This window comes from Haliotis asinina, chromosome 10 (assembly GCF_037392515.1).
Source record: "Haliotis asinina isolate JCU_RB_2024 chromosome 10, JCU_Hal_asi_v2, whole genome shotgun sequence".
NCBI lineage: Eukaryota > Metazoa > Mollusca > Gastropoda > Lepetellida > Haliotidae > Haliotis > Haliotis asinina.
Genome location: NC_090289.1, coordinates 46,231,877 through 46,511,533, shown reverse-complemented (window position 1 = coordinate 46,511,533; position 279,657 = coordinate 46,231,877). Strand labels below are relative to the sequence as shown.

At 40.2% G+C, this 279,657-nt stretch overlaps 2 protein-coding genes across 3 annotated transcripts; one reads left to right on the top strand and one right to left on the bottom strand.

Annotated features, from left to right (window-relative positions):
• Positions 1-17,012: 17,012 nt before the first annotated feature.
• LOC137297694 (3-hydroxyisobutyrate dehydrogenase, mitochondrial-like) lies at positions 17,013-53,222 on the bottom strand. Its single transcript, XM_067829618.1, has 8 exons — positions 53,067-53,222; positions 49,671-49,820; positions 34,568-34,685; positions 25,812-25,933; positions 24,404-24,537; positions 23,059-23,135; positions 22,233-22,389; positions 17,013-20,816 (listed from the first exon to the last, which is right to left on the bottom strand). Exons 1-8 carry the CDS (start codon positions 53,146-53,148, stop codon positions 20,658-20,660), a joined length of 999 nt encoding a protein of 332 aa, XP_067685719.1. The 5' UTR covers positions 53,149-53,222; the 3' UTR covers positions 17,013-20,657.
• Positions 53,223-96,273: 43,051 nt separating this feature from the next.
• On the top strand, positions 96,274-273,023 carry LOC137297693 (FMRFamide receptor-like). 2 transcript variants are annotated; one of them, XM_067829616.1, is made up of 3 exons: positions 96,274-96,390; positions 210,612-210,648; positions 271,533-273,023. In XM_067829616.1, the coding sequence occupies exon 3, from the start codon at positions 271,591-271,593 to the stop codon at positions 272,770-272,772; it is 1,182 nt and encodes a 393-aa protein (XP_067685717.1). In that variant the 5' UTR covers positions 96,274-96,390; positions 210,612-210,648; positions 271,533-271,590; the 3' UTR covers positions 272,773-273,023. The 2 variants fall into 2 exon arrangements, with proteins under 2 accessions (XP_067685717.1, XP_067685718.1); XM_067829617.1 differs by lacking the exons at positions 96,274-96,390; positions 210,612-210,648 and adding an exon at positions 238,968-239,032.
• The last annotated feature ends 6,634 nt before the right edge of the window (positions 273,024-279,657 follow it).

Below are 279,657 nucleotides of genomic sequence, written 5' to 3'. Positions count from 1 at the left end.
CTAGGCCCAGGTTGTGTCCGGCCCAGGAATGAAGAGATGGCAATGTTGGAAGATTTTGGTGTGCACGTTGATATACCACGTCAAATGTTACAGAAACTACTGTTATATACGTAGATATTTCAAGTAAGATTGTTTCAGAGGCTATCGCCATGTACTTCGATATTAATAATGAGATTGTTCAGAAGTTATTGATATGCACGTTGATATAAAAATGATATTGTTTCAGAAGCCGTTGTTATTCACGTTGATATTAAAATGATATTGTTTTAGAAGCCATTGCTATTCACGTTCGTTGTAATGGTATGATCGTTTAATGAGCATTTGTTATGCACGTTTCTGTTTGTAGTAATATTGTATGAATATTGTCATTTCAGATGTTTCAATCAATATTCCCGTTCCCATGACGCTTAATTACTGACATGGTGACATGGTTTAATACAGGTGAAACTGCGGTTCGATTGAGTCACGGGAAACACAGGTATTCTGACTTGGCCTCACAATACGTTACTTAGTTACTGTCAAGCTTAATAAATCGGCTGTCGCGTTGACCCTCAGTTCACGTGTTTAACATTGTCTGAACATGACTCGGCATACACACTGACAGGAAGTGACGCTTCGGGACAAACGCTTACCCATGCTTGTACTGATTCTACCCGCGGGCTGCCATCATATAACACCCTGAAATATCATGAACCTCTCTGTTAAAAAAGTCATGAATAATTACGCAAGTTTTGTTAAATTGTGAATTTTGTTACATAATCGTGTACATATGTATGTATAAATAATTCAGGCTACTGAAACTGGTGTTATCAAAATGTCTTGCATAACTGACGACGAAATACATTTATATCGATTAATTACAGGGATGTAATTCCTGGTTATAGAGCGACTACTGGGACAACGTTATGTATACTGATACACTGTAGAAACACAATACCTACTACAATCGATCGTAAACCGCAGTGACGATTTTAATATTTTACATCAACTAATTATCAAGTCATTGTTGACATGAGTGAATATTTCTGCCAAACGACATCACTGATTTCAGGATATATGTAAAATAAAACTCAGAGGCGATAGCAACGAAATGACTAATGACTGTTGCGTCAGTGAAGTGGTATGGTAGTTCAAGGCTGATGCACCTTTACAGCGAGGAGTTTATGAAAATAAATTGCTGACATGCATACATGTAGGCTGGTTGGTTGGTGTGTTGTGGCCACACTCAGCCATTTTCAACTATGGGATGTTGGTCTGTAAATAATCCAACCTGGACCAGACAATTCAGTGATCAACAGCACGAGCATTAATCTATGTAATTGGGATGCGATGACGTGTGAACCAAGTCAGTGAGCCTGACCACCCGATTCCGTTAGTCACCCAGCATGGGCTGTTGAAGACCAATTATACCTCGGATCTTCACGGGTGTAGAATACATGACTTTTTATGAATATCAGCTACTTTATTCTTAGTCGTTTCAGAATTGATTCTTGCTCCTTCATGAAGTGAATCTGGAATGGAGATGTTGCATCCTTGAACATGACGGATGGGCATGCTAAATCAATACAGCTGATCAATGTATGAGAGTGAGCTTAGGAATATGATGGTGGACATGTAATCATGCTAACAACATGACAAGGGTGATTGTATGTAGTAAGACACAATCAGCTGTAATACAGGTTTATCATACCCCGCTGATAACGGTTAGTAGATCAGACCACACCGACATCTCTAGGTTTGGCCATACTATACCGTACATGTCGTTTTCTGTTGTGGATGATATTCAAAGATTCATCACCTAATTTAGACTTTCGCTGACAGTCCATGAAACATTTGAAATACTGTTTAAAGCAGTGCCAAATGAACTACTCACTGCGGCTGAAAGCCATTCTCTTCCCATGTAGGAAGATATGGCAGGAGCACCCTGAGGGGAAGAGAATGGTTGAAAGCGTGATCGCGTGAGAGTAATAATATGAACGAAACATTCTCAATTACGACAATAAATCCCATTTCACCTCAACTCACACAGTCAGTCTATGACGAAAATGATGTTACAGTTAATTAAATTCGACTTGATGCTTTTCCCGCTGAGACATTTTTTCTATAGAATTACGTGTAATATAAATCGTAAAAGATCGATTATAAGCTGCGCGTATACATGCAGACCTTGAAAAAGGGACATGATTCAAATAAAACCGAACAGAAATATTGATCATTGAACGTTAAGTTATTTCAAAAGGATAAACATGGGACTAAGCCCAATTTCACTGGGCTACCTGTGTACTTTGAAGTAAGTCGTAGAACCCATTGTTCAGGGCCTACTTTCACAAAAAACTAAGGTGATCGTAAGTCGCTAAGGTAACCTTAGTGCAATGTCTAAGAATGGGAGTAATGGTTAAACTTAGTAAAGCTTGTTTTGTGAAACGAGCCCCAGGGCGATAGGGTAGCGTGGTGGTTAATGTGTTCGCTCGTCGCTCCGAAGACCCGGGTTCGATTCTCACATGGGTACCATGTTTGAAGCCAATTTCTGGTTTTGCCCGTCGTGATATTGCTGAAATATTGCTACAACGCCTAACTCACTCACTCACTCACTATACTTGTTGAACACTTTAACTTGAGGCAGACATATACCTAAGAGATGTACCAAACCATTACACATTTGTATGGTTACTCATTACGGTAATGTTGATTTAAGGGGTAACGGATAATTTAATTTAAATTTAAGTCTCTGTGTTTATTTGATATACTATTCAGTACATCCTGTGACACATGTATAGTGACGATGTGCTGATAATGAAGGTGTTAGTCAATGTATGGCGCCATATGTTGTTGTCAGCAGGCTGGTATGTCAGAGTGAGGTTATCACGATCCTGAATATATATCGTGCAGCAGTGACGTAGTGACAGTACATCGTGTAGATTGACATTCCGTAGTTCATTATTAACTAGACTGCAAATCAGCTGCATTGTATCCTTGTGATAATACAGTGTCAAGGTCACTACCCCGGTCACCCCCGTTCAGGCACGGCGTCGCTGAGACATGGTGTCCTGAAGGAGTTACACGGTAACTCGATGGCGTAACATGGTGTCCTCGTGGAGCGACATTGTGTCCTGATTGTGTAACATGCTGTCTTGATGGTGGAACATGGTGTTCTGAAGGAGTTACACGGTAACTCGATGGCGTAACATGGTGTCCTCGTGGAGCGACATTGTGTCCTGATTGAGTAACATGCTGTCTTGATGGTGGAACATGGTGTTCTGAAGGAGTTACACGGTAACTCGATGGCGTAACATGGTGTCCTCGTGGAGCGACATTGTGTCCTGATTGAGTAACATGCTGTCTTGATGGTGGAACATGGTGTTCTGCTGGTGTCTTGCTTATGTGACATGTCGTTCTTATGGTGTTACATGATGTCCTGATGAGGTGACAGGGGATTCTGATGGTGTGACATTGTATCTTAATGGGGAGTGTTCTGATGGGGCGTCGTGGTGTTCAGATGGGATGTCATGGTGTTCTGATGCGGCTACATGGTGTTCTGAGGGGTGTCACGGTGTTCTGAGTGTCATGGTGTGTTACTGTTTTGGTAATGTTTTGGCAAACAAATAGGGGTATCCAGGATGTAGGGTGATTCGTAGTGAGGAAGAATACGATTGATTTATTTTTAAAAACTAGTTTTGAATTTAAATGTAATTTATATAACGTTTAGTTTACTCAAAACGGGTGCGGGAACGTACACGGTTGACGGTTGCTAGGAAACAATGGCCACCTAACCACGAAACAAATTGTCGGCTAATGCAGATGTTTGAGTGTCATAATTAAAAGGCATAATTTGTCTTTTAAATTTTTTCGCAATTCGCATCTGTTTAAAGCCCCAGGGATCATAGTGTGCTCATTTCGAGACAAACATCCTTCGTCGTCAAGGATGTGAAAATAAATCTGATAAAATTACATTATACAGTGCACCTCCTTACTGAGCAATCAATTACTGTGCTTGTTAATCAAAACAGTCAGCAACACGCCATTATCGGGAAAAGAGCACGGATATTTACGTGTTAGTGGTACATATAACCAATATCACTGGAGATGAAATAGCGAAATATCGTGCTTATCTATTAACAAGGAAATTGTATAGGTATACGCTGAATACAAAGCATTCTGTAGATAAGGAACTGTAGTGCTGAATAAACAAAAATGTAAAGTGCGGTTTTCAGGAAATATCCATTCTTCTAGCGATAAACATCATCACGGAGTATGTACTTGTTTGGGTAAGGGTCCACTGAGATCGTTTATAGGTTTCAGGTGTGCACATCTCAATAAATCAAAAACAATTTGAAGTGGCACTCCACTTTTTGGTACGTCGGATCCTCGCAATACGATGACATGTGTCAGTCAGATCAGCGAGCCTGACCAACTGATCGTGGGTTGTTGAACACCAATTGTAACCCGGATCTTCACGGGTGCTTGCCTGAAGAGGCTCGGTGAATTCGTTGATGCATGTCATCGTACCACATCTAAGTAGATCCATGCTCATGATGTCAATCACTTGATTGTCTAGTCCGTACTCGATAATTCATACACAATCGTCTTATATTTGGAAGATTTGTAAGTTGTAGAACAAAGAATCAAATAACACATTACTCGTTTCACGTTAAACCTCAGACACTTGAACGTGAGATACAGTGCAAGCTCGTGCATTGCCCTAGAGCTGTTTTGGCTTTTGTGGATTGTTTCAAAAGATATTCAACCTGATTATTCACTCGGGCTGAATTCTAGCATTACGTCCGGATTCCATGTCTGAATTTTATTGACACGACATAGAAGTTAACGGGTTTGAGATAAAGAACGTGAACAATTTATTGATTTGTTTCTTGTTTTTTACATCAACAATACTACAGCTATAGCACGGAGGCATGTCAGTGATCGAAGCTTTGATCGACATTGTCACACTATCGGAAATACGGGACATGAAGACTGGAAGAGATGACATGCAATCAAGTCGCAGACCCTCGTCACCTGATCCAATTTAGTCACCTCCCACGGCGAGCAACTGTGAGCTGGATATTTATTGAAATCAGGTCCAGACATGCAGGGATTATGACGATGGGAGGATGTGTCTGAGCCCACCACGATCAGTGTATGTTAGTCCGTCTCTCTCACTGAGCCGCAATATTTTCCCTACTACCTAGCCCTCCCTGTAGGCCGGGACGGGTGCAAATGTGCTACCTGGGTAACCCACTCCCTATTAGCCCACCCGTTATATTATTTCTTGACATCCAATTTGAAAGAAATGTGATTATATTCTTTAGCTCGGAGGCTAAAGTTTTAAGTTTTCAATACCTTGACCATGCATTATATTCAAAAGACGTGACTGTGAATTATGTCTAAATCTTCAAAGACACTACAACCTTTTACTCATGGAATAAAACCATATTACACTGCTTAACCTATTAGCCATATGATCATAATGGGTCTGGTTAATGAGACGGGTACCCGGGCCCAACCAATGTAAAACCCATAACTGAAGCATGTCTGCATTTCCACACGTTCAGACTGAATCTCCCATCTCACTGGGTTTCCTTGTTAATTTATATGGAAACATTTATTACTATAAAGCTTATATATACATTCAGAGGCTATGAGTCTAGGTGTATGAGTGCGTGAGTGAGTAAAAGTTTTATATCGCTTTTAGCAATATTCTTGTAATATCACGGCGGGGGACACCAAATGGTAGGGGTATGTGCGAGCGTGTGTAAGATGGAGTCAAATAGTTTGCCTCGCTAACATGTCTCACCACACTCGGACTCAATATGCCTCATTTATGGCCAATACACCTGCACCGAACACAGGCGCTCGTGTCACTGAGAGGATTAAATATTTTTTTTTTTTTTTAAAAAATATGAAACGTTTGAGATGCCCCTCCCTTCTCGCCTTGAAACCCTTCACAGTACAATATATCTATTGTACTGCGAAGCGTTTCAAGTTGGGGGTCAGCCAAAACATTTTTATATTTAAAAATAAATCTTTAGTCCTTGCAATGACACGAGTGCCTGCTGCAGCAAATGTGTATATCATGAAAATGCCCGAAGGCACTCTGAGCAGAGGGATGTTAGTTGCAGCTACAGAGAGTTGCAACATGTGATGCGCAAATGATGGTGCTCCACAACGTATTTCCGCATCATCTGTGCAGGTGCCCAGTTAAGATGTACACAGACCAGCAAAAGAAACGCAACGCCGATATATGTCACGTTTTTAAACAAAAGACATAAACACGAACGCTTACTTTTATGAGATTTCATTTTTTCTCGAAAATTACGTTTCTTTTGATGTTCAGGATATTTACAAACTATTTACACAAACTATTACCAGAGACCATCTATTATGGTCTCTGCTATTACTGACATATTTTCTGCCATTCATTATATACACGACGCAGCCCCGAAGTCACACCGATGGCTCAACATCACAAAGATCCCTTTGCGCATTTAAACATTGCATAACACCAGGTGGGTTTGTTGTAATATCCTGTTGCAAGACAGTTAAAAGTGTCTTAATGGGCCTTCAGGTTACCTTTTGGTTGCTTAAAAATAAAGCAGATGTAATCACAAACAGTTTGATGATTTTCACTTAAAACTTTCTGTTTTTCATCCTGATTTCAACAAATATATATTTAATCTGTTGCTAGGGTACATGCTATCTTGATACGACATGTTTATATTAAAACAAATCCATATTAAATAAAATATTTTCATTGTCAAAAGAAATCTCAACCAAAAGAGTCCATTGTAGGATTCGCCCTGTGTGAAAAACATGAAATGTTTATGACAGCAGGTGTTAGTTTAAAGGCGAGCATGTCCTGACCTACCGGATGCGGCAATCGCCACACAAAAGCAAATCTGTTGTACATCTGTAAGATAAAACACTGCGATGGGACAAGTCAGAATACGAGATTTTAACAGCCAGGCAAATTACCTCTCTACTTTCATGTCGGGTAAGGATTTGGGGACAGGACAATTCGAGCTTTCCAGATAAATGTCCTACCTCTAACGGTTGTCACCTATATGAAACCTCACGGTGTTCACCTTATGACATCTAGTATATATGCCCCTCATGACGAGACTTTTATAAGACGTCTTGTATATACACTAAACATAGAAAGAAACGTTTCCCTCCTTCTCTAATTAATTTCATAAAATGTACTCAAGTGAGGATGAAACTTTCTGCTGCAGTGTGATGTGTGGACGTCCACTTCTTGGTCAGATTCCATTCTGTCGATTGCGTTATATAGGTCTTATAACCGTGATACGGTGACATCCGTGGACTGAGGCAACGCACAGCGCATTGTATGTCGACCTCATCTTCAACATCCCACTGGCTCTTTCTCTCTTCCCAGCTGTTAATAGTGGCATATTTATTGTACTTGTGTGTCACATCATGCATTCTTGTCTGTCTTTATATCCTACAGAACTATTCTCACGTGAATTTGGCGTACAATAACTGCCTGAATATTGTTACGTTTGTACGTTTCTTGTAAACTAATACCCTCCAACACGTTTGATAGTTTTTAAGTAACTCATAAATAACGTATCTGTTGGCGTTAGTGCACACGCACGCGCGCGCACCAACACATGCACACACGCACGGACAGACCAAGACAAATCTCTATAATTATACCTCTCAAATGTGATTTTGTATTTGAGGAATATTGTAGACCATAGACAAAGGAGGATTTACCATGGAAACTGCTCAAGTTTGACATAAGTTGACACATCGAGAAAATAAAAGTGAATCAAACAGCATTCCATGATGTGTGTCACAACAGCAACATCTACACTGCAGCAGCATGCGTCACCGCCGACGTTGTAATAACTGTGTCGTTGTAATAGCTACGTGCAGTGATTTCGGTCATGAAACTCGTAACTTAATTGTGTGTATACGCATATCGATCTGCTAATGCTGATTGATATGGATTTCTCGTTGTTGTTCTACCACAAGGAATTGTCCACTGGGCTTGCTTTAATACTTGTAATGGCACGAATGACATGAACCTGTGCTTTGATAGCCGCTAATGATGTTCTTGAAACTACAGGAACGTGGATTTCTGGCTTGTAGGTGAGTGAGTTACATTAAACGCTGACTTGAACAGTGTTGCATAATGGTATTCCTGTTAAGGTGCAAAGGGCTATGCAGTTCTTCATTGATGTTTAGGGAAGATAATCGTCAGAACGAATATGACATAAACTTGTGACCACAGGATCCCGGTATGCTCAAGCGACGCAACTCTGCCCAACGAAATAAGGAGCTACAGGCAAATGGGCCGTCCATGTATCAGTATGTTCCTATATGATGCAACAATTATATTCGTGGTTAACACTTCTGGACTTTGAAGTGGACTTGTACTGTTCAAATTAAGTTAAGAGAGGTTTTGAGTCGTATTGCGAGCCGTCCGCTGAAGACCCGGGTTCGCTTCCCTACATGGGTTAATGTGTGAAGCCCATACCTGGTTTCCACGGCGTGATATGGCTGAAAGTTTTCTCACAGCTGCGCAAAACTATACCCATTCACTGAGGACAGCATCACTGGCACATCGTTCGTTGAGAACTGATCCGCTTTATTCAAAGTAAATTGTCGCTTGTTGATAGATGGACCATTTTATTCAATGTAAATTGTTTTTTGTTGAGAATTGACCCGTTTTATTCAGTATATATCGTCGAGTGTTGATAAATGGACCACTTTGTTCGAAGTAAATCGTCGTTTGTTGAGAACTGATCCACTTTATTAATGTAAATTGTTTGTTAAGAATTGCTCCGCTTTATTCAATGTACATTGTTGCTTGTTGAGAACTGATCCACTTTATTCAATGTAAACCGTCGTATGTTGATAAATGAAGCACTTTATTTTATGTACATGTAAATCGTCGTTTCTTGATAATTTACCCGTTTTATTCAATGTAAAAAGGCCAAATGTCATTTGTTGAGATTTGCCGTATTTTCCAGAAGCAACCGCCTTGTCCTCTTATCGGGGCAACTTCCTATAGTCTACTATGGCCCGCGACCTGCTATTTGAATCACCTCAACATTAAGACAACGCCCGTCGTTATACAGAACACTGTATCTGATCGATACAAACATCATGCTGAATGATTTAAACGATCTTTGCTTTTCCTGGAAACACGAACTGCTGGGACACAATTTCAACCTGCAGAGTGTGGGTACTTGTCAGTTGCTAGAGAGAATTGGGCGTGCCGGAACTATTTCATTGAACCCTGGGTCCAATTACCCTCTGCCATAAAATAAATGGTTGATATATATTTACACATGACTGAGTTAACTGCCCATGAGACGTTCTCATCTTAACCTCAACCAGGTAGAGAACGGCGGACGAAAACAATAATATAAAATGTTTTTATTTACAGTGTGACGTAATTAAGGAAATTTAGATCACTTGGTAATAGTAAATCGAGTTTATTTTTAAATTATTGTAGTGAAATGAGACAAAGGAAGGTCAACCTGGTCGCGTGTTTCCTGAGGGTGCTATGTTTTGTTTATCATATCAGCGTATAAATGCCCACAGGTTAGGCGAAAAAGTGATTTTCATAATTGTACGTCCGGATAAAAACAACCGGGGTCTATTTATGTTAGGCCATACCCGTCGAAGCGTTAACATCGTCCTGTGAGAGGTGCCCTGGGCAGGGCTTGGTGGGGCTAAGGGCGAGGCAATCTACCTTCTAGCCACTAACACTGTCGTAAACAATGCTTATCCTGATCACAGTCGACAGAATTTATGAGATTTGAATTTATGATTAGATCTTAGTCTCTGAGTCGCCGAACAATGCGCTGAAAATAAGGAGCAACATCATTAAATTCACGTAAACTGACTTAAATTCATCACACCTTCACTTGGGTTTTCTCGTTGTTTTATGTGGGGTGAAATTTGTGTCCAGAATATTTCGCTTATATGATGACTTGCATGCGTCTTTGTGTGGCTGATTGTAACCAACACTAAAGCCGGTTTTATAGTGAGTACTCACTGAGATACCTTGCCCCAGTTAAGGATGAACTAAGACACATTATATACTGATTCTGAGCCAACCAATCCTTGCATCCAGTGATCCCTGGCGGCAGACAGGGACCAACGAATACCATATTTTAACGTCCCTTGGTATGACGCGGCCCGGGGTCAGTACGAGGATGCTCTCACCGCCGAAGCAGTTACGTTGTTTAAGGTCGCACTAAACTATTTAAGCTCTATGATGATGGTATGGAAATACCCAAACAACCCAGTGTTTGCTATCATGACAATAAGCAGCAAGCGCGGTACCCACCAAGGCAAAGAGCCTACCGATCCATTTAGTCGAGTCCTACTCCAAGCCAAAGATGCTGTTGACCTTTCTTTTGCTGGAGTCCCCCGAGGAACCCACTTTGGATAGTCTGTCAGTCAAAACACGTTCAACAAAATCGCCTGCTGGAACAAGTTTTCATTTTGACCAAACACACACGATCGTATGAACGCCTTAGTCAAGTTTGCTAAAGTTGTATTCAGCAACAGTTACCAGCTGTATGGCAGCGAACTGCAAATGACGGAATAGACAATGCAGTGATCATGAAATCATGAACACCGATCTCCGCAACTGGGATACGATGACATTAATTGGGCTTGACAGCCCGATCCCATTAGTAGCCTCTAAAGACAAGCATGGGTTACTGAAGATCAGTTCTAAGCCGGGCCTTTGCTGTACCAGATACAACCTAACCAAGGAAGATCCAGAGTAGAAGGTCTTCAGCAACCCACGCTTGCCACAAAAGGCGAGTATGCTTGTCGTAAGGGGGTACTAACGGGATCGGGTAGTCAGGCTCGCTGACGCGTCATTGGTTCCTTCTTGAGCAGATCGATGCTTATGCTGTTGAACACTGTATTTTCTGGTCTTGACTGGATTATTTAAAGACCATTGCCATGTTCCTTGAATACTGCTGAATGCGATGTAAAACTAAACTCACTTTCTCGCAACCCGATCAAGCCAACGTGTCTGACTGACTGAAAACCTGTTCCATCCGGAATATTCACAGGTATGGTTTGGCAACGGTTGGGTGAAACGAGCTCTTTTACGCTTTCAGGAATCCTGAGACAGAGACCTTGTAAATGGGTGAGCGAATTGGGTTTTACGCCGCTTTCAGCAATATTCCAGCAAAATCATGGTCAGAGACAGCAGAAATGGACTTCACACATTGTACCCATGACGGTAATCGCACCTGGGCCTTGGCGTGATGATCGCCCGTGGCCTTGTAGGAAATGATTTCTGATAGCTAGTATGTGTCTGAGTCGTTTGTCGTTTGTATGTGTACTAGTCTGGACTAAAGCTAGTTTTATGGTGCCAGCCTTCTCTATGCGGACCAGTCCTTATTCCATCAACCTAAATGATGCTGAAAGACAGACAGCAAACAACAAGTAGCCATTTGCAACATCTTCAATTACTCAGGCCGACAGTGATTTGTTGGCTTCTAAGTGATGAGTTTCCGATTTCAAATAAGGATGGAACACTCAATTCGACAATTCCACAAAACATGAAAAATATCTGCTATGAACGTATCACAAAGTGTACAAACAGGAGAGCTAATGTATGTTTGAACTCAGACTGGATCGAATAGCCGGATCAATAGCAAGGCGGAAATCAATAGTTATACAGATTACAAAAGAAACTACTCTAATGGGCTTCCTTCTAAAGGAAAGGGCCCTTTAAATGTCATTGTGTAAAAACACAATTTTCAAAGTCTCTCTTAAACGAGGAAACATTTCCTTTGCTTCGATCCAGCGGGAGTTAACAAATTTTCATAATATAAGTAAAGGAACAGTTTACTCCAATTGTGACATAACAAATTTGTCAAATTGGTCCAGTTGCTATAAGTTGTTTGTGTGATCCTTTCTATTCAGTTACCCTTTTCAATGAAAACTACAAATCACGACTTCCACTTCTCTCTTTTGGTTCGAAGCTGAGTGGAACGAATGAGAACTTTCCCAGAAGGCCTCACTTGCCCATACGCCCGTGTTCCCCATCCTGCTGTCTTTATTGGACAGATCCCCAGTTCAGTGCTGAGCATGCAACACGCTGCCCCATCTACCCACGTGACAACCTCACAGTGATCATTCTGTCCTTGGAGACGATGACAGTAGAAACTGTAACTGCCGTAATCTGAGTAGAGGAGAGGCTGGGTGGCCATATATCGCATGAGATATGGTAAGTATATAAACAAACAATTTACAATTTTCCAAATTTTTAAACTTATCCTATCTCACGACTTGCACATGTCCCACGTTTGGACGGCAGTTCGCAGCTTATCATAGCTTATCCACTGTACGACAACCGTAGATGGCAAAAGGAACAAGGGAGGCCAGATCCAACTAGCATAGTGCCTATGCTAGTGATGGGTTCTGAACCCCATGGCTTACTAGGCACAATCGCTCCCAGGAAGTGGGTGCTCCCGAGCGATGTGGTGTTCGACCGCAACCCACGCATACTGAAGAGGACGCTACTAGGCGTGTCACCTGACTTCGTCGTGATTTATCAAAGTACCATCGTAATCAAAGTCTCACAACTAGTAAATGGGCGCGCACCTGCTTCGAGACAGACTCCAAGAGGGGACACTGAATCGGAAAAGCGCACAACTTTAAAGTTTAGTGCCAGGACAACACCACATGGCTTCCACTACTTACCACAGTAAGACGACAACAGTGCGCAAGGGTACTTAGGAGCTAGAACGCTACAATATCCACAAAGGAAATCGACTCACTACATTGACGTGATTGCTCCGTGGAGAAGAGGTCAGCAAGCGAGATTGTTGAACACCTCTACAACTGACAATTATAGATTCATATAGAAGTAACTGTCATAACCCAGTAAAATTGAGTCAACAGGTCTAATCCCAGAAGAATCAAGAAAAAACAACATAATTCAGAATTTTATTCAGTACGTATGTGAGAACGAATGCATAGACGCACACTGTACTCATCTGCGTTGATGGGCTGATAACAGCTGGACAAGGGTCCAAACTGGTGCCAGCCCTGGACGTCAGTGACCTATAAGTCCCTCAGATAACGTGATGAAAACACTGTATCCGAGCGCAAAAAACAAACCTCCACGATGCCCGCCACGGAACAGTTGCTGTGTAAAGTCATTATGGAGGCTAAACCTCGGGTCTCGTGCGAATTAGGTGCTGCTAGGGGTGACAACCCAGCAAAAGCATTTGTCCTCAACATAGTAGCACGCATCCAAAAGGACAAAGTTGTCAGTGAGACCTTAGCCTCAGATGTAGTAGACAAAGGAATGAATAGCCTCTTATGAAGAGTGTGGCGCTCTTGGGAGGCAGCCAGGTTGATGCGTAGAGCTCTGACAGGGCAGAGAGACAAATATTCCACATCATCTGGCAGAAGAATAGTTGACAACGGTGGGATAGTAAACATTCTGTTCGGTAGTCGTGATAACTGGTTCTTGGCGACAAAGTCCCAACGCAGTCCCATAAAAACTCTGCCAGGCCGTTTACACTCAAAACACACAAAATTCACATCCAGTACGCGTAGCTTCGAAATACCAGCCACAGTAGATAAAGCTACTAAAAAGAAAGTCTTGAACGTTATCTGTTCAAACTCTTTATTATCTAGTGGCTAATATTCACTGGATACCAAGTGAAGAATGACGACTGATAAATCCCATGCAGGAGGTCTGAGCCTCCTAGACTGGTCAGCAAGGTGGAACGACTTGAACTCGGGAGTGGTAGGCATCTTGGTTCCAGTGGTTGTGGCAAGGACCAACTTAATGTTAACAATGTAGTACCTTTGGGTTTCCTCTCAGCCCGTAAATGCTGTAGAAATTCAACAACAATCTGAGGTGATGCAGTGGTGGGAGAATTAATTCTCCAAATTCTACATTAATGTTCAAACTTCTTCCCTTTATCATAGTATAATGATCGCGTCGTTGTCCTACGCACAGATGTTATAGCTGTAGCTACTGTGAGAGAGTAAACCTTGGCTATCAAATATCTCCGTACATGCGCCATACATGTAGACGAGGGTTTGTGATGAAGAAGTAATTTCAAGCAGGTAGTGGTACTGGATCCAGTTCTGCTAGCTTTTTAGGTCGACGAACCAGCTTCTTCTTTTGCCAGCCAAAGGGGTACAACCAAGAACAGACGAGTCGTACTGGTTGCTGGTAACTTTTGAACTACCTTAGGTAGCAGAGCCGGGGTAGGAAATGCGTACACGCTCCGACCCTTCCATGACATGGCTAACACATCGTGGTCCCCCGCCTGTGGATCTGGAATTGCCAAACCTGTAAGTCAGTGCTTGTGCCGACGTTAACAGCTCTAGTAACTCCTTCCACTGGCATAGAGTTCTGGGTGAATTCAATGCTGGAGGTAGTTTGCACCGAATTTGGACCCATCTATCTGGGGGTACAAACAGCATTGCCTATTGTGGGTTGAATACCGCCCCTATGAATTGTAATCTCCGAGTTGGTAGTAACTCTGAGTTCTCGATGATCAGGAGCCACCCTAATTGCGTCAGCAATTTGACGGTGAACAGCCTGCAGAGATGAAGGACAATTGGATACTGCTGAACTTGAACACAGTCGTCAATATAGCTTTCGAAAGTGACTCCCCGACAATCAGTTTGGTTATCCGAGTACAAAGCCATGGGACTGTAGATATTCCAAACGGCTGTACCATCTACTGGTAATGACGATCTTGGAACGTGAACCGAAGATACTTCCGGTGGTCCGGATGAATTCGTATGTGAAGGGTAATGACATAATCCCCTTTCTTAAAGATGGTGCCTGGGAAGGTTCACTGACACAATCACAAGGTACGGTGGCGGAGACAGGAGATACAAACCGGGCACTGAACTGTTTCATGATGAATATCAAACAAAGTTCTTAAATTCCTTTTTGGCACCAGAAAGATTGGGGAGTAGAACCTCGGAGTAGTGCCTAGTGGGTCGAGCTGTTCTACAGCATGATTGTCACGAAGTGTGTCTATGGTGGTCTGCGTTAAAGAGAAGTCACTGAGTGGTGGATTCCCGGTGAGTGGGATTTGATATCCGTGAGTGAGGATCGCTGAAACATACGGTTCTCTGAGAATGTCCCAATTGTGAGCAAACTTCCCTAATCTTCCACCCACTGCTGAGTCGAAGAACGGGACAATTGGGGTGGTATCGGGACCGACCTTGCGGTGCTGACGGCAAACGCCATCACAAGACAATTTCCTACTCCGAACCCGTGATTGGGTGGAGGGTGTGTCATGAAAACAATCCTTCAACTCCGGGGTTGGTTGGTGAAAACCATGGTGTTCTGCGTTGTTTAAAGGAACTCTCCAACTGAAGATTTCTGCACTTTCAGTAACTCGTCAGAAACATGAAAATGAGTCTCCTGATGCACCTTGGTAGAAACCTCTCCAATACTGCCACAAAAAAAGCATATCTGACGACCACGCCAATACAGATTTGAATCCTTCATCCCAGGATGAAATGTTCAAGGGACCTCTCCTACAGGGAATGAATAGTTGAAATCAATCGAACCGTAGTAGTATGCTGTCTTTTTGGGGAGGCTGAACCATGGGGTGATCTAACTCGATCTGGAGATCTAGATTGATTAGAAGAGCCTGGCACACCATCACGATGGGATGGCTTAGAGTGGTCATGTGAATCTGAATGCCGTAGTGATTCAGTCGACGAAAATCTCCAAGAAAAAGTATGTGAACCACTTAGATCTGATGGCGCATTTATGCGACGTGAACGGGGATGAACGAACCAGACTGGTGTAGTGAAAAGATTCGGGTAGACGAATTGATTTGATTCCATGAAACAATTTGGTGACAAGATGTGGTTCGAGGAAACACCTCTGAATTACTGAATGGTGAACTGAACTGGTTCGGTGACGTGAGCCATCACGAAAAGGGGAACCTGCCCATTGACGCGAATCTCTATGACCTGGTGAATTGATTCGGTCTGGTGAACTGATTCATGTTGGTGAATTGATTCATGTTGGTGAATTGATTCATGTTGGTGAATTGATTCGGCCTGGCGAGTCAGTTCAGTGGCGCAAATCCAAATGGGAGAGAGTGCCGAAACCACCACGCGAATCCGTACGTGATTCAGTATGATCAATAGAAACAGATTGATGATAAGCTTCACTCTGTTGGGGAGAATACGACAAATCCATGAGGTGATTTTGAATGACTAGAACTGGAACATTCCAACGAGATAGATCGACAAATCGAAAGGGGTAATCTAGAATGACTTGGGGAAATATACTTTTTCAAATAAGCAGGTGATGCAGCTCGATGAACCAAAGCGACTGTAGTCACAGTTGGAGACAAAACAGAGGCCTAAAAACCAACAGTGTAGACTGCAGGATAGGAGAGGCTATAGATAACTACCCTCGAACCGCCCTGAGATGTTGAAACTGGAGGAGGAAGTGCGGTTTCTTGGTTGGGGTGGGGCCTTAGTCAGCAGGGGTGTTCCTAGCTCTGTTTGCTATTCTACGAGCACACACCCATTTATAGACCTTGAAATCCTCAGCAAATAACCCTGGGCATGTCTCACACCATTTCTCCCATTAACACCAACCCACACAACACGCGAAATGTGTGGTCCACTGTTGGAAATATTGTTTAACACTGAGCGCAAAACATGCAGTTTCTATTTGGAGGATCTGATTTCTCCATAATATAAAAAGCAACTCAACTCTATGACGAAGCTATAACACGTCCACTCTCATGCAACAAGAAATAGAAGATCACTCCAAAGGTAGTCACAGGGTAGATAGGGGAGTGTGTTGCATGCTAAGGATGTTACTCAGGACCTGTCCTATAGCTGCCTCAAGAACATGGCTACAGGGAAAGTTCTCAACTTTGTATGTTGATGCATGACACAAAATGAATCTAAAGTGAAACATATATCTTGAATGACATTAAATGATTTGCTGTACAACAAAAATGTGGAATAATTAAAAAAAGGAATAAAAAAAAGGATGGAGCAATGCAAATAGTTTATTTCAATCTGGTACCAAAGTTGAGATTCTCCTTTTTCTACATCTGTGCAATGATCAAGATGACCATATAAGTGGACCCACAAAAGTGACATCCTATATGTAGGTACACTTGTAAATGGTATGAAACTGTACAACTCACTGTAGTAGTGCTGGTATCTTCTTTCAATCACAATCACATCACTGACAATGTTCATGTCGTGACCATGGTAATGGTGAAAAATGGTGATTAAGTCAATTCTGTTTGTTTCACTGACAAAGAAACTGTTTCAGTAGAATAGCATCATCATAGGGCTGCAACAAGTCACCTAGACCTCTATTTTCAGGATTGGATCCTACTTTTGGTCATTGTTTTATTTTATTCGTCATAAACGCAAAAGATCAGATATCATCTCACTCAAGTGAGGCTGCTTTTTTTAAGCGTCAAATCCATCGTCATGGTGATGTGTATCACAATAATTAGCTTGGTGGTAACCAATCACGTTTCAGCACTCAAAACCAGTCTAGTTGAATTCAAAATTATGTCCTGGCTGTGTGGATTGGAAATTGTTTTAACAGGTATTCAAATACCAAATTAAAACAGCAATAATGGTTATCGAAAATCGAATCTCAGGTGTAAGATCTGATTTTTGATGAATTAAACAGAATCGTTGCAACCCTAATGAACATCACTGCCTTAGTTATTAATGTATCACTTCCCTTGATTCAGAGGCAAAGTGATTTTCATAATTATTTCAGAGACAAAATATTACATCATTTGTTTCAGTGAAAAAAGGTAAATGCTCTATCATATAAATACTGTCGACTCTTTTTTGAACTGTGGGAAAATGCACCGGCCTGTTCATATGTTAGGCTAAACACAGCTAAAAACCCCAGAATTGTCAGGTACATCAAAGTATTATGGCATCCCATTTAATACCACTCCAAAATATACAGAGAGACTCCAACTGCTTGTTTGGTCAAGTACACCTGTGGGGTATTTGATCAACACTGAGTATTTAGGAAAGAGTATTGTCTGAGGTTGAGGTTGACACCCTGCAATTTCACCACAGGTGGTTGTGGTTTTCAGCTTAGTTAAACAATGAACAAAATGATCATTTTAAAAGAATTAATTCAACATAATTTGCTTATTTCCACCAATACAGTATTACAATATAGCTACATATCAAGAGAATGTTCCATGCAAAGATACTGAATCACTGATGTTCACCATTTGTTATAACCAACTGTGATCAGAGAGACACAGAGCCTTAGAAGACAAAATTGTGACAATGAAACCATCCTTTCTTTCATCAATACTGAAATAACTGACACCTCATCATAACTTGTGACCCATCAACATTACCATAAAATCAGTAATAATTCCATGGGTGAGGAATGAATGTTGTTTTATGCTGGTCATCAATTTCATCGCTACGTCAGTGTGGTCTGTAAGATTGAGTGAGTTTGGTTTTACTCTGCTTTTAGCAATATTCCAGCAATATCATGCCAGAGGACCTGGGTCCTCAGTGTGAGGAACAAGTGCTTTAACCACTAGGCTACCCAATCGCTTGGACCTGATAAACTGGTATTTGATAATACTAGGAACATTCGAACAGATTTCACCCTACAAATATCAGTGTCCATATAATTAGTACTATGAAAAGAGTTGCCATCATGTACTGTGGTACACTGACCACTGACCAAAAACCACTGATTGTCATAAACTCAGTGCCACTTTACCTGCTGCCATTGTAACATGGTTGGTAAATATAAAACGTTCTGGCTGTAGAATAACCATTGTCATCAATCCACTGAAACATGATCATAACCAGAGATAAAAGCAAAATAGCAAATATATCCTTTCAATGAAGAAGCACTTAGTAGTCAGTGGATATTCTCCACATACAGTTTCAGATAGATCATGGTATTCACCAGTGAGCACTTTCAAGGCAGCACTAAAGAAAGAGTAACAATATTAACACAGTACTAAGAATGAATCAAGTTTCTAAATTAAGAAGAATAATGATGATCTATCAGGTGTGAGAGGTGTGATAGGCAGATGCTTGAAATGTTTCAGCGCAGTCATAAGTTATTTTATACACATCTTCCCAAAATTAACAAAAAAGAAAGAAGACTCTGACACCTGAGTCATCTTTTTCGTAAGCCTTCATGTTCAAACTAATTCAAGCACTTTCTACAAAACTTTAGTCCTTCCTTATAAAGTTTTGATATTGCTATATATACATTGGTAGATGAAAGAATATAATGCATGCCAACTCAGGTGGTGGGTAATGCTGGAGGGAGTTTTTATATTCATTCATGGAAAGTGAGTGAGTGAGTTTAGTTTCATACTGTTTCTTGCAATATTCCAGCAATATCACGGTGGGGGACACCAGAAATGGGCTTCTCACATAGTATCATGTGAGGCTGTCATTGAGAGACGATCTTGACCTACATTACAAAATACATTCAAGCATGTAAGTGCAAAACATGTTTCCATATAGGACATGAGTAGACAAAGACCCTCTTTGTACCATATATTTGAAAAATAATAATCCCATTGCAGTCAGATCATCCTACTGATGGATTCTCACAAGCAAACCTTTACATACATCAGAAACCTTTGCCTTTATGTCAGTACACGAAAACTTTTTGAGACCAGCTAACTATCTTTCAAAACTCAGTATTGATCAAATAAAACAGTTACAAATAACACAAAAAATATAAGACACTTGTGAAAAGATGGAAAAAAAAACATTGAACAAAATCATTCTAATGGTTATACTTAATTCAAAAACATACAGTCATGGTGAGTCCTTTTATAATAAATATTCACTGAGTTCCACGTCAACCAACCTACAGTGATAAAGATCCCTGAATATTTGAACAAACACAGACAAGCACTTACAAACACACCCTATTATCATACATATCAGTTGTTTGGGACGAACAGATGAAATCTTGTCTTCTCTGTTGATATCTACATTTCAACATTAGGAACAACAAATTCTCAGAGAACCAGAACAACCACTAGGATGAGCCTATTTAAAACCATGACTCGATACAATCATGGCATAAACCAAGCTGAAAGGGAGATAACTCATGTTTATGTCCATTCCAGACTGAGGCAATCAAATACCATTTGACTATCAAAGATTATTCTTATATATAGAAAAGAATGTCCCCTTTAAACACTCATAGTTTTTGGATATGTTTCCCAACACTGATATGACAATACCAGACAGAGAAAGACTTCCATTTACAACAGAATGGCAAAACCTAGGGAACTGTTTTTCAGGTAGAGACGAATTGGCAATACACTTTGACAAGAGGAAAAGAGCAGTAGCTGATATTACAAACAAGAACGAAGCGTTTCCAATGAAAGGGTCCGGAGATTCTGTATGAGAGTATACACAGCTTAACCCCTGGCCTAAACCTGGAACTCCTAAATGCTTAAAATTTAAAATGAGGCTTATCAAAAAGGTTCATTTCATATATTACTCAATTTCAAACAGTTCATGCCAAAAAACAGAAATTGACAACTAAAAAATGTCCTGTTTTTGGCTGCCATGCACAGTGCCTGAGAAGCAACACCCAGTCCGTTGCAACAAACATTGTTCTGTACTGTAAAGCGTACAGGAACTGATTATTTCTTTTCATCACCCTGTAGAAATTTGAAGGCTGAGCTGAAGTCCTTGCCCCCAAAGCCGTGGTTGACCATGGTCCTGTAGATCTGATGAGCAGCTGAGCCCAGGGGAGTGGCAGACTTGCTGGCTGTGGCAGCACTCTGAGCCAGACCCAAGTCCTACAACCCAACGCAGTAAGACACTCAACATATTAGGCATATCAATGTATAGTGTGACCTAGTGTCATGTGGTCTGGTGTATTGTGGAGTGTCATGGTGAGTCATGGAGCATCATGGTGTCGTGTTATTGAACGTTGTGGTGTATTGTGTTGTTTATAGTGCCTTTTGCTGAAAAAGCAGCATTGTGTGGCAATGTGGGATGGCTGTGTAAGTGCCTCCTATAACTCACATGGAGGGAGTATTTGTTAAATAACTACTAACCATGGATTACAAATTGTTACACACTGCTATTCTTACTCAAATGATAAGTAATGATTGCTGAAGTGAGTGAGTTTAGTTTTATGTTGCACTCAGCAATATTCCAGCAATATTATGGTGGTCTGTAAATAATTGAGTCTGGACCAGACAATCCAGTGATCAACAGCATGACCATCAATATGCACAATTGGGAACTGATGACATTTGTCAACCAAGTCAGCAAGCCTGACCACCCAATCCTATTAGTTGCCGCTTATGACAAGCATAGTCACCTTTTGTGGCAAGCTTGGGTTGTTGAAGACCTATTCTACCTTGGATCTTCACGGGTTTATAATTGTTAAGGAAAATGTCGTTCAAAGTAATGTCATTAACATGTTTGTTGTCTAATGTCACTCTCAGGTGTATTCTAGCAAAAATGAAAACAAGTTGGTAAATAATCTAATCTGTGATCAGACAATCAAGTGATTCACATCATGAGCATCCATCTACACACACTGGATATATATAAAAAAACATGCACTGGATATAAAAACATGCATTAAACACTGGATCTCTTAGCCATTTCTAATGACAATCATTTCTAGTACAAAGAGACCTTGAGCTGGCCTTCACATGCAGTGGCCATGGGCACAGTTCTCCCTAGGAATCCTGACCGAGGTCTGTTTATATACTACCCATCAAAGGTTTAGACACTCTTAGAGCACTCACTGGATGTTATGCATATATAAGACTAAATCAAAAATGGATTTCTCCTCTTATTTGGGGAATCCAACTGCAAACTTTATGCAGATGAATTGCTCGAGGATCATGCATGAAATTGCTAAAAAGCATGTGCAAATATCCTGCATGTGAACATGTGCGTTTTGGTGTAAAGGTTTGTTAGGAATTTGCGGATTTTCACTGACTTTCATCATCTACTTAACTCATGACCATAATTTTTCCAACATTACAAATTTGTTGTACAATACATCAGTTCATGTGTAAACAGTACCTTTAAACAGTATGCAATATGTAGCAAAATCTAGTTCAGTACAGCTGCCTGATGTAAGAGGCTACATCTACACTGGTAAGTCTAAACATCTGATAGGTAGTATGTGAATCTGTAGTATCTGGCACCTCCTATCCAACACACAAGGAAAGGAAGACATGTAAACAGACCTTGGCCATGAGAGCAGTCCCAAAGCCTCCTTGGTAGTTGTTGCTGGAGGGAACGCCATCCACCACACCGGGCACTGGGTTGTAGACTTCGCTGGACCAGCAGCGACCAGAACTCATGTTGAGGATCTTTGCCAAGAGCTTGGGGTCCAGGCCCAATCTGGAATACACGAACGTCTTGGTCAAGGCTGTTGTTTGAAGGTAAACACTGAGCAGCTATATATGATGGTCGGACAGTCATTAAACAATGTGAGTTCAGGAGAATATGAATTTATAAATATGATATAACATATGATTTCAGCCTACAGTGGAAGCTGTCAAAACCAGCAGCTGTCCAACCTGTGAAGTTGTCATCACAAGTATAAAATCTCAGTCCTGTCAGAGGTTAGTACATTTTCATCATTTAAAAGCTCTTATATCTTGCAGCTGTTAATTCTGATCTCAGCATAAAATGAGCCACATGAATATGTGTCTATACAGAAATCAGAGAGATTTAATAAGAAGCGTGGCAAGGAGTTGGCCAGATGTGTACTGTCATCAGTTAAGACAATGAAATCTTAATCTTCAACGTCTGTATTCTTGTACATGCAACTAGAGAGTTGACATGCGTTACTGAGGTACAACAACATATATGGGTTACTTTATACTCAGAGGTAACTGTGCCAGTTCTACAATCCAGCGTGCTATCTTAACGAGTGCCAGATATTCAGTAATGATCACATCTCTTATTCTGGCATCTCTTTAAGCTAAAACTTAATAAAAGAGAACACTTTCAATGTAAAACTGATGCTGCAGAAATGTGATGAAGGTGATGTCTACATGTACTCACTTCATGCCCAGGTTCATGGTCTCTGATGTCCCAATCATGGAGATGCCTAGCAACATATTGTTACAGATCTTGGCTGCCTGCAACAGAGAATAGAAGTAGACACTGTAATGTGGCTATGTCACATTTGGCAATATCCAGTTACATGAAGGCTACCTGTAAATAAGACCAAGTCAGATTATCCAGTGATTGATATCATGAGTACCGATCTATGCAGTTATGATGTCACATATTCATCCAAATCACCAAGTCTGTTCATCTGATCTATTGCTTTATCTCTTACGTACAGCATGGTTTGTTGGCAACAGATTCAAACCCAGAATCTCCAGATGTTAGGCTGTAAATAATGCATGAAACCTGAAGTTATCATGATTTACTGATAATCCTGGCCCATTCAGAACACCACACCCATGACCTGCTATTGCTAAAGACAGATTAATCCTGGCCCATTCAGTGTTCACAAATGGTGTTTCAAAGTAACAGGACTTTGGGTCCTTTAAGTTTCAGATGTCTGTCTGACCCACTGAAAATTCACAGGACCCACAGAATAAAGTTAAACAAACATTTCAGATTTAACATTTCTCAAAATTGGCATTGAAATTATTGACATTATATGATGACATATATTATATACATATATTATAAACATAAATTTAAAAACAGTGAACAAGTGTCACATGCCACAAATAACAATTTCAGACAAAGTCATCGTAATATATTCAGTCAGACACTGGGGCCAGCAAGTTGGGGACTTCAGTCTGACCCTTAGCAAATCTGCCAGATTTGTCAGAGGGTCAGACACTATTCGTGAACACTGCCCATTCGGTACACCACACCCATGACCTGCTATTGCTAAAGACAGACTTGTCACCCTTGTAACCAGTTCTATTTCAGGCCAAAGCCAAGTGACCACTGCACTGTGAGAAATTTCGGCACTGCACTTGTGTAATCAAAGGGCTGGGACAGGAATGTCTTAATGCCACAGGTGTCTCGGAAAGATGTGAATTTTTGCATACCAGTGTTAAGGATAAATCTGACAAAGGTTTAGAATTACTATGATACAGATAACCTTGATAATTAGCAGTGCTTATGTATGTGATTTTGCACTGAGATTGAAAGTAAAAATTTCAATTTCTGAATCTCAAGGTTAATGTTGGCAATTGCACTGTCCATTTCAAGGGCATCTCTGCTTGTCATGTTTGCTTACAAAAGAGTGTGCTAATGAACTGCTTACAAAACCCCCAGACATCATGAAAAGAGAAAAGAGAGAAGATTCCTCAGGCAACAGGGAAGTGACAGTATCTGTTGTGTACACTGTAATATTCTGACCCCTCCTGTCAACACTCACTTGACCTGTCCCCACAGGACCACAGTGCACAACATTTTTGCCCATGTTTTCCAGGTAGACTTTGGCAGCAGAGAATCCTTGCTCCGATCCACCCACCATAAATGTCAGAAGAGCATCGCGGGCAGCATTCACACCTACACAGAAACCACACTTTCATCAAGGTTACAGATAATTGGGTGAGTTTGCACGAATTGGTGCCGTTATGTAAACTTGCTTGTCAGTTCATCTGACAGGCAATGTGTGTATGCAGTTTTTTGGTAGACCTGGAAATAAATACATAGGGTCTTCACAATATGAACATGTTAGCAATTTATAATGTTGGAACTACTTGTACTTTTCAGTGAAAAATTAGTCAGTTGTAATACTGTTCCATCCCTAGACATTAACCTTTGTGAATCTTAAGTTGAACCCATGATCATGTACTCCTGAGATGTCTAAGGGACATAACTCTGGTCACTAAACTGTATTACATTAGACAATGGCCCCACCAACGCTTCCTTCAAACAAAGTATTAGGATGTTCCGGTGTCTCTGAGATAACAGTAACATCACAAGCTAAAATTTGTATGTATGCTGTCCACTTTGAAAAACATGCTATTCATGCTGAGTCTGGCCCAACGTATCCATGTCCCTTGCCGTTAGGCACGAATGAGTTGTGTTATAGGCAAGTTTTAGCAGTCATGCCATCTTAAATCAAGCACAGATATTTGGGGTCCTCAGATGCACATATCTAACCAGCAAATGTATCTGAAAACCTCTAACTTCTTAGTCACTTAACTGGGGGCACTACCAAAAGTCTGAGACAACCTCAAAAATATCTGTGAAGTCAACTGCCATGCCATGAAGTATTCAGTCATTAAAGGTACACATATTCGATAACTGAAACTTCGTGACGAACAGTTTCCAAAAAGAGATCACTAGTTACATATGGAAGGTATACAATTGATGTGTACATCAAAAACTGTTGTATGCTATGTTATCAGTGTTGGTCAATAATGACACAACACAGATCTTCTACATGTTTCAATTGTGTATCTTCAGGGAGAAGTGATTTCAGATAAACAGACTGTTATATATATATGTGTATGTGTGTGTATGTGTGTGTGTGTGTGTGTGTGTGTGTGTGTGTGTGTATAGATAAACAGACTTGTATGTATGTATGTATGTATGTATGTATGTATGTATGTATGTATGTATGTATGTATGTATGTATGTATGTATGTATGTATGTATGTATGTATGTATGTATGTATGTATGTATGTATGTATGTATGTATGTGGTTGCTTCCCTGAGGGCTGATATTTAGCATTATTCAGAAAAGTGAATCATTTATTTTTTTATTTTTAAAGAAGTGTGGTGTGATGTATTGCCTCCTCAGTCTTTTTGACAGTGTATCTGAGTTAGTTACCTCCTGATACTGGGGCATCCACAAATGTTGCTCCTTTGCTCTCTGCCACCTGGGCCATCGTTTGGGACACAGCAGGGTCAATGGTGCTGCTGTCTATCAGCAAACTGCCTTTCTGGAGCTTACTGTAAGTAAGATTACATCTATATGACACTGAAGGTATCATAACATTTCTATGACACTGAAAATATGTATCATTACATCTGTCTGACCTTTAAAGTATCAGTTCATTTGTCTCATACTGAAAGTAACATTACATCTGTATGACACTGAAAATAACATCTACATCATCATGAAACTGGAAACAACATCAAACAATGTTCAACAACATCTGACTTTAACAAAATATTATTTTTGATATATTAGTAAGTGAATTTAGTTTCACAATGCCAAAAATGTTAGCACTATCCCATCAATATATGGTGGGGATACCAGTCTGAGTGAGTTTATGTTCATGTCACGTTCAGCAATACTCCAGCAATATCACAGCTGGGAACACCAGAAATGGACTTCACACATTGTACCCATGTAGGGCATCGAGCCTGTGTACTGGCGTGATGACAGAACACTGTAACCACTCAGCTACAGCCACTGCCCCATAAACATCTTAACACACACAACTAGTGAGGGGGTGACTTTAGTTTTAAGCCACAGTCAGCAATATTCCAGCTGCAGTCTGTAAATTGAGTCTGGACCAGACAGTCCACTGATCAAGAGCACGAGCATGATCTTGACACAAATGGTGGATGATAGCAAGCTACTGTCTGCCATTTGTGTCAAGATTGTTCAGGTGAAGGTCAAAATTGGCTTTTAATCGACTTGTAGAAATAAGAATAAAGAATTGGTATGTGTTATCAGTGGTGATCGATAGGCCAATGATCCGTGATTATGTTTAGATAAAGTTTTAATTGACTGCATGCGTTGGTAGTGTAGCGATTGGCAAAGCAGGTGGGTGGGGTACACCAAAGTGCCCATCCTTGTATAGGTATATTGTATTGTGAAGCATTTCAAGTCAGGGGTCATCCTCCCCATATTTTAAAAAACACACGTTAATCCTCATAATTACATGAGGGCCTGTGCCATCCTATCCCAGACGTTCACGGGTCCACATACAACATTGTTGTACACAGTACAAAACATATGTCATAACCTCCATATCTTGTCTGAATATTCTTTTATGCAGCTTTAAATTCAAGAAAACCCAGATCTTTGGGGGTTACAAGCCAATGCTTTTACCACAGGCCAACTCCAACACCACATTTAATACAGCAAGTTTGCGAGGCCTCTAACAGCTGTAGCCAATGATAGCCTAGAGAGGTAACTGCTTAGAGAAGAAGTATTCAGTAGCTGTAGAGATTGGTGGGAAAAAAATGCTATTTGTTTGAGACTAATTCCAAGATGTTTGTATGGAAACACAAGAAATTAAACAAGTAAAAATTGAAAAAAAACCCCCAAAACAAGTAAAGGCAATAGATGAGCATGTGGTACTTGCACAGTTGATGCAAAAATGTGTGTTACTGTGATGTTCATGACATGGAAAGGATATCTAGAGTTGGATGAGGCTAACAACTAAAATAAAGATAATATTGTTGAGAGAGCATAAAATGAACTGTGTCAGCAGTTTTGAAAAGTCAGTAGTGTATACCCATATTTAGCTTCATTTCATACGCTGCAACATAGCTTCCATCATACCTGATATCTTATTTACAAATCTGTGAAACAAAATATTGAAGTCAACTGCAAAAATAACCACCATCTCCTTGTCTTGACAACATTAGTTCAGCTTGGCCTATTTATACTAATGAAGGAGAATAGGGGTAGTCTAGGCGAGAAAGCTTTTGAAAACCTGGGTTTGATTTATCACATGTAAATCTGGGAAGTCACTCATGCATGTCCCTTGCTGTGATATTACAGGAATATTGCTAAAAGCAGAATAAAACTTTATTCATTGATGCTAATGGAACATTCACTAAACCACAGACAAATCAACTGAACGGTACTAGAAATTTTAGACTGTGACACCGTTAGTTACTTCACCGTGTTGAATATTGACAACAATGCCATTTTCAGCGACTGATTACTTCTGTTGGCAAAGTTGTAGTGTGATCCATGTGCATCACCCGGAAGCAGTTGTACGGAAAATAGCATTCGGAATCATTTGGGTACAAACCTTTTAGAGGTAGAAGTTCAAAGGCATGCGTGAATGACCACCTTTGTGATTTAATAAGCTGTGATTCTGATTGGTCCAACTCAATGGTAGCCTGACATGACCTCCTACTAGGGTTTGTTACACTCAGAGGTGGGAAACAAATAACACTGAGACTAAGTTTACTTAGACTGGTCATAAAAATACATTCACCATTCAGTTTAGCTTTAAGTAAACAACTTCTGGCCAGGACATCAACTTCCTCTGGGTAAATTGCATACAAAAGACACATATACGTAGTAACACTCCCTAGTATCTACGCTATTTCAAAATAATTGTATTCCCATTTGACCTTTCCACAAATACTGGATAGGTTCCATTTGTAAATGCAACATTCTAAATATTTTATTCAAACATATTTCTATGAATATTAAGTGGATCTGAGGGAGTGGGTTTAGTTTTATGCTGCTTTTAGCAATATTCCAGAATGATCATAACAGGGACACCAGAATTTGGCTTCACACATTGTATCCATGTGAATGAAACTCAGGTCTTCGGGTTGATGAGTGAACACCATAACCACTCGCCTACCCCATGCAACCTTCAGAAGATGAATACATATTAAATAAACTATCAACGTGAAACAGTTGGACACTAAAGCATAAACTAACCTTAAATTTGAAAAATAATATTTACACATAGTTTCAGAAATGAATTTATTATGCTGAGCTTAGATCATCATGTAGAATAAAGTTGGATAAAATCTGGGCCAAATTCAGTAAATTCATAAAATAGTAATGTACAATATCAGATGTAATTTCAATAAAGGTGATATAATTCACAGCATATTGAGAGTTGGCAACCAAAATATACATAAAATATTCAAGATGTTTCACTTGTTCGAGTGGCATTCTAAAAAGTTGGTTGTACAGGAATGAGAAAACAGTATAAGCAGCTATACTGAAATGTTACTACTGTGACTATAGATGTTGATCATGCATAAATTCTATCATCTCAAAAAGTTTCATCTTTGATAATTATTAATAATGTCATTAAAAGCTGCTATCAGAAAGAAAACCTCATTATTCAAAGCTACCTCTGCAGTACCAAAATGAGCATCATCTCTGCCACAACCAGACAAACTAACCTCCAGGGGTTGTCCTTTAGATGGTGTCTGACAGGAATATCTCAAGGTCACTCGAAAGAGCCATCAGCAACTCATTATCTTCTCCAACCTCTAAACGTACCAGTCTTCCTCCCCCACAAGAATATAAATATTGTATTGACGTCACCCATACATGCCCAAAATTCATCCAACTACACCCCCTTATAGGAGGGACCAGGGATGGACGGACAGAGAGCGTCAAACAAATCTATAGTTATCTGTGCTACTGGCCCACATGTCTTGTTGTGCGTCATGACTTTATATACATAACCTACATTGCAGCTGTTCAGACTGGTTTGTTTCTGTATATTGATGGACTGTTATAAAACTCCCCTGAAAGAATAGATGAAGAAGTGAATCAAAGAAGTGTGCATTGTGCCATCATCATTTACATCTTGAGATTCACATAAATAAAGTTAAAAACCAAACAGTTTCTTAATATTACTATGTGTTATGCCTCACCGTACCGTATGAAAATATCCTTCCTTTCTTTTGAGTAGCATTTACAGCCCTATCATAACCAAAAATTGTTTTTCATGACATTGTGAGATAAATGAAATCTATGTTTGAGAAAATCAACACTATAGCTCACCTGAATATGCTTGCAAATTTCTGCCACTAAACAAATGACATTCAAACACAATGGGCCTAAATGCTAAAACTAAGAGAAATAAGTTTGAGAATGTAACCTTACACTATGAGAGAATTTGCATTAAAATTCTTTTAAAACTTATTCAAAACAGCAGAGGATTTCAACAACTAACAATTTCAGTACATTTTGGTAAAAAAACGATGATAACAGGTTATGTCAATAAAAAGTGTGAAAGGAATGGATTTTGAGAACATTTTGTAATAATATCATATGGTACAAACAAGGAAAAAAATCTACATATTGCCAAACACTGAAGACGCTGACATACAGCTTACAAGACGTTGTAAATATCAGTATTACGTAAATGTCTAAGTAATTGTGAAATTATGTCAAGATGGTTGACACTGCAGCCATACTGAAAATCAAATAGACACCTATCACCAAATTTGGGTGTGATCATTTTGGGGAGAAGAAGTGCCACTACATATAGTTTCAGCAATATTGGTCAAGCAGTTTCTGAAACGATGTGTATTATGATAGAAGCATGACAAATGCTTACAAACAGGTTGGTTGTTTAATGACGTACTCAGCAATATTCTAGCTATTTGGTGGCGGTTTGAAAATAATTGAGTCTGGACCAAACAATCCAGTGATCAACAACATGAGGATTCATCTACACAGTTGGGATACGATGATATGAGTCAACCAAGACAGTGAGTCTGATATTTGATCCTTTTAAGTCATCCATTTTTGCAAGCATGGATTGTTGAAGACCATTTCTAACCCTGATCTTCATAGGTAATCACAAACACTACATAAGCACATTTGACTTACTTCATCCAAGAAGGAATATCATTGCAGTCAGACATTTGAGCACATCTGATTATTATCATGTAGGCTTCAACATAATACAGGAGATTTAACCTCAATCACTTTGTTGACTGAATGGGGCCTTTAACTATCCTACCTGGTTACAATGCCACCGTGGATATAATGCCATATTTTCTCCTGGACAAGTGGTGGTATTATAACAAGGGTATACTTAAGAGATAAACATCATGTTTTGGCCAATTTCCAGCTGACACAGTCGGTTCCAAATGTATTCCCGTGCTTCATATACTCAATAACACCCAAAAATTGACCAACACATGATGAACAAATTACATTTGGTTTACAATGCACATTTTTGTACAAAACAAAAAGAGTCCTAACCAACCTATCAACATAGTGACTAACTAAATCTATAAACTAAAACATCACCAATCCTACTACCACGTCTGTTGTAAAATGTGCATGATACAGTAATCTTTTCAGTAATGTGGAGGTATTAGTTATCACTTGACTTACATACAGTGATTGATGCTATTCCTAGCTTGCCGTCCTTGTTCAATGTGCCTCCAGGTGATAATCAACCTTTGGTAGATCGCGTCACACTCCGTAGCAAAGGTGGAGTAAGGTGCATATATAAAGACTAATTGCTTGCAACATTATCCTTTCAAGTGAAGAACTCCAATACAGCATCTCCTAGACTTCTGACAAAAGGTAAGCAATATATTTCATTTTACAGCTGGAAGAATGACTGCAAATGTTCGAATGAAATGTCAAAGGAAGTTGCCTTAAAGGTTTCAGAACTTGTGAAATTAGACAAATGTTCAAAATTATTAGGTTTTTAACAAAAGGTTAAAAACGTTAATTGTATTTTTTGCCTTTCTGTGTATTGGAGTTACAACAGAGTCTCTTAATTCAAATGTTGGTTGATTAAGGCGATTCAGAGGACAAATTCCATACATATTCCAAATCTCCATTCACGACGCACAGATGTCACAAATATCAATCAAAATTACTAACCACTGTATGAGGTGCTTCAATGAAGTTTAATATCTATATGCCATACAATTTCATTGCTGATACAAATGATCCAAGTTTGACAACAGATCTCAACTGATTATTGCAACACTGGCTTTCAGGTACCTGAGCAGTTACTCATCAAACCAATGAGAAGGTTAAAAAAACACAGCAATGAAAATGCTTTATAATACTTTGCAAATCATTGTGTCCATGGTTTTCATGATATTACAATTAGTTGATATCAGTAATAGAATAAAAACACTGCATATATTTACAAACTGCAAAGTTTGAAGATTCATGGTGAATGATAAACACCACACTAGTGAGCCTGAGATGTCAGTGTTCGAAATGAACGTTTTCAGCAAGTTCATAAACCTGATATAAGAATAAGTAGCAAAATCTATTCTTACACTGTAGCAGCTTTCTTTTGTGCTGCTGTTAATTCCTCCCTCCAAGTCCCATTATTCTCAGCCGCCATATAGCTAGACTATTGCTGAATGCGGCGCAAAACTAAACTCACTCACTCACCCATTACAGTCTTTGGACCTTTATTAGGTCTGCTTGTACTAGCAGACAATGTTGTATCGTCCTTATGCTAGTAGTGTTATACTTATGCGCATGCACCGTGACTTGACTGTTTCTCTATTGCAATTATTAGTAAAGTAAAATACCAGTATTGCTAAGTCTACGAGGGAAAGTGCACAAGCGGAGATCAACACTTTGAAAATTTCACTAAACAGTACCAAGCAGCAAGTTGTTGCTGTTTCTTCTTTTTTTTCAGGCAGCGAAATAAGATTTTGAATAGCACATTTGTTACATCTAAATCTTAATTTCGAACCCTGGAAGGTTATACCTTTATCAACTTGTGCTGATATGTCTGATGCCACTAGAGATAAGCGTAAGGGTAAGGTTCCCCGTGTACCAGACACTCAATATTAAGGTTCATGAACAATGTCTTCCTCACAGTCACCGTTGTTTTCTGTTAGTCTTGTATCCTCATGCAGGAAAACTGATGATTTGTGAAGACAGATCTTAACAACCAAACCACCAACCAGAAAAAAACAAAGAAAACTAACGAATACAAAACAAACAGAAACACAGGTGGCTCAATACACTGTACTTCCACATCATGCTTCAAAGTGCAGAAATTTGCACGTATGAAACATACTACATTGTTTGTTGTTTAAAGTCTCACTCAGCACTATTCCAGCTATATGGCGGTGGTCTGTAAATAACTGAGTCTGCATCAGACAATCCAGTGGTCAACAGCAGCAGCAGCAATCTGTGTAACTGAGATGATGAACTGTGTCAACCAAGTCAGCAAGACTGACCACCTGATCCCGTAAGCTGCCTCTTATGACTAGCATGGGTTGCTGACGACCAATTCTAACACTTATCTTCACGGGTCAGAGTACATGTAGTAGCAAGAGCCGTCTAATGATGATGCATCTTCTAGTTCTGCTACTATACCCCTTGATCTGGCACAATTTGGAAAAGGAGAACGGCTATTTATATCAAACTTTAATAAGACATTTCTTAAAGAATTCCTAATCATCAAAAGACTTGCTACTACACTGATTTCTACAGCAAGTTTCAACAAGAAAAACAGACTGGTTTTGGAATTATGCTTTGGAAACATAAGACAGATACTCACAGCCTGTGGGGCTAACAACTGAAACCAAAAGTATCAGCAAATAATCTAAGATCAAACAAGCGAGATATGTATGCGAGGACGGATTGTATTTCATTGTACTACAGTTTTAAATCAATCTGAACTGATTCTGAAACACTTAAGGTTTAAGAAGTCACATGACTGGCATGCATTCAATTCTCATTTTGACTGTCGACCCATCCCCTAATTAGCAAAGTCTTATGACTGCCAACAGCTGGAACAGCCAATCACAGTGATCCATTGCTCTGGTGTAGTCCGATTTGGTGGTTGTGCAATATGGAATGATAACTGTTTTCTTAACATATGCTTGTCACCGGAAATCTGGTACAGGAAGGAAGCTGGGCCCCATCTTGCATATTGCAAGCTGGCACAGGCAAAGGGAACTGGAAACCAGCTTTGTGCCAGAAGCAGTGTTCAGAGAACTTTTGGACACTGTAAGTAGGCTGGAAGAACTGCTGAAAACAGGGATTACAATGTGACTGAGGCAGCACAGTTGCCACACACAAGCTACATGATTTCTTGTGGCAAGCAGAACAATCTCTGACAGTACCAAAAATGCTTTGTATGGTGATCCTTCATACTTCAATAATCAGTCTCAAAGTCACATGATGACACCATCCTAATGAGAATTAGAAATGGAACTATTCCTCATATGTACTTCTGTAAGTGCGACTGACAACATGATCATGTGACATTCATCTAGGCTAGGCTACATCATTTGCTATTGTCAATATTTCATTTTAGTGTTATCAGATGGAGCTGATCCATCTTGACCTGGGGGAGTTCTACTTGACTGACGAAAGGCTGAAGCCATGGAGTGATACAGACATATCCATGTGTTTGAAATATTCATGTTGCACTGAAGTTGGCACCATCATAACTAAACGGGAAATGCTGCAAAATGGTTGTCACCATACTCATACAAATTTGTCAGAAGCAAATGGCTCATAAATTAGGGTAGTCTGCAGGCATCACAAGGTGAAAAACAAAGTTAACAGAACAAAAGAAATCATTGTTTAAAACAGGCACTGCCCAAATGTTTCCAAGGGCTGTACAAAAAATGTCACCATGACCACCTGTATGAGACAGCAACAAGCAGAAGAGTGTGACATATGAGGATCAGGTGGTGAGGGACTGATAGTGTCACGCTGCTTTTAGCAATATTCCAGCATTGTCATGGCACCAGAAATGGGCTTCACACATTGTACCCATATAGGGAATCGAACCCTGGTCCTCAGCATGACGAGCAAACACCCTATCCACTAAGCTACCCCACAGCCTTGATGAAAGAGTGACATCTTTGACAATGTGCATGATAAATGACGTGTGAACTGACCTGAAGATGCCATTATCCCCTGCATACACAGTCTCAACATGGACACTCTCTGGCAACATGCTGACGATGTTGCTGCTGGCGGCAGCTACCTCTGCTGGGGATGATGCCACCGTTGCACCTGAAGACAGGAAATCATATGAAATAGGATGGTTTGCATGATGTCAAAGAGAATGCCTGTGTTTGGGATGGGTAATGTTTAAAGCATAAATAGTGTCTAAAATTATGTTAGCAACAAATAAACCCACATAAATGAAAAAGGAGCCCCTATGAAGTGAGATGGAGATACATGAGGAAATCTAGACTTGCTTCATGTAGGGTTTTTGCACTGCAGGGAGGGCTAGACAGTAGGAGAAAATAATGTGGTTAGGGACTGAGACAGAATAATTTGGGTATAACCTTTAGTAGTATAGGGAATGGGGGTTTTGGCTCACTTTCAAGAAATGTCTCTACAACGCCTTATTTACTAAATAAGACGTTGGTGGGCCCCTTAGCTCTTGCTACTATTACCCCTACTACAAAAAAGTTGGCGGTAATTACTGTGCCTTGGTAGGAGGTAATACTGTGCCGTACGGTACGATCAATAATTCTTCTCTTACAAACCCCCTACCCGGCCCATCCCTCAAGTAGTACAAGTTAGGTTCGTCGGCTTTCATATCCACTTTATCTATGTTGTAAGTTTTGACTGACCATATAGGATCGGTGGCCCGCTTACGGCTATCGCCCTCGTGTTCCCCCGGCTGGTATAGATACCTCACCCCTCCTACTTAACGTTTGTGCCTATGCCACGTTTATATCGATGAAACAGTTTAACGTGAACCGCCTACGATCTCTTTGGTGTTCATAATAAAGGCTTGCTGGGCTTTTTGTATTCCCTGTTCTATGTACTTTTTTTTCTCGTCCTCGCTGATAGCAGACTTACGAGACTTGGATTGAATATCTTGTTTCATTCCGTTATATTTTTTGAGTTCAGAGAGGATTGAATGAAACTCCTCTTCTGAGATCTTACTGTCAGAGAGTGCCGTGGAAATTCGCTCACTCACTGTGTTCAGCTTTGCTTCAGCCAGAACCCTGATCTCGTCGTGTTTCAATGCCTTACGATTAAGTCTGCGTGATACTAACTTAAGCGCCAACCCTGCCAACCCTGCCACCCCAGGTGTTATTTCAATACCTAGCACTATAGGTGCGGCCACGATGGTAGCTAACAACCCAACGCCTGCCGCCCCTAGTCCCATGCTGGTTGCCATAAGGGTAGTGTCAGCCCCGTCCACAATATTGAAAGCTCTATTGTACTTTTTACATAGTGCTTTCCGCGTGTCACGGTCTTGTTCTAGTTGACGTTTCACATCACATAACTGCCTCAAGCGGAACCCATCTACGGTTTCCAGCGTCTTCGCTACTTCCTCTACGACTGGGTACAGACCCATCCTATAATATATATTTTGAAAGATATTTTAATTGGGTTTCAGTTAATAGTCTATCAATGTATTTGAAACCTACAAGGGATAGATCATAACTAATGATAATAGGTGAGAGGCTAATAGACTTTTCTGTTGTAATAAAAACCCCACTGAGGCTTATTAAGCGGTTTATAGAACCCGTAGGGGAATCCCGTTGTATAACAATACGACAGTGTTGGTCTAAGTGTTCGGTATACCAGTGTATTACCAACCCGGGTAAAATTTGACGTCCTTTCGAGGAGTTTACCTTGTCAAAATACGTAAAGACGACTTCTATGATGAGTGTGTAGGGGTAGGATATTCTATCAATAGACACCTGGGGCAAAAGATTACTGCTAAATGTTAATTTATTATCTAATCCAGAACTTAACCCATATGTTTCGTTATACAAAAATGTCGGAGATCCTAAGTGATTCTCCGGAATGAAATCCCTGGGCCAGATACCGTTGTTCCTAATCTTAGAGATATACCCGAATTTTTTTGATGTGATATAAGGTGAGGTGGGTGTTAAGTTGATCAGCCATTTGGGCTCTTTTAAATCTGATAACGACACCAGTCTGTACACGTTGTCTTTGAAGTGCAGGATGTATAATTCATCTTCCTCACCAGGCTGATCGAATCCCTCTGTATCTCCCAGGTCGTTAAGCGTAGTGTTGGGTCGATGACTGGTCATTATTATATTATTATGATATAATTTCCAACTGGTTTTCTGATAATAATTCAGGGGTGAACTTCATACCCATGAAGTGTATGTTGGCAGGCAGGAAGATATTGGTTAGTGATATCTTGTTTTCCACGGTCACGTTGACCCCCTGCAGACTGGTGTTGGAGCCGACACCCACCCGCACGTAAACGTTGCAAACTTGATACTGGTGTCGTTTCACCCACCCGAGTTTGATCCCCTTCACGATCTCGACATCATTCCCCGATGGTTCCCCTAGGTAGACTTTGATGATCAGTGTTGAGTTTGCCGGTAGACTCTCTAGTATACTGACCACGCCTTCGAATTCAGACACCAACTGCAATTTCATGTTTTGTATGTTCGGTTTACTCGATAGCATGTGGGCTGCCATAGTGTCGAGTGGGCTGACGACTATGCTACGTCTCTGAGTTGGGACGTAAGCCACGAGTATGGTTCCATTGTTCACGACTTTGTTTAGGTGGTTGTCTTTGTTATCCGTGAACACGTAGGGAGAGACGAGCCTAATATTGAGAAACCAGTCGTCGTTATCGGGTAACAACACCCACTTGTCATCTTCGGTGAAGACGAGCATATATGGCTTGTTTCGGGCGACGGTAGTGCTCTCAACATCGTCTAAGTCAAACAGTTTACCCCCGAACGATGGGTATATTATCCAGTTATTATCACCGGTGTTGACAAGGGAGTACTTAGTGTTTACTGTTGCTCTTGTGGTATCTATCATATCACTTAGGGCTCCACCGGAGGGGATTTCAACGCGTTTGTAAATGTTGTTTTTTAGTTGCAAGGCGTACGATGTACCATCTACTCCGGGAGCGTCGAAACCGCGCGTGTCTCCGAGGTCGGAGATCCCGATATTAACGCATTTTTTCACTCCGGGCCCTTGTGCGCTGGTCATTTTACATGAAGCGTTAAGCTGAGGTATCCTATATTTACAGGATTATGATTTATATCTAACACCGATATTGTCAGCTCAGGTATGTTGCCCTGGATTAATTTTTTATACTGCCGTGGTGAAAACGACTCGGTTCTACCGTCGTTGTATTTCTCAGTTTTCACCGGCACTGCTCTCAGTATAGTGGAAGGGTGACCTCCTTGAATGTTGTACGTTGTGCTCACCTGACTGAGATGAATGTACAGCTCTCGGTACGGTACTAGGTCGGGTAACTTCGTGCCTGTGACGGTTGTTGTTGGTTTTATCTCGTCAGGAGACATACCGAGTATCCTCGCTAATGGTCGGCCGAGCCTCAAGGGGTTTCTTCCGTTGTTGATTAACACCACTGTGCCGTTTGAGTCGTTCATCTTGAGTTTGGCTCCCAGGGGTTTGAAGACCTCGTCGTTTAGAGAGCACATGCTGTAGTAGCCGTCAGTTATCTGACTGCGAGTTCCACTGACGAACAGCTTATTGTTGCTGATATTGATGTTAGTCCATTGCGGTAGGTAGGTGATATCGCAGAGTGCGACTTCGAGTTGACCTGACGTGTTATCGATCGCGTGCGTCAGCTGAACGGCCTCACCGCTCGTTATTCCTGGAAGTGTTATGTACATATTATAATATATGAATTATATATTATAATATGGATTTAGCACACTTGAAAATCGTGGTGAATGCAGATGGTACGGGGTTTAAAACAACCTTTATTAATATCTTTGAAAACTATGTCGTGTCCGTTAATAACGCGCAGGCGGTGGTAAACTGGAATCAAAACCCAATGCAGTTTTGGCAGAACCAACTCAACTTTGCTGTGTGGTGTGCGACGACAGGATCGGGTGTGACACCAGACTACGGTATAGACGAACTGAGTAAGGCGGTTATTTTGTTTCATATTTATTATCAAACGAGACGAATATTGAAGGAAATAAGTGCTCCTCTTCCCCAAGATAAAGCGTGGAGTATGACGAATAACCCCTATGATAGACGCGCTTATGAACGTATTTGTGGGGAGTTTGAGATTCCAACGAATAAAGACTTTCGCCTTCCTGGTGTGAACCATGGTCTCGGTATAGTTCTCGTGTACTTCTACAGGTCCGGAACATATTATGCCGGTTCTAAAGATGGTTCATACAACCCAAACCGTCATACATTTACAGGCCCCACAACGAATGAAAAGATCCATGTCAGCTGTATAAAGCAAACCAGTCCTGATGCAGCCACAGCCTGGACTAAAATGATCTCAAAAACATCGAAAGAATTCACTCGTGCTGGTACAATACGCTTGAACGACTCGATTCGAACGTACGTGTGGGCGCTGTTGGGTGCGCAGTCGATGACGCGTTCCAACATCCTCGGTAAGGGAACTGCTTACGACGCTCAGACACAATTCGTTTCCAACATTGAGGATGCTATCAATTCTCCAGTTGATCTCCCGCGGGCCATCGACCGTTACCAAAACGTGTTAGAATACGCCAGATCGAAAGTCAATTACGTGTTCGGCGTGGGGTTGTACATGGCTCCGAGTGATATGCAACTGAGAATAAAAAAAGTGGTGGGTTATAACAACAAAATAGTCATAGCCACGGCGGACCAAAAGTTGGGTATCAACCCCGATATTAACACCCCCTATATCCCACACATCCCACCACGTGAAAAGGGTATAGTGGCGCCACCCCCGGAGTCTAAAGTTCATGTGGAGGTACCCCCTACACACCCCCATATTCAGGCCACCAATCATATTGATAATAAAACGGCCCTGGTGGTTGGTGGGGTAACTTTGGGACTTATTTGGTTAAAGATTTCTTAGCCGCTACGTACACCAGACCCGCCACGGCGACGATGGCTGCCCACATGTTTTGACTGAGCCACATGGCAGTTTTAGCCAGAGCGCCCAACAACCACGAGACGATGCTACCCAGGATGCCGGGAAGGGCTTCGGCGGCTTTACCAGCCAGTTTAGCTAGGCCTTCACCGAGTCTTTTTATCCAGTCTTTAACACCCCCACCGCCACTTGGAGTTCCGCCGCCTCCTGTAGGCCCAACAGGGGTACCCCCTGTCAGTGACACCACCAGGGTTGATATAATGAAACCCAATGCAGTCAGAATGCTGGCGATGGTGATCCCTTGCTCCCGGAACAATATCCGAATCCTGTTGGCTAAAGTTGTATCCTCATTCAGTATTCTATCGATTGTTTCCCGAATACGACTGATCTGGGATCGAAGCTGTTCACGATTCGAGGAAGCGGATTCCAATCGTGTACGTCTCTCGTCTTCTAAATCGCGTAGTCGTTCATTGATACGGCGCTTCATATCATCATTTTCAGTTTCGTTGAGTTTGGTTTTTTCCCTAGCGATGTGCTCGTCGATTTCGTTCAGTTTCCCCATGTTGTTCACGAGTTCTCCACGCACGCGTTTCACGGCTTCGTCTAAGCCGCGCAGTTCCCTTACCGGAAAGTCAAACCCCGGTAACGGTTTGTCCCAGTAGGTGCTCAACAGTTTTTCTATGCTGTCCGAGGCTTCTGTAGCACGCTGCGGTGTCATTTCATCTCTAGTGGTGAGGTGGGATCTGGTAGCTTGCAGATCTTCTTTAACGACCTTAGGTATTGCACCACCGTAATCATTCATGTTTAGATTTGTACGGATAAATTCGACACCATGGCTGCTGGCTAGAGTTGACAAGGCCAGTGGTTTTTTATTGCTCTTGTTAAAGAGGTCAACCCCTGGGTCAGACTTAAGGCGTAGAACACCCTTTGTATCAATAAAAAAATTCTTATGGTATCGACCCTGTGGTTCAACGTAGTTTTTATCTCTTCTTAAACTTTCGTAATAATCATTTACCGTTGTTTCCAAGAGTTCTTGGTTCAATGGTGAACTAGTAAATGAGGTCTCCTGCTCATCATCGAATGCCTGGGCACTAGCGCCCGGTATCTCCGTCATATCTATGTCTTCATCCATTAGTATTAAAAATATATTTCTTTTATATAACAATGTACGGCAGAAAATTAGATCCTTTCAGAAGATTGAGAGAGCCATTAGGCGCCAGAGCCGTGCGACAGTCGGTGACCATCACCAACAATCCCAGCAAGATAGACCAGAATCAAACTCTGCTGGTTAGATTTCCAAACCTTGGTGAGAATGACCTCATTGTACCAGGCACTGTTCGACTGGCGTTCAATATCACGTTGACCTCCGACAACGACAAACGCGAGCTAGTGCGGAACGTGGGTCGAGCTATCATCAAGAAAACGACCGTCAAGATCAGCGGTAACGAGGTGCTGAGCATCGACGACAGCGACGTGTTTCACTGCTACAAGGATCTCTGGAAAAGCGAGAGAGAACGAGTCAATGATGTGTACCAGGGTATCAGCAAATCAACCCGGGCGCGCATAGGATACGTCTTCACGCAAGACCAGCAAGACAAGCTATCGGACGGTGAAAAGGCCATCGCTCTAGCATACGGGAATCGATTCTGCGTGCCGCTCGACTTCGAGTTGCTCACGGGACACGCGCCGTTTTACCAGGCCGCGCTGGGTGATAGGCTCGAATACGAGCTCACGTTTAACGACTATAGCAAAGTAGTGCGTACGCCGAACGGTGATGAGGCTAGTTATGCCATAGACAACATCTCTCTGGAGTTCGACATGGTCACTAGCCCGGAGCTGGCCAGGCAGGTTCGAAGCCAGTACTCTGGGAAGATGGCTATCCTGTACGATCGCGTACTGAGGCATAGATCAGTCGTGCGAGATAAGAGCGACACTGTGTGGAATATCAACCTGAATGTGCCGGCGCGATCGATGAAAGGTATCCTGGTCGTCCCCGTGGAGGATTACGATCCATTCCGGAGGGACAGCGAGAAGTTTTTCAACCCCGAGATTGAAAAGGTGGAAGTGACCATCGAGGGCGTGCCAAACCAGCTGTTCAGTCATGGTATGAGACCACACCAGCAGTGGGATGAGATAAAAAAGCTACCAGTGGGGGATTATATAACAAAGGACCTGGACCTCGGCTCCGTGCAGATCGGTGAATACCTGACCACCAAGTACGCCCTATGGTTGGACATGCGATCCACGGATGATGATAAACTGCACGGCAGCGGGCGTCGTATAGATAACGGCAGCGAAGGGATAACCATCCAGATTACTAAGAAGGCTCAAACCGCTGGTAAGTTGAAATTATATCTGTACGTTATTATGGACGCGCAACTTAATATAGACAATGGGAGATTCGTGCAAGCCATCTACTGATGGGGGGTACCCCCTGGGGTTACCCACTGACCCACACTGCGCTATCATATGCGGGCAGACTGGCTGTGGGAAGACCGTTTTCGTGTTGGATATGTTAGAGGGTTATTACAAGGATGTTTTCGATAACATCGTTATCATGTGCCCTACTCTGAGCATGAATAAAACGTACGCGCGACCTTGGGTGATGACGGACCCGGACGTACACAAAATCGACCCTGGAACACGCCTGCAGGACTGGTTGAAAGCTCTTCACGAGAAATTTAAAGGGGAACCGACGCTGTTCATACTGGACGACTGCAGCGCTAATCGCGAGATAACAAAAAAGAGAGACATGCTATCGTGCCTGGCCTTCTCCGGCCGGCATGCAAATCACAGCGTCTGGGTGCTAACGCAGAAGTTCAACTCGGTGTTGAAAGACCTCAGGGAGCAGACGCGATGGGTGGCCTTATTTCACTGCAAGGACAGGGATTCGTTTGAGGAGTGTTTGAGAGAGAACGATGTGATGAGTAAATTAGAACGGGAACGGGTGAAGAAACAGCTCGCTGAAACTAAACACGCTAAGCTCGTTCTAAAAACCGACCAACCAGTAGCATATATAGTATGCTAAAGCTAAGCAAAGCTAAGCAAAGCTAAGCAAAGCTAAGCATAGCTATGATATTTGAAGTATTTGTCGTGTGCAACTTAACCTTCATTTCTCTGTGTTTTGTCTGTATCGGGTATTATATAGTTAAAACTAAATCTTACTTGTTATATTATAAGATGGAGTGTGAGGAATTGCTCGAACAATTGTCGTTGGAGGGTTCCCCCACGCCGCCGGCAGGCCCCACTGATGATAAGCGAGAGAAACTGGTGGCGTTGGCTGTTGGCGGCAAAGCCAAACATTACTTTGGAGACTACACTCCGGATAAAATTCATAAAATGTCAGCTGAAGAAATCGATAAGCTGTACGCTAGATACGAGTCCCGGCTCGGAGCAGAAATGACAAAGACAATAGGATCGGCTATGACCCAGATATACACCGGTATTGTATCACACTTCCTTCCCATTCCACCAGAGCGACGACTTTACCTGTGGGAGGACCTCGAGAAAGACCCTTTTATCGAACACGCCGTGAGCTCTATCAGCTGCGGGCTGTACCACAAATATGGTATGTTGTTGGCTCCAGTGACGGCGGCGATTATCACGGCAAAACATTGTCAATTTGAGAGAAAGAATAATAATAATAGTATAGATGGATGCTGCACAGGAAACCCCAGTGGAGGTACCCCCAACAGTGATGGAGGAGACCCCACCCCCAACAGTGAGTCCCGAGGTGACGGTGGAAACCCCTTCAGTGGGGGTACCCACCACAGTAACCAGGCAGAAGAATCCTAAGAGAGTAGCTGCCGGTAAAAAACGGTGGTGTAACCAACATAAAGTGGCCAACCCAACCCGACTGTTGTTGGCTGTAGGCGTAACTGCTGCCGTGGTTATAACATGGTTATACGTGGGGGTACCCTCCCACAGTGAGGGAAACTCTGGGGGTACCCCCACGCCGCCGGCAGGCCCCACTGTCGACCCGCATATCATGTTATAATTTAAATATTTTTATATCATATACATATGTCTGAGGGGAAAACATTCGTCAACGACGCATACCACGCCACAGTGGTCGCCAGTCTAGCCGTAGGGTACGCTTGGTTGACTAAAATGGTGCTTAAACAACCAACTATCAAGCTAGATTTCAACCTGCAGGATATGGGTATGCTCATAATGAACCTTGGTATGGCGATGGCCACAAAAGACATCCTAGTAAAACAAGGAATAATACCTGATAATATAATGAAATAAATATAGGGATGGCCACGATAGCTATGATGGTCGGTGGGGCGTTAGTGAATGCCCTGGCATTTTCCGGGAGTAATTTCCTCTTCTCGAAACTACGAGATGATCACGCGGCTGAAATACAGGAAGAAAGGAAGCGGCACGATCTCGCTACTGAGAAATTACAAAGAGCACAGGCCGAGTACGCTAAAAAACGTCTCCAGAGGATCGATTTTATTAACGAACAACTCACGCGTGAAAACCATGCCGTTCAAACATTCAACGATGTCGATGAAGCAATGAAAGAATACTACCTACTAACTGGTAAACGATTGGAACCGCTCAATAAACCCACACTCGCTCAGTACTACACACCATCCAAGGGACAAATGAATCGTGAACTGGGCTTCATAGTTTTGGGTATAGCAGCTACTGCGTTGGTTGCGAAGCAATTAAACTAAAATACCTATATAAGTAAACATGAGACCCGCTCCATACCGATGCGAATACATACTTATGGGGAAGACCGAGGCCTGTGGTAGGAAATGCAGGAATCAGGGGTTCTGTTGTTTCCATATGGGAAGTCCTAACTACACGTGTTCTGTGTGTGGTATCGGGGTTAAAGGGCACTACTGTCTATGTAAAGCTCACGGAGCGAACGTAGTCAGACATCAACTCATCTACGAGAATAAAAAAGGCTACATAAAAGAACGTAGGCGACTGCTCAAGATAGACTCCAATGCGTGAAAGGGTTACTGTGAACCAATTAGACATTGGTTCTCTTAGGTGTAAACACTATGTATACTGTGCTCGAGCTAAAGCGGGTCGCAAAACAGAGAGGTGTGATCGGGTATTCTCGAATGCGGAAGTCAGCATTGTTGAGATTACTAGGTTTAGAAGCCCCTCCTACGGTAAAACAATTAAAAACTCATGCGAAACAGCTTGGATACACGGGTTATTCAAACATGGGGAGAGACTGGTTAGTCGGATTGTTATCACATGATACCTCGCTGATAGAAGACTTCCGAGAATTGGTCTCTTAGACATGTCAAATAAAATACAGGATTGAAATATATTTTTTATTAAGGTTACTGTGAACCAATTAGACATTAGTTCTCTTAGGTGTAAACACTATGTCTACTGTACGCGAGCTGAAGAAGGTCGCAAAACAGAGAGGTGTCATCGGGTATTCTCGAATGCGGAAGTCAGCATTGTTGAGATTACTAGGTTTAGAAGCCCCTCCTACGGTAAAACAATTAAAAGCTCAAGCAAAACAGCTTGGACACACGGGTTATTCAAACCTGGGGAGAGCCGGGTTAACCGCATTGTTATCACATGCCCCCGTAGCACGTCCCACTGTAAAACAACTGAAAACCGAGGCACACGATTTGGGTTTAGGCGGGTATTCTCGTATGAGAAAACCACAGCTTGTAGAATTATTACGACAGAATAGAGCTATTGACCTACAGTTCGTGCGCACTGAGCACGCCGTAGGCAACTATTTGAGAGGTTGGCGCATGTGCGTTGATAGAAACATAGACATTACAGATATCAAGCCTCTGATAGCTGATAAGATCAACCAGGAACTAAATAACCTAGGAAGTATCGAGTTTCAGATCACAGTGAAAATGTCGCTCGATAAGCAGGTTGGGAGTACCACTGAGTATGTTCAGCCTTACTTCCGAGGTAAACAAGAGGTCGTCACACATGCAGAGACCATTGACGTATCAATCGATACCAGTTTTCAGCAGATATGAGAATACCTAGAACGCTACACACACTTGGGGTCCGGGTGGGCTGTAGATAAAATCGATAATGTCTATCTAGACATAGCTAACTACGTGCCGTTCAGAGGCGGGTCATACCTAGCCTTACCTCCCTACTATAGGAACAAACATGCCATAGTAAACGTTAAGAATAGAGGAAACGATTGCCTGAGGTTAGCTATCAGGTCAGCCTTATTTCCAGCTGGCGCTAATTCAGATAGGCTTTCTAGCTATCCCCAAGACGATGGGCTCAACTGGGATGGTATAGATGAACCCACCCCCATATCCCAGATCACTAAAGTAGAAAAACAGAATAATCTGGCTATAAATGTCTTTGGGCACGAAGGTAACACAACAATAGTACACAGGGTCAGCCCGGTGAAGGATCGCCAAGTTATCAATGTATTCATGATCCAGCGAGGTGACAAGTATCACTACACATGGATAAAACACTTTAGCAGGCTGTTGTATGACCAATCGGCACACAGAGAAAAGACCCACTTCTGTGAACGATGCCTACATGGCTTCACACGAGCTGATTTATTAGAATCCCACCGGTATGATTGTCAAGGTGTGGGGCAGACGGCCATACGAGTCGACATGCCTAAGGAAGGTGATAATATCCTAAAATTCAGTAACCACAAGAACCAAATGTCTGTACCTTATATCATATACGCCGACTTCGAAGCCTTAGTTGTGGGGGATACCCCCACACCCCCTAGTGGTAGCTTCACCCACAAGACACAAGAGCATAAAGCCTGTTCGTTTGGATACATTGTCGTCCGTTGTGACGGGGAAACGAAAGCTCCGGTAGTGTGCTGAAAGGTTTCTAAAGTGTTTGCAGGAGGAAGAAAAAATTATTAGGAATGCATTGTATAGAATCGCTCCCATGCGTATGACCCGAGTCGACAGGCTAGCTCACGCTAGTAGCACTAACTGTCACGTGTGCGACTCACCACTTAACGGTGATTCGGTGAGAGATCACTGCCACATAACTGGTAAGTATAGAGGCGCCTCTCACAGCGCGTGCAACCTCAAGCTTAAAATCAACCCTAGGACAATAAACATCCCCGTTGTCTTTCACAACTTGAGAGGGTATGACTCACACTTGATCATGCAGGCCATCGCGAAAATCGATGGTAATATAACGTGCATCCCCAACAACATGGAGAGATACATCTCCTTCAGCTTAAACGGACTTAGGTTCATTGACTCGTTTCAGTTCCTCCTATCATCACTCGACAGTCTGGTCAAGGCCAACAATACCTTCCCTATCACCGATCGATACACAGACGCCGAGACTAGACCCCTGCTTATGAGGAAGGGTGTGTACCCCTATGAGTACATGGATAGTTGGGCCAAGTTCACCGAGACCAGACTACCCCCTATTGACTGCTTTTATAGCAAGCTGAATGAGGCGTCCGTCTCACGAGATGATTACTCGCACGCGACTAACGTATGGAATAAACTGGGTTGTAAGAACCTGGGCGATTATCACGACCTGTACTTGAGGACAGATGTACTGCTGTTAGCCGACGTGTTTGAAACGTTTAGGCAGACATGTTTCAAGCAGTATAAACTCGACCCCGCATGGTATTACACCAGCCCAGGTCTGTCGTGGGACGCCTTGCTTAAAAAGACCGGAGTTAATTTGGAATTGCTCACAGATTACGACATGCACCTATTCATTGAGAAAGGCTTGCGAGGTGGGATTTCCATGGCATCCAAACGATACGCGAAAGCAAATAATCAATACGTGAAAGGTTACGATCCTAACAAACCAACCAATCACATTCTCTACCTCGATGCAAACAACCTGTACGGCTGGGCCATGAGTCAGTATCTACCTACAGGGGGATTCGAATGGGTACCCCACGTTGATGTTATGGAGGTTGCACCAGATTCGAACAAAGGGTATATCCTCGAAGTTGACTTAGAGTATCCCAAGGAATTACACACATCGCACAACAGCTATCCCCTTGCACCCGAACGTATGAGGGTTAACACAGACTGGATGTCTGAGTACCAACATAACTTGTCAGGTGGTCGTGTGACAGACGTTGAAAAACTCGTGCCTAACTTAATAAATAAGACCAAGTACATCGTTCACTATCGCAACCTACAGCTGTACCTGTCGTTGGGTATGAGGCTGACCAAAATACACAGGGTGCTCATGTTCGACCAGAGCCCATGGATGGAGCCCTACATCAGAATGAACACAGACCTACGAAAAAAAGCCACCAGTGATTTTGAGAAAAATCTCTACAAGCTCATGAACAACTCGGTGTTTGGTAAGACTATGGAGAACCTGAGGAAACGCGTGACCGTGAAGCTGGTTAGATCTAGTGAGGAAGACAAGCTCAGGAAATTGATAGCCAGTCCGGCATTCAACCGTAATAAAATATTTACAGACAACCTGGTTGCCATACACATGAAGAAAAAACACATAAAATTCAACCGGCCTGTTTACGTGGGGATGAGCATCCTCGATTTATCCAAACACCTGATGTACGACTTTTACTACAACGAGCTCAAGAAACAGTACGGCGACAGGTGTGAAGTACTGTACACTGACACGGATTCCCTGCTGATGGAGATTCGAACCGAGGACGTGTACGAGGACATGAAAAAACACCTCGATTTATACGACACCAGCGACTACCCTAAGACCCATACCCTACACAGTACGGTAAATAAAAAGGTCCTAGGTAAGATGAAGGACGAGTGTGCTGGCACGCCCATAGCCGAGTACATAGGTTTGAGACCTAAGATGTACTCCATACTGAAAGCCGACAATAGTGAGATCCGGAAGGCTAAGGGGGTTAAGAAGTATGTGGTGAAACAACACATCAAACACGCCAGATTCAAGGAAGCCCTGTTCAAGACCCGTACCTTTAGACATAAAATGAACACACTTAGAAGTGATGGGCATAAGATATACGGACTGACTATAAACAAGACGTCCCTATCGCCTATGGACACGAAACGTTGGATAGCTATTGATGGAATAAACACATACGCGTATGGACATGAAAAAATTTGAGGCTATTTACTACAGCCCGCGTGGGTACTGGAAAGGAGCTAACGCAGTAGATAAGCTAGCTAAAATAGCGCGAGTACCCCCGGAGGAAGCCAAAGCGTGGCTTGAAAAACAAGCCCTGTGGCAGATCTATTTGCCGGCACCACGCTACGTGCCTAGAAGGAGGTTCGGTATTAACATACCTAATAGCATTCACCAGGCAGACCTACTGTTCCTACCCCACGATAAGAGGTACAAGTATGCCTTAACCGTAGTGGATGTAGCCAGTCGTTACAAGGAAGCCGAACCCTTGACCACGAAAGATTCGGCCCAGGTAGCCAGAGGATTTGAACGCATATACAAACGCAGCCCACTGACGTGGCCAACAGAGCTGCAAGTTGACCCCGGACGGGAGTTCATGGGTGCCGTGTCACAACTGCTAGCCAAACACGATACAAAGGTCAGGCGTGGCACGGCCGGAGCCCATCGCAGCCAAGCCATAGTTGAGAGATTTAATAGGACTTTGGCTGAGCGCTTGTTCGGCTATCAGTATGCTAGGGAGATGACCACCCCTGGAAAACGATCGACTGAATGGGTCACGAGGTTACCCAAGGTGGTGTCGGCAATCAACCATGAAGTCACCCGTCTCACCGGTAAGAAACCGGCAGACGCTATCAAACTAAAATCAATAGTTGCAGAGTCGGCCGCTCCATTGCGTGGGAAGGAGAAACAGATACCAGATAGGGCCCTAGTGAGGTATCTATACCAGCCGGGGGAACACGAGGGCGATAGCCGTAAGCGGGCCACCGATCCTATATGGTCAGTCAAAACTTACAACATAGATAAAGTGGATATGAAAGCCGACGAACCTAACTTGTACTACTTGAGGGATGGGCCGGGTAGGGGGTTTGTAAGAGAAGAATTATTGATCGTACCGTACGGCACAGTATTACCTCCTACCAAGGCACAGTAATTACCGCCAACTTTTTTGTAGTAGGGGTAATAGTAGCAAGAGCTAAGGGGCCCACCAACGTCTTATTTAGTAAATAAGGCGTTGTAGAGACATTTCTTGAAAGTGAGCCAAAACCCCCATTCCCTATACTACTCCTTTCCTGCATCAATTTCAATCCAGTTTAATCAAATAAGTAATAAGTGTTGCCATCGTTACTGGCATGACTCACCATCCTTTCGTAGTCCTTCTACAGCATCCTTGGAGACATCATACACTATGAGAGGGTAGCCCTTCTTGATGAGGTTCCGTGCCATGTGGTTGCCCATCAGTCCCAAACCAACAAACCCCACCGGCTGCTGGCTGCCAAGAGGAGCACTGCCTGTAACGAAGGAACAGTCACGGTGGTTTATTGACAGAGACCACATGCTGAAAAATAACAAATTACTGACCAGACAGTTCTAACACTGAGATAGATCGTTGTTTTTACATTGTTCTCAGCAGTACTGCAGTCATAATCCAGTGGTCTGTAAGTAATCAAGTCTGGACCAGACAATCCAGTGATACTGAGAGCAGCAATCCATGCTGGTATGCAGGGTTCCAGATAAGGGATGCATCACCGCATGTATGGAAAGAAAATATGTATGATGTGGTGGGAACTAATTTAGGAAATGTAGCAGACGTGTATCACAGCAATGGTATGTGGTCTTAGAATCAGTTACAGATTAATTTTTCTGAAAAAGTATTGTTTCATTGTACCCATGAAGGTCCCGGGGTAGAATAGGCCTTCAGCAACCCATGCTTGCCATAAAAGGCGACTATGCTTGTCGTAAGAGGAGACTAACGGGATTGAGTGGTAGGGCTCGCTGACTTGGTTGACACATATCATCGGTTCCCAATTGCACAGATCAATGCTCATGTTGTTGATCATTGGATTGTCTGGTCCAGACTCGATTATTTACAGACTGCCGACATATAGCTGGAATATTGCTGAGTGAGGCGTAAAACTAAACTCACTCACTCACTCACTCACTCACTCACTCACTCATTGTTTCAATGTTTCTTGGCCTGTTGACACAAGTAGCAATATTGTGGTGCATATGTGAAACAAAACAAGATTACTGGTACTCCAATAAAATTCCATTCAGTACTTAACAGGGGTTCAAAAAGTTTTCTAAAAGCCATTTGCCACAAACTTGTCCTGACTAATTTTCCACGCCTTGATTTTAATGACATAATCAGGATGCTGTAATTGTGAAAGAACAAATCAACATGGTACTTGACGTCACAGGTCAGTGGACTATTTATTGAGAAGTGATAAATAGCAAAGAAAGATAACTTTGCTTTATTTATCATAAAGCTACATTTTGAGCAGACATGAAATGAAATCAAAGTGTATTTGCAGTTTGAAATCTTAAGCAGAAATTATCTAGCAGTCCACAGACAAGTAAGATACCATTATTTGATTGCTAAAAATGAAAACTTACTTGTCCCAGATCTCAGGCAATGGGATTTTTTTTATACCTCGGTCTGTATCTACCCTTATTGTTTTCCAGTACTCCCATATTGTGTATGAATATGTACTCATGATGTTGAAAAATCATCTGGAGCCGTGGTTAAGGTATGATAACAATTAATCACTGAGCTTACCACAGCAGAATAAAAAAATGCAAGAATAACTCGAGGTGATACATGTATTTGTATTTTCATCTTTTTTTTTTTTGTAGCCATGACTTTTGTTGTAAACAGCTCCAGGCTGGTTAGTTATGGTTGTACAACACAGTCAATACTTAATCAATATAAATTTTGCAGACCCTATTCCATGTAAGATTTCTTGTATAAATAATTCAATCCTGATTCACATAAATAAATGTTATTTTGAAGATCTATGAGGTGCAGTTTCACAGTGTATTCAGCACATACAGAAAGATATCTGAGCTTACACTAGGATGTAGATGGGAAATCACTACTTCGTGTAACAGCAATGCATGAGCTACAGTTTGAATGATTTTATTCAACTGAGCAATTCTGACACGAGGGAAGCTAGATATTGATGCAATTATTGTATCTTATATCACTACTCTGTGGTTCATTATCACCACTGTGTGGGGCATTAACTTAAACTGGCAACTGTTCCAAAGGTAAGTGACTTGTTAAGAAGTCTTGAACTTATTCCAGTTGAGATAGACTGTTCTCATGTTGAACACTGTCTTCTAATTGACTTTTTACCATAGGTGTTGATGAAATAAGCATCAAATTTTTTCGCAGATGTGAACACCATTGTGTTCTGAATACATTATGTTCTTCACTTTCTGGGCCACTTCCACAAACTGGTCTCAGCACCAAGATAACTATAACTATTCTTTCACAAACTTGGAATATTAAAACCATAATGTTAGAACAGTCTAAGTAAACTCAGTCTCAGTGTATTTTGTTACACTCCACTACTGAGTCTCACAAAACCTAGTAGAAGGTCGCGTCAGGTAACCTTTGAGCGACCAAGGACTGTCCAATCAAACGCGAGACGGGTGGATAGATTTAACCAATCAGACAACAGTTACTATTTAGGGGGTCGGAGGGACTTTCAAAATATTCAGGTCATGGACACATATCTCTCCACAAACAAAAAACCGCATAAAACACAGTTATTTGATCTGCAGTATATACGCTTTGGGTTTTCTGTTGACATGGTTACCATAGCTAATATTTCAACAAGATAACATCCTTGAATATTGCCAAAACCATTATTTTCCGCGACTGTTTACTCACTGTTGTCATGGTTTATGTACGCCATGTGCATCACCCGGAAGTGAGCGTACGCTAAATAGCATTCAGAATCGTTCGGGTACATAACCTTTTCGAGATAAAAAGTTCAAATGGTATGTGCAAATGTCCACTTTTGTGATTCGGTAAGCTGTGTTCTGATTGGTTAAAGGTTACCTGAGGCGACCTCCCATAAGATTTTGTTAGACTCAGTGGTGGAGTGTAAGGAAAAGTACTGAGGATAGGTTTACCTAGACTGAATGCTAGAAGGAAAACTGCATCTCAGTTATAAACCTAGTAAAACCTACGTACTTGGATCAAATTTCCACATTTGTTGTGCAGATTTTTGTTGATTATTTTCCTGAGAGTAGTACAGATTACCTGCCTGATGTTTTGGATTTTGGTAACAGTTCAGGTATAAAAATCAAACAATGAACTTATTTCAGTGTTGGAATATTACTGCAGGGGACTCCCTTTTACTGTGTACAAAGATGGGGTTACGGGCAAATGATTTATTTAAAAAAGGAAAAGCTTCGTGGAGGCAACCAGTTCTTCTTGCACAGGTTTCTGGTTGACATGTTGATGAATGTTCTCGACACTACACAAACGCCGTCAGTCTGAGGAAAGTCGGTGAGATGGTAGCACGTTAAAGGGTAACCACGTCTAAAGCTAGGGTTGTAACAGTATCTAGTCGCTGAGTGCCATTAGCATTCTCCAGAATGCTAAATTCGGCAGCTGTATCGACATGCTCGCGAATTCTCTGTTACGCTTCATGGCATACGACAGGTGTGCAAATGAAATATACGATGTCACGCTGCATGAATCTTTGAAATAGGTTAAATTGTTCAGAAAGTATTCAAATTACCTGAAAACATGCGGACTAACGATGTGCATTTCGAGGTTCTAACAGAGATAATGCCAAAGCGAGAAAGCCGGTTCAGTGCCATGTTGACTGCTGCGCGGAGGTGTGTCAAGGTCGTTTTTGTGCCACCTATCGTCGGGCTGTTGAAGCGGGATAACTCTATCTGAAGCGCACATAAAATATAATTCTTAGTGAGTTTGTTTTGCATTTTAAAAACTAGCAAATGGCGCTGTGGTCAACGATCGAAGATAATTTTCGGTCTAGGCGTAGTCGCCTTTAAGATCTTTGTCAAAACATTTGTATAAGAATAGCATCTGGACTAAATCTTTGATGTGCACTTGCAGCAGGGAAACATGGCTGAGTGCTTTGACACAGGGGCAACCAATTCAAAAGACCTTAGTCCTCCTTTAATAATTGTAGAGTGCATAATCAGATTGACAACCCTCATTCCGTCTCAGTCATTAGAGTCTAAGTATGTAAGCACGCCATCTCCTGTGTCTACGTTGTCTGCAAACATATATAGTTTCCATTGTATATATCATTCTCCCTCAAAGGACTCTGTTTGACACGTCCAGATTGGACCCTGACCCTAGAATATTGATCTGATACCTCTGTCTTTTGTCTACTCATCGGCTCTAAAGATTTTGTTGTTTATTTACACTCAAGTGGTGAAGCCTGGAATCCTGGAATCTAAAACACCAATGTAGCATGTAGCATAACGAAGTCGTATATGAGTCTTGACCTTGTTTCTTTATATTTTGAAAAGGTTCCATGAAATGTATTTATATTAATATCTTTCTGATATTTTAGTTCAGATTTACGGTCCCCGACACATATTATTTTCTCTTTGACCCAGCTCTGACTGAAAAGGAAGTCTAAGTGTAGATTTCGTTAAGTTTCGTTTCTGAATCTTCCAATAATTCAATATGAACTCTCTATTTCTCTCAGATTTGTATAATGTCAGACATTAAGCGTTTTACTAGTGCTAACGTTTATTAATTAATGCATTTTCCATGAAAATAATGTTCATTACATGATAAATGAATTTCAAAATGATGATCATTTCAAAAGACGATTAGACAAAGATGATCTGCGTTTGTATGTTTGAGATGTGAATTGCAATCGAACATAAATGTTTCATGTTTACATAGGATTAGTTACGGCATAAAACACAAAAAATGACTTTTTTGAAAGGATTATTAAAACTGGTCCAGTTTTTCCACATGAAGCAGTCGTAAAATATGTTCATTGTGTCTTGAAAGCCTCTTTTTTGTAATACATCATCGTTGGCGATAGATGCACAGGAAATCCAATCGTTACTTACATATCTCCAGATCAGTTGATATCATAAATGTCAGAGTACCCGATCCTATATATCTTAAAAAGTGAAAATATAAAGGACAGTGCATTTCAACATCTGACATTCGTGAGATAATATTTGTAAACATTCAAGTATCTACACACACGCCCGCGGGCAAACAGCGTGTTATTTCAAGCTAAACCCTTTATTTATTGCTTTCATCACTGCTTCATACAACTTCATAATAATTGAGTCTGCTATCTGATATAAATCGGGGTTCAGATTTGAACGCAGACTGAAACGAATCTGGGAAATGTACGATAAACTGTAATAAAATTTACCATTATTAATACACGTTCTTCTGATGTTGGGGTCTGTCTTAAATGTTAATGGTTCATGTGACTAAGATTCATTATTAAATCAAATTACTTATACAAATTGCGAGCAAGGGATAATTGTTGTTAAAGCTGTAATATAAGAAAGCCGGAATATGCCAGGACAGGCAATCAGTACGGTCTCCTTGAGTGGTAATTACGCTTCCATATTGCTGAGAGAAATTATCAGTGGACTCAAGTGGGGGTGAGGGTGTTGATTCAGGGCGTTCGACCCTGCCCTCCGCACTACCCCTTGCAAAATAACTAAAGGCCACATTGAAGTCGGGGGGTTAAGACCCAACACACCTACACCAACCCCATCCCGAAATTTCCTGGATCCGCCTATGCTTATGTTATAAATGTTTGACCTATTCACCGTCTAGTCGTCCATCTTCTTTTTGTCCGTTACCACAGAATTCAGAACATATTTCGTGTTTCCAGTAATCTCTCCTGTTCAACCTCACACAAAACTAATGGAAAAGTCTCATGTACGTCTACACAATTATTGCAAACATTCAACCTAGGATATACCCTGAATAATTTGCATTTATATACTCTAAATAAAGTAGGTGATCGTGAAGAGAAATATGAATCCGAAAATATATACAGAACGAAGACAAAAACACGTTGTTCAAAAACGTATATATCTGTTTAACACCATAACACATCCCATAGCTTGCACATGCCGCACGAAGCATGTGCGGAGGGTGTCATTTTTTAAAACTTTCATAAGGTCGATCATGGAACATGTGGTAATGCTATTGATTTTGATTGTCATACACCTGTGATTTACTGCCATCATTCAAATGTGTAGTACTAGTTTGTGTATGATAACAGTATTAAAGGTAGTGTTCTCAATCAGACGGACAATATAAGACTGAGAATATTTATAATACACCTTTTCCAGGCTAGATATCCTGCTCAAAGGCGCTTGAAGGCTATTGTCACGTGACTTATCCCACCGGGTACCCATTTTCTGTTGGGTGAACCAGAGACTATTTAGACCAAAGTCACTTGCCTAAGGTAACACATTAATCACACGACTAAAGTCCTAGAATCTCGCAAGAGTTACGCTATTTAACACAGTCACGCATCTGAGGAACCTCTGCTTCGAACGTTGCTTAACTACAAGCGATTTGTGACCTGTGCTCATTAATACACTTATGTGTGAATGCAGCGTTTCCAAAGCTCTACCTACCGGCTCCCGGTTTGTCGGAATCTATCTTGACTCAGCGTACCAATATTCCTTTAATGTGGAAAACTGTGGAAACGGTACCAAAGAACCCCAAATTATGACGATCAACCCGGTGTAATGTGCCCAAAACCAACAGCACAAGTAGACGAAGAACATTTCAAAGATCCGACTCTATGAAATCATAAAACGAAAGGTGAGTCAAATTGTTTCAACTCACATTACTGGAGTACGAATTACGGGTCCGAAGATCAGATGTCGTCTGCATGCCCCGCCTCCGCTCCACAGCTGCGTTTTTATGCAACCCAACCCATTAGAAGTCGTCATATTTTCAGCTGACTTCAGTTGTATAAACAACGTCGGAACTGCTTGGAGTGACGGTCACTTGTCATGTGATAAGACCAAATTAATTCCCCTTTCCTTGCTAGCCATGGTCGTGTGTGTCAAACCTCATGAAACGTGCGGCCTCATGAAAGTGAATCGGTTATGTTGTGGGATGGACTTTGCCTTCTTCTTGGGAGTTAAGGTTAGATGTTTCCGCTGTGAGATTGTTGCTTAGTTTATGGTTGATGTTAGTGATCTCAAGGCTCGATCTTCCCCAAACTACGCAAATTCTCACGAGAGATGATGAACTAGGGTTCCGATCCACAAAACGTTCGAAGCGCTACGACATTCGTAAGCAAATGATAAACTATAGAGTTACGACAGGTCGTAAAGCTACGAACGCTTTGTGGATCGGAAACCTAGAGCCTTTCAACATTAGAAGTCTCGAAACCCGGGCTTCAACCCTTGTCATACCTCGTTCCTTCCTCAAAATGTCCTCAGCTCTGACATGATAGACACCCACCATATTTACTGTATTTATCATCCAAAAACATATAATGTATTTAATCAACTTTTTCCAAAGTTTATGATCATATTCGAGGCTCACTCTTCACCTGAACTCCCAAACAGTAGGAGAGAAAGGTGAGTGAGTGAGTTTAGTTTTACGCCACACTCGGCAATATGCCAGCTATGTGGCGGCGGTCTGTAAATAAGCGAGGCTGGACCAGACAATCCAGTGATTAACAACATGAGCATCGATCTGCGCAACTGGGAATCGATGACATGTATCAGCTAAGTCAGCGAGCCTGACCACCCGATCCCGTTAGTCGCCTCTTACGACAAGCCTAGTAGCCTTACATAGCACGCATGGGCTGCTGAAGGCCTATTCTACCCCGGACCCTCAAAAGCCAGGAGAAAGGTGAGTGAGTGAGATGGGTTTTACGTCGCTTTTAGCAACATTAAAGCAATATCACTGCGAGGGACACCACAAACGGGCGGGTGGACGCATTTCATTTTCACCCGAGGGTGTGCACCCCTGCAATCCCTTCCCCCTTCTGGATCAGCCTATGCAATCCGTGCAGATCCGGGTTAGAATTGGTCTTCAGCAACCCATGCTTGTCGTATGGGCAACTGACCACCTGTAGTGGTTACAGCGTCCGCCCGGAGAGCAGAAGGTTGCGGGTTCGACACCCGGCTACGTCATGCCATGGCATCTCAGAGAGCGAGCACTGTAAAACCAGCTTACGTATAAGCAGAAACAGATACCCACGCATGCACGTGAACGAAATATTCTATGTACGATGTAAAACCCCATTTGAACTGACCTTAAAGAGCGACTAACGGGATCGGGTAACTCGCTGAATCACTTGGCACATGTCATCGTATCCCAATTTCCGTAGATCGATGGTCAAGCTGTTGAGACAACACTTGAGGGTTGTGATGAAAGAAAGGTTTGTTGCTTTTACAAATAATGGGCAAAGAGCTAAAATCAAACGGAGGATAAACTAAATTGGTATTCTGACATATTGTTGTAAGTGGTTAGTGTAAGAAGATTCTAGATTAATTTGTAATTTGTATGGGATCCAGAGGCCAGAGACTGACCAGTCTCGATTATGTACTCAGATTCCACTGGACCCAATATTGTTGAAAATAACATTAATGGTGAGTGAGTGTGTGTGGTTTTACGCCGAGCCAAACAATATTCCTGCAATATCACGACGGTGGACACCAGAAATCAGCTTCACACATTGCACCCATGTGGGGAATCAAACCCAGGACTTTTACGTGAAGAAGACTATCCCAGCGCCCAAACATGAATGGATAAAACAAGGTAAAATTAAATATTATTATTAACATAGCACTAAAGACCAGTGATAACACCAGGTGCTTCCATTAAAGAAGCATCCCTAGCCCTATTGGGAGCACCCGTCACTCTCATTGTGTTGCGAAGGCTGTCTGTATACAGTCGAGTCTTGGCCAGATGTAGGTGTTAGTGTAGAAGGAGCCTTAATGAGTGGACACTGGTACACAGTACTGGTCGACTCGCACTGTGTGGACAGTCTTACTTGGACATATCGCCAACACTTTTCAAGGATAGGTTGGGCAGGAAAAGTAGAGTACCGTTACAACATGCCAAGACATTTTAGTCCAGGTGATGTGTGCCTTGAATATAAAACCTAAGAATTTAGTTTGCTTTTGAAATTTAATGAGGCTGTTTTAAGATAAATTGATTTAGTACGTTTACCTTTGAAGACTACACAGGTGGTTTAATCGGCGTTTAATGAGAACCTCAATTTAGCTCATACATGGACCTTGTATAGTGCCTATCGGAGTAGCTTATTAGCTAGATTGATGCTTTTGGTGACCACAAGAGCGCTGTTGTTGACCAATTTTGTAATTTTTCACTTAGATAAGGAGAAACCTTTTGGGTGCAGAACTTTGTTCAACCATGAAGTTCCTGAACTAATCTTAAGTAAATAGACTGACTCTCCAACTTCTAAAAATGCCACTCTAAGAAACTTTGGACTAGAATTCCTCAGCAAAGAGTTCGTTTAACATATTTTTGAAAAGGGTTGGGATTACCATACAACTCCTTCAGGGGCACGGGTCCGACAGTGTTTCGTCTATACTCAGAAGTGTTTGTTGAGTCCATGAGTAATTATTGGGCCTAAGTTTTGAACTTTTAACAGGCCCTGTTATGCCAAACCATATCAAACGTTTTAGTAAAGACCAGCAATATCCCTACTGTATGCTGGCGGTCTATCTGGTGCGTGTTTATATCCCAATGCCATTCTCGTGTTAAACCGTTAGTTTATGGAGAGCAATGATTATTTGACTTTGACGTTTGAGTCATGCCAATTATCTGTAAAAGACTATCGGCGAAACAGATGCAAAGTACTAACTAACAATTACAATATGAAAACAACGCCCCAGTAACACAATTATTTCGATGAAAAGGGAAAATAGCTGTGAACAACATGAACGGATCGATGAGAATATGCAATGATTCCATGTAGGATTCTCGTCATTTTGCTGATTTCTCGACGTCACCAAAGACATGCCGAATTGTTGTGTTGCCGTCAGTTGTTCCTTGGGGTCGGGTGATGGTGTCGCTATGCACAGATTTCCACCAGGCTCCGTAGTTTGTGTTTAAATTGGTTGTTAGTGTGTGCGAAGTGAGCTTTGTGGAAGCCTGTGTTATATATCGGATGGTTCGCCCCCTACCACGCTTCCAGGATAGAAAATGGAGTTCACGTTTCATCGAGTTTATAGAATCAAGACTGCTTACTACACATTGCTGACCAAAAGGATTTTTCATGGATATAACGCTGAAACCCGCGAAGATCCGGGTCTGAACTGGTCTTCAACATCCCATGCCTGTCATAAGAGGTGACTGACAGGATCCGGTGGTCAGACTCGCTGACTTGGTTGACATATGTAATCGTATCCCCACTGCGTAGCACGTCCCCATTACGTAGCTCGTCCCCATTACGTAGATCGTCCCCGTTGCGTAGATCGTCCCCATTACGTAGATCGATGCTGACAGAATTGACTGGTCCAGACTCGATTATTTACAGACCATATAGGGAATATTGCTAAGTGCGGCGTTCAAACCACCAGAAAACAATGAAAGCAAGCCTGAAACGACTCACTAAAATGTTCACATTCACACAATAATTGCTTAATCCTAGAAGCTGGTCTGGCGAAAGGATGTTGGCATTACAACCACGGAATTGGAACATTGTTCTGAGAAATGTTGGTACCACTATGACAAGATTAGCATTTCGTCTGAGGAATTTTAATTGAGGGATATCTGTTCTTGCAACCATTGTGATACATGATAATTAACAGTGAATAACATCGGTTGTGGTGAGAATATGATATGCTACATTATTGCTGGAGATATTGGTGATCAGGAAGACATGAAATGAACGATGCGCAACTGCGTTTGTTCTAGGTGTAAATATGAATGTATTGTTTGATATCGAATTGATGAACACTTGTGATTAATAAATCAATGAGGACGCGAGGTGTGGACATGCCCGGCCTTTGGCCAGTCTTTGGTTACATATGGCGGAAATTGTCACAAGGGATGTGACCATTGATCTTCCGTCAAGAGTATTGCTGCATAGTGGTGGTCCTCTGTGGATGGAATCCATGAAGAGTACGGGGTGATTTTCTGACTCACACACACTCACGGCGCCCTTCTCCCTCCTCAACCCAGTTCCTATCCACACACACACGCACGCTCTAAAGCACGCACACATATGATTACACAACGTCATTCAGAAAGTGGTCAAATGCAACATATGCCATAATTGGGATTTCACTTTCTTAGTAAAGTACAAATTCTAGTACTTTTTTGGGTTGACATTTGTGGAAGTCGCGGCTACTGAGCTGACTAGGCGGCTGACTTTTTGTGCTCGCGATTAGGTACCTGACTCTAAGGGTGCGGGTTCGAATCCCGGATGGGACTCAACCCCCAAAAGTACTAGAATTTGTACTTTACTAAGAAAGTGAAATTCCAAATGTGACATATGGTGCACGCACATATGCTCAAAAGAATATGAATCGCACTGACAATAATATTTAAGCAACTCTATGGAAAGCGGTATGAAACTTTGATAAAATATATAGTCTTATCATCTTTACAAACATTCTATGTCATAAAACCCTTTATTGCAGTCTTTCGCTGCAGCTGTAAACTTTAAACGCCATATGTAAGTATCAAATACGAAATGTATAATGCAAATGATAAAATGCAAATGTAGAAGAAATATACCATGCATTCTTTAAACAATACAAATGCTATGTTTACTTACTACTATCAGTTCATGTATGATCCGCTATTCACGCAACGCACATCGGATATTCAGATACCATGCAATGTAGGAAACGGGACACTGAACTTAAGCTTCTTGGCAAGATTACATTCATTGTGAGAGGGGATGTTGTAATATCCTCAGTGTTTCTGAGATTCTATCCCTCGCATACACTTCACCAGCCATTTAATAATTCATAGGAACGGAAAGTCATGAAACATTCAACTCTCCGTCTGTTTATGGCGTTGCTCAGTAATTACCGTGCAAACGGATCGTTAATGTTATTCCTTGTTCCGGAAAACACGGTTTTAGTAGCTTTGAGTCACACCATTACAAAATCTTACAGCCAATCACTGTCACGATTTCAGTCGCGTGGCCGCCAAAATTGAAATGTATGCGATGTTCTTGGTGTTTAAATGTATAAATATTGAAACGATATATGAAATATCGTATAAAATATTACTGACCACGTCTTCATGTTAGTGCATAGGAGATAGGGTAGGACGACAAAGACCTAGTAGTGACGACAACACACATATTTGTGCCCCTCAGACCAATACCCATACATACAAATGTCACTCAACACATTACTGAAATAAGACCCAAAATCGCGCAAGTACGAAATATATGCCAGGTGTGACATAGATGAAATTACTAGACTTTTTGCAAAATATATGTTTTGGATGATATTGGCCGCAAGGTAACCGGACACAATCGTTGTAGGACAAATTCCGCCGGAAATGTATCTGTGACGTTAGCCACACATCAGATGTGCTCCATTGATGTTTGGTATCATAAAAATCTCAATGCGATTCATAATAATGAAATATTAGCTTCACCATGAGCACTCCTTTATGAATCATAATAATGATGATACAGAGAGTTAGCGAAAAATGGAGCGTAGCCTGCCCCACAAATGGCACCCGTTACAAACACACGAAAAGACAAGTAAATGCTGAAAACGAAATGTTCACACGGGAATGGTGAGTGAGTTCAGTTTTACGCTACTCAACAATAGGTAAATGGCGGCGGTCTGTAAATAATTGAGTCTGGACCAGACAATCCAGTTATCAACAGCACGAGCGTCGATCTGCGCATTTGGGAACCGATGACATGTGTCAGCCAAATCAGCGAGCCTAACCAGCCGATCCCGTTAGTCGCCTCTTTCGACAAGCATAGTCGCCGTTTATGGCACGCATGGGTTGCTGAAGACCTGTTCTACCCCGGACTCTCACGGGTTCCACGGGGGAACTTATGGTATTACTCAGAATAGGGAACAACATAGGTTATCATTGTTTGCAACCAAAGCGTTCAGTTCTGTAATGAACTTTACTTCGGCCTTGAAGTTTGTATCAAGAACTTTTGAGGAAGACTATTATGTATGTTGAACACACCTGATACGTAAACGATGGGAGATCCATCTGAAAGTATGTCAAAGATGAGGCTACTATATAAGGACTACACCTTCATTCCATTTTCAAGACAGGAGTTTATGTATGAGACAAATGTGGATAACTACAGGGCATCTACCTTCATGAGTTGAAAACGTTAACCATTCTACATCCATGCCTTAACCCAAATAGCAATTTCGAAAGAGAACAGCAATTATATATCCCACTTGAACTTGGAAATACAGCCGAGAGGCCAGACAAGATTGGCGCTCTCCGGTGTATGCCCAACGACCATGTTTTATGGAGATTCCGTTCTGAAATAATTACTTATGGTGCATGAAGCAATGCCCGTTTCTAGCCTTAGAATGAAGATCCAAAAATTTGAATGAATCCGGGAAACGTTGTGTCTTTCCGTGACTGTAGGCTGCGATTATGACTTGAAGCAAGCAATTTAGCTGAAGTGTATATGGAGAGATTTGAACGTCCATCAGAAATCAATATTCCCATGTAATGGGATTCCACACAGTGTCCGAAATAGTTTCCAAATTTGCCAGCCAATCGGGCTAGCTATGTCTGAACCAACAGATAAATTCTGAAATGTGAATACAGGCATGGTTTATCATTAAGCTGATGAACTTTTGTATCACGCCATAATCTTGCATCATTTAAAAGTGTCACCTAACAAGTCGGAGAGAGTGTGTGGATTTGTGTGTGGCCAGTCGGGCAAGTGACTGTGTAGATTTTCTTGCACGACTGAAATTTTACTAGATACGGACGAGACAGCCAGTGGTTCTCTCGCACACTGATTCCACACTTAAGGTCTTCTCTTTATGAGGGAGACATATGACTGAAACTTTGCTGGGTATATATCATTTCGACCTCATTTCGAAGGACATCCAAAATGTGCTTCGAACCCGGGTCATCAGCGTTTAACCACTTGGCTACCCCATCGTCCCCTCCAACCCAACGTCTTGGGTGAGTGAGTGAGTGAATTTAGTTTTACACCGCTTTTAGCAATATTCCAGCAATATCACAAGAAAATGGGCTTCACACATTATGCCCAAGTGGGGAATCGAAGCTGTGTCTTCGGCGTGACGAGCGAACGCTTAAACCACTAGGCTACCCCACCGCCCCAACATCTTAAAAAATAATTTAGATATGAATACAAATTTACCGATGTGAAGTCTCTATATTGTGATATACACTGACTATAGTGAAACTGCTAAAATGAAGTAAAATTCATCAGATATACATTCATGTCATTTCATGCATGTATTTGTATTTGGAAAATGACTTTAAGGAACAGCTTTTTCACTTAGCTGCAGCTACTGATGTAAATTTCAATATTGGTACGTGCTCGATGGAACGGAATTACATTAAAGATAGGAAGAATAAAAGAAAGCGAGTCTGGAATACGAGTCCCAAAGCAGTTGACATGTTATGTACGCGTTCGACACTCTGGATATAAATTCAATTTGTCAATAGCAAGTCGATGTCATTAAATGGGGATATAAACCAATTGACGCCATACATATTGGTTCGATTTCTTTTACTACAGCTTAAAGTCCCAGAGCACCCAAAAACGATTTTCCAATTACAAGTTTCAAACTTGTCTAATAAAAATTAAAATTAAAATTTGGATGCAAAAATATTACCTGTTCACACAAAGTTACAATTGTCACATTTGCTTGGGAAGACATTTTTTGAATGTCGAAATGCCGGATATATATAAAGCAACAATCACAACGTATGTGTTGTGTATGTGCTGTTTGCTGTGGCTGCCAGCTGCTGTTGTTGTCCTGTTTGTTACGCGACTGATTCTGAAGCATGACCTTGTACCATGTTGTACGCCCTTGAAAAAGATTGTAAGTATGGCGTAGGCTCGAAGTGAATTCCAGTAAATCGTGTAATGAAAACATCTTTCTTTTTTGACAGATTCATGTACACGCGTGTTGTTAAGGAGTACATCATTTTAAAATACATCACAGTGTGTTCCTAAATTAGACTGGTTGAAGTCTAGAAGGGAATATGCGGTACTAATTTATTTCTTTCAGAAAAACACCTTTCCTTAATGAAAGAAATACGGTTTTCCGAAGGCCTACATGAATCTTTGTGAAAATATTGATTTTATGCTCGACTTTGTTGAAAAGCAACACTGGAGTGTTATTTCAGTTAAATACTGTGTTTCATATTTTATAAATAAAAAATCAGAATGACAGAAATTAAAATACGACTCCATGCCAAGAGACAGGACTTCAAATTTAAACTTTCTCCCTTCTTAGACTTACAATACCTCAACATCTGCAACCCTTGTTGTCTACATTATACAGGTACTCAAATACAACCAGGCCTGCCTTTTCGACGGTCGCTCCAGAATCGACCCGTGAATATCAGGGATATAACTGGTATTCAGCAAACCATTCTTGTCGTAAGAGGTGACTCCGGGATCGGGTGGTCAGGCTTGGTCACTTGGTCGACACATGTAAGTAGCCGAATCCCAATTTCGTAGATCGATGCTCATGCCGTTGATCACTGGATTGTTTCGTATATATGCCGCCACCATAGCTGGAATATTATTTAGTGTGACGTTAAACAGCAAAACAATCTAATGTCTCCACTCTTTGTGACAATTCAGCCTTCCGTATCACACAACCTTCTCATCCGAGGACTTCATGAAACGGGTCCATTCGTAATTACTCGAATCCTCTTTCCGTGCTTACCGGACTGACAAGAGTAGTTACGAGGAGTCAGAGATATGGTGGAATGTCAGTAATATGACGGATGAGTTACTTTTGTAATGTCGGATGCAGTTCCTTGTTCTGACTTGTCTCATGTCAGCGCGTGTTGTTCATAAGAACATTAACGTTCCTCTGCACGTGTTTGTAACGGCGGCAAAGATGAAACATTCAGAGAACTTGACGTGACATTTAGCGGCTATCACTTAAACCCCGGGTGATGTTGTTTATCTGCACAAAATTTCAAATTTCTTTCCTTTGTAATTCATGTGGTAAATGTCATTGAAACATCCAATGAAAATCTTGCTTTGAATCTTTTTTCGAAGAGTACATTTAAAGTAAATCATAACCACATGTTTTAATGTAGTTGGAATCTTAAAATGTGTAATTAGTATATCGCTTTCAGTAATATCGATGACGGTCCAAACTAAATTTATTGTTATAATCAATCCATGAATAAGGGGAGGGAGCTAATTACATGTTATGTGTGCATGTCATAATATATAAGCAGAAGCTGTATTCAAGCTGAGACTATATACTCACTCTTGTACTGACATTTGAAATTGAAACGCAGTTGTAATATTTTAAATATTTAGAATGAAAATAAATATGGCATTTAACGGCAAAACAACTGTTTCAAATATTTTAAAAATATGTTTAAACTAATGGAATAATGTGTTCATCATGATCATAGGAAGAACTTTGTCGTTGACATTTACACATTATATTGTTTGTGTATAATGGTCAGTCCACAAAAGTATGAGAAAATGTGCTCGTTAACGACACTGGAAACTGTAACTAGGAATGTGACGATGAAATTTCGAAAATGGTATTGAAGTATTTTTGAACATGTTTCCAAAGAAGATCCAATCCCGAGCACACTGCTCATCCCCTATCATATGTCACGCACTAATTACTTTACCCGCATGTTATTAACTTCTTACAGTTCAAGTTTTACCTTGGCATCAAGCAATCATAAAAAGGGAACCTAGTTTAATTACCTCTTCTGTCCGTTAAAAATACTCTTTTTGTGCTTTGATACTCTTTCTACGAAAATATCAAAACATGTCACTCCTGCGTTAAAGGGTTTTCATCAAGTTTGCAATATTGATGTCCTTTCAAACTATTCTCTTGAAGAATGTTTTGTTTTGTATGCATGGCTTTATTATTCAAGAAATGTATCCGAAGATTGTTGAGGTATGAATCGTGATGGGCGATGTATGTCAATCGTAACTGATAACTGATATGTAGAACATAACTGATAAATGATATGTAGAAATATAAGCTGACTAGCAAAAAAAGTAGGTACACTGATTAAGCTTCTTCAAATAAGATAAAAATATCAACACGTTTTCATGAAATGGATCATGCATGTTCGTCTCGTCACTGTGAATGATTTTCCTGCTGATGACGTCACCGTCAACATCCGGGTTTATAATAAATAACCAGCAGACAGCGATCCTCATTGGGTGTTGTGACTCAGAGGTCCACTCCTGGGTTGATCACATGGCTGCCTTGTCATACTGAAACGTTTAAGCAACCGAATTATGGTTTGTCCTGAGCAACCCAATATCCTTGCAATATGGCTGTTGGAAGCATCCATTTGTGACATTCCTGTGGTTCATTCTCGCTGCTCCGACGTCAATCTTGGTATTTTCTCGTGAGATTTTTGTCAAGTGATTGTTCCGTCTTCACCACAGTTGAGTCCCATCCGGGATTCGAACCTGCACCCTGAGTCAGGCACCTAATCGCCAGCGACGGTCACGGGGTAGAATAGGCCTTCAGCAACCCATGCTTGCCGTAAAAGGCGACTATGCATGTCGTAAGAGGCGACTAACGGGATCGGGTGGTCAGGCTCACTGACGTCCCAGTTGCGCAGATCGATGCCCATGTTGTTAATCACTGGATTGTCTGGTCCAGCCTCGCTTATTTACAGACCGGCACAAAATAGTGGAGCGAGTCCCTGATTGGATATTATAGATGCACTTTAAAAGAGGTGGGTATAATGAAAAACGCAATCCAATTAGAGACTCGCTCTGCTACTCAGTGCTGGTTTGTAACCTGAGATTTGTTTACTTCCGGGCATATGTCCTGACTTCGTCCGAGAATGGACGGTAAAACTATGAACAGCTTTAAATGGAAATAAAATCAGCAGGTCAGTGATACGCAAGGTACTTTACAGAGGCCAACGGAGTATACATTGTGCAGTTTTTTCAACGATCAAAGCTACAGAGGCGTTTGTCAGACCGAAAACGAGCCGAGGCGAGCCGGGACGCCATTGTTAGAGTCACACCTTTCTATATGTTATATACTTCGGTCATACTTCCAAATATATATCAGAGTCAAGCGCCTGTGCTGGAATATTAGCTGAGTTTGGTGTAAAACTAAACTCTCTCACTCACTCCTAATCGCCAGCACACAAAGTCAGCCGCCTAGCCCGTCCAGCTTTCACCAGAAAGCCGTAGTTCGTTGGTGTGCTGCTGCAGGTTAGCAGACATGGGTAGGTCTACGACTGGAACCGGAGACACCGTCTGAATAGCCTTCAAGTTTGTTTCATGCGGCGTCTGCGGAAGTATTCACCGTCATGAAGATTATCACTCGAAGCAGGCGTGTGTACATCACTGTCAGATAGTGCAGATACCAGGCCCCTAAACAAACTTAAATTTTTAATCAAATTTCAAACTGAATTTGACAATTTGAAACAGATGAATGCCTTAATTCAGCTTATCTTTAAAGTACAAAAGCCCAAACAACTTACGTAAAGTCCAACTGTCTACTACATGTATTTTGAGTTAAATATCGATTTCAATTTATTCTGGGAAATGCATTTATCTGTGTTTTCTCAATTTTGAGTAAAAACTTCAGTTTAAATTCAGACTTAAATTTGTTTCGAGAAATTGGGGCCCAGATGCGTAATGTCCTTGTATCGACCTCTTGAATAAGCGATGAAAACATTTTGTCAGTGATTTCATGCCAGTATGACTTTTAGTTTCTTTGAGCAATTTGATATCTATTTTGAGAATTGTCGGACACATTCAAACGCCAGCGAATGTTCACTTCAGTATCTGGGGATTGTATGGGATATATTATTGTGATCACTTATATCTCAAATCCAATTGTCCTAATCAATCAATCAGTTTTATTCAGCAGAAAGGTCTGAAACCCACGTACAGAGAGATAACAATAAATGACATTTTCATAGAGTTGTATTAAATGATATAAAGGTGACAATTTCGCAATGAGGAATTACGCAATGCAATAGCTTCTTTTATGAAATTTGGAATGGACATTAACTTGTTTAAACTGCTGTTCTGTAAGATAGTAATGAAGATTTTTTCATTGATGTATTGATGAAGAATATTTGTGAAAAGTGTTTTACGTAGATCATTATATGAAAGACAAGATATGAGGGACATAAAGGAAATGAAAGTTATTAGATTTACATAGCTTACAAACGCGTATACCAATATTCTTATAGCTAGGTAATTCACCAAATCTTAACAAAGTAATACGACGTTTTGCCTCTTTAGATTTTACATGAGAAAGATAACTTCTTAAACTCATTTTTCAAAAAAGTTTTAATTCTTGAATACAAATGCAAAGTAGAAAAGTCGTTGATTTCTGACATCATTGACTGAATATTACAACTAATTTTCTAATTGTCCTCACAAATATTATCAAAGGTTTGCTAAAGCACTGAATGCTGTATACTGAAAAATATATGGCGCTTTTCGAAATATTAGAAAGAGCGTGTCTTATTTTATTACGTTGCAATAGACTACTCTTTCACTGGAGCTACACTTTGCTGGACATCAAAGAAATGTTGACATTTGAAAGTTGATGATATTCATCTTTTGATAAACAACAACACATATACTCACATACACACATACATACACGTGAGCACTAGTTCAGAAATGCAGAACATGAAATAAAAATTTTGAAGGAAAAAACTTGAGAATACTGAACACCTAGCAATTGTATACGGATACAATATTCCACGTAAATACATATTGTATTACCGTGAAGCATTACGACTGGTGTTGCTCTAGAGGCGACCAAGCGGTGGTCAGGCTCGCTGACTTAGTTGACACATTCAAAAGCATCCCAATTATGAAGATTGATGTTCATGCTGTTGATCACTGTGTGATTCAGACTTGATTATATACTGGCCGCTGCCTTAGAGCTGGTAAGTTACTGAGTCTGGGGTTTTTTTTGAAAAAAAAACAACAGAAAAAACAACAACCAAACAACAACAACAATTTTGGATTTGTTGGAGCAGACGCAGAATGCTACTGAATGAAAAAAGACCAAACGTAAACATGTATAATAACATCATAATAATATTCCAGCGTCTTTGTCTCCGCCACAAACATGGACTGTTAATAATCAACACTCCGTCACATGCACGTTAGATACGGCCTTGGATTATATCTTTATAAATACATCGGTACATCTCGCTATTTTAGTACAAGGATTAAATGGGAATTTGAACCTTCTAACATTTGAAACGAAGGACGAATTGTACATTATCAGCGTTGTAAAAGTCGAACAAATAGTCACGTGTCACATGTTCCCGTGACATGTTCTGCAGATCCTGTTAACGTAGACAAACGTCCTCCGGGCAAATGTACATGACACGCTGTTACATTATTGATTGATTGCGGACAATAAACTGTTACACTGTAACATCTTGGTTGCTGTGATTCAGAACACGAGTCAGTGAAGATAGATCTGAAAGCTATAATTCACATGACCCAGTCAAAGAAGACGCTATATCAGGTCAGGGAGACAGCCTTCAGCATGAACGCATGATCCAAATGCCACCACTGGGAACTGTTTGAGTTCTGTTGATTAGTACAAATGCTATTTTACGTGAGCAAATTTATATCTTTAGATTATACAAAAACCTTGGTGCCAGACTTGTCTTGTTTACTGAAATCTGAAACCATTCACGTGTTGTACTTCGAGTGTTTACCCCAGGCAGTCCGGAAGATTTACGGGAAGGTAAAAAACACGAACTGATTATGTAAAAAGGAAACTATTTAAACACAAATTGCTGATGATACGAAGTATCGATACAGATTGAAAAGGACGGACAGGGCAGTAAACACATTTCGTTTCGTAAAGTGCGCCATTTTGGTATATTCTTGAAGTGTTCTGAAAAATGTCAACTAATTTCACACCGCCGAAGTTGTATCAAATTACTTATACTTATACTTATCTTGATTAATATTTCTGAAGAATTTCTAAAGGTTTATTTTCATTGGAACTTGGGGGAAATACTCAAATACATTTACGATATTTAAATCCCCAACATTAATCATCACAAAATATGATCCACTATCATACAACGGAAAGACATATTCTGTAATTAATAAGACAAGGAATATTAGAAGAACGAAAGTCGATATTTTAGACCTTTATGATCGTAATATTCTCTGTACTTCGACGATCTAAAATGAATTGAATAAAGCAGGTAGAGCAGGACATTCTTACAGTTTTGGCGAACATCTGGTGTTATCAACTATTTTCCTTTCATATTATTTTAATCATAATTTGATCGTGTTGAATCGGTTTCGGTGGATTATCGTGACGGATTATTCTCTGACGTTGTGTATTTAGGTAACTTACTTTCCGAAGGGCCGGAGGGTACCCCAGTGATGAAAGAGTTCGCCGCCAAAGAGCCATGTTCGATTCCGCACATGAGCTCAACGCGTGAAGCCTACTTCTGGAGTTCCCCTCCGCGATATTGCAATAACTTTTCTAAATTTGGCGTCAGACCATTTTCACTCATTCACAACTATCCGAACTACCTGTGTGCTAGCTCATAAGGTGAACAAAATATTCATGAGGAATGAGCTGTAAGATGGACGTTATTGATGACTGGGTATTATAGCTTATGTTGTATATTAAACTATGCTTCTGCTGGTGGACGTAATACCCTGGGATTCACTATAAACTCAGTAGCATATTTAAGTGTTTTGTTGAGCTGCAAAAGGTATGTTTGGTTTGACAGCCAATGTGTGTTCCAAACCTCTACTTATAAACATCGGAGTTTCTGTACTTCTACACAGGAGGCGTAAATTCCAATCAAAGAGGATGTTTCACAATATTGCCTGGTTTGCGTTTAAGCTCCCCGAAGATGTAAGGAAATCGTGATTTGGTGGACTGTCAGTTTTACCTGAAGTCATAGTGATGTTATCCACAAGCAAACTGTAGCGCAAGTGGGTTGCACAGCATGGAGATTGTGCTCTCACATTTCCAACCCAATGTTACTCAGGTGAAATATTCTTTATTCAACATTCTAAGCGCAACTAGTGTCATATCAGACGGTTCTTCGCCTCCATTACCCCTGCCAGCTCCCGGTTCAAAGGAGTGAAGGAACAGGAGGGGTGTTATTCCATATGGAATACTTACATTGCAGTTATCTCCCCTGCTTCATTCGCCCATTACGCCAGAAGTGTTTTACGTGGTATAAATGATACGAAAATTCTAACAATACCGACGACAGACAAGTTCATAATAAAATTAGGCAATATGTTATTTCTTTTTAATTTTTCCTTATTCTTGTTACGTCACTCCGTCCAACCGGAAGCTGGCAGGTGTAATGGAGACGAAGAACGATCTGAATACCACGAGTGGCGTTTAAAATGTTGCATAAAACATATTTCACGTGCGTAATTATTAAACATGGGGTAAGAAATGTGACAGCACAACCAAGTGAGGAAATGGTAGTGTACCTTTGATGGTGGCGATATTTTACTTTGATATGAAAAATAATTCAATGTCTATTGAATTTGTGGGACTCCTGGCAATTATAAATCACATGCAAGGATGCTTGTAACAATGAATATGTTACAGTCAGATTGTGAAATCAGTCATTTCGTGCAATGCCTGGGAAGGTCAGCCATTTCGAGTCATTTCGTGTAATAACAATCAATATATTTAGTCATTTTATTTCCTCCATATGTGTTGGACAGGGGTTTGTAAGGTGTGGCTGCTCTGGAACAAACAGGTGTACATGTTTCAAAGCCAAGGTGAAGTGCCATAGTCGCTGCCACAATAGTTTTAACTGTTGATGACAATGAATGATGCTGAAATTGTTATCCACTTTTGTAGGTTAAGTTATTAAGTGAAATTTCATGGAATGACTTACCCAGTTATTCAACTAATATAACTGGATTTGAAACGAAGCTTAACCACGCTGAAACACACAAAGGAAGAAGAGAAAGTAATCAATATCCGCCGCAATGGTAACCCACCCTTCTTGCATATGTCATCTGTTATGATAATGTCAACTATTTTATTGTTCGTCACATAGATCTAACGAAAGCACACATACGTAAACTGTTCATGTATCACCTTGCTTGTATTAACAAGAGACTGTATGATTACTTCCATGGTGATGTACGTCAGTAATGTTGATACTGGAAATAACGCGGTACTATCACTTTATGTCAGTAAGTTCATGAATACACACAAAGTTGAAGGAAAATATTGAAAGGTTTGAAAGTTCTTCTCCAGAAAGTAGTAGCACCAACAACTTCAGTCAAAAGAATACGTGTTGCCGTGGAAATGAAAAAAGGAACAAATTCTTAGTTCAAAATAAATAAAACAATAAGGCGACGGTTCACCACCTGACCTATCTATGTGCCAAATTTGGTGAAGAAACACTGAACGATTTTAAAGTTCTGCTCCGGAAAAGACCAGTTTGCACGCACGTTTTGGTGGATAACAATACTGCAATAGACGAGTTAGTTAACGTCGTGTGTGAAATTCAGTCAAAAAGTAGTGATTGGCTTAAAGCTTGAATTTCTTTTTCATTGGAAATTTGTCATTCATTTTAACGATAACGATATTAGTGTCAGCTTCTCTCAGTATATCTGTATCTAACTAAAGCATTATGAATAATGAATATAAAGATAAAGATACCTATTCAATGAAAGGGAGTGTGAATCTTTGTCATCATTGTTCTCTATTTTTAATCCATGATACGTTTCAAAGAAAAAGATATACCATGCTATCATTATTACGATGGTATTGTTGAGACCTTTCCATATCGATGGGGTACCTGTTCCATTGTGACTTAGGCGCACTGAGCAGAAAATGCATTTTGACCTCGTGACTGATGCGACGGATTCAAAATGTTTCCAGATGCCGCTTTTAATCTTGGCAATGACTGGTTTATGAGGGGTCTGGTTTAAAGTCACATCCGTAATACCTCAGCGATATGGTGACTAAAAGTAGTTCCAAATTCATAATACATGCATATAATAGATAAAACTCTGTAAGCGAAGGGCAGTAAAGTGACTAGACTATCACAAAATGAGTTAAAACTAGCTAGCACAAATCGTTAAAAGTAGAAAACTATTCATACAATGTAAGAAAGGGCCATAGGTCGCCAACTGAAGGTAGATCACTATATATTCTAGTGGCCTTGGGGGCAAACAGTGCTTCAGCTACATGCATTAGCCCTAGTTGGATTTACACAATCCCTTCACCCGATGGACATTGTAGAAACGTTTAGCCGAAGTTTAAAAATCTGGAACGTTTAAATTAAATTGTTTGAGGACGCACGTACAAGTAGTCGGGATTACAATAACTTTACTTTAACCTCGTTTGATGATACAGCCATTAACAATCGCAGTTGCTAATTTATACTACCAGTTATTACATATCATCTATCAGAGTATATTTGGAAAAAAACCAATGATTAAATAATAATTGGTAAGAAGATCCTTAACTATTTTCACATTGAAATATTTACCACATATGATGGAGAATTTAAAACAGTCTGGCCATGCTTGACTGTGACTCACTCATCACCAGGGATACAAAACGGAGGATCTTCACCTCATATCAAGTATATGTGAGTATAGTGGTATATGATCAATGCGACATCGTCGAATGACGACCTCATTAAATCTGGACTTACAACCCAAGTAGGTGTAACCAATACAAGGGAGTGATTTGTTGATGAGCAATAACTCGCAGTTAGTGTTACAACGGGTACCCGGGTAGGGTAATTGAGCCTTGGGTACCCGGGTAGGAAATTTTGACGCGTCCCAGTCCAGAAAAAAATCAGATTTAAGTTGAACAAATAAAATATGCTTGTACACATCCAGCTGTTAAAGTTAATTGCTTCGATGAACATGTTATCAATTTGTCGTGGCCTGAAATGAATGGTCCAAACCTCCCTTAGGTCCAAGGATTTCCTGGAGACGAGAAGAGATCGGGTCTTCCGCGTGATAAGCGAGCGCTTTAACCTTGGCCCAGGCTAATCAATCGCCCCCATTCTTCAGCAAAGCTGTAACAATAAGTGGAAAAGCTAATCAGAGAGAATATGTAGAGATGTGAAGAGAAAAATTCATGTTGAAAATGAACGAGCAAACTATGTTACTCCACATCACAGACGTTGAACTTCATTGTTTCGAAGAACAAATTATTTGTTGTGGCCTGAAATGAATGGCCCGAACCTCCCTTAGGACTAAAGATTTCCTGGAGATGAGAAGAGATCTCAACTTTACCAGCAATTACTGTCTCCCGTGCCACTAACTACAGGCGCGTGCTGATATGAGATCCGGCCCCACTCCCGTTGTACCTTGTTTTCACAGATCCTTAATTAGCTACTGGAGAGAGCGATGACATCACTAGTCAAGGGAGGTGATACTGCTGCTAATTACAGGCAAGAATCAGAGTTATGTACTGCATTACATAAGGAGTTGGTGTTAATTTGGCGAGTCTGATATATGGTATACATTATTATATCCACGTGTAAGGCTCTGTGATGTATCTGGCTGTATGGTCGTATTATTCATATGTACACCGTGGCATGATAATAAAATCGAATGTTACTTTTTTATTGTAGAAAAAGACTTATCGGGAACTATTTTTTCGAAAGGGAATCCTCGTGATCTGAGCGCCAACTGGAAATATTTTTGACAAAAAAATGTCCGAAAATGCTAACTTACAAGTATCCGAACTTCTTAAAGATAACGAGTATTGAAATCATCTGAACAAGCTCCTCAAAGGACTTTAATATATGTTATTGCCGCAAGAGCTCACAAAAACATAATTTCTCTCTAACTTCGTAGTCCTGGTGTCTCTGAACGACCTTCAGGTTCGTCAACCGGTCGGAACTCGATCAAACAGATTGGACGATTGTGTGAAAAAGCGTATGAGCGTTACATTTACATAAAAAAACCCAATTGTTTGAAGCTTGAAGTGATATGATGAGACTTATAATACAAATCGAAAGTAAAATGATATATATTTTCATCCTGAATGCAGTAGCCGCGCAGAATGCTGTCCGCCATTTTTGCTTGCGTTTGATAAGGTGAATTTTCATCAGTGACTTGGTTTACGAAATTGTACATTTCCAAAGCCATTCATGTTCCACTGCATATGTATTACATGCTGGAACAACTTTAAATGGTATGCATGTGCAACAAGCACTTGCTCGTGGCCAGGTAGATCTGTCAAGCATGTCGAGTCAGGTTTGAATAAAACCCTCCGAAACTTTCAGCACCGGTGTGTTTGTCATAATAAACTGAATGTTAAATGCTGTTTGGGTTTCATTTGCTAAACGATTTGTACAAGAAGTTCCGTAACGTAATATTTACTTTGAACGTTAATTTCTAACTGGAATACTGCTCTAAAAGAACAAAAAACGTAGAGCTTGTATGCGCAACTGTAAGGAATGGAAAGAACGTTTTTAGAAGAGACGGAGCGAGGTGTTTGATGCATATCTGCTATTTGGTGGTTAGAAATTATGCTTTTTTCGAACTGTCATTTGATTCCTATGTGTGTTAAATTTGAAAAATTGACTAAAATGCTTCTGCTGATGAAGCTTCTGCTGGCAAACAAGGATAAGTTGGGCAAAGACCTGACAACTGACCCGTATTTTGAGCAAATTGTCCCAGGTTCTCCGCGATCGAATGTAGTGCGATGGGTGAGAGGCTTATTTCATCGTCATTCACTGTACGTGCACTAGCCTTCGTCTGCTCTACCTTTCACAAACCAAATGAGTTTGCTCATTGCCTTGCACCGCCCACTTCTCATAAATGCATTTTATGCGCCGGCCCAGCTTATCCTTGTTTGCCAGTAAAATCTATGAGATCTCATAACAGGTCACGGAGGAACAACCTTACTCGAACACTGACCAACAAATGAAATGACTAACAGGAACTCGCAATTAACCAATCAAGATGCACCTTTCTTTTGCTTCACTACACGCTGTGAAATTATATTTTAAACATAAAATTCTACATTCACAAGTTTTACACTGAACAACAGAAAGTTGGTCGAAATGGTGTCGCAGGATTCCCAGTGGACATATTACATGATTCAAAACAATATATTACTATTGTCTAACAGCGAGGTTGATTGTTTGGTGTTTATTTGGGAGGAACAACAGTAATCCTATTTTCAGTACCTCTTTTTATAGTTCATACAGTCTGAATCATCATTAGAACTGCAAGGAAGCCTGAGAATATGTATTCCTCCGCCGTGTGGTACGACTTTCAGAGCATGGTTCTTGTAAAGAGTGCTTCTCGAATAACAGTATCAGTGCATTGTTGACTTACGTCTCATTAGCCGCTTTGGACACATTCTAGGCTAGTACATATAGTGTGCTCGTACAACCATTAACTTACATGCGTTTGAAACACGTATGGCTGTCGGGGTTACTATGCGACGCATTCTTTTTCAATTGACAACGAAGAGTACTTTTGGAACCGAAACAAAGCCGTTGTTCTCAAAGGGAAAAGATGCATGGCGTTAAGAACATTCGTTGTTCGAAGAAATCTGGCACATTTGTAGCTTCAAGAGATACTGTGGTTGTCTCCCTTCCATTTTCTGCTGCTCATGCATGTGAGCCAGGTGTCGTTGCGACGTTATCTTTGAAATGAATTTTGCATCAAGAGAATGTTATGGGAAAATATACACTGTGGCTGTAGAAATTCTTCATCACCGACCTGGATGAAGCTTCCTCTGCTTCTTATCAATTGAACACTTCATTTCTCAGGTAGCACTTACACAATTCCTACATACAAATTCTCATCCATTGGCACTACAAATACCGGCATTCGACCACACATGATCTTGGTTAACACAAATCTCATCTCATCAGTGACATATGTCGTTCAAACATTCCTGTCCATCATCACCATCATTTAGTTTCACCGTAAGCACAATTCCGATCTTTCCTTAACACAATTCCCACCTTTTGTCAACACAATTTCCTCCTTTTGCCAACGTAATTCCCATCTGTTGTCAACTCAAGTCCACATTTTGTCATCTTTTGTCAAAATAATTCCCACTTTTTGTCAAATCATTCTCATAATTCTGTCAACACTATTTCCAACTTTTGTTAACACCATTCGCACGTTTTGTCAACACTATTCTTATCGTAAACACACACACACACATGCGCGCGCGCGCAGGCGCACTCACATATCGGATCAATTTGTTCTCATGGTAGTCACCAAATAGCATGTGCATTCAACGAACACGCTTCTAGAACGGGACAACATCGGGTAAGTATGAAGTCCCTGAACGGACTTTATCGCGTTGTTGAAATGTGAATATCCCTTCTTGAATTCCATAGAGAAGAGCGAACACCCACACAATTGAATGACATGACAGGTGTGTCTAGCAGTTGGTACATTCACATTCGGTACACGTGACACAATAACTCGAAAAAGCGTGGACACATAACATTTATAACAGTCTAATGACTTTGGTCTGATATTTCAATTATGTGTTAGGAAAATTATTAAAAGGGAAAACTGATATACAGTTCATGGTATTGACTATGTTACTCGGAGCCAAAATTATATTGGCTTGAATTACAAAGGAAACCAAAGTGTTGTGACTGATCGCGTTTCGATTCCTCATCACTGGGCTGAACTGAGATGAGCTATTTCATGGTATTTGTGTGGAGACAATTATACAGATCTCTGATGTGTTCGGTGGCATTGCTGTACTGCGGTATAGATATTTTAAGGCAACCTCGTCTTGTCCAGAGGAATTGGTATCAAGATACATGGATATATGAATTCAGATATAGTATATATTTAATAGTACGAAAAAGACTTTTTACTAAAGGGAATTTCTACACAAGGGGTAACCTGATGACCCGGGTTCGATTCCCCACATGGGTAAAATGTGTGACGCCCATTTCTGGTGTCTCCAGTCGTAATATTGCTGGAAGCAGCATAAAACATGACGCAGGGTTTATGAAATGGGCATATAACGCAGTCTGGAATGACGTCAGACGATAAGGTCATATGAACGTATTGTATATAGTATAAAATACGCTGTTACTTGAACAACCGCTTACCCATACGCTGTATTATGAAGCTGTACAAACCAGCCTCATCGTGAAAGCACTCTGCAGTAAAAGACATGATGACGGAACTTGATCTCTCTCCCCCCTCTCTCCCCCCCCCCTCTCTCTCTCTCTCACACACACACACAAACAGAGACACGCGCAGACAGACGGACACAAAAAGAAAGTAATCAACCATAAGTAATCATCTATATCCATTATCTACCGGTCAACTAGTTATATCTATCCAACACAGTAATATCCAAAGCTACCCATCCCATTCGACATATAGGTGTATTATGTAAACCAGCCTCTTATTGGTAACGCCAAGGTATATTTATCCATCGGAATAAAGCATTACATATATCTATTGACCACAAACTACAGTTAGGTATATTTACCACCCAGTGGAGTACCTAGCTGTACATATCAACCAGAGTTGAGAACAAGAGAGGTCTACCCACCACAGTTGGATAAATAGATGTATTTACCCATCAAAGTCGGTACCATTTTTAATAGTAATGGGCTAGTGATCCGTTCCCTCCATATGCTAGATCTTTGAGAAGAGATTCATCACATCTTCGATCGCGGCGACGGCTATGGGAATAGAGCTTGTCAGTTCTTCACTGTTTCCAGCTCATAAAAACAACAGGCGTCGCGAATAATTTAAAACGTAAATCACATCAGCTTCCATACAGAAAACTCACCGAACCTTGTCTGGAAATATTGCGGACAAGTCACAGAGGGAACATATTAAAGAGGATCTTTATCAATACAATCCAGTCTCAACATAACAGTATGGTATAACACACGCCTTAATAATGAGTAGTAGTAGCTATACCATTAGCTGTATCACTAGCCCCGGCTTGAGCAGTCTTCACTCTCTGCTATAGATAATCAAGGATATGAGACAGTCTACTTATCCTTTGATAAACTAGATATAGAAAATCGTCAGTATGTGCCACACGGCGAATGTCTAAAGCAAGCTGGAACAGGTCCTGAGGGTGTTAGTGGACATCCACCAGGTGGTAATGGTGGCAGTTCCCGGTACCATCACACACGAACCGACAAAGACCAAGAGGAATCGAACTCGGCATAGGGACGCGGTCATGGTTTGGTGAAAAACACGCAGTTTCCTGAAGTACATGGGACTCAATTAGCCGGACACTAGTAAGCAATGTCTAGTGCTAAACATCTGTGCGTGGATCATCCCAGGGGTTCACTCGCACCTTAATGACTGTGAGTCGTTATTGTTCTGTAAACAGTTCGAAGTGTTTGTCTTATTTGAAACAATGCCACAGGACTGTTAGGTAATTAGACATTTATTTGACAGTTACATACGCTTTTCATCCCGAAAGGTAAAACGCTTCGGTAGCTACTCGGGGAGTGTTGCTGCGTACATACATTCTGACAATGTCTCTGCATTTACGAAAATTCACTCAGAGTGGAAACATAGTGTGTTTTTTCTTTTAAATCATGTGAACTGTAAGAATAACCCCTTTGCTCCTGGTTTTGTTTTTGAAAGTCTCCTCTATATGATGATCTGTCGACAGACGATATCGAGATATTGGTCTCCAAGGTAGCCTGTCTTAAGCAGATGTATTGTATGGACTTGGAAATCTGTATTGTAGGGGTCTGCGAGGGTTGGTAATAAAGATGATTTCATTCTGCAGGACGATTGAGATATTGACGTTCTTCCCTTACATGATATATACCCAGTTGACGATATCCTTGATGATACATACTGAGCGATGTAGTGATTGTAGGGAAGCGGATTTTCTTTGAGATCATATCAATCAGGATGATATAAGGAAGGCCATAGATTCTCTCTAGTGTGGAAAGGCTCCTGGTATAGATAGTATTCCTCCAGTGTTTATAAGTCTCTTCCAGTGAATGTTCTATATTTAGAAATGCTATTTAAGGTCAAAGCGTCCGTCCGAGTTGGTAGTAATAGGTCGTATATATTCACAACATCACATCGCGTCACACAGGGGTGTATTTTAAGTCCGGTATTGTTTATGTTTTTCATAAACGAGTTAGTTGAGGAAATGCAGAATAGTGTTTTGTCAAATCGGAACTGGACGGCATTTTACTACTGCCCTTTGCCGATGATTTTACTATGGCAGATGATTCTGTCATAGGGCTGCTACGAAAATTAGACTTCCTACGTAAATCCTGCTTGAAACTGGGTTTGGAAGTGAAGTTAGATAAATCTCAAATCATTGTCTTTAAAAAAGGTGGTTACGTTAGTTAGAAGTGCAGATAAATGCTTCTGTAATGGTTCGGGAATGAAAGTTGTTAGCTATTATCAGTATTTGAGTGTCGTATTTTCCTCAAGGCTGGTGTGGTCCAAAGCTTGTGAAACTATGTCGTCAACAGCAGTGAAAGCCAGCTTCCTGTCAAACAGATGTTGATAAAGTATGACGCACCTCATGAATTGGCTAAGAATATACTTGACATGAAAACAACGCCTATTTTGTTTTGTGACGCTGAAATTTGGGGATATACATATAGAGCAGATATTTAAAAGCTTCGGGGTTCGTTTTCAAAGAGGTATTTAGGTTTAGGAAAAATTGTGTCTACAAAAGCTGCTGTGTTGGAGGAGTTGAGCTGATATGGAATGGCTGTAAACCGTTTTATTCGTTGTATCTTGTGTAGACTCATGAGAATTAGTAACGATACGTATCCCCGAGCTTGTTATGAAATGCTTAAAGTCTTTGACGAAAAATGGAAATATTAACTGGGTCTCTAAATGTTCATTCCCTATTGTTTCAATTTCTAGAAGTTTATGCATCCGTTTTGGAAACAGAAGTGTATATAACTGCCTTGTGCACAAATAGAGACTTGAGGCGTATTTTATGCACTAAAGTGTGCTGCTTATCGCACAAATTGGGTGTCCAACAGTTAAGTTTCAATGAGGACAATGTAGATAATACTACAGCAATGTGTACTAAGTGTCATTTACATGTCGTAGAAGACGAATACCACTTTCATTCAGTATGTCCATACTACCATATAGGTAGGATGCAGTTTATTCCCGGGTATTATCATACAAATCCATCTGTTCATAAGTTTGAGCAGTTATTATGTACAGAAATATGGACGTTATTAAAAGCCTAGCGATCTATCTGAAGAGAAACCTACCTGTCTGACTGCAATATTTTGATGTATATGTAACGAATACGCTGAAACAAACAGTTGTGTATTTTTTGTACTCTGGGCAACTATACGAATAAACTTTCGCTCTCTCTTTCTCTCTCTCTCTCTCTCCCCTCCCTCCCTCCTCTCTCTCAGTCTATAAAATGCAAATTTGTCCTAGAGAAGCAAATTTGTTGATTTTCAAAGATGAGATTCTGTGATATCCAGAGTAATTGTTTATTTATATTTTTCTGAAATGTTTAATTCAAATTATTGTCTAAAATATAATCATTGAGATGGATTCTATGAGTGCTGCCTAAGCGCCAGTGCAGATCATGTTGGGGATATAATATCATTAACATTTAATCAAATCAGCTGAAAGTTAGGGTCATTTATGCTTCCCAGTTTTCAGAGTCTGCGACTCCATATTTTCCTTGGTCTAGTTTATATGACTGACACAAAGGCCAGAGATAAATTCGTCTTCCTTTCTGAATTATCTGTAAAAACACTTTCATTATATGTGGATGGTATGCTGTGGTATTTCTGATTCCATCGCTGGCCGTGGCTAAAGACCCTATGGTTATGACTAAAAAGTAATTTAGCTGTTGAATGTGGCCAAAAGTCCCAACGTTAGCCGGGGCCCTTGCAAACTATGTTCCTAAAACTATGGGCACGAGGAAGACGTAAGCGAATACTCGAAATGTTTACACTGCTTTCAAAGGCACCCTTAGAGTTATTGCAGGGGTGTGTCCTTCTACCACCATTCTTCACACAAAGTGGAAACCCATTTGCAATGGAGCACCGACCGTCCTGATTTCCTCAAGCTGAGTAGTCATCATTGAATGAAAGGGAAAGGTTTCGTCATAACCCGGGTATTCCAACTGGACCCAGAGCTTACAAACATGCAGCCTTGGCAAATCCTCTTTGCATGTGCATAATACCCACCAACAAGGTATTATACTCCTGGCCGAAATCTGAATCTTCGCATCGTTCCACTAAGAAATCCCAGACATTAACACAGAATGTCGACAGTCGTGGTTCCATAACGACTGTGAACCCCACAGACTTAAGACAATGGTAGCGCCTTAAGGATCGTAACTCCCATACTTTAAGATAGACTTGGGACAGTCGTGTAGCTACTACGATCGTAAGTCCCATACTTTGACATACACTTATGACGAGTATAACTCCCATGCTTGAAAGCAGGCGTGCGACAGTCGTGGCGCTGTAAGGACCATGGCTCCCATACGTTAACATAGACTTGGCGGTATGACGATCTTAAATCCAGTTCTTTGCCATACACTTACGACAGTCGTAACGCTATGACGATCATTACTCCTATACCTTAACATAGACGCACGACAGTCGTGGCACTACAACGATCGTAACTGCCATTATTAAGCAAAGACTTACGACCGCGTGGCACGATGGCTATCCCCATTTCGGTCCAGTAGCCCTACGACAGCCGTAGTTCAAGGCTCGCTCTCTGGGACGGGCATTGTTATAGGTAAGGCACTTTTGCACACCATTCTTCATACCCTGGAGACAAAAAAAAATACACCCAAGTCTTAAGTGTTTCCTCAATATTTCATCTGCAACCCAGTCATGACAAAGTCATTAATACAATAGAAATCAAGTACATGCTGGAGATAGGTAGCACATCAGTAGATGCAAGATCAACTAACACTGCTGCTATGAGTCATGGTGGCATGATCAGCTATGGACTGGCCCAAACGTTATTCTCTTAACAAAGAGAAAAGTAATGAATCCCCATTTATGTAGACTGGGAAGTTTTAATTCACCTATCTACCGTATCGTCCATTTATCAAGAACAGGATCTGCCCTCCTTGGTCACGTATGGTGGTCTCTGTATTCCTAATATTGATATGAAGGTGTTAAGCTGAGGGTAAACCCAAAGGTAGAGACATATTGTGTCTCAATTCAAGAGAGACAATATCTAAGTCAGTGGGTCACAAAAGTGAGAGAGAATCAACTATGGCAGAATGTCAACACAGCGATCGGTGCGACACCAGATAATGTAGATTCAGGCGTTGACGGCCTTTCACGCCTGGCAGAGATGTATATGAGTGTGAGTGTCACCCTCCGCACGGCATCCAGCCTTTATATATATTTACAAATTCATTTCCCGAAAGTTCGGGCACAAACGAACATCGTCAACACTGTAGAATGCCCTAGAATAAGTCTCCCGGAAGCAAACATCGAAAACTAGGAACAGATAAATTCCGGAAAACAAGAATTCTAAATGTGTTGACCAGTTATTAAAACGAAATGTGAACCATCATATTTGATATTAAAAACACTAAACATTGTGACCCAATAATAATTATTACTGAATTAATAACATATTATTACTGAATTAATATACAGGAAATACACACTCGTAACAACTGAAAGTCTCCGTGGAAGATGAACTGCCCTCTTTAGTCACGTCTGAAGCGGTAGGGTTGCCGAGTGGGTAATTGCGTTTGCCTTTCACAACGAAGGTCCGGGTTTGACTCCCCCTATGGGCACAATGCGTGAAACCCATATCTGGTGTCCGCCGCTAATATCGCTAACACTGATGTAAAACTAAACTCACTCTCCCACTCTCCAAGTACCCCTTAATCTACATATCACTATTACGCGACTGGTCTTGCGATCCCGGATACTCTCTCTGCAGGTCGACCTGCTGACAAGTCGTAACAACACATACGTTTGCAGGTATGTAAATCGATCCGGGAAATGGAACGGTTTGAACTTATTCAGCATTAAATATTTATGCGGATCATAACTTTGACTTTCAGTCGTCCTTGAGCCAAGACTTCACTGTCGTCTTCAGTTTCTTAAGGTGTTGGTGATTCGCTTTGTCGAAGTACAAGCATGCTGTTGAAGATGGGTTCTGAGTATTTACGTCGTAAAATGTACTCTGCACAATAGGCACGTAAATGTGTTTTTTAGACGTATACTTATGTGTTACAATAAAAATCAGTAGGTTTTGTTACTGTCACTGACCGAGGTTCATCATGTCACACGTGGTGCAATCGAATGTCAAACTAAAGATTATCTAATAGTATGATTGCACCATGCCAGTTAGGAAGTGGTCAAACATAACATCTGTTATGTTTGTGATTACACTTACATAGTAAAGTACGGATCTAGTAATTTTTGGATAGAGTTCCATCCGGGATTCGAACCCACATCCTCTGCGTCAGACATCTTATCGCCAGTGCAGAATGTTAGCCGTTTAGTTGTTGAAGTCGCGGTGACTGAACGGAAACTGTACTCTACCAAGAGAATGTAATCCCAAATATAACATACAATGTTATATACGGTATCTGTTGGCATCTTGTATTTCTGTGTGAGAGCCCCATGAAATCGGTTAAATTGCCTTTTGTTGGTTCTTCCCGCATTGTTTCTGGCTACTATCGAACGTTCTGTGGCACTTGGTAATGTTTTCAGAACAAACCATACACATGATCAGACTTTGAGAGCTATGCCAGTACTTGGATATTGTGGTTCCTTTGTCTTGCCGTGTGGGGCGGACGTTGTGGCGTGGAAGAATGGCCTTTGCTTGTTGCAGTGATATCATCAGCGAGGAATGTTTTGGGACACGTGGTCAGTCGACAGTCAGTGGAGCGTACAGACCGTACGGGGGACAGCTACAGACAGCCCAGCATCGTCTTCTCAGATTCAGATGGGCCCGAAATGTACGACGTTGGTAGCGACGTAACAGGCAGAGCGTCGTCGTCACTGACGAGAGGCGATGCTGCTTATACAGGGTTGTTGCTCTCCAACGTGTGTATCGCAGAAGGGGTGAACGAACAGCAGCGTGTTGTGTTCAAGAGGTCGTTCCGTTTGATTCAGATGGTGTTGCTATGGTTTGTGGATAAGAGAGGACACCATTCGTCATTGTAATCGGAAACTTGAAAGCTCAACGGTACACTGACCATATTCTTCTTCCATTTCTCCAACAGCAGCCACCTGGTGTCCCTTGCCATATGACAACGTCAGGCCCCATGTAGCCCGATTCGTCCTGAACTACACTTTCAGCAAACAACGTCAACGTTCAACAGACATGCCACCTACTGAACACCTTTGTGTCGCCATGGATCGGCGTGCTCGACAGCGACAACACCCACCAGCCAAAGAGCTCATTCACGCCCTTAGAAGAATGGCAACGTATATCATCAGACTACTGACTTTTTCTGTGCGTCGGAGGGTTTCTCGTGGGTAGTGGAGAACGGGGAGGTTACACTCGTTACGGATGGTCGGTGTTTTCGAATTTATTCGTGTGCTCTAGCTCTTGCATAGCTTTTGAACTGTCGATTTTGACGCCCCACGTCAATATGAGCTGCTGTGGCAACATTATCAGACTGTATATGATTGTCTTGGAATCTTTTTAATTAATTATGCGTTTCATGCGTCTATCTTGTATAGTTTTTACTTCAGGTTGATTTCAATGTGTTGTAAAGTTTTTATTGGACGTCAGCTAAAATATTACGATCAGCTGCCTGGGGAAATCGGTTGCCATGTACCAGTATAGATTGCTTGGGAATAGTTTTCACCCGGGAGTTAGCTGTTCTACATTTCTGATTTTGTCATTGTAAAGCGATGATCTTGTTTGTTACTCATGCTGTCGACCACAGGTATCCTTCTCCCAGGACAAGTATGCCTCCGCCATGTAGAGGGGTATTACTGACGATAGCGTATACACAACGTTTAGTCAGACTGACCCACCATGTTAATCTTTTCAGTCATTCCGTATTAACATCCTTATTACACCGAGTTACCTGCTCATTGGCTTCAGGTTTCTCTATAACCAGACACAAGGCCGTCCTGGAATTGGGTTATCGCGTAATAATTCTTCAACGTTTTCCCTTGAGCCACATTACATAAATGTATCTCAGTATGAAATATTCCCAATAATACCGAATACAATACGTTACATTTGATCACTCTTGACAGGTATTGGGTATTCAAAGCTCTCGGAGATGGGATCGTGTCAATTTAAATATCAGATTTGAACTACCAGTTGTCAAAGTTCCATTTTGAGGAATGACCGCAGCTGACGTATTGTGATTAGGTGTCTTTCTTTGACAGTGTGGGTTCGATTCCCGGATTGGATTCAATCAGGAAAGGTATTTGTATGTGTTGGTACATGTTGTATGTGATCACTTTCTTTGTGAGAAACTTTGCGTTTGGACAGTAGAACCCACAGAGTCACGAGAAAGTCATTGGATCGTTCGCGATAACTGATCATCGTCACTATTTCCTTGACATGTGTGTAGACAGTCGGGCACGATAACTTGCTATGACAACAGCAGAATTGAATTAAAAGAGACGAATAAAATACCGCATCTGGGAGTTGGTCCCATATCATCTTGATCATCAAACCTGTACATTCCATTAAGTCTATATATTAATATGTCTAACGCCAGCACGCCTACATGTCAATATGACAACATATCCACATGTCAGTATGTCTAACATCAGCACGTCCACATGTCAATATGTCTAACGCCAACACGTCTACATGCCAATATGTCTAGCGCCGTCACTCATATCAATTTGTCTTATCTCACACATAAATGTCGCTTTCTGATTGGCTGAGCGCCCTTCTATTATTTTCAGTGTACCCTGCCTACAGACGAGGTGCATCGCAATGTACCCCGTTGCCAATGGCAACTCATTCGGTACTTCGTGGTTGGTTCTTTATCTCGAATAACATTGACTCGCGTGTGTTGTACGGAAATTACCGATGTTTTGCTAAGTCAAGTTGATGGAAGGGAGATAAGTCTAAATCTGTTTTTCTTGTGTCGTCCGCAAAATCTAGCGACGGTTACGAAAAGATTTACCGCGCATTTCGGTGAATATATTTTTGTACAGCACGTGCAGCTTAAACACGAAACGCAGTTTGTTTTCTGTATCTGGGCAAGGTATATGTAGAGTCTCATAGTAGGCGGCACCAGAGACTAATCAATCAGAAAGTGTTACCATCAGAGACAGATGAATCAGAAAGGGTACCATGAGACAGATGAATCAGAAGGGAGCGTCATCTAAGGCAGATGGTCCATTAGGGTTTGTTAACACATATATGATGATGACAAGGGTGAGTCAGAAGAGACAGATGGATCAGAAAGGAACGCCAGCTAAAACATACCTGTGTGAATGGGCGCAATCAGACGGAGTCAGAGACAGATGTAACAGAAAGGGTCACCTTCCGCAACATCGACATGTACAGAAGGATACGCCCTGTAAGAAAGCTTTATGCTTGGAAATGAACAGGTCTGGAGAAATACTACTGAGAGGAAATGTCCCTGTCCATCACTTCTACGTTCACCAGTCTGAATCTTAGTCAAGCCATTTCAAGACTTAACAAACTGTAACTCAGCCCCACAGCAATAACGTACATCGATGTTCAGCAATATTCCAGTTATGTCGCGGCGGTCTGTAAATAATTGAGTCTGGACCAGACAATCCAAAGCATGAGCATCGATCTACGCAGTTGGGATACGATGACATGCGTCAACCACGTCAGCGAGCCTGACCACCCGATCCCGTTAGTCGCTTCTTACTAAAAACATGGGTTGATGAAGATCATCACTAACACGGATCTTCAAGGGTTCCAATCACTAGATGGTCTGACCATGTATTTAAAGACAGCCGTAATATTGCTAAGAATATTGCTGAGTTTACGTTAAACCTCAAACAGGAACAAAAGAGACAAAACACACACGATATATGACGCTTCATAATCGGAGAATGGGAGCTGTCCGATAATCCTATTTCTTATTTATGTTTCTCCGTAATGGATACGTGTTAAAAGGTTCATACCCTGCCTGTGAAAGAACGACTATAGATCCTGTTGACGTCCTTGTACTTTATATCCAGTTCATTTTTCGCATCAGCAACATCGAAAGCGCTGACACCTGTCAAGTCATAAAAAGGTTTAGTGGGCAAAATACGATGTATGTTTCAAGGACATAAAGCAGGCGGGAGAATTATAAATTGTCAGTTTGTTAAAACCTGTTTTGTTGTTTGTCTTGTTTCAGTTTCTTCGAGGAATTGTTTTTGATAGCGGAGTCATTTGTGACAAGCAGTACCTGGCACCATACTGTAGATATGTATGTGGGGTGATTATGTCTGAGCCTAATTTGTAAGGCTTAATATTACACTCTTAACAATTGGCATGTATACAGTACACATTCCATACACACAAGGTCGACAGGGTAGTCTAAAGGTTAAGGCGTTCTTTTGTCACGCCGAAGATTCGGGTTCGATACCCTACATGGGTTACATTTAGACTAAGGATAAGTCTTTGAATATATATAAATTATTTTTGGTAGTACCAAACAAACCCATTTTAACTGAAAAGGAGCCCCAGGGAGAACAGAGATTGAGACCTGAACCTGGAGAAACGTAGATTTGCCCCATTGAGGCTTTGACACTGCAGAGAAGGCTCGGCAGTAAGTAAAATAATGTGGTTCATGGACTGTGAGACAGACTAGGGTACAGTTTGTGAAGCCCATTTCTGTTGTCCCCCGCCGTGATATTGCGGGAATGTTGCTAAACGCGGCATAAAAATACCAGGCTACCCCACAAAATTACAATGAAAAGTATTTGCTTGATACTATACTACTGAAATAAGTAACTGTGAATTATTTGACAGTATGTCATTTGTAAATTATGCGAAAAGATAATAACATGATCTGTGATATTTCCCTAATCCGTGTTTACCTTTTGACTGTATATTATCGAAATCCGTATGATTTGACACGAAGCGTCGTGACACGCCCATGAGGTGTTGTGGTGTAAAGTTCTTGACAGTGTGTGATATTGGCGCTGATACAGGACTGACGCATAGACGACACTAAGTGTCGGATGAATGCTTGTTTAAAGTTGCTGCATGTCTGAACCAATCCCTTGTCCCAATTCACCTAACGTCAATGGCTGTTTCGGGGCTTGACGTAAACGTCCATCCATTTTCTCCCCAAGCTTGCACGATAAGGGACAGGTCCGAACAAACAGTTGACTTCTAGAGTACCGTTATGTTGCCAAAATACGAGAGGCATGTGGACGGGCAATATCTTGCTGAAACGTAAAGTAAGGTCTCTGTCCTTGAATGAACGCTCGCACATCAGGTCTTGTCAGACTTGTCGTCTTGCCATTGACAATGACTAGATGTGTCCGACCATGAGATGTGATGATCTCCCAGATCATAGTGCTACTCAACCAAATTGTCGATGTTGAACACGCGCCAAGGTACCGCTTACCTCGAGAGTTCTTTACCCTTTACTGCCATATGAGCTGTCCAGATGAAATCCCCTCTCGTTGGTGAAGAAAACCACATCACAATCTTGTCTCCTGTATCGCAGATGCTGTCTGTACCAGGCAAGACTTGACTTCGGTGACGCTGAAGACTAATTAGGCGCCTTGCAGAACATAGGGGCCGGGTGTTGTGGTCCCTCACTTGGGAACGAATTGGACGTAAGCCAGGAATTCGAGCAGTCAAAGTGACAGTCTAGAATCGATTCTGAGATTGGTCAGCCGAATATGGTTGTCTTGCTGACGTAACGTCACATGTGGACGTCGGTGTAAGGCAAATCTCTCGTGTTTCCATTATGCTGAAAACGTTTCCAGAGAGATGCGATCGTGTTTCGATGGACACCAAAACATCTGTGCACTTCACGGCGCGGAGAAGATGAATTTCTGTAAGTCGTGTCATTACGTACTCGCAGAAATTAACGTGTTTTCCACAACACTCAGAAGCGAGAAAATAAGCAACCATTCTTCAATTTTCAACATCAGATGTGCGAACCTCAGGTGTTAAGAAAGCATTGGTAAATTCTTTTTGCACAAATTGCACGTTCAATACGTGACAATAAATTTCTAGCAAAGTGCTTAAATACACGTTTTTAGTGTTTATTTTATTACTGTTCCGATATCCGTTATTTCATGCAATTTAATGTTTTTCCTTTAGTATATATAAACACGTACGTGGCAAGAGAGTGTGAGTGGATGCAAAGTGACTATGACGTGAGCGCATTTGAGCAAGATTTCAAACTGTGCTGGCGTATTTAGTAATAACATAAATTCTTTCAGCTTTACTGATAATATCTCACCTTGGTTTTAGTCCTGTGTAACATAAAACAAACAATTGACAGGCACTGCGTCTCATTGCACGCTACGTTGCTACGGGAAACCACTGGTAAATGACTCCCTATTTGGTTTACAGTATGGTTTATAACATTTCAGACTTTGTAATGAGATTTGACCTACGGCGTCAAGTACGTTTGTCACTAACCTAAATGGCTATGTATCAATTACATGTTCATCTTGGTAAGTTACTGACTGAGAGAGCTCATTCTGTAGGAGGTATGTGAAATAAAGTTAGCGTTGATTATTTGAAATTTCAGACCGAATTATTTGAAAACTAAAACCAGCTACGCGATCAGATTTCTATTTTTCAACCCAAGTCAGGTACAATTCCATTCCAGGGTGTAGATGTTCGAAGGTCTCTTACCGCTAAAATAGTCGTAATTGCCATACATTAACACTAAATTATGACTATCGTAGCGCTAAGACACCTTCGAAAAGCTAGGCCCATTAGTCCACCGCTAAAACGTCTTGGTGTTTAGTACCCGGGACGTGGCCGCATCACCTACGTCATATTCGTTGCCTACGAAAGCGTTCAATCACATAACTCACAACTATACTCACCTAAGACTTCTATACTTGGTAATAATTGATTACCATACACAAACGAAGAGTGCCGTCACTTAACACAAGAACAGATATCAATCTTCACTTGCACGAAAAAACAAAACAAAAACAAAAACAAAAACAAAACAAACAAACGGAAGGTGGGGGTAGCGTTGGCTCGTCATGCCGAAAACCCGGGTTCGATTCCTCGCATGGGTACAGTGTGTGACTGTGAAGCCCATTCATGGTGTACATCAGGTACTTTGCAAAACACTTCACTTCATCATTGAAATCATGGTAAAGTTTAAACTGCGTTGTAAGGCATTAATGTATTTGATTCTTGTGTTCCCGTTCATGATGAGTTTCGTAAGCGTTTGATTCCGAATTTCCACTCGGATTTCTAAATAAACTAATCTGTCCGTCTAGGAGTATCGGTGATCTTGTATCGATCAAACATTGTGAAAACCTGATACTGTATGTGCCACTTTCTCAAACGTCTAAACTATAATCTGAAACAGATTAAGGGAACTTCATTTTTTGTTACAGTTGAAAGTTAAACGATATGTCGGAGTCAATCAATGTTGGTATGATAATAATGAATGTTTTGACAGTGCATCAACTTTTGCACTGCCCTATGTCCACATTTGCTTGTCCAGTAATCGCTCTTGAAAGATGTTTGATGTGTGACATAAAATGCGCATGTGTTTGATTTTCATTATCAAACAAACAGTTTGAAACAAACACTAATAATTGTGATGCAAGATGATTGTCAAAATTAATCTACAGTGACTTATCGACCATCTTGAAACCATAGAAAACAAGAAGGACACCCAATGCAGATGTATGGGCTAGTCTGTTGTGCACGTGCATTCCATGTGTTTTGCTTTGGGATGATAAACTGAATGTTGGTGCGTTCATAAGATGTCTGTATTTGAAACGTTTGTTAGCGCGTATACTTCCTATCCCAATGGAACGTTCAGGTTCCCCTACTTTTTTCAAGCATGACACAAATGCATCACTAGAGGGATGCCATTCAAATAGTCAGTCTTCTGATCTTGTCAAGCACAATTCCCACCAGTCTTAGTCTCTGGTGCTACATAACTTCCGACAGATAATGATGATCAAGCGTGGCAGTGATGTATCCTCCAGTTAATATGAATGAGTGTCACCCTCAACACGGCAACCAGCCTTTATATATAAAATATATATACAGTCATTTCCCGAAAGTTCGGGCACTGACGAACATCGTCAACACTGTAGAATGCCCTCGAATAGGTCTCCCGGAAGTAAACACATAGAAAACTAGGAGCAGATAAGTACCGGAAAACCAGAATCCTAAAAGTGTTGACCATCTATTAAAACGAAATATGACCCATCATATTTAATATTCAAAACACTAAACATTGTGAGCCAATAATAATTATTACTGAAATAATAACAAAATGTACAGAAAATACACACTCGTAAGACAACTATGAAGCGACGTTTTACGTTAGCCTTTTTGTTTTTGATAGACATGAACTAGACATACTCATGATTCATACGGTATCCAGTCTGCTTTTGGCGTACCTATTTAATGCACATGGTGTGATGTTTATCTCTTTTATAACGATCATATCAGTACCGTTGTTGTGTCGCGGTAATTTCACTTAAGCGGTATATTTTACATGACAGCTTACAACTTACAGCTCAAGTCACCGGATTAATGGTTTGGTGGGGCCGCGGGGTAGCCTACTGGTTAAAACGTCGAAACGCCGAAGACCCTGGTTCTATTTACCACATGGGTGCATTGTCCATTTCTGGTACATTGCTGTATATTGCTGAAGGCGCCGTTCAACCCAACTCACTCACTGATGGTCGGGCGAATAGCAGCGATTTACAGATTATTTTTTTCTGAGTTAGTGAACGGTGTACAAGAGACTTTTATTCATGAAGGAAAGAGTGAATGAGGATAGGTACACGCCCTTAGCAATATTCCAGCAATATCATGACCAGGGACGCCAGGAAGGGGCTCCGTGCATTGCGCCCTTGTGGGGAATCAACCCGGGTCTTCGGCGTGGCTATCGCACGCTTACTGCCATGCTGTTTATTGATTGATTTTTCATTGTTTATTGATTTATTGATTAAAATGGTTCGTGGTACATAATGTATTACCCAGCATGTGGTTGACATCACAAGCTGTGAGGACTGTCAAAGCAAGCTCCTTACATCGATGGTCTTTTTGCGAGCTCACAGGCTCATCTCAACACTATGCAAGAACGTTTGCAAACATGCAAAGGATCAGTGAATATAATTTAACGCTGCTTTTCACAACATTCCTACTTTCTCATGACACCAGAAAAAGCTTCACGCATTTTACCCATTAGTGGAAACGAACTCTGACCTTCAGCGTGACGGGCGAATTCTAAAACCAGTCGCTTATTGTTGTGTTTACAAACGAGTGACGACATCGTGACGCCAAATTGTCTGTCTGATGTTGAATTATTTCGTATGTTAGTCAATTTTATTTCTAGCTGATTTCAAGTATCTTGTAATTACTTTATTGGAAACCAAGAGGGGATAAAACGCCCTTTCGTTTGTCTGCAATATCGGACCAATCTTATTAAACAAACAAACGTGAATTCATCTGGGAAATCCATATTAGTCGTAATCCTTTTTACAATTAAATGTAATGTATTTCCACTTACACACAAATATATATGTCACTTCACTTTGTGCAAGATTAAAAAACTTCTGGCAACTGTTGATACGCGACGCAAGGTTTTGCACAATGGTGGCAGTTATGACCCCAGGGTAATGGCGAAGGTGCTGTGCGAATGTTGGGGATTTGTATGAGCAGGTTAATCAAATAAAGATTTCACTGTGTTATAACCTACTTAAACTACTTAAAACTACAACATTGCTCCTAAAGATTTTCTTCTCCAAAGAGACTCTATTTTTGGGGGGAGGGGGGACCAAACTACACAATGAAAGTATCAATCGTTGTGCCTCTTTCTGTTCACATCAGTCTTTCATCTTGCGCATGTTTTGCGAACAAATATTAAAACTATATTGGTTTCCCTTTAGAAATTTGTAAGTGAAATTTCCGTGAAATGATTAGGTTTATTAGGTGACTAAACAAACGGCGCAATCATGCCGATGGCCTTGAAATGCGTGTTGCAAATGAGAGTAGCCTCCCTTGCGTTACAATACTTGCTTATGTTTGACATTCCTAGAATCCTTGCGCGATGCAATACAGAACGAGATCGATGAACCTCTTGATCTTTTCTTGGCCCGCTCATCCAGAGTTCCGAATGTACGGGAGCATACATTACATGTAAATATGCGGGAGCAGTTATTATCTCGAAACATTTTGGACCAAAGAACAGTCGCTAGAAATGCCGAACTATGCACTTTGCAATGTTATTTCTGTAAGTTTTTAAAATTACATTTCATCACTACTCTTGTGAAAAGCTTCTCATATTAATCTGAGTTCTAGCTACCCGTGTAGGTCACGGCTTAGAATAGGCCTTCAGCAACCCATGCTTGTCGTAAGAGGCCACTAACGGGATCGGGTGGTCAGGCTCGCTGACTTGGTTGATACATGTCATCGGTCCCCAATTGCGCAGATCAATGCTCATGTTGTTGATCACTGGATTGTCTGGTCCAGACTCGATTATTTACAGACCGCCGCCACATAGCTGGAATATTGCTGAGTGCGGCGTAAAACTAAACTCACTCACTCACTCTGAGTTCTAGCTCTCAGAGAAAGGGCTTTGGTGGAATTTTGCATTTATACGCAGATCGTATATCGCATATCGGTGGCGTTATTCAGAGTTACAATAATAATACATTGATATATGCTATCACTTTCGTCGTTGTTTGACATTTTCAGTTAAAACACTCTTAAACTGACCGATCAACCTTGAGAGAGTTAGTGCGTTAGTATAGTTTTATGCGGCTTTTAGTAATATTCCCGCAGTTTACGGGGATATCAGAAATGGGCTTGACACATTGTACCCATATGGGGGATCGAACCTGGCTTTTTTCACCACTTAGCTACCGTACCACCCCGTTGAGAATCACTGCACAGCATACTGGCGATTAATGGAATGTCATTACTCTTTCTGTCAACCGTTATGGGTACAATGTGCACTGATGCACGTCATGTTTATGCATCTGGTTCATGGATCTGTTCGTCTATGCAGAATAAGGGACGCTGGGGTAGCCTAGTGGTTAAAGCATTTGCTCGTAACGCCAAAGACACGGGCTCGATTCTCAACAGGGGTATAATATATGAAGCTAATGTATGGCGTCCGCCGACGTGATATTGCTGGAATATAGATAAAAGCGGCGTGAATCTAAACTCACTCACTCACTCACCATACAGAGTTACCCTCGTTATCCGTGCCACGATGACATAACAAACTGTCGAACCCGGAATTTGCATCTATCATGGCTATTGCCTTGTCACTACTTCACTCGTGCTTAAGGTTCCACTAAGTTGTAAATGTCAGTGACATTATTCTCACATACTGCGTCGATTTCCTTGACAGAAATACTCAGTCTCGACAAAAACAATTTCATCTGACAAGACAGTTTCCCAGAAACCATGATTAATGTAATAATCGTTGAGTATCTCTTTGTGGACTTCAGCCCCTTAGGGGAGAAAATTGGGCTGAAATAGTAACGTAGTACCACGTTGATATCATGGAATATCCAGCATTTGTCACTTTCTTTAATGTTTAAAATAATTAGTACATATAAAAAATATGTCGCTGTTGCAGAGTGTCCAGGGGAGGTAACTGTGTTCCTCCAGGCTGTGCATAGTCCTTGACCGAAATGAGCCAAGCAATAGCTACGGAAGCGCTGCCATGAGATCGATACCAGCTCGTGGAATCTGTCTCGCAGACACACACAGTCGGCTTTCACCTCTCTTCGAAGCAAAGCTCCCTCTACATAGTCGCTTCGGATATACCTAACCTCTATTCGCGAGCGGCACACATCAAAGGAAACCTACAACAGGTGTCTAGCAGGTAGGCTGATACATGTTCTGAGCATGGTAGATGGGAAGGGAAACAACTTTTAGTATAGTATTGATGTAATCCATTTTGGGAAATATTTCACAGTATGAAACGGAAATTGTTCTTTTCCAAAGTGTTTCAATAGATATTGATTTCGTTTGTTAAACATGATTATATAATTACTGTAATCAGTATATATCGTTTATGCATGTTTGCACAGATAATATGATAATTGGAACAGATCTTCTACAGGGAAATTCTACATTCTACTAGTAGTAGTCTCAGCAAACAGGTACATTAAACATTTATAACAGAGAAAATCTTGAGCGAATAAGTTATGGATAAATTGGCACTATAACGGATCTTCCCGCAAATTCCTTCATTGACATGCATTGGAACATGAAAATATATCGATGTATGTTATTTCATAGACCAATCTAAAACTTTCACAGATGTCGTTTACATGCAGCAGGAGCGTGTGTTTTTTTATATTTTGCTTACTCTCTTTATGAAATATTCACCCAACAAGGAGAATATAGTCAGCATGTGACTACTTGACCTTCTGCAAGGAGTTACACTGCGAACATGATCTGTACGAGTGAATGTTTTATGCTTTAGTTATCCGAGTATCGGTTACACATTTTATGCGCTTTTGTAGGTTAAAATGTGAGCAATTTCAAAGCGAAATATGATATGAAGTATGAGTGTATGGGGATTATGATTTTACCTTTGTACAAATACACAATTTTCATTCAACACTTAAATTAAGTGATCCATAAAACTTGGTTTGCTTTCAAAGTTAAGTGAGTTTACTGGCTTGTACTAGCCTTAACTTCTGTAACTAAGCCTGTAGTAGTCCTGTCTCTGATATACCTTGCTTGGTATTACCATTTTGTAAATGCAGTTGATGGGCTGTACATGTTTAAACGTCTTCTGCTTATAGTTTCAATAATCCTTATGTAAGTAGATCATTGTTTGGAAGCTGTTTACCTACTGGCAGGGTTTAAGCATCTGTTAGCAATGTTCCAACTGTATCTCAGAGAGGGGGTGTTTGTTTGGCTGGTGGGTGTTCCAATCAAACAGGGCTAACAAGGATTTATATGTCACGTAGAAATTCGTTTCACCGTAGTATGAGCGAAGCAAACAGCTTCATCCTTCAAAACTGTTGTATTTCCTGAGGGAAGCATCACATTTCAAAATGCAATGGTATTTGTACGAACATACTTTGACATATTTCACAAAATATTAAGTTTTGGGGCTGATTCTGATCTGGAACGAATCACAGGAAACTTGAAATTCTACCTGAAGGGAACACCAACGCAAATCCTGTTTATTGAAGTCACGACGACTTTCCTTGAGGCAACGGTGACGCCACTCAAAGGGTGTTGTTTCCTATGTTTCATGATGTTTCGTTAACTGACACTATCTTATATCTACAAATGCGAAACAGTTTTGTTGTGAACTGTGAAGATTGTCTTACCACGAATGACAATCAGGGATCAGTCAAAAGTCATTTCGTTTAAGTGTACCATAAAGAGTCTTACACTCAATATGAAACACCAATACACATAGCATCAATAATTTCCACTGACAGAAAGAAGTCCTGTTCAAATGATTTCTGCAATACTTGCGCGATGTTGATATACTGAATCTACATATTTGTTTTTCCATTTGATCTTAATGAGGACGTTATATTAATAAACTGAACTGGACGAAACATAAATAAATGGTGACAGTGTGATGTGATGAAGGGAAACAGGTGTCAGGCAGGTCGCGCTAATAACGCTGGACAGAACACTTGATGACGCTTTAATGTCGCCAGTCTGTACATGGCATCGACGTTAGAAGGCAATGCATTGGGCTTGCATCCGGAAAGAGATGCTTGCATACAACTGGCGTGGAGATAAAAATCTGTGAAGCACCAACAGGTCTCCGGATGAGTGAAAGTGGAAAGCCATATAGATATAGGGATAAGACAGTACTGAATACTGCAGCGCCTCAAGTGCAATTTGACTCCAGTCGTCGTTCTGTAGACAGCTGTGGTATATATTACTTATGAAATGGGTCTTCGGAATGGCGTCATGTTTCTTAGGAATATGGCAATTCTTCGGATGCCAGAATGATCTCTTAGTAGACATTCTCGAGATGAGGGTGTTCTTCCAGTACCTTGGAGAGAGGATAGTGCTACTCTATCAGCAGTCATCCTTGCAAGGGAAGAGGCCTCCCTGTACAAGGATCAACACGTGAACCTTGAAACCATCTTGAACAGACAGATAACAGAAGTCACCAGCCATCCTTGAGGCACATCTAATTTCTCTACACAAGGAGCAGCTATGGACCCAAGCCGTGGACAGCCACACACCAAGCACCTCAACCAATAGACTGAGCGTCTGTTCTCTAAGGATTTTGTCTGTTCTGTGAGTAGTTTTCTCCAGGAATTTACCGATCGTCTCATTTATAGAACGCTATGGGGACGGAAGTGATTATGTTCTTAGGGGATAAGTACTATTTCCGCAGCAGACAACGAAAAGGTCTTGGTAGGGTTACGAATGTGAACCGAAAGTGGTTCCGTTCTATGGTGATGAAACACCATTTCCGTCGCAGACTGGTGGGGATACGAACAGGGCCATAATATTATATTTATCTGTGTTCTATGTGTCTTGCTACATGAACACCAATCACAGTTAGTTGGCACTTCAAAGAAATTTGGTTACGGTCGTGAGATATATGTTTTTAGGTTTCCTCCTGCACTGTTTCCATAGATTCTTTGGCGCGTATATGGAATTCGTATAAAATATTGGCGTCCATTGATATAGACGTTCGCGTATATGTTAGCAGTCGGGACGCAAAGGTTAAGGCATTGGTTGCATAACAATCTCAGACTAGGAACTCTCTGACTCCTGACGAATCACCACTGCATCGCAATATTGAAATCTTTTGTTTCATTCTATATCGACACATACCATTTGCTAGAAATAGCTGATTAATTTATGGGCACACTACCTAGTTTACAATCGTGTAGTGATGACCAGAAGCAGTAAGCAGTGTGTGAATATGGGCGAGCAGAAAATGGGTGTGTAAAACATGATTTTATGTTACTTTGAGCTCTGTTTCATCATCAGAGCACATAGCATTGAGTACAAACGGACAAGGTCTTCGTCATTAATACCACATCGCTATAACTGACTGAACTGTAAAACGGATTTGAGAAGAACAAGGACTGTATTTCGCTTTCTTCTGATGGTGGCTTCGCACGTGGTTCACAATGGAAGGGGAACTGTTGTATACAAAACTTTGTCAAACCGAGGTGTACCATGATAGTGTCAGGCAGCTGAACTATTGGCATATGGCATTATAAGTTAAATTGTCTGTGTCGAGGATAGGACACTTAATATAAGGTATTCTATATGCTACAATGTTCCGTAATGGAATTTATAAGATGTTGTTACGGACGGACGTTAAGTGTATGTGGTATGTACATGTTTAAACATGCCATGTTTAAACTATCTACGCATGGGTTTTGCTCAAAACCTTAACTATTAGTTGTACATAGTCATGTTACGTGTGTGTGTGAGTGAGTGAGTGGGTGAGTGAGTGAGTAGTTTCACTCCACACTCAACAGTTCTCCAGTTATATGACGACGATCTGTAGATAATCGACTTTGGACCAGACAATCTAGTGATCAAATGATGCTAAATTAATTTCATTAAATGTGTTATTTGTTCCTGTTTGCTTCCTACATTTGTCTTTGTCTTCCGTGGTTTGTCTGTGTGTGCCAGATTAAGTTAATAATCATTGTCTTTGGCACGTGGCTTGATTTAAAATGACCACTTGTTCATTAACTACTTGATCAATACTTGCCTACGCAGACGCACTGTGTAACTACAGTTTGTTCCGAACGTCGGACTGAGAGAATTAGCAGCTTCTGAGACTGAAGTTCAATAACTCAATGTTAAAATATATGTCTTCCGGTGCCACTGTAGAGTCGTATGAGTATGCTTGTTTGTTTTAAATTCATCCAGGCCGCGATCTCTAAACGACCGTTTATTCAACTTTAACAGGACTGATCCTTTAAATTAGCATTTTCTAGACTCTGACTCTGGACTTATGAAAGAAGAGGAGACAACAACTGTATAATTTCTTTCAAAAGATAATTTTAAGTTATTCGATGTCATGTACGCCACTTTCGCAGCTCTTTGTACGTCTACCTTGAAGTATGGGACTTACGCTAGTCGCAACTCCTCTGGTAATTTTATCTTAATGTAGGGTGGAATAGCAACGTATTTTAATTCCGCGTTAAAGTGTGGGACGTACGCAAGTCGCAGCTCCTCTGGTAACTTTATCTTAATGTAGGGTGGAATAGCAACGTATTTTAATTCCACGTTAAACTATGGGACGTACGCAAGTCGCCGCTTTTCAGTGGTAATTCTAGGTTAAAGTAGAGGAATAACGTTATCAATAGTCGCTGATCTTCACCTATTGTAATTCAGTGTTAAATTATGGGATAATTAAATGGAAGCTTTTACCCGTGGTAATTTTACGTTTATGTTGGGGAATAGAAATAGTCGCTTTTCATTGCATCTCTACGGTAAAGTATGGGCCTATTTTAAGTCAACGTCAATAGTGGATTCTCTGAAAATCTTCTACGTCAGCGTAAACGATACCAATAGCGATAGTAGCTTCTCTTCAGGTATAGTACACTTACATAAACAATTGTTTTAACGATTAACAATTAAATTTATAATTTAACAATTGTCGTTTCTCTTCAGCTATTGTAAATCTGTAACGAATGAGGACAATTTTGTAGACAACTTCATATTCTTTGTAGGCGACGTTTTGAAACTGATCCTAATGTCGTTGTCTAGCAAGCGGAATTAAGAAGCTGTATGTCCATAAGAATATCCCCATTCTTCACCCCTCAACTTCTAAAATGCCAGTCAAACAAGTATTGTAAGTCTGTGTTTGGGAATATCGAACTATTTTATGCAAGTTTACGTTTGTGTATGGGAATCGAGAGTGCTTTTGTAGGCTGACGTTAACGTGTGGTACACGGGGCATTCACAACCTTTCAGGTATTGTGGAGTATACAAATATGAGCTATTTATCTACTGTGAATCCACAACAATAGTCGATCTTCTTCAAATATTATAAGCTATGTTAGAGTATCTTCATTCTTTAATGTCTAAGATTAATATGTGAATTACGATCGTGATATCCTTTTATCTATTGTATGTCTACTCTTAACTATGTGAATCACGATGGTCGCATCTCCTCATCTATTGTGAGTCTACACTTAATGTGTACTCTTTATGTGAATGTTCATTGTCACATTTCTTTACCTGTCGTAAGCCAACGTTTAAGTATGTGAATTGCGATACTCCCATTTCTTTACCTGTCGTAAGCCAACGTTTAAGCATGTGAATTGCGATAGTCCCATTTCTTTACCTGTCGTAAGCCAACGTTTAAGCATGTGAATTGCGATAGTCCCATTTCTTTACCTGTCGTAAGCCAACGTTTAAGCATGTGAATTGCGATGCTCCCATTTCTTTACCTGTCGTAAGCCAACGTTTAAGTATGTGAATTGCGATACTCCTATCTCTTTACCTGTCGTAAGCCAACGTTTAAGTATGTGAATTGCGATACTCCCATCTCTTTACCTGTCGTAAGCCAACGTTTAAGCATGTGAATTGCGATACTCTCATTTCTTTACCTGTCGTAAGCCAACGTTTAAGCATGTGAATTGCGATACTCCCATTTCTTTACCAGTCGTAAGCCAACGTTTAAGTATGTGAATTGCGATACTCCTATCTCTTTACCTGTCGTAAGCCAACGTTTAAGTATGTGAATTGCGATACTCCCATCTCTTTACCTGTCGTAAGCCAACGTTTAAGTATGTGAATTGCGATACTCCTATCTCTTTACCTGTCGTAAACCAACGTTTAAGCATGTGTGCGATACTCCCATCTCTTTACCTGTCGTAAGCCAACGTTTAAGCATGTGAATTGTGAGTCGCATCTCTTTACCTGTCGTAAGCCAACGCTTAAACATGTCAATTGTGAGTCGCATCTCTTCATATATTGGAGGAGAGCACGTAAGTATGTGAATTACGATGCCAAAGCTTAGTGAGTGTATGAGTCTGATTTGACCCCGCTTTAACAATATTCCAGCAATATTACCACAGGGTAGGGGGATACCATAATTTGACTGCACACATTGTATCCATATGGGGAATCGAACCCAGGTGTTCGGTGTGACGCGCGAACGCTTTAACCGAAAGTACACGTCATCGCCCCATGTCAACGCTTCGGTATGTGAATTACGATAGCTGCAGTTCAACTATTATTTTATCTAAGGGCGATTTGTTTGACACTGCTGGTGCGGCAGATGAACTTAGTGCTCTAAGTGTTCGTTTATCACGCTGAATAAGACATAAAGAAACTGAAATGCTTTGTTCACGTTCGTGCAGTGAATATACTTTGCTGTAAGGCGCTCAAGACCTTTTCCTGTTGCAGGACACGTTTGAAGATTCCAAAAGATCTACATGCTTTCGTGCTGCGTAATTGAATTATAGTTGAGATTTGTTGCCGCATTCTTCAGGGGATATGTTTCTAAGAAGACACGTATTCTCGTGTTCGGTCTATGTCAGTGCTGATATGGAGTGGTAAGGGACCGCTCATCACGCTTGCTGACTTAAATTTGTTCACGTGTGATTGTACAGAAGCTTCTTCTACTCTAGCTGATGTTCACACAAAGTATAAGAGTCTGCTTTTTGTCCGCCTGCAGCATTATTACAATATCACTTCGGGAGACAACAGAAATGGACTTCACATATTGTACACATTCCACATATGATTCCACATATTTGGAATCGCGCCCGGGTCTTTAGCGTGACGAGGGGCGCTACAACCTTCAGGCTACCCGCCACCTCCAAAAGGGCGATGGGACAACCTTGCGGTTATAGCGTTTGCTAGGCTCGCCGACAGCTCGAGTTCGATTCCCCATATGAGTTAAATGTAAGTCTTTTTATGGCACTGGGATATTACTACATGACACTAACAAGTAAATATTGACATAGTCCAGCGGATAGTGGTATAATTATGCATTTTCATGTTACAAGCATGAAAATTGGCAGATATGTTGCTTATACTACAAAAATAAGATACAGATAGGGAGGCATTGAAAATTTAAGATGGCCGCCATTTTTCAAGATGGCCGCCATTTTCCATTCAGAATTACACCATCAGACACTTAGATTCAATGTAAATTCCACAATTTTCAAACAGTATGCACGAATTAGGCCACATATGATGCTTGCACTATAAAAATAATACGCAGATGGAAGAAGCTGTGTAACAAACTGCGTTCGAAAGAAATAACGCTACTGACTATACCCACCCACCAACAGAAAGCTAACAGAAAACAAATAACCTTCCAGAGGAACCAAAGCCACATTTAATGTATAACTATTGACAAGGAGATCAGTAGCAATCGCGGGCTTGAGTCCTAATCCCACAACGATAGGACAATAGGCTCTTTGAAGTGTTGAATATATCAGGCCCTTACTGTCCAGTTGTTGAAGCTGGAAGATGGATTGTTGAACAACATTTGAAATGCATTTGCTGGAAAGGGAAAGCATCATGCACGCTAGGTGAGGAGAACTGGCCCTGATGGTGATGAACTCTATCGATCGGACAACAGATGTCGTGTTAGGGGAAGAAATAATTAGGAGAGGTTATCTTGGACCAGTTTTTTATGGTCTCCAACGAGCAATGGGAGTTGAATCAAGCTGTCTTTAGAGCTGATATACTGTCTCTTCGGAGTTTGATGCAGGTTAAACAACTGTATTCAGGACGGGCAAATATACTGAACTCTGCCCTAAATTGAAACACACGTAGCTCTTTACAGTGAAGCATTCGTTCTAGTGATGACAGGGGCATGTGCCACGTTACCTGAGCACTGAAATATGTGCATTACTGATCAGTTCAAAACATGAATTATTGAACAGTTAAATGGGCAATATGGAGGATTGTATGACTAAGTATATTTATAAAAATGTTTTCTCTACAGTGAAACCTTCGTGCTGTTGGTTGGTTTGGTTGGTTGTTGTTTGTTCACACTCAGCAATATACCGCCTGTATCTGCAAATAATCGAGTCTGGACCAGACAGTCCAGTGATTACCACACACGCAAGCATTTACAGTGTTATACAATGCATGGAGGGATATCGACTCGTGCATTACTGAAAACTAAAGCATGTGTGATACTATCATTGAACACTTAAACATGACCATTACAGATCACTGAATGACGAGCATTACTGAACATTGAAACGTGTGATCTACTGAGGTATGTACGCTATAGAACATGGATATTCGTGTCATACTGAACACTAAAACAAATGTGCATTACTGAACATTGAACCGTGTATATTAGATACCACTAAGACAAATAATTACAGGATAACGGGCTACGCGGAACAAAAAGCATACGCATTACTGAATACTCAGTCATGGTATTACTGAACACGGAGACATACGCATTACTGAACACTGAAACGTGTGCATGTTCTGAAGCACGGGCGATGCAGGATTCTGGGGTGTGCAGTACCAAATCCTGCATTGTTGAATACTGAGACACATACGCAGTACTGAACACTAAGGCATTGCCATAACTGAACATGGAGACATACGCATTACTGAACACTGAGGCATGGCATTACTGAACGCGGAGACATGCATTATTTAACAAACACATTATTTGCCGTGATATGCGCATTACTGAACACATATGCATTAGTGGGACAGCATCATCTATCAAAACACAGTAGGCTTATCTCCTAATTGGCCAGTTAAATGATCCGTACATAACAGCTGATGGACGAACACACCAATAGCTCACTGAGGGCTTAACGAAGCACCCAGTCGGGGTTCCCCGATATACAATGACACAGGTCAGTCCAACTGTTCCATACTGCTGGAGCCGTATTCTGTTTTAAAGATCGATATTTTACGATTAACCTTCGGTTTGATTGACTACGCGTAATCAGAGAAAAGTAGTCCTGCGGTGATTTCGTCATTTGTAGAAGCCGTGTGAAGGCTCGCCAGATTCGTGGTAACACACACCGTTGCTGAACTGTTTTGCAATCAAGTGTGAGAATTTCTTGCCAAAATGATAATCGGAAGGGAAGTGCCATACTTCACTTGGTCAGAAGCACACGACTAACAGAGTGACCAGATGCAAGGAGCTATATGGTCACTCTTGACTTGACGAAGAAGAGAATCGACAGAGACCAAAGGTGAAAGGCTCGATTAAAATCATTGGATGCTATACTGGGACCGTTCCAGACTGATAAATACCACATATTGACAAAAGAGAAATGCGAATTGGGAACGGCACGAGTGGACGACAAAATCGAAACGAGCGCAAAGCATTTGTTAGAAACATCCGCATCCACCAAATGATGTTGTAACATAGATTAAACAACATTTGTAAATAACATTTGAAGGGGCGAAACGTCGCATCTATTTAATCTCAGGAAAGTGAAAATGCCCCCGGTATCTGTTCCAGAATACGCTTTGCAGCCATGTGGTATATTTTACATGTGACAGGCAGTTTCTAACTTAACTAACTTAAAGGTATAACCTTTATTCCTTTTGAGTCAAATGTAAATATTATAGGCGTCGACTTCATGAGGTCGGAAGGAGCATTTCGTTAGAACGAGGTAAGTACGGATATTGAGGCGCCATTGCTGTTTTACATTCTGTTGCAATGCCACAAGAAGGAATGTTTCGAACGTCGGTCTTACTGTTTACGTAACGCCACTGGGAAAACATTCTGGATTGCAAATGCCTTGACGTCACAAGAACACAAAGGAAAGACTTGACAGTCACTTATGTTGTTTATGTATACTTTTTCATAACACCATTTAGGAAGGAAGTTTTGACATCCAACGTTGCTGTATGCCTTCTTTTTCAGTAATTGACACAAGTGGCTGTGCAACGTAAAATGGGAGGTTTCAAATGCTAGTAGCTTTACGACACGAGAAAGGGAGGTTTAATGTCGGTTTCGTAAAGACGTAAAAGTGGGGATTTCAAAGGATATCGTCTTAGTGAAATAGGTAAGGAAGGTTTCAAATATTAGACTTTGAACGACACAAGAAAGGACAGTTCCAAATGTTAGTATCTGAGCGACAGAAAACGTTAGTATCTTAGTGACATAAGATTGTAAGGTTTCAAATATCGGTAGTTAACAACGAAAGAAAGGACGGTTTCATATCGCAGCGGTGTAACGACACAAGAGAGGGAAGTTTTCCATATGTCAGCTCTCAACGTTGTTTAAATTTATAGAAGGGCTTGAGTCAACATGTCATAAGTGTTGACTTCGTGATAGAGAACTCACTGTCACTTACATATAGTATGAAGGGGAGCAGCGGCTCCTCGCTAAAGTCTCCTCAAAGTACAAGATTATCCATGAAAGAATGCGCGTTATTGTTTGATAACGTGCTGTCGAAGAGCTTTACTCCCGCTTTCTTCAATAATCACTGATTTTTGGAGTGATACCTCATGTCATCTTGAGATGAAGCAGTTTGTTCAGACTCTGTCTGAAACAGGGCAGCTGGAGGTACATGGATCGCAAATGAATGTTACCTCTGACTGTTCTATAATCTGTGCCCTGAGTTAAACTGGGCTATGCTAGTCTCACTTGCTTCCATGGAAAATGCAAATGATCAAACACATTCCATATTCGTAAAATGTCCAGTGTTACCACTCCACTATGTGTTTGCCTGATTAGCGATTTTGTCACGTGCTTGTGTTCACTAATTACTATAAAATGTCAATGATACTTGCTCTGCCCTAAAGGTTAACGTATCCTGCCCTACCTGAGAGTGGCACAAACACACGCAAGGGCATGCCAGATAAGTCAACATTTGTTGTTTCCTGTCGTTATAAACTTTGAAATAAACAGCAAACGTAGGACACGTGTCAATTATAGTATGGGAGAGGAGAGTACAGTGAATATTAGAAGTCACATTCCCATTTCCAAGTCAAAAGACGAGGTAGGATAAGGAGCCGATTTTTTGTTCGAATAGAATTTACAGAAATACACAGATTACTGAAGGATTTTAAATATTGGCATCAAGAATCTCAGACATGTTCAGGTATTTGACAATAAGCCTTATTTACACTTGACAACACACATTGGTGTCCCGCATATTAGAGAGGTTGGAGGGAGAAGGGTAGCATGTGAGCTCCAAGAGAAAGTCTAACTATATATAAGGTCGCATGTGAGCTCCAAGAGAAAGTCTAACTATAATATGGGGTAGCATGTGAGCTCCAAGACAAAGACTAACTATATATAAGGTCGCATGTGAGCTCCAAGAGAAAGTCTAACAATATGCAAGGCCTAGTTACAGGAATTTGCTTGGATAACTGACTTATGTAAAGCACTTGTTTATATTCCAGTCTATGAAAATAGAGTCGTTTCAGCGCCTGTTAGATTTGTCCATAACATACATCCACCGGAACACATTTTACATCTGGCAAAATTAAGCAAATTCTGTAGGTCAAAATATGTTGTTAACTTACCTTGTCCTTTCCAAGCGTACTCAACGGCATCCGCAAATCTATAAACAAACATAATATCTCCCAATATATTCCTTTTGATTTGTTTAATTTCATGTATTGGTGATGCTAGATTGGTTTGCCCTTTGTTACACCCGAACATACCATAACCAAACAAACGTGTACGTGTTAATCACTGAGAGTTATTGATGCCAGGATCTTAAGCACATATAGCACTGTTTATATATAGACGATGTTTCGCTAAGCTGGCAGTAACTGGGGCCATTAAACCATGTGTGTAATTGATGTGCATGAACAACTCTGCGGCTTACAGTAGAAGAGACTAAACGTGTCCATTAAAGCAAAGATGTATCGATTCGTGTAGTACAATGTCATTTAATCACCGGCTATTTAATTACGGTGAATGATTACAGGTTTTGTTACATATTAATTGTTTTTTAATTTGCTAATTTGATTTGATAAATGATGTTCGACAAGCCAGATCATATATCAGGGCTGTCTTGGTATTCATGGTATGGGTGGTATTTTAAACACATTTAAATGCCTACTTTGGAGAACCTTTATCTTCATTACGTTTTCTCAATTTATTTTTCAGTTGACGTGAAAGACTTTAGTCATTGTGATGTCGATGCATATTCTGAATTTGCCACTAGTGCTGGGGACATGCTATGTGAGAATGTTTGCATTTCTCTGGCATTTCCTTCATCGATAACGTGCAATATTCCACGTTGTTAACCTTTTCACTATCACAATAATCATTAATGGTAAATATTCTACATCCAAAACAGGTCGAGAAGAAGGGTATCGTGGTTCAAAGTATTAACTGCATGCAAAAAAACATACTCATACTGGAAACAAATGAAGGTGCGTCTTTGCTCTATACTCACCTCAACATAGTCGAGAAAAGAGTGATGTTAAATACTCATATTTGCTACTTACTGTCTGTCTAGTGATTTACAAGCCGAAGACCAGGAGTCGATATGGGTATAATGTGTGAAGCCCAATTTCTGGTATCCCCTCTCCGTGATATTGCTGGAATATTGCTAAAAAACGATGTAAAACTAAACTCACTCACTCTCATGATTTAGTTATACATGTTTTGGGCGTCATGGTTGACCCTGATGTCTCAACTGTGTAGCTAGCTGTGTAGAGTTGCCTACCTTGCGTACCTTGAGTACCTTGAACGCATCAGAAAGTGTCGTCCGCATTCGGCTTCTAGGGTTTTCCGTGACGATGGGGTAGCCTAATTGGTAAAGCCTCCGCTCTTTACGCTGAAGACCCGGGTTCGATTCCTTACATGGGTACAATGTGTGAAGCCCATATCTGGTGTCCCCTGCTGGGATGTTTCAGGAATATTGCTAAAACTCTGTCTTCAATATCAAGTTAAGTCGACCTGGCGTGGTATAGTTTAAATACTCAATCGTAAATCAAATCTAATCTGATTGGTTGATAAACGTGATGGACTGGTATTCGATTCCCGGAAGTTGTAAGACTGCCTACAAACACATAGAAATATCGCGCACAATTCTATTGTTGCGTTGTTGTCAGCAGCAGTGACGTCATTCAAATCATCTTGTGACGTAAGGTAAAATGACGTCACAAATGAGCAGTCAGATCCAAATGAATTCCCGTACTTCAAATGAAGAGATAAACGTACTGTGTTGGGGAATTAGATGAATGTTATGCAGAATTGTTAGACTCTATGGTTCATTTGGAACCGACCTTGAGTCATGGTAGAATACTCAATAACACTCGGAAATAGCCCTACGCATGATGTTTAGCCCATAATTCACACACAAGAACCGGTTTATTCAGAACCTGTTAATTCGACGGTTACCCGTGAAAATCGAATCTTAATCCGACAGTCAAATGAACGTGAACCAATGAACGTGAACCAGTGACTTAACCATTGAACGTGAACCAATGAACGCGAACCATTGAACGTGAACCAATGACTTAACCATTGAACGTGAACCAATGAACGTGAACCATTGAACGTGAACCAATGACTTAACCAATGAACGTGAACCAATGAACGTGAATCATTCCACGTGAACCATTGAATAAGCAATAACCAATAAGCGTGAACCATTGAACATGAACCAATGAACATGAACCAGTGAACACGAACCATTGGACGTGATCACATAAACTTAACCAATGGACGTGGACTTGTGAACGTGAACCACTTAACTTTACCATTGAACGTGACCCAACGTATGTGAATTAAAGTGAAATTAAAATGAGCGCGACAAAACAATAGTCACTGTCAGTGTGAGCTTCAGTCTACATCTATTTGTTTCGTAGTTATGAGTAATATAATCTGAAACCAGATCTTATAATTCTTATAATTAATCCTTTGCTGACTATTGAATCTATTAAAATCGGCCATTTTATACAGGTTTTGTTGAGAGAGTTGTCTGCAAGCGAAAGCGGTAAACTTGTATGAGAATGTATAGTGTTCAAGTTACGAGTGATTTGAAAACAATACTTGAAAATGTATACAGCTGTTTTGTCACTCTGCAAGGTTTACCTGAATTACCATCCTTAGAGGACTCGCCAACTGTAATGAAATAATTGATGAGTCAGCGATTACAGTAAGGTAGAATGTAGGTCCTCGGCAACCATTGCTGTTTATCTGAGAGTTCAATATGAAAGCCGAAGTTTTGGTTAAGTGTATTTATTACATTAAATCATTACATACGTAACACGTATAATTTCCATGTGTCTGCGAGGCACATGTAACAAGACTGCGGTTGTTGTGGAAGTCGTGGTGACTGAGTGGGTTAGAGTTTGAAGTGGAAATTAGGTACCTGACTCCGAGAGTAATGGAACATGTACTTTACTGAGAAAGTTTAATCCCGTATGTAACATAAGTGTTTTCAAGCTTGGAAATTGTATGAGCACACAAATTGCAAGATGTATGAAAACGCCAGGTAACACAATACAACACCCATATCAAATGCATCACCGTCGAATAACTATTTCGAGTTTGTTCTATTTTTTAAAATTTGAGTATATTTGAGCAATTTTGAGTATATATGTTTCTTTGCCTCGCAAATTACTGGCTATCAATCGGATGCGAGCTTATTTATTTGTTTTCATGTATTATAGTTATGTGTGATGTGTGATACGTATCGCGAACAACGGATATGTCGATACATTTCAGTTGTCAAGCTGACCAGTAGACCAGGTTCATTTTGTGGCTATTTGTTTTGTTCAGTGTACACAAGGCCTTTACGAACATATTTCGTTGTAAAGTGCTTAATTCCCAAAGACTATTTCACACTTCAGAGCCTGGCTATTCCACCTCAGAGTTGGGTATCAAATGACTCGATGTGGTTTAGATTAACTGTTTACATAAAACTAATCATATAAACGAATTGTAATTTTCTGCATCGTCACCGACGCATTAGTTGACATCCATCGATGAAAAGTACATAACGACGACTTTGCAAAATCGGGCCAAAGAAGCAGATACCTTTACTCATAGACTAACAGGCTAAACTACAGGACGAGTATAATGGCTTGACATTTCACAAGTAACACGATTTGGTTATCTCCCAGAGGTTCGTTAATAATTCAGAAGAACTTATAGGTGCCTGGAATACGATACGTATCACAAGGCTGTTTGTCTCAGAATATAATGAGGGCCTGAGAAGTAGGTCTGGCAAGCAGGCGTGGCAAGTAAGTTTGGCAAGCAGGCCTAGCAAGTAAGTTTGGCAAGCAGGCCTGGCAAGTAAGTTTGGCAAGCAGGTTAGGGAAGTAGGTTTGCATGTAGAACTGGATAATAGGTCTGGCAAGTAATCATGGCAAGTAGGTCTGGCTAAAAGGGCAAGCTAGTCCGATCTTACGCCAGTGCTAGCCACCCACAGAATAGTTGGCGCGGAACAAACAAACAGCCAATAACACGAACGACCAACCCAAAAAGTGTTACGTGTCACGGCACAGCAGAACCCCACTAACATCAACTTTCATGCACAGCTCATAAACAAAGGGACTACGTTTACCAGAATCAAACGTGTTGCGCTGGTGTAGTGAACAGGAAGAGAATTCCATTTGAGGTATTTCAGTCACGTGATTCTTTAGGTCTTCCAACCGTTTGGTACAACTCGATGACCATCTTTGTAAATTCAAGTACTGGTTTGGAACGTACGGAAAATGAGTTTTTTAAACCCACGTTTAGCACCATCCCTACAATTTCACGTGGGAGAGTATGGGTTTCACATATTGAAACAATATAGGGAATCGATCCCGGATTGGTAATTTTTCTTTTACTTACTTCCCTCGCTGGCATTGGTCAGTACCCCGATACCCCCTGGTCAGTGTAAACCAGTCTAACCGCAGTTTCATAATAAACCTAGCATCTGATTTACACATCTTTGCTGATTCTACTAGCAACTGATGTTCATAACAAGGCTCCTTACAATTGGATTCTACAGCTAACCCGAGTCTCCTAGCAACTGAGTTGAATCATTTGTTATTCATTTGAACGCTTACATACGTCGACGACTTCAGTTTGAGTATGTGCATTTGGACAATTGACCTTGACATCAATGCTGAGTATTTAACATAGGCAATTACGTTGCGATATCATTTTCATGTTTCCGGTGCCGATGGTCGTATATTTTAATATTAAATGATATCATCTCGATTCGCCTTAGCTGCTTGTAAAGATCTTCAACAAGTGAACACAACTACATATCAGGTTATCTTTATTTAGCGTAGTACAAACATATAACTAAGTTAAACGGTGCTGACGCCCTTATCAACATTGTAATGTTTTAGTCTGCCATGCTTGGTACCCAGTCGTTTTGTCTGAAGAAGGAAACGGTTATGATGGTGATATCTGGGTGAACGGTGTATAAATATAGCCATAGAAACAAATAAGAGAATAAGTGAAAGTACATGCGTTCCTTGGTTTATTTCCAATATTTTACTCACAGTGCAATGCATACCTTGTGAAGAAGCGTGGAAAAGAATGAAGAAACACCTGTGCTTTCATGTGTTCCCTTATTTGTGTCCTTGAATATATAATCACGAGAGTAGTGTACCATATCTGTGTTACCTGCATCATAAAACGAACAAATAAACAAACAAACATTCTTATTTCTCCTAAAACTCTTGAGTTCGTCCTATAACCTGCGTTGTGTATTATGACATATGTATCGCCCGAATGTCTGAAACAGCCTGACATTTTACATAGCTTTGCTTTAGCCTTGACTGTGCTGAATAATTGATGTTGATTACAACACTTAAACACTGCCGATGGTTCCTTTGTCTGGTAACAAGAGATTTTACTTCCACATTATTATCGAGTGACCACTCTTGTAGATTCACCCGCAAACAAAATACTTTTGATCAGCAGTTGAAACAAAAGGCTTGACGCAGTTCCTAAACCTGGCTTATTAACCGAGGTTTGTAATGGAGTCACGTAATGAACACGAGAATTGTTAAAAACAGGTTAACCGGATTAGAAACAAAGCAAACCTTTCAGCGGGATGTCAGAGACATGAGAGGATGTCCTTGATAATGTAACATTGCATCGTGGTTTCTTGTGAAACGATGGTTGGAAACGATGGAAGAAATGTCCACAAGAGCCAATAGTCTGTAATTGACTTCCTTGATCAGTGACAATACTGATGCAGTTCTTGTAAACGACAGAAACTTAGGTTTCACAATGGAGCAGATCAGAGCATGGATGTGACAAAGTTGTCTAAATTTAAATTACCGACAGTTGTGATGCAATTAGTACCTGCCACAGGCGTACTGTCGATCTGTCACCATGTCAACAGTTTCCACGGGAAGGTCTATGGCCTATTGGTACTGTATCATGGCGGGCAGTGACAGAAAGGAATCAACTGTGATAACCAGATCCAGTCGTCAACCCTGGAGCCAATTATAGTATTGATAATGCACCGTTCGGGTTACCAATGTTTCTTTGCGATGCATGTGATCGAATTCATATTATGGTAGTGGGTCTTTTTAGTAGAATAAATCGATGAAAGCTACGTGTAGGTACTCTTCATGCAAATCATTCGTAGGTTTTTGAGCGTGTGGGCATTGTTTGGAAAATCCCAGCTTCCTGTGTGGTCTGAACCATGGTAAGATAATTTCACGCACCATGTGCCAGAATCGTGAATGATAAATGAAAGTTTCCCTGAGGTATGCATGTTTTCTATTATGAAATAGCGACAACTGAGAGCGGCAGACTGTCTTAGTTGTCATATGTATATCTATTGTAAGAGCCACTAAAAAGCCACTAATGAAATGTAACAAGATTACATGTAGTCTCCAAATAATTGTTGGGCATTCATTCATTCATTCATTCATTCATTCATTCATTCATTCAATAAAGTTCAGTTCAGATAACCCCGAACAAATGAAAACTTTGAACTAATAAACAATAAATGCCCGACCGAATTCATAACGAAATAACAAACAAATACATGTAAATATAATTTACAAAACGTTGACACTCAAAAAAAGATTTTTGGTTGCAAGATCGTTTTCAGGCAACTCGTACTTTATGTGATAGCCTCCATTTCTGAGGGAGAAAATACTGGCAAAGCTCTTTGAACGTTCTCTGAAAACCTAGTTTTGATGGATTCAAATGTTCACGATACCCCTGCTTCCTGTACGATAATGGACCTAAACAAAGCTTAATGCTGTGAGCTAGAAGAGGCATGCGTTTGATGTGACTTCGGTTTCACGGTCGATTGCTTTCCATGGCTTCCTCTTTTACCAGCAACTAGTGAGTGAGTGAGTCAGTGAGTTTGGTTTTACGCCGCTTTTAGCAATATTCCAGCGATATCACCGCGGGGGACACCAGAAAATGGGCCTCACACATTGTACCCATTTGGGGAATCGAACCCGGATCTTCGGCGTGACGAGCGAACGCTTTAATCAGTAGGCTACCCACCGCCCCTTACCAGCAACTAATTATACCTTGCTGTGCTCGACAGAATATTTTTGGCAGTTTGCAGAGACACGCTATTCTCTGACTTTTTGTTGTATTTTGCAACAATAAGATTATCTTCGCCAGTGAATTACTTAACAGAGAAATAATTACAGATTGCTTAGAGGTCTGCAAATGTTACCTTGGGTCAAATTTGCAGTTCATCTTTCAGCTAGTGAGTTTAGTTTTCCGCAGCTTTATATTCCAGCAATATCGCGGTGACGCTAGAAATGGGCCCCACACGATATACCCATGTGCAGTGTTCAACTTTGAACTTTATTCATAGTGAGGTTAGATGTTTTATATCATTTTGTAACCATTTTGCAGTCCTGACAATTTGGCCCTCACAATTCCAACACTTTGAAATATTTTTACCCCAAAATTACTTAATAGAAATAATTACAGTTTACTTACAGGCGTGTATATTTTACCTTCGATCAACTTCGCAGTTCAACTTTGCTGTTTCACTTTGAACTTACGGTCAAAACATGTCTGGAGTGAAGTTAGCGTTTAAATTTTTTTGACAGCGTTTAGATGAATGTGCCGTATCAACTTCTCATGAATCCTTGAATGCGACAAAGACACACGAAATTATTTCCCTGGGGTTTTGTGTAGGTTTTACGACCATCTCTTAATACCGAGATAGAGTGTCGAATGACAAAATAAGAAAGTAGAACTCTCCACTCATGTTATTAAGTATTTATAGAATGTGTTTTGTCACTGGCAAAGATTGCATTAAGAAGGAAGCAAAACACATGTAGTATCTAGGATGGGAGCATGTCTGTCACCTAAGAGGATGAAGAAGGGATTTGTGATCGCTCATACGGCTGTGGGGATGACCTCAATGTCAAAGTCATTTGGAAGACGAGGAAACCAAAAGGTATAGACAATTATTACCCGACAACACACCTTGAAACTTGGATTGTTGAATACGTTCATTTTAACTGGATACACATGCTCGTAACTGCGCTAACAGGATAAGATGAGGCTCATTTAACTGTCGCCAGTTTCCATCAAAGATTGGAGTAAGAATTATCGTGTCCTTGGAGATGCTGATTGTTGGTGGTTGAGCAGACTCACTCATGCCATGGGCCACCCCTGGCACATTGTCTGCTGCCATTTGGTTGATGGTTCAGTTACAGCACAGCATGTCATGTTAATGACGAAAGCTCATACTGATGCGTGGGTGAAATCCGAGGAGATGAGAACGGACAAATCAATTACCGCGTTGCATGGTTGCAATAAATGTGTTGCACAGTCGGTAAACACACAATCGTATCCTTTAGACGCAGCCAGCAATTACCAAGAGAAATCTCAGTGTAACCTTACCCCACGAGTTTTGACCATAGGACAGTTAATGTCACACCGCTTCTTTGAAATCAAGACCCTTAGATATCAGGGTTAGAACTGATCTTAAGTAACACATGCTTGCCGTACGACACATCTCATCTTATCCCAATTGCGTGGTTCGATGCTCATGCTGCTGATCACTGAATTGTCTGGTTCAGACTCAATATATTTTAATATCGCCGGCCGCTCACTCCTAAGTATTTAATCTCATTTATACAGTGGTGTTGGTGCATCCGCATTGTGATTCTGAATCCAATTTGGTTATGAAAGGTCATGACCTTGCATTCATTACTCCTTATATTAAATCGCTTGCACTTACTAGGAAATACCATCCTGTAGTATCAGGAGCGTTACATATGTCGTATTTGAGCTTACACGATCTTAAAAAAAACCGATTCTATTATTTTTGCTAGGTTGAGTTCCATCCAGTATTCGAACCCTCACTCTCAGAGTCAGCCAGTACACAAAATCACTGAGTTAACCCACCCAACCACCGCGGCTTCCTAGGCCCACTATAAGCATGAAGGAAGTGCTGTCCATATAAGATGACATATCCTTAAGCATAAGCACCGCTGTGATTCTACCAAGACTGCAATTGACCAACGACTACAATGACTTATATCAAGAGCATCTGGGACCAGGTCTAAGAAAATGAACATGCATAACTTTTTCTCTATAGTTTTTTTCAGTTCTCCACATGGGTACAGAGCATGAAGTCCATTTCCAGAGTCCCCCTTGTGATATTGCTGGGATATTGCTAAACGCTGAGTAAAGCCATTATTATTCCAGACTATGTTTGTTGCGCTACATATCTAAGAAACTAATCAGGGCGCTTGCATTTTCCCCTTGATCGTTAGATGTCACTCTCAACGGCACATCGTATTAGCCATCTCAGCTCCCTGGGGATCATACAACTCAGGTAGCCACTTGGCGCACCGAGTTAACGTGGCTTTCCCATCCTTAATAGGTTCCAATTCACAGCTGGGTGGACTGGGACACGTAGTCAGAGTGCTTTGTCCACCTTTACTGCACGTTGCTGTACCCGGAACTGGGGGTATTCACGCATATAACTTACTATCAATCAATGGGTTCTATGTTGGAACAATCAGAAAGTAAACAAAACCGCATATATCACAGGGTGGACGGGCATGTTCAAATAACGCTGTCTTGTAAACGTGAAGGTCAGGCCAGTGATGCGTTGGTGTGATTAATGAACAATATATTGATCTATATTTGTAATTAACACGATGGTAACGGAAGCTGAATGCATTGCACTGGGTTATTGACGTCCTGATGCAAGCACATTTGTTAGGTAAACAAGAAAAACGTACAGATATACTGAGGAGATAATGAATAATCATAACTTTTGTCTTAATCTTTACTATTGTCTTAATCGTAACTATTGTCTTAATCGTAACTATTGTCTGATACAAAGAATATGATAAATCACTGCAGTTGGTGTGAAAACCTTTTTTTATGGGGGTTGCGCATGATCAATCCGTTTCCGTGACAACGAATGTTTAATAAACCATAGTCTTTCCTGTTAATCTTAACCTACATGTATGCTTAGTACATATTGTTTCTAACACCGCAATATCTTCAGTGTATTAGGAAGCAAGGTATTTCATGATAATGACTCCAGTTTCTTTCAGGCATGAAGAAACAACATGTTTTATGATTTCGATAAAGGGAGAGATGTACGAAGCAGATATAGATGGTGTAAATGATATATGTCATACTTTAATACAGGTTGCGGTTCATCGAAGTACATGTGTAATTCAATAACGGCAGATCTGGAGGCAGCGTTGTGATCCTGAGTAAGTGAGTGAGTTTTAGTTTCACGCCGCACTCAGCAATATTCCAGCTATATGGCGGCGGTCTGTAAACAATCGAGTCTGGACCAGACAATCGAGTGATCAACAACATGAGCATCGATCTGTGTAATTGGGAACCGATGACATGTGTCAACCAAGTCAGTTTGCCTGACCACCCGATCCCGTTAGTCGCCTCTTACGACAAGCTGAGTCGCCTTTAATGGCAAGCATGGGTTGCTGAAGGCCTGTTCTACCCCGGGACCTTCACGGGTCTTTTGTGATACTGATACATCCTCAATCTACTGAATTTCATAATGTTTTACATTGGTTTGCGTAATACAAATTGTTGTGTCACTCCATGCAACTCAGATCTATGTGAGACATGCAAGAAGATTTTGGAACTATGGAAAGCCACAAGGGACGTCATGTCATCGTTTAGTAGTCCAAGCACGATGTCGCGATGTCACTTTTGGTTTTTCATAGGCAGCTCATCCACTGGCTGAATTGAGATGTTAAACGCCTATCTTGGGAGAGTGTGACAGCTCAAAGATTTGAAATGACTTTAATGAACAGAGGTTTGGTGTAGACATGTGAATCGTGGCCTGGAACCTGATATCAAAAGACCCTGCATACCAATAGATAAACTCTTAACACCACTTGGACAACCTTGACAACGGCTGTCTGACCGTCAGAATGATCTGACCATTTTGGTATCATGGAATATGTATGACGACGGTTCCCGCATGAGATTTCAAGAACAATAGGTGATAAGTCTACAAAGTTTCAATGGATGTCAGCGTTTCCTTCGTGAATTGTCTTCCTCGAATTCAAATACAGCAAACTACGTTTATGACGAACTGATGGATACACGAACTGTATTTTAGTTCGAAACATTTGCCGAATTGTAACCAAATGCGCACAAGCACTACTGTTTAACGAGCTATATTGCTTTTTAGCTCGTTATGTCTGTAATTTAGTAAAGTTACGAATATATTGTGATACAGACTGTGTGCAGCTCACACAAAAATAACTGTGAGTTAGAAAGGCATACACCTAACTAGTTCTGAATCCAAAAAATCTACAAATAATAACGCAGATGTTTAAAATACTTTTCGTTAGATGTCCAATTTTGCCACAAAGAACTAGTTTCTAAAGCGGCGACCTTCAAAAGGAAAAGTGTGGAAATTAAAAGTTCAAGAAATGGAAACTATTTTGGGAGTACAGATCTTTTCCAGAAACGTACTGGAACTTGTACAGATTCTGTAATCAAAGCACAGGGGGAGACAACCGTTACGTCGCAGAACTAAAATGACCTTCAATGTTAAGTTGATGCCTCTGTGTATATAGATATTAATTCAAATCGGAAATGTTGCCGTTTGGCGTGTTACGAATATGCCTCCATCAGGATCCAATTCATCTTTAGGTGTAACTGGGAGGATATACTGGTGGTGAAGTCTTGTACTCATGCGCGAGGATATTCGCCGTCAGAAAGTGAAGTAAATATTTCTTTTTTCCGCCTGGAGATCCCATGGTTTAACCGTTGTTCGGTACCCCTAATTGTAAGGCCGTTCACAAAGATAATAACGGCTATTTATAAAACGTCTGTATCCGCACACTTGTGTATTCTCTAGATGCTGGCACAGTATTGTCCTCGTTAGCCAAGCAACATGTGCCTGTGTCAAGTGACATCCCACCGGGTACCCATTCACTACTGGTGAGCAGGGGCAATTATCGAACAAACTCCCATGGTGGGACCACATTGTCACGTGTATTAGAGTGTAGGGCAAGACTGATGTCCTAGAAACTCTCAGGGGTGAAGCTGCCAAACACGGTCAGCCATCCTAATTCAACTGATCAGTGACCACAGATTCGGTACACTAAAGCATATCAAGGAAGTTACAGCAAATGCCATTTCAGATGAAGCATTCAGTACCTCAGGAAATTACAGGAAATTAAACCTTTAACCACAAAGTCAAATTTGATTGAGAAATGGCAAATAAGATTTGGAACAACAGGGGTCGTTAATCGGAGGGGAAAATGCAGTGTACCTTTGTCATATCTGTCTAGAATTGGGAGTCCACAGAGGCAATGCTCATAAATGCCTGCGCGCAATTATTCAGTTAGACAACCAGTCTCTGCTTTCATTAACATATTATATTGCATTCCCCCGACATGTAATGTGGGAAGGGGGGGTGGGGGTGGGGGTGAAGGGGGTGTGTGTGGGTGTGGGTGGGTGGGGGGGCGAGAGATACAGTCGGCGCCTCGTCCGTCCGTCCATTCGTAATCATTTAATCATTTTGTTTCCGAAGCATAACCCAAAATCCGTTCAGTATTTTAAAACCAAAATGCATATATATTAGAATCTAAACCTATGGTTGTGCCCTCTGCTATTTACAGACTTTTGGCATTTTTTGTTGTTTTTCCATGGAACATTTTGGTGTTAGTCTCAAAATGGAGGGATGGGCTTCGTTTCCGGGGCAGAACTCAAAAAAACGTTCAATATGTTTCTGCAAAACTAGGTAGATAATCAGTCAGGACCTAAAGTGGACCCTTTTGCTATTAGTAAGTTTTAGTGATTTAATATTTTCTCGGTTTCCATGGAATTTCAAACGTTTCGGACTTAGTCTCAAAAGTGTGAGGTGTGTTTCGTTTCCGGAGCAGAACTCAAAAACTTCTTAATATGTGTCAGTAAAAATTGGTAGATATGTGTGGCAGACCCCAAAGCGGTGCCCAAAACGTCCCTGATTTATGTCGAAGGCACAATCCTTCTACTCTCTAACGTTGCTTTCCTTGACTTATTGGTGTCACAACCAGCTGCTTGCTGGCATTTGTGTCATGGTCGTCAATAGGTCTACCCTCGTTGGGTCTTCTACCGTTAGGACAGGACATATTACCTTTTCCGCGAACACCTGGTGTCAACGGTGATTTTCAGTGAGCTATTGATAGTCGCCAAACGGAATACTGGGTATTGTTTTTCATTCACGTTCTATATCAATTTCGCTTTCTCTCCAGATATGTATTATAATTCCTATCCTTAGTTTTCAAAGCTGCTTTACCGGCCGGATTTATGTTTCATTCAACCTTGCAGCTAATCCGTGAAGATGATGTTATCACGGTCCACTAGTCACATACAACCTTATTTGAGATCTCTCCTGTCCAGTGGACATGGTTTTGTGATGAATAGTCTCAAGCCCTCTCTCTTGCCCACACGTCGAGGTATTTCATGATCAAATAATAGTATCATGAATTGCATCCTAAAGCATTTCATACACAACGTTAGCAGAATATGACAAACAAAATGCATGTGTCCCGTCATACATATCGATGGAAAATAAACATTCTTACACTGAAACTGATAAAGGAATATGAGTCATAACAGGACTACAAATAACTTAATAGAAACCATTTTAAGAAAATGAAAAGCTGATAATTAATGCTCCAAGTGAGAAATCGAGGAAATTGTCATTTCAAGAAATACAATAACTTCATTTATGGGTAGTATAAATGCAATTGTCACAGGCATGAAAGACGTGATCTGCGTGTACAATAATATATTGTAAACGAGTAATGAGAACGGTGACTCGGAATCACGTAGCAGTAGTGCTTTATTGAAGCCATTCTTCACGTTCCTCTGTGCATAGATGTCATTAGTCATGGTGTTGCCAGTTCCAGAAGGAATCCTTCTGACAGGAAGCGACATCTGATTAGTACACGTGAAGGGTGAAATGAAGGGGATTATACTCTGTATGACCTGCAAGTACCAATCAATCTATGTCATCGATATTGCTTAACATGTATCTGTGTCCAACGTTTTGTAATTCCTTTCATTTTGTCGGGGTTTAAACTCTGTTACACAGATGCTTCGTCATGTAATCAAAATCCAGGTAGCCTGTGCTCCTGTCGATGTGTAATCATCTAATGACAGGAATAGTTTACCGTTAGAGAGTCAGACGCTGTTCTTATTTCACACAGCCACGAGCTAGGTTCATGAAGGCGTAGGTTTTCTTCCATATCAATTCCCTTTTCTTAAGGCTCGTGTGGCACATGCAGAAATGTCATGTTATATATTCATATAACATTTCACTGTGCAATAACTGCACGTGTTAAATTGCATGTATATAGGTTAGTATTCTTTGTTGTATAATGTATATGGGGTTGATTTTTTTCGATTTGAATGTTTAGAACATGAAAACTGGTTGTGCAACTGATTGAGCAGCCAGGAATACATCGATGTTTCACGGACATGCCTGTCTGCCTGGTATTTACATAACGTCACACTTACTTGTATGGTGTCAGTGACCTGCAGCGGTTAATATAGAAAATATGATTAACGAAATGATTTGCTTGCTTTAAATCTCCTAGTGCCTATTTGATAATGGAGAGTGATGGAACAGGTGTATGAGACTACAATGTTTGTGTAAGGAATCCGGTGAAAATACTGCAGTAGACGTTTGTCGGCCAGCCGAGAAAATCACAACACTCTACATATCTTTACTTACTGGGAATTTATTGTGTGAGCGAGAGAGGGAGTGAGAGAGTGAGTTAGTGAGAGGATGAGTGTGTGTGTGTGTGTGTGTGAGAGTGAGTGAGTGAGTGAGCTATAGCTACCTTCATGAATATTCCAGTATTACCACATGCAGGGGAAATCATGAAAGCTATTCACAAATTGTGTTGATTTGAACCCGGGTTGTGACGTTAGAAAGCTTTAACGTCGAGGTCACCTCGACGTCGCGTGGGAATCAAGAATATATTAAATATTCAGCAGTTTCAGATAAGGGAGGACGAACAATTCTCGATTCATGGAGACCCGACGTAATGACGCTCTAAATCTCACCTCCGTCTCAAGGGTCCAATGTTCACTCGCGTTTGTGTCATTTCTAGTCTCCAGCAACTGCTGCATATTGACAGTGTCAGATTGACAACCCCAACGCCATAGACACTGGTACCCCATTAAGGTCCAGACTGACCTCCCGAGCCTCTCCTGCTGTTGAGTGCCTGTGAGCCGTACTGTGGACATGTTTGGCCCACCATGGGTTATTTCATGGTTTGTACATGTGTCTAGGGACACAGATAGAGCCACAAGCGTGGGTCTATTTAAGTAGCAGCGACGTGTTACGACCCTTAATTAGTCGCACATACTGTCTCATTACACTGAGGATGTTTCAGCGTGCTTATTGATATTTCTAACGTGGATGCAATTACGACTGCTAGTTTGTCAATAATGTTCAGACAAAACAACACATCTATGGGCAGATGATGTACGATGATTAATTGAAACGCCAGCTGACACAAATGGATGTATTGTCCTGACATATTTTTACATGATTCTAATTTTTAAAAAGTTTTGGAACAGACATTGTTTGTTACAGCATAATTGACTTGGATTCAGCGTTGTGTGTAATTTCAGTGTTTTTCATAGTATACGCGTTGATTCGCATCATCAGGCTTGTAGAGGCTGACAGAAGCTCCTCACAGCGTTGCCACCTTTCATTATTTCAGAGCATGTCCATCAGTGAGCGATCGGAGAGCGGATAGCTGTCATGTTTACAAAAATGTCATAATGGTTAAATGCGTCTGTCCCAGTGAAAGGTTTGTTTAACAGTCATATAGATTTAAACTGTCGACCAAACAGCTTAATGAGGAACGATTAGAGGGGGGTTTCCAGTGAAAAGTCATTCTCGAGTCAATTTCTGTAGCAGTTAAACTAGTTTTAACATTCGTTCAAACATTATAGGACAAACCATTAAGAGGTAGTCAAGTGACACATTAACTCTTCAACTGCTTATTTGGCCATCCGTTGTCAATGTAAATTCGTCTGGAAAACTAACTGATGAAGGAGTAAGCGGATATTGTGAAACGTGGAGTCCATTAAAATAGAGAAGTGGGCGACAATGAATTCTTGCTTTTATGTGAATCACTTCTAAATGCTCGTCGAACTTTTCTATAGTTCTTCACTTTTAATTAAGTTCATTTGAGCACATCAGGCTGTGTGAAGATTTTCCAGACGCATTTACCTTTGACATCGATACGACGTTTTGGAGTATATTCTTACTCATTCATCGTCACCATCAAAATAAAAATGGAAGTAATTTGCTTAGTGTTTGATGTTCACGATGAGGATAAACAGGTTGAAACTACACAGCGGTATAGAAATGGCGAGAATACTTGGATTCGCTTGATACCGAGACTTATGTTCATGGGGCGAAACTTCGGCGAATGTATTGGGATCAATGTCGCACCTTTACAGAAGGAAAGTGATGAACTTCTGCCAGATCAGACAGATCGTCGGCCACGAAGATACTGGGCGAAAATGGAGGATGTTTTGACTGAAGTTTGGTGTTGATAATTTGGGCGTGTTTCTCCATCAGATCTACAAAACTCATCATCATCTTGACAACCTGTATATACGTCAGGGATGCCCCTGATCTCCCTGTCCTGGTTGGCAACGTCACATTGTAAGGAATCCCACCAAAGTATAAGTATCATCCACTTGATTTGTTTGAGCGTCGTATCTCGGGTCATCTCTGTTTCAGCAATATAGATTACACCAATAAGAGCGGAAGTGGTACGCTGTTAACGGAGGACAACATCCCTGACGTTACAGGCAGAATATGATACTTGTTGTGACGGAGGTTTTAACAACACATCTCACCTAAACAATACTTGACAAACTCGAACACACAGGTGCACGCATGCTATTGAGGGAACGTCAGGTCATCAGTCACGTGACGCTTGTTACTGTCATCGCGTTTGTCAGAATTACTTTGTTCATCTCTTGGATCGCTGGCTGCAAATCAGTAGTTATTGTCGTAGCTTCCTTTCCAGCGCTGTGATTGAACTAATGAACATTTTCATACAAGAGAAGTCTTTTTTGGACTGATGCACCTATTACACAAAAATACGTATTTTGGGCTGGATTTCCATTTTGGATGACATTTGTATTTTTTGACTGTTGAATGTTTGACTGTGAATATATTGAGAAAGTGGCAGTCGTGGTACGCATCTGGATGGAGTTTGAGGATCACAATGTTACCTTCTTTCATGACAACGGTTTCCGTCTCATATTAGAATGAATGCATGTTTACGTATTCGAAATGAGCTCCTCCTTTGTTTGTTATTTAAGGTATGGTCTGTAAATGGTCCTGGAAATAACCAGGTTTACATCGGGTAATACAGTTCTGGTGTGTGATATTGCTGAAATATTGCTAAAGACGCGTAAAATCAAACTGACTCACTCAGATATTACAGAGACTGGCACCATCAGTACAGATCTCCACGGATAGGAAACGATGACATACAACTTTGTCCGCCAGCCGGATCACCCGAACGCCTCTTAGTACAAGCATTAGTTGCTAAAAGCCAATTATATCCCGAATTTTTGAAAGAATAGTTTGCAGGCATCAGCGAAATCACCAGAAGAGAATTTTTAAGGAGCATTTCAACGGGGTTCGGTCACATGTTGGCACGTTTTAACGCATTTGAAGAAACTGTTTTGAAACGTAAAATACAAGGTTTCCTTGCAAATGATGTTTTTGCAGCAACGGATGAAACGTTTTGTCGTTGTGTGGTGTGAGAGTATCACTGGACTGAAAGAGACAAGAAGATAAAGTCCTGCAGCAAATGTTGTCGATAATTTCACAGGTGCTAGAGGAACGACAATCTTGCTACTCAGCCAAACCTAACACTCCGTGTTTTAAGATATGTGTAATTGACGGTGTTGTGTTCAGTAAGAAAGAAAAATGTGTTTGCTACCAACTGCTGATCTTGTCCCGAGGCATCTAATCAAAGGACACTGTCTGTGTGCCCAGACGATCTATACGTTTTAACAGTTATAACGTAACACCGGACAGTACGTTAAGTGAAAACATTCGCCAGAACGTATTACTCCACTGATATGACTTTCTGTTGTTTTGACGGTTTCGGTTGATGGACTCGTGCAATGTGTTTACATAACTAGACTGCAAGTGGAAAACCCACTCACTCACTCAGACACTCACTGACGCACGCACGCACGCACGCACGCACGCGGAGACATATGTATGCCAAATGATACAGGTTTGGTGTAAAACGCCAGTATCCTTCATTGTAGGGATGATGACATAAGCCCTTCACAAATACCATTTTAAATCGGAACTCGGTAGTTAGATTTGTCGCTCGATATAATGTCAGGGTCGTTCTCAACATGTCTGCCGAAGAACGGTTTATGGTATGTCGTTAAAAGAGGCATCCATTAAGGTTGATATCAAAAGTACCTTTTACTACCAGACAAGATACAGTGGCAAGAAAAGCGTAAACATCCAACAGATCTTGGACATTTATATGGGCGATACTACTGCATACACGTATCTCAGACAATCCTATGTCCCACTCCATAGCAGGGATGGTTTATGAGAAGAATCAGTAATGTCTTTGAAACCAACAGCAATTTTAGTCACGTCTTTGCCATAAACTATACGATCAAACTATAACAGCACATGTTTCTCCTGGATCTCTCACATAAATTGCTGGTATCTTCCATTAAACACGCTTCCACTATGATAAAAATCAGAACTGACCCAGGTGGCAGAGCTGCCATCAGTCACACGTTTCACTGAGACGGTACACTGTATCATATATGTTCACAGTTAATGCAGCCAAGTACCTTCTTCTCATTGGTCCTGTAGCGTAGTGGTCAAGGCGTTCGCTCCTCACGCCGAAGTCCCGGGTTTGATGCATCGTATGGGTACAGTGTGTGAAGCACATTTCTGGTCCTCCGTCGTGATATAGCTGATACATTGCCAAAAGCGGTGTAAAACTGAACTCACTCTGATTTGACATTGTGGACTGGAATCGGGCTTGTTTTAGAATTCAATTCAATGTACAGCTTGAGCATTTCTTTGAATATCACTTGCTTTACTCCAGCAGCGTGTGAATACACGGCGATTCAATCTCCATCTAGTGTCTTAGGATTGCTTTCGAAAATGTAATTTAGATGCTTTCTTATCAGCCCACAAACATCAACTGCATGTACTCATCTTACTTTATGGGAGACCTCTTGTCTTTTGCCTAATTACCAAGCCTGTTTTTACAACGAAGCCCTTCCAGTGAACGTTTTTCTATGACCAGGTTTTGTGTCTATAAAAAAACTAGGAATTGTCTTTGAACGGAAGCTCATGATCATTCTTTGTTGGATTATATATTCATGTGCGGCGACATGTCGCCTGTTATGTACGATAGGGGGCGCCATCATCAGTCTCGCACTCGTTGGTTACAAAGATTTTAATTGGCTAAAATCCTTTGACGTTGGCTTTCCTCATCGATTATGTCTCAGTTACATACGGGAGACATTTCTGTTAGTCGTCACGTCACCTATGCATCACTTTTAACAACCAACGGTAACTAGTAATATGTTTTCATTGAAGTAGATAAGACAAACTAGTTTCTTAATGGAGCAAAGGCAGATGTATTGAATCTCCTCAATAGCGCTGTCAGTGCGAATCTATAAACTATTATTATACTGGCAACGGAAGTGTTGTTGACAATGCCCTTGCAAAGAAACACCCAATTAGTATAACGGAATTGGCATTAGGAGGAGACATGGATCAAGCCATTCCAAATGACATTAGTAGCCCTTATTTGCAGACCTCATTCATTGTTTCGACCTGATAAGCCTCCCAATAAATACCGGAATATTAGCAGCTTGTTGTTTGTCTTCACAATGCTGGATTATGTATCGAGGAAGCAACAGACATATTGAGTTTGCTGAGGTTCACTGATCAATATACACGTAAATGACGATGTGTTAAGCTCACACGTTGTTGACGCGTGGGCTCACGTCGTTCCCGAGGTCTACTTGAGTGGCCTTCTCGTCGTCTTCAGCAGCTGTTCGACAGTTACGAATTACTGTCTAAAGCTGTCCCTGAAAGTGACGTCATCGATTCCTCCGATCAATCATTCGTAGCAACTGATGTCATTCTCCCGCCAAAAACTTTTGTCTTGGGTCTGTTTGACGGGCTTACTGTCCAGAGATGAATAGTTACCGTGGTAACCAGATTAAACATTATGTCGACGTGAAGATCGACTGAACCTATGCAAAGCTCTGAAGACCTTTTCGCGAGTACTGCCGTAAGTTACGGTGTCACTCTACAAACCGATTTTACTGGAGGTCCGGTTTGATTTGATCGTAACTACTATACCTTAACATGGGCCCACGTCAAACAAGGTTGATTCTAACAATCGCTCCCAAAACTGACTTTGCCTTAATGTTCAACCAAACCGCTCACTTTCTTTTGGCTCGTTCCTCACTGACCGCAGTTTTCACATATTGGCAATTGCTACACTTTCAATGTATCCATCCTCAGGATTTACCTCGAATCATATACATGGGTGTCCCTGGGACTCCCAGTATTAGTCTTAAGGGTCATTGCCCAGAAACAACCCTTCCCCATCGTTCTATATTAACCATACATCAGACCTATCTTCCTCTGTTTCTACACATTCCCTGGAACTGCACCTTCCCTAGTTCTGCTATTACCCCAGATCTTATGCAACATATACATATATCATCATATCCCAATTGCAAGATCGCTGCTGATGCTGTTGATTACTGTTGGCCACAGCCATATTTCGTAATTGCTAGTTGCTGCGTTAAACAACAGTCCAACCAACCAACCAAACAACCAACCAACCAACCAACCGACCAACTGGAGTCTTGAACGCAAATTCGTACTCTGCAACTACCCTAGTTTCACATTTTTGTTTTCTTTACCCTTGTTCTACACTTAATCTAGAACTGCCTTTACCCTTGTTCTACACGTAACCTATGCTTCCTTTACCCCAGTTCTGAGCTTAACCTAATGCTACCTTTTCCGTAGTTCTACGCTTATCCTGGTCCTGCCATTACCCTTGTTAAATACTCAACCCAATGCTTCCTTTACTCCAGTTCTGCACTTAACTTAGTGCTGCCTTCACCCTAATTCTACACTTTATCCAGTACTGCCTTCAGCCTAGTTCCAATAACCGTAGTAACTTTTACCCTACATCTGAAATTAATACTTGAGACTTGGGTACGTAATTGACAGTTTATGTGTCTTTGCTCTTCATGTAATTAGATCACGCTCTGTGAGTACCAGCGGCAAAACGTTTATACATAAAATTACAAACGTCTGTGACTCAGGGGTATCGAGCTTGCTATATATGTTACAAGAAAATGAAGCGATATATTCAATAAAAGCTGAACTGGCGTGGCCTCAAAAGGCAAATTAGAAAAGCGTGACATTTCCAAGATGTAAATTACAAACAGGACGATATGAAACAGACTTTTCAATATTACCTTCACGTATGATTAAGTCATTTATTCAGACAGTCCGGGTAGTGAACTGAGGTGAGGTGAATTTGGGTTTAATGCCTCACCGTCGTTCACCGTATGACGACGTGCATGCTTGTGTATCATACCCACGCCGAGCCAATCAGGCCATGTACCCATTAAAGCCGAGTGCCAGGCAGTGACCTACAGGTAACATGTTTTTACGTCTTTTGGCATGAGTGAGTTTGTTTATTCCAGCTATATGGCGGTGGTCTGTAACTAATCGAGTCTGGACCAGACTAACCAGTGATCAACAGCATGAGCATCGATCTTTTTTCATTGGGATACGATGAAATGTGACAACCAAGTCAGTGAGCATACACACCGTAGTCCGTTAGTTGCCACTTACGACAAGCATGGGTTACTGAAGACCAGTTCTTCACCCATTGTCAGGGGTTGTTTTGGTATGATTGATAGAACCTGCGATCTTCGGCTGCCCGGACGGACGCTCTGTCCACAACACCACGAAGTCCGAAAGTAGATACACGTTCTAAAGGTTCTATATATCGAAAAGTTGTGTATGGTGTTGTGTTACGTGTTTATTAATCATGAGCATGTCTTTGTAGTCATTAAGTACCCTTAAGCACGACGGGCACCAGATAGTCGGTTTTAGTTGTTACGGGATCCGCTTTTGGAGTTCGAATCCCATATTGCTCCAGGAACGGTTACCTGTGTCAGAACGTTGGCCACATGGTGTATTTCCCTGAAATTAGGTCTCACAACTAGTGTTTAATCAGGCTGTCCTCCAACGCCGACCGTCATCATAATAAAATTACTTTACAAAATCGGCATTAAATCCAACTCGCACACTCATTACGTCTTCTCATAAGTTATGAAAGAAAACTTTTTGTGCCAGTTAACAACGTAATCGGGTAATGCTTCCATAGACGATGGTATTAGGTGTAATGAGTATTATACAAACCCATTCCAGCGAATGAGGAACGGTAGTAGTCGATGACAGCGTATTTACCGTGGAAAGAGCGAGGTGTTGCTGAAGGATGATGCATCAAGTTGATCAATATCAAATTCAACACACTTTCACGCATCCATTAGATAATCCCCCCACTGATCCTTTCATATCGCTTTATACCTAAAGACTAGATTTAATCTGGCTCCATTAAAAATCAGGATTTTTCTGAACATCGTGTTGATGGTAGTTTAGATATGATACAGATCTCAAGAAGTCCAAACGCGAAGCATGATTAGAAGCATAATGTTTTTACTGACGGGAACTGTTCTCCTGACGTTCAACCAGTACATTCCCATATTTACCTCCTTAACTGGAGCAAACTAGGTTTGGTACAAACATGTTTCTGTCTTTCTTGTTTTGCATGGCATCTGTTATTATATTACGAAATTCACATTTCTTTTTGTATGTAAGTTGGAAAGTTGCAGGTGCTATCTGTAGGGCTTGTCCTTTTCCCCATTACGTGGTTGTGTAACTGATTCTAAGTGGTCCATTCACATGCCTTTTGCCATTAACACATTGTGGAATCCGGTACAAGTATGACTGCCGATAACCGTGATCATCGTTATGTGATACAACTGCCGGGCCTTTTACATACTGAATGATAGTACGGTGCCTGGTTTATCTATACAAAGTGGGTTGAATTCATTTGCATTGCCAATTCTTGGTGCGCATAAATGTATAACGAAACCATTAACATAACCATGTGGAATCTTTATTGAAAGTAGATAGAAGAATTATGTGTACCATTATTTAGACAGAATCAAATCTGAATCAGTATTAAATAGTCGGCGACTACATGTGTAAATATGAAAAATAAAGAAATATCTAGCATCCTACTGTTGTGCTCATCCAAATGAAATATAAATCACTATGTTATTGGCAAGCGAAAACACTATGGAATTACAGAATCTGTCAATGTATATCTATTTTACATTTATACAAAGAAATTCTACTTTAAATTTGTAATTTGTAAATATTCCACACGTGCTTTTCTGCTGCTCAGTTGTAAATGATAAATGTACTGTACTCAATAAAGATTGATTGAGTGGCGACCAACAGGATTGGGTGGTCAGGGTTGTTGACGTGGTTGACAGATATCATCGTAACCCGGGTGGCTAAAGCAATGGTCATGCTGCTGATCACTGGATTTCTGGTCCGGACTCGATTATTGACAGACCTCCACTATATAACAGGACTACTTCTGAATGCGGTGTCAAACAACAAGCTATAAACCACTATTTAATAGTGACGATTCTTGTCTTTGTCATCAGATGAACGTATCTTGCGATCTTGCATCGATTTGGAAATGTGCCCTCTTTGCCTACTATGAAAAGTTATCGCAGACTTACTCATGCTTTGGATGCTGCAGCTCTGATTGAATGACTTATGGGTTAGAGGTATACGAGGCTCTCGGAAGTAGTCGTAGAACATACATGCTCGGTTGAAACTGGAACAAAAGAAGCTACTGGAATATTGCTCAGTAGAAGGGAAAAGTTCACTTTTGGAAAGATGACGTCATCTCTTCAGACATCCAGTGTCGTAGATAGCTTTGTGTCATTATGACTATTTATGCACTGATCAAATCATAAACGCGTATGGCTGTTTCCTTAATTGGTTGTCTCTTTAGTTAGGGTAAGACAGTCGTAAGTGCCATACATTAACATTACCTTATGACTATCTTAGTGCTAAGAGAGCTTCGAAAATCTAGGCCCAGGAGACTGAACCCGGCTGAATGAACATCACTGTCAGATCGTCCGTGTATGTTACGATATGTTACACCTCTTGGCCAAATTGTCCTAGATACGTACTGTGAATGCCTACTTGTTTGATTATGCTTAGAATTATGGGTAATCCTTGCGACAGGACGTGACAATCCAGTGATCAACAGCATTGGCATATTAGTACACAGTTTGGGCCCATTAGAAGAGAGGAATGGGCTAGGTTTAATGGTAATAGTATTGATGCACGGCTTGGGCCTACTACCTACGTTACAGAGTCTTGATCGTAAAATGATGTGATGCTAAAATGCATTGCATTTGTTAGCTGAGAGCAAACTATGACCGTTTCGTGTAACACAATCTGACCCTGCTGGGTTAGAATGGGTTTAATTTGTTCCCATTTGTCCTTCCTACTTCAGTTTGTGCACACAAAAATAAAACACTGAAAGACATTAAACGGGTTGATCGTCTTCTGTGTTTCGTAGTACGGTATATGCTTCCACGACATTCGTAACGGATATAACGTTGTCATCCCAGCTCCAAGCAGGTTGCTGTCGACATTGTGATCTGTGATCGAATATTTGACGAAGGTAGAAGTTGTCAGAAATAGAGGTCGTCCAGGATAGTATATGACAACAGGTTGGTTGTAGTCTTAAGAGTCTTGGCAGGACTAGAATTTGCAGCAAGAGTTGCAAAGTCCACATTCTGAAATGCGGTTCTATAATTGAACAACTTTAATGAAATTGTGTTCACAGAAGAAAATAACACTCGTGCTCCTGAAATTTGAAACAACATCATCTCCTCGGTGGATCGGTAACACAAATTACTTTGTAAGGAGATTGGTTTGTGTGTTTGATCCCAACTTGTATTCGTTCAATAAAGCGTTTGGCTGATACCACTCAATTAGGTCTTCATGTGCTTGATGAAAATAAGAAACGGTTACCGTGTAATCAGAATTTAATTAATTAGTTTTTTAAATAGAATATCAAACAAAATTTGTGTTTTCAGATGGAGATCGATTTCTATAGAATAAGCATGAGAGTTCAGTTGCCGTATATTTTCTCCTAGGAGAATATAGGAAAGAGGGGTGTCATAGAATTTCCAGGTTTCGTCCATGATATGCCGATAATGGTAAAATGGCAACTTGTCATACCAAATATAACCGTGAAGTCGAAACTCTTGGGACTGGTGCAAGAGACGCTTTTCTAATCTCACAAGACAATCATCCAGTCAGCAAACCTGATTCTGATATGTTCCCGTTCTATAAATGAATGTATTAGGCCCATCTGTCATCGACGACAAAATGACCTTCAGTGCTTCCATGAAGAGTTTGCAAGGTCTAACCTTTGTCTTCTCTTACGGTACTGATTAACGTTGTGCTATAAAACTAAATGGTATCTGTGATGAATACACAAGTTATTGCCAGAGTTATTTGGATGATTCATTACGATTAGAATCATTAAGAACTGCTGTCTATTCTCCGAAACAGTTTATATTTAATAATGAGTTTGGTGTCACGCCCTTTTCAGCAATATTACAGGAGAAACAAGTTCCAGGGACCTTTTTGCATAAATTGATGCAATGTAACATATCGACGGAATGGATGATTGTTTCCCAAACTCCTTGTCATCTTCATTCAGACTGTGTGATCCTTCCTTGCGTGATACAGATGCACGATGGTCGTCATGTTAGTTTCACTACAATTTTGTGGATCCTAAACGGTATGTTTATCCATCTCTTGCACGTTTAGGGAACATGTTGCAGGGTAGTAGGATACACAGACACATTTATCTAACATTTTGAAATCACAGTCTTTTGTGCCAAAGTGAACGAACACGGGTCCGCCAATTCTAACTGAACTTTTACTGAGACGTGGATCCAAGATGAACAGGCATAAATAATTGATAGCAAAATATCTATTTGAGGAACAGAAAGGGCCGTGTTGGAAACCAGTAACGTCACAGATGTGTGTAAATACATACTGATGTAAAACTAACCATCAAATTTGGGACAAGAAGTAACTTCACGATAAATAGGCATAAAAAGGTATGGAATGAGGTATGTTTCTCATTACAGGATCATCTATGGATGCAGTGTCCTATGTAGTAGACTGTGCCTGGTGTTGTTAAGTATATAATAGGAAAAGCACTCAGATACACTGCACATCACAATATTACATGCTAAATATACCCTTATTATAATGGTATAATGGCATAACAGAATAATGAACTGATGTATGGTGTTTATCAGATAAATGTACTGATCATGAGGTATGGTGCCTCTCGGGAGAATGCACTGAGGTATGTTTTTTGTCAGGATAAGAAACTCGTGTATAGTGTTTATTCGATAAATGCACTTAGGTATAGTTCATAGTGTATTAATATCTGATTGTTTAATATACTTACATCACGTTGCACACCGGGGAGCATGCCTTTTGGTGTAGTGTACATCCGGATAACTTATTCAGGCGTGATGTATATTAGAGTAATTCCCCCAGGTATGGTGTGTATCCGACTGATGCATTCAGGTGTGATGTATATTAGAGTAATTCCCTCAGGTATGGTGTGTATCCGAATGATGCATTCAGGTGTGATGTATATTAGAGTAATACCCTCAGGTATGGTGTGTATCCGACTGATGCATTCAGGTGTGATGTATATTAGAGTAATACCCTCAGGTATGGTGTGTATCCGACTGATGCATTCAGGTGTGATGTATATTAGAGTAATACCCTCAGGTATGGTGTGTATCCGAATGATGCATTCAGGTGTGATGTATATTAGAGTAATACCCTCAGGTATGGTGTGTATCCGAATGATGCATTCAGGTGTGATGTGTATCCGAATGATGCATTCAGGTGTGATGTATATTAGAGTAATATCCTCAGGTATGGTGTGTATCCGAATGATGCATTCAGGTGTGATGTGTATCCGAATAATGTATTCAGGTATGATGTATATCGGAATAATCTATTCAGGCATGGTGTATATCCAAATAATCTATTCAGGTATATATGGTGTATATCAGAGTAATTCCCTCAGGTATGGTATATATCAGAATAATCTATTCAGGTATGGTGTATATCAAGATCACATACTCTATTGTATATAATAGACTCAGGTACACTGTCTTTCAGGACAATACACATAGGTTTTGGCTATATAATATGGCACTGCATTCAGTTATGGGATTTATCATTATTTAGTGGACACTGATATGATGCATGCTATACTTATTCGGAAAGACAGCTACTCATTATCTTTAATATCTTCAGTGTTTACCAGACAGAATCACACTAAAAAGTGAGAAATTGTGGAAGAAACGTTAATAAAATGAGCGGACAGACAATAACATTGACGATGACCAAAGCCTTTACTAATTAACTTGGTGTTTGTATAATATTACCTCCGTCAGTTATTTCCCTGGAAAGGTCATGCTAGACAAAGATATAGGTTTATCTGTTCGATATTAATATGCAACATAAAAACATAATTAAAGTGTGAATATGTGCAGATTAGAAAATATGACAGACACTAAATACCATGCTGTTTCTCACTGGTATTAATAACCTGTCTATGCAGAATTCTTCTTTGCAATAATAAAGATTGACTTGAGGAATGGCATTCAAAGTTTACAAAAAACACAAATGGTGAAGTGTTGGTTGTACTCGTTGATTACAACTGTATAGAAAGTCGGGTACGTGGGGAAATAATCTTCCCCATGGGCTCCAGTTGAGCCCCTGCTTTCCTTATGCACATGAATCGGATTGGCAAAGTGAAAAAAAAACCAAGTAATTTTGCCAAGAAGTTTAACTTCAAGTGAGGTGGTGTGATGTTATTAATAACTCATCAAATCAGCAATTCTCATCCACTAGTTTACGGGGCGATGGGGTAGCCAAGTGGTTAAGACGTTTGCTCTTCAAACTGAAGACCAGGATTTGATTCCCAACCTGGCTACAATGTGTAAGGTCTGTTTCTTATGTCCCCCACCGTGATATCAGTGGAATATTGATAAAAGCGGCGCAATACTAAACTTTCTCACTCACTTGTTCAGTTGATTTACCCTAAGAAGATATGAGGAACCCACGAGCCCACCGCATTTGTGTCATATTTACATATATGCAGAAAGAACTAGAGAGAGAGAGAGAAAAAAACCTTCACAAAACTGTGAGACTGCAAGAGAGGTGATTTCAAGTTTCCCATAGGTAACGCGTCCTTTTTGTCAGGCAGTATATGTATATGCAATTTGCTCCAAACTTGTAATCTTGAATCTTCATAGGTACAATCAACGTATTCTTGTTATTAAGATATGAGAGGGATGCACAGTGCACTCTTGGACGTATATAATGTAATACCTTTGATGTATTTGAACCAAACAAATTGCGGCAAATCTCATGCGAAAGCGTACGTCAGTTGGGAACACACCCAGTTCATGGTTATATTATATGTTCATCACAATTAACCAGAGAGAGGATGTGGAAACGTCCCTGTCTCTGAGAAAAGGCAAATGTGTTTATGAGGCTACCAAGACTATGACTCTTCTGGGATTCTGGAGTGATCATGCAGGTGAGTTATCTCCTGGTAGGTCAGTCCACCTGTGGACAGTATTATGCTACTCTCCTTTGACAAATTGGGGAGAATACCAAGGCTAAACATCGCGCAAAGCGCAAGAAAGTAGCCAACTTCATGATATGGAATTAAAGTTTTTAATCAGAACCTTTCAGCCACTTCTCGCGCGTTTCCTGTGTCACTGGTGCTTCATCTGCACAGAATAATAATTACTTACACGTATCGTCTATCTTACAGTTCAAATAAAACACAATGTGCAGGTTTTCCAGAGTATGTTATATTTTGTGTAGGTAATTAAGCTGTCCACTGATCCGATGTTTTCAAATAATGATAAAAAAGTTTATACTGGTGATGTTGCTTTCATAATCATCAACTCACGAGACAGTGTGAAATATCAATATAACATTTATCGCTGAGGCAAAGCTGTTGTGTCTGCAAATTAAATGTGTTCAACGTCACTGAAAAACATTCAACTAGAACGTTCTGTGTATTATATTTCGATATATATTCCATTCTGCAAAATGATGAATATACTCTGGTGTTAAACAGGAATTCAAATACGTACCCTAGTTTGCTGAAGCCTTATATTATTGTGTAATCCGATGCGTCGATCTACACATTAAGTCAAAGCGATTGTAGAACAACTAACTACATGTATATGTGTCGTCCATTTTGAACCAGGTTGTTAACTGTAGGTTCACTTAAATGTACCGGTTCGCTTTGAATACAAGTGATGTCTGGTGTCGTGATTGATAGTGAAGGGTAGCGTCCCTAGGTAGATCAGGATCCCCTGATTATGATATTGTTTTGTTTAGTACCACAACTTAGGCCTTGGTGTAAACTGAACAGACATCACGTGATAACTGGAACACTATTCGGATCCGAGTAGAAGCTGTTAAAGCTTGCATCACCTACTACTGGAGAAGTAGAATAGTTCACTATGTCCTGCTACAGATATGTTACACGTCGACACATATTTACTAATCAAACAGAGAGTGGTGCTTGGACACTATGTATAGCTGTCTGACACTTACAACCGAACCCCGCGTTGTCATCATGCTCCCTGTGTTAGCACCAGGTGTGGGCTTCTCAGCTGAAGATGTCTTATTGGGTTGACAGTCAGTGCAGCCTCCCGACTTTCTGATCAATGATGTACATTAACCTCCCATCTTAATAGACAGAGTAGGGTGTCTGGGGGAGTGACACGATGCGCACATTGAAAACAAATCCACCTTTGTTGGTTAACACGGGAACTCAAGCTCTATCATCTGGGAAGAAAGCAAGTTACAAGGAATGGCACGGGCTAACGCTCATCGTCTTTCTGTTGTAACAACTTGGAATTTATGGGCAGCACTTATTAGATTCCTAAGTATCTGTAGTGTCTACGTGGTATTCACGTTCACAGCTTGTAAGGTTACTCTATCAATTCGGATATGAGGATGTAACAGTAGTGAATTAGGTTTTGACAGCTCGGAGTATGCATAGTGTTTCATCTCGATCTTGGGAAATAAATAAAAATAGAAACTTATCACAGTTAGTGGTAACTGATCAAAGATTATAAGCTGCTCATTTCTAGATCTGTGATCATTAGATCCTGATCACAAGGGACGCAAATCTGCATAGAGCTTTCAGTGAGGGAGTGAGTTATAGGCCCAAATTAACGATATTACAGAAATATCATGGCGAAGGACACCAGAAACGGGCTTCACACATTGAATCCATGAGAGAATCGAACCCGGGTCTTCACTTTGACGAACGAACGCTTTAACCAATAGGCTACCCCAGCGCTCAAGTACTTGTGACGTAACAGAGTGTATGTTGTTGACATGTAGCATATCACCTTAAAAAGCAAGGACTAACAGCAAGTATCGATTTTAGAAAATCTATTGAAAGTGATTCCTTAGTATTTGATTGGTTCATGCTTTCCATTAAATTTGGAAATAAGTTCTTCCTAATGTCCACATTGCTTTATCAACTGTTTATGTGTTAAATTGTAAATGCCAAACAGTCTGAATTTTATTGCTATATGTAAATATTGTTGTTTTTGTTTTTCTCAGTATGCACATTGCAATTGTAAGTTAATACTTCTACAAACGCAAAATGCACTGACGTCTTTTCTGAAACATAAAGTGATATTTAGAACAATTCGCCGCACGTAGCCCATCAAATATACAGCCCAATGTCGGTGGGGAGGTCTGTTGTCTTGATGATGCCGTGGGGCACTGTGAGTGAGAAAAAACAGACCAAAGATAATTTACCGTTGATATTTCACTGACACTGCTATATCCATGATGACACACGCCTGTCACACAATATGCTTCTTAAGGGATTTAGTTTCCGAGACTTACCACCTCTGATGTAACAATGTGTTGGTCTCCTTTCAGTTATATATATATATCAGCATCTGGTTTGTTTCAAAGCTTGGTTAAGTGTAGATTACGCAAGGTAATAAGATGCGTGAAAACTTTCTCTTTCCGTTACAGAAGCTAAAAACATAAAACTCGTTCTACATAAAAATTCACTGTTTGGGTCTTGACGTTTTGAACAGATATGACATAAAGCGCGACTTGCAGAATATATCTCTGCTTTTCGTCATGTTCAATCTTGACAGATTTTTTACTACCTTAACATGCGTATGTGTACTTTCTTGGCAGAGCTGAGTCGAGTTGAGTTCAGTCGGGCTTTACTGCACTCCGGCGTTATTTCAGTCATATGGGATCAAATATGATTTCATACGAATTTTAACTACAAAGTATAAAAGAGTTTTATTTTGAAAACATATCTTTTCATAACATTATTATTTGACAACAGAAAAACAAATACCAAATTCAAAAGCAGGTAATTTGTTATTCACGCTACGTAGCTACAATTATGGTACAGATAAACCTCCCTCAGGTAAAATTCTTCAGCGGCATTTAGAAGTTGGTGAGGTAATACAAGACACTATTATGGATGACAACGTCTTTAATTCTTTTAACACGACGTTTCAAGTCATGACGAAGGGGCAAGAATTAGCCTTGAAACGTCGTGTTAAAAGAATTGAAGACGTTGTCATCCATAATAGTGTCTTGTACTCCCTCAGGCAGTTACCAATGATGTTTGGCACCTCCCTCAGGTAGTTACCAATGATGTTTGGCAGAGAATCACACATTTGTAATGTAATAATACGACTTCAACTATCAACATTAAAAAAACATGAATTTGATGCCACAATAACGATTAGGTACATACGAACTAAGATCAATTATTAATTGTGATCTTATTATGTATGTTCCTGAACGTCTTGAATACCTCATGAACAACCATTCAGGATTTGGTTGATACACATTTTTCTGACTTGTCAATTAAAACAAAAATGAGACATTAGTATATATACATATGGAAATTAATTAAGCAACACCAAATTCAAAGACACATAAAAACTTAACAAAGTTTAACGAAGTAATTTTGATGATTGATTATTCAATTTTGATGTATTGACATACAGCATGAGCTTTTCATGGGTTGATATGACGCGCGTGAAGCTTGCACAGCGCACGTGCATTGCTTTAACCTCAACTTTCGAAAAATGCACTTTTTCCCTGGGGTGTTTACAAGCGCAGGTTGTCGATTGCATTCGGTTTTTCATTCATTTCAATGTCATGGCACGTAGGAAATTATCAGAGGCCACTCGTTGGCAAATAATCGGCATGAGGAATGCTGGTATGTCTCTAAGACAAATCGGGACTCAAATCGGACGACATCATTCCATAATTTCAAAACTTTTGAAAAAATACCGGGCCACTAATGAAGTTAAAGACCTGCCTAGACCAGGAAGACCCAGGAAGACCACAGTCCGGGAGGACAGAGCTTTACTGAGACTTGTACGGCGCAGGTCCTTCGACTCGAGCTCTCGGTTGAGACAGGAGTGGCTTCCAGGGAGACCCATCTCGAACAGGACTGTTCGGAATCGTCTGAAAGCTGCAGGATACCGGGCAAGGAGGCCAATCAAGCGACCCAGACTGTCTCCAGCCCATAAGGCAGCCCGACTGGCCTGGTGTAATGACCGTTTGCACTGGAACATTGCCTCTTGGAGGAAGGTCCATTTCTCAGATGAGAGCCGGTTCTTGCTGCACATGGTGGACGGTCGTACTCGGGTCTGGAGGCAGAGGAACACAGCAATGGCTCCACGGAACATCCAGGAGACTGTGGCCTTTGGGGGAGGTTCCGTTATGGTATGGGGGTGCATTTCCATGAACTGCAAGTTGGATATCATTACCATCCGTGGCAACCTTAACGGTGTTCGTTACCAACAGGAGGTTCTTGACAGGGCTGTGGTACCTCATTTTGAGAACCATCCTCTGGCAACGAGACCCATATTTATGGACGACAATGCTAGACCTCACAGGGCGCATGCTGTAAATGATTTTTTGCGGCAAAATGCAATTGACAGAATTCCATGGCCTGCCATGAGCCCTGACCTCAACCCCATTGAACATTTGTGGGACTTTATTGGCCGTCGTGTGAGGCAGAGAGACCCACCAGTCCATAATCTCAACGAATTGACGGCTGCCCTGCATGAGGAGTGGAACAGGATCCCCCAGAATCAGATCCGGAGACTCATCCAAGGAATGAGGAGGCGTCTGGAATCGGTGGTGCGTGCGCAGGGAGGACACACTAGATATTGATGAAAGTCGGTGTGCAGACTCTCAGATGACTGTTCTTTCTTTCCATGTGACATTTGTGTTAATACACCTGACAACAACGTCTGTGGATGAATAGTAAATTGTGTCCATTTTTTCATGAATTTAAGACAGTTTTAAGAATTTGGATTTCGTTGCAATAAAGCAAAGTCTTGATACTTTTTCCCTTTAAGTTGTTTGTCAGAGATCGTCTGTTGAATAAAAAAGTGTCAAACTATATCAACCCGGCATATTTTGATTGTCAGAACACTTCAAAGTTGCTCCAATAGAAAAAATTGGGGTGTTGCTTGATTAATTTCCAGGTGTATATTTTGTTAACTCACTCCATGAATCGAAATAATTTATTTTATGACTTTTGCAACCAAGTCAGACGCACACTTTTGGTCAGTAAGAGCGAGCAAGGGAATCGGTTATATTCTCTGGTAACACACACATGAAATATTCTAAACAGACAAACTTGTGGTAAAAAGCATGATCTGATTCAAAAGATCCGCACCTTGAGGTACCCTACACAACATCCATCAAGTTCCAATGGGTCTTAGGCAAAGTTGTTCCGGAAAGGTTGACGTTTGGGACAGCAAGGACTTAAGAACATAGCAGCTACGGCATACGTTATACGTTAAGTGAGGAATTTGCATACTCCGTAAGCAGGGCCACTATTGGCCGGATAAACAGGTTTTCATATATCAGTCATATATTCCTACAACTTGCGTTTTACAGTGACTGTATATCTGTTGTTATATCCTGCTTTATAATTGCTATCGCGACTTATAAATGTAAATCATTTACGTACAACGACAGAGCTATCAGTTAATCTGCGGATTATTTTTTTATGTTTCATCGTCGACATGAAATTAAAGAGCAAACAGCAGAGCAACTTTCATTGCAAAGCAGCCCAAATGAGATTCCTCATCCTAACGCACCGTTAATACCCTCTTACAAAAAATGAATCAAGTGAAAAAAGAGAAAAAAATCAACATTTCTCTTTTGATATTCAATCTTTTAACTCCATGAAAGTGCAGGTCACATGTTATTTTTGTTATATTAAATTTTTAAAGGCAACATATAAAACGCTAGAACTCAACATGAAGTCAATACCAGAGAGCTCGCACGGTCATGAAGAGTGCTGAGACCTATCTACTTGGAAGATGAAGTGTTTCCGATCTACATAAAAAGTAAACTTTCTAATGAAAAAAAATATCCTCCGTTTCCCTTGAGACTTAATAGGACGCCAGAGCAATTACCCAACCCGGCATAACCAGTCAGCGGGTCTTAATCCCGGAATGTGACCTCTTTGATTAGGAATTTGCGACACATAGGGTCCCTATCAGGGCCTTATTCCATTGCCAAGCCAGTCTGTTGAATACCGGAAATAAATCTTTACCCACTTCATTCTATACTCATCTTATGGTTAAATCGTACCAAGTTTCATTTTGGCGGGACCGTCTATGCATCTGTTGGAGATCACTAGACATACTAGACGTGATGAATGAGCTCAGTCAGTATACGTTTTTGTTGTCTGGCCACCAGCAAGTGAGTTATACTAGCTGGAGAAAATTAGAGCAGAGCCAGTACATATCCTATGTTTTCAATGAACCATAATAAGGCCATAATAACAAAGCTTCTGATGTTTTTCAAATTTTTGAAAAGAAAAGAAAACCCCCAAAATGTTGGAAATAATATGTAAAATCAGAGAATAATCAGTTTCGATTATCTCCCAAATCAGATTTCACTGAACGAAAACTGTCAAATAATAATCACGTGTAACGGCAGTGACATCAGGTGGTCCCAAAAACAGACGCCGTAGCAATAGGAGTTTGGTTGAAATGCTATTCTTTTGAACAAGTATTAAAAAAACCCACACGCAAAATAATCTCCTCGCATCTCTTGGTTGTGCATCAATATATAAATAAAAACGTTTCCTTTGTCACTATGTAACATATTTTCTCTCTTTGAACTCTTTATGTCTCCAGTGGTGGCTCCAATAAGTTCAAAGAACCAGTCTTTCTTTTCCGTGAAATTCCACAGCTACAATATTCCTTACCACCTGTGCTTCAGACCTTACTGACTGCACCGAATATCGACTTTCTGAAGCGCGCATTTATATCGAAATCAAACACAAAACTCAAACCTTATAAAACAGGGTGATTGTTTTATAGCTGTTATCATCAGGCACAGATATTGATACACGTCAGATTTGAAAAGCAACAGCTGAAATTTAGCACCACCATGATTTGCACTGTGCCAGGAACACTTCCAAAGAATCCTTGAAGGTTGATCTTGGCATATTCAATCAACCAATATGTCTCTTCCTGTCTCTCACATCGGCCGAGGGAGTCGATGTCGATATTATTGCCGGCGAAGATTTGATAATGTCTCCATAAATGACGTAACTATGACAACGGAAGCCCTTTTATAACTGTTATAGTTTGCAATAAAAATTATGTTGTTGTCGAACCATCAAACTGCCCTTTTGAAATTCATGAAATTATGTGGAAGTACGTCGGGAATTGGGTACGTTCAAGCTGTACTTTATAAACTTTTCTCTTAAATCCTGTTCAATAAATATTTTCCAGGATAAAGATGTCCTCAAGGACACAGGCATTCCAGATCGCAACATAATTCGGTGCACTCTAACCGGCATTAGCCAATTATCATACAGAAAACGTGAAAAAATGCTTGTGGGTGGTTTATAGTCACTGTTTTTGCAAAAAGACGTTTCATCTGAACAAAGACCAAGTTATGAATACGAGCATTTACATGAAATCTGTGGGGACCTTTCCGCCATGTCTAAAATGGATGAATGGATGTTGGCCGATATTTCGAGATATTGTCGGCGTATGGTAACGAGCATGTGCATAATAGTATGGTGATGAACATGTGTATAAACGTATGGTGATGAACATGTGTATAAACGTATGGTGATGAACATGTGTATAATCGTATGGTGATGAACAAGTGTATAAACGTATGGTGATGAACATGTGTATAAACGTATGGTGATGAACATGGGTATAAACGTATGGTGATGAACATGGGTATAAACGTATGGTGATGAACATGGGTATAAACGTATGGTGATGAACATGGGTATAATCGTATGGTGATGAACATGGGTATAATCGTATGGTGATGAACATGTGTATAAACGTATGGTGATGAACATGTGTATAAACGTATGGTGATGAACATGTGTATAATCGTATGGTGATGAACATGTGTATAATCGTATGGTGATGAACATGTGTATAATCGTATGATGAATGATCATGTGTATAAACGTATGGTTATGAACATGTATATTTCCATTGGTCATGGTGTAATTAGAATTGGGTGCACCGTTGTTTTGTCGTCTCGGATTCCCAATCATATGTATAGAGTTACCGCCCTTTGGTATACTCGAAAGTTGTGATCTTCGGTTCAAGTCCCAACTTCGCCTTGTTATATTATCAGAATTGTCAGCTTCGTACCCCAAGTCCATCACGTCGGGCAGTCCAGTGGGTAACGCGGGCGTTAAATGAAGCTCCCTCCATCACTACCCTCGGGGCGGTAGGGTAGCCAAATGGTAAAATCGTTTACTCGTCACACCGAAGAACCGGGTTCGATCCCTGACATGGGAATAATGTGTGAAGCTCACTGACGTCGCCCGTCATATATTGATAAAATATCGCTAAAAGCAGTGTAAAACTCGGTCACACACTCGTCTCCTACCCTGCCATTAACATCCTGAATATACGTCCGACATTATATGTCTTTATAAACTGACACATGATATATGGTATCACTTTTCAATAAGTCAATAATATTTTAACTGAGTGTTCATTTTAAGCTTTCTTTGACAAAATCATCTGCACTTTCTTCACCCAAATGAAATCTTACGGTACTCGACGTCATCGCAAGGTGGATGACTTACCATAATCGCCTGTTAACTAAACTGGTTCTGTACTCAAAAAGCATTGACTAACATTTCTTTCAAACCCCAATTTGACACTTCAAAACAATACAAATACCTGACGATGAAAACACAAACGCTAAAGATGATCTTCACACCTCTATCTTCAGTTTTCGTAAAAGGACATTCCTTTGACAACAGGCACAATTATATAACGGCAGGTCGAAGTAGTGTTTATCCATCTCAGCTTCCCTTATTATATTCGTGATATTTGAAACGGTTTCAAATTAAGCGGTTTCTCTTTTTCGCAGCCTGTTGACAACGTCGCTACACTACAAGGGCCTTCTTGTGACCTAATAAAGCTTCAAGACTCTGTTCTTTGTACAAGAGCGTATAGCATTACGCTGATCGCTTGTCAATCTTTCAACACGAATTACGAAGCATTAGCGAAATGCAAATGATTTTTTTTGTATATTTAATCGCGTTGCGTGTCAATTTCTTCAGTTTCATGAATTTAGATTGGGTTTTTCATTTCTGTGGATAATATAAATGACAATTATTCAGTAATTTTATGCGCAGTGGGTTGTGACTGTATTTGGCATACAAATGACGTTTATTCGAAATGAATGTCAGTTATATTGTTTTAATGGTTACACTCTCTTCAGATCAAACATCACACATAAGAGATTCTCACAATCGCTAAAAAAATCCGCTTTCGAGTTAAATTTAATTTATGTTGATTAATTGATTTAATTAATTGAATGCAATTTGTAATTGGTCTGAAAGAGAAAATGAACACGATCAACTTAATTCTGTCAGGATAGGGATGATACAGAACTAAACGTGAATGTACATTTTTTTAATATATGCAGTCAACACGTCAAGGTGTACGTTTTTGCTGAAAACAAAGAGCTCCAATCTTTCAGTTCCCAACCACAGTTTCTAAGAACAAGCGTTCTGAGAACTATTTTCCTTTATAGATCCATAGCTACTCCAACGCAAAATGTATTCCGAGTGGTTAGGAAGGAATTTTGGATTTGACTGGGAGTGCAGTAACTTATCGGTTAAAACATATTTAAATCGAATTTTCAGTAATCTGTATTAGTTACACACTTTGTTGACCAGAACATCCATCTGTATTTAGTTACCGACTTTGCTGAACGGAACATCCATCTGTATTAGTTACACACTTTGTTGACCAGAACATCCATCTGTATTACTTACACACTTTGTTGACCAGAACATCCATCTGTATTACTTACACACTTTGTTGACCGGAACATCCACCTGTATTAGTTACCGACTTTGTTGACCAGAACATCCATCTGTATTAGTTACCGACTTTGCTGACCGGAACATCAATCTATATTAGTTATCCAGTTTGTTGGCCAGAGCATCCATCTGTATTAGTTATCCAGTTTGTTGGCCAGAGCATTCATCTGTATTAGTTACCGACTTTGTTGACCGGAACATCCATTTGTATTAGTTATCCAGTTTGTTGGCCAGAGCATCCATCTGTATTAGTTATCCAGTTTGTTGGCCACAGCATTCATCTGTATTAGTTATCCAGTTTGTTGGCCAGAGCATCCATCTGTATTAGTTATCGACTTTGCTGACCGGAACATCCATCTGTATTAGTTATCCATTTGTTGGCCAGAACATCCATCTGTATTAGTTATCCAGTTTGTTGGCCAGAGCATCCATCTGTATAGGTTACCGACTTTGTTGACCAGAACATCCATCTGTATTAGTTACCGACCTTGTTGACCGGAACATCCACCTGTATTAGGTACCGACCTTGTTGACCAGAACATCCACCTGTATTAGGTACCGACCTTGTTGACCAGAACATCCATCTGCATTAGTTATCGACTTTGTTGACCGGAACATCCACCTGTATTAGGTACCCAGTTTGTTGACCAGAACATCCTTCTGTATTAGTTACGCACTTTGTTCACCAGAACACCGATCTGTATTAGTTAACTAGTTTGTTGATCGCATCATCGATCGTTATTAGTCACCCACTTTGTAGACCCGAATATCCATCCGAAGGCCCATCCTTATTAGATTCCCAATACTGTTGACCGGAAACAGTATCATTACTAGATATACAGATTGTTGACAACAGCATCCATCCGTATCAGTACCGGAGTATTGTTGACCAGAACATCCATTCTTATTGGTTACCCTGTACAGCTGACAGAGCATCCATGTGCGTTGGTTGCCAAGTATTGTTGACCAGAACATCCATTCTTATTGGTTACCCTGTACAGCTGACAGAGCATCCATGTGCGTTGGTTGCCAAGTATTGTTGACCAGAACATCCATTCTTATTGGTTACCCTGTACAGCTGACAGAGCATCCATGTGCGTTGGTTGCCAAGTATTGTTGACCAGAACATCCATTCTTATTGGTTACCCTGTACAGCTGACAGAGCATCCATGTGCGTTGGTTGCCAAGTATTGTTGACCAGAACATCCATCTATACTGGTTTACCATTATTGTTAACTAATATCATATGTAATTGCATTACGTTCCATAGTACCTTTGAAGGAACATAAATCTACGTTATATTGCTAGGGTTCTTGACAAGAACATCACTTTACATAATTGTGCCTAGAACAGCCATCTACATTATAAAACCAAGTAAAATAAATTTGCATCGTGAATCCGAACATTACTGATGAGATCGCCCATCTATTACAAAATACTCCACATCAGAACATCCATCTTTTATATTATTATATCACACAGCATTGTTGACCAGAACATCAAGGTGTATAATATAACTCAATATTGTTGTCTAGAACATACATCAAAAGTATTATTACTCAATAGTGAAAACAAAATCAATTTCACGATATACTTCCATAACGTTACAGAACATTTTTCATATTTTGAAGGAGCCATAGAAAAGGTATTGATTTCCTTAAAATATTCGAGAAACTCCCAACCCCAAAGATTATACGGTTTGCCCCGTAGCTCATTGTTAAACACCCATTTTCTGCTTGAAAAAATCTTTGAACATGTATGGTGAAAAGCGTAAGCTTTTTAATAGAGGCAGACATGCTCCTGTTGCCCGTTTGGTTCACATGCTATAGGTTGTTTTCGTGTTCGTAGTCACTTGGGCATTAATCCAACACCGGGCTAACACACCACTATGGGAGTGCACTACTTACGACATTAAATCACCTCAGTCACGTATATTGACGTTCAGCTCATGCAAACTTTTCTAAAGTTTCTTTCCCCGTACATAAAGTTGGATGACCGGGTTGCAAAATAATTTCTGACAATTGTTTTTCACGAGAGTGTCTCGGTGGAAATAGCCGAGAATGTGCATTGTTAATTGAACGTGTAATCTAACACATTTGGGTATTTGAAGGCACGTCTTACTTATGCATTGACACTGAACAGGGGACACACTCGTTGCTAACCAAGAAAAAGAACCAAATTATGGAAAGAAGACTCGAAGGAAGTGATCCCCAATTTGCATATACGCAATCATCGTGCGTTGAAACTACCTTCCCGCACCTCCAGACCAACATGTACTAGTAATATGACGACTTATCTCACTTGATCATATTTTTGTGGACAGTTGCCCTTTCACTCTGAGCCCCAAGCCCACGTAATGTTCAATATGAGCCTCCTCTCAGACATGTCTTATATTTCTTTTCTGGCTACACCCTCACATCACTTGCATCTTACGGGGTAATTACCGGCTCTGTAAACACCAATCACATAGCACTAAAAAATCTCCATTGCTCTGAGAATTATACTGTAACGATAGCCATTGCCGGAAACTGACATAGGGTTTCCGTCAAGGGTCGTCATTTGTATGGAAGCCTTTAGGGGTGATCTCAAATTCCAAATACTGACAATAAAGCCATATTGTGGTATGACATTTTGTTGAAAGCTGTTGATACGTATTGATATTGATCCGCTGCACTCAACGTAATTGTGTCACGTGGAATATAGTAAGGATCTTGGCTAGACACCGGTCTGGGCTTATCATTCGATACAAAATAGGCCTGCTGTGAACTTGTAACGTACACCCCTAGCTCACTGACATGTTTCTTTGGGCACGGGGCAGGGGACCCACTCACCAAAGGAGCTGCATTTCGCTGTATAGAACTGACTCCCTTAGGCGGACCAGGGACCTATTATCGTGTTTTCGGATGCCGGAGATAGCGTTTCTGTGTTGTCAACCATACACTGTTATCACAGTGGCGGTAAAGCTGACAAAATCGTTGAAATAGTCCATAGTTCTCCCTCTATGGTGTCGTGTTTTTTGTTTAAACCTTCTTAATAATGGTAGAGGTCCTAATGAATTGTTTGGTTTAAAGCCCCGCTGGGACATAAGTCTGACTCTGTAGCCAGGATTTGTCATACAAACTTGCTTAATGTAGACGTGCCCGGAATATGACAATGAGTGTTACCACCATACTCTGTTTCTAGGTTATCTCAGCACCAAAACGAGGCTCTGTGGTCTTGCCAAAGTCGTAAACGCCTGTATAACATCCGTATAGGCAACTGCGTTGATATAGCAAGGATACCTTTCAAAGCGTTGTTAAATCAAACTCAGACCTCCACCGTTTAGTCGGTTAGACAGCGGGATGTGGAGATTTCCGCATTTCATGGCATTTAGATCAAGGGTTTGCAGTCTGACAAATCGTTAAGCTTACCAAATTGTTCTCTAGCATGCCGAAGCAATGTTTGAAGCACAGCTGATAATTAAATATACAGAATGAGAACCTCAAAGCTCATTTCTTATCATTTCCATGGTTCTAAACGTGAAGTGCATGTCATCACGACCAATATTTATACATTGATTACATGTCTCCTTCATGCTCTCACAAGAAAGGATAATCATCTGCTGGGCAAGACTCCAAAGATTTTGTTTCCATCACATGCACGTCCATTTGAACAGAAACATTCCCCGACTGTAAATCCAACTAAAAACAAATATATTAATGGTATTGCTTTCCCCGCTTATTACATTTGGACAGTTCAAATATTTCATTTCGATGCGTCCCTCTTCAGTCCTTGGGGAGAAATGCGTTTTCGTTAAGAACAAGAAACCCAAGTTATGAAACACAGTTCTTCAAGAGTGACCTCTCTGTTTCTCCGTGGCAGGTCCACACAGCTGTAGATCTCTGGACTCAGTGTTCGGAGGATACTTTTCATGCCAACATGTTCTCTTCATTCAATCGTTAAATGTTCAATACTCGAATGGAAAATCAAGCACGACCCCCCATTTGGCGCGTTTCCTCCTTCAAGTTCAACTAATCTCTTCGCTCGGCATCCAGACAGTCACTGGTATTATGCAAGGGACGAGTGAAAATGAAGTTAGTTCGCCGTACAGCTTTCTGTGGAATTAGATAAGATAAGGCCAGTTCATCTGAGACGGTCAAGTACAACTCCACGTACCACAAAGTTGTTCAACTCATGAACAACTGACATTTATATTGAGTGTGTTTTTAACGCCGGTTTCAATATTCAGCTACATGAACGTAATCTGTAAGAAATCGAATCGGAACAGGACAGTGCAAGGAATGTAGGTTGTTTTTTATTTGGCGGCTATTGGAATGGACACAGAGATAACATATTTTGCATATATATTTGTCAACAACTCCAGTTCCATTAAAGGTCAATAGATGCATATGTGTTATATCAATGTTAGCTGTACAATGTCTTGTATTTCCTAAGGTGATTCTGAAGGAGATATTTATGAATAGCCTGTACAAAGAGCGCAGAGTATCAAAGTGTACCTTCTTCCAGCAGATTGGCGCGTTGACCATGATTTCAAATACTGATGCATATTTATAGGGCTGGTTTTATCACTCTGAGGTTAAGTGTCATGCTAAGAATTTGATGAAGAAAATTTGCCAAGGTTACACTGAAACTTATACCCCTTTAGGTTCGCTTTGTTGAACACGATTGTTGCATTCGTTGCCGGATTTATGTGACGCGTCACCTAGCGGCATGCGTATTGCACAACATGGAGGAATTAGTAAACTCTGGTTCACGTCCTAACAACTGCATTATTGCCATCAAACAGGACGGCAGAAATATCCATACCATATTCGCGAATGCCTCATTGTGCTTGTATAAAGACTGTAATCAGATCAGTGATGAAATCAAGAGAAAAGCAAGCAGGGATTACCCTACCTGGGACAACATCTTCTTGAACAATACCCTGTATAGCTCGAGTGATTGTTCAACAAGGAAGGACATCAATACATCACAATGCTGAAGTTATTTCTATGTATTTCGTCTAATACCCTGTTCATGCAGTGTGTAAAATAATAATTCGTGTCGTATTCTGTTGAACGCTTCGTCATTATCTACGAGAGCACAAGACTACGGAGTCTCATTGCTCTTAACATTTAAAGCTTTCTATCAATTGAAAGTAAATACTGACATGATAGCTTCGTGCTCTTTTCTGAAATACATCTGTGGCATATCAGGAAACTATGGTAAACCATAATCAGCTGGTTCCCTAAATGTTTGCACAGTAAGTCTTCAAAGAGCTTGCCGAGACGTGATGTTAAAGTATTTCGTCTTTAATTCTGAGGATGTGATTTCTCATTCTTTCCATTATATATTCCCATTTCCATGCCAACTTTGTACTATAGGTTACATATTTCATTTGGATCTTTCGATTAAGAGGAAGACGTAAGGCAAATATTGTGATGTTTTCGTGAATAACTGACGTACAAATTTTAGTCTTTTCTTACTTGGGGAATAGTATTGCTGGGTAATTTGGCGGCTTCTCTTACCTTTTGAGATGTAATTTTCTGTTCCAATTCCCCAAGAGGCAACTCTTGTACCTGATTCAATATCTGTTCTTTACGAACAATGTATCCAATCAAATCTATAAAACTGCTAGGGTGTGGCCAGATCTGATGACTACTTACCCCCTGATGTGTCAATACCTAATGCTGCAGAGCCACCTTCATCCTTGTAATTTGGTGCATGTATACAATCTGTACGGTATTGTTTCCTAAACGTGTCTTAAAATATTTGAATTCAAGTTCAGTTGACCTTTCAATTACCCTTAGGGCTTTTCTTTTTGGACTTTTTTGATCTTCGACAGAGATGTCTGAAGTCTCTTGGGTTTACCGGAGATTTACATTGATGTATAAAAAGGTAATCTCTCCTCTAGGATATAGTCAATTATACCCTTTGAGGAGGTATCCTAAGATCTAGCAGTATCAAATGAGCCATGGTTATAGTGTTCACTAATGGTGTGTAGAAGGCGTTTTACAGATACTAGCTTTACCAGATTGCCATTGCTATATATGCTTGTAGGTTGCAGATGATTATAGTTAAACCTCCTTCAGCGTACCGAAGTTACAGTACACGTGTAAGACTATGTTACGGGTGTCCCAGTACCCAGGAACGATTTGGTAAACCATTGGTTAAAGCGAAGACACGGGTGTGATTATAATAATATACAAATTCTGACCGTGTCACGTAACTTTTCTCTTGTACATTTTAACCCTTATCTTACAAAACAAAACTCTGAATTTGCAACGAAACGGTATCTTGCTCGATGACTTGGTTGACACGTGTCATCGGTTTCCAATTGCGCAGATCGATGCTCATGTTGTTGATCACTGGATTGTCTGGTCCAGACTCGATTATTTTATGTACCTGGAATATTTGATGAGTGTGCTAAACTCACTCACTCACACATTCAGACCATGTCACGAAACCTTTCTGTTGTCCAGTTTAACCATTATCTTGCGAAATACAAACCTGATCATGTAACGAAACGTATTTGTGCACAGTACAACCCTTATCGTACACAATAAACATCTGAAGATATCACAGAACCTCTATTTGGTACAGTTTAATCCTTATCTTGCAAAATACAAGATATTACCATGTAACGTAACCATCTTTTTTTGTGAATATGAGACAAAGATGGCTAAGAGTGTTAGAGTGGTGATTAGAAATAACAATTAAATGCGTGGGAAATTTCAGTTGACTCAAACTTTGAATAAGTATTCCCTTGCTCTAGAAGTGCTACCCAAATCCCATCATACTGAATTCCTGAAACGTGTAAAGCAGATCATTGTGTATTTGTTTTAAAAAAAAACTTGCTTGTAAAGTTCACATTAATTTTTACGCACTTCAAAATTTTTTACTTCCAAAGGGAAATGAATTAACAAAGTGCATTTCACACTGTCCCAGGCAGAACAAAGTGACGTACTGTTGCTGGTCGATATTCTCATTTTATCAGTGGTTTTGATTGGGACGTCTAATGTAAAAGCAACAGGAACGGCTTTATCAACACATTGAACAGGTTTCCTATGTCAGGGCTTTCCTGTCGATCTGTATCTTGTTAGTGCAAGACGTGTACCATACTATATCGACGAGAACTTAACGACTTTCATCTACTTCATGTCAGTGCTTACATTCACTTTATTCTTGACTTTTACATAGCCACGATAATGGTCAATATATCGTAGCAAAATACTATCATCGAGAGAAGTTACGGAAGCATCACACAAAACCGTTGAGTTTCAAATTTGAACATAGTACTCCAGTACAGGTATTGTTAATATGAAACAATTAAAAACTTCAAATACCATATCTATGTATATCAATGACATGCATGATGTTTTAATCATGGATAAACAGTACGATCATCCGGCTGTGAAATAATATTCACTTAGGTTACGAGTGACCCCAGACACATTCGTAAAAAAATCGCACTTGCGTATAAGTGTCAGTTATAACATGTGCACATGTGTTCCACGTCTGTCCTAAGCTTGCGCAAATAACACCTGTACTTTCCCTCAGGCATGGATTAAGATTGCGGGGAGTTTATTGCCACTGTGTGTGAATATTCCGGACACGGAAACATCTGGTGTCGTGCTTCTACCGCAGCATATCATTTTAGCTGACGCCGTGCGCATAAAGTTACGGGATCCGTTCAGATCAAGGTTAGAATTGGTTTCAGTAACTCATGTTTGTCGGAAAAAGCAACCAACGGGATCGGGTTAGAATTGGTTTCAGTAACTGATGCTTGTCGGAAGAAGCAACCAACGGGATCGGGTTAGAATTGGTTTCAGTAACTGATGCTTGTCGGAAAAGCAACCAACGGGATCGGATTAGAATTGGTTTCAGTAACTGATGCTTGTCGGGAGAAGCAACCAACGGGATCGGGTTAGAATTGGTTTCAGTAACTGATGCTTGTCGGAAGAAGCAACCAACGGGATCGGGTAAGAATTGGTTTCAGTAACTGATGCTTGTCGGAAAAAGCAACTAACGGGATCGGGTTAGAATTGGTTTCAGTAACTCATGCTTGTCGGGAGAAGCAACCAACGGGATCGGGTTAGAATTGGTTTCAGTAACTGATGCTTGTCGGAAAAAGCAACTAACGGGATCGGGTTAGAATTGGTTTCAGTAACTCATGCTTGTCGGGAGAAGCAACCAACAGGATCGGGTTAGAATTGGTTTCAGTCACTCATGCTTGTCGGAAAAAGCAACTAACGCGATCGGGAGGTCAGGTTCGTTGATCTGGTTGACACACGTCATCGTATTCCAGTAGCGCATATGCTAATGATGTTGATCACTGAACTGTGTGGTCCAGACTCGATTGTTCACCCATCGTGTAGCTGGAAGTTTGGTAAATGCTTCATTAAACAACCAACCAAGGAAACAAATAGATTTTACGGATGCATTATCGCCTTTGCACTAGCGTCATGCAAGCGTCAAGGTTTCCGAAATCGTATCTCCATGTTTCCAAGATTTCATGGCAACAGTATCATATGACCAGAGATGCACTTTGACGGAAGAGACAACACGCAGTGCCATGCCAGTGACGGCATTGTGTGTGTGATCAAATTAGTAAGATGAACTGTTGCACTCGTGGAGAAAAAACAACAACAAATGTTTGCTTCAAGCTGAATTGTGTCGCATCACGTCGTTAAAGAAGGATGAAATGCTGTGGATCGATGCCGACATATCGAAGATTTCCAATAAACAAACCGAACTAGCGTGTTCTTCTATAGAATCAGAGTCAGCCCTGGTGTCTTTTAGCGGTTCCTGTAATGGCTCTCAAAAGCTATTCGTGAGATTTAGCGAAAAACTTACAGTTACATCATGGCTATATCCACACTTAACACAGTGAAACAGAAACAGATCTTCGCATCGTAAGAATCAATTAGTTTAATCTGGTTGCAGGCACGTTGCAATCATTACAGACGCATTCCAGTTCAATTACCGCACGCACTGTATGTCTTGTGTTCTTGCTATCAAATATTTGCTATTTCAATACACACATTCTACGAAGTTAGCTTCCAGTAATCAACAGAAATCGTTAGCGGTTCCTAGCTTATTGGTCGATTGAAGGTCAGTGACTGGATGGAGAGTTATCACTGAAACAACACTACTTGAATTGCTTGTGAGGATCATCACTATCGTGGATTACTCCCTTTATGCATATATGAAAGACTACTCCTGCTTGTTCTCTGCTATATATTTTCCCCATATGTTATCTCTGTATATTATCCCAATATAGGTGCAGAGGGTTATGGAGGATAGGAGTCTAGATTCTTGATATTAACTTGTAGTTGCATCTCTGACATCTCGTCCATATTTCGTTACATCAAAGGATTCCATGATTCCAGGATTCCAAATACATATATAGATCACGTTATCTGTGATATGCCACGGAATGGAAATTGACAGGGCATAATACCCTGATTTAGCCCCGCATACGTCATTTCGTATAGTTATTAGGATCACGTTTCTAAGAGACGGGTATTAAGCAACATCTGTGGATAAAAAGTGTCTAGGGATTAAAAATGTTGGGGCGAAACCACGAATTAGTGTGTTGCGACATGATAGAGTTGTCAATGATAGGACAAGGGCAGAATGCGCTTAATTAAGTTAGCTGATCAACTGGTGCTATTTACAGGAGATCTGGTTGTGTGTTTGGCTGTCGAAGCACACAGTCGTGATATCTTTAACATCCATATCTATCACGTTGGTTGATCTATGGCCATTGAAGTTATTGGGAACGTATTTGCTCTCGTGTCTGCGAACATGTAGTGTTTTATCACTACTGACGTCGCAATGTCTGAATAATGACCCCAGTGTTAACCATGTTACGTTGTATGGTTAGAAGTGTAGAGAGTATAATTGATGCGTTCTGGAATTGGATAAATGATAAAGGCAATAAATATATTTTACAAGTTGATGGTGTTGACGTAGTATTGTATTAAAATATGTGCAAGTGGTTAGAAAAAATAACACATTAATATGTGTGCGTGTTTGTATGTGTATACAAACGAAACAAGAGAGGAAAAACGACAATAGTGGAACATGTGGCACAAGTCAAAATAGTGAATTGCACTATCGTGTTGTGATAGTGAAGCCTTCACTGAAGCATATTGTGAACGCGATGCCTTCACCGAAGCATGATGTGAACTTGAAGGCCTCACTGAAACGTGGTGAGAAACTTGATGTCTTTACTGGCGCACGGTGTAGCCGCTAAGCCTTCCCACGATATACACGCGATGCCTTCACCGAGGTATAACGTGAACTTGAGGCCTTCACTAACACATGATGTGAATGCTAGGCCTTCACTGAAACATAGTATGAACGCGATGCATAATGTAACCGTTAGGCCTTCAATGACGCACGTTGTGAACGTTAGGTAGTTGCTGAAGAATGGTGTGGCCGCTAGGCCTTCACTGAAGGACGGTGTGTGCTTGAAGTTTTCGGGGATGCATGGTGTGGTTGTTAGGCCTTCCCTGAAGCATAGTGTGAAAGCGAGGTCTTCACTGACGCATAGCGTGGACGCGATGCCGTCACCGAAGCATGATGTGATCTTGAAGCCTTCACTGAAGCATGGTGAGAAAGGTGAAGTCTTTACTGACGCATGCTTGTTGCTTTTAGGCCTTCACTGAAGCAGAGTGTGGACATAAGGCTTTCATTGAGAATTGATGTGCACGTGAGGCCTTAAACGAAGCATGGTATGGGCATAAAGCACAGACGATACTTTTTCACTAAAATTATGTTGCCAGTGAAACTCGAACCTTAATAAAGTGACACGGCAGTGTAACTCGAACGATGAGCCCATGTCATAAGCTACCGTTCTCACTTACGTGTTTCTCTACTGATATTACAGGCTGAATATCTTCTGGAGTTCATTTTTCAAATTAGCCATTCGTTTTTTCACATAAGATTTTGTCTGAATTGTTTTCTTGGCAAAGTTCCACAATTATGTTACCTACGAGAAGTCATTCTGCGGTGATGCTGTATTTTTAAAGACCGATTAAGATTGGTACGGTAAAAGCTTCATCGTTTTTACAGTGCTATCATGCAAATGAAGACAATATATTTTGCAGTGCCCGACATACAACGGAAAAAAATAATCAGGAAACATCAGGGGAATGGATTGATGCGAGCTGTTGATGAGAAATCTGCGTGTATGAGGCGGCAAAGTGTTTCTTGCACGTTATGCTTCAGAACCGTCATCCAATATGTCCCAATACTTCAATCTTGTCTGCGTGTCTTCAAGCTGTGTTGGCTACAGGACATCCCTAAAGGGTTTGAACCTGGATTAGGAATCTCTTAGGTTGGGTCCGTTTGACTGATCGGTTGTCATCGTACACCAACGGCGTGGTTACATGCTCAGATTATCGATCACTGACTGGAACATGCTTGTACCGATGACATAATAATCTGTCAATGCGATGAGACGAAATGTGAGGAGACTTCTTGAATTTATAGCAGCACCTCCAGTTTCATCTCTGATATACCTCGCAGGGGACCCGATTAATCCATGCAAGCTTGTTTTAATGGTAATCTCTGCGACCATACATATTTTCCAATAAATCTTGAGTGAGTGTCACAAACAAGAAGAAAAAACCCAACAAGTTGAACAGTACGTCCAAAATGACAGGTACTTATCTTTGAATATTTCTTATCGTGACAATGTAAGTGGATAAAAGGAAAGTCCAGTCTGAAAATAGGATTAGACTGAAACATAACAAAAGTTATCGAAGATATTTAGGGATGGAAGCTATAAGGCAAGCAATAAAGAAACCCCACAAAAATACACCTTTACCAGATATATCACAACCATATAATCATTTCTTGTTGATTCAATTTCAGTCATGAGCACTAATCTCTTTCTTTATTTTCATTATATGGTGTAACCAAGAACACGATCGTACAACAGGAGAAAACACGCTCGTCAATTAAGATGTTGAGGCCTTGGGCAGCAAGTGTACTTTTGTTTCTGAATAAACTAAAACCATGAACTTATTATGTTAAAGTGTTGATTAAAATGCACCTTATTTTCGAACCTTGAGTCAGGTTGGGACATCGGCACACATTGCGATGAGTTAGCCAGTGTCAAGCAATTGTTTAACCATGTAAATTCTCATACTCGTTAATCTGTTTTGGGGAACCAATATTTCCTTTACGAAATCGGTTTGCAGACACATGCATTTTTTATTTTGGTGGAATTCTTTAAGAAATCATTTACATAGTCACTGTCCTCAAGAATAGTGCAGTGGTAAGGCGTCTGGCTATCACACATAAGACCCGGGTTCGATCCCCGTTGGAGGCAACTAGGTTCGGGTCCCAGTGTAGGTACGTTTGCATGGTATCCTTGCAAAAACACTTAGATCCACATTGTCTTCAGTTCACCCAGCTGTAAAAGGAGATCTTTGAGGATGTGCTGGAAGTGTGAGTGTTTAGGTAATTGCGCCTAAAGGCAGTATGTCTGTATGCTCCCAAGGGAGTATCGGAAAGAACGATAGTGTCCTATGCCGGGTAATATACATAACACCGTGAGCAAACAAAGCACCTGGATATCACAAGTGAGCTATTATTTATTATTTCCCTATCACTAAACGTAGGTGATCTCTTCGTGGTAACCTGGTCATAAACTTTTTGTAACCACAATGTGGTATGGGGACTCTCTGGAGGATGATCTCCTTTGACAATTTTCACACAGTTCCTGACCCAAAGGGTTGTGTCCTAATCTAATAGTGGCCAACTGGTGAGCCCAATGTGACCTACGTATCACTCTTTTGACAAAGAACCTTGGACCAAACGTAATTGTGGTAGCATACATGCAGATATGATCTTGTTGTGACTTAAATGTCACGTACATGTTGAGTAAACGAGTGAGTACTGTTTTCATCCGCCGCTACCAATTGTCTAGTAGTATCACGTTTGCGAGTGGGCTTCACATACTGGAATCAAATCCAGCCTTTCGGTACGACAAGAAAACACTTAAACCAGGGGGCCAGTCAGCGGCAATCTGGACGTAACTCCACTAAAGACTCTCAATACCGTTCCAAGCATATGATCATATGCACTTACCCGTGCTTGCTGATCTGACAGTAGCACATAAACAACTCTAATAGTGGCTCAAGAAAGTCGTTTGGACAGATTAAACCAGCACTGTTCGGTGACGAGTGGCGATGCGAGGTCAGTTCGTGTCTGATCGCCTAATCTGCTGTGTAAATCAGTATCTGGTAAAATACCCTCCCCATGCCCAGACAGGATGTATATAAGTTTAAGCGACTGGAGCGCCCTAATGCATAATGGGATAGGTCATAATTAAGGCCTTAATTAGCGTCTGGCTTTGATCGACCCGAATTGCACATCTGAACACTAACGAACAGGACAGGCTGTTGGCTGTCTCCACAACGCTCACCTCCTCCATCAACCCGCAGACAAAACAAACCCAACATATGCGTTGCTGCACAGTGCTTGTCACACAAATCGCACCAGGAGTCGGAGGGAACTTTCCTTCAAGACGTTATTTTGCCGGAAACACATTTCAGGGTAATATTTCCTAAAACTTTGATATTTCTTAAATTGCCTGTCAGTGAACGGAAGTCACGCTGTAAACCCCGTCATCAATGTTGTTGGCTTTTCCATACTAAAATGCAATGACCTAATTCTAATGTCTTATACTGTTCATATTGCTTGTGGCAGAGGTGTGCATGATGATCTCGGGTGACAATGCCACATCGGCGTTCCCAGACCTGTATAGGGATATTCGTTTTACAAATAAAGGGTACTTAGTTGACAATAAACTTCAACCGCCGCCATATAGCTGGAATATTGCTGGGTGCGGCGTACAACTGAACTCACTCACTCACTCACTCACTCAGTGGACATACATGGTTCCCATGTCGGACGCAGCAGGGACAATAATGCTGACCGATGTCATTACCTCTTTCCAAATCTACCATATGTACGTACGAAGATTGTTTAGTTGCACAACTGACGTGCCTTTGCATGTGTTCGTGACATGCATTTTTGCCACCGGTGTAGCAGGATGCGTTGCTTTTTCAGAACTCCTGTTCGAACTCATCACTGTTAATAATAACTGATTCGTTACTGCACGCCTATGATACAGCTTGAATGTTACAATGTGCTGTCACTAAACAGAGGTTTCATATGAAGAATGTTTGATTAGCTGTTGGGATATGATTGACATCAAGTCAGCAATCATGAACAACCGATTCCGACTGGGCCTGTACGCCGAGCATGGTTTTCTCACGATCTGTTCTAACTGAGTTCTACGCGAGGGAGTGTATACAAGCTGTAAAGTTATATATCTGCAGATTCTCTGAACGTGACAAGGTCGACATTTGTTTGGCTTGCATGTATGTGGATACCGTGTAGTGTTGAGTAATAAAGAAATCCAAATTCAGTCTCTTTAATTACAATTGGATATGAAATTTCCCACGAACTATGGCCCTTTGCACATTTATTAAACTCAACTAAGAGGTAGCTGATTGTATATGATGAGCGAACTAATGGATGCTCATGTTTTCTTGGACTAATGTTAAGAATACATTATGTTACATTAGTTAAGGGTGACATTCCATCACAGATGAGGACTAGGAATGCTGTAATTATGTATGAATAATTCAAACGTCATTCCAAAGATAAAAGCTCCTGCAATACTTCTCACAACGTCACAAACAAACATCATAAAAGATCCGATTGGTGTAAATTGTGCCAGTTTGAAGTAAAAATATGTACCTCAAAATGCACAGCTAATTTGTAAAAAGCCTCTTAATTTCCTCCGAATCGACCTCTATGTAAATCTTTCTAAAATTAGAAACTTCTGTTGAAATTGTGATTCCGAATCACATTGCCAGTTCTCTGGTAAACGTATTTTGTTTTGTTGAGTTGGCCTTGTGTCGTTCATGATCTTATCAAGTGTTGTCGTTCATTCAGCTGCAATGGGAAGTGGATTTATTGGAACTATTATTGGGGAAATTCATCTGCTGGGGATGTTATGCTCCCGTCAAAAACAGCCAGTTTAACTTGTCACATTGACATACGTAGCAGCTACTCATCCATTATGTAAACTATTGCGGTAGCCGAAAGTTTATTTTCTTGTTTCCTAATTTCATGAAAATGACAACTATTTGTCTGCAATATGACCGACGGGCATTTTTTTGAGATGCTGTCAAATGTCAAGCAGTATTTTTTTATTGTTCTTGAGTTTAAGAGTTGTTGTCTTGGCAACCATATTTTATTTCATAGAAAAGGTTGCTTCGATTAACATAACGTTGTCAGTGAGTCGTTTCTGGTTAAGAGGCAGTGGGGTAGCTTAGTGGTTAAAGCGTTCGCTTGTCATCCCGAAGGCCCGGGTTCGATTCCCCAGATACGAATACGATGAGTGAGCCGCCTAACCCTCCCAGTTACCGCGACAACCCGCCTCCTCCTAGTACTGCTACTGCTGCTGCCGCTGCTGCTGCTACTACTGCTACTACTGGACTGATTCTAAGAGAGCGAAGGGTGATTGTTAGATCATTCGAACATACTACTACTACTACTACTACTACTACTACTACTACTACTACTACTACTACTACTGATAGAGTTTTAATTACCAAGTCCGCTACCACCACCATCATCGCTACCTCCACTAAATATACGACTATTCATATTATTTCCGCATGTTCTATTCATAAAGAAATCGACATTTTTGCCTAATTCGAATTAGTACCTCCAGCAGTCAAACAATTAAATCGATCAGATGCATGTCAATAAAACTGCTTACAACTAGCCCGTAAATGTTTCTCATAGTTCGCGTTAGTACGAAAATTATCCACATTTACATTGATAAGCATCTGGGTGAAGAGCGCGATGGGAGAAATGACTATCACATTTACCTTCGTAAATATGTGCATGACTGAACCATCGTCATTAAGATTTTGATAAACGCTCACGATTTTTCCAAGTAAAGAGTACATTTCATTCGAACCATTGGAAGTAGCTCATTTTATTCACCACATCCATATAAACGACTATGTGAGGCCTTGAGAGAATAATACATCATGCCATTTATCTCCATATCAGACAATGCATAAGGAATAATTCTTGTTTCCGTGAATACGTAAATGGTTGCTGGACGTAGTTATGCAAATCACGCTGGATGGTATTACGTATTCTGTCTGGGAGGACGCGTGCTGATTTACCGAACCATGTATCTGAGATTACCGTGTTAGGGCTGTCATCCCTCAAAGCACCGTTAAATCACCAGTGACTTATCCTGTTGACATACGCCCAAGGTTACGACTGGCGGAGAGACACACTGAACTGAAAAGATATATGACCTGTGTCTTTACGTCAACGTCAGATCTGTTTCTGTATGGTATGTTCAAAGCAAGAAACACATTTTGAATGAAAATATTTGAAAGAAATATTTTGCCAATATACGCCGGTCCAACTCTATGAATAATGATAAGTAGGTTAGTTATGGCGAGGTTTTCAACGCGTGGATGTCCTCCTTATTGATGGCGTATCGAAAGGTCAAGGTCATGACTGACGTGTTAATTATAGGCAACGGACAGGACACGGTGTGTCCTATTCTTTTCTCAGGGTCATGAAATTATAGATCTTAGTATGGACAATTTAGCAAATGTCTTGTATAGAGAGAGATAAATTTCGTTAACGCTTGAATGTTTTGGATTTATAGTGTGAGTTTAGTTTTATACAACTTTTAGTATCACAGTGGGGGACAGCAGAAATGTACTTCACAAATTGTACATGCGTAGGAAATCAAACCAGGGTTTTCGGAATGCCATAACCACTGGGCTACACAGCCCCTTTGGATATACATGACATAATGGATAGCTTAAGCTAACTTATGTCAAAAAACGTTTATGTGTTGTTTTCTCTGAAAACATTTTTAATCCATCTGATATCCACAGGTATATAGTAAAAGACATTCCGGCACACTGGATTTCAGTTGTGCTCTTATTAACTGGTCTGTAAAAGTTTGGTAGCCACACAATCCGCATACACATACATTGTGTTATATTCTGTTAGTGAAGGATATAAACACCTGCTGTCATCACTGTTCCATGTTGGCATTTTACGCCAAACCGTATCAGTTTCAGTGGATAATCGAGACAGGCTATTCCCTTCCGTTGACGTTTTCTGACTAATGTACTTGATTATGTACGGCTGTGAGGTAGCATAGTGGATAAAACATTCGCTCGTCACGCCAAACACCCAGGTTCACTTCTCCAGATGGGTACACTATGTGAAGCATAGCTGAGCATAGTTGATCACAGAACATATTACATCAAACAAAGTAAACAAAAAGCCTTGTTCACGGGTTTGCCCCTAGCCCTGAGTGAGTGGGTTTAGCTTTACGCCGCACCTTAACGCCGCACCTTAACCCTGAAAACCTGCAGGCTCTACGGACCAGGAACCGTAAAAAGTTCTGATCAGAATGTGTAGGCCTATGACATAGCTACAATAGTAATATGCTACAATACGTACTTACCGGCAAACAAGTAGTATGTGTTTAATATACCTCTAGGGACTGACTAGTCTTTTTTACGACAAAATCTACATCGTTGTCAAGCTCCAAGGATGTTCGGACGGGGATATGTCACTTATTGTGGACGGAAAGGCTGTCGGCCATAAGCACCTGCAGGAAACAAAAGTTATGCGTCCGAATGATTTTCATCAGCTTCGGGCCTAAGGACCGCCGTTTTTTTCAGACGCTGGTAAGAACCGAAACTAAGCCAACTATATCCACATAATGCTTACTGTGATTTAATAATGTCCAACAAAAAACCCAAAACTGCCATTGTCTAGTTCCTTTGATGCAGTGTTTATGAAACCACATTGCATGTTATTATCTCGACATCAAAGAAGTCTTTGATTGGCATTTAGAAGTTGTAAGAAAATGGAGACACGAAAGTTTTATGGAAAACGTACATGTGATGAAAGGCGACATCAGCGCCGAAGTGCCATTACATGCAGTGAACAACTTGTATACAACAGACTCACCGGAGAAGGAAACTTCCAGACAAAGCAAGTATACACTTGGAAATTGAATTTTACAGAATAATTATAAATTATGATGCATGCGACGTTATTAAAACTTTCGAGTCTGAATGTCTGGGATCCTGATCATGAATTCATCACCCAATAAAGGTTTCTTTTTTTATCCTCAACAGCCCTCAAACATGCTGCATGCTTTCCTCGTTGGCAGTTTTCATGACCGTAATCAGTTTTTGCGAACGAAAAGAACAATGTGAGCATTTGGCTATTTTTAGAACGATTGATTGCCTTTGATCTGCCAAAATACCAGAGATGGTCAACAATGCCAACATCACGTTATTTCATTTTTGTTGTGTTGACTCAGTCTTTCATTAAATACCAACTCATCAAACAGCTTTGATAGATGGCCAGTGGCTTGATTTCTGACAGAAGGGTTTGTCGTAACGCGGTGTTTGCTTACAGGAATGAATGCTTTTAGATGTTAGGGGCAGACATATTAATTATCTCCCTTTGTCCCCTGGTTCAAGGTCAAGGCACTTCGACCGGATGCTCTTTGTGGTAGACGAAGCGTTAAGAGATAGCAACGTTGGACATGTTAGAATAATTCCATTGTTTCCTGAGGTGAACGTGTTTCTTTCATCCAGAACTTTTGTTATCTCAGAACTGCGCTTGAGTAAGCTGAGTTTTAGGTGTAGTTAGGGCAACAGGTTATGTTCAGGTAGCAATGATACTGCTTCAGCGTTCGAAATTATCGCCGGTCCGAAGGCCCAACGCCGGCTGATATTGCATCGCGCCGGCAGTTTCAAATATTTGCAGGACCTTGTGGCCTTCAGGAAAGTATATGTCTTTCTTTATACTGGAATTCCAGGATTGTATTCTTCATTTTTCTTTTTTTTTTAACGTTTTGGAATCATCCATGATCCATCGTGTTACGATAACTTACAGTTTCACCTCCTGCTGTTTCAGCACTTTGGGTGTAGTAATATCAACACCAGTTTTTAAGAAAAATCCCGCCCCTCCCCCACCCCGAGTCATAGGCTTTGCGATATGATCATGTAGAATCAGTGTAATCTATTTTGTTTTTATCGGTTTGAATTTACCAAAACGGGCTTGCAGATGTTTCAGGGCCTGTAGGTTTTAAAGCCTGTAGGCGACAGCAGGCCCCGGTGGCCAAGTGGCAAATTAAAGTATTGCAAACACTGTGCTGATACACTGAGTCGTATCAGTTCAAAGTGATGATCTGGGTCCCTTTGGGCTTCAGAAAATACTGATCATGGGTTCGAATCTGGTGTCACCCAGATTATGTTTTCATGTCTCCCTTACGCGTGGTTACAAAGGTGGTTACGCTCCAAGGCCTGCATTAATGACTAAGTGAGTTTGGTTTAACGCCACCTTTAGCAATATTCCAGCAATATCACGGCGGCGAGAAACTAGAAATGGGCATGTGGGGAATCGTACCCGGGTCTTCAGTGTGGCGAGTGAATACTTTAATCACTAGGCTAACCCGCCACGCCCCATCCCCATCCGTCACCCCACGCTCCACCACCATCCGTCACCCCCACGCCCCTCCCCCATCCTTTACCCCCACGCCCCACCCACATCCGTCACTCCCCCGCCCCACCCTCATCCGTCACCCAAACGCCCCGCCCCCATCCATCACCCCCACGTCCCGCCCCCATCCGTCACCCCCACCCCCCACCCCCCATCCGTCACCCCCCAAAAACACATCACTGTAAAAAAGGACGTGAAGGATGTACCTCACGTCTCTTGAACTTAAACACTGTGATATAACTTTAATACTGTTGAAAGAGGCGTGAAGCCCAATTTACTCACTCAGAACTCATCGATATCATAACTGGTTATTAATTTTAATTGACCAAACAAGTTAAACTTGCTCTCAATCGTGTAAAAAGTCGATACCGCGATTAGGTGACATTATTTCAGGAGGATACATCTGGTTTATTAGAATTTAATTAAGTTGCATGTAGATGTATACATAAGAATAAAACGATTATGGTGCCGATGTTGAACCAAGGTTCTGATGCTCCAGATGCAGGTGTTCGATCTCCGTGCACTAGAGTCCAATACATCTTGGCTAGACAAAATGAGCACGATGAACTTTGAACGACACGTGATGCGAGGCTGGTGAAAGAGGTTTCATCAAACCTGCTTTACAACGAGAGACGCGGCGTGTGACCCATCTAAGTTATACCACTTCCACACTACAGTGCCAGTTTGAAATGTGCCGTGCTGTTTAAAACGTCCATCAGGTGGTTTACAGAGTTGACGGGAAGGGCGTCACTTTGCTCGAGCTGTACAATGGGCACTTATTATAGCAAAGGAAATACTTAAGAAGCCACTGCATCGTACACAGCATGTACTGAGAGCGCCATTTTCACTCAAATTGGTATAACTCATCATTACAGTTGAGATAGGAAGTGGTTCTACTTGATGTAGCTTTCCCGGACACAATAGACAAATATGAAATATGAAAGGCAAGGAATATCGGGCTCGATATTTTGACGAAACAGATTCAGTTGGCCCTAAAAGCCCAATCGATGATAATTATATACACAGATCACTTAAAATCAGTTATGGCAGAAGGACCCGAAAATACCCATGCCATGCCCTACCAGCGCAGCCCGTTTCTAAGCACGGGCGAATTTACTGAGCAAACAATAAATGATTATATGAACTATGAAATGGGTGTACATCGTATTGAATTATGTACCCGTCACCAATTGATGAACTCGACTTCATATCCTTTGCTTCTGAAGATAGAAGCGTTTTCCCAATTTATGCAAACTTTAGGTCTCACCTGGCCTGGCCGCCATCATTTGTCCTTTTATTGGTGATATCGCAGTACCAGCTGTTAAATCCTTCCCAGCTGAACATATACATTAATGGAAGTTAATGTAAAATTTTTGAAAAACCCATCTGTATTATAGATCAAGAAAAGATGTTTCCGAAAGGACTAAATGTTTTTTTCAATTTCAAGAACATTATGTTAAACATAGGGAATAGGGCAATCATCTTCACTTCCTGTTTGTAAAGTCAGGATTCAGCATGGCGTCATCTATAGAAAACCTTCCAAGACACTTGTAGTCAAACACACAGTATGGATCTGGTAGATCTACAGCACACTTTCATATGAAGGTCTGAATATAGATTATACATTTCAGAAACTGATATCTTCACGACTGATGACACGACTTGATGAGTGTAATGTATCACTCCCTCACTCATCCTGTTTTTGTATACTAAAACACTGGTGTCGACTAAAATGCCTGCGATATACCCATTGCCCCGTTTATACTCACTAGTCAAAGCATTTATAACTTTGAGATATGTTTTAACATCAACTCACCAAGTATAATTCAGTTCATAAACTTCAAAATGACACCCGCAGTCATGTTCCTGGAAACATGCAAAAAGAGTTTGTGAATCATACTTACACTTGACTACACTGCTGAAGAAGCTGCATTAAAAGCTTAAAGTCATCTCGTAACGCCAATTATAACGGAAAGAAAATAGAACCAAACGAAAAGCACAAAAAATGAGACGCATGATTACATGCTTGAGGCGAGAAGTGCTGGCGAAGTTTCCAGACAGTTTGATGCAACTAATCTTATTATCCGAAACTTTGTGACCGATTAAATGTCAGAAGTACTCGTAATGGCCGTCCAAGGTGTAGAGGAACTGGAGCGCTATATCCCATCCGAGTCCTGTCTATGGACAACTGTAGACAACTCAATGTCAATGCTCAGACAGGACAGTGTCATCTATGCGAGTTAGACTCAGGTCACGATGTCCCATGAGAGGACCATTTAAAAAAACCCGAAAATAGCGTTGTGTTACAAGGCAGACCTCCGATGGATATTGTGTTGTGTGAACACGTTTTTTAAAGCTGCAGTTTGAATTATGCTGCTGAAATAGGATGTGTGGACAGTAAACACAGGTGCTACATTAATTTTTTGCGGATGTAGAGCGTCTGATGGACAAAACGTCTGATTTATTTGGATACCTGTTACTTTAGTGTCAGGTAGAAGACAAGTAGTCAGGAGGCCATACATCTCCGAAACAGATTGGTTGGTTGGTTTGTTGTTTAACGCCGCACTCGGCAATATTCCAGCTACATGGTGGTGGTCTACAGATAATGAAGTCTGGACCAGACAATCCAGTGATCAGCATCATGAGCACCAGTCTGCGCAACTGGGATACAATCACGTGTGATCCAAGTCAAGCCACCCGATCCAGTTAGTCACCTCTTACGACAAGCATGGCTTGATGAAGATCACTTCTAACCTGGATCTTCAAGAGTCAGAAATAGTGTAGCAATGTCCACTACACTTTGTTCGTCTCGAAAGAGAGGGTCCGTGATCACCTATTTATCTTCAGGAGTCAGCAGCACTGGTATGGTTCAGCTTAAAGACAGAACCAACCTCCCGCCTCCCAACCCCTCACCCCCCACACACGCACGCACGCACGCACGCGCGCACACATACACAACTGTATATACACCATGTGGAAAACCTTTTAAAACTTCAATTTTCATCACTTGTGTACTTGTGGAAAACACAGTCGCACTGACGTACCAAATAATGGAACCCTTATCCTACATTTGAAGACTTTGATATGGAACGTTAATTTTTTTGTAAGTTGGATGTGTGAGACCATCGTTTTTCCTTATACCCGTTTCCTCGACCGATCCAGAGGAAACCTAAAAGCTGCGACCTATTTGAACGTTCTTTCCTGAACGAATACCACCAGCACAGCATTGCGTCATTCTTGGTTCAATATAAAATCTGGGCCCAGGAAAGCCTAGTTTACGTACATCTCCTCCTCTGCATCCCTGTCGGAAACTAAGACCCACTTTGCTTGACCTTACCTTCTAAATCCACAGTGCCTTGACCAATCTTTAGCCACGGCATCACCGGGAGTCGCTGCGGATGAATGGATTCAACGGAGTAGACGTTTCTGTGTCAACGTCCAAATTGTATTCATGCAGAATCTGGACGTAGGCCAATTTAGCTAATACAATATCTAGGGTACATGCCTCAAGGTTAGGGTTAATATGATATGCTGTGATAGTTTATTAAAGCAAAAGAGTAAACCTTGTCTATATAGTTCCATGTTTGGGGAGGCTCAGGGTTTGTTTGGTTGTCAGGTGACGACAACGTTTCTTGTCTCAGGAACTCCGATTAACCCATGCTGAAAGGCACTTCTTGGTGGGGTTAAGGTAAGCATTTTGAATAATTATTTTCTTGAAAAAATATGGATATAATTTTGGATGTTTGTAGAAGAAAGGTTTGTGGTTATGATTGAAAAGTCGAACATCATATATGTGGTGCTATGAAGAACTGCAAATATCCCCGAAAACCCGAGTTGGCTATGATTAGAAAAATAAGGGACCACATCAGGCAAAATGTTTGCCGATCATGGGCTCGCTCCAAACCATGCAGAAGGTCTCCGTGCATATCACATGCTGATGAGGCGACGCTGATTGACAAAAGAGATTACAGCTCTCACTATTACACTGTTTACATGTGGATGCGTATGATCACAAACACGCTATTCCTGAAATCGTGTATCAAACGTGATTGCTACCTTTCATTTCTGAAGTGATCTTAATGCACAAATTACGTGTTGGATACCAACTTTTTAAATTTGAGAACAAATGACGATGTCTCATATAAAATTGATCGAAGGAAACCATTAGAGAATATCGTACAAAGAGAACTGATCCATGCCACCGAAACTCATTACCTAATACTACACTTGGATCTTTTGAATTGTTTACTTTCTTTTATGTGATATAATTAGAGTTATGAATTCGAAACTACGACTTGCGCATCCTGACACTACTAAGTTATGTAACTCTGCACATCAGATGCGTCAAGCAGGCATCCAGAGTTGCATGGAAACGATCACTGGCGTGTACTCTCATTTACACCCATTACTGTTATGTAAAATCATTTTACGACTTTTAGACGCGAGCTCATCTCAACCGTTACGACTGATAGGGGAATTCTGGCAAGTGATATAACATTATAGCCGTGAATGGAGCTCTGTAATGGCAATATCAACCTGAACGCAGGTTCCACTATAGCCATAAAGAAATTAAACCTTCGCCTGTAATTGCAAATTGATGCGGTGTTTATGTACATATATTCAAGGTATCACGTTGTCGTTATGATTCCTTTTCCGAATCTGAAATCTAGTTTATTGCCATCCGCATGCAGACAGTGTAACTAGTGGCATAACTGATCGTTCATAGCCATGACAACAGATAGCCGAGAAAGTTTTATAAGTTTACATGAAAGTATTGATCTGCTTCCTGACAAATGCGTGATTTCAATCTGTAAAAAAATATGTGCAGCTGCTGATTTATGCCAAACTTCAGTTAAATTTTAACTGAAATGTAAAAGGAAAAATAATAATAATGAAAAAAAAACGAATGAAAACATGATGACCCTATGTATAATATTTAACATTATGTAATAAGAAGCATGCATTTGGCAAGCCCGTCATTTCGAAGGTCCCCCGAGAACAATGAAAATTGTTTTGATCAGGTTATACCTTGAGAACACATTTAGTTTTTATGTTTCTCCAGGGAAACTTGAGGATATTGTTTTTGATGTATTCAATTATCGTACCAGCTGGAGAATTGTTCATTGCATATCTGTGGTAAAAGTGTCTGGTTCTATTTCCTGCAAATTGTAACTTTTGACGCGTCTGGATAAAATGTAGTTTTTTTTATATTCGGATCAGAAAGAAATAGGTTGTTTTTGTCACTGTTGACCACTGAATACTGGAACTATGGAATACGTGACTAACTAACTAACTAACCTAACTAGACTAACTAGTCTGACTGCTAGACTGTTGATGTTTGTCTGCAGTGTACCCGACAACCGGTACTTTAGTACTTAATACTAGTCTAAGTATGATTAGATTTTATCAGTTGACTACAAAGCAGCTAAAACTGTGCTACCGTATTTTGTAGTACAGAATACATGATTGCCGATTTCTGTATTACTATCACTGGGCTATTGAATAGTAACAGTGAAGACAAGATTGTCGATTTCTAGATTACTATTACTCGACTACCGATTAGTAGACATTATTGCTGGTATCTAGCCACTAAAACGTGACCATTGAATTCTACAAAACGTGAATGGACCCGTCAAGGTCCAGGGTAGAACAAGCCTTCAGCAAACCCATGCATACTTGTCATAAAAGGCGACAATGCTTGTCGTAAGAGGCGACTAACGGGATCGGCTGGTCAGACTCGGTGACTCGGTTGGCACATGTCATCGGTTCCCATTTGTGCAGATCGATGTTCATGCTGTTGATCACTGGACTGTCTCGATTATTTACAAACAAGGAACTGGAGTATTGCTGAGTGCGGCGTAAATCTAAACTAACTGACTACAATGCGTGAATGCTTCTTATCATACAACTAATACAGAAGACGCTATAGCAGGAGACTCACTCTATCGACATTGCTTGTTTCACAGAATACATGAAGATGTCCTTCATAATTGATATAACACTGAAAGGGCAATGGGTCTGTGTTCTGCATTGCAATGTGTTGAAAAACTTTGAATGATCCGTAAATGTTACTACAGCCGGGTTCAAATCAAATTCCCGGGCAACAAATATCCAATAACACCAACAAATTAAAAAAACCCCCGAACATATCTGCTTTTCCTAAAAAAAAGTAGAAGATAAAACTGATTAACCAAGTTTCTAAACTAATCCATAACACATCCCGATTGGTCGGTCACCGGTATATAGGATGACCATTTTGGGTGTCGAAAGACGTTACGCCTTTGGTGAGCGTACCAGAGCAGTGAAAGTATTTTACATAAGTTAAGAACATTCTGTTATTCAAACGATATGAAACCTTACGTGTGGTGCAACAACATTCCTTGTCCTCTGGCAAGGCAATGGCATCTCGCTGCTCAATGGTGTGAAGTGATGTACGATATGATTTTGATAGCTGATTAAAAAAACGTATCTTCCTCTAACGGTAAATCCAACCCATACTTACGTCTACTCAGAAAGGAACATCATGGGTCCACTCTAGAGCCAAACCTTCACAACCTCATCTATGCAGTGGCATCTCGCCAACAGTATGAAACCTCCCTTGGAGGTAAGGTGAATCTTCTTTGGTCGTTGACCGCTAAATCAGTGACATCGAGACCACTGACCATGGATCAAGGGCAATTCCGCAGTGGGGTCTCAAGACCCCCAAATCCAGCAGCTTGTAATTGGCTTGGCACAATGACAAAGTTCCGTCAACGCCGATGACAACGGCTACGCAGATAGCGGCCTCATGTGGCTTTACACGTTGGATACATCTTCGTGGACTGTCTCTTGAGGGCTTGTTCTGGTAGCATCATTTAAGTGATCAAGATTGTTAGGCGGCTCTGTCCGACGATTCTCATAATATAGATCTGATCTGCCCCTATTTCTTACTCACACAACCTTGACCGTTGATTCGCTTACTTACTTGACTCAGATGTGACGGTCTTCAAATGGTTTCTTTTTATTCCCTTGTTGCAGATTCAGTTTCAGTAAGTGAAATAGCGTCTTGATATTGATATTAATTTTCACCACTTTGCCTTATTTTCTTCATCAAAACGACATTTGGTAATATGTCAAACAACGAATCAACTGTCCTTGTAGACAAGAACGGTGTTATGCCTATTCGAAAACGCCCACGTCAATTATTGGTCGGATTTCATTTCATGTGACAGGGCTGCGGCTAACTACACCCTGGCGGCTCTGATATCGATATGGGACAAGGCACCCTCGTGTTGCTTCAAGTGTTGGCTCACGTTTGCTGCTGTTGAAAGTCTCAGAGCCTTTAATCACGATTTTTTTCTCGTCTGTATGTGTGTGATCACATGCATGTATGTGAGTATATATGCTTGAAGTCTGTGCACCTTATGAGACAAATTGGATCCCAGTTCTCTATGTGTGTTGATCAAATTGTATTTAAGAATAGTTTCCCAGTGTCCTCAATACGCCATGATAATTGTGGGTGAGAACAGGTTTCCGGTGCTGTATATGTATCGACCAGAGTGTCGGTGGGAATAGGTTCCAAGCGCGCTAAGTGTGTCGACAAATTGTGGGTTGGAATACATGTAGGTTCACAGTGCTCTATGTATGGCATGCTGATTATTGGCAAGAGTAGGTTACCTGTGGTCTGCGGGAATCGGGCAAATTGACCGGGATGAAAGGTTACAAGTGCTCTGTGTAGTCGTGCAAATTGTAAGGGAATATGTTCTCTGTGTTCAAGTGCAGACTGAAAGGACATCGGGCAGTGAAGACGAGATGCTATTGTTAGTTGAAACCATTGGATCTTAAGTCAGCCACTGACATCAATTGCCCCAGTGTAATGAAATTTATAATCGGCGTGTTTGTGTAATGCCCATTCTATGGTCCATCAGAGTTGATAATCCAGCAAAGAAAATGCCGTTAGAATGGAATTAGCGCTATTCGCAGGCGTACATCAGCGGTATAACCCTGTATGTCTGTAGTATATCCATAATCTACAAGCTGTACATCACCCATTTTCTCTTGCTAGCAACATCCATAGCTTTAACCACGATACGATCTTGGAAATGGGGGATGACACTATATGTTTTAAAACGCTTTATAGACGTTAGAGTTAAATCACGAAAGTATTATACATTAATGAATGACTCCAGGGGAATTCACGCACTTCTGTCCAAATCAGAAGGACTGATTCAGTTTCATCCAATATAATCGCCTCTTTGACCCTCAAGACAGTTTTGAGGTCGCGGTCGCATGAACGAAAGAATCATCTGTAGTTGGATCCATTACCTACCAAAACCATTACAATATGGTGTTTGTTGTTACCTTTCCTGGAGACAATAAAGGGATGATACAAGGACAACTCGAGACGCTGTAAGTTAACTGCTCCTGGGTCGTACTTAAGTTAAGCTTAAACTTTTAGCACAACGGGGCGGCACTGTAAAAGCGGCATAAATTCCGAGTAGAACAAGAAGCCACAACATGTGTATTCCTCGGTATATGAGTAAAATACTATTGAAAACTACGTTACACGTCAATTAGTCTTGGCTAAACCAGGGTCCCGAATAATAACATTAGTAGGAAACAAAGAAAAAAAAGGATTCTGTAGCATGGCATAGACAGCAGTGATACAACGTTTTCTTAGCTGAAGAAATGCCGTTCCCATTGGTGTTTTATAATAATTTCCCAATAGTGATGTTCCTTTATTTCATCCCAAATTACATGTCACCGGCTCTGTGGACCTAACACCATCGACCGTTCACCTCATATAAGTCTAACAATGAGGTGTTCGGGGAAACTTTGTACCTCACGGTTGCTGCGTACGGAAATTTGAAAAAGAGCCATTTGGTGCCAACTCCGTGGAATTGGTTTTCATTGTATCTGTCCATTCTGTAGCACGGTCCTGGAAACAACACAGACGAGAAGTCACTTGTGGCATTGCAGTGACGGCTCAACACGCCGTTGATCAGATCGTTGCCTTCACAACGGGGCCAGCAATGTTGCCCTTTGTGCCGGCTACCGTCAGGTCACTGCCTCAGCTAAGAGAAAGTGGTTCTGCTGTTTGCACAACACTTGCCACACAGTGAAATATACAGAGTCGCTCACGGACAAACAAGATATGTGATAAAGCTTCTTGCGAAGTAAATCAAACGTGCTATGCATTTAAACAAGATTCACACCCAGGCAATCACTGACATGCACAATTAACCAATATTTATCCCATTCGTAAATATATCACACTTTTGCAACACAATACTTATTAGTCAAGATGCATTCTAAGTCAACCCCACTTGAGCAATACAATTAGGCACGATGCATCCAGGCCATTCACAATTATGCATCACAATTAGGCAAGATGCATTCGTCGTCAGCCCTACATAAGCGAAACAATTAGTCAAAATGCATCTCACGTGAATCACTTATGCAACACAATCAGGCAAGATGCATGTAAAATCAATCACATTTATGCAACGCTATTAGTCAAGATGTATCGCAATGTCGTACGGCCTAATAATTGAAGTTCCACCCACAGTTATTTAGTGTTGCTGTACATCTTATTATAGGGAGTGAGTAAGTACATTTATGTTATCTCTACCAGATACCAAGATACTTTGCTTACACTCTTTCTCCGGAAACAGCTGGGCATATATATAAATACACTCTTTATCCACAAACAGCTGGGCATATATATACCTGACTTGACATATACAACAGTCCTTCAGAATTGTTATGTTTTTGCACTGTTGCACATCATTGACATAATGCTTTGGGCATCAATTTAGTGTTATCAGAGTACAGTTATGTAAATATAATCAAATCACTATTTCATGAGTTAATGAATTGAAGCGCTTCGGCACAAAGTATTTTAATTATATATGACCTGCTCTGTCTTGTCGCACTGAAGGGACATCCGAAAAAAGTATCAATTCATTGCTTGGATGCCTTGGAGAAGGTCTATGTTATAACATAAGAAGCTGACAAGGCATATTTCACTATTTAATTCTCGGTAGTTCTGTTTGCAACTGCTATGTTACACAATTGGTCGAGTGGGTTTAAGGAAGTGGTTTGTTGATACGCAATCAGTATGCACTGGCGACCAGATCGGCAATTGGAGATACAACCAACCCTGTTGATGGTAGAATTGGCTGGAAGTACATCAAACAGTTGGGGCCACTTTGATCCTCGTGGGTTGACGTGTTTGATTTAGAGATCCATTCCATTTCCCTGTTCCACAGACAAAGCCAGTTCGACGAAAGGTAGAAATGCAAGGCTGGGAGGGAAATTTGTAGTGTTGCGAGTGAAAGGAGAACTCGCGAGACGCGGAAGACATAAATACCGAGTTTTCTTGATCATGGAAATTAATTGAAATGCCCCTTCTTACCATAAGTAAGACGGATGTACGTGGTTTGATAAAGTTGTCATTGAGTCATTGTAGAATATTAGCTGACTTTTTTCTCCTTTCCATGCCTTGCGGCTTTCATGGTTTCGACAGTTGTCGACTGAACTCGAGATAATCCTCATAGCTATCTCTTAGTGCTTCTGTTTGATGAGACCTAACAAGTGATTTGCCTTCTCTCAAGTGAGCTAGTTTCATGTCGACTTGTACATTCCTACTGCGGCTGTCCACGAAAAGTGTTATGCCGACAAAACCCGAGCGCAGGAGAAGGTTGAATTTATTAATACGAGCTTGTGTCCGTGCGTGCGTGTGTGCGTGCGTGTTCTTCTGTGTACGAAGTATTACTTTTGATTGTTAGTTTGTTATTCAGCACTTTAATCAAACTACAGTTCTTCTTTATTGTATTGTATATAGCGTCGGTCCGTATATGAGAGAGTTTGGATGAACCATAGCCAAACGAGTGATGGGCACAATGAACATCGAATTACTCAGTGTTGGTATGATGACATGCATCAACATCTCATCGCATTCGTTGCCTCTTACGACTATTATTTCTTAGTTAATCAGAAGCATAGCGTTTGAGTATGTATTCGTGAAAGTGTGTGTACACATAATGAGTTTTGCTATTCACAACTTTTGATATCTCCTTGCGTTTCCGAGCCTTGAAATGAATGTAGGGAAGGCCTATGTCCAAGAAAGATGAATTGTTCACCGAACAGATGCTTTTTACTATTCATGATTGCCTGGTCTGTGCTAATGCATTAAGCCGAGTAGTGCCAAATGTAGGTATAACAGCAGCAGCTGCACATGTTGTTTAAGCATACAGGTTTACTTGTAAGAGTTGATTCAATAGATTCGATGACCAGTCGTTGTGCCATCGTTTCCAGATAGTTTATCGCTCAACATGGGTATTCATTGGCACATAGAAAGCCCTGACACATAAAGCGGCAGATAGCTGTCCTTTTCCTGTGATATGTATTATTCTTACTATTAGTGGACTTAACGTATAGCACTTAAAGTATCTGATAACCTGTACGTCGATAAACAACCAGCAACCAAAGAAGCAGCCGCAACATGTAATAGTGATCAGCGGATTCTGGCATGAGTGTGGGAGACAACTCTGAACACCCAATTCAAGATTACCCACAGTATAAGATAAATGGAATTTCTAGCGATAACTGTTATACTCAATATATTGTACTCAAGGTTTATCAACATGAAAGAATGCTTGTTGTGCAGATCACACTACCCATACACCTGATACAGGAAAATTGCTGCTAACAACTGACGGACCAAAACCACTGCAATTTGTTCCCAGCACTAACTGATTCGTAATTTCAAACAGCATGTTGTCTGCTAATGCATTGATTGCACATTACAACCGACATGGCTGTGAGGAAACGATCAGGAACCCATCATTTGTTCAAAGTTCAGTGGTTACATGAGAGATCGATTTAATGAATCGGTTAAAGGTGCAAGATCGAATTCGCATTTGTTTTCCATGCCCTGGTGGATTCGCTTACTCTATCAGTTGCTTCAGACTGTTTTGTGGTCGCAACGTGTGCTTAATGTAGCTCAAAACACATTGACCTTTATCCACTGGCGAGCGTCATTCACTGTCACGTCATTGCGAGATCGTTACACTGCGTCAGGTTAATAATGTGCGATCTATTCAGCATACACTTCGACTGATGGTATTTGCCCAAGGCAGGTAATAGATATAATTGAAACTACTGGTGGCTTTACTGGTTTTCAATGACCCATTGATATGATTTTCACCTTTTGTTGGTGTTTTACGTCCAATTGCACCGGTTTCGTTAGATAATGAAATTATTCCCTCCATTGGATGTTTCGAATTCCATTAAGAAAGGTGAAAGAATAGCTTCCCATCTGATATTGTGCTCCTATAACACACAGGGCACTTGAAGCACAGTCGTGGTATTATAACTATCTTGAAATAGTCGTGATACCAGCTATTTGGCGAGCTTATCCAGCCTCAGCGGGATGTGACCTGTGAAATTCCGGGTTAGACCTGATCTTCCACGACCCATTCTTCTCGTAATAGTGAAAGAGCGATTAGGCTCGCTGACTTGATTGACCCATGTTAACACATCCTAACTGCGTTAACCGATGCTCATGCAGTTGATCACTGGATTGTTGATTGCTCTGTTAATGTTCACCGGCGTCGTGTAGCTGGAAAATGGCTACGAGCATAGCAGAACAACAAACAAACAAAATCACTGCAATAATATAAGACTAATCCTGATTACATGTAGTTATTTAATCATCTGATTACTTCTTACATTCCTACTGGAGATGCGATCTTACAGGATTGTATTGTATGTAGCGTCGGTTCGTATATGAGAGAGTTTGGATCAAGCATAGCCAACCGAGGGATAGGCATGCATCGAAGTACTCAGTTTTGGTATGATGACATGCATCAACATCTCATCGCATTCGTTGCCTCTTACGACTAGGATTTTTTTAATCAGAAGCATAACGTTTGAGTATGTATTCTTCTACTAATGTTCAACGGCGCCGTGTAGCTGGAAACTGGCTACGAGCATAGCAGAACAACAAACAAACAAAATCACTGAAATGGCTCCTTCACATTTAAAAGAACTCCTTCCTTTGAATGTTGGTTCTAAATCTAAGTATAATCTACGCAATTCTCTAAATATATCGATTCTTACTCCAAGACTTAAACATTCAAAAGAATCCTTTCTTCCTTCTACAATATACTGTTGGAACAACCACAGCCACAGTTCGTAATTCAAAAAGTGTTTCTGAATTTAAATCATCTATCACTGATAGCCATGATTATGCACCTCAGTATTACTCGTGTGGTAAAAGAAAACTAAATATTAATCATGCTATATTCTCTCAGTTGCTTGAACTGTGATTTGTACAGAGTTGGGCTAAAAACTGATCCCATTTGTACATGTGGTGATTTTGTTGAGGATTCGTATCACTATCTGTTTGAATGCTCATCGTACAAACAACAGAGCGTTAACTTCATGTTATCTGTTAAGCGCATTTGCTTACCAGCTGGTTTTCCAGTTGTCCTCAAACTTTTGTTAGAAGGAAGTGCAGACCTATCATCATGCAAAAATACAAATGTATTCAAATTAGTGCAATCATTCATTAGTGAGGCAAAACGATTTGTATAGCACTTCTGTGTTATTCTGTATAGCTCTACCTCTTTTTCACTTCTACTACCTACTTGTCCACATCTGCCATCTCTAGTTGCAGGAATCTATACTATCTATGTACATACCAAGGAGAGAGTATTCTAAGTTGGAGAACTTGACCCTTATCCTTTTCACTGTGAATAAAATATGTTTAAACCAAACCAACAAAATCACTGCAATAATATATCACCAATCCTGATTACATGTAGTTATTTAATCATCTGATTACTTCTTACGTTCCTATTGGAGATGCGGTCTTACAGGATTGGGGAATGTTTAAAGGACACACTCAAGTTCGAGTACAACCCACTAATGCAAAGACGGCAACACATAATAATGAAAATGTCAGTTGAAAAATGTAAAAATTATCATGTTGAAATTAGAAACTTTACTTCTTGTATGCATCATGTAGGAGCACTCTTTTCTCTGAAGCAACAGCGGATATTTGCCCGTTACACAATGATTGAGTGCTTGGGAACAAACTAGATTGGGCATATTTTGTAAGGATAGGTCACATTGATTTCAATCACCCTTGTCACAGTAGCTTGATAATTTCGACGTTGCGTAAATCACTTAACGGATTTTTCTTTCACATAATGCACTCAATCGTATCTCTGTCGTTGAGTGATGCTAAAACGTTGATATGCTGTGAGAGCTCTGGGAAGCTTAAAGGTCGACATGTGGGTTAGTGGTGAAGAATTGGTGTACGGACAATCGTTTACATTACTGCCAAACATTCATGACTTGTTTTCTTTATCTTCATTTCAGTGGCATCCTTCATAGAACGAGTTAACCACGAATCAATGACGTTCTTGTAGTGTTTCATGTCCAACTTCAGAATGGGTAGCCAATAACTGAAGTAATTCGTGATCAATCATCTGATTACTCTGGGTCGAGGACAGTTCTGTAGGTGTTCCTCAAGGGACAGTATGGCCTAGTGGTATGGTCATCGCCTTTGCTTGGATTGAATTCTATTCCGGTGATTATAAGCATTGGTATGCATTCCGATGTCTTCGATGGTCTGTGTAATAATGGTGGCGGACGTGAGGGTCTAGAACCAGTATTACTGTTTCGATCTTTTTAATCTGACATAGCTGACCTTGCCATTTGTTGGAAACTGTCATCGACAAAATATCTCAGCAGACTTCGGCTTTTGAATTTCAGTTCTTCAGAACAGCACGGTAGTACAATTAACATCGACGTCTGTTGCGAACACACTGATTACTCGCCTCCAAAACGATCAGGATGGTGACCCGGTATAAAAATATTTGTAACTGTTGATTGTTCAACAACGCAGGAATGAGTGTCAGTCTGCTGGTCCGTGATTAACTGGGAGGGACAGTTTGTTGTCATGTTCGAGCCGGTGGGGCCGCATGGTGGTTAAAGCTTTTGTTCGTCACTCCGAAAATCCCGATTCGATTGCCCACACAGGGTTTAATGAAGCCCATTTCAGTGATATTGCTGGATAATTACTATAAGGGTGTTTATGCACTTGTCCTGCAGACTAAGAAATCTGTGCTTGAATTACCTAAGACAAAGTCATTCGTACATGACGATGCATACTTCTGACAGTTTTGTATATGTCATCAAACCTTTAATAACATATACAAGACGCATCACATGAATCCTAGGGCGATCCGGGTAAGAATTAGACTTCAGTTGAAGGAGACGACGAACGGGCTTGTGTGGTAAGCCTCGCAGACTTGATTGCCACATGCCATCATATCCTAAATGCTTAGCCCGATTTTCACGGGGTTGATCACTGGATTGTCTTTTCCGGATTCGCTTATTTACCGATAAGCCATATAGCTGGAATATTGAGCGCAGCGTTAAACGACAAAGAAAAACATGAATCTTTTTCGACAAAAACTAATACTGCAATTCATCAGGAGACAGTCACCCTACTTTGTGACATCCGATCCTTAACTGTCCTTGAGTGTTATGTTAGAGGCTGATTGTCATAGTAATCAGTTGACGACATGAGTGAGTGAGGTTTACACCACACGCAATAGGAAATTTTCTAGCTGTAACCTATCAGTCTGTAAAGTCTGTAAATATTCGAGTCTGGACCAGACAATCCAGAGATCAACAACATGAACATAGATCTGCATAACTGGAATACCTTGACATGTATCAGTCAAGTCAGATCCGGTTAGCCGTCAATCAGTTCTAGCCCCGCAACATCACCGGTACAGTTTATTGCGTGTGATGAAAAGTTTAGTTGATCTTCAGTATTATTGGCTATTATAGTCAAGACTGACTCAGATGTTAAAAAAAATCCCAACATGAACTTACTTTACAGTTGACAGTTTGCCAGCGGAGTAGCTTGGATCGATCATTTTAATACTGAAGTCCGGTTCCATTGAAAAGCGCTGGATTGGCATCAAAATTGCGAGTGATATCGATTAAAATGTGTTATTGTGACCTCCCCTCTAGCGGAATAGTTTGCTTCGATCAAGTGGCTATTTTGTTTTGTTTTGTTGAACTCTCACGATAATGGCAGATAGAAAATCGAGTGATTAATATCATGAGGGTCGATCCACGGAGTTGTAATGTCAAATGTCACCGAATATACATGGTTTGCGTTTACTGCCGTTACACGAAATGTGTCAAATATGCTGTTGCACAGATCCTGACCTTATTCCTTGGAAAATGAATTGTTTTAAGTTTTGCATTGCTTCACGCAGCTTATATAGAAACCGGCGATTCACAATTCCTGTACCTTAAGATGTCACAAGGATCAATGCATTTGTTTTGCATGTTGATTCTTCATGAGAAATACCAACTGAGGATGAAAATGTTATTTAGTATGATCATCGTACTGTCTCTTACCAAAGCGGTTTGCTGGGCTTTATCTTTCACGCGACCGGACACGCATTGTGCGAAGATTACAGAGATGATACATAAAACGTTGGAATTAAAACACAACAAAGCAAAACAAAAAAAAGATCGACATAGAGTTCTTCTTGTGCTGACCTTTGTGCTAGTGTTTGCATTGTTTGAGCGCTTGTTTGCCACCAGGTGTTATCTTGTGCTAAGTCGGTCAAATTCTCCAACCATACTTTTAATGCCATTCAGAACGGATGTATATTTCTTCCGGGATGAAATAACATCTTGCAAGACAATCTTGCTTAAACCCATACATAACCTACCAGATGTCATCTGTAACGTTTACATGGTACACTCTTGTCTGCTCAGACTTGCCGTGTCATTATACAGACCAACTTTTACAACCATATTACATTAAAAACGAATGCCATTAAAAACATTATCCTACACTGCGAAATCAATCTTAATTTTATAGCTCGTAACCATGGCGATATAATGAAATTTAAGATGTTAGAAGACAGCTGCGCTAGCAGAAAATAATAGTTTTATAGCCAGACAATAATCGGATGTTAAGAGGAAAGGTGTTTTAAACCTGCCATGGCCTTTCTCATGCATAAACAAGATATCGATATATCGATACGCTTGCTTTTGATGGGAGCGGGACACCTTTTTAAGTTGTTGAAAATATGCTCTTAGTCGAAATAGGTTTTCTTGAACTGTGTGTTTGAAATATGCCTTTGTTGATGAAACTGAATCTGGACAAAAGGGGGTTTGTATACAATGATAATGTGTTAATGAATGTGTTGATAAAATAGTCACATAGAATGCTTTCTGCATTGCTATTGCATTGTATTTGTCAAATGACCTTCGAACCGGGTTCTATTCTCCACATGGGTACAATGTGTGAAGCCGATTTCTGGTGTCGTCAGTCATGATATTGCTGGAATATTTCATGAAGCGGCGTAAAACTAAACTCACACACCCCAACACTGATCTGACGTCTGGTAGTTGAAGAATCAGCAGTCTCTAAAATTCGAGCAGTAAAAATTTGACTTCCATTCTCAACTCCCTAGGGAATATACACCTCATGCCTCTATTGGATTTGCTCTTGATTGTACGAGTACTATAAAAGCCAATGCAATTTTATTCTGCTCAGTGCCGTCGTATACCCTCCAAACCATCAAAATATCATCTACGATATTTACACATTATGGCATTTATAACATTTCCTTAATAGTTTATGTATTTTATTCATCCCAAAGGCCATTTTAAGACTTTGTGGAAACAAAGATGTAAATAATTACACGACAGTGACGTCACGATAAGAACCAGGATATTATGCCGTTGTCTCTTTCAAAATGTGGAGGAGTGAAATTATGTGTTCAATCTTCACAAATCATGCACAATGAAAATTTGCCTTTTGAATTCTGCATGACTGAATGTGTGACTAATTCATCAACGATGTCTAATGCTTGAGTACTAGACTGATGGTAAACGGGACCAACGAATACCTGTTAATACGGGCCACCAAACATGCATATCATAACATATTAAGTCAGGTCACATTGATCCAACGTTAACACACACCAAACATCATTGGTTACTTGTGTCGTAATACACACAGAACATATTCCCAACTTTAATAGACTAAAGGCATTTGTGGCGTATCTGCGCCCAACCTTATGAAAAATACGCTTGGTTGAGGTTTTCGAACCAACTTGAAAGAAGAGTCCTTTGGGGTATACTTAGCAAGGGAGAGTCTTATCTACACACATCTTGAATGAATTTAACATTTTTGCGCCAATATTTAAACGGCATTAATCGCGCCATCTTGTGGAGCAACAATCAATAAACTAGTGTCAGTTCATGAAATTTCACGTAATAATTTAAACTTTCAAATGTGTATCACGATTTCAACATCACTTATTGTCACTAACAGTTAAAACTGTTGTGGCAGCGACTGTTGCACTTCAGCTTGGCTTTTTTTGTAGAGTGTACATGCCCATCTTTGAGAGGCATTGGTGTTCTTCAGCATTTCACAATTGCTGTGATAGTCATATTGAGTCAACTTCGTTTACTCTTCAATAGATCAATATGCCAGTACCACTGTCGGGGTACTGTCTGAAGGCGACTTCAGCCTCTGTATGTGTGTACTCAGGAAGGCTATCTATCCCCCGCCGTTCACTAAAGTCACTCCGGTGCCAGGATTTAATTTCGGAAATATAGTTAATTACGTGCAGGAGGATGCACATCGCTGGGCTTTATAACGCTAACAGTACTGATGGCGCTGGCCCTTTCTCCACATCAATGGTATGATTAGCATATCTGCAGCTTCCATGATCTGTCGGCAGTGTTACCATTCCTCGTGATATATTGGTATGTTTTACAGATTAAAATGAAAATGCAGCAGTGAGGGTTTGGGTGATTCTGGCAGAGTCATTCTGGTATGGCTGACCATCATCATCATCATCATCATCATCATCAGCAGCAGCAGCAGCAGCAGCAGCAGCTGCCTAAGGCCCTTGTCCCCTCTAAACGTAACCTACTAATACATGCTCAAGGCGCAGGTATTTTCCGATCGACCACTGGATATCAATCACAAAGGCTGAAACGTATTATCAATCTCAACTCCCTGGGGAGAATAGAACTCTTGCATCCACAAGGCGCACCGAGTTATTGCAGCCTTCCTCTCCTGACGAGGTCCCCTTTAACAGCTGGGTGGATTGGGAACATAGTCATATGTTTACTGCACGTTGCTGTACCCGCTACTTGGCCCTCGCACGTATTCATGTGGCCACCATCTGGGCATATATCAATGTATTCATGGGTTCCTTTAAGTACACAGGGTTGTGTACTGAACACTAGGGGTTGTGACAGCACTGAAAGAGTCTGCGCACAAAGTTGACCCCATGGTTTTTACACCCGGTCACAGGTGGGCTCGATCCCGACACCTCAAGCTCGCTGGATAACTAGCCTGGCGCCTTAGACAGCTAGTCCATCAAACCACCTTGATATAAACACATCCAAGAAGATATGTTGTTCCTGTTTTGAATAACACAGATATTGAATAATTGATGAGGTATATTTCAATAAACCCCGAATCCCGAATGGCAATCTTTTCCAAACATGTACACAATCCGGGGATTGACGTTATGAGTATTGATCTATACAGTTTGGGACACGATGTCGTGTCATCCACGTCTGCTCGTTAGTGGTCCCTATCGACAAGTATGGTTTGTTGAGGACAATTTCTAACCCGGATCTGCACTGGTACTTAGCTCCTAATCGGGTGATTTCTCTAGTTACGACTGTCGAAACATAATTCCACCTGTCGTGATAATTACACATGTGATACTTGAACATAATGGTGTTTTTATTTCGCCAATCGTACCTCATGGACGGTTGAGTAGCCTAGAGCGTTCTTTCGTCACGCTGAAGACTCGTGTTTGCTACTCATTTGGGTACAATATGTGAAGCTCATTCCTGCTGTTCCCCCGCTGTGATATTGCTGGAGTACTGCTGAAAACGGCGTACAACTGCACTCACTCACTCAGTCATACCACAGTGGTATTTGCGGCTGTCATAACTGAGTGATAATTGACGCTGTTGTCATGGCTTCCGAATTATATTACAACAAGTAATAGAAGCATGCCACACAAGGAAGGACAGTGCCGTTTAACATCTCGATATAACAAATTTATTGCAAGTTTTACTATTATAGTTGAAATTTATGAATATAGTCAGTGGCCTTTTAAACACATGTTAGGGAATACACCGTCTCTCCGTATTTTGTTGTATGGAATGGTAAAAATTGTATCAGTGCACACTTTCATGTCCACAAGCATATAATTAAAAGAGTGAAGTAGCATAAGAGATATGGAGTTGTGAATGTTATTTCATTTCTGACTGATGGAACATAATAACATAATATTTCTACTGCTACCCCTTAATGTGTTCTTGCAGCTTCTATCCTTAATGCCGGTGCCACATGCATTACGGTATTACCTTCAACATCTTCGTAACACGTATCGAAATACCCTGTTCCATTACACGCCATAAAAGATAACATTTGATTACAAGACAGATACAAAAGTACCGCACGACCTTTAATTCTCAAGATTTCTCGCTGGTCTACGGGCAAAGGAGTTACGAGTCTGCGCGAGCCGCTGATGGTGAGGTAGTAGTTTCATGGTTCAAAATCTTCGACCTGGGGCTACCGATGTTTTCTGAATCTTTCATCCTGGTGCAGTGATGGTGCCATATTGCTGTCACTTATCCCAATTTCTTATGATTTGGTGTGTGTTTGTCTGGAGAGGATATCTGCGTGAGGGACATTATGTAGACAGACATTGTTAGTACAGTTGATTTAATTCAAACATGATTCTGTTGATTCAAGGGTCAGTGGCTAGTACCGGGAATTCATCCATTTGCACAACTGTGTCTCGTTATAGAGTCTGATGGAGAATAAAAAGGAAATTCACAAAGCGGCCATACCTTCGTTAGAGTGGATGGTTGCATTAGTAAAGAAGGAGATCTCGCAACAAAGCTAATGAACCCAATTATGTCGGAGACAAATTAAAAATGGTGAACACCATTTCTAAATCAATATTTAGCTCAAAGGCAAGCATCATATGACTCTTCTGTCCGACGGTCACTACAACGGAGATAATTGACCTGGCTGATCCTTGAACATATATCTCTTTGCATGTATAGATAATGGCACTACACCTTCACAAATTCAGGTAATAAAACGCAGGGTTTCCTTTGAAGCCTCTTTCCTCATGAAAGGAGCGATTTCTCGCATAGTAATATCGTAGCTGCGTTTTCCATTTAATAAGGAGGCTTGTCCAGGGGATTACTAGCAGTAATAGACGTTTATATGACTTCTACGCTATACCATGGAACAGTATCTGATAAAAAGGAACGGTTCGCCAACTATTTAAAAAAAATGGTTCACCAACTAAAAGAAAGTGTCACCAACTATTCTGAACGAAAGGTTCACCAACTATCCTAAAAAGATCAACCCACTATTCTGAAAGAAAGGTTCACCAAATATTCTGAAAGAAAGGGTAACGAACTATTCTGAAAGAAAGGTTCACCAACTATTATGGAAGAATGTTCACCAACTATTTTAGAAGAAAGGATAACCAACTACTCTCAAAGAAACGTGCACCACATACACTTAACCGATACAGAATACAAGGCACGTGGTTGTAGTTTCGAGCCCTGTTTACGAGAACCTTACAACCATTGGATGTTGCTACTTGTTTTACGGATGATAGCTCTAAAGTAATCACACGTAGTGGCGTTCCCGTTGTAGTGTGAAAGCAACAAACACAACCACGACGAATTTGTATAGCTCATACAGGGAAGACAGAATGTGTTTGATCAGTTTATGAGTGGTTGGGCTGGCAAATAATAATTTTTTACCTTCATGTCAAGAGCACTACGTTGTCCATCCGATATGATCCATTTATGTGTCCAGCAGAATGTGTTTCGCTCGATAGTCAAAACTAAGTACGTTGGACTTGCTATATTCATGTTTACTTGTTTTTTCGCCTCTTTCACTATACTATATTTTCCAGGGCACTGGCAGAGTTGTTATGGCCTTATGCTGATATACCGCCATCACATTTGATAGAAACATAACAAGATATGGATATAAATATATATATAAATTATAAATTCGTTTCAGATACCCATGATTATTTTCACATGATAAGCATAAATATATTTAATTTAGATAATCGACGAAAAATCGTCTCAATTCAGTGAACCTATTATATTCTCATTCCATTTTATTCAAACATGAATATGGTATAACGTCATCAAACCTGACAAGTTATAGTCTCACGCATCAGATACCTCTGATTATCCATGTAATTATGAATTACCGCACATTGAGCCACGCTTCGGCACATACAGGTATATTGTTGATGATAAGATTAAGTTCTTCATCAACGGTTTTCATTATACTTATGGAGAGTTTCAATTACTTTGCATGCTGAGGGTGTGCGTATCATGCATAGTAACGTTAATACGGTATAGCACCCCCATCTGCGCCCTGAACTCTCGTTAGCACGAGAATGTTATTAAACACGTAGAGCCAGTACCTTTCAAATTTTAGTACACACTGGGAAGACCTCGAAAGACGAAATATCGTCTGACAAAGGTATGAAAGTACTGAAACAACAGTCTGAGTCTTTAAAGTCAGGCTTTGGGCTCATCAATAGACTGTGTGTGTCTCTTGTATCAGATTCGAGGATACAGGTTCCGTATCTTCTGTAACCTATAGTAAATGATGTATTAGACACAGATATTGTTTCCTGATAGCCATATACATATATGCCATGCAGAACGAACATTCGTCTTGCAGTAACGATTGGGACTCTGGTTTAGCCAAGAAGTTAAAGCGTTCGCTCGTCCCGAAAGAATCGGGTTCTATTCCTTACACGGGTATATGTGAGAAGCCCATTTCTGGTGTCCCCACCTTATTGCCTTAATATTGCTAGAAGTGGCGCAAAACTACACTCACTCAGTCCAGAAACTGTTACAAATTTCCAGCAGCCAGGAATACACGTCATCAGTGAGGTGTCAAATATACAATAACAGAAATTTACGCTTAAGTTCCAAATGCTAATGTTATTGGTGTACACAGCTGTATTAATATAGCGTGACCAACATTGGACACGTGTTGTGAAGTATAGCCGAAGCACGGCAATAATGAAACAACAAGTTGCATATATATGCGGATATCAGTCATTGATGATGCTCAAACATGAGACTGTGCCATGACTAATCGATTATTATTGGCAAAGAGCGGCAAGTCCACTTTGAGTACGAAGGTTGGCGTTATCAAGTACTAAATTGAGCAATTAAAAGATATCCGCATTCCGCATAGTTTCGTACCGGCGAACCTGGTCTCACCCAGTACTTGACCTTTCCCCGATCTGGTATTTTGCCTTTGGTTTGATAATGCGTCCTACTTGTAGATTTAGGTAGGCTATTACCTCAACTATTACCCCGTGTTTATCTCAACCTTATGTACCCGAGGACGTTCTAAAAAAAAAAAACACACACAGACGTCACGACCACTGTATAGAGAGCCTCAGCTGCTGACGCGAGGTGTTTGTTTCTAAACCCTCATAACGTCAACGCTTTTCAGTACGTGTGAACTCATAAGCTGTGATTGCCTCTAGTGGAAGTGTCCGTCCCAACGCTGCAAGTAGACTGTGGCAAAAGATAAAAACTATGGGCGTTTATTATTCCTCCCGTAAAATACGTGATCACACCAGCGCCGAAACGAATAACCATGAGTTGTCAGTGCACACAATACAACAGACACTATTTTAAGTGGAGTGAAGACGACAGGTGACCTCATCCATTCCATTGTACAAAACAACCTCAGCACTACGGCTGTATTACTCTATGTGTATGGACGCCAAAGTCCAGGTTTTTAGGAAATGGCCAAGCTGAATATTAACATTTTATTCCAATTCCGAATAGGGTTTGTTGACAATCTCCATAACTGAATTCCAGTTAATATCTTGCTTCAAAGAGCCCGACTCTCTTTAGTTCAATATGTAATATGACACACCCGTTCATAACGTTCCAACCATGTATGTGATATCACTCAGTGGACATCATTATAGCGCTGATACTATAGTATATAGGGGATATGTTTAATGTTTTCAAATTGGAAATAGCACAGTTGAAGACTGAATATCACATTTTAATTTGGTTCGTTGAAATAATTCACCAACTCTACTGCATATTCAGAAGTACCAATTTCAACCTGTTTCAGCTTGGCCTACATCCATTATTCACTGTTCATGCCAAAATTTGCTGACCCAGTGACAACGCTACTTTCAAACTGCATGTCAGGCAATACCGAGCTGAATTTATGTTGAACATTAACCTGATGATTTAATGGTTAAGACCATGAAGTATTTCTGAATTCTACGTTGTTTGACCGGAAGACGAGTGAGATGAGATACTGATTATTTCTGTGACATAACAGTTTGTGTGTGATTTCGCATAATTATGTTCTGAAATCGATTCCATAATATTTGATAACCTAATGTGACCCAGAACTTGGGCAGTGTATCATGTGCCCATGTGACAGCTAGTGAGAAAACATGTCATAATGATCGTAATACAGCGCCTGGACAGCTCTAATCGATAATATGCCGTTCGTTCTTCGTGCAAAAAACTTCAGGAGCTAAAAATATCATGTTGACCAACCCGAAATGAGCAGTGTTCAATTCCATGGTTTACAATTGTGAGACAGCTTCTATAGTAAGGTAGTGGTAACACAGACAGCCGTGTTAAAGAATAGAGTACGGGTGCTAAAAGCATTAAGTTCGCATAAACACCTCATCCCGTGATCACCCCATATCCGTATCGAGTTTGTAGCTACTTTGTGTCGGAATATAAACACACTTTGTGAAGAAAATCATTTATTATTTTAAATATTAACTCTATCGATATTATTATTATCATCTCCAAAACGTAATGTGATTTTACGTATCCTATTTACGGTCATGCATGCTGGACATAGTATGTTGCTAAGAATACGAATTGTCTGCAACCCAAAATGACACTGGGATTTTCGGAAACGCGATTGGTGATTACATCAGTATTCACTAGAACTGGATGCTCTTGTTATTCAGAAAAATAAAGCCCTTTCACCTTTCTTTCAAAACATGTTTCAGCATTGTAGTAAAAGAGGCTTCGGAGATTGCACACCCTCATCCTGCTCACTTTCAGGAGACACCATGCCGGGTTATCAATTGCACTGCATTTGGTTTAGATCCACGGCTTGACATTCCCACATATGGTATTCTATCTGTTTGACATGGCTGGGAATTTCGCTTACAGGCTGTACTGTCGTGTCTGCTTGACATAAAATTATATGACACATTTGTGAAGAGTATGTTTTAATGAACATCAGGTTCAGTCAATTGTGGGGCACAGATGTTGTCAATAATGGTATGATATGGTCGCCTCCTCAGTGCAAAGACAGTCACGTTTATAATGGATGCATAGCATTTTGCGTAGAAACAAATTAGGGGATAGAGGAAATAAATTACATTTTTTTTTTCAAAATTGGTTGGGATGTAAGATTCTATGGTTTGTTTTGCGATAATAATAAACGAAAGGAACATCTGGCAACAGGCAGTGAAGCTCTCCAGTAGATGTTATGTCCTCCAGAGATGTTGGTTGAGATGATGAATTTCACAAACTTGACGTTTCTTGATCAGTAGTACCTAATACCATCTAGTAATGAACTAAAGGGAATACATTGAAGCAGGTAATAAAGTATTCCACAAGTTGCTATGTTCTCCAAAGATCTTGATGAACTAAGAGAATAAGATGAGGAATTTCAACCTGCATGTTTCTGGATCAACAGTACCATTAAGAACTGTAGTATTGAATGGGGAACACGTTGAAACAGGCAGTGATGCACTCCACAAGTTGCTATGTTCTCGTATGAACATAAATTACTAAAAGAATAAGAAGAGGAATTCAACACTTGATGTTTCTGGATCAATAGTTGCATTAGACACCCTAGTAATAAACGAAGGGGAACACGTTACACCTGGTAGCGCAATATTCCAGAAGGAGTACAAGACAAGATGAGGAATTTCAAATTGGATGTTTCTGGATCAGTAGTATACCACCATGACTTGTCAAACATTCATTCACTTGACGAAACATATCGCGAGTGATTTCCCCAACGGAACTTTTAAGAAAGTCTTCCCCTCTCCTCTTACAGAGCTTAGGCACCGTCTTCTCACACTCCAGTGTTCAGGGGGGGAAAGGTCAGACTATGGCCTGCATGTGTAGGATATACATGTTCTGTTACTGGAGGTGAGCTATGGCGATTGGTTCGCGGTGATCTTTCTGAATACGAAACATAGATCCACATCCTCGAGCCTTGCAACTGGGAAAGAAAAGGCTATAGCTGTCTAGTGACCCTTCCTGACACAAAATGTAGTTTCCCCAATCAAAATGACGCCATTCCACACTATAACCGACCCACCCCATGAGGTGTCTGGTTGACATTGGCTTGACTTTTCGACGTCTTCACACACTACCGCCCTTTCATGGAAGTGGCGAGCTATCTGAAAACAGGAGACGTGATGAGCGACCAGTTATGGATGTTGTGTGCAGTATTGACGTCAACGCCTTGGTTTGCTGGTACCAGGTCCCTAGTTTGTTTGACGTAGTCTGAAAGACACTGAGCGTATTCGTCAATGCACGCTCCTTGTATATAATGGGATCTATGTTGGTGTCTTTGATAGACGTACAGGTTGTTGAAGGCGATGTTTAGCATCAACGGTTATCTTGTTATTGATACATATTGTTCAAACCTCTTTCATTTTTAAGTTTATCAAACTTGCAACACAACTCATTTTTAGGTTTGATTAATATGTGCAGAGGTGGCAACAAGTCGGGGTAGATTTGTAGCTTAACGATCTAAAGGGAACGGCCACAAATTTACCCCCTTTGTAGCAGAAGAAGAGACTTCATTGGCCAATAGGTCTTCGGCTTAGAAGTGGTGCTCGAAGATTTCATATCTTTGTAAATGTGAACGCCAATCCGTGAGCTATGCACTTTCCATCTCACCCAGACGCCATGTGATTAATTAAATTCATTCATGAAAGTGTGTTAGTGAGTTAACCGATGCATTCAGTTCAGTAGAAGCTACTGGAACAGCTTCCTACCAGTAATCTTGTGGCCTCTGCGTTGCACAATCTTGACGTCAATGGCTTTTCCGATATCGACCTTTGGTTTCCTGTTAGCCAACATATTGAACGTAGTTGAATTACTATTTACGCAGAGGAACAGTTCAGTTGAAAGCAAATATCCAGATGTTTTACAGGTAATTAAAAGCGGCTAAATACAATCTTTCCGTACTGCAGACTTCGACTAATAGCTTCATTATAAGTCTGAGTGGTTGCTACGGATACACAGGTGGGTTCTGTGAACAATGACCTTCTTAGAAGAGACACCATATGTCCAACCGGTCAAGTGCCAGGGGTCTAGTGGGTTGAGGAAGTTATTCTGACCAATTTAGCCGTTGTGGAACAGGAATGACCAGACAAGGTATCTGCATCTGGGAAACGTCGAGGTTCGTTTGGAAAGACGTACTAAATGCGCATTATTCTCTGTTTCTGTTTCAAACAAAATCATTAGTGACTGTGGAAACAGAAACGGGTACTAGTGGTGTGTCTACAGAACTTGTGACAAACACAATTTTGATCGCCATTACACCATCCTGAATACATGGCTCATTACCTCTGATAATCTGATTGCAGTGTTATTAACCACTCTAGCCGGTTACCGCAAGTAGCTTTTAACATTTAATTGCAACACACATGGAATGCTTTCGCAGCTGTCAACCATCAACCTTCAGTGCACAGGCTTCGTGAACCGCTGTCATCAATAGCATTGGTAGTTACCCAATTACTGTGAACGTACGTGGTACCATGAGATCATTATTCAACTGACTTGGTTTTAATTGTGATTAGATTGACAGTGCGCTGCAGTTATTGTTTTTGTACTGCATCATCAGCTTCGAACTTATTGGGCGGTTAGTCTCCAAATCAGAATCCTGAGAGATGGGTACGCATATACCGGTGTCTGTTAGCAGACAGCACATTATATATATAAAAAAACAGCTACACTACAGCCAACAGCATCGCTGTAAAACCAATCATGTTTAAAAATTGAATAAAACCGGCCAAAGATTGAATCATTCGTTACGGTGTGGCATAAGAAGTACGGCTAATGAAATGAAATTCTTTGACAAAAACCTCCATTAGTGGTTGCAGTAAGGGGCATATTAGATGCCTAAGAGCTCAAGACTGAAATGTTCTTGTGTTTTTGTTGATGATGACGTGTCGAAGACATCATTTAAGGAAGTAACTTTGGTAGAAGAAATATCAAAACTGTACAAAACTTTGTTATTAACGCACAGAAACCCGTCAAGAGGAAGATGATGTGATACGGCGGACACTAAAGGGGCCTTTTCATGAATCTAAAAAAATGTCTTTGCTGATACCAAAAACAATCTAAAAGATGGTTAATGAAGGCGCTTGCCGTGTGGATGCTTGCGATCAAGAGTGAGACATGCTTTGCTGATATGTACGTTATAAGTCAACTTAAAAACGTTTGATGGTGTCCACATATTTGATTGAAGTGGTTTGAAACTCAGTTTTATGATCCAGGGTTCGCATCGTGGTTTATTCTGAGACAGTTTCTATCATGTCTGTCAGCAAAACAGGAATACCCGGCGGTTTAGTCGATGTGCACAGTGTATCTGACGACAGCATTACTTGATGTTCTGGAATGTTGCATGTGTTTCATCGGTTTCAGTCAGCGCTTTAAAAATATGCATTTTACCTCTGAGAATCCAAATAATGCTTTTATACTTTCTTTGAAAATAATTTCATCCCCTCAAACCAGAATATTACACGGTTGGCCTTTTGTATACAGCATTTTCACGATCCGAATAGGAGATGCTCTGAGTATGATGATGCACAAACAATAATATTTAAGAAAATATTCTGTAATATAATTAATGCATAGTCGCCTAAGGTTGTCAATTTAATTGTGCGTGCTGATATTGTAGATTTAAACGTATTGCATATGTTTTTTGTGTGTAAATCTTGTAATGGAATAATGGTTGCTGCCGCTGGTACACGCTGGTTGATGCAAATAACTGAAACTTTTTTTCAATTTAAAAGACCTTGTAAACTCCAAGTACCCCATTGGTATACCTGCATTAAGCTGTGTCAGTATCCTGGATTAGTGCAAGACTGCCCCAAGAGATCTACGTCGTAGTGGAATAAAACAGGGACTAATTCGGACACATTAAAAGGAGTATTACACCTCCTTTGAAGACATTGTGTACATATCAAGAAGCCAGCCTATTCAAATACTGTAATCTTGTTTCAACATAACCTTTAGTCGTTGACACGCAATATTTAAACGCACGATACCAGACACTTAAAACACTCAGCTGATACCAATTGAATTGACCAGAATAGACGTGACGTCATGTTGCTGATACAATTGAATTGACCAGAATAGACGTGACGTCATGTTCTGTCTGACGTGATCGTAGGTGGTGGCAAGTTTTATATTTTTATTGGATACAAAACATAATGTAATCTTGTAAAGAAGCGACTTGAATGTTTTATCAATATTATCAGTACTACACACACTGTCCAAAGTATGGCTTAAGGAGAGTAAGTGAGGTTGGTTGAACACAGGTTGGTAAACTGTTATATCTGAGAGTAATGCTGGACCCTGCGGTGTCTCCCCGCTGGCACAGGATGCTGACAAACCAGGACACATCATCGCTGTGATCGTGGAATTGGGACCCACTGATGTAGATAATAGGCCGCACGTTTCACAGTGAATTGGAGCGTCTTAGTAGTGTACGAATGGCCGCCGACTGCTCTGAATAGTGCACGATATAGTACTGAACTTACATAGTTTAAATTTCGTTCGTTTCCAGGCTCACCACAACGGATCACTAAAGGTGATTACGGGGATCTTCTTGGTGACTTGGTGACGGCACGTCATTGTGACCTCATGACGTGAATTGACGTTAATGGTTTCTGTCCGTGTGATGCGGTTCATGCTTTCACTCACCCAGTTTAATGAGATACGGTATAGTACAAATACCATGGTCTGCAAATAATCGGGTTTGAAACAGACATTATTGTCATTGTTATTTTTAGCAAATGGTCCACGCGTTACGTGATCAAAATCGTACCTAAGGATCCTTTCATGAAGGATCATCACCTTTACTATGGTTAACCTTAACCTCATTCTTTAACATTGCACTAAGGATAACTTAATGACTTACGATCACCTAAGTGCTTGGAGAAAGGAGGCCTAGGGTTGCCGTCGTACATAGCGATCTTGCTCTAACGTGACCTTAACTCACTTACCCTAAAGTAGACTTAAGACAGTGCGTGAAATGAGCCCCAAACCCAGACAGACACCAGGGCTGATAACTGCAAAAAAGGTTACCAGTTCAGATGGATTTACCCAGACCAGACAATTCAAAGACAGTTGCTCAGATGTATTGGAACATGTTATCTATTTTTTACCAGACCATCAGGGCGCTCGGGCGGGCCCCCATTTCATACATTGCTAAGGTAATCTTAGCCGTACGGTTGTTTTGTGCGAAAGCACCCAGGTCAATCAATAAAGTCACCACTTAAAACAAGTCTTGAGATTCCCATGAGGGAAGATTATTGGCAACATCCTGACATCTAGATTTTCCACTTGGTGAAGTGAATATGTTGAACAAAACTTCTTTGACGCCAAAGCATTTTAATTTTGTACAATTCTTTAGTATGTGGTCTTAATGAGCAGATCTTCAAATATCATTTGTTAAAATGTTTCCGTTTACTCAGTAAATCTTCATATCCCGTTCGAAGCGTACTGAACCTGACAGCAGAACAATTTCGATGTCTCCATGATTTTATTACCCAATTCTTTGACGTGTTTATTTCGATATGTTAAAATATGCCCTCCATTTAGAACACAAATATCCTGTTAATCTCTCTGCTATTATTGTGTTTTGCATTGGTTATGGTTTGCAAGATGAATCATAGGGAAGTTGCTACTGGAATCAGGAGGAAAACTATGTGTTATTCGGGTAGTTCGACACGACTGCGAAAACATACTCTGTCATTAGTCGCAAACGGCTGCTGACAGTTGGATGATGCTGTATGTAATCTATCACTGCCACGCACGGTGCATCTTGGGACTGCTTACGCGTTTGGGCAGACACTGTGTTTTTTTCAGAGAACAATAGATTTGCCTTTGTATTTGGTTTAGTGCTGCAACCAGAAATGTAATGAGTTTTGTGAAATGTGTCATAATCTGTTGGCACATATACCTGAACACAGACGGTTATGATAATGTTGAACTTGTGGACTCTGCTTCTGGGAATTTTTAACGATTGGCCCATGAAGATTCGGGTTAGAATTGATCTTCAGTATTAACGTCCGTATTAACAAATGCACGAGTTAAGAGGATGTTGGTATGGCGTACATGGAAATCCTCACAACCGTTAGGACCCGTGAAGATCCGCGTTAAAATTGATCTTCATTAACCCGTGCTTTCGGGGACCACCGGGATCGGGTAGTCAAGCTTACTGACTTGTTAGACACATTCCTTAGCATTCCGATTGCGAAGATCGATGTTCATGCTATTAATCACTGTCTGGTCCAGACTCGATTATTTAGACACATAACTTAGATAATGCTGAATCATGCGTAATGCTACACTCACTCACTCCCTCTAGTTCGTCAAAAAGGAATCAAAACTTCTGTTAGAATTCATAATTTGGAATCCACATTGTATTGAGAGTCTATATTGTTTTGAGAACAGGATATGCTCCTCTCTTACCATTCCTATTGCATTCTCAATTTCAATAAGGTGCCAGTAACTGCTTATAAGTCTATAATTATATAATATTTGTCTCATGTACAGAAACAGTTATATGATCATTGGTGCGATTAACAGAGTAAACCTATCTGAAGAAAAATCCCCTTCATCAATACATTAGGTCTGTATGCAACTCGGTGACTTTACGTCATCTAGTTGACACGGACGATTCGAGATACGCCACTGAGAGTTCTGCAAGCACAGTAGTTTCATCCACAAACATTATTGGCGATATCTCTCTTACACATGTGAACACATTATGAAAGATTCGTGGGTAAAGAGACTTTCACAAATTGACCAGTTTAATGTACAACGCCGTTCGGGTTCGTTGGTTGATGTCCTCTTTAACGCGGAACTCAGTAATATGCCATCTACATAGCCATTTACCGCCTGTAAATGGACCAGGCAATTCAGTGATCAATATCATGAGCATCGTTCTAAGCAGTTGGGATACCTTGATATTGAGTGTGGATCACCCAATCCACTGATCAATATCATGAGCATTTTGGAATAGCTATAGGAATAGCTATTACGGTCGAGTAAAAATTCCTTACATAAATATAGAAGGTTAATACCAGAGAATAATCAGCCTTCATTATCCACCGAACGATTCCGTTTGTTGTGAAAGTCAAAACAGTCGTAACAGATAAATGATTGATCACATGTAATCGATGATCACATCAGGTTTTCAAACACTGTTGAGAAGGTCCACTGCATAATTGATTACGTGTAGGATGTCATCTGAAACAACATATTGTTAGTGAAATCTCTCATTTCACAATCCAGTTTTCTCCGACAATCGTTTTTGTTGCTATTTTTTAACATCTAAATGGTCAACTGTTCGGTTAGGGTAAATAGCGTTAAATATATCTTACAGTATCAGATGACCAATAACCCACTCATTCACTCACTCACTCAAATATGCCAGCCGTGTGCCCCACGGACATGAGAATTTATCTTCTGTCAGATGACAAATATCTCACTCACTCACTCAAATATGCCAGCCGTATGCCCCACGGACATGAATTTAATTACGTACAGAATTTAATTCAGAATCATACAAGACAAGGTAAAACCTGAGCATATTGTATGCCTCAGAATGATCAGTGTCAATCCCCATACGATAAGGCAACATGGTATTGGTAATGTGATATCTCTAGATGAATAAGTAAAGAACCATAATGATATTCAATCGCGGGGTTTTGGAACAGAAGCCCGTGGGCTTCTGACGGAGTCGATGAATAATAAAGTCATGGAATCGTGTGAAGACGATTTCTGAAGTCAATCTATCAAAGTGTTTGCAAACACTGTCATAGAGGAGAAGATGGTATACCGTCTAGATGTAGAGTACACGTCCGTATTTTATGTCAGACATCATTGATCATTAGAATGTCTGAGTAGGTTTGCTTAATTTGAAATGTGTTGACAAATGCCGTAAACAGTATGTTCTGTTTACAAAGCATTATGAGAACAAGCACGAACGCCAAGGGAGACTACACTCGAAAAAGGCCCGCAAACACACTAGCGATCTCTTTCCTCAACACAGGCTGACATGCACATACGCCAGACATTCATGAATATGCAGACACAGATAGCATACGTGTTCGCAGACGCAGACAATCATACAGACACACATACCATACATTCACGCAGAGACAGTCATTCAAACACTATAAATGTGCGTAGACACAGATATTAATACAGACACAGATACCATTCATTCACCCAGAAATAGACACTTATAACGAAAAAGATACCATACATTCGAACAGATAACATACATTCATACAGACATATATTGTAGAAATCATAAATTCGCGTAGACACAGACACAAAGACAAACAGACACTAAACATTCAGGCAGGCATAGATACAGATTCAGACAATCAGACAAACTCAGATGAAGGTACAGACACATATTCAGACACAATGAACGAAATAGTTTTTAAATTTTGCCAGATAGTCGGTCTAGCTATGATTGAAAACAATTCCCTAACCCGATACATTTAAATTTGTATTTGAATGTAGACACGGGTATCCCTAAACTCCTGATATGATGAACATTGTATCAGGACATAATCTTGCATGAGTTAATGGTCTATTATAACTTAGCAAGTCAGAGAGAGTGATATGTTTACATAATGACCTCAGAAAAAATCACGAGCCAGTCGCGCAAGTGCCTGTGGAGATTTATTGGTCCGACTGGATTTTACTGTGAACTGACCAGTGGCTATTTCGCACACTGGACACAGAACCCATAAATACACTCAGTCAATGTCCATATTCATGTACGTATGGTCACGCAACCTGTAAATCCGAAGTTGACACACAAAAAACCCCAAAACAAACAAACAACAAATGTGAAAAAAAACACACAAAAAAATGACAACCAACAAGAATGAACTATTCCTCACATAGATTCATACGAGACACACAAACATAAAAGCCCCCCAAAAGCAACAAAACACACCTGCGTTCAATGACCTTATAAAAGTGAAATCATAGCCTCGGTATATCACAAATAATATCTGTTTCTCTTTATCCGGAAATCCCACCTGAGAACCAGCTGTTGTCCTTATGGTAAGTAGTGGTCAGAAGGCTTGACCACAAACACAATATTGATCTCTACATAGCTGGATGTTGCAAACAGGTTCGCATAACTGAATAGAACTGCCAAAAGCGGCCACCGTTGGGCTTCATTTGGCCACGACTTGAGTTTCTCATTTAGACCTTATCTCCCAAAGGACTACGTCCACGATACCATTCTTATTGACCTTAGGGTTTAATATGCGATGTGAATATGCATTGTTCATTCCGTGTTGGCGTAATGTGGGCTTTGGCATACTTTGTAGTCTTAAATCGAGATTTAGACTTAGGCCGAGATTGCCCCACAGAAATCGAATTCAAGGGTCTGGTGTCATTGGTATTTACATAATCAAGTTAATTGCAGAATACGACCCCGTGACTAATGGTTATTCCATGCACACGTCAAATGTAGTTCACAGATATTTATACTTTAGAACAGACTGGAAACCGTATGACAATTTCATTCAATGGTGATTTTATGTAACGGAGCCAAATAGAAAACTGTTACCGTTTTCTACAGTCTTCGTGGTAAAACCCTCGTACAAGGTAGCTTCATATGTCTGAGGAACAGTACAGGAAACACATTATAAAAGTATACAGTTGCTGGCGATCTACAGCCCGATTATACATTGTCTTGTTTGAAAAAGCTTTCGCACTGTGAACAGATCTCAAGCTAGTTTAATTGATCTGTGATAACCTAGTAATTACCTATTCATTCGATAAAAGCACTTCAAAAAGTATCAATATATTATTTTCATGATATGAAGATTTGTCGTCACGATATAGCTTAAATATTGTCTATGCTTCTTTGGAACACATGGTGCAAATCATTAAAATTAGTCCTATAGCGATCAACACATTGTAAATCATGAGTGAGTTGACCTCATGAAGTTTCAGAAGGAAAATTATTACATATGCTTCTGGTGGCAGTCCACGTACTTGCTGATGTAATTCAGCATTGGTCGTGCCATTGTAAGAGGTAGGCGCAAGGCAACCCGTTAGGATAGCTGTTTGTAAAAGTCAGGCAAGTCATCTTTTATGTCCGCTATCCCAACCCATTACTAGAGGCGCTCAGGCAGACATGAATTGTTCTGATTTCGCGACAGCTCCCACAAAGTCTGATTCGTTCCTATTACCGTTTCTATGGGATTCTGACAAAGTGATATTTTGTGTCTTTGAAAAGAAACTGGTTCGTGATACTGAAACTGGATCCTGACAAATAAAGCCATAACGATATGCTGAATTCACATGAATAAGATTTGTCAGGTGGCTTTAATCAGATCTAAATACACCACTATCCAACGGTACATTTTCTGGGTCATTCACCTAACAGCCAGATGAGATCAACTCATCTGGGGTTATTGACCTTATGGTGAGAGTCAAATGTTTCACCGAGAACTATAAGAGACAAATGCCTCCACTGTCATCCGATCCTCCAGTTTAATATTATCAAACAGTATCTGATCTACGGATCAATTTCTTTTCTGATTGGTATAGTTATTACTTTGGAGAAAAAAACATTAATGTCACAATGTATAAGATTTAAAGTGTCAGTGTTTTATGACTAGTTTGGTGTATTATCTGAGTGAGAGAATATCTTGGCCAGTTTTAGCTGACTAACACAAAACACAAATACACATGTTAACTGCTCTCATACATAGAAACAGAGCGTGTGGTAGGAATAGACATCAATAAGCACACAATGCACTATTTGGGTGTTACTTGCACGTTTGTAAATGGTTTGTGTCCACGCTCAATGCTTTAAATATGGTATGGGGTGACACGAAATGAAAAAAGTGTATTCTATATTATAAGAATAGATTGCACCTCTTTCACGAAACTGTCCATGTTGGTCGTACCCTCAAACCAAGGGGCATTGTTTGGTCACTTCCATTACTCTTGGTCCTTTGTGACAAGTGACAGAAAGTTGATTGGAATTTCTGCTATTGTGGGTTAAATAATGGGATGTGCACAGAAAATACGAAATGGATCTGTTACGCTGGCAGTGATCCGCTTGTTTGAGATGTGACAGAATTTCAGATTTTGACGTTTGAATAATGAAAATTAGTAATGACGCAGTTTGGGTCTGTCATTTATACGTTTGTATCAGCGTTATTATTGTCCCATCTCACATTAGATTGTATTTATCATATATGAACATTTTGTTAACTGGAGAGAATATGGATTTTATTTCCTAAGAGAACACCTGGTGTCATCACCAATGTTCAGTGGTTTAGCTTTGTGGTTAAAGCATTCATTCGTCACACCGTAAACCGGGGTTCGACTCCCCACAGGAATACAATGTGTGAAACCCATTTCTTGTGTCACCCATCGTGCCATTGCAGGAATATTGCTAAAAGTGACGAAAACCTGACTCACTCGCTCGAATATATTTTGTCCTCTACACCGATCTGAATCAGTATCTGGGAATTCTCATTCAGTGTCGTTTCATACTGACAATAGCAGGAAGCTTCCATCTCAATGTAGGACTATGCCACCTACAAAACAGTTATCACGTTTAGGCCAAGCAAGCATATGAGGAGCAAGGATAGCCACAATGACATACACCGACTCACTACCCGTGAAGATTCGGGTCAGAATTCTCTAAGGCAACCCGCACGTTAAAGGCGACTAACGGGATCCGGTGATCTGGCTTACTGGGTTGCTCATCCTCTCCCTACTTAGATTGATGTTCGTGATTTTGATCACTGGATTGTATTGTCCTGACTCGGTTATTATGAAACCGCCGTCATATAGGTGAAATACTGCCAAGGGTGGCGTTACTCCGCAAACAAACAACGAAACCGACTTGGCACACATAAACACAAGCTCCATTTCATTCGACCTGTATCAACGTCATGAGATACTGAGAACCACTGTTTTAAGTAATTCGTAATAGTTCTACGATGTGACTCTGTGGTGTAGTGAAGGTTCAATTGTTTCTCATATCAGTAACCTTATGGCATTGGATCTTAAATTAAAATTAACATTTCGATTTTATTCTTAAATCATGCATAAATATTAATAGCTATCAGATAGTTGCGGTGAGACAAGATTCTGTGTCGAGCAATGTCGTGCCCGATAAAAAGAATGCATCGATTCTTGTAAGTCTTAGTATCAGTACACTTTCCGCTTTCACGGAGCGTCTCATATAACAAAGAGGTATGAGACGGGACGAAATGAGACACAAACAGATTAGCTGAGATTCAGTGTCGAGTGAATATTTTACTGTTTCGTGTATGTTTATTTACACCAGTTGCCATGGGGTAGTGTTTCAGCAACATAGTAGCGAGTAGAATGGATAAGATGAGGGCATGAACTGCTTGTGTACCCTTAAGTACATATTCCCCGGTTAGACGTGAAACTTTGTCATGTGAAAAGCATTTGCATCATTAGATTTCAGTGGAATTTAAATCCAGAATTAAGTTGAATATGTAAATTTATACGTCAGCGCCGTACTGTAATCAGTCAGTTTCTGCCGTAATAGACACCAACGGGCGTAAAGGAAAAGAAAAACAGTGATGAAAATTATATCTCTCTCGCCGTCATTATCAGTGAAAAATCAATGATGACGCAATCACAAAACTGTGATAGTGTCAAAAGAGACAAAATTGCATATCATGAAATTCACACCAACGTCGGCAACGACGCCTACTTGTCAATAAAATTCAGTTTGAAATAATGAAGTTGATCATCCACATTTTAATTTGAATTAGTTTAAAACAGGCGGAAGCAACGCAGCATAATGTTCCCTGGAAGACTTTTGACTCACATTACACTGGAATTTAAAACTGCTAATTATGTACCATATGGTGCCACAGTTTGATTAACCTGATAATGGTTGTGTTTAAAGTGCCTACAAAACATCACATCCGACCACTTGGATAACCTAGGTGATATCGGTTTAGTAGTTGTTGTACCCGCCAGCAGCCATTTCTCAAGCCATCTGGCAACTTCCTGTAATACACTACCGGGCAAGTGTGCGCCTTGGTTCCATCTTGACTAAAATGTGTTTTTTCACTCTTGATTTGTAGCGTACACAGACAAGTGACTTTTGACGTTTACTGATTTACGGTAATATAACATTTTCAAGTGAATACTATATTTTGTCATGTCTGGAGAATCAAATCAACGTTATCACCATGAAATGAGACTAAATATTGTAATTGCTTTTGAATTGTAAAATATGCACGTGAAGACAATAGTAAATTGGATAAAGTAAGTAATTTTTTAAGTGAAATATTGGTATAAAAATACATCAACTGATCTCTTCCACAATACAGACCATCTTTTAATGCTGATGATATAGTCACAGTCGTGCATGAATGTGGAAAGGTTTTGTCGATTCCATTTTAGGAACTGAAATGAGCTGATGTTTTGATGAAGAATGTTGAGCAAATCGATATTATTAAAATATAACTTCAGTTACTTAACACAATATTCACAGCTTACATCGCATGATACGAACTCTGTAAGTTCTAAAAATACCATAAATTCCGACTTCCTCCATACCAACACACGAAGTTAACGACACAATCCATGTCCTACGAACAATGCCACAGCAGTATTCTATTTCGTATGAACGATACGATAGCTAAAGACTTACGCCGTAACTTACGAACAGTGTCACACCGTACATCTTCATACGTGACGAACAATACAGTAGCCTACAACCTTCCGCACAGATTATGAACACGGCATCTTTTAATTGGCCTGCAAGGAACATGGCTTAAATAAATTAATCTTTTCTTTTTAGAAAAGTCCAGCAAAATGTGACAATGGGCCATCGGATACTGAACAATCACCATGGCTTCACATAACAACAGGTTTTCGTGTTCATTGACACCTCTTATATTGACAAATGAGTAGAAATTTCTTATTCAAGAATACAAGACGGAGGCAGTCTTCCAGAGCTGCAATGACGTGTTTTATGTTACGAAGATCTTAAGCATTAATTATGGAGAGCACGCCCAAAGGAGAAAAAAACCCATTCATCCCTTTCTGGAAAATCTAATATGACAACACAGCCATAACTTTTCGAACTTCCAATGCCCCTACCGTCTGTCTCAACTAAGAGGAAATTTAAATATGGCCGAGGCTGGATGTTATGAGTTGTTTTGTATTCAAGCGGGTATTGCATGAACAGAAATACAAAAAGTAATAACCCATGTTTTGGAAGAGCAAATTTACCCTTTTCAATTTTGTTCTCATGTTCCCTATTCTAATCAGTCGATCTCAATTGAATCTTAGTAATAATGGTTAGGAAAAAAATATACATTTTGTTGTCTTTGAACAGCAGCCTTCACATGCACTTAAGCGTTTTATGTGCTGCAGTTTTTCAAACTTTATGTATGTCGACTTCTCGACTTTCAATTAGATGTCAACATGTGTTTCCGATTGAAAAAAATGTTTTTCCCATAGCTTAAATAATAAAAGTTAATGCACGAACTGTTTGTATGCTATACAATTCCACGTTATTTCGTAAAGATATCAGAATTTCATTGATGACAACCAGGTTGCTATAGGAGTTCCTCAGGAAATAAATTGCACATCCTTATAAATTGAATGAATCGTTGTCTACCCACAACTGTGTAGATGTTTATATGTCATGGCAAATGAGTCACAATCCACCAGGGGCAATTCCTGTATCTCCAGTTGTTCGACATGTCGGGAAGACATCCTGCAGACGGGATTCTACTTCCTTATTTTATGTCGCATTTAAAAGACATGTGAGAAAAAAACGGGGAAAAAGGCCGAAAGACCCTTTGAAAACTGGATGTGACATTACTTGTGTTGTTTGCTAAGGCACTAGTTTCTAATTAGAAAATTCAATAAAAGTGTGTGTCCCAAATTTTATCTATATATGTCCCGTTTGTATGCAGAAAAATAGTGTGACACCGTTCACCTTGAGGAAAATACATCCTATTAAATGGAGAATTTCTAAAACTGTTCCTACAATGTATACAGGATGTAGCTTTGCACCTTCTGTTGGACACGAAGACATCCACTGGCAACTTCTTGTTGTTTTGTTTGCTGTCTATGCGGGCCACTGATAACTGTCTGGGAACAGCTAAACCAGTTGTTGTCCCGGTGAATGAAAAAAACGACGAACAATTTGCGCAATCTTAAAACATTTGTGCTAATTTGTGCGACTCTGACTGAAACACAGACATGTATTTATGAATCAGGATCAAATAATGATGCTTGCTTCGTGAAACGATGAGCGATGGGCAACGTTGGTGGCTCCCGTCACGAACACTTGCAAAGGCATATCGACCGTTCACCTGAAACAAAAAAGTAAAATTTGGTAATCTGAAAGTTCTGAGAGTAGAGCCAAAGGTGGCATGCAAGTAACTTCATAGCCAGCCCTACCCGATTCATTTTGTCTCACTTTACCTCAGTAGTGGGTTACTTGTAAAATAGAAAACGGAAAAATATAATGGTTGTGAAAGTTTAGCATATTTTAGGGAAACATTCTTCCTATTTTCCGCTTACTTTTCATTACAACACGGGCAGCAATATTCTGAATGACGGTGACCTGTTCTGGCAGGTGGACAGTACTTCATACAAACAATATACTGACAGGTCGGATCTGTGCACTGTGAAGCAAGCAGCTTTAATAACGTCATGCCTTTCATCCAAACGTTATTAATCACTGGCTATATGGTTGTTGGGAAACAGGTGTGATTAAAGAGCCTGCCATGGTATGTATGTCTGCCAGACAAACAACAGATAAGTTAAAAAAACGGTTACGAAAAGATATTTTCAAAACATGAGCCAAAAGGTGTTTACGTTTGTATCAGTTTTGTAACCATGGACGTAGATTAGTAGAAACATGTCGTAACTATATGTCTGACTTTCGTTTAGTCTTGATCATGCTGCCTTAACCAACATACTAGTGGGCTAGTGGATATAGCGCCTGCCTGAACAGTGAATAGATGGTTCGAACCCATCACGTAATATCAGAAAGGGTGGTAAAACATGTCTGCTTTAGTGAGTATGGCCTTGCGTCGCTTTTAGCAATATTCTAGCAATATTAAGGCGGGGTTTTCCAGAAAAGAGCTTCACATTTTGTACCCATATGGAGAAGGATTTACTACGGCTTGAGATCCCTTTGAGCTGAGTTTGGACTGTCACAAACGCCTTGTATAGTTAGTTATCTGGTTAAGGTGTTCGCTCGTCACACTGGAGGTCAGGTTGGATTCCCCACAAGGGCACAGTGTGTGAAGCCTATTTCTAGTGTCCCCTGTGGTGACATCGATAAGTGAGTGAGTGAGTGAGTTTGGTTTTACGCCGCTTTTAGCAATATTCCAGCAATATCACGGAGGGGGACACCAGAAAATGGGCCTCACACATTGTACCCATGTGGGGAATCGAACCCGGGTCTTCGGCGTGACGAGCGAACGCTTTAACCACTAGGCTACCCCACCGCCCCGGTGACATCGATTAAATGTTGCTAAAAGCGGTTTAAAACCCAACTCACTCACATACGTTTGCGCACTCGCACCTACGTGTGCGTACAGCAGGTGTGTAACCTGGTATTCAACCGCACCTGACAAAATGATTAGTGAGGCAATGCCCTTGGTTTTGTTTATGGTATCTACAGATTAACTGTACCTAAAACGTCAGAGACATATCCGGTATTGAAATTCAGTACTTGGTGATTCTGTCAATCTATTGTTAATCAACTTGGTACACCGTGTGGGACTGTCACATAATTAATCCATCATCCATGTTATTTGCATTTACTCAAATAAGAACACGCACATTGATTCATGTGAAATCGTTATCGTTCTCCTGACTTGATATCCGTTTGTATACCCACAAAGTACTGATAATCTGACCACACAAAACTTCAAGCGTAACAATATTATGCCCAAATCATATTATTGTTTTTTTTAAAACTTCATTTTGCTCCGAAATATAAGGCGGGCATGATCAGGCAGCAGGTGTGTGATTCTGTGTAAGTCAATGATATGTTAGACTTGTCATGCTGACAGAACATCTGTCAATAAGTACAGTTTAGGTTTAGGTTTGTAGGGCTGACGTCATAAGCACGAACCTCTTTTTAGACACTGTATAATTACTCTTGCTCAAAAGCCTCCCGGCTTCACGTACACACACACGCACACACACACACGTACACACACACACACGCTACACACACACACACACACACACACACACACACACACACACATACATACATACATACATACATACATACATACATACATACATACATACATACATACACACATACATACATACATACATCCTGTATATCTGTTAGTATGCATCTGACGGAGGTGCAAGGGAAAACCCTGTTGGCGATGACCTTGTGTCATGCCATCCCTTGACACAGTCGGAAAGGTATACTTCACTGATTCCTGCAAACAATATATTTGGATAAGGAAAGGTTTTGTTGCTCTTGTATGGAATTACTCAAAATTGCATTTGGTACAACTTTCCTGAACACAGACAAATTATTGAAAACTAAACTACACTGAACACCACGTGACTCATCAGGCAGAGTAAACCTCCACGTATGTTGTCAACTAATTTCTCTAGGCAAGTCCTCTGAGCTTACATATTGGAACCATGACTCGGTATCAAGTTTCTGAAAAATACTATATAATCATTTCATACAAACGAAACATACATAAGTGAATAAACCTTGGGATTGGATTACATATAACGTTAATATATTGCTTGCAACTGCTCTCTGTCGTCAGTAATTGAGATATATGACAAATCGATGGAATCCTGTCGTCTTCCCATTCTAAACGTTATTACATCTTTGAAGGATGGCACTAGCGCGACAGCCCCCGTTATAAATACACGCCGGAGATTTCTCTAATTGACATCTTGAGACCAGCATTGTGAGTAAATATATGACTCTCCCTCTATCTATTCGCACTTTCGTCGCGGTAGCGTATCCATACATATGTACGCCCTTTCGCCTCGATATTACTGGCTATTTGATTACGATGGTCTGGGACATGCAATAAATCGCCCGTCACAATGTAGCCTGAAAAGCGTGATAAACGTGACAAAATTACAGACTTTGAGCGTGGCATCTTTACCCATCATTGTGGTTTATAGAGCAGACGGTGCGACATGTAAGATACACTTAGACCTTTGGAGAAATCGTTTTGCTCATGATCTGGATTAATATGAACTGCAGATAGCGATTCCGGGACGCGTTTAGCTATTCAGAAACCACACGCTGACAGATGGTAGGGAAATATGCCATGACTTGTGTAGAAGCGACAAGATTAAGACGGTGCCCCCGGCTGTCTCGTATTTCTCTTGGATCGCTCAATTAAGTAGAATTTCCCGTTATTCTGCGAAAATAGGTTTGACTTTACCGTTTGATGATCCTGCAACCCTCATGGTTGTTTCTGCTGGTGTCTGAAGTCACCGAGTTCATCATAAGCTCAGTAGCTTATATAACACTGAGTGAGCTGTAAAAGAATGGGATCTGAAATCTCGCACCAATTTGTTTCAAAACGAATATATTTGTTAAGTATTTTTTAGAGTCTTTGAAATGATACAATTAAAGGCGAACACTGCTCTATGTCAGCAGTCGGTTTGTAAATACTGGACCAGACACTCCAGTGATTAACAGCATGAGCATCCATCTCCGCAATTGGGATATGATGACATGTGTCAACCAAGTTAGCGAACCTGACCACCCGATGCCATTAGTCGCCTGTTACGACAAGCATCGGCTACTGATGACCAGTTCTAACCCTGGTCTTCTCATGTCAGCATGCTGCCGTTTGTAGGGTCTATAATGAGCACGACGTCGGCCAAGAGCCACTTACTTTTTGTATGCAAATCGTCTGATGGACATGTCCTGTAGGCAGAGTGGGACATACATATATTAGTCGTCGGGGGTAGACACCAGATGTCATCACTAATGTTTGTAATTATGACAAAATGCTCATTATTACTCTCAATGACAAATCTAACTTGCTGTTTTGTCTCTTTCAGAATCTTCAAGAGTTCTGGAGTCTACCACTGATTAACTGTAAGTTGCAGCTAATGTCAGATTATACACATGTTACTACAGTTCCTGCATAAGTCCACAACTAAACGAAACACTCAAAAAACTCAATGTGTTTCAAGATGATAATGGATGAACGGCTAAAAGGAAGGCGAAACATACATTACAGCGTTTCTTACAAAAGGCGTAAATACAACTGGACATTTATAATGTGCCTGTATCCAAGGCAATTGTGTGTTCTCATGGTGTTACAATAAAAACATGGGGTAACATACGCCCAAAATACTGAGTTTGAAAAGGCAGTAAAAGGAGCTCTTGAAGGGATAGGTTTTCAAGCATTTACATGGAAAATGGACAGCAATGCTTTCATCTTAAATGATTTTAATGCAGTTTGGAAAACAGCTTAATTGATGCGGTTTTATATAAATGGCAGCTTGAAATCACAGTTTATCTTTTCATAAGGTAGCGTGACAAGAAATGCGTATTGTAAAACCGTGCATCGGCACCACGAATGCCTATTAAGTTCAATAGTGGAATATTTACTTGCATTTAGAGATTGGAACAATCAATATGAAGCACAGAAAGAATGGGCATGGATAGTCTGGAATGTCCTCAGCTGTTAATATGTGGTACCTCCATTATGGTGTTCAGCTAGAATGGTTGAATAGGCCGAATTATTTGGACGTGTAACGCCTAATACAGGAGTAAGTGGGAGACTCTGTGAACGTCAAAGGCATTGATGATAATTTTCCCATGATGCATGTCTCTCAAGGGTTACCATGGTTACATGAAATATGCTCGCAAGTCCGTATACCTATTTGATGTAAATGAAAACCAATTTGAAACTAGGAGTGTGAACTGAACGACAACTAAGGAATTTTGAAGACAGAATTCAATAAAGTCGGAATGCGTGTGTGAGCTGCAATAGATGTTAAAGGATTTGAAACTCAGAGGAGTATAGATTACTGGCTCATCATACAGCCTTTAGTGACAGCCTTTAGAATTGACCACAGAAAGCGGTCATTTGGGCTCATGTTAGACCTACGTAACGTCATTGCCACATTCTGCACTTCCCGCGTGACGGACAAGTACAGCTTGTCTATATCTCAGTTTTACATTTTTATATCTTTCTTTTCTGGGTAACACTTACTCAAGTACTGTCACCTTGTCCGTAAGATGTCGATCTAGCCGAAATGTCTGGCAGATAACCCTACAGATATGTTACTTTTCAGTACTTTCTATAATTTGCTTTTGCGTTTTCATTGTGATTTACAGGAAATCTTGATAGAAAATAGGTATCTGTCCTAATTCACGAACCCCTTTAATAAATTCCTCTCCACGGTCCTGCTGAACATGCGCGTGGAAACTCTAGACAGGGTTGTTCTATGATAGTGCGTGAAGTAGGTGCCACTTGAGCGTCGGTATGGAGTTTCTTACTGAAAGATTTTCCTGGTTAAAAATAATTCGAGTGGGCTCCCTGCAGTGGTGTCTTTATACAGAGCTCTAATCTGGAGGAGGTAGGTGGGTTGTAAATTCTGAAGTTTTTAAATCTCTTTGTTGACTGTGAGACAGTCCCTACGGCAACCGCGAAACTAACGAAGCAGTCAAAATTTCTCGGATAGTGTGCCAGACAATTAACCTGCATTGACCCCCATCGCCGGAAACAGCTTTTACTTGTGTTTTGTGGTGATTGTTGGATGAAGATCACGTATAAGGTCATCCTGCTGGTCATGTCGTTGCTTGGTTCGTTTTCAACGCCGTTTATGACGTGAGTTTTCGAAAACTCTTTGAAAAATACCCAAGACAGACTGTTGCATGCCTGTGCGATAAAACTGCAACGTTGATGTTTACATCTTTTAATAAGGTCGATATCTGATGCGCGTTCTGTTTGCACATCTAAGTGGGTTACATTTGTCATTGTATCATTTAGATGTTTTTCTAACACTATAATCGCAGTATTAAACTAGTCACCATACATATGTAATAAAATCGGGGCCTCAAACTTAACCACATACCTTTGAAGATCCATGACATCGTTGACATGTATCGTTGACATGGTTGACACGTCATTGTATATCAAGAACGTAGATCGGTGCGCATGATGTTGATCACTAGTTTATCTGGTCCAGACTCGATTATGTAAAAACCGCTGCCACATGACTGAAATACTACCGAGTTCGGCATTAGACTTCAACGGAATAAAACAACAAGTTTACCAATCTAGCGAAATCCAGTCACCTTTAAAAGGATATGAAGATGAGTAGTGTCTGTGGTATTTGCAAAGTTCTGTCACATAACACGTTACACAGCCTCGTTCAATCTGTAGTTTATTACCAGCAGTTAACGTATGTGACATTTATAGTTATACAGAACACTCACGGAATAGTTGTAGTATCCGTTCATCAGACAGGATGAGTACTCTCGATTCTCATCTTGCACCGACATACTTTTGGAATTTGAAGCTGTTAGAGTTGTTCTCCAACAATCATTACAAGACAGCGGCGGTGACATCTGTTACACGATACCAAAAGATGTTTCAATATGATCTGTATTGTCATTAAGTCAGTAGAGATCTATGTTATCCTCAGAGAAGAGCTGAAAAATCAGTGGATAATTGGAACAATGACATACCTACAACGCCATACTAACACGCCCTTTTCTTTGACACCGTGGATAGTGTTTTGTCTTAGGGGACGTCCAAAGGTTCGACCATAGTGTGAAAAATTGACATTGGTAGCAGGAGAGATCGTGGTTTCAACTTCAGGGAAGACCTAGGAAATCAACTAGTAGTTAATTTCAACATTGACATTCCCTCAACGTTATGCTAACACGTTCTTTTTCCTGACGCCATTGTTAGTTTCCTGTCTTTGACGATGTCCAAATGTTTACCATAGTATGGAAATGTTGAGTCGTAAAACATCATTTGGTGCTCTTCTGGCAAAACAACCCATAAACAAAACTCCACATTCATGCACAGGGGGTAATTTTACTGAGTACACAAAATGGATGTCTCCTGGCAGGACACAGAATTGAGTATCGGAGAAAATTATGTTTACGTATTCCGTAATTATTTTTGATTTTCTTGACTATAGAAAACAAAGCACTCATCTGTTTGCAGAAATGGCAGAAATACATTTGAACTCTGCCGACGGACAGTACGTCCTTGAACAATTTGTACAGCTATAAATAAACAATGCCAATTATGTGACAGAGAAATTTATACTGGTAAGGGGGTAAAATAAAGTACATTATGCTGATAACCAATTGCTGTAGTACAGTGGCTGATTGGTTACTTCCCTGGCTTTGTGTGGTAGCAATTAGATGCCTCATGCTGATAGTCCAATGCCAAAATGTACTAGAATCTGTTCTTTACTGAATCACAGACTGAAAAAACTAATGCGAATAAACTGTCATTGAAACAGCATTAAGTTCAGCTTCAGGGTTAAAAACACGGTGTATGATAGACAGCTATTTGTCAGTCGTAAATCTCATTAAGAATACATAAGCAGTGATATATAGTTGCATGCTGACGAACGATACACAGTTGCTCGAAAGCAGACTCAGAGATTGGCATCGTGTTCCACTTATCAACATGAAACTACGTCACAGCAGTACAAGAATCTGTGCTTTATTGAAAAAAATCTAATCCCAGTTGCAGCTGCCTTAACCGGCACTCATCGAGACCGAAGCAATAATCCGGATTCGACAGCATACCGGATTGTAGAGACGACACTGTTACCTATGACTAAAACTGAACCAGTTTTCTTACTCCCATGTACATTGTTGTATCATATGGTTCTCTCAGTTACTGCTCACACTGACTCAACTCAATAATTCCATGGATCAAGTATATATATCCACACTGAACGAACACTGACTTATCTTTGTCCCCAACCATTTAAATTCAACGCAGAATTAACTGGTGACGAAACACATCCAGCCGACTCCTTCCGGATTAGATAGCGCTAATTACTGTAAATACACGTATTCGGGGGAATCCGGATCCGGATTTGACAGCTACCTAGCAGCTTTTAAATGATGAAATTTGTACAAAACACGGACGGGACTAGTATTTTGTGCCGGTATTGGCAACTGTTGGATTGAACAGATGCCGGGTTTGACAGCTTCCATTGTGTAACATGTAGCAGTGCTCTTAGACGTCCTTTCATTGGGTTACATGAAAGACATGTGTGCGTCCACTTTGTCGCTTTAGCATCCATTTAAAGGTTAAATATAGCTATCATTAATAGATCTCATCTTTACATAGACGACTAGAATGGATTCAGCTATTACGGTGCTATACTGACAGGATACATTATCAAATGATTGATATGAAGTAGGCAAATGAAAAACCGAACCATATCCATGTTCACGAAACATCTCTGCTAGACGTCTCTAGACATGAATAAATCCTTCCATACTCAAATGTCCATTGTATAAGTTCGGATTCAGTGTATCACGAGTGTGTGTTTATGAATTACTTACTATCTTATAGATAATAACAGGTGTTCACAAAAATGTGACCGTGTCCTCCTCTACACCACAAATACACACAAAAGGAATCAATTTTAAGAACAGGACACGGTGTGTCATTAATCTGACTTTAAGTTGTAACTACGGAATAACGAACGTGAAATCAGATCGTTTAACACCGATTCAACTCTTGCTTTCCATCATGATTGTTTTATTGTCGGTGGGCTAAACAGCATCATGTCCAAACCAAAGAATTCCAATCAGACAAAATCGTTCCAGAAAATCTGGAAAAAAACAGAAATCCCACACCGTACGTAAACACACCATTTATGACATGTCTAAATTGTTAGTTCCCCTCTGTGTATAAACCTGACCTGTATCCATAAACGACTTTCATATCACAAATGAACTATCAGATATTCCTTGAAGAAATACATCTCAAATCTGATCAATGAATGAAACTGATCATCACTGCTGTCAGTATCATGAATATTTGTCTTAACGTTTTCTTAATGATGACTTTGCTGTAATTCCCCCATGAATATAAACATCAGCTGAAAAATATACCGAAGCAGAATAAAATATTCAGTGCACGATTGATTGCAAGATGTCCTTGAATTTCTGACACCACAGTGAATTCTGATTATTTTGCATGTATTTTAAGACAGCTTATTGGTCTCACTGTCAGTCAAGGGTCATATCTGTGTCAAGAGCTATAGCCGTCCAATAGTGGTTGGCAATGCATGTTAACCTTTATCGAAACCGTTTTCCGTTATGGAATATCTGCTTGTCGGGACAAATAGGGTATAAATGTGTACATGCACAATATCAGGCAAATATCAGGTTTCTATTGTCATGAAAATCAGGTCTAGAACCCATTGGGCCATTCTATGGATCCTCGGTCCTCGATGTCATTCCTGGTGGTGCTTTGCTTCAAGAACCCCAAGAAGTCCCAACTATGGTGATCTACCTTCAGTTGTTGGTGATCAATAGCCTAGTTGTACATGGAATTGTCTCAAATGTTTTTAAAAATACATACTAGCTAGTTTTAACTCTTTTTGTGATACTCTAGATATTTTACAGTCCGTCGATGACTGTTTCTTTAACTACTTATATTTATTCTGTAACTTTAACATTTCTTGTCACTATATGGCTGCAATATTGCCCATGTGACGTTAAATTTTAGCCCACTTACTCAGCCAAGAACATTCAAGACAGGAGTCGTCTCCAGGTAAGTCTCTGTCACATTGGGATTCTGGTTTCCAGATCTTTATGGTGACACTGGGGTATTCGCCAGTCACTGTTTTCTCTTAATGAGCGCAATTCTCTTGTTAAGTCTTCTTTCCAAGTGCATCGCCGATCATTGTTTATTCTACTCATAACGAAACTAATCCAGTGACATGTAATGCCGAGAACAAAAAAATGAGCTCATTATCACCCAGGGCCTTCTATGTGAGACTCCGAACTCGTTACTCCATCCTCGTTGTTTGACCTTCTACAGATATAGATTTTATAGATGGATCTATCTATCTATCTCTCTCTCTCTCTCTCTATCTATCTATCTATCTATCTATCTATCTATCTATCTATCTATCTATCTGCATATAGATGTCAAACGATGTTAAATTCACAATATTTCATTTCTTTAAATTATAAAAATGTGAAAAAAAACTAAAACGAATTTAAAAAGAACACTACTTCATAAATAAGTTCAAACCAGTGTTAAACCATTATAAGCTTTGACCTTGTCACTGTAGACCTTTGTCCCCATTGTGACGTCATAATGTATGTAATGATGTCCTACTTTAACTGTCCCTGAAGATAAAAGTTAAGCATGTTGGAGAAAACAGCAGTCTGTTTTTATTTAACTATCTTAATTGTGTACGTGACGTAAGTCCCAAAACGTTCAAAGTACATACTTATCTGTCAGTCTTTTGTTCCAAGCATTAATGTGACAGTCATTTTAAATTTACGGCTAAATCTCAACATAATCGCCAATGGTTGAAGGGATGGAGTAAATCCAACTAGGATCCGTGCAGGTAGCAAAAGTCACCTTGGACCCTGGTAAGGTGATTTACCTTCAGGTGTTGCCATTTTTATATTATCCATTGTACAAATAGTGCTATTAGTTTGAACGTTGCATGCTACTTAATTCAAACTGTGATAGTCTAGGTTTCAACAGCACATCGACAAGTTTTCAAGTACACACATATTCTTTATCAACGTCAATTTATTCTCGTCACGATATGGCTGAAACAGTTATGATGAGACGTTAAATATTAACCGACACACTCACAAAATTGTGTACAGTTGTACCCCCAAAGCGTATAAACGAAGGTTTGAAACTTTGTTCGTCATAATTATGAGTTTAGTTTAATGAAGCCACACATCCATCCATGTTGATAAGGAATCTCATAAAAAGCCGCATATATGATTCCGACTAAGTTACGTGATGGTACCACCTGTTTGGAAAAGCTAAGTGTATCCCGCCCATTGGTGGCAGCCTTGATAAACACATGCAGATCCCAGTTAATTATTCATCGGGGAGAAACAGGGAACACATTATTCAAGTCAAAGTGGAGAATTGCTTCTGGCGTCATTTGACACTTATGCGTCTAGTTGGAATTCCAGGCGTGTGTCATAAATCATTCTGAAAGCTGTATGCTGGAACCTTCTTCAAAATGATTTTTGAGAACGTCATCCTCTCAGGTTTCACGACTCGTACGTATTCAGTCTCACAAAGCAAACACGTTTCGTGATGTGCAAATAAGAAGTGTAACTGTCACTTTGAAGCTGCAGATCTATATGTTTTATACATGATACTGATAGCGTTATGTCCCGGTTTGAAGACTGAGATATGTTAAAAGTGGCTGAAAATGCCCCTCAAAGAAGTAGTTGAATGAGTTTGATTGAAATCAAACCAACGATGGCTAGATACAAGCTAGGCGCACAGTCCTGGGCAACGCATTCAAACGCCAAAGATCATCAATTTACTGATTTTGCTCAAGGTGCATGTAAGAAACTCTGAAACCCTTCAGAATTTGTGAAATGTGTACAGTAGCTGAAGAAGCACCTTCTATTCTATGATGAACGAAAGTTCTTACTTTTCTTTAACTTGACATCGACATTCAAGCTGGAATTGGCACCTCACCGTGAACAAAATCGATATTGAGGCTGCTAAGTGACCTTGGATTATGCTTTGAAAGTTCAAATGAATGGTTTGTTCGCGTGCGCAATATTCCGGTGTTATGGGCAAGTTATCGGATGGATATCTTAAGCTGACAGAGTTGTTTGAAAATACCTCAAGAATTCGACATGTTCAATCACGGCACGCGTTTTATATTGCGCCGGAAGTGGTATCGGTATGTGCAATTTAGAAGCACTGAAACTCGTAAAGGGATGTCAATTACAAGGCAAATGTTGATAATTTAATTCTTCTTTGGCATTACATGGTAAATTGGCAGTCATATCTAACTACGTTTTGGAAAAAAAGGCTGGGAAGCATTGCCGTGTTGTGATCCCATCTGTGGCTGTTCCTAACCGGCTCCATATGCAGCGTTTAGATGATACGACATATCGGTGTAATTTGTATATCAGTAAACGCGCAGTGTCAATCGTGTCATTATCTTCTGGCAAAGTGAAACGAGCGTTGAGAAGACATATCCAAGAAGGAAACACAATGAGAAATAGTAACTGAAGCAGGAGACACGAATATGTTGAGCTTTATCCTTGTCATCGTTTTCATTAACAACGCTTCTTATTAAAAAACAACTCTATATTACGTGCATATTTTGAAAGATAGCGATTGAGTGAGTATGATTGTACGCCACGGTTAGCAATATTAGGGCGGATGACACCAGAAATGGGCTTCACACATTGTACCCACATCTTCCGATCGTACGTCCCTTAAGTTGGTGAAGGCGCCGAGAAAACCAAAACTTTATGATATGATGTGGTTTGACGTACGTCTCTGTTTTCTACACGTTACCGACGGCCGTAGCCGCTTACGGAGGCTTTGTAAAAAGGCATATGACTAGGACATATCCATACAGCTGAACCCGTTGGTGCTGACTCAGTGATTGTGTGGTGTTTCGAGTGTGAACCTGGATCTCACCACAGGTACAGGGCCCATCGATGGTCCACGTCAACAGGAAGTACGCCACGTTTTGAGGACCTTCTTGCCAACCTCTCTCCGACGATCTACGTTCGATCTAGGTATCATGCATTCTGTTTAAAATCTACAGGAAATGCCGCAGGCTCTCCTTGGGCAAAGGTAGACTAACGCTTCGTCTCTATATATACATGATTTTCACAGTAACATATAAACCCATATAAACTGAATATAGACAGCAAATTCAGAACCAGTAATGCAGGTAGAACTAGGCAGTAAGGGCAAAATAATGCGGTTCAGGGACTTTGAGACAGACAATACGAATGATGAGGATCCCGATGCCGAGAATTCATTCGACGCTTGAATACTAGTATAAGGATATATAGTTCGTGCCAGGGGTGGCAAGAGAGACACTACTGATGCGTTGACCAGTGGTGGTTCGATCATACAATCACAACGACGACAACTGTGACAAAAAGCTCGGTTGCGTAGCCATGGTGATCATACTTTCCACATGTTGATGTTGACGTTTGTGTTTACTTTCACCAACTTGAAAAACTTGTATATTACCTACTGTCATTATATTTATCTTCTCCATTTTCGCCTCCAATATACGTTACAGTTAAGATTACAATACGTGGAATTTGTTTTTAACCAAATTCAATTACATGCAGAGTTTTCGTATTCATCCTATAAAAATATTTGGCTGGTACATGATTAATGTTTATGTGTAAAATAGCCCTGCGGTGTTGTATATGCATGGATATGTTATTTATCAAACTGTTCCTGCGCACCATGGTATAGACACTCTTTCACCAGGAGTGAGTGAGAGAGTGAGTAAGTGAGTGAGTGAGTGAGCGAGTTAATATTTAACGTCACATCGGCAATATTTCAGCCATATTGTGACGAGAATATTTATCACTGAAATGGAATATATGTCCATTATAAAAACCTGCCGACGATGGACAGTAAAATAGAATAATATCACAGATATGAAAAACTAAAATATTGCAATTAAAGAAGACAATACAATATAAAACACTGACTATAGATCGTCATTAATTTCGTCAGGATATAAATATTCCCTGGTAGTATTCGTTCTTGAGTTCGAAGTTTCAAAGTTTCGAACTGAAGTCGCATCATTTTTAGAAGGCTGACATATACCTTTCTGGAAAAACAACCCATCCTTCACTTCTATTCTGAGATGTAATGATACATATCTTCACGCAAGGAGATATATGGTATTGGAGTAAAAGATGTACTTTTAATGAGACTGTATAATGTATGTTTACATAGGAGAAAAATGACAGAACCGTTTGACTAATTGAAGACATTTATTTAAGGACGGTATTGATTAATAATATAGTTGTTGTAATTGATCATAACATGTCTGTAGTAGCAGGAATTAGATTATTCCCATCAATATTAGTCAGTATTTTTGCTAAATTATAACTGTAGAGAGTGATTATTTGACACGTGTTCTTGTTTGTGCAAGAAAGAGTAACGAAATTATTATGTTTTATTATCAAATCCAATCAAAATCGGAGGTCATGTGGAAATAATTGATTTTATTTTTGTGAAATTCCAATCTGTTAGTTATTGTTTTAAGTTTCTCAAGGAACAATATTACGATCGATTATATTATGACACATCCAATGGAGATTTCAGATGCAGGGGAGACCGGTTCACATAATGGTATCGATAGCAATGAAATTTAAATGACAATTGACAAATGCGCAAGTTAAGAAGACTTAGGTATGGCGTACATGAAAATTCTCATCTATTCTCACAACCGTTAGGAGAAGATCCGGTTTAGACAACCCATGCTTGTCGTAAAAGGCGAACGGGGTCATGTTGGAATACTATCTTGGTTGACACGTCATTGCTTCACAGTTGCGTAGATCGATGCTCAACTTGTTGATCACTGGATTGTTTGGTAAAGACCCAATTGTTTACAGCCCACGTCATATAACAACCCAATCACAACCGTTAGGATTTGTGAAAGTGGAGGATTTGATTCCTGACAAACTGGCTTCTCAAACTAGTCTTCACTTCATCATCACCTTCCGTAGTCACTCTGATCAGCTAACCGCCTGTATTTGGACTTCAAGTCGACGTCAAGTCACCTCACATCAATCTGTTTTTATTGTCCTAATCAACTTGTATGTTTATTTGTAAAACTGTCCTGTCATCTTCAACGTACTCATCTCAATCATCGTCCACCCATGTCGTCATTTTATCAACCCACCACTACTGCAACTTGAAGAAAAAACTGTTAAGTTACACACTGTCATTTTATTTATCTGCACCATTTTCACCTCCAATATGTATATCTTGGCCCTCAGCTTAGACGTGTACGAACCATTTTCACTCAAAATGACGTTAAACCACATATGTTCACCCCAACCTGTATCCCTCATGCAGTCTACATACCCACCTATTGAAGTGCGTTTGTGTCAAACATATTTCTCTCTTATCGTCTTCACGTCAACCCATCAAATTGTGTTGTCTCAGCCTCTTCCCCTCTCATCGTCTTCACGTCAACCCATCAAATTGTGTTGTCTCAACCTCTTCCCCTCTCATCGTCTTCACGTCAACCCATCAAATTGTGTTGTCTCAACCTCTTCCCCTCTCATCGTCTTCACGTCAACCCATCAAATTGTGTTGTCTCACCCTCTTCCCCTCTCATCGTCTTCACATCAACCCATCAAATTGTGTTGTCTCAACCTCTTCCCCTCTCATCGTCTTCACATCAACCCATCAAATTGTGTTTACCTCAACTTCTTCCTCCCTAATCGTTATGACGACGCGAAGATGTGGCAGAAATATTTTTGTGGAGGGTCACATTAGGAAACCAAGAGACGTTATTCATTCATAAACGTTGTATTATTGTATTGTGTATTATTGCGCAGCTGCGATGCGAAAATATGAAATTTAACGTTAAATACGTTTTAAAAGAACTCGTTGTAAGATAAGTAGTATCGGATGGACATGAGTACAGTAATCTCTATGTCCATGAAAATACCGGCAGAAAAAGTGAATTTGATACAGTGCATTATTAAATTAATTGTTTTTCTTCTATGTATTAATGGGTGACAGGTATTGCTGGAATCTTGTCATAAAGATAAAATATGTCAACATATATCTACGCAAAAGCGGTAGGATGACATGTGTCAGCTATTTCAGATACTCTGACAGCCAATCCCCTTAGTCCCGTTAAGACATGCACGAGCTACCGAAGTCTCACCCGGATTTTCATGGGTGGTTACTGGGTATCCGTGAGGGTGAGAAAGTGATGTTACTGTACATATTCCAGCTCATCACAGAATGCTTAAATTGTATACACCTCTCGAAACGCAGAATCAATAATTCACAACACTGATCTATTGGCCAGGAGATAATAATACAGCGCCTTGAGCATGCCCCTCTTGTCATTAGTTTGACACATCTGACTACAACGGAAATGATCTTGAAACTTCTGACTGCATTCACAGACCTAAATTTAAATCCGATGTCTGGCAAAAGAAAAGCACATATTTACAAACTAGGTTAGAAATACGTTACTTGACTGAAACGATACTCGGGTTGCCGAAAGACAAAACACAAACAATGACACCGGTATTGTATACATATTACTTGAGAATCGTATACATATTTCCTATTGTTCATCCACCAATTCCACACATGGGTACAATATCTGAAGGCATGTGCTCCCACTCGTGTATTGCTGGAATATTGCTAAAAGCGGCGTAAAACATACTCATTCACTCCTGTCATCCACAAACATGGGCGTGTTCTTTAAGGTTCTTTAAAGCGTTGATGCTTAGCAGATAAAGCTGCGTATGTTGTCAGCAACGAGCATGTATAATACAGTATGCAGTATGAACTGTATCCATAAAATAGTTATTATGATCTATTTTCAATTTTCGTGCCTGCGGTTCGTACATTTTACGTCACACTGATGCTTGAAACATGTCCAATATTTCGTGGTCCGGGAAGACGTGGACTCATTCAAGTAGAAGCGTAACAGTGACATCCACGTTCACAAATGACAGTTACTACCGACAGGAATGACATCCTCACACATTCCTGGACACTGGCGTCATGGTAATGTTGATTTGTGAGACGATAAAGACAGCTGATTGTCGCTTCCATTTCGTTTGCCGTCCACGTAATAGATCCATTGCGTCTTCGATGGCAATGATGGTTTCACGGAGTTACGGAATGGCCCATTGTCCTTTGATGTCGTTCGTGACTGTTCAAAGAGTTCCTGGGAGATTGGGTGAAACAGGCGGATCATTGTTTGTCACAAATACATTTCACATGTTCGCCTATAACGGAACTACGGTTCAAAAGATTCATTCATTCATATTCAGCATTCCTACTTTGATTTAGAGGAATGGGGTAATAAAATTCTGAGACTTTCTTGATGCATGTTTTCCTATCCCAATTGTGTAGGTCGATCCTCATGTCAGTCACCAGATTATCTGGTTCAGTCTGGATTATTTAGAGACTTACGTCATATGGTTAGACTATTGCCGAATACGGCTTTTAACAAAGACGGGACAATTCCTTTCGACCGGTTGCCTGCTCCTTTGTCAAATAAAAGATTAATGAAGCGATTTCACAAGAGTACGCGTGTGTGAAAGAAAAAGATGAAATTCATAAATCATATTTACATCATTGACACTTTGTCAAATGTTTAAGTATTTTGGCAATATAAGCGTCCTAAATAATATTCACACCACGCTCCGTCACACGGGTGTCACATAAGGTTGAAATGATAATTTTATTTTCATTCCGAACTGAAGGAACGTGATACCGTTTTCATATTTTCGTGTTCTTAACAAAATGTTTAACATTTAGCAAATCGTTCCCAAACGCTCTTTTTGGTACAAACGGTGTCTTTTGTAAGTGCAAATGTCCGGAAAACAAGAGTTATAACTCCATTCTATAATCGGAAAGTAAATCTCTATTACACATCCACATCATAGTGATCACATATGAATAAAACATTTCCTGCTATGTACTGAAAGATATCGTTAGCAATATTCTATCTGACTGATATGAAATATAACCGGTAATAATCTATCTGTTGGCTAGACTATATTACTGATGACTGAGTGGATGCTGGAGATGGTATCTGAGACTATAATGGAAGCAAAAGATGAATATCAGGGGAAGCTAATCATATAACTAAACCAGCTTTTCAGGTTCCGCGCCGTGTGATAACTCTCATTTTGTCCGCGGGGAATCTATTCATGGGCGAACGGCTCTTATAACAGGGCAATTTAGACTTGCAGACAGACGCAGATTGTTTGCTTGGGTGAATGGTACTACACCTAATAGTCATGAACAGAAGAAGAAGTGTGCGAGACATCAGCAGCTTGTCGAAGTTTCTCGCAATGTAGACCCCAGGGGAGCTGGCATGTTGATGTGACCCGCTGCACAAAACAAGGATGTCATGACCAGGAGGTTTCTTTGTAGGGAGCAAGACGTGTTCTTTTGATTAGATGTTGTATTGGCTGTTAGACACACGTATAAATAAGCTATGAACCTTACGAGTTGGAGATCGTAATCAGAGCTTCGCTCCGATTTAAACCCTAGGGCGAGTACGCACAGAATTGGTCAACGGCATCGTCCTTTGTCATGAAGTTGGCATCATGTGTGTTCTACAAAAAAGCTGAATAACGGGGTTAGGAGTGTTCTTGAACAAATCATGCTTGTCGTTAGAGGTGACCAAAGGGTTGTCCCTGACTTTGTGCATGCATATCATCGAATCCTAGTTACATAGATTAATCCTCATGATGGCAGTCACTGGAGTTTCTGGTCCACGATTATTTACAGGTCATCATGATTGCTGAAATAAATAAATAAATAAATAAATAAATAAATAAAAAGAACCAGAATGTGTGATCGAATGAATATGGCTAAACGCCGCTGTGGAAAGTCCGAAGTGACCGTAAATGTTTCCACTATGGTGAAACCCACAACCATGCGTATTGTACTGATGACCCTAGAAACATCACTGTGGCGAACCGGGATTCGATCCCACCTAGTTTCTGGCGTGCATGAGAGATGCAAACGGGCTTTCAGAGGATCCGTGTCCACCCGACAGAGAGTCGATATACCCTTATTGTCTGTTAAGCGCATTCAATAACACGTGTACAGTCGTTAATCTGTGTATCATAAATGTTTCAACAGCTGCAAACAGGTTTAGAAAATTCTTTGCGTCCACGAGCTTGTCAGTAATGATACTTTTACGCTTAAATGGAACCCTCATATATGCATCAGTATTGTGTTTTATTTAATGACGTTCAATTACATCCCAATAGAACTGAATAAAGTACATTGCTGCAATATCGTATGCATACTGTCACAAAGATCAATCATTTATTCGCATGAAGCATGTGTGTCCTTTATGCTGCATTTCCAGTTGCTGTTGATTTCCTGTCCTGTTCAGCCGGCACTGAAGTTAAAATGTTGTTAGTGACAATTAGCAAGACAAACTTTAGTACTACTAACGGGTTGTTAATAGGATGCCGTCTCCAGTGATCCTAACAGTTCCATATATGATATTGACGTACTGCCCTGTGACATTATAATTACCTTTTAATGGCTGCTGTGCTGAAAAGAGGTCATGCAGTTTTCAGTATACATTTGTACAAGGAATGCCCGTATCATGTGACCATGTTTTAATTAGATATCACCTGAGATATAAAATCACAACGCATTACAATACATATGCTTTCACGGGAGATGGCCTGGTTACATTTCCCTACTGACTTCCTTCGAGGGATATGGTCAGGTATAGGCACATTTCCCTACTGACTTCTATCATGGGAGATGGTCAGGTATATAGTTACATTTCCCGACTGACTTCCACCGTGGGCGATGGTCTGGTCATGTCCCTACTGAATGGTCTTCGTGGGAGACAATGGCAACGTTATATGTCCACCACAGCTGCTTCAATGAGAGAGGGACTGGTACAGTTACATGCCCCTTGATTGTTGCCTTTACGGGAGAACCTCTAGTATGGTTGCATGTCGCTCATGAGTTGTCCTCATGCTAGACTTCACAGTTGTCTTCATCGCAGGTGGTCTTATATAGTTATATGCCCCTTCATAGTTGCCTTTGTGGCAGAAGGTCTGGTATGTTTACACGTAGCTCCAGACTTGCCTCCATGGGAGAAGGTTTGGTATGGCTATGATATATGGCCCTTCAGAGATGCCTTCACGGGAGATGGCCTGGTATAGTTATATGTCCCTCCATTGCTGCCTTCATGTGAGACGTTTAATCACCCTTCACAGTTGTCTTCATCGCAGGTGGTCTTATATAGTTATATGGCCCTTCATAGTTGCCTTTGTGGCAGAAGGTCTGGTATGTTTACAGTATGTAGCTCCAGACTTGCCTCCATGGGAGAAGGTTTGGTATAGCTATAATATATGGCCCTTCAGAGATGCCTTCACGGGAGAAGGTCTGGTATTGTTATGTGTCCCTCCAGTGTTGATTCATGGGGGAGGTCTGGTGTCCCTTATGCCCCTTCATTACCTTCAGATGGTCTGCTATAGTCACATGTCCCTACATGCTGCGTACTTGTCGTTATTGGTGCAGTCGGAAACACGCTTGCTTATGGCAATTCGTATGGTCACTTTCACAACTCCCTACTGGCTTGTCATCGCCATCACTGAGGAAGGATTGATACATGTACATTTCTCATCATCTTTTCAACATGGAGGAGTTCTAATACATGTGCATTTCTCATCATTTTGTCATCACCGTGGACAAGTTGTATGAAGAAAACAAGTTTAAAACAAATGTACACCACCACATGACCACGCGAAGGACCAACGCCGGTGTCTTTAGGTGGTAAACAATCTAAAATGATTTATGCAGTTTGAGAAGATTAATCACAGAAACTGTAATAAGCACTTTCCGAGTCAATAACGCAATCACTGGCCTGTGTGACTTGAAGAGATAAGATCAAATGCATCCAACAGAGGGAACTGTTCTAGACTGCCAAAAACCTTTCTCGCTGAATCGTCTTATTGAACTGAATGGTTTTACCCCAGGTTGTCCACATTGTTCTTTGAATGTCAAAGCAAATGGAATGACGGTGAAACATTACCGTATTTTTCTTCCTGGCAGATTCATTTAAAAGGGGCAAGCCATTACAAGAAACACATTACCGCTTGACAACTGGACAGATGGTGGGATCCTGCACATGTAGGTCAGGAGGCTTGTTTGTATCTCTTGTGCACAACACTGAAGAGAGTAGTTGCTACGTACTATATACGAAGCAACAAGACTTAATAACAGTAACGCGTTTATTTGATCTTTCGATCAAGACGCTGCCAAGGGATCTTCCTATTTAATAAAATTTGAAACAATGCATAAGGTCACACAGGATTTCATCACATTTGTTGAAAAAATGGTAAAAGGATTTAATTTAAATCTATGCTAGATTAGGTTTCTGGCGGAGGAATCGAAACCACTCCGTCATATTAATATGACTGAATAGCATCTAATGAGGCGAGAACTTCAAGTTTATGAAATACGAATGTCAAGGGTATGGCAAAGGTCCAATGTAATAAGCAATTCCCGTATGTCTGTTTCACGAATGCCCTCCTCAATTACAAAATACGACATAACCTTTCTCATAATCCCTGCACAAAGCTGACGCTGAAGCATGACGTTATAAAGTCACATAGTGTATGCGACATGATGAACGTATCCTGTCCTACGTGTGGCATCAGTCACAAACACGACATTCATCCATGTGACTGTGTGCCTCAGGGCCAAGTGAGCACTTGATTTTGGCATCCTCTTGGTCGTCCATTTCTGAAACATAAAATGTTTTGAAAACTTTGCACACTTTGTTAACTTTATCGTGAAGGACGTGAACCTGGTCAAGATACTTTTGAGCAACATCTTCGGATGGTTATACTCCTTCACGATCAACATCCACGTACATGGAAGGTATACAATAGTAATCAGACAGACAGTTTATCCGTAAAAATACCACAGTTCCATAACACAGTCAATATTTCATTGCAATAGTGATCAGCTACTACGATGCGGATATCACAGATTCTTTAAGGAATGTTTGCCCACTATACTGCCTACACACTCAATATTAACGTTGTTTAGTTAACGTTCTAGCTTTGTTATAACGACGTGGCATTTTTGTAACAAAGTCGTAGTTTTTTCTTTGTTTCGACGTATTGTTGCTCTGATTGCAAATGCTGTAGTGATGAAGCTGAAACTGTCACGCAGAATTTCTTAAGATAGGATGTAACACATCTCTGAGACTTTGCATTTAATAGAGTTGTCGTCGTTGTAAACTCACTTGTCTTGGAACATTCATGTATATGTATTTGTGTGTATTCCTGTTTCATTGATATATGCGTATGTCGTAAGTGTAACCCAATGTCCTGAAATAGGATAATGAAGTATCTTACTTCGAAATTGTTAAAATGTGTGACATCTGGTTTAAACATCTTAAAGTTAGAATCCTGACGGGACGTTATGGTACCCTGATAGTTAAGGCGCTCGTTCATTATTCCACACTTTGGCACATAGGGTGAAGACCGCTGCGATTTTCTTCAGAAAGAAGTGTTCCCTGCCTTGTTTGTCGTATACAAACTCACAAACTCATATTAAGGGTAGCTACGTTTAGATGTCTTACTGTCGCTATTCTCTCTGCTGCCTAACTCGTGTATATAAACTGAATAACGATCTGTTCTGTCTGCGGGCATTGTACAAATAAGTATAAAAACGTTCCATTGTGTAGAATAGGAAATGTCTCATCAAAGTATCACCAATCAATTCTCATACCGTCTGCATCAACAATTTTCCGTGATATCACTGCTTTCTTCTGTTAAAATCATATGTGGAGAATAATAAATTTCCGTGACTTATGTTTTTCATTTTTATAAGTGGAATGCTTTTCATTATTTCCCAATGCATACAAATATCATCAAGAGTGTGTAAATATAGATATGTGCGCCTGATATTTTCTCTACATTACCCAATCCAAATAACTGGTGTTATGGTACTTTGCATCCGCATTTTCCGTGCTATTTCCAGCCGTTTTAAATCACACCTCGTGATCTTATCAGTGTCTCCGAATCGAACCAAGACATCAATCTTTAAAAACCCAACTCTGTTTAGAAAGCTACCACAGCTGACATGCATACCGCAATGAAGGAGTTTTGTGGAGATTATACACACATTCAACCTGGGAAATTGAGTGATTTGTGTTCGATCACACCTACTTGATATTACCACAGATACTAATTACTTGGTCAAGCAAACTCGGGTTGTCTGTCTAGAACACCCTCAGTCTGGCAATGACAAAGGCAACAATCAGAGGTCGTAAGACAATTCCTGGATGAAATCACCCAAGTGATGCCCGTGAGACTAGACGATGCTCACAGTGATTGAAATGGGTCTTAAGTACTATCTCGAACTGATGAGATGATAACAGGGATAGGGTGGACGGCAGGGTTGTCTACTTAGAGCTTGCTTTATGTTTTGTCGCCGCATTCCGACTATGTAGACATGTTCTGTTGCCTCAGGTCCATGAATGACCAGACATGCGGATGCTATCGTTAATTACACTGACTGCAGGCTAATTCTGTTGCCACCAAATGAATTTTTTTCCTCTTTTTAAATTGCTGCATAAAGTTGACTGTATTGATTATGGCTGAACAAAATTAAATTTCGCGCACTGATTATAACTTACTTCGGTGTAATGCATCTCAAAGGGACTCTGTAATGACACATTTCAACCCAGAACGTCGCTAGAAGTAATGAAATCACGACGTACTACAGCATAATTCTCACAAGCGAGTATTTTATCAATGAAAAAGTTCCTGACACCCTCTTAGAAGAACATCAAGATGTGTGGAGATGCTTTGTGTTGAGCGAAATGATCCCTAAGAGTTTGTGTAAAGTATTAGGATGTTCTTTGATGGTGAACCTTCAGTCTTCACGTCCTCTTCTTCTCATGATTTAGATAACATAATTCTCATAGATTTGTTCAAAACAGAGACATAATAACCACGACCAATTACAAAATGTCCTTTCTTGCTGAAACAGTAATGACACTTCTTTGGTAATTCACGAGGCTTCCGCGTGATTAAAAAATAATAATCACCGCCCTGTACCATTTCCGCAATCATCAGATTGCATAAATTGTTCATTTTTTTCAAATAAGAAGCACTCCATCTCTTAATATTTACAATTGATCCTTAACTGAACCAGCATTCCTCTCGCTCGCATTAATTCCTCTTAGGGATATGCATTCGATATCTAACAAGGCTCATTTTATTACGATATTACGATTAAGTAAAAACCGTGGCTCACGTATTGAAAACTGTAACAAATTTCAAATTCGTGTAACATGAAATAGTATATGCTTGTGAGTGAGTGTGCTGGATGAGTCTTTGGACGTGAGAGTGAGTGAGTGAGTCGCTTTCTGCAGCATCTCAGTGACACGGTGGTTTGTTAGGTTTGCGATGGGGCAGCACTGGTGTGAAATCCTCTCCGGCGCCGATGTTCGTAATGAAAAGCGTGTCACTAGGACATACCGGCAGCCTATCAGTTTGCTCCGCTTATGTTTGTTACCACAGTAACCATGATCATGAGATTCTATGTGGTTACCGCCCTAGACCTTCATCACTTTGGACGTTCCTCTTGAATTGGGCCGAGACGCCTTGACATGACTCCAGTGCGCTCCGAACCGACGTTAAACCCGACTCTTTCAGTCATCTAATATTGTCAGCAGTTACTCAGGCTGTCAGTGGAATGGTTGGAGACTGCGGACACGTTGTTGTGTCTCGCCTGCGGTTATCATGGCTTATGTCCTGATTGACATGTATGACAGGTCTACAAGACCAATACTGAACAAATAGAGCAATACAAATGTTGAAATGTCAAAAGGATTAGGGGCTGAAAGTACAGTGCAATAGTACACTAGATATTGCTTCGTAGGTATGTGAGAAGGATTTGGTGTATTGGGTTGTTGTTTATGGTCGCACTCAGCAATGTTACTGATGTATGGCGCCGGTCTAAAAATAATCGAGTCTGGACCAAACAATTCTGTGATCAGGAGCATGAACATCGATCTACGCAGTTGAGATACGAGGGCATGTGTCAACCAAGTCATGGAGACTGATCGCCCAACCCCGTTAGTCGCCTTCGCCTCGACAAGTTACAGTTATCCTTGGACATACCCCCCTTGTTATAAACTGGTTATAACACGGTTTTCCGAATTGATTTAAAACATTGATAGCCCATGATTAAAAACGAGTCAAAACGCCACCACTGATCGTTCGCATATGTTGCAATTTCCTCATTATGATGCCAAATCGCTTTGCCAAATGGTCAACTTCAGCACACCAGATGCTGTGATTCATTCAGTGTACAATGTGAGTTGTTTACTCTGTCTTGATGATTAAGCCTTAGGCCGTAATGCACTGGCGATGCCTGGTGAAAAGATTGGCCCGATATGATTTAATGTATGAGTGGCCTGACTCAATCAGTCAACAGTTAACTCAGCCAACTCTTGGCACATATAACTAGTCAACCATGGCCACCAACAGAGTACATCAGGCACCAGACACGAAGACGGTTATCATGAAATTTACGTGTATTCATGATTGCCTCTAGGCTGACTGTAATGGCATTGCTTTGTAAGAAAGTAAACGATGAACAAATATTGAGTAGACTGCTGTGGACAGAAACGCTGAGGTTTGGAGGTTTGTGCTATAGGTTTTGGTTATGTACTATTGTATCTATCGTTAGCGGGGTTTCGCTCGTTTCGTCGATGACCCGTGTTCGATTCCTTACATGGGTACAATGTATAACGCCTATTGCTGGTGTCTCCCGTTGTATTACTGCTTTAATACTGCCAAAAGCGATGTGAAACTGAATTCACTCACTCACAAATTAGTACCGACTGGATTAAAGTTTCAGATTTAGATTTTTTTAATTTTCATAACTGTATATTGGCGTATTATATAACATCATTGATACGGTATTCATACATACACAACAGTGCAGCTACTGGGGAGTGTGTCATCTTCCTATAACAATACTATTACTGAGGAGTGTGTCATCTTCCTATAACAATACTATTCATGAGCAGGTTCGCTCCAGTCTTTTCAACAGTTACTTCCAATCCCCAAATAGAATTTGCAGATATTAATGTCGTGGTTAATCCTTGGACTGAAATAGGATTCGGAATTGGCTCATTACCTGTTCCATTTCGCTAGGTAAGTTATATCCGAACAAAACGAGATCTAGGTTAAGCGATGTAGCTTAGATAATGTAAACAGCGAGCCATCAATCACAGATATATGCTGCATTTTAATAGTTCGGAGAAACATTATCTAAGACAACCCTTTCAGAAAATGCTGTGATGATAAATTCGCTGAGCTGCTGGACCAAGTGACGACACGCGCCATTTCAGTAACCCAATACGTGACATTTTCCAGTAAGGTTATCAGGTTTTGTAAGCAGGCTTACGTAAGCTTGTGCCATATTTACACAAAACTCAGACTACGTTTCCAAATATAGACAGTAAAACCTCGAGATTAAAATCTAGAGCACATCGTTACAACATCGTGTACTTTTGGAACATTATACTTGGGAGTGTTTGTTAAGGAGCTTAATTACCAATGCTGAAAGGTTGTTGCTCCTGGATTGACTGATCAAACTATTTATGATGAGTATATGAAGTGAAGAGATATAACATGGCGTGGTGCAGACAGCACAGGCAATACCTGATCAGACGGAGTGATATTCATGCATATATCACGGCGGGGGACATCAGAAATGGGCTTCATACACTGTACCCAGGTGGGGATTCGAACACTGGTCTTCGACGTGACCAGACAACTCTTTAACCACTTGGCTACCCCATCGCCCGACAGGCATGTTAACCATCTCTCCTACAACTAACCCGGACACTTAGGTAAGAGCCCAGTGCGTTTGAAATCTGAGGTAGTCTCACGGCACAATAGGAACTGCATATCGTAATTTGTACAGGCGTAATCTTCTTCTCATCGTCAAACCAGACAGGATGTTGTACGTCAAATTCGGCACAAAAACAATGTTCCAATATCAAATACCACACTTCAACATAAAAGATATCCACAAGTCAAGGTATTCACACGTAATATTGTTTTATACAAAGTTTAAGAAGGTCAGATACCTGATTCTGGTCACGTTTTTCCATAATTGACCATTCGTATTTGTCATGGATGAATGTCTAGTACAATACAAATACCTCAGTTGTTGTGCGTGGGCACATTATGACATTTTATGTTTTTAATAAGTAAATGCTGATCAATGGTGCGAGTGAACGAATAACGCTTTGAACAGATACAGATACATGTAATAAGGAAATGCGCTTCATTGCAAGCTTGTATAGTACGGATAGTGGTGTTGTCACCATGATCAAACAATCTTTAAGCTCGAATGGGATTATGCCCATTGAAAACATTGGAAAAATTGTCAAACAAGTGTTGGGAATACGGTATTGTCACTTCATTTGCAAACATTTATGCATCCATCTAATCTCATTTCCTTCTGGTAACCAATTCCAGGGGACGAAAATTATGTATAATTATGGTTGATGAACAACATATCAGTAACAAACGTCCTCATTTGTATCACGAATGTTGTGTGAACGACCTTCTCCATATGTGGACGGTGGGATAGTTCAGGTTTTAAAGCGGTCGCAAAGTCCTAGGTTCGATTCTCCACGTACAACGTTAACGTATGAAGCACATTTCGGGTGTCCGGAAGTGGTAGCATATTGCTATAAACTGCTTAAAACTGTACTCTTGCTTCTGTACGAAGAAATATTGGTATAGGTAGTACATCACCTGCATCAGAAAAATTCGGTAATTTGAAGTTTTTCAGTCACCCTTTTGAACAAATACTGCTACCAAACCCAATTCCACACCCTGTTTCTGCTACATGCCCATGGCACATTATGGCACCAACTTGTATTGCAATGTGTACACCAAGGTGTCTCATATTTCAGCCTATAACTCTACCTGTCAGTCGAAATGTGCTGTGTATTAATTGTTACCAATAAAGTCACCGATATCCCATCACCCTGAAAATCTATGTAAACATCTCCATGATCTCCGTATCAATGTCAAGATCAAAGTGAAATCTCCCAGAGGACGGTTGTTGTCCAATGCGTCACTCAAAGAATGCCCTATATTCAACAGAAAGTCAAAATTGGGATGTTTCATCTCCGCTGATATTAAGTTCATATTTATCTTCTGTCTGCAGATAATTAATGTCAAGCTCACATTGTGATATTGATCACACATGATAAATAATAAGCCACAGGGAATGTCAGAAAAATAGTCCAAAGCTCTTCACCATATCTGGATTCGATCCTGGATCTTTCATGTGGATCCTTCTGTTATTGATTACTCATGGATAGCGTCTCTTTGACTACAGAATATTAGCGACAGCGACCAAAGACTATTCGACTCGAGATCATAACTACATGAGACAACTGTGCGCCATCATAAAGCCAATTGCTTTCTGGCAACCATAAGTGGAAACGACCGTAGAATTACTGTAAGGAAAAGATTTAGAATCTGCATCTAAGTAGCGAGATTGTCCTTGGATGATTGTATGCATCACGAGGCTTTAACAGATTGTTTCCAAAAGTAATCCGTATAGCAAGATATCCCTGGGGCTGTGTTGTTTTTTTTCTTGCTGGAGAAAATGAAATTATCGTGGACCGACTGATTGCGTTAATCTTCCGTACTAAAACATGTTAACATCTTATTCAGCTTCCAAATGTAATACTTCGAAACGGGAAATCTCGATAACCTCGATATAATGGTTCTCTCTTCATTGCGATCGTTTATTTGGTAGATGATAACAGAAAGGTGATACTCGAGGTGCGAACAGAGGTACGAGAGTGACGGTAGTCTATAACTCCACAATTTGCTGGGTTGAATTACATCCGTTGGAAGTGCCAGAATCTTATTATTGTGGGTTAGAGCTGTGGTTTGTCTTATTGTTCCCGTGGTTGTCGGTCCCTTATCTATACTTGTATGTTACATAACAGTGGAACCGAAGTGATGTTTTTGGCTATGTGAAACCAAACTCACTCATGGTGTACACGTTTGACACAAGATTGATCAGCTAAGCTTGGGGTTTAGAACTGTTGGTTCTTTACTCTTTTCACTGGTGATGAAACGAAAACCCCTGAAATGAAATTATCGATGGCATATATCGACTCATCCGTATGATGATCACAAGGGACTGCTGTTGTTTTTTCACTGCAAATTTATTTAAATGGCAATAGTTCGTGAAAAATATGAATCCAGGACTCCTTTAATCTTCTAAACGTGTGTCGTTAACGTTACTGACAACGGCAAATACATATTACCGTTTGACTTGCATTCGTTGGCTTGCATTCGTCCTTCGTGTCTTATTTCATTGTTAGTTTGATACTTCATCAAGTGTCCTTTCTATTGTTCCGAGCATGAGGAAAGCGCTTGCTGTTACGATCGGGAAACTGAACCCTTTTGGGGACTAGGTTACACCTTCTCAGCAATTATAGTTATCTTTTTGATCCCGGAAAAAAATACCATGAGTGTGGAAAAATATATTTGTCATTGGGGATTTTTTGGAGAAATTGGATGTATCTAGCCGAAGCCACTGGTGTGTAGAGCAACAGCTTAATGGGATTTCGCAAGATCGATGCGTGTTTATCATTCGGGACGCTCTTTAAATTGAAACGCCAAGTTATGGTAATATATCAGCTCATGTTCAATGATAAAACTGCATGGACCCCAATGCATTATGTGTACTTTTGTACTAAAGAATGCAGAGGTCATATTGATTACACGTGAACGTGAATTTCTTTGGGAGTTCCACAGGAAACAATGAGAAAAATTCCTTTCTGTGCACTCGCCTACCAAAAATCTAAGGTTTAAGTAATCAGATAATTTTTTTAACATTTCACTATGTGATGGAGAACGATTGTTATCGTTGCGAGTCTCAGGTATAAACGTTCAACGTTATCTGTCCTAGAAAAATTATATGGCACTTTTTAACAGTCATTTCTAAGCCGTCATTGTAGGATGCATTAAAAACAGATCATACAAGTAGCAAACTGGTAAAACAAAATAGCACGTCGTTGGTGACCAGGGTTCATTGTCTTTAAACATCCCTTTCTGGCGGAACGAAATCTACATACCCATTAATACCCAGGCAATCCACCATTTACTACTAATTCTCATCTTATTACCGGCTACCAAATATGTCATAATATATGCTCTGTGGAGGCTCGTCCAGGTTACTTGTTCTATTTTGTTCACGAGCAATAGTCAAACGGCAGCGGTCTGTAAATGATAGAGTCTGGGTCCAACACTCCAGTGATCAACAGCATGAGCGAACCTGACCATCAGATCCCGTCAGTTGCCTCTTACTACAAGCCTACCAATTCTAACCCGTACTTCACTGGTTGCGCCTGCACTGCCTTGCCCTGTTTGCGATTTCCAGAGTGTTTGAAGCGTTCTGGTGTTCTCCGCCGTGGTATAGCTGGGTAATTGCTTATAAAAAGCAATACTCAAACCACACTCGCCTGCTCATATTCTTGACACGAGTTTGCAAGCCCTACTCATTAACAAGTGCCAACCCTGAGACCACTTTGCAAGGAAACCCTAGTCGTTAAAAGGAATTGCTACTGAAAGTGCGAAAAAATATTTGTCTCGAGCGAAATTACCTGTCCCCTAAAATTGAAATTATCGGTCCCTAAGCGAATTGTCAAAAATGGTCACAGCAATACCAATTACAACATAAGACACAGCTTCGTGTTTATATCTCTCGATGACCTTTTGTTATTTGTCTGCCCAAACACTCCAGTCGTGGAAACGAAGACGGCGTATGTTGGCAATTCACACTGATTAGTTAATGGAGATTGATGAAGCGGAGGCCCATGTTCAAGCGTCATACGCCGTTCATGAGTTACTTAAACACCAATTTCGCACAGAAGATTATCACCCGTTCTTTATGGTGATTGGTTACGAGCTCTCCGAATATTCTAATACTCTTAAAACTCACAAATTCTGCAACACTTAGTTCATATTACATGGTCATATTTACTTGATCGAGATGACGTTTAATATTTCTCATCGTTTGAGTTACACATTAATCTGTAATTGGTAAATTATCAGAATGTACAGAAACGGATGCAGGTGCACACGCAGAATTCCTTCTGCAGATCGATTTGGAGTAAATATTGGTTCAACGCTGACATGATTGCTTATGATCGTATTTCTGATATGCGTAACTCGAATGCCCATCAAGCCCCCCCCCCAAAAAAAAAAAACAACAAAAAAAACACAAAAAAACAAACAAAACAAAACAAAAAAACAAAAAACGAAAACCAAAACAAAACAAAACAAAACAAAACAAAACAAAAACAAAACAACCCCCCCCAAAAAACCAAAAAAACAAAAACAAAACAACAACAACAAAAAAAAAACCAACAAAAAACGATGATGCTACTGTTGGGCTTCAAAGCGTGTCAGATTTGACAAATTGCCTTTTCGTGTAAATGGAAACGGGATATCGAATCCAATTTTCACAAAATATCTAAAAGTTTATGCTTACGATCATTGACATACATCGCAAACACATGCAGAGGGAGGTCGATGTTACAGGAATACGGGAATATAGATATAAGTCATAGGAACCCAGGAAATTGTGTGGACAACATTAAGCCATTTATGCCTCAATTCTCAAAATGTAACCTGGATCATCCAGTGGATGCCTACCATAAAACGTTCTGAACGACGCGTAAGTGAATGTCGTAAATAATCCTGATCGAGTAACTTTTGAGCAAGAGGTGTATTACTCTCTTTGTAGTCTTTGTAGGACTGTTCATCAAAGGTTATGGAATACAGACACCAAAGACTGGAGCTCTTGAATATTGCTCGACATGAAGGGAGTTCTGAAGTCACATAGAGTCGTCTTGACAGTTTTTGTGACTCTGCATCTTTATGCAGGTATCTGAATAGCAAGAATAAAGATTTCTTATCTGCGTCCCGTATTTCAAGTTCAGGTGGGAAACACTGAACTTTAATTCACTGACAGTTAGTATAGTGATTGAATCGATTCTAAAAAGCAAATACTACACACACACACACCAACACACACACTCACACACACACATACACACACACACTCCCCCCGTTAATGTTTTAATGTTTTCCTAAATTAAAGCGAAAACATTGCCTCAGACCGTATTCATCAACGGTCATAGTCGAGTCGTATGAATTAAGAGGCATAACAGCTTCATCACCATGACCAAACCCTTACATATGTATTTTCACATGGCTCTGTGCATATATGCTCTGCGATGCCAAGATGACTGAAGATAGAACGCCATCAAATCCACCTCATTTACCCCTCTGTGAAAGTCATGAGGAAATACTCCATATTACTGCAGATACAGCAGTTGAATATCCTGTACCGTGCCTTTATCAACACCTGGATCTGCGTCACCTGGCATCTCACCTTCATAAAATCACACCTGTGTGTGGACCTGTTGATGTAATGACAGAACAAACGGCTGTAGTACGGCTGTCGGTGCTGTACAACCCAATCAATATATCCTCGAGCATAATGACCTGTTAAGCTGGACGGAAAATGTAATTGTCGAGTCGTGTCATTGATTGTCCCTACACTGCCAACACCATGGATGCTTATCACTCTAAGAGGCATGCAGAAAACAAACAAACACCGAGATGTGATACCGCACGAAGACAGGTAGGCTTATTAATTTACCTCGCTTTTACCCTAACTTTCACAACTTACCATCCAATATATATATTCGGTATATAGTGATATATCGGATATAATGGTATATGGCAGAATTGGATTCATTCACAGATCGTAGATTTCAAACAGGCGTTGCTGACGCCTCTGACTGAGACAGTTCTGTACATCATGTGCTGTTAGGTCGGAGCTGAATCGTCCCTATTTGTAAACCTGTTTATCTGACATATTTGTTAAGTAAACATACTTCTGTTATTGTCAAACAGGGATGAGGTTTTCCAGTAAACAGCTGGCTTATCTCATAGTGATTAACAAAAACAACGCAAGTCTATGTATCAAGGGGATTAACGAGATTATGGCTTACGAAATGTTCTTGCTTGATAACGGTACGATGATCTATATCGGAATGCTTTTCGTGTCTTGCCTGTAATATTATTCATAAAGAACACCGTGAATACGATAGGTGATTGGGTGAGTGAAGTTATTTTTACATAGCTTAAGCAATAATCCAGCAATTTCACGACAGGGACCCAAGAAATGGTCATCACACATTGTAACCAAGTGGGGAATAGAACCCGGGTCGTCGGCGTGACGAGTGAACGCTTTAACCACTGGGCTACCCCACCACCCAACAGATTATAGATTAGATCAGGTTCCGTTTTCCTTATCAAATACAAAGTATTGTAATAAATCATGAAAAACACGTTAGTGTAAATATATGATACAACATGGAAAACGAATATTCTTCTTGTCTCTTTATGGAATGTGAAATGTATTCTTACGTCATTATCTCTTGTCTGTGTAAACTTTCACGAGCACCTCGTGGACAGTTATCTTTGGTACCGCAGGTAGTTGTGTATGTAAAGTTGCCTCACTTTGTATTTATACGAACAGAACGTCATTGCAGTACACTAGCTTCGAAAGCTACAAGCTGATAGAATAAAATGGGTGTAATAAACGTTTTCACTGCCAGGGAGTATGCCAGTATTAAGTTACTTACATTTGTGTGTTAGTTATTGACGATATTGCTATTCCCGAGAGCCATATTCCAGCTGTCGTCTTTAAATAATATAGCCCCGTCAATGCTGTTTCCCGCATAACGCTCAGGCAACAATCAGTCGAAGTGAAGACCCGTTAGGCAGCTTGACTCCTGCGAGTTTCTAGGACTTCGGCCCTGCTCCACATAGAAGGACATGTGATACGTGTAGTCTCACCTTTGCCAAGTGAGTTTGTTCCAAATTACCCCTGTTCACCCAGCGAAAAAAGTTGGTACTCGGTGGGATAAGTCATGTGACAATGACCCTCTAGCGCTACAGGCAGCTTACTAATAGGCTATCCAGGATTTGTAACATATTTGCAACGTTTTGATCATGTACTACTGGTGCATGGAGTCTAGCACTTTACAAATACACAGTATTATTATTGCATTGGTGACATCATTGATGGTTTACAATCTGACATCGGATATCACCTTTGACCTTTGCTCAGACAAATTTAAATTTGTTACACCTGTGCCGAATATTTCTGAACATGACATTAGGTCGCAACAATATTCCAATTTGTACAAAGCACTGTCTCGTCTCAGCCAAGCCAAGACTAGTAGCCTCATATCAAATTCCGCTATGAAGTGTCATAAGCATATATTGGTGCTGCGCAAATTACACCTGGTAAGAAAGGGTCAGATAAGCAAGTTAAAAGATGAGCGCCACGAAAAAGGAAATGTAGTTGCTTCTGGACCTTTGCAGAGTGCAGCCGAATTTGAAAAATCCCATTTTGATCAGTCTTTCTAAATAATGTCTAGATCATTGTTTCAAGTTCCCACTGTCTAGCGTCCATGGTCGTTCATGAAATCTTAAATCAGGTACCATCAGATACGCCAAGTGAAGTTGGAATTGATTAATGCATTAATATTTAAATCTTTGCCCTCCAAGTGTCTGTTTACTCACAATAATTTCATATGTTACAGTTATGATTTATTGAACCATCGACCATTTGGCGAAGAAACAATCATTTGTACAAACAAGAAATAGTTATTTATGATCCTGATGTATTTTGATACGGGTATGGCAATTGTGGTTTGGACCTGGTAGTTTGCAATTTAGTAGGGTTTAGATAATGATTTAATGAATCATTGGCTACTTGATGTAGGGAACAATCATTTCTATATCCAAGCTTTCTGTATACTGGTAGCATTGGCCACTGTGGACGTTAAATCTGTAATGAAGATTGATGATGTATGTCTAGAAATAACATACGGGATATGCCTCAGAGGCTTTGAGCTCATAATGTACTCAATACGCGTAAATACTTAATTACTAATGGCGCAAAATGCTTTGTTTTGGCAATGTAGAATTGTTGTTTGTTATGCAATTATCATGTCCATCACAATTTGGTCTTCTTGGCATGTGCAGCTTTGATAAACACATTAGATATCACCACGATATGTGATCGATGGATCTGGTCTATAGCACTGACGTATTTACGTATCTAAACACAATGCCTAAGTGATATATAACAGGTTTTCAGAGACAAAGACAAGATAGAGAGAGTAGTAATAATAGTCGGTGGTATTACTGTTACTGTGCTGCGTTGTAAAATAGTCACCATTTATCGACTGGGGACGGCATCTCGTGAGACGTACGTTTACATTGCTTTTGATTACGTTATAGTTCACTGAAACTAGCTATCGGTATAGTAGATTGTGTTATTTCTCCACACGACAGGGTAGGCGCTTGTGGAATAGATCAGATTTCACTGGTACGGTCACTGTGATCAGACTGAGCATCGCCCACTGAATTTCCTTGAGACAGTTTTAAATCTTGACATCGAATGAAATCTGCGTTCTTTGTGTATTGCTAATAACAGGTATCAATGCAATTGCTTCTTCATTAACTGAGTGATAATAATTCACTAATATAGCGCCTAGTATCCATCTGACTAGTTGCTCACTGTAGGCTGTAATCAGAATCTGATTATTATTATCCCGGATAACGCATGCTACCCCTTAGGCGCTAGAAGGTCACGTGATTTATCTGACCGGGTACCCATTTTCTGCTGGGTGAACAAAGGCAATTTTAACAAACTCACTTGCCTAAGGTGAGACCACGTGTACTACATGTGTTTCGTTGTGGGGCAGGACTGAAGTCCTAGAAATTCTCAAGAAGCTCTTAAACAATGTTACCCGCCCAACGACTGCCCGAGCTAGACGGTGCTTAACTTCGACTGATTTGTGACCTGAGCTCTACGCACAGACCCACTCGCCACCACACTGTGTGTAAAAGACTGATCAAAGAAATGGGGTGGAGGGCTAGTTGTTTTCTTGTTTTACACCCCACTCAGCATTATTCCAGCTACTTGAGGGTGGTCTGTAATACATCGAGTCTGGACCAGACACTCCAGTGATAAACGAAATTGGGATACGGTGACACGTGTCAAGTAAGTCAGCGAGCCCGACCACCTGATCCCGTTGGCCGCATCTCAACACGCAGAGGTCTTTACGGGTTCTTCAGTCTTGGGAAGGGCGTGGACCCTTCATCATGAAATAATGCTGAATTCACAGTACCGTATGATCCTGCCGCCCGATACGGCAGTAACAAAGTTGCTTTGCTTCTTTCGGTTGGGCAGAGTATGATCACCTTTTACCGTACACTTGAGTGAGTGAATTTATATTTAATGTCATATCGGCAATATTTCAACCATATCGCGACGAGAACACTTAACACTGAAATGGAATATATGTATATCACAAAAAACTGTCGACGAAGGACAGTAAAACACCTAGAATATCACAATTATATTTAAAACTAACGTGGAAAGGTAAAACTAACATCACTATTTGGAGAATGTAATATAAAAAAAGATCGCCAACAACAGACGGTAGATCATCAGACTAGAGACCATGGGGAATTTTGCTACCTGCATGGACTCTAGTTGGATTCACACCACCCGTTCAGCTGCTGGCGATTGTAGGAACTGTTGACTACCAATAAACTACAAGAATACTACGTCTAGAAGTCCTGGTAAGTTACGTAAAATCTGCTTCAAAATCGACTCTCCGTTTAGCAAGCATTTCGTATTGATATGGACAGTCTTTTTGCCCTTTTTCAGATAAAAAATTATGAAAATGTTTTCAATCTAACACCGATTGAGGTCACATTCCCCTGCAATATATGTTCAAAGAAAACAGCCCACAACACTTATGGTCTTTCTATTTAGTAACCACCTTCTGTTGAACAACGCTCGGCAGCAGTAAGCTGGTTATCATAGCTAATTTGGGGCATATTAGCAAGTGTGTTTTTTTCCTTCTTTTAAGGTCCAGGTTACAATTAATCTTCATTAATCCACACCTGCTGTATGAGGCGACTAACGGGATCGCGTGATCGTACTCGCTGACGTGGTTGACACATGTCATCGTGTACCAATTGCGTACATCGATACTCGTGCTGTTGATCACAGGAGTGCCTGGTCAAGTCTCGAATATTTACAGACTGCCGCCATATAACTGGACTGTTGCTGAGTGCGGCGTAAAAGTAAAGTGTTTGAACCAGCATTCGTGGTCAGCAGCCTTTGCAGCTCTGTTACTGACTGGTGCATTGTCCCGGAGAAGAGAAATTGCAGCTCGAGCTTGCCTGAGCGCTTTTTCCGCAATGCGTTGCGATAATATTCTCAAATAATGATTGTTCCGTGTGGTAGGTAATCAATATGAATTACACTCATGATATAGCAAAATATAATCACCATAATTCTCTTGTTTGATCCAGGGGCTTTGAACTTCTTTGTTTTGGGCGACTTGGCATGATTCTATTTCATGGATTCATGTCTGCTGGGCGGCATCGTGATCGATCTATGTTTCAACATAGGTAGTTAATCGAAAATGAAAATTACCTCGAAAGGCATTGTGCCTGGTTATCATTACGTGACCCGTGCTATTTGTATTTCATCAAGAATATTTCATGGGGACCGTGAGACCTCAGTTGTCTTCTCCAACTTCTGCAGAATGTTGGTCGGCATTCCATCCGTAGATTGTGCGTCATGTCAACATTTCCTTCCTGATGCTGTGGTTGGGACGTCCAAGAATATTGCCCTTGTGCAGTGACACAAAAATGGATAGATCTTTCCATTAAGAGCAACTGGTAGCTCTCCCAAGTATTTTGTGGTCTAACCTTCCAGAAGAAGAGACTTACTAACTTCAATTGTGGAATCATGGCGTGGGTTATGTATCTCTCCCAAATTGTTGATGCTATGTATTGTCACTATAATACACTTATGATGCATTATTGCTTCCATTGTTGATATTGAATCTCAGTGAAATGGCAAGAGTTGCAAATACTGTATTATTCCCCATCGCGCTTTCAGCGCAAGGCGCTGGATATAGTATTAGGTTCCATCCGTCCGTCGTCCGTCCGTCCGTACGAATCGGAATATCGTAAGAACCATTCACTAGATTCCTTATTTGGTATCCAGGTTCATCATAGTAAGAGACAGGTCTCATTCAGGTTTGGTGACCTTTACCTTCATTTCAAGGTCAAAAGGGGATTTTAACCTTTTACCCTTGTCAGCGAGATATCTCAAGAACAATTACCGAATTTTCTTCATATTTAGCACCAAGCTTATTCCAGGGAAGGTGCTGGGCCCAGTAGATTTTGGTGACCTTCACGTAATGATCAAGGTCACGGAGACACTTTGATTATTTCAGCATGTTCACCTGCATGTTAAACTTGCCAACACGATATCTCAAGAACTGGTCACTGGATGTTTTTTATTCACCACCAAGCTTCATCTTGGGAAGGCGCATTTAACTTCATCTTAAACTACTACCTTCATTTTCTTTACTTGTCAAGTTTAATTTGATAATTTGCGGCGGGGGATTGTCACCTTAGTTGGGAATGCTTGTCTTCCTTACTCCACAGTACCCTGACCGTGTCGTAAAGAATTGGTAACCCATACTTGCCTTAAGAGACGACTGACGGGGTCATGCGTTGATTACTGCGTTGATTACTGTTGGTCACTGAATTCAGACTCTGATTCAGACTTACTTGAACTTGTCTGGTCCAGACTCGATTATTTCCATATAGCCGGAACATTGCTGAGTGAGGCGTGGAACAACCAGCCAGGCAACTCTGGTCGCTTTCGTTATATTAAATTTGGCATGTTTCAACATGAAAGATCGCATCGACGATTCATGATAAAGGGTAGATATGTTGACACCATTTCTATCTTTGACATGTTAGTGACATCGAGGGTACATCAACCCATGGGCTTTGAGGGGCCAGTGAACAACGTATTTATCTTGCCGAGCATCTTAATGTCAATTTTGAATTTTTTTAAGCACGGTTACAAAAATAGATTCCACAGACAAGAAATCCGATTGAGATTTATCTCCCTTCTATTGATCTGCGTTCGCAAAACATCGGTAATTTCCGTACATGATACGTGATTCAATGTTATACCGAAATGTTATTCCCAGCCAGGTCAATAGAAATGTTACTCGCTTGAAGATCCGGATTAGAACTGATCGTCAACATGTATATCACAACTCGCTGACTTGTCTGACACATTCCGTCCTATCCTATTTTCGTAGATCGATGCTCATGCTGTTGATCATTTAGTCTGGTCTGAACTCGATCATTTTCTGACCATCCCCACATAAATGGAATATTGCAGAGTACGACAGAAACTAAACTCATTCACTCACTGTGTTCAGGATTTGTCGAATAGAAAGGAATTTTCTTTACCAACGAGGATCTTGGACACGAAATTAGATGTAGAACACGGAGAGGTTTTAAGGCACTGCCTTCACCGTAGTGACTTTCGTTCATCACGACCAGGTTCAAGAGTAAATTCACTAAACTTGTTTAGAATTCGTATTTCCCGCTGAGGATTAGTCGAGACAAATCGACTTTTTTTCAAATCAACTAGTACGAGAAATGGAAGTTCTAAGAGCATTTTTGTCGCGTGTGTTCAAACTAGTCCCCGGTTTAAAAATGATAAAAGAACTGCTGCAGGGTTTTGGCTGGAAAGTTCTAAATTGTCGTTACATTTATCCGATAAAGCATGGCCCTAGAGCAGACACACATCCTGACCGTTGTTTGTTTTTCAACTAAATCTATCTTCTTCAGACAATCTTTTTAAGGTTGCGTGCAGTGGTTTAAATGCACTTTTGATCATTTAGGTGGACGGGGAGAAGAAAAACTGATGTGACCAAATGAAACTGGATTAGAGTTGAGATAAAACAGCTGAAGAACATCCAGTTTCCTACGAATATGTAATGGCAGTACAACTGTTAGTTTTTCAAAATAGATCTTATCGGCAAATTGGATTTACTGATCATTCTTAAGATAAAGTCTTATGTCAGGATCTGTATACATAGGTGTAGCATACCGGTACATCTGATCCATATTACAGCGTTACCATGGAGAATCATATACCGACATATGGCAGGACCGTTCTAATTATACTTATGGAAAGAACTAAGGGAAGACATGAAAGTGTTCCTTTGTTCCTTTTCAGGTTTCTTCACAAGGAATGCATTGAATTTTGGGTGACATTCTGGGAATACATGCGTTCCCTTATTTGTTTCCGTCAGTGTATTTCAATCAGTAGAAGTCTTTGGGCATGCGCCATAGTAACTAAAATACCGTAGTTACTCTTTACGGTCATCATGAACCTTTTGGCATGCATAACCGTAATACTTCTATTCAGTCCGCATGGATGACTGCACAACTAAATCCTCTGGACGTCAAATACCTGGTCCATAATAACCTTCCTTGCACAGTACGACATCTGGGACCTTTTGCGTATCTTGTGCATATAATGAATGTGTCTATAGAACCTCGGTGTTCTCTGGAGGTGAAAATAAAATGAAAGGATCACTGAAGATCAATGTTGACACCTGGTGTTGGTCCGTATGACCTCAACTTATAACAGAAATCTTCATTTACTTACTCTGTGCTTAATATTGCTTAGACATGGAGTGGTATTGATAATACTATGAAAAATATGTTCTCAAGCATTTCTAGTGTTTTGTTGTCATAAGGTCTGGTGTTTTGGCGTGGCGTGGCGTGGCGTGGCGTGGCGTGGCGTGGCGTGGCGTGGATATTGTACATAAAGTTACAACATTATAATGGGTAGCTCCCAGTTCTTTCAAGACAACGGAACGTCAAGTTAGCTGTATGCCGATGCTTCGATCGATTAAACTGCTCTAATAAATAGTATCAATTCAATTTATTCCGAATCACACGCCTTTCAAAGTTCGGATGTACACGAAATGGTGCTAATAATGATAATAAAAGAATTGATACCCAGTCATCTGTATAAAACAACTCTCAGTTTCGATGGAAGTCACGATTTGGAACAAAAAAGCGCTGCATCGTCGCAAAAGTAGTCGGAGAAGTCTGGAAGTTTTCCGGACTTCTAATCCAATTTAACAAGATTGTTCACTGCTGAGTAACTGCGCTAAAACCCTCGTCCAAATGAGAACGTCTGACCGCTTCTCACATAAACGTCGTTTAAATGTCCTTATCAGATATATAATTCACGAACCACGAATTCATTCTTGGTAATGCCGTTAAAAGTAAAACAACCTTGAGGTACATCAAGATAATTGTTGACATTAAAACTACACCTGAAACATCAATACATTTGGCGTATGTCCACATATGTCTTAGAGCAACTATATGAACAAATCAAGAAATTTCCTGAATTCCCAGCAAACGGTAAAGAGAAACACACGGAGAGCATTTATGGAGAGACACGGAAAGTGAATGGACATAATATATTTCTTAACCAGGTGAGACTAAGGCACAACTCACAGAGGATATCCTGTGAACTATCCAAAGGTAGGAACATTTGTTAAGCTCTACGTACAGTATGAAGGAGAGCAATGGTTAATGACATGTTTCTCATTAACAAGACATGACATAAAGTTGACGAAACATTGCCGAAATCATGAGCAATCTCGAAAAAGTGCCTGTTCGATAACAAATATTGCATTAGCATTTGTTTATGAAGGACCACGAAACAATGGCGCGGGCAGGTGTTCACAATAAGGTGGACGTATATTGCCCTCCTCAAGCACATGCAACAAACAAACACAAAACCAATTGATATTTTCACCTGCGAAAACACGTGTTTGGATTAGAACACTTCGTGGTAAACATGGAGTTACAAATATTGTCGTTTATCTTTAGACATGTTTAAACTATGACCACAAGCATTGTTTTTTTCTTACGCATGATGGACCTGTGAAGGTCCGGGCCAGAAAAGGCCATAAAAGGTAACTCGTTAGAGGCTACTTACGGGGTCGAGTGGTTAAGATCGCTGACGTGGTTGACACATGTAATTTGTTCACAGTTTCGCAGATCGATGCCTCTGCCGTTGGATCACAGGCGTGTCTGGTCCATTCTTTACAGACCGCCGCTATATAACTGGGATATTGCTGAATGTGTTGCAGAACTATACTTACTCACTCACTCTTATGCATAGGAAAGCCAAACATGAATGAGTACGCAAGGTTATCGAGCTTCAAGAGACAGTCTATGGTCAACTCTTACCTAAGATGTCAACACATATTTCAATTACATCGCTTAAGAAAAATTATAGCTTCGTTCGAAGACTCGACGGTGTTAAAATCTAGTTTCACCCTATCCTATACGACCAGTTATGTTTTGACATATCAGGTGTTGAAATGTCAAATATGTATTCATAGACAACATTCATTATGATTTCTATAGCTTTAGTCAGTTCCTATCCTGTGAGAAGGTCCATGTTATAGTATAGAGTGCCTTTTTGAGGATGTGTCAGTTTGAGTCATGTGAAAGAACAGTAGCAGATACACTATTACGCAGATGTCACATGGACAGTGTGATATTCGCTATGCATTACTACCATTTATGCCAGAGCATTGATCGCGCCAACAGCACGGTGAACTAGGTTATCATTGATTCCGTACACAATGTTCCCGTTACATGTTTGGAATTGCAATTTGGATGCAGGTGCAAAGTGCTATTTGTATAACTTAACACACATTTATTCCAACCATTACCTAGAAACGATCATGAAACTTACACTTTGGATAGTGACAGCTCAATAATCTTGGAACTGCAACGCAGCTGTACTGGTAATTGTTTTAAACATGCATATTACGTACATTTATGGAAAGAAGGTAAGAGGGGAATTGATCTTGTTCTGCCCTGTATCTCCCTGATGTGGCGTCACATTAGTTATTTCATGGCTGTGTTCATTGCTAGATGTATAGATTAGAGCCGTTTCAGAGGCTTCACGGAGATTAATCATGGATCGGAAAACGTCTTCACAGACTCAAGATGTCCGTAAGTATGACAGATTAGGATGAACCATGATGATCTTGCCTCTTTGATTTTCATTAATGCTTCCGTATGTCAAGATTCGCGAATGCTTAGTAGGAGGAAATGATGGATGGCCATATGCAGTTTTTCAACCGAATTGTTATACTTTTTAAAATCGGGGTTATTGTAACAGACGGAAAAAGATTAACATTATCAACTCGAGGACACATACTTACAAGACCTGTTAGTTGATTTTTTATGGCGGATCTAGGAAGAACATACACTTCACTCTGCTGTAACTGAAAAATTAATGTGTAAATCGCGAATGTGTAATATTGTTACTGGGCACTTGTAGCATGGTAACAGTTGTTGTAGCCTGTGTTTATGGCCACCGGGTGGATGTAGCTTGGTCTTCATGGCCACTGAATGTAACAGAGTCTCATCAGTGGGCAAAGAATGAATACGTTCGCAGTTACTAGGTACATGAATGTGTTTTGCACAAGTAGTAGTGAAGTAATCATTGTTTCCCCATGAGATTTAGCATACGACTTACCGTATACAACATGTACTGTCATATCTCATCTGCTGACAGCAATTCAAGGCTTTGGGATCACATGCGTGTTTATAATGTTATTCTAAACATTGGCTACCTTGTTATGAAAAATTGTAAACATATTGGCATATACGTATAAATCCTACCACAAGGTTAAAAATGCTGAACAGAAGCATACATGTACATATACACTAATGGATAAATATATTCATATGTTCAGTTTTTTAAGTTCTCCCAAATTACTGATGCCTTGAGCTGATGGACAGACTTCTTCAAAATATAAATTTTAAAAGACAAATCATTAAAAACGTTACGTCACACAAACTGCCCTAAAGACACATTTGAAAGCATCAATCTTCGGCGTTTAAAAAGTGCCACGCTGTGTGAATGAATAACACAAGTGCTTCTTTCAAGAAGGAAAAAGGGACACTGCAGTCACGTGTTGGTGATACTTACTACCACGCGCGTCCATTCAGTTGTGTCTTTGAATGTTCTTTGACCTTGCGTTTACAAAACTACAATAGAAAATAACAGCAGAAGACATATGTCAGAAAAGCAAGATGGATGTCACCTAATTTATTGCTCCTTCAACTGCGAAATGTCCTGTTATTCACAATAAAGAAGTTGACATCCACAAATCTTGCCTTTCTTATGCATTCCACGTCTAAATGTCCATCAGATATTTGAAGAAATATATCGCTTAAGTATCAGTTTGATCAGGTGATGCCTCGTAATTTAATGTTGAATTGATCTGGAGAAAGCATCAAAATGTTCGCTCAGAGCCGATTCCTGGAGGAATAACCAGCATGCCGAAAAGTGAGACTTACTTTGGGCTTTGTTAAGACGTCCATGGGGCGACAAAACCATTCAAACAACAACAGCAACAACAACAGCATTTTAGATTTAAATTTAAATTTAAGATAAATCATTCGTTCAAGAGTCGTTTCGCCACACGTGATATTGCCCAATGCTTCTTCAACGACCTACTCTGTTAAGGAAACAAAGTATACCGAAAGAAATAAAACATGGAACACAGGAAGATGTAAGCGTTCTTTTGATATTTTCCACTTTCATCACCACTTTGGAATAACGCTGTTGGGGGAAGTCTGAGGATTTTTAAAGGTAGACTACCATGAAATGTTGTTCCCTTATTTATTTGTTTCAGTATATATATCTAGCAATGCATTGATTATACGGTGGTCTGTAAAGTAATCAAATCTGTTCCAGATATTATGATACGGCGATGTTGATCATTCTACTAAGTCTTGGGACCAATGGGATATGTGCTGTTGTAAGCACAGAGTGGATAATGTTTTCAGCAGTAAGTTCGTAGAATAATTGTTTTGTCGCTTCTATTTATATCATATTTTCATTACGATAATGGCGATGGACTGGCATGACATTTACAGAAGACTTGGTCTCGGTGCCCATGCTGTGTACACGTACGATTTAGGCAAAGGGGGTGAATCTATCTGTTTCTCATTAATGATTGTAAAATCGCAAGTCCGGGGACACCCATGAACATTTTTGCTGTCATGACATTGTTTGATTGACTGATTCATATAGTCTAACACCGCAGTTAGCAATATTCCAACTGAATGGCGGTGGTCTGTATATAATCGAGTCTGGACCAGGCAATTCAGTAATTAACAACATGCTCATCGGTTACATAACTGGGATACGATGACATGCTTCCAATAATGTTAGTCGCCTCTTACAAGCAGGTGTCTCTGAAAGCCGGATCTTTATTATAATTATCCAAATTCACAAATAAAGCCTAAAGCAAAGGAATCACCAAGTGAACGAGAAGTTTCGTTTCTTCAAATTTCTGTTTCGGTAGATATTTTAGCCATATCGTGACGAAAACATGATTGATACTGAAATTAAAGGCGTATACACTATAAACACCTGTCGTCAAAGGACATTCAAACAACTAGAATATCAAACTTACAATATTTAAATCTAGTGTGGAACGTTAAAACTAATATAACTATTTGGACAATACAATATAAAATCAGGGCTACATATCACCAACAGCTGAAGGTAGATCACCATACTAGGGACCGTGGGGACTTACAGTACGTTTGTTTCCTGCATGGGTCCTAGCTGGATTTACATCATCCCTTCAGCTGTTAGCAATTTAGGAAATCTAGCCATACATTAAAAAGACACGTATTCTACGTTTGAATATGAGGAAAGTTTTAGTTTACTTTGAATGTTTGTGGACTTACGTACCCTCTCACTTTAACCCCCTTTGAGGTTACAGCCACTAACAAGCACAGTTACGAATTTAAACTTCCACTAATATAACATTTATCTATTTACAAGTCATTTAACAAATCTAATTCTTTTATAAAAATGCAATGATTAAATGAGAACTCATTTTATTAAAAAGATCCCTCATAGTTCGGGATCTGAAATATGTATCTCATGTGATGGAATATTCGACACAGTCGAGCTAGAGATGCTTGACCGTGATTATTTCATCACAAGGGATGCAGAAAGGAAGCTCCCCACCTTTTAAGAGGCATTCATGAATATAACATATTAGAAAGGGGCACATGCCCTGTGTGCGTTGGTACGCATAAGGATTTCTATTGACGTTGATAGCATTGCACTAAGTAACCCCAGAGCATTATCAAAGTATATTTTTATATTAACAACACTTCCTTTTATATCAGCTTCTGTACTAAAAGCGTCTTGCTACTTATATACAATATCTCAGAAAGGCCGTTAATTGGAATACGACAGACAAACCATAGCGATTAGTTTAATTATTATTACATTGGAAATCGTTGATCTTTTTCGGGATCCAAGTGGAATATACGTCATTGACTATGTCTTTTGCGAAGTACCCTCTCCGGATTATCGACGTGGATATGAGAACCTATGCAATTACGACAATACGTGACCATGGTCGAGACGTTTATGACGTAGGTTTTACAGGTCAGGTTACATATGAGAGGTCAGTGCAGCTCTCCCTGCAATGATGCGGAACCAGGAAGAAAGATCAGTCACCTTGTGCATTTGGGTCTGGAGATTTATTTATCGATTTTCAGGCCATATGTAATAAGATCGATAATATATTGTACAATTGCATATACAAGGTGATGTCCGATTAGTGTCCAATCAGTTGGATGAGATGCACTTCGGACATATAATCTAGACACAACATCATGGTTCAAGAATATCTGGGGGAAGTATTTCATGTTCAATATATGTTCTCAATACATAAAATACCAAGCCGAGACAAAGCATTCTTGTACTATATGAAAGAGAAAATAATGCTATGTAAATATGCGAATAATTTTCATTTGTTCATTTATATTGGCTAATACTTTAAACTATATTTTTTATCTTTATGCCATTATACAAATGAAACTGAATCACATTTAAATGTCAAGACGCTAGATCATCAATAGTTGTCGATTTCTTTGTTTTCGAGTTCTCTATTATGTGTATTTCACTCAGGTCACGTGTCTGAGGTGCTACATTTCGCTATGCAGAAGTTAGATCCTTTTTTCGTAGGAGCCAGTCTAATTTTTTCTGCACAATGGATGAATGCTGAATAGTGAAGGGACAAGTGATACATTCATCAGATACTCTTAATGCCATTGATGAAGCTCGCTGACTTGGTTGACCATGTCACCGTATCTCAGTTGCATAGATCGATGCTCATGTTGTTGATCACTGGATTGCCTGGTCCAGGCTCGATTTGTTTACCGACCGCTGCCATATAGCTGTACTACTGCAGAGTGCGGCGTTCAACAACTTTTGCATACACCGCGCTTAAAAACACATTTTGCGCACATACAAATATATGTTTCAAAGCACGAACATTTCCTGTGCATCAACATTATGCATCTGCAATCGACATTGTTGCGGACAGGTGAACATTTTATACATTGATATTAAGTAGGCCATAGGAAAGACACGATGTCCACTAACTGAAAACATTATAGCCGTCAAGTATGAATATGTGCAAATGTATTCGAGTTCTGTTAGCCTTTTGTTGTATATTACATCACTCTACAATAATCTAGCTTTAGGAAGGCGGTCTTTTAGTTATGGAACCGGGGCCAGATAATCAAGTGGCTGTTATCCTGAGCATCAATCATTTCTATTTGCATACTCTACCCTAGTCACATTACCCGATCCTGTTCATCGCCATCGCCTCATACGAACCAGGAGTATGCCGTCAGATCACCTATGTAATACTATCAATTACTATGACCAGTCGCATTTCTGGAGTGGAAAACCTCCACACATTTTGGGCAGTTGATACTCATTACTTTTAAACACTACTTCCGGGTTAAAAACGTTACATTTGTGATAGCTCTTTCTCAGTAAATACAGATTCTAGTACGTTTGCTAGGTTGAGTTCCACCCGGGATTCGAACCTACATCGTCAGAATCAGGCTCCTAATCGCTCACACATAAACACATTATCTGAAACACCGAGCTGTCGCGGCTTTCACAACAAGTCATGCACAAAATTTAATAACGATGATAAGTTTTCGTGTAAGATAATTTCGACAACAATCATCCGGCTTTGGAAATGACAGCTCTTGGACATGACGATTCTTGTCATATACAAATATTGTTGACATACCGGTTTTCATGTAAGTTTAATTGCGGATACTAAATTTCTTTGACTTGATGATGACAGTCATACACAAATGTACATACGCGTTTTCATATTAGATCAATTGCGAATATGACAGCTCGGGGACTTAAAGATACGATACGACTAGATATTTGTATAGCGCGATATCCAGTTAGTTCAACTGTGATGTCCATCACAACGGCACAAAGTATTTTCAATCTCAACTCCCTGGGGATCATACAACTATTGCAGCCTACCAGGCGCACCGAGTTAATATGACTTTCCCATCCTTACGAGGTACCCATTCACAGCTGGGTGGACTTGGACAGATACTCACAGTACTTTGTCCATGTTTACTGCACGTTGCAGTACCCGCAACTAAGTGTTTGAACGTATTCGTGTGGCCACCATCTGGTCATCTACCAACGGATTCGTTGGTTCTTGTAAGTACACAGGGTTGTGTATTGCACACTAGGGGTTGTGACAACACTGAAAGAGGTTTTTACACCCGGTCACAGGTGGGCTCGATCCCGGCACATCCAGGCTTGCTGGATTAGTAGCCTTGCGCCTTTGACAGCTCGACCCCCAAAAGATGCTAGTCATATGAAAATATTGTCGACATGCAAGTTTTCATGTAAAATCAATGCAAAGATTTTGATCATCCAGTTTTGGATATAACAGGTATAGGACGTGTAGACAAACACGAGTTTCTCAATGTAATAAGGATGTAATTAGATTCGTATGCATGCTCACCTGTTTGCGCACCTGTTTGTTAATTAGTGAAGTTTGGAGGATCGAAACGTAGAAACAGAGTTAACGCAATACGCACTGTTTTGTCGTTTGTGTTTTCTCGTTTCTGTCTGTCAACTAAATTACCTTGTCCATTGCAATAAACACCATCTGCCCATATGTTGTATCTGGTCGGAGGACCATTGTCACCAACAGTGTGTCCGTAATTAAAACAAACACTTGCGACATGTTGTAAGTCAACACCTGGCACTAATCAATATCTGGCGCACAGCTTTGGATTCAGTATGAAGTATATAATAGTAATTAGTAGTAATGGATATTCTGTAGATATTTAATCCACTACCCAATGTGATATTTTCCTTTGAAGCGTGGACGTGTTTACTTTTGACATGTACAAGAAATAGTCTACAGATGCAACGTGACAGGTTAGAAGATATAACGAGAACAGGATTGCCAATTCTAAAACTACCCATGTAAAACCAAATTTGGTGTAGAAATGTGACGGTCCTGGTTAAACTCGTCTTTTGGAATCTACTCATGACGTAAGTGCTACACGTGGCAGACTCTAAGACTCATTTGATCACGGTATTCAACTTTCTCAGATACATGAATATTTCCCAACATCGTCACATGCCTGCATTGGTACTGAGCTTGGCGTTAATTGCATATTAGATGTTGGAATAAATGCTAGACAGACTGTACTGTTATTAGACCCTATACAGATTCAACCATATCATACTCTAAGGTGTACGTTCGGTCGTATTACAGAACAAGTATGAATGTCTAAACTCAGGAGAGCATACGGACACACATCTGGATGATCAAGTAGACAGAAATCCGTCCCAAAGCTCGTGAAAACACCCAGTCCTCTGAAGACGGCTAATAACTGAAGCATGTTCCAAGGGTTTTGTCAGAGATGAGTTGGTACCTAAACGAATAAGTATAACTTAATGATGACGTATATTCAACATTAAGTAACTTTTTGTCGACCAACACACCAGCAGCTTTGGTGTCTTCATTTCATTTTCCCCTGTCAAGTTAACAGAGAACGAACTACGATTGGCGCTGAAATCTGTCAGAATTGCGACATTCCAGAAGTTTGCATGCAATTGTTTTTTGTACATATGTGGAAGCGCATCACCAAACTGGAGTGACGAAACTGATATCTATAGCAGTATTTTTCACTTGTGCTGTATGTTCATGTCTCATATGACGTCATATGACGAAGGCTTTTCAGTTAGTTGTATATGAAATGTGTAACAAGCTCGTCATCAAAGACAGGCCGAATCGTTAGGTTGCCGTCAATTGCTCCCGTGTGTCATGTGATGGTGTCCCCATGCACAGATTTCCGCGGGACCCATCAGTTCGTGGTAAATGAATGCGAAGCGAGCGTTGTGGAAGCCTCAAATTTATTTAAATAAAAACTAATAAATGATTGATAACCAAAATGATTTTGCATTACGCAACTTGTAACATCAGGATTTCTTCATAGGAGAGAGTGAGTGAGTGACTTAATATTTACTGTCACATCGGCAATAGCTCAGCCATATTGTGACGAGAACACTTAACATTTAAATGGAATGTATGCATAATCTAAACATCTGTCGACAAAGGACAGTACAATAACTAGAATATCACAGATATACATGTAAAACTAGCAATTAAATCTTAAATATTTTAGCTGTAAGGGAAAACGCGATATCAAAATGGGCTATAGATCACCACGCTAGGGACCCCTGGGACTTACAGTACCTTTGCTGCCTGCAGGGACCCTAGCTGGATTTACCCCATCCCTTTAGCCGCTGGCGATTGTAAGAAATTTTAGCCAAAATTAAATAAAAAAAATAATACGTTTAAAAATCCGGACAAGTTTACTTTGACTTTTGGGACTGACGTACCCTCTGAGGAGGACAATAATTTCACAATACTTCAACTCTTCTTCATCGGAAAGTATCGTGATTTTGGTCGAAGTGACAGCAATCTCTATTTCCTCAAAGAGTGGAGATTGCAAGAAAATGCAAACATAAAACTATGTACATGTTTATGTATATATTTATGTAGTCATATATCTTTTTGAATCATGACAAAAGACTTTGCATGCCACTGCATGTAACAGAACGATGTGTATCTATTATGACAACTAGCGATTTTGATAGAATCGTCTATGAAAACAAGTTGAAAAATATGCAAAGTAGGTTACAAAATTAAATGGTAATCGATTTTGAAAACATAAAGCCTTCATTTATCAAATCAGTTGTCACGATTGCAGGGTTAGACAAACCTATAAACAAGACAATCCACCCCCTGAAATGTAGAAGAATACTATAATAGCAATCCACATAGGTATACGTCACATGTCACCGAGGCGCGCCGCTCGGATTGGTTGAAATTTCGTTTGAGAGAGAGATTTGAGCAGTGTTATTTGTACCCCGTGGAATACATGTGATCTTTAAAGTGTCTTGGTATTGAGACGAATTTTACCCGTTCGGCAGGATACGCTCACCTTTTCCCGAATACTGATCGTGGTAGGATTTCATGAACAAATGTGCACGATCTTGTCACAATTGTCGACTCAGAAGGGTTATCTGATGACTGTGGAACAGGGTTGGTGCTTATATTTTTATGGCATTATTAATACTCTGCGACATGATCACACGCAATTTATAGTCGTATGAACATATTGAGGTCATGATATTAAGGTTAGTAGTCCGCGACAAATGGGTCATTTGGTCATTGTAGTTTACATATGAAGCTGATCCAGGTGTCTAAGGAATGCCATTTTGTCTGCTTCGTTACTCAACATACCCTACCTAGCGTCCATTATGGAACACAGATATGGCATTCAGTGCTGTAACGTTCAGACTGGACCAGTGAAACGCCTGACAATGTGTAAGCCTTCTAACCCTCAACCTTCCTAATGTGGCCATACATTATTTTCCCATCTTTATACGAGAATCTCTGACGTCACACAATGTCAAGCACGTAATAGGTCAAAACTAGGAAGATGCAATTGTGCAACAGATGATTGATGACATTCTGATTTAGGAAAACAATTTGCATCTTTGGTGAAAGGGAAAGGTCATAGCGTGTTGTTTGTCAGCGTTAGACGTTTCATTGTGGAATATTTTTTTGTGGTAACGAACTTTACGTAAAATGACCTTGCGATTGCACATGCTACGACGCCACTTCCACTAGTCTGGCTTTAATTGTCACATTGCATACGTCATATAATTCATTGTCTTGTATTTTAGGGTCTTTTTGCTTACGTAATTGAGACGGTTTGGGGAAAATATCATTTTTTCAAGTCTATGAATCGCTGAGCGTTGCATATTTTGTATAACGCGTTCAATGTCAGATAGATTGATAGATGATAGATTTAGCCTATTTATACAAAATATGACGTTTATAATAGCTGTTTATGATCTACGTTCCATCAAAGTTGTTATTAAACCAACGACTTGGATAAAAAAAGAATGGAGGATCATCATATATCACTGATTGTTTGGGCCATATTGGTGCCATGTAGTGACGCAAACACGCTGATCGTAATATTTAAAAAGAAAAACGGCTGGAATGTATTTTTTAATTGTGTGTTTCATATTTTTTAAAGATAATAACTGTTTCCAAATAAAAATGACACTCTGCTTGACATCTATAGGTTGTGTTGTTCATCTATTGATTTTTCATATCACTGTAGTTTCCCTCGCAGAGATCGTTTAAATGTATTGACGCTACATGCAGACATATACTTTAATATGTTTACTTACCCATTTGTGCACATAAGTTAAAGAACGAATAAACTCAATATCTTGGAAACTTTGTACCACTGCATACGAAAGACTTCTGGTTAGTCATAAACGGAACGCCAATTTTGTTAAAAAAAGCTTGTGATTAATTAATACCAAGCGCTTAAAAGTTGCTAAAAAGCCGTCTGCTTCTCTCCCGCCCGCAAACGAAACCACAGACAGGTTATGTAACTCTGTCGCCAGAGCCCTGCAGTGACGTCATAGAAGAACGATTTTCAGTTACTTGTACAGAAAATGTGTGGGAAGCTCAACATTTTGCTGATTCCTCGACGTCACCGAAGACATGTCGAATTGTTGTGTTGCCGTCAATTACTCCTTGGGGTCGGGTGATGGTGTCACTATGCACAGATTTCCACCGGACCCCCTAGTTTGTGCGTAAACTGGTTGTATGTATGTGCGAAGCGAGCGTTTTTGAAGCCTGTGGTATATACTAAATCGGATGCTTCGCCCCTACCACGCTTCCAGGATGGAAAATGGAGTTCAAGTTTCATCGGGTTTATAAAATCAACACTGCTTACTACACATTGCTGATCAAAATGATTTTGCATGAATATAACGCTTTCTTCCTCGGAAGCGAGGTTGTAGTGACAATGTTATCATAGGTAATATTATATCGACCCCCCGCCTCGCTTCCAAGAGTGAAATTGTTATGTTATAAGCAATGTCATGTAAAATCCTAATGTCCATCAATAAAGTACATATTTCACTACCAGTGAAAAGTAATTTTGATTTTATATGTCGGAGAAAACAAACTTAAATAGCATAGCCACAGACAGGGCGCCGGCATTTTTGAAAATCGTGAACTCACGGGCTAAGGTTCGTTAGAATTATTGAGATTATGGTTTGTTTTCATCACGTTAGAAAATCAAAACTTCTTTTTACAAGTAGTTAAATATGTATTTGAATCTTGGCCAAAAGCACTTTGCATGACACAACCTGTAACATAACATAAGCGAGGTCGGGGTCGAAGTGAAAATACTGCGCGATAAATTTCTTGACTTGCCAGATTTACTTGGTTTGTAAACGTTCTCTCACCGGTATGTAGACACTATACGTCTTTCTATTTGGTCTCATAAGCCTAATAAATTTATAGTCAAACTTGTATGCATTTTCAAACTTAATAAAAAGACGCGATCTCCGAATGTACAACAGGAATGTAATATCTGGATATTTTATAGTTTGCCTGTATGAATCCTAATTCGCACGCACGCCCTAGTGTATGTCGTCTGTATTATTACACTTCAACACGAAACGAAGTATACATGGCTGATAGGGTAATTAGTAATGACGGCTGGTGAGCTCTAATGTGTTATCTATATGAGTTCAGTGTGTGCAGTTGGGATGAGATATCCCTGATTTCTGTTGATTGAGGACTTGTGTCTCCGGATTTGAACTGCTTCTGCCAGTTTTCTTTGGGTGAAGTCCTTTTGATTTTGGGATAATATACTACATTGCCCCAAATTATGCTGTGATTGGGACATTTGATGATGTGGTCGGATATTGATTTTCGATCTGATTTAGTTCAAACCCACTTGCTGGTACAGAAAGGTTGACGACACCTTTGTCATCCTACGTCACGATCAAAACCCAGCTACCCTCCTGCAACACCTCAACCAACAGAACCCCGGGTCCAGTTCACCTTAGAAGCAGAAACAAATGGTCAGCTTCCCTTTCTAGATGTCCTTGTAACCAGAACCCCAGATAACGAGATAGAAACCAATGTCGACAGAAAACCAACCCACTCTGACCAATACATTCATTTCGACTCAAACCACCCCATAACCCTCTCTTCGAAAAGTCCTGCTGCATAAATAGAGCACCTCCGCCATGTTTCCACCAAGTTCAACCAGTACCCGTCAAAGTTATTTGATAAAATTATCTTATTACTCGCTCGTTGAAGATACTGCAGTGTAATATTTTCACTTCAATATTACACTAGTGTAATACCGCTTGACCTATGACGTCAAAATGGTCAAAGTTATGACGTCACAATGCTAATGTTGATGTCGCGATTTTACTAGACCCTGCTTGACTTGAAAGCTGAGTGTCCTAACACTACACATTAACTCGTTTAATAAAAATGGTATTACACGGAAGGTCGTCTAATATCCTCAATAGATCCACGCTCCACCCAACAAGAAAAGGTGCCACCAACAAACCTGAACCAGCATCCATTCGCATCTCTTTGCCCCTCATTGGAAAAACCTCCTACCACATCATCCGTCTCCTGAAGCAACAAACAGGCATTGAAACCTACTTTACCACCTCTAAAATCCTGCTGAAAGCTAATGGCAGAAACACCTCTAAACATCATCAGCTACCGAAAGGTGTGGTCTACAAAAACAACTGCGACTGTGGCGAGGCATATGTAGGTGAAACCTCCCGGCCTATAAACATCAGAATCAAAGAACACTTATCATCTACAACTAAATCAGATCGAAACTCAGCAATATCCGACCACATCATCAAATGTCCCAATCACAGCATAATTTGGGGCAATGGAGATATATTATCCAAAAAGCAAAAGGACTTCACCCAAAGAAAACTGGCAGACAGTGTTCACATCCGGAGACACAAGCCCTCAATCAACACAGATCAGGGATATTTCATCCCAACTGCATACACTGAACTCATATACAGCTCACCAGCCATCATTACTAATTACCCTATCAGCCATGTATACTTTGTTTCGGCTACAGTCACCACTGGCTTCCTCTTATTATCAGATCATTACCACCATCCATTGTTGTTGTTGCTAATCCCCCCTTTGATTCATACCTGCATGTTATTGCTTTATCCCTGTTTATGTATATAAGTCTGTTCTGTGATGTATTACTTCACCCTTGCTTGACAATGGTACAAGAATCCATACCGAATCGTCGCATCATATGTAATAAAGAAGTTGTTTTCCATAAAGAATCTCTCTCCTTTTACTCACCAGCTTCTAATAATGCCAGACAAATCATAAACACTACGTTTTGACAAATCCTCATTTAAATCCGCATAAAAGTAATTCATCAATCAGCGTGTTGCCGGTTTATCCTTTGATCGATCCAGACACGAGAAATGCCAAATGGGGGCCTTTGTCGGGTAATCTAAGTGGCTTTACCACTAATTATACCTGTTATAAATTCATTAACTGAGCATCAAGTGAATGATGACAAATAATGTGTAGGTTTATACCACCTAACACGGATTACAACCTGGAGAGACCAAGTGATTTTGACAGAATCGTCTATGAAAACAAGTGAGTGATTGAGTTAATATTTAACGTCACATCGGCAATGTTTCAGCCACATCGTGACGGGAACATTACATTGAAATAGAATATATGAGTATTATACAAACCTGTCGACAAAGGACAGTAAAACAACTAGAATATCACAGAAAAAATGTAATACGATATAAAAATGGGCTATAGATTGCTAACAACTGAACTATGAAAACAAGGGTTGTAACTCGGAGACTAAGCAAAGCAGGAGACAAAACTACATGATGGTAGATTGTGAGAATATATAGCTTTAATTTTTCACAACTGTCACGATTTCAGGTTTGTACAAACCTGTAAACGAGATAGTTTACCCCCTGAAATGTATATGAATTCTGCATAGACCCTCATATCTATACCTACAATTACGTCACGGAGACGCGCCGCTATGATTGGTTGAAATTTCGTTTGCGCCAGAGAAGAGTGCACTGTTGTCAAAAAGGTCGATGTAAGGTTAATAAAGATCGAAATGAGCAGTTGTAATGACGGGGTTTCATTTATAACGATGTCAATGAGTGATTTGCACCCCTTAGAGTATATTTGATCTTTAAACATAGTAGATATTTGTCAATGGCTATACTACATCTTGGGTAATGTACGTATGTTGGGTGTCGTTATTTCAATATTTTACTGTTTCATATTGCTGCTCTACCTTGTCGCCATACTGCAATATCACCTTATGATATCTTAGTGGCGATGTTTTAGTGAGACATGGCGATGTTCCTATTCAGCCAGATTAGTTACATTAAAGGGAGGCGTAAATGGTCAGGCTGTGGCCATTCCGGATTAGGAAGGTCCCTAGTAACCTAAACTTGAGATCATCGTAAGAGGCGACATAACGGATCTCGTAGCCCCTGTTCTTGAATCCATATAGCAATGAAAGCATTTACGAAACATATCTCAACATCTCTGATTTTAGCTCGTCAATAATATTGTCTCGATGTAGGACATGTACTGATTGGGTTGATATAGCTGATCCTCCTCCGATAGAAGGGAACTATCACTTACTTCTGTAGTGTAATCAAACTACCGTTTATATACCAAATGTAAACCGTCCATACGACATATGTAAGTCAACACTGTGCCGTATTTGAGTTTTGTTCGTGAACTAACTACCAATATTTGAGTCGTTTTGTAATAAAATGACATTCGCATGTGTGTCTTATGGGAATATATTTGTGCAGTTATTGTGCCTGAATATTTGTTCATAGCGTGTCTAAAATCGGAAACATCTACATTTACAGAGTAACACACATTGTAATTAATTTTAATATTACAAATGTTGTCCATCTGGTGTTTTGGGTCTTCTGTCGTTCCTTGATATATCACGCTAAGATCTATTGTATTCATCCGCCTATTATAGTTAAAGAAATGTTTCACAAAGTTTTTTCCTTCCTCAACTTCCAATTCTACGGCCACATTTAACTCGGCCGTTTTCGTCTTTTAGAGTGAAACAAATCATATAAGCACGTTTCATGCTGGGTGTCATCAGATGTAGATTAGGCGTGGAAGGACAGGTCTATTCTAGATATGTTCTATCTATTCTCGTGATGCGTTCTCAGATCTTATGTCTATTTCTGTCAGGCGATATTCCTGGTCCCCTGCGTGGCTGATGAAAACAAACCCATTTTCCTACTGTGTTTACATGACAACATCATTTCAACAATTTCTTAAAGCACACTCCCTGTAGATTTAAGCATCCCCATGCCAAACTTACTATATTGGTAGATTCTTTAATTAATTCTAGCTGCGATTGAAATTCTTGGACCTTAAAGAAGACCAGCTTATGCTGTGAGTTTCCTGTTATTCTCGACTGTCGTGGCACTTCTGTGCACAGACTGAAAATGCTACGAATAGTTGAAAGTATATTAATTAAGAAGAGGTGATTGAAATCGACTGTCAATGGCGAGCTATTTTTGAAGAGACCGATGTAATCGTCCCTAATATGTAGGTGACCATGGGTGGATTTCACGCAGAAATTGAACACTTTCTGCGCTGAGTTTTACAGCAGGCATGTTTTGTACCACGAACTTGAACATGTGACTTTAACACGAACACTTCAATGTGGCATTTACCGTCATCTTTATTACTTGATAAATACCACCTACAATCATGTTGCCAAACCAAATAGGATTCCTTTCTTGAATATCATCACACTTGTGATCTGAAATGGATATGTACAAGTATGACAAACTCGCGAAGACTTGCAGTGCAGATGAGGTATGTACAGTTATGTTGCATTTTCTATGTGTTCAAAGATTAGAGTAACAAACACAGAAGTACGTGTACTTTGTAGTGTAATTTGTGGTGTGAAAGATGGTGGTCAGATGGTCAGGGTGTGAAATATCCGCTGCCAAGCCACATTGACCATAACCCCATTCCGGTTTAGAAAGGTCCCTAGTAACCTAAGCTTGAGGTCATCGTAAGAGGCGACATAGTGGATCTTGTAGCCCCTGTTCTTGGATCCATATAGCAATGAAAGCATTTACGAAACATATCTCAACATCTCTGTTTTAACTCGTCAATAATATTGTCTCGATGTAGGACATGTACTGATTCAAATTGTTTGTCCGAATACATTATCATATCGATATTGACATGTATCACGCAATTATTTGTCAGAGCCAATGCTTAAACATTATTCTTTCTTTGATAACATGATAAACCTGTCCTTAAGGTTAACAAGCAAATGTTTTGGTTCTTCTCACCATGGCGTGCACATAACCTGTTTTAATACGGATGTATGCTGGGTTTTAGAAGGACATTGGTGGCTCAGTGGTCAATAGTGTTAGCGACCGTGGTCCATTTGTTTCAGACTCGAACAAAAGAGTCACACAGATTATGTTATGGTCACTCAGTCAGTTAGACAGTCATTGCTTTGACTTTACGTTGCTGCCACAGCAGCATGTGTCACATGTTCACACATACATTCTTCACAAAATATTCCCATGGAGCTAATCATCACCCACTCACTGAATCACTGCGCAGCTACCATTATTCAATTCTTGCTATATTCATTTTCCAAACTTTCTTTCAGTGAGAGAGTGAGTTAAACTTTAACATCACATTGGCAATATTGCAGCTATATCAAACTTCCTTTCATATGACTTTTGTTTGACTAATTATTACTCCGAGTCGCTTTTAACAACTGAGGAGCAACACCAGAAAGCTATTAATTAGTTTTATAACAAAAGAGGAAACCGATATTAGTGGCCACGAGTTGATTAAACATTCCTTAATTCAGTCAAAGGAAGATGAAAGTCTTACAAATAAAAGACAAGCAAAACATCTTATTCAGTCTCTGTTATGAGGCTACATGTTCACAAAAAGCAACCGTGGAGATCAAAGCATGTCCTGCACTAATTGAGCAAAGACTTTTCACGAGACAGACGTTTTATGAGGACATACAGGCTTGACATGTATTACATAAAGTGATACAAAAACCGCTTTCCATGTTTACAAACGATGTAAATCACACAAATATGAGTTTATATGGACTTTTACGTAAGGACCTATATCTAGGAACCCTAACTACAGACAGATTCCCTGGCATATGAACACGATGTTGAAAGAGTAGTACAGTCGGTCGTAGTTGATACATTTTCAATGACATTTCCTCATGCTTATCATCGTTGATTTTGAAATCCCAAAGGCTGTACAATTCACGTATGAGATAAATTACTTCTTTAGATGTGGAATGGCAGTAACATCACTAAAAACGTCCATCTTTTTATGCTACATTATCTAACATCAAATAGTGTGTTTCTCAGTGGATACTATCGTCATCGCTATTTCTTATGCAATAGATCGTTATTCTTTTATCACAGAAAGACAAAGCTATGTATGTTTGTTTATAATTAATTTTGCATATTTTCTCATTACGACAGGAAGTCCATTATAATGGTATTTCCTTTAGGAATATTCCCCTTTACGCAAATGACGTAGCTGATAAATCGTTTCAAATCGAATCTGAAAGAATGTGTTACACAATAAACACCGTGTATTGTCATCTCGCAGATCTGATTAACATAATTGTACTTGGCCAGTCACTCTGGGTTTGTATAAAGGCCTTAGAGCTTTAGCAATAACTTCTGGCATAATGAAAACACTCGCGTATATATTTCTGTACACAAGCAGGTGCAATCGGTATGATAGCTATGCATTGCCAGTTCAAAATACCTTTGTTCCCAACGTACAGTCGATCCTCAAGGAGGCTTGTCGTTCCGCTATCATATATTCTTGGACTGGTAGATTTGATACCAAGAGACGCTCCAGTAGTTATTCCACTCATTCATTCACCGAACCTTTGTTGACCCTGGTTTTCATAGTTACCAACATAATGCGTGCCATAAAGTATTTTACGATCAATACCCAAATGAGCATGGTTTGGAAACCTGGATGTTCTAATAAACTACCGAATATCACAGGAAAAGTATGAGTGATACTACATACTAAAACTAGAATTGCTGAACTAAATACGGAAACCTAATGTGATGTGTATCTTGGGTGTTACATATTACACCAATAACAGTGTACATTATAAACTGATTTAAGGCGGGTAACTGTAGTTTCTTCGGAAGGAATCTCCTATGCTTTCAGAATAAAAGAAGAAAGGTACAGGCTGTCATTTTCTCCTTATTCCGGTGGGTTTGCATTTTAGAGAACTAAAACAGCTCATTGCGTATATCTTTCAGTATCTGTGTTTAAAAACAGTGTTTGCATTTATTATTTCTTTGACAAACATATGTTTATTCCGTAGCCTTGGGATGACATTTTGTAGTAACCTGAAACTGGGGCGAAACAACCCATAATCACTGAAACTGGGGCGAAACAACCCATAATCACTGAAACTGGGGAGAAACAACCCATAATCACTGAAACTGGGGAGAAACAACCCATAATCACTGAAACTGGGGAGAAACAACCCATAATCACTGAAACTACTGCTGTAGAATCACAACCGTGGTGAGGTGTAAGCAATGAATGCAACTTTTCCGGATCATGATCTGTGATAGAAAAGCTCTGAAACAATGACACTTATATTCAGTAAAAGCAATTTATTTAAAGACGGACTGAAGGAGCTATTAGTCGCGAATGGCTGTTAATATCCCGTTTGACATTGCCCACTGCACACCATTTGATGTTAAATAATGTAAGATCCACATACGAGCACCAGTACCAGGATAGTCAGGCATAGTGGATAAATGTTGGTTTGGTGGTTTTGGGGGGTTGTTTTGGTTTATTTTGATTCCACATAAAAAAAAAATACTAACCGAATCTATAATATCGCAAAACTGCTTTTAATGGCTCGTATTTATCTCGCATGAACTGTTCGACACTTTGTCAGTTGCCAAGTGCGCTTACAAATGCCTCGAGAACATTATATTTGTTGTTCAAAAGTTTAACTGACATTTCCCCAAATTCCACACATGTATTTGTCAGTTTTGAAAGCTCGGTAAATGCAATGTTTATTCCCAATGCAGGATATTAACCACCCCAAAACACGCTCGCGTGATAACCTATATTTATTTCAATGATGAAAACGCAGCAACGTAATTAGATATGGGTATACGTGTACTGAAAAGCAAGATATTTAAACAACAGTTTACACAATGTTTTGTACAATCTCATCAAGTTAGGATGTTTTTTGCTTATGTACAAAAGAAAAAGAATGTGATGTGTGCATCCAAGTATCTGTTTCATCCACAGTACAAATTGGATCCGCATGAGATCGTACCTGCAAACTAGTTCGCCTAATAGACTTACTTGCTACATATCTAATAGATAATGTGGAATTCAAACAGGAATTCAAACACACACAAAGTAAATAAAAAAATAACAAAACACAAAGAAACAAACAAAATACCAAAACAAAAAAACACCCCCCCAAAAACAAAAACAAAAACAAACAAACAAGGAACAAACAAAACAAACACACACACACAAACCAAACACAGCGATAGCACAAATTCATAAGAAGACAGTTAAGACATTCTTAACTAACATTCTGATCAACGCTTGACAATTAGTCCCCTTGATTAAACAGCTGACTCCTTCATCTCCACTTCCGAGACCTTTGCCTTAAACACAATAAACAAGAATTCAGAATAACAGTCCATATTGTCTATCAAGACGCCATCCACTACTGGCATCACTTCTATCTAATTCACCTGTAAAGATGACTACTATTAGATACACATGCTACATTGTTAGATGTCTCTTAGTCTGTACTCTGCTGTTTTGCTTCATTCTCGCCTGACTACGTAATAAGGATCTATACCCAACCGTCATGTCATAATCGGATTAAAACGTGGCCATCTACTTACATTACCGAGAGTAATTCCATACATTACCGTTATTGAACAAACAATGTGTTTGAAAAAACGTATGTAAGACACATTCCTTATTCAACTCAAATCAACCCCTGTCAGCAGCTCCTTGCCCAGAATACAAAATGTGTTACAGCAGGCAATGCAACAGCTCAAGGTGTTGCTCTTCAGTGATCTCTTGTCAAGCTGTCTGTGCACAGATACTGATACAGAATACATGATGTCCATTTCTTGAAACGACAGTATGCCGACTTCCAGAGTTAACCTTTACTTTCGCCTTGGAGCATTTGGAGCGATCTTTCATCCACCTCTTGATACCATTGTAGTTTCCCTTTATGAAAGCTGTTGCTGGACAGTCCTGCTCTAACATATACATGAAACACTGAGGGTTTGTGTGCAGTATCTCATACAATATTTCTGCGTCGTATATGCATAATTATGCTTTTCGTAGTGTTTGAATACTGTCGCAAAACATATTTGCTCGAATGACACATGGTTATTAACGAGGATATGTGCAGCATGAGTTGTGTCTCGATCCAAATTTGGTGTTCACTATTACATTTGTTGTTCGTATCATCTGTCATCGTATCGGATGGTGACAATAACTTGATTTTCTCTTTCAGACCAGATTTGTGTAGAAAATAAAACATCGCACAGATGCAATACTGCTGAAACTAGTATCTGTTCATGATATAGTCACTACACCACAATCAACTCTGCTTTTTGCAGAGATTTCTTGCTGAAAGGGTTTCGAGGCTTCTATTGATAAGAACAACACACGTACCTGAAACCCCACCTTAGGAATCATCTATCGTTACAATGGCACACTGATTGTTAATCAGTGTATCAGCTAAATATCGAAAATGGTCTGTCATTATCAACATGATATTTCAGCACTCATGAGACCCGTCCGGACATATCCTGACTAATATGGCACCTCAGTAATGAGACCACATTTACATAACATGTCACCACTCCACTAATACTACATCACCACACTTATATTAAAACATGCAGCTTACTACGCATCCATTTATACAGTAACGCAGCAAAACAAATACAGCCGAAATGTGAAAGACATGATATTCTAACTTCAGAAGAGCCATTAGCATTTTAGCATCTGTCTAAAAGAAAATGTATGTGTGTTTGAGGAAGAATGTTGTCGTTGTATTATGTATGAATGCAATCACAGGATCCACAAGAAATTATATTTTATTGCGATAGCTGGGCACCATATCTCCCAAAGTTGACAGTGGCCACTGATTTAGCTTATCCTTTGAACACCTCAATATTATTGTGAATGATTTAATCAACATGGAAGCACAGGCTGTGACAAAAAAACGTTTGTGGCATATTATGCAATCGAAAGAGGGACCATTCCAGAGTATGTTCGAAGATAACCATTGTCAGCAGTTATTATTCTGAAGAAAATACTGAAGCTGGATAATTTGTTCAATGTTTTATGAAAAGGCTACGTTTCTCTTGGGTTTTGTTGGAAGCTCCAAAACAGTTTGGCTTACCTTTCATTTCAGATGAAAAAATGCTTGTGTTAATCAAACAAATATCCGAGTATCTCATTTCCCCGTTCCATTAATCAATTCTGACCTGAAAATATGTTAACATACTGCAGACCTTCTGGCTTACTTTGTGGATCACAGCATATTGAATGGTTTGCCTCTTAAGCAGAAACTCTTTGTTCCCTCTCCATGTAACCTCATCATAATTAAGAAAACTTTCAAATATCTTGAATTCATAGTAAGCAAATCACAAATGAGAGTCAGTCATAGGTCGCCTATCAGATGTCGTGACTTCCAAAGGAATCTTATTGAGGTCATGACGCTCTCTGGATTGAGTTGTTGGAAAAGTTCTGGAATTTTAAATTATTTGTGATTGTGGTATGCTTTTTTCAAGATGACGTTCGGGCCAAACGCATCAAACGTCCTCAAGAATATCGTAGCAATCGATAGTGTAATGGGTTAGATGGAGGCAAAGGAAGTTAACAAAGCTAAAGATTCTCAAACCACAGGAAATTGGACTGAAAGTAAACTCAAAGATGTTTAAGAACAGAAAAGCTAATTTAGCTGATTTATGGAAAGGTCTGACCAGCCTTCTGGTTTCTCAGCATCCTTCTGGTTTCTCAGCATCAACATGTTTCTGAACTGAGTTTGGTTTCAATTCTTTCTCTGTAAATATCATACAGCTCGGTTCGGAGCCATTTCAGTGGCCTCCTGGGTATCCTGGGTTACAAAAACGTCTGAAGTAATTTTGTCGATACAAGCGAACTGATAGATGTGGTGATCAGGCGTGGTGCTTGGTTAATTGTCTGTTTCAGACTCGATGATATATGGGTTACGACAATTCTGCTGGAATATGTAAAGCTGTTTTCTTCTGTAAACTGCGAACACACACGCAGTCAAACAAGTTAATTAAAGTAACTATTATTTGTATCATTGATTTAACACATGTTCGTAAGTTACATATTAGTGAAGTAGTTTCAGTTAAACTATTCCCTCTTTTTCTCTGCAGAAGTGAGTGACTGAGTTTGGTTTTACGCCGCACTCAGCAATATTGTAGCTATATGACGGCGGCCCTCAACAATATTCTAGAGGCGATCTGTAAATAATCGAGTCTGGACCAGACAATCCAATGTTCAACAGTATGAGCATCGACCTGCGCAATTGGGAACCGATGACATGTGTCAACCAAGTCAGCGAGGATGACCACCCGATCCCGATAGTCGCCTCTTGTGGCAAGCATCATTTACTTAAGGCCTATTCTACCCCGGACCTTCAAAGGTATTTTCTCTTCATAAATTGGTAGCATTTACATTGAATGAAGGTTAAAATGTGTGGTTTTTTTATTTGCAGGTTTGCAGGAGCATCCAGCCATGAGATGTGTTCAAGACAACTTTGACTGCGAAAACTGAAGAAAACATGGAGTTACTAGGAGAAAAGACCCACCACTATGGGAAGGAACCCCAACCTGTCATAGCACTGGTAGTGAACCTGACGTCTTCGGATGTTGGTTATCATGTGGCGGTTGACAATCGATCCTGCATGACAAATGAAACCTCAGACTACGAGGGGTTTTATCGTCGAGCGCAGTACGTCACTGGTTTGATTATATATCCCATATTGTGTATCATCGGCATCACTGGAAATGTTCTGGCTCTGATTGTGTTGAGCCACAGAGATATGGCGACGTCAACAAATGTGTATTTGTCAGCTTTGGCAGTTTCAGACACAATCAAACTCTTCAATGACCTTTTGTACTTTGTAATGGTCGTTTTATTTCTTAACGATGCAGAACTTTCGGAGAAGATGAAAATCACCCTGTATCCATTTGCCCATTACATATTCAACATGGCTGTTTGCATCACAGCCTGGCTAACTGTTTCTGTTGCAATGGAACGCTACATCTCCGTGTGTCACCCTTCCCGCGCAAAACAGCTATGCACTATTTCCCGCGCTCGGTTGGTCTGCGCTATTGTGTTCATCACCATGATCCTCCTCTCTCTGCCATCACTGTTCAGATATAAGGTAGAGACCTTTCTGGATGTCAAGAAAAATATTACATGCAGTGAGATTATCCCGACTGACCTTGGCAACAGTGAAGCCTTCATGGTGCCCTATACGTGGATCCAAAACGCTCTTAGAGCTATTATCCCTCTTTTCGTTCTGATTTACCTTAACGCTCGTATTATCAACGAGTTGCGCAAAGAACGGGTGAAGGGTAAGCGTCTGTCTTCAAGGAACCGTATCACTCTGATGCTTATCATAATAATCCTTGTCTTCGTCATCTGCATCACACCCGACGCCGTGATGTCGACGTTCTTTGGCAAAGGCTACGTCGAGGAAGGGAATCTGGTCAAAGGCATCCGCGAGATTACAGACTCCCTGCTTGCCGTTAACTCCGCGTTTAACTTTCTTTTGTACTGTGCACTGAGTATTGTGTTCCGCAACACCTTCTTGAGGATATTCTGCGCATGTCGACCGGATCTTGTTCCAAAGGACACACGCCGGAGCATGCGAAACGGAAGTACCCATGTGATTAGGAATAATTCAAAAGACGTTGAAGATAAGACGCAGACAAATGCACAGGAGACATATGTGTGACGTAGTGTGTGCATGGACATTCATACCATAACGGCCTTTTGTTCAGTTTGCGTTGCTAGCTGCGTTATTTTGTTCTCATAAATTGTGCCACTTGTATTGATAAATATTAAACGTGTCCGCTGAAGCCTTGTAACTTGAGAGAGAGACACCTAGATGAACGATCTTGATATTTGTTCTTTGAATGTTAATGATTCCATCAAGCTTCTTATACTTAAGATGATTATGCTCATTTTGGTGAACTGAATAAAACAAATCCATGTATAGAACATATGTTTATAGTTGATGCAATCACTTCTGTTTGACATGAAAACTGGACTTTGCTTGCAACAGTTGTTATTTCCATCCAGCATCAGCTAAGAAACCACAATCCATTGCTTTCATACAACGCGCCTTTTAATATTATGAGGAAAATAACATACAGGATCTGTGTTAAACTACCCTTAACAACAGCTTTCATGGAACATTAGTAATCAGCGTAAAGTTTCAGTAACAGCAAAACTCTTTCACCATTGTTTGGCCTCTTGACTTCATATCGGACGCCGTCAGTATCCTAGACGATTGGTGAAAGCGACGTAAAATACTGAGAAACGCAGAATTGTTGTCCATACCATACATACTTTCCGCAAAGACAGGTTACATAAAACGTAGGTAACATGCTTAGCATCATTTGGTGAATTAAAAGTTTAAGTGAAATGAGACGTATTTCAGCCATATGTGGCTATCACAAACCTGGATACTCAGGGCATCTGTCGACTACGGACAGTAAACTAACAGATTTACTCTTTAAAACAATACAGCGGTATTTTTCAACACCAAAATGCAATACAGAAATAGGCTATTATATCATCAAAGAAACCATATGGAACTTACAGTACTAACCAACACGATTGAAAAGACCATCGGGGTGAACTTTTGAAACATTTATCCTTCGTGATGGAAAGGTCAACATAGTAAAGTGGGACATGCTTGACCATGAATCTGTTGACCATGAATCTCAGAATGGAGACAAAATGGAGGATTCTCACATTTAAGAAATATTCATAAGTGTTTCTGCGGTGCCACGCCGTCTTGAAATGACCTCTCCCAATCTTGAATGACGGACCAAGCAGGTGTAACCAATAGTTGGTTTTATTCCATGTACCTGTGATTTGGGACTTACTTGGGTGCCCCACAACTTTTGCATTAGCAGCAGAATCAGACATTGTGCAGCCAAACAAAAAAGCAATGAGATAGTTCGATGGAAAATGGATGCTTAAATGCTACATTGTGAATAGTCTGACTTCACGAAAGTGAGTATGGAAACATTATATAGGGTAATATTTAGACTGTTTGTTGATATATGTAAGAGTTCTGCTGTGAGAATGGAGCTGTTTTCTTGCAATGGAGGAGAAATTGGGATCAGTGTTATCCGCACTAGCAACTACACAGCCATCCTTGGTAAATCTGTGAAACAAGCAATGTAAGTGTCATAAGTAATATTGTTTGAAGATCAGTTGGTTTCAGATTTCTTAAGTTTGCCAATGGAATGATAGGACACCTATGGTGTCACCAACTGCCATTGCAGGTAAAGGATGTAGACGAAGAGCCCAATGTCAGCAGTAGAAATGAAAGATTTTTCGTTGGAGCGTAATACGATTTTTTTACTGTTCAGGTCATCATATAGAAAATTAAACCCAGTTGGAAGCAGGGTTAGAATACAGTTTTGTGAAAGGCAAATTGACACGGCGGTGTTTTAAAGATGGATCATCGGTCTCGACGTAAAGACTAACAACAGAAGTTTGAAACGTTCCAGGCGACAGGGGACTAAGGACGAAATATGTTGTAGAGTAGATCAGCCCCCTCCGCGCTTTGAATTTAAATAATTTTAATATATCAGTTGCCTTGAGGCATTTATTATTTGAATAATTTAAATATGACCAAACTCTCTAAATGGAGTAGCGTCTGAAGTTTATTCCTGCTCCTTACAAGATGGATAGAATCAATTTTGTCATTTATTGATTTATGTAAATATAAATGCAAATGCCTTTCAATAGTATGCATGTTTTTGTCAAGAAACAAGAAGAAGAAAATTCAGTCCATCTACAAATAGCGATCCATCTACTAAATTGTTTAAAACCCTTGATAAACGGTATTTTTATGCTCCCTAATATGACATACAATATACTGATCCTGATTAAAATGACCAGTCAGAACAGAACCAACGTGAACTAAACTTGCTTAGAGCTACATAGATCGTGTACTGCTGTGATCGTTTCTGGTTTACATGATATACCATACTTAACAATTAAATTAAAAATCATTGAGATGAAGAGAATGCAGTGCAATATATCCTATATGTCAATAACTTAGTAACGCGGAAGACTACCTTCAACCATTCTTACATCCCCGTATACCATTGACTGACTAATGTTGCACAAGGAATTGATAACGTTTGTGTCATACCAAGAAGAAAACTCCATATTTACATGCGTAAATAGAAGGGACAAAATAATTTCCATAATCACAATACATTTCTGCTAAGATCAGAATGACTTCGACTTCATCCCAAACATTATCCTATTGATTGATCCCATCACAAAAAAGATGACATGTCCTGCACCAACGATGGGACCCGTCACTAACTAATGCAGTGGCAGGTTAATTATCAACTTAACTACACATGAACAATGTCGGTAGGGCAGTTGAAACCACAATACGAGAGAGACAAATTTAGAATCCATGATCAAAAGCGGTTGCCGTTTTCACGCATCCGCAACGTACATTGCAGCTCCTTTGACATGTCATACCTCTTACTAATGGTGTTTGGGCAGTGATGTGTATAAATATGACACAGGACTGCTTTACGGCCCCCTTTCGTCTTCAGTGGGTAATAGAGTGACAGGACTTAGCAACTGACGACAAGTGCTCCTATTCGTACACGTATGTATTATGTGGGAGGAAGCAGAATTTATTTGCATGGAAGTACGCACACAGTCTCCATATTCATATACCAGAGGTATATGCAGTGAAGATGAATGAATATAAATGAAGTGCGCTATTGCATTACTGTATTTACATCAAATTAATGGCTAACGCGAGACCACGGACGAGGTAAGTGTTCACGTTAAACTTCATTCTGAGCAAAGCCTCATGGCCAAATCACATGAAAGTGCATTTCAGTATTTTATGTGTGACGGCTCAAGTGTATGGACAAGTTTTTCATATGTTCGGGATTGTTTGACATCAACAGTTGATACAGTTTTACCTTTGTAGGCTAGGTAAAGTACGATGGAGAGATAAGTTGATCTCTTAGATGCTTAGACCCGTGAAGGTCCCGGGGTAGAATAGGCCTTCAGCAACCCATGCTTGTCATAAAAGGCGACAATGCTTGTCGTAAGAGGCGACTAACGGGATCGGGTGGTCAGACTCACTGACTTGGTTGACACATGTCATCGGCTCCCAATTGCGCAGACCGATGCTCGTGTTGTTGATCACTGGGTTGTCTGGTCCAGACTCGATTAATTACAGACCGCCGCCATATCACTGGAACATTGCTGGGTGCCGCGTAAAACTGAACTCACTCACTTAGATGCTTATAATATGGGTAAACTAATACCAAATGATACCCATCTTCTAGAATACTGACAGTACAATTAGAGCATAAACGTTGGGCGGTATCAGTATTATGAAGATACCTTAATTGACATATATTTACTTGGAGTAACTGGAATCTAAGTTTACAAAAATATTCGGAATAAATGTTTATGACTAAACAATTTTATGACATATCGTTCTGAACCTAACAAAGATTAATAACTAGAATAAAAGGAGAAATAATTTCTCCACGATAGCCCACCGTGCCAATCCTGGAACTGTATATCCTTACAGTGTACCGAAAAGGTACGCATAAAATGTCATAATTGCCCCAGTCCTTGGATATCCAAACAACATGCAACAGCATGCAAAGTCCGTTACCTAATTTACTTTACCATTACTATTATACAACTGTAGCATTTCCTAGCACACTTAAGGATTGCTACATGATAACATACAAAGAATATCCGACACAACGACTAAAGTAACTTCCACATTCTGGATATGAAGGAGGAGTAAATTTAGAAATCATCAAAAGGTGATATAAGTAAAACTCCATCTTCCCATATTTTCGAACCATATAATACTGGCATTGTCTTGGTATCAAATATTTTTTAACTGCACCAAATGGTAGTCATGAATAAAGTTTGACTAACCTATGAAATAAACTGGGACTAAAGCCATGCTTGCTTGAAATGAAACAGTTTCACAAGGCTTGGGTCAAACTAATCTTGAACAACATACTATTCCAATGTATTTGTAATAAGTGACTATTTTAACCTCTTTACACCAGTAAAACCACTACGGTTTTTAAACACCCAGCCTTTCGAAACACTTATATATTTGATTTGTAAGTTAACCTCAAAACCCCACTCCAACAAATGCATATGTACGAAATCTAATTTTTTGTTGTAGCTCGTTAACTGAATCATCTACCAAAACTACATCATCAGCAAGATAATATATAATATCGTCAATTTCTTCCGTGACAAAAATACCTGTTAGACTGCATTTCTAAATTCTATTGTCAACACGTTATTGGCGAGAGTCAATAAAATAGGACTTAAAATACAACCTTGACGAACGCTACAAGATATTGAAAACCATTCAGTTTTACACCTATTCATTACTATACATACCTTGCAAGAGATTATACATTTTATCAACAACACCGTTATTATGTAATTCATACAATAGCTTCTGTCTACAAAATCAAACGCCCTACAAAGACGGAATAAAACCGATATCTTGACTTTCGAAGATGTTTTTGACACAGAAATTGTAACACAAAATGTTATCTGTAGTAGAATATTTACTCCTGAGTACAGCCTGTGACTCATGAATTATAAAATTCGTTTCTGTCCAAAATTCTTAACCTTGACTCCTATATGGATGTGAAACCATGCTAAATATGCTTATAAGAGAAATACCTCGATTCTTATTTTGTTCTGAATTATCCCTCTGGGATATAGAATCGTACCAATATTCCACGAAACTGCTCTTTACATAAACTCGAATTAAATACAATTTCTAAATAAGGAGTGACACAAACCACCATATTTTTAAGAACTCAGATGGTATCCCGTCTGGACCTCGTGCTTTACCCAATTTCAAAGAATTAATTGCTTTCCTTATACCACCTTGTGTAAGGGGATCTGACAAATTGCAAGAGGTATTACAATCAATACATTACAATCATGGTAATGGAGCTAAAATCACACTCTGAAAATTCCGAAGTAATATTATCAAGTTGCCGATTTAACAAATGTTTGAAATAAGCAATCCGAGATTCGTTAGGTATATTGTTGAACCTGTTAGAACTTAAAAAAGACTTCAGTTTACTTCAAAATACTTTTTCTTATCCGTTGCACACTTAATTTCATGAACAGTTGTAATTTTATAAAGTATATTTTTATCTTTACAAACAAGCCGTTGCGCTTCTAAGTATCCTTTTAAATCATCTTAAACGTTTAGATTGGTATTTTCTCAAAACACACACCATATGAAAATACATTTCATGTTTCAGTTCCAAACAATCCTTATCAAACCACACAGGTTGAACTCTCTGTGTATGGGGCTGTTTTGAAAGGTTTATAACCTCTTTACCTGCAAAATACATTAAATCAATAAATCTATCAACAGCTGCATTAATATCACTGTGTGGGGTTCAAACTTTCAATAAACAACTGCTGACCACTATCACACCACTATTTTACTACAGGTTGACTCCAAACATCAACAACACATTCATGCGCAGCCATAGTCAGCTGTAGGTCACATGATAAGGGAAGATGATCCGCTGTAAACATTGGCAATTCAATAAAATATGGATCAAGACGCTATTATATCGTCCACTAAACTTGTTGCGTTATTGCTAATACATTTAAAGGGGACATTGCTGTCGTTTGTTTTACGCCCGTTGACAATATGAATTACATAATTCTAAGAATAGTCCAAAATGATTTCTTTCTTCATCCTGTTTCTCTTTGCTGAGGAAATAATTCTAAATTAAAAACATGTCCAAGATCAAAACGGTCAACGTCATCATCTTCATCTACAATGCAGTCATCATGTCAACAAACACGTGCATTAAATAAAATCACCAAGCACAACGATGTTCTCGGTGTTATCAATTTCACAGGAAATGCACGTGCGTTTCCAATCTTGGTCATCAATGTTATTCTGCTCCAATGAGCTATATCAGCATGACCTATGAGGCAAAATGTAGACAAAGGCTTAGATAACTGACAGAACATCATAATCAGCCGATTGTAGATTAACGGACACACAGTTATTTAGTTTGCGATGTAATCTTACGAACACCCCGCAATAGCAGCGACTCACATACACGGCGTCGGCCCCGAATATCTGCCCATATCAGGATGTCGTCCCGCTGAAGATCCTGGAAAAAATACTCATCTTATCATCATTACACTGCATTGTTTCCACTGGGCCGATTACATCATAACTGCAACCGAAGGATTTAAAAGTAGCATCGTACATTAACAAGTGAAGTCCTTGAACGTACATATACACACTCAGTTTCTTCGTTACATTGTTCATATTGACACGTACCCCCTCAAAGTGGCAGTTAAATAGTGGATCATAATCACAGGACCCACCGATCTCTGTCAACAAGCTGTGTCCCGTGTACCTCTGGGTCGACGGGTACCTATCTGTTTGATGCCCTGGGTACTGTCCTCATTAGATGATGATAATTATTAGACGTCTGACAGTACATTATATAGGGCAGTTAACGGGAAAATAATGGATATAGTGCAAGTGCGCATTACATCCAAAGTTTCCCTTTAT

What these genes read in the sequence shown, in the direction of transcription:
- LOC137297694 (XM_067829618.1), bottom strand. Translation starts at nt 53,148, where the DNA reads ATGGCACTGAACCGGCTTTCTCGCTTTGGCATTATCTCTGTTAGAACC. An exon ending in GTCCTGTGGGGACAGGTCAA is followed by an intron (nt 23,136 to 24,403) that starts GTGAGTGTTGAC and finishes TCTCTGTTGCAG; the next exon opens with GCAGCCAAGATCTGTAACAA. An exon ending in GGACTGCTCTCATGGCCAAG is followed by an intron (nt 20,817 to 22,232) that starts GTCTGTTTACAT and finishes GTTGGGTTGTAG; the next exon opens with GACTTGGGTCTGGCTCAGAG.
- LOC137297693 (XM_067829616.1), top strand. Translation starts at nt 271,591, where the DNA reads ATGGAGTTACTAGGAGAAAAGACCCACCACTATGGGAAGGAACCCCAA.